Source organism: Pleurodeles waltl, chromosome 4_2 (genome assembly GCF_031143425.1).
Source record: "Pleurodeles waltl isolate 20211129_DDA chromosome 4_2, aPleWal1.hap1.20221129, whole genome shotgun sequence".
NCBI classification, from domain to species: domain Eukaryota; kingdom Metazoa; phylum Chordata; class Amphibia; order Caudata; family Salamandridae; genus Pleurodeles; species Pleurodeles waltl.
This window is the reverse complement of record NC_090443.1, coordinates 878,017,436-878,305,793: the sequence shown is the minus strand read 5'-3', so window position 1 is coordinate 878,305,793 and position 288,358 is coordinate 878,017,436. Positions and strand designations below refer to the sequence as shown.

Below are 288,358 nucleotides of genomic sequence, written 5' to 3'. Positions count from 1 at the left end.
CCCTAACAACATGTTCATGATGACAAATGCCATGGGGATGTAAAGTTTTATATGCCTTGGCATTTGGGGGAATTACACATGCATTCCTGATGATGTCTTGTCATATTATGATATGTGTTCATTGTGACGTGGTTTTTGGTAACAATGACAACCTGACTACTGCTTGTATTGCAGAATAACCAGTGACCTATATGTTTACCTGACTACTGCTTATTGTTGTAGAGTACTAACAACCTGTGTGATGTTCTGACAACGGCCTGTGTAGCAGGGTATTACTAACATGTTGTGCCAACCAGAAACACCATTTCTAACAGTGTCTTCCTAGGGATTCTGAAGGGTGGATTGGGGCTAACACTGCTGTGCTCTGAAACAGTACTTTAGTGGCATAGGTAGGAATTCTAACACCTAGCATTCTGACACTATGGTGAGACTTTTCTTATGTTTCACTTTCTTTGTCACTGCATCATTATTATTATGTTTCATCATCCTAATCATTGCAGTGCATGCTATTTTATCTAGAACACAATTGATTCAATAAAGTATATTGAACTATTCTTTGTTTCTGTTTGTCTTTGCATGTGTGAGATTATTGTAACTGGGAGAAAGTCAGACTGTCATGCACAGGGCTGCCACAAATCACCACCACTTCTAGGTGCAGGTGAGGTACTGCTAGCTGGCCGAAACGGTTAGGCTGACAGTTGTCACAAGGTGTGGAATTGGACTAAGTTCCCTACAACTTGGTGGTGCTGCCACCCAAATCCAGCACTCTCAATAGTACAACAAGTCACAGGCAAGTCTCTCATTCTATGGCTAAATAATGCTCCTCGTTGGAGGAAGTGTGCTATAAGCATATGCATTCGCCATTTCCTTTCCATTTTGGTGGGTTCATATTAGTGCCTGGCTTGGACACCCTTATTTTAGCCTTAGGCCCATAGTCTGTAACTTTAGTGCGTAGATACGTTTTTATTTATTTCATATTTTTAGAAGCCAGTTTTTAGCTCATTGTTTTTATATTTTGTTCAGCTGCTTCGTTCTGAGAAGGCCTGATTTAGATTTCGGCAGAGGGGTTACTCTGTCACAATGGTGACAGACATCCCATCCGCCAAAACCTAAATCCCATTGTTTCCTTTTTGGATTTAGATTTCGGCAGCCAGGATATCCATTACCATTGTAACGGTGTAACCCCTCTGCCGAAATCTAAATCAGCCACATAGCTGTTAGAGCTGCACATTTTATCAGCCCTTTTCACGCATTTCACTTTGTGTCAGGAGACAGTCCCAATTTTTCAGACAGATTATCACGTTAGGCCTGTTCTTAGAATGTTGCAGGATTTGTTATATAAACACTGCATGGACCTAAGGAGGCAGAGGGCTTTCCATTCATGGCTATCCTGAGACATACACCATTCCATCGACATCTTTGCTGACCCTGGTGCTGACTCTTCAACCAACTGAAAGGATTGCCATCCAAACAACAGGCAGACCCTTGCCAGCCTTTTCAGATATGGGGTTGGAGTCCATCTCTTAGACCGGGATAGGCATAAGGGTTACTACTACTATACTTTCAGATTTTAGACATAGGGTGTATGTAGGAATCATTTAGGTTTTTAGGATCATACAAAGATGGCAGGGTTATCTTCTTTACCCTAATCGTAATGATGATTACTGTGCTAAGTTTCATCTGCTTTATTCTCGCAGCCCATGCTTTTTATCATCGGAAGAAATTGCTTCAATAAATGCATTGAAATCCACTTTGCATCTTATATTCTGCCTTGGCATGTGTGAGTCTTTGTAACAGAGCGAAAGAGGTATGATCTGTTCACCATGACTTTGCTGGGGAGGCAGAGTGTAATGTTTAGGTTGCCACAAATCACTGTTCCCCTTTAGGTTTGGGTGAGGCACTGTAGGCTAGCCAGGAATCAGGCCAACAGTTTCGAAACAGTGTGGGACAGACTCAGGCCCTCATTATGACTTTAGTGGTTTCCCGGCAAGACCACTGCGCAGAATAGCGCCACCATACCGTCAGTGCTGGCGGTACAGTAACTACTGTATTACGAGTCACCAAGTGAAAACCGCCCAAATACAGCCAAAAATTCAACACAGCCAGGCCGACAGACGGCAAAAGAATGACTGTCCAACCACCAGCCCCGCCACGCCGACACCATTCAGTTTTTTGCCCAGCGGTCCATGCAGGGCAGAACACGATTGGCGATGTGCACTCCGGCGGTACAAAAAGGTACCGCCAATAGTAGGCAACACCACATTGGACAGTTTGAATACTCCACACCTGAGGCACATACACAAACCACACACCTGCTCACGTCTCTATAAACCACAACCCCCACACACCCACAATCCCTTGCAATTCCTGCGAACAGCATACATAGCAATGACTCATTCACACAGATCTCATACACCACAGGCACCTTTACACTGCACACTCAGCACAAACCACACAACTGCACGTATTGCACTAGGCACACATCACACTGACACACCAACACCACAACCCACCTGCACCCACATCCAAACACCCCCACCCCACCAACCTACACGCACTACACCCCCATACAAAATGGCACATCAAAACACCCACGTTTCACTGACAATGAGTTGAGGGTCATGATAGATTAAATCGTCAGGGTAGAGCCACAACTATTCGGAACCCATGTCCAGTGAAAGCGCTGGCAAGGAAAACAGTTATGGCAAAGGATCGTTGACAGAGTCAACTCAGTGGGCACACATCTACGCACAAGGGAGGACATCAGGAAGAGGTGTGATGACCTACAGGGAAGGTGCGTTCCATGGTGTCCAGGAACCAGATCACCCTGAACAAGACTGGCGGTAGGCCCCCACCTCCGCCCCTTGAGTTTACATCCTGGGAGGAGAAGGTCTTGTACATCATGCATCCTGAGGGCCTGACTGGAATCATTGGAGGGCTCGAATCTGGTAAGTCAACAATATCCCCCAGCCACTTGTGCCCAACGTACGTCCTCACCACCCATCACTCCCCAATCCACCTCATCCCACACTTCTGCACCCCCCCAGGCACCCATGCCCCTCCCCTGCATGCCACACCACCCCACTGCCACCATCTACATACAGTCACCCCCTAATGCACAGATACCAAGCACAATGCCAAGCACCACAACTCCCACAATGCTTCACTCCCTACACATCAGAGGATCACAGTGGATCACCTGCATGGACCACCATACCACACGCCACAGCAACTGGTTGCCTTGACTGCGTTCCAACACATGGCAATGACAGCAATGCTATCCTCAACCCTCAATGGTACATGGGAACAATGGCACAATCTGCATCCCCCAAACAAGGTCAGCAGTACTGCAGCTGTCATTGCTATCATTGGGAAGCAAGTCAGGCTACACCATGCATCACACGATGTAGCCAACAAGTACATCTTCAAAATTCAACTCTCTCCCTTAGCATCTACAGGTCCCTCCAGCGAATGCCAGGGTCAGACAGCCCTCCCAGGATGAAGGCCCCAGTGGATGTCTGGACAGTGACAACTTGTCTGGCTCATCTGGAACAACAGGTCAGTCCACACCCAGCAGCCCCACCCTGGACACACCAGACTCTCCCTCCCATTTGGCAACTACACCACAGCCAAACTTTAATCCCCAAACCAGTGCCCCAGGGACAGGTCAGTCAGAAGTGTGCCCCACAGTACAGGGGCAAGAGTCAAGGGCACACACCCAAGACAGCAGCGAAGGTCCTGGTGCTACTGGGAGTGGGCACACTGTGCCAGGGGCACAGGCACATGGGGCCAGTGGTAGTGGGGGGGCTGTGGTCCAAGGGGCAGGGCAGCCACAACAACTGACTGCCCAGGCAGCCCTCTCCCAAGTCCTGGGTGCATACCACCAAAACCGGGACCCGATGGGCCACATCCTCACAACCATGCAGGAGAACCAGAGGCTGCAGAGTGAACACCATTAGGAAGCCATGCAGCAGTGGCAGGCACTCAATGCCACCACTGCCTCCATTGCAAAGGGGCTGAAGGAACTGACCAGCATCCTGCGTGAGTCCTCCACCCACCAGCTGGCCCCTTCCACCAGCCACATCCCAACAGAGCCCTCCACTTCAGTGGCAGCTAGTGGAATAGAGGCCCTGTCAGAGGACTCGCAGACCACCAGCCCCTCTCCCCCTGTAGCTGAGGAACCCTCACACAAGCCAGGACATCCAACCAGACATCCTGCAGGAACATATGCCAAGACCAACACCAGCACCAAGAAGTGACCCTCTCTTGAACATTCTCCCTTGTGTGCCACTGAAACTACCTGTTGACTATCCACTGTTGTTTCTCTGTTTTCCCATGGCCCCCTATACTGGACCCGGACTACCCACAGCTGGGCTAACTAAACTGATGATTTCACCCACCATGACCCCACTCATCACCACTTGCACGTGTCAGTCACAAATAAACACTACTGAGCACAGCTACTGTCTACATGTTTTATTGTAAGATGTACCATTTACTTTGGCATATGTTTAACTGTCAACCTATTGTCCTGCAAAAGTTTGTGAAAGTGACAGAAGGGGGAGCAATATGCAGCAAGGATGATATGGAGCAGGCAGAGGCTGAATTATGTGTCAAGGGAGGCAACAGGTGATGCAGGAACCAGAGTGCTCCATACAAATGCCCTGCAAGTAGTCCAAGACAGGGACAACAATCACAATAGGAATCAAATATGCACACACACAACACACATGCACTACAATTAAAAAGTCCCCAGGGTAAGATGTCAATTGTCAGCTCTAACCATATACTCATGTCAGACCCACATTCCCAAGACAACCATCCCCAACGGTCATTCCATCACAGCAGACAAAGCTACACTTAAGGCATGTACCACAGTCAGAAACAGTAATGTTGCACTGCCTCCCAATGTGGACTCTTAGGATAGGTAGCAATACTATTGACACAACAATGTTTAGCACACATATTGCAGTTGATAGGGCAGTTCAGGGAAGAATGGAATTGCACAAACATGCCACAAGTGAAACAACACAACAAAAGGGTGAGAATTGCACTGAAATGTGCACAGTAACAAATCAACTGATGGGCAAATGTGACCCCCCAAACCCACCCAGAGGCAGAGTTGCACCCAATACCACTAGTGCTAACAGACACCAGGAGGATCTATGTCACAAGGCAGCCAGGAGTACAGGTCACATACCATACATCTGACACATACCTGTAGATCAGTGGAAGTATTGTTGTCTTAACTCTGCTCTGGAGTCAGCTGCATCCTCATCATCTTCCTCCTCATCACTCCCTATGTCCCATTCATCAGCCACTGCTCCAGCTGCTACCTCTTCTGTATCCAGCAATGGCATGTGACGTATCAAGGCCAGATTGTGTAGCATGCAGCAGGCAACAACTATCTGGCACACTTTTAGTGGTTTGGAGAGTAGGGCACCTCCGGAGATGTATAGACACAGGAATCTGGCCTTCAGTAGGCCAAAGGTTCTCTCGCTCACACGCCTTGTCGTACCGTAAGCCACATTGAAACAGTTTTCAGCATCTGTATTCGAATGTCTCACAGGTGTCAGTAGACAGGGAAGGTTGGGATAGCCAGAGTCACCTGTGTGCACAGAGGTAGGACCCATGTCAAGACCAGTATGGAGATAGGGCAGGGTGTAAAGAGAGTGGAGTGAACAGGGGCATACATACGAATTAATACATACCGATGAGCCAGGCCTGGTCCCTCTGTAGTAGTGCCATCATGTGTGAGATGTTGCTGTTCTGCAGAATGAAGGAGTCATGCACAGAACCAGGGAACTTGGCTGTCACTTGGGAGATACATTGGTCAGCGAGACACACCACCTGCACATTGATAGAATAAAAGTTTATTCGGTACGTAAACACTTGTTCATTTCTTCTGGGTGGCACCAAGGCAATGTGTGTGCCATATATTGCCCCTATCACATGAGGGACATGTGCCAAATCATAAAAGGCAGCTTTGACAGTAGTTAAATCAGCACACTAGGGGAACCTGATGTTTCAGGGCAGATGTCTTAGCAGGTCACACAGTACATCCCTAAAAACGTTACTGAACATCGGCTGTGACATCCCTGCTGCCAAGCCCACTGTCACCTGGAACAACCCTGTGGCAAGAAAGTGGAGGATTTACAACACCTGTACTATGGGAGGGATGGCATTGGGATGACGTATGGCAGGAAACAGATCAGGCTGGTCTGACGGTTCAGATGATATGTCTGAATGACATGTCGCTCGGCCAGGGTGGCAAGGTCGACTAGAGCCCGGTACACAGGAGCATGTCTCATCCTCAACATTGCACTGTATCTGGGTATAGAAGAGGGAAAAGTCACAAAAACCTGCATTGGCTGTCTGAACACAGTAAAGCTGTGCAATAGTCACCAAATGTCACCCATGACGCACCTAACATTCAGCCACTATTCACTAAATACATGTAAAATGGTAGCCACCTTTCCTGAATGTACAGGACAGATGGAAGTGACCTCATACTGCCGGCGTTAGTCGTCATGGGGGTAGGCGGTTGCAACCGCTGTGCAACACCCCATTGGATAACATGGTTGTCTATGAGAGACTAGAGCAAATGGTGATCGCCGAAGGTGGTGATGGTAAATTCAGCGGCGGATGTGACTGCCATTTCATGTGGCAATGCTCACTTGACTCCTGACACTCCTGCACGCAAGACCTCCACTGCATGTGCTGCTGTGTTCTGACTCAGGTAGCCAAGATGCCATGTCCTGCAGGAGATAGGGCCCCAGCCTTCACCCAGGAAGAAATCGTTAAGCTTGTGGACGGGGTCCTACCCCTGTATGGACAGTTGTATGGGGCAGCAGGTGAGCCTAATGTCACCGTCCTGTCTGATAGTGATGTGTATGGGGATGAAAGGCTTTGGGACGAGGCAGATAGAGTGGATGCATGGAGATGGGTGAGGAGTCTGAGCATAAGTTACGTGAAGACATGTGAGTGTGGGCGTGAGACAGTGAGATGTGTGCTGTCCACTGCTGTCCTTGTGATGCCACTCTACATGACTTTGTCCTTCTGTCTGTGTCACCCATGCAGGTCAGCGCCCATCGGATGAAGGGGATTTGGCGGGTCATTGCCAAGCAAGTGCAGAACCTGGGGGTCCATGCCCAGCAGGGCATCCACTGCAGAAAGAGGTGAGAGGACCTGAGACGCTGGGCCCGGAAGACCACGAAAGCCCATCTGGGGAAATCCTCCCAACGAGGGAGGGGTGCCCATCGGACCCTGGCCCCCCTAATGGTCCGCATTTTGGCGGTGGCCTACTCTGAGGTGGATGGGCGCTTGCGGGCAGCACAGCAGCCAGAAGGGGGTAAGTACACACTCTCACCTCGTTTATGTGTTGTCTAGGGGGTTTGGGTTGAGTGCTAGTGGGTAGCTGTAGCATAGGTACTTGGAAGATGTCTGTCCACTATGGGTATTAGCCTCCTGGCAGGATTGATATCACAGATGCATGCCTATACCACGCAGACAGTGACTTATGAGGGCAATTACTTCCAATGTGTAATTTGTGTGGTCACCCTCAACCAAGTTTGGGAACCCAGCCCTAGCCAACGTCATCAGTACACCTGAGGTGTCAGGGCATTCTCATCTGTATTTGCCTGCCACTGTGCCAGAGGAGATAAGTGAATCCTCAATCTGCTGCCATGTACTGTATGTATAGTTAGGCAGAGTGGGCCAAGATGTCACTGTGCTAATTGTCAATCGCTTAGTAGGCATGCAACCTACCCATTCAGGATTCAGTTGATTCAGGATTACAGGAATTGTTTCCCTAAAAGGCCATGTGAAATTGCCAAGTACTGGGCAAGTGTGACCAGTATGACTCACATCAAGTACAAGGGTGCAACGCTACCACCATCAGCAGTTCACATCAGCACTGCTGTAGTTTCCCCCATTGGTGTCCCACTTTTGTAGCATGTATAGATGAAGGCATGGCGTGCCATGGCATGGCAGCAGATGATGATGTTGTTACTCTGTGTGTCTGGTATGCTGGCATTGACCCATTGCACCCTGTCTCTCTCTTCCACTCCTCCTCTATCTTTGTGTGCTTCAGCATCATCTGGCAAAGGAAAAGGGGCCCCGGCGAGTGGGGAAGCTGCAGCCCTCCGGACCCAGGAGTATGATTCCAGCAGAGCCGAGGGGACCAGTGGGACGGAGGGTGAGGCGAGTGCCACAGACAGACAGGATCGACCACACCATCTTCAGATTCCTCCTCCAATGGCAGCTCCCTGGCGGTGGCAGACCCATCTGGGATCACCCCAGTAACATCCTTGTCCATCACCCCCCTTTCTAGCACAACCCTTCTTGTAGCTCCTCACCCAGTTGTCCATGCCCGCTCACCCAGGAGGGTGGGCATCTCCTTCGCCACAGGCACCTCTGCTCCTGCCCCAGTCAGCCCTGCTGCCCTCAATGTCTATTGACCTCTTGGGGTTTGTCTCTGTGGGACAGTCAACCATCCTGAATGCCATCCAGGGACTGGCATCGCAGTTGGAGCAGGCCAATATGTTCCTGGAAGGCATTCACTGTGCCCTGGCTGGCGTGCAGAGATTGTTTGAGGATCTGGCCTCCTCATTGACATCAGCCAGTGTACCTTCTTCTTCCCTCCAACCTCCAGCTACCTGTTCCCATTCCCACATCCCTCTCCCCTCATCCATCTAAGGCACACTTTCTGACCCACATGCATCCACATCAACAGACATGGTATGCATGGACAAACATAAGCACCACAAATGCCACGATCACCATGCACAAACCATGCACACACACACCATTCAGATGCAGACATGACAACATCCACTCCCTACACCGACTCCCCACCATCTCCCCCTCAGAGGCACTACACAACTCACACCTGCAGTCACCACCTCATCAGTTCCAGATCCTGCCACAAGTCCCCTCACTGCCACTGTCACCACAATATCAGACCCACATACATGGACCCCATACAGAACATGCACACTCAGCACAACTGTCAACATCCCCACATGCTGCACACCTGTCCTACCTGCAGACACCACCACAACATTCACTCACACACCGCCCTGCCATTTCCCTTCATCACCTCCCCCTTACTCCCACTACATCTAAACGCCAACACACACCCACTCAACAGTCACACAGCACACACATAGCATCTAAGCACGCACCTGCACCCATATCACCCCCAAATACATACCTCTCAACCACTCCCTATCCCTCCACTGTCATACCTTTCTGCCATGACCATTCCCGGGCCCCCAAGAAATGTTTCCTCCACAAATTGTTCCTGTTCCCTAACAGTGAACTAATTCCTGCCCCCCCCCAAGCGCCCTTTTACCCTCCCCACACCACTGCCTTCCACCTCCCAGTCCTCCCCTGGTCGTCGCCAACCCCCTCCCCACCTAAGACTTCCACCCCCACCAAGTCCACAGTCACCCCTCCCAAACCCAAACCCAAGCCCACTCGCCCAAATCCAAGTCAAAGCCAAACCCCCCCACCCAAGCCTAAGGACCACCCTTCCAAATTCACGTCCAAGGACCCCCCTCCAAACCCAAACCCCCATTCCTGGACCACCCTCCCACACCTGAAGTGCCTATATGCCCCACTGATGCCCTTGCCCAGTGGAGGTCAGCAGTTTGCAGTCAGGAGTCAAGTTGGGGGCTCAATATGTGCTCAGTGTGCTAGGGGCACTATAGACATTTTGGGCTGGCCCTTGGGCCTCTTAGTACATAGTTCTTTGTTACAGTTTTCACTTTTTTTTAATATACCTGCACCACTGCACCGTTGGTGACGATGGTAACAACCTTGTCCTGGCTTTCCTTCCACATGTATGTGTCATAAATATGCGATTTGGGGTGTGTGTATGTGTATGTGTGTTGGTACGAGTGTTTTTTCGTGAGTGTGTGTGTGGGCGTGGCTTGCGCTGCCTTGTGTGTGTGTTGTTTGTTTTTACTAATGTCCTTCCCTCCAGTGTGTGCTAGGTGGGTGTAAAGACAGTTGGTGTCTCCGTCGCTGTCGCTGGTCCTGGAGTTCAATGGCCAGCAGGAGCTTTGGAAAGACTTTAAATGGGTGTGCCATGGCGCCTGTGAACGTGCCTGTGTTCCTGGAGGTGAGTGTTCCCTTTTCAGTGATTCATTTCCACCAGGCTTTTCATGGCAGTGCGTCTGCCCCGGAAATCCTGGTGGCCTTTTAATAGGGTTGTGGGAAACAGCCTCACCATCGGCCTGGATATGTCTACCGCCGGCCGCAGTGGTCCACCCACAGTGGCGGTTCGGGCTGCGACTTGGCTGTGTTCTGTTAGTTCCATTCCCATGTTCATAATATGGCGGTCCACTCCACCGGGGCTGTAGCGTTGTGACTGCCACCTCCACCATGGCAGCCCATGGACCGCCAGACTCATAATGACCACCTCAGTCTCCTACATGCGATGGTGCTTCCGCCCTCCAAATACAAAGTCTTGTTAACACAACAGGAACCATATGACACCAGCACTCTCTGCTTGCTTCAGCACTGTTCCCAATCCTTTTCCGCTTGCATCCATAGTAATAATTATGCACAGCTGGGAGTCGAGCCCTTGAAATTGCGAAGAACTACAGATACATTAACTAATTGCATCCACTGTGCTTGGCACACGTGGGTTTGAATCCAATCCTCTGAGGCAAATCTGTAAGCAATCACATTCCAGTCCTTGCACTCTAAGTTACTTTATTGTGACCCTGGCACAACAATGTACAGCCAGGTTACAGTTTTAGCCTTTGACTGCCTCTTCTTACCTTACATTCCAGAATAAAGAACAAAACCATCACTGTGGAATGTACTCTAAAGACAGAAATGTAAGTTAAACCCCTAAAAATGTAACATCACATTGCCCCATTGAGTCAATATCCCTAGAACTATTTTGTGCAAGTGTTTTGATCATTTAGTTAGTTATATCTCTCTTGTAATTCAGGCATTGTTCTCACTTATTTTAACAGAGAGAAACATTTCTGTTGTGGTTAAGTATGGTACCATATGATTACTAGACCTTTCCTTTTTTCGTTGTCTAACAAACTTCGGTTCAATCAGATGTGCGTTTGTCAATCTATTGAATTGGCACATTTGTTTTTTCACTTTGCACTATGTATGTGCTTTTGTTTGTCAGAGTACTGAGTGCTTTGTCTAACAGAACACAGAATTAGTGCATTTTGTCAGTAGAATTTGATTGTACAAAACATTGGGGCTTGATTACCCGAGTTTGTGGATTGACTATATGTCAGAATTCAGAGAAATAAGCAACAGTTCTCTCACTAACATAAGAAGAGTAAGCATGAGTGATTTCCATTATTATCCCTCTTAATTCCACCTCAGGGAATTATCGGTGCTTCTTGTTTCCTGTTCCTTCGAGCCCACTGCTCTGGTTGATTACTTTTTCATGAAATCTTCAATTAAGAGATAGTAGCAACATGAAGCTTCCCTTAAATACAGAGTAGGAATAGAATGCCCCCTCATCAGAGCAGGTCTCTGTGGCAATTGTAGTCCCACATCCTGTGCGTGAACTGTGTGCATCGTCTGTGCTCAACCCAAATCCAAAATGGATGTGAGATTACATTTTGCACTAAGAAAATATCCCTAAATGCAACAGAAGATAGATAAACAGCTGCTTGGACTCGCTAAATGTGCTCCCCCAGTAGGATTTTTCCCCTAAATTACGCAAGCGCATCGGGGAGTAACACAGATTTACCAAAATTACTCTGATTACTCTGGCGTAATTGAAATTCCACCCAGGCCTTTATATTTCCTGAGAAGGGCTCTCTTCATTAGTGGTTAGTTCTTCTTGTAATCCTTCCCTAGGGCCAACAGAGAATCTCTCCTCTCAGTGAGTTTATGCCTTCAGAGACTGGCTCCCCAAACCTCCTCAGGCACGCTATGCATCTCCAGGGCTACATCAGAGACTTCAAACCGCTTGTCTATGTCATCCCCCACCAAAATACTAAGCACCAGGTCTATGAATATGTGGACCCTCTTATCTCTATTGGACACTGGATTGCCGCTGTCACCACTGCTGATGGACATTGAGTCGTTTGACCTTTAGGTCCAGCTTCTTTTGGTTCATCTCATGAGTCAGCAATATTTTATTCTCTTTCTACGCCATGTCAGCCATAGCCTTTTTGTCTGCCAAAGCTCTCCCTGCCACAGCATTTTTCTCCCCCAAGGCCCTTTCATCCTCAGTCTTCATCTTTTATATGGCTCTATCTGCCTCAGCCTTCTCTTTGGTTAAGGCTATCTCTGCCTCAGCCCTTTTCTATTCTGTTGGCAATTTCAGCCTGCAAATCCATTTCAGTTCTCCTGCTCTCCAACTAATCTGGGGACAAGCTGTGGAAGGACACACTGATTTCTGCTCTGTATCCAGCATGAGACATCACGTATGTTGGCCCTTCACTCTCCTCTGTGGCCGTGGCTAGGCGGCTCTTGCCTTCCTCCACACTTTCCTTCTACTCTCCTATCACTTCTTTATCCTCTTGTGCTGTAAATTGTAGCAAATGGGACTCTTCCCAGGGATTGACAGCTATCTGGAGCTCCTTTTTCTTTGAGATCTTTGTCACCTGCAGTCCCCACTCCTTACAGGGCTGTTTCAGTTCCACCAAACTGTACTCTTCAGTGTTGCTTAGGACTTCCTCAATTTGCGCAAACAAGTATCACTGGTTGTTGGTAAAAGGCCCTCTCTGAAGAGTCACCCCAAACTTTTTGTCTTCCTCCTCTTTTTATGACCTTGTTTTTGCTGGCTTTAGGACTCTATGCATTTTACCACTGCTAACCAGTGCTAAAGTGCATGTGCTTTCTCTCCTACAACATGGTAATATTTGCTCATATCCAATTGGCATATTTGATTTACTTGTAAGTCCCTAGTAAAGTGCACTACCTGTGCCCAGGGTCTGTAAATTAAATACTTCTAGTGGGTCTGCAGCACTGAGTGTGCCACCCACCCAAGTAGCCCCTTAACCATGTCTAAGGCCTCCCATTGGAGCCTGTGTGTGCAGTTTTAGACTGCCATGTCGACCTGGCAAGTTATACCTCTTACCAGGCCTAAACCCTCATTTTTTATACATATACGTCACTCCTAAGGAATGTCCTATGAGACCCACAGGGCAGGGAGCCATGTATTTAAAAGGCAGGTCATGGACTTTTACATTTCACATACCCTGGTAGTGAAAAACTCCTAAATACGTTTTTCACTACTGCAAGGCCTATCTCTCCCATGGGATAACATTGGAATTACCTTATTACATCGTATAATGGTATTTCCCAATCTGGAAGAGGTAAGTTTCTCAAGTTTGGTGTCTCACAATTTAAATTCACAACTTATGGTGAAGTCGGATTTTCAATTATAGTTCTGAAACGGCACTTTAAGAAAGTTGGCATTTTCTTGCTTTAGCCATTTGGTGCCAACTGCTCCAATACGTGTCTGGGGAGAGATGACAGCTGGGCATGTGCATTTCCTCTAAACAGCCACACACTAAGGGAGCTTAGGTGTGACTAATAGGCCACCAACATTCTGACCCTAGGCAGCACGGGTGGGCGGGGCTGACACACCTGAAAGGGCAGTGTTCTGCCACACACAAAAAGCTTCATACCTCCTTGTAGTGAGTCTGGAGACAGGGAAGGAAGGAAGGACCTCTGTGTACTTCAAAGATCCTTCTTTGAAGTCTCCCCCATTTCAAAGGCACAACCGGGTATAAGTACTGGACCCTTGACACCACCCACTCAGTACACTTCTTGGACTGTGGACACTCTGCCAGGAAGAAGGGCTGCTGTGCTGCTGAGCCATTACTCTGCTGGATTCCTGCTTAGCTGCGCTGGCCTGCTGCCCACTGCCCTCCTGCTTGGCAGTGAGAAGGACTTGTCCTGCATCTCTCCATCCCAGTACCAAAGTGACTCCAAGGGCTTGCTGACTTGCCTCCTGTTTTCTGAAGTCCCAGGAACACAAAAAGCTTCCAACACTCCTACTCCAGTTCCTGGACCCTTCTTCAACCAAATCCTGACCCCAAGAGATGCCCCTCCAGTCCTGGACCCTTAAAATTGGTTTTGTGGCTCCTGAAATCCACTTTTGGGCTCTTTGCAACCATAAACGGACCCGCTCGCACTGGAACTGCACCATTCATACGAAGGATCAGTGCGGACCACCACAGGTTTGTCTCGCCATACAGCAGGCATCACGAGGCTCCAGTCCACCCATCTGCGATGTCCAGCCAACTTTTTTCACCCACGGACTACTGCCAGAAATGCTCTCCTTGCTCCCGGAGAACTTCTTCCCCATGAGCAGGACTCTTGGCTCAAATCCGAGAAGGCAAAACTTCAGTGGGACTTTCCTGGAACTGCATCCAACCTGCGCTCCTTTGCGGTCAGCCTGAATTCTTTGATTTATCCCGGTCTAGGGTGACAAGATATTTCTAGTTGGCGTTTTTTGCTTCTAAGTACTATGTTTCATTTTAATCTTTGTTAAGTTCATATCTCGACTACTACTTATTAGACATTTGTCATTTTGGTATTGTTTTACTGATAAAAATAATCTCTGTTCTTCTAACCAAGTATGGTGTCTTTTCCTGTGGCGTTTCCCCTTGGTTTACTGTTTGAAGTGTTGCACAAATAATTTATACTTGCCTATTAAGATAAACTTGACTGCTCTGTGCCAAGCTACCAGAGGGTGAGCACAGGTTAACCTTTAGTGTGTATCTGACTAGAATTGTGGTTCTTGCTTGGACAGGGAGCATACCTCTGCCAACCAGAAACCCAATTTCTAACACTGGTGCACAAGTGTGAGGCAGGAATTAAATTTGAAAAAAGGAAAAAATAGCCAATCAAGGACAATTTTTACAAAATCAATTGTGATGTCAGATTATTGTTTGGGATTTTTGCACAAACACAAGTAGTGTATTCCACTGCTCAACAACAATGTAAGAAATTAGGGCATTAGTTGAGAGGGGCGGAATCCTGACTCAAATAATAAAAACAAATCATTGTCTGGATGAACCACAAAGGTCACTAAATAAACCTGTGCTTATCCCCTTGACACAAAAGCAGTGAGGGATCACTTGGAGGCAGTGTGTAAAGTATTTATGCCATGAAAACACAAGACAAATCAATAAAGGAGGTAATTGTAATAAACAAAATAACATCAAATCAATAAAAATCAAATTAGGAGACCTGGAGTTATGAACTTTCACAATTTCTAGTAAAAATAGTGCCAAAAAAGTACAAATCCCCAATTATGCTTATCTGGTCAATCTGAACTGAGGAACAGTCAGAAGTTCAGGCTCCCAGCAATGGAGCATGGGTCAGATACAGGAATCAGTTTCGTCCCACTGAAGAGTTACCTTCCCAAGTCTGCACTACATCAGGGACCATCTGTGTTGGCAGGCCGGGTCCAACAATAAACATTTTTGGAGAGGCAACTGGGCATAATTTAATTCGGGTCATGCCTAAATGGGTTCTTCCATCCACAGTGTAGGACACACAGGATAAAGACTTCAGAAACGCATAATGTGACTAAAGGGGTTTTGAGAAAATGCTTTATATTTACTCTTTCTTAAGGGGGCACAAAGTATATCGTTGAGGAAATTGCATTCAAATCAATAATAACCCTATTCACACCTGCCTCTTTTGTAGTTAAGTTATGCTTGAACAATCCATTATCTATTCTGTAAGTACTGGCAGCCAACCCCTCTGCATTATATATTCCTCACTGGAAAACACTTGAAAATATTGCTTTCGTCTTAGCACGTTGCCGGGTATCAAAATTATGTGAAAATGCAGTTCTCCATAGGGCACAGATTCCCAGGTGAGAATTTAGAGATGACTAGTCACTTGCATTTTTCCATCAGCAGCTCTATATACCATTTTCAATTATTATGGGAGGGCATTTCACCCCTGTTGAGAGTCTAGAGAATATTGGAACTTCTATTTATATCAGAGATGCCCCTTGGTTATCATCTTGGTTTGATGTCTCTTTTAAATGAGGGTTGTACTATTATCTTCAAGCAGTTAGCTGCTCATTATTTTCTTACTCTTAATCAGGGGTGTTCAGAAATGCTGGATTCAAGCAAAGTTTTCAGGCCAACCATTGGTAGTTTAAATGAGATCCATTTAGATTCCTTGTCTGTACATTTATTATGTGGGTATCCTGAAACTCTGTCATGGATTCAGCGCTGCTTGACCTAAGTTGGGCACTCCAGCTATAAGTGAGCTGTCAGTTTATGACAATGCAGTATACCTACTCCCAGAATATTGATTTTAGCTCTTGAATATTTTCTAATCCATCCCTTGGTCTTCCTCCATTTGACTACATTCATATCTCTGTTTGCCAACCATCATATCATTTGTCATGATAAACGTCCCCTATTGCTGGCAAGTAAATGTAATTGCAGTAAGCTCAACTTATACCGGTGAAGCTCTTTGCATGCTGGGACATTGTAAGCCTATAGTGATGTTGTAGATAATGGGTTTGCAGATCTCCACCTCTATTGCTTGCCGTTTTATGCTTCATGATTGTCCTTCCACCTGTAGCAAATACTACATATAAAAATCAGACAGACATATCCCCATTAGAAAGCTGCAAAGGTTTGAACTTTAATAAGAGATCTCCAATCGCCGTGAAGATCCTGCATGGTCCGATTATTGCCATACCAAAGGTGACCTCGATAAGGCCACAAATATAGTTGAAACGTTGGTTTGGTCATTGCCTACCACCCCATCTTTATGTATATATTTTTGCTTATGGGGAAATAAAGCATTTTCCATTTTTGCACCTGTTGATTCCTTGAGAGTGCTTTCGTGACTAGTGAGAGGACCATACTGTTAAACGTTTTCTTGGGCTTCTTGTGTTTTCTTGTGATTCCAAAACTAGTTTTCGAAATTTTATTAAAGTATGTGGGTATAGTATTCAGCAGAAACTCAGGGAAAGGTGTGTGTTAGACAATGTAGATTTTCCTAGTAATTTATGATGGAAAGTCTTAATTTTATTAAAGACAGGGAGGCGAGTATTATGCATTTCTTTTCTTGTTTAATAAATAGCAGCAGTCAAGAAAAACAACAACTCCTAGAAGGCCAAAGGAAAACGGACCAATGGGACACAAACAGTAGTTCAAGGAGTCCACCAATCACAGGTCATCAAACCCCTAAATACGTATCTTGACTGTGAACAGCCCTCATTTCTTGTGCGAGAGTCAAACAGTATAAAACAATGGCACAATAGAACAAATGATGCAAAAAGCTGTGACAAAAGCCAGAAAGTCTTGGCAAAAGTTCAGTAACTGGATCTCGGAAGAAGAAAGGATGACATCCGAATAGAGACGGTGTAGATGAAGAAGTGAAGCCAATGAAGATGGGCACTGATGATCCTCTGAAGGATGATGATCACGATGAAGGTTGTGAAGGAGTAGATGATGCTGGAAGGAAGGGAAAAAACAATCATAATATTAATTGTTGAGGTGGGATAATACTCGCCTCCGTGTCTTTAATAAAATTAAGACTTTCTGTCATAAATTACTAGGAAAATCTACGTTTTATGGCAAGACCAGAGGCTCATATTATGCAAGTTTAAAGCATTCTAATAATATCTAAGGCTACATGATGTACCGGTTTGCAATAAAACATCTTAAACACATTGTCCTTAGACCAATCAGCCGATTTGAGAATATCCTCTAAACGGGAACCAGCCCAAAAAGCTATGGAAGCCATAGCACCTCTTGCGGAATGAGTGCCAAAAGCAGAAGTGTCAATACCAGCTAAGGACATAATCCATTTAACCCAATGGGCTAAAGTTGGAGAAGAAACTGGTTAAAAAGGTTTTTTGAAGGAAATAAGGAGTTGGGAAGTAGAAGAGGATCTCAAATCAGCTGTTTGTTGTTCATATATTTTTAAACATTGACCCACACAGAGTTTAGGGTGGTCTGGAAAATAAGGATAAAATACTGATGACAAATTAGTTTTAGTACGTCTATGAATATTAAACAAAACCCCAGAAGGGGTAAAATAACGAGAAGTGATATCCAAAGCTCTAACATCTGAAAGATGTTTAAATGAAACCAGAGTAACATGGCCAATTTTGAAGAGAATTTTTTCAATGGAAGCATATCGTTGTCAGGCCAGGATACAAACAGGTTAAACACAACAATGACATCCCACAATGAACTGTATTTGGGTAAAGGAGGATTAGAAAACTTTACTCCCTTCAACAGTCGACAAACTAGAGGGTGTTCCTCCGCAGGCTTACCATTGATGTAAGAGTGAGAGGGAGAAATCACCGATCTGTACAGATTAATCGTACGGTATGACTTACCTTTACTAGCTTCAACTGCAAGGAAATTAACTATAAAAGTAACATCTGCTGAAAGGGAATTTATATTTTTCCCCATGCACCAGCTACGCCATAAGGATAAATCTGAGCTGTTGGCCTTTTTTGTGCCTGATGCCCAGGAATGTTAAATGAGGCTTGAAGCTTCTGCTGAAATCGCAGGGACTGGTTGGGAATCCCCGACAATTTCCACGCCGAAAGGGAGAGAAGGTTGTCTAGAATCAAGTTGTGAGACAGACCGAAGGGGTTGGTGAGAAGGTCCGGAAAGGAGGGAAGGAGAAAACAGGAGTCTACTGCCAACTCCAGAAGAGAAGGAAACCATACTTGGGATTGCCAGAAAGGAGCTATAAGGACTACCACTGCTTGTTGCGTCTGATGTGGGCTAAGAGCCTGTTAATCATGATAAAAGGGGGAAAGGCGTAGTTCAGGGATGTTGACCAATCCTGAGAGAAGGCATCGAAGGCTAGAGCGAACGGATCTGGTCGCCAACTGTAGAATTGGGGCAACTGAGTGTTGAGACGTGCCCAAAAAGGTCTATTTGGTATGGACCCCATTTGCGAGAAATTGCCTGGAAAATTTTGGGATGAAGCTCCCAATGGCTGGAATCTTTAAGAAAACAAGAATGCCAGTCCGCTACTGTATTGAGATTGCCTGGGATGTATTCCGCTGGGACTGAGATTTTTCTTTGAAGACAAAACTCTCAAAACCCTTTCGCTAATTCCGCTAAAGGTTTGGCTCTTGTGCCTCCCAGACGGTTGATATATCTGATGCTGAAATGTTGTCCATTCTGAGAAAAACTGAACAACATACTTGATCTTTTGCCAGACTTTTAACTGCAAAGGAGCCGGTAAGCATCTCTAAACAATTGATGTGCAACCGTGACTCCTGAAGAGACCATGTACCCCCAGTCGAGATTGTACCACATCGGGCTCCCCATCTGGAAAGACTTGCATCAATCAATCAATCAATCAATCAAGGAATTTATATCGCGCACTGCTCACCCGGAAGGGTCTCAAGGCGCTTGGGGGAGGGGGTCTGCTACTGCTCGAACAGCCAGGTCTTGAGCTGTTTCCTGAAGGCGAGGTGGTCCTGGGTCAGCCGTAGGTGGGCGGGCAGGGAGTTCCATGTCTTAGCCGCCAGGTAGGAGAAGGATCTTCCTCCGGCGGTGGCTCTTTTGATGCGAGGGACGACGGCGAGGGCGAGGTTCGCGGAACGTAGCTGGCGGGTGGGCGAGTAGAAGGTCAGGCGGTCATTGAGGTACCTTGGGCCCAGGTCGTGGAGGGATTTGTGTGCATGGGTGAGGAGTCTGAACGTGATCCTCTTGTTGACAGGGAGCCAGTGCAGGTCTCTCAGGTGGCTTGAGATGTGGCTGCGTCGGGGGACGTCCAGGATGAGTCGGGCGGAGGCGTTCTGGATACGCTGAAGTCTTTTCTGAAGCTTGGCTGTTGTACCGGCGTAGAGGGTGTTTCCGTAGTCTAGTCTGCTGGTGACGAGGGCCTGGGTGACCGTCTTCCTGGTCTCGGTCGGGATCCATCGGAAGATCTTACGGAGCATGCGGAGGTTGTGGAAGCAAGCTGAGGAGACGGCGTTGACTTGTCTGGTCATCGAGAGGGAGGAGTCCAGGATGACGCCCAAGTTGCGTGCGTGGTCCGTTGGCTTGGGAGCGGTGCCTAGGGCCGGGGGCCACCAAGAGTCGTCCCATGCGGAGGGCGACGGTCCCAGGATGAGAACTTCTGTCTTGTCCGTGTTCAATTTCAGGCGGCTGATGTCCATCCATTTGGCGACGTCTTTCATCCCTTCGTGTAGGCTGGTTTTGGCGGTGTCGGGGTCTCTGGTGAGGGAGAGGATCAGCTGGGTGTCGTCGGCGTAGGAGATGATGTTGAGGTTGTGTTGGCGTGCGATGGCAGCGAGGGGTTTCATGTAGATGTTGAAGAGAGTGGGGCTGAGCGATGATCCTTGCGGGACGCCGCAGATGACTTCGGTGGCCTCTGAGAGGAATGGAGGGAGGCGTACTCTCTGTGTTCTGCCGGAGAGGTATGAGATGATCCATTCCAGGGCCTTCCCTTGGATGCCGGTGTCGTTGAGGCATTGGACTAGGGTGCGGTGGCAGACAGTGTCAAATGCTGCGGAGAGGTCTAGGAGGATGAGTGCCGCTGTTTCACCGTTGTCAAGCAGGGCTCGGATGTCGTCGGTGGCTGCGATGAGGGCGGTCTCGGTGCTGTGGTTGGCTCTGAATCCGGACTGCGATGGGTCGAGGGATCCGTTCGTCTCGAGGAAGGCGGCCAGTTGCTTGTTGACGACCTTCTCGATGACTTTGGCAGGGAAGGGAAGGAGCGAGATGGGGCGGAAGTTCTTGAGGTCGGTCGGGTCCGCTGTTGGTTTCTTCAGTAGTGCGCTGAGCACGGCGTGCTTCCAGCTCTTCGGGAAGGTGGCTGTGTCGAAGGAGGTGTTGATGATGTCTCGGAGGTGGGGTGCGATGGTAGAGGCGGCCTTGTTGAAGACATGGTGGGGGCACGGGTCTGTCGGCGATCCGGAGTGGATGGTGTTCATCATGCGTGTTGTGTCTTCGGGGGTCACCTCGGTCCATGTCTGGAGGATGGCGGCGAGGTGTTTGGGTTCGACCGATGGGTGCGGGGGTGGAACGCCGAAGCTGTTGTGGATGTTGGCGATCTTGCAGTGGAAGTACGAGGCGAGGGAGTCGCAGAGGTCCTGTGAGGGAGTGATGTCGTTGTTGCCGGTGCTGGGGTTGGAGAACTCCTTGACGATGTTGAAGAGCTCCTTGCTGTCATGGGCGTTCTTGTCCAGTCGTTCCTTCAGAGATTTCTTCTTGGTTGTGCGGATGAGCTGATGATGTCTGCGGGTGGCGAGTTTGAGGGCGGTCATGTTGTCGGCGGTCTTGTCAAGGAGCCAGGCCTTCTCGAGGGTGCGGAAGGCCTTCTTGGAGTTTTTGAGTTCGTCGGTGAACCAGGGGGCCTTCTTGCTTCTGGGCCTGGTGAGTGGGTTCATCAGTGGGGCGAGGTCGTCGGCACAGGAGGTCAGCCACTGCGTGAGGCCGAGGGCTGCTGTGTTAGGGTCCGTTGTCCTGACAGGTGGGTTCTGGCTGAGGGAGGTGGCGAGCTGGTCGACGGTGATCTTGCTCCAGTTTCTGTGGGGAACCTGCTTCGGGTGGTGGTGGACCGTGTTCTTTTTGAAGCTGAAGTGGACGCAGCTGTGGTCAGTCCAGTGAAGTCCGGTGGAGTGGCTGAAGGTGACGTGCTTGCTGGATGAGAAGAGGGGGTCGAGCGTGTGGCCGGCGTAGTGGGTGGGGGTGTTGACCAGTTGCTTTAGTCCGAGGTTGGCGAGGTTGTCCAGCAGGGCGGTGGTGTTGTGGTCGTTGTTGTTCTCCAGGTGGAAGTTGAGGTCCCCGAGGAGGATGTAGTCGGCGGAGGGGAGGGCGTGGGGGCTGATGAAGTCCGTGATGTCTTCGCAGAACTGTGCCCGTGGTCCCGGGGGTCTGTAGATGAGGGTGCCTCTGAGGGTGGTCTTGGGGTCGGTGTGGATCTGGAAGTGCAGTTATTCGGCGGCGTTGAAAGCGTCGATGGAGTCAGTCGAGATGCGAATGGTGCTTTTGTGAACGATGGCGATGCCCCCTCCGGTCTGGTTGACGCGATCTTTCCTGATGATCTTGTAGCCGTCCGGGATGGCTATGGCGATGTCGGGGGCTGAGGAGGCGTTCATCCAGGTTTCCGTGAGGAAGGCGACGTCTGGAGATGTGGTGTCGAGGAAGTTCCAGAGTTCCACGGCGTGTCTGTGGACGGAGCGGGTGTTGATCAGGATGCACTTGAGGTGGTTGCTGTTGCCCGTCTTAATGGGTGCGTGCCGGTTCGGAGGCAGGAGAAGTTGCAGGATCGGCAGGCGAAGGGTAGCGTCGCGGGGATGCTCGGTAGCACCTGGGGGCTCGGGCGGTGTTGAGTGCGATGAGTGTGGCGGCATCGTAGGTCCTGCAGGGGGGTTGGCGGACGCGGGGGCCAGGGGTTCTGGCGCTGGGCGCGGTCCAGGCGCGGACGGGCACAGACGGGCTTACCTTTGGTGCACCTTCGGCGCTCCATCGGTGCTCCCGCTGCGCGGTCGCTGAGTGGGCGTCATAAGTAAGGAGCCGGGAGGGAGGGTCAGCTGGGAGGCGGGAGGCTGGGTGGCCAATGGGCAGGGGGGAGAGGCGGGACTGCGGGGTCAGCGGCGGGAAACCAGGAAGGAGAGTGACCGGGGCAGCGGCGGTGGAGAGAAGGTGAGGAGAGTGGGCAGCAGCAGCAGGTAGAGAGCAGCGAGCGGAGGGCGGTACCTCCGAGATGCAGAGGTCAGCGCTGGTGAGGAGGAAGCGGCGTCAGCAGGAACAGCAGTGGCAGGCAGGCGTCAGGCAGCAGCAGTGAGAGAGGAGCGACCGCCTGTGGGGGCATCGGATTCTAATACAAGATCTGGGGCTGACGCAAATATGGTCCTGCCATTCCAGGCGTCTAAATGGCCTATCCACCACTGGAGTTCTGCGTGGGAATCGTGATCTAAAACGATGTTGTCTGTATAAGCGAGACCCTTTTGAAGATGACGTATTTTCACCGAATCTATGAGGAATCCTAGAAACTCTATGCGTTGGACAGGAACAAGAGAAGACTTTTCGCTGTTTATGAGGAAACCCAGATCGGTGAGAAGAGAGGAGGTCAAGTGAAGATGATATCGAAGGACAGTACGTTCCTAATGAGGATATCGTCTAGATAAATGATCAGTCGGATACCCCGTGCCCTGAGGAAAGCAACAACCGGCCTCATGAGTTTTGTGAAACACCAGGGCGCTAAAGAAAGGCCGAAAGGAAGGGAAGGAAAATGATAGAATTGATTCATCCACTCGAATTGTAGGTATTTCCTGGAATCTGGTTGCATAGGAACTGACAGGTAGGCATCCTGGAGATCCAAACGAACCATCCAATCGCCCTGAAGAAGAGAATCCCTGAGATGGAGAATAGTCTCCATTTTGAAGTGACGGTAAACCACAAATTGGTTGAAATGTTTTAGATTGATGACTGGGGGCATCTTTTTGTTCTTTTTATGGACCAGAAAAACAGAACTGAAGAATCCTGAGAGGTCTGGGTGACAGGGAAGGATGGCGTGTTTCTGAAGTAAAGTTTGGATTTCCGCTGAAATCGCCAACGTCATTTCTTGGGAAAACTTGGGAGGCTGAGGAAAAAGAGTCTGAAAAGGTTCTGCATAGAGCTCTATGTTGTAACCTTGAACAGTGTTTATAACCCATGGATCTGACGTTAACGACTGCCATTTTGGAAGGAACAACAAAAGACGGCCTCCTACAGTAGGAGAGCCAGAAGAAAGACTTACCAGTTCGGGCTGCAAGTCTGGAAGCTTGGCTGCCTCTGTTGCGGAAACCGCGTCATCTTTGGGGATAGAACTGCGGTCTGTACTCCTGGTAGGAGGCATTGAAGGCACCACAGGAACCTTGGTGATTGTACCAGTGGCCGTCAAAGCGGTTCCTGCCTCTGCCGACCCTGGCAAAAAGCCGACTGTGAAACATCTTTTTGAGTGACTGCTGGGCCTTGTCCAAGGAAGCAAAGGTAGAAATATATTTGCTCAATTCCTTGATGAAAGAATCCCCAAAAAGTAGTCCTTCCTCCTTGATACCTGGGTCGGACACAGCCAGGTTGACCAACTTTGGATCCAATTTAAGGAGAAGGCCCTTCCTGCGCTCGTGAGTAATTGCCGCATTGGCATTGCCTAATAGACAAAAAGATCTCTGTACCCATAGGGATAAATCCACTGGATCAATGGGACAATTGTCCAGACGGGCAGCTTCGGCCAAATCAAAAATACGGGTGAGAGGACCCACTACATCCAGCCATTTATCCTGGCAAGTGGACCAGGCTTTGTCCAGGCCTTTGTGTGGATCCTTAGTGAACTTTGTAAAAAAAGGTGATGAGGGAAGGATCAATATCTGGGGTGGTCATAATCTTGGATGCTAAAGAAGGATGAGGACATTCCGAACGGAGTTTGGCTCTGGTTTGCTTATCCAATGAAGTGCGTAATCTGGATGCCACATAATCACCCACATGATCCGCAGGAAATCATTCCGTTGAATGAGGGTGATGAATATCTATTGGGTTGAACACAGGAACCCCTTCCGCATCCGCAATTATTGGAGGCTGGTTAGCCTCTTGCGCCATCATCTTTGCTTTCTTTGGAGGAGGAGAAAAAACAGAGTCGTCGTCATCTGAATTGTTTGCCTCAGAGACGGAATCTGTACCATCATCATCAGTATCTAAAATACTGGAAATCACAATAGGCTCAGCGATGTGTTTGGATTTTTTTGTACACTTAAGAGACGGTTTAGAAAGAAAAATCTTAGAACCCTCCTTAACAGAAGCCTTATGAGGAATCGCGTCCTCTGCCTTTTGTGAGGAAACCTCACTAATCAACGCCTTTTTGGAAATATTTTTAGAAATATGGCGTTTTCTGCTTTCCCCTGCAGATTGGGCCAAAACCGTCTTAGAAAACAAGCTTAAAATATAGTTCTCTACATTTTTAGGCAATTTATTAATAGAGGTTGATACAGCTTGCTCCACACAACTTTGAATAAACCCACTAAGCTGTTCATTAATTTGTTCATCCTCCTCCAAGCTATTATTAGTGAAAGAGCCCTCCATTTCCATTGTAAAAGAACTAATCAGGAGTAAAAAACAAGGAACTAGAAACAGAAATTGAAAGGGTTAATGTCCCTTTAATTGTGAAAGCCAAACTCACTAGGCTCTGCCTATGGGCGGAGAAAATGTAAAAGGGAAAAACCTGACAGAAAAACTGAGCTTGCCGGAGCTGCGAGCAGGTAAGGAAACGTCAGGAAATCGATGAGAGAACAGTAAACTGCCGTTTCAGTCAAGCGCTGACAGAAAATGAAGTCACGCTAGTCAGAAACGGCAGTTTAGAATGCCTGCTAAAGAAAACGGCACACGCGTGCGAAAGGAGAAGCACTGAACCGATAAAATGCGGCTACAAGCCGATTGTGAAGAAAAGGGCAGTGAAAGCAGCGTTGCATGCTAGAAAGGTATGAAATATTAATAAGCAACACATTCACAGTACAAAATATGAATAAGAATAAAAGCGAGTGCAGATGTAAAATCCTTGACTGCGAGCAGCAAGAAAAGAGGGCTGTTCACAGTCAAAATACGTATTTAGGGGTTTGACGACCTGTGATTGGTGGACTCCTTGAACTTCTGTTTGTCTCCCATTGGCCCATTTTCCTTTGGCCTTCTGGGAGTTGTTTTTCTTGACTGCTGCTATTTATTAAACAAGAAAAGAAATGCATAATATAAGCCTCTGGTCTTGCCATAAAATTTACTGTATTCACCTACGAGCTGAATGCACCGTCACTCATACAAGTTTCTCTCTCAAGTCCTGCTCACAATTTTGTCTCTTTCTGGAATAAGTATACCTGTTGGGTATACTTAAAAAGCACCTAATAATTGCTCCAAGTCATACTTACTTTTGAGATTCACAGTGGAGTCCAATTTGTGTACAACCCATCAATGTTCTACAGATTTTAGGCAGGTCTTCCCAGCTTGAACTTTAGTAAAGGTTTGAATCAGAACAGGTGTTCTGAAGAATCGCACTCTTTCTCAGCCTCTCACTGTTGTTTTATTGGAAATCAAGTATATACATGAAATAAAAAGTCTGAAATGACAATACATAGTACAGCATTAAAATATCTAGAAAAACACATAAACAGAAGTTAATATACTGCACCTTGGTATAGATTTAGGGTCCGATTTAGAGCTCGGCAGACAGGGTACTCTGTCAAATACCTGATAGAGTACCCTACCCATCAAACCCTCAGTCTGCCCCGCTCATTTAGAGATCGGCAGACCTTAGGTATTACATTGAAGGAGCCCCTGTTGACTCCCTCAATACTTCCTCTGAAGGCCCAACCGACTGGTAGAGCAGATTTATTACTAAAGATGAATGCTTATTTTGTGTGTTTAAGTTAGCATAAGTATGCTGCAAAACTAAGGCCCATTTTTATACTTCTGTTGCGCTGAGTCTGTGTCATTTTTTTTACGCAACTTCGTTGCAAACCTAACTCCATATTTATATTTTGACGTTAGACATGTCTAACGTCAAAATATAGGAGTTTGCAACATTTTTTTGATGCGTGCACCTACCTTGCGTCAATGAGATGCAAGGTAGGTGTACCCATCTAAAAAATGGTGCTATCCTCATAGCCCCATATTCATCTCCCGATGCTAAAATGATGCACAGGTGGGAGAAGGGGCTAAATAATGGTGCAAAGCTTGGTGTGCACCATTATTTAACGCCTGGGTCAGACCAGGCTTTAGGGGGCCTGTGGTCCCATTGCCATTGTTAAACACCATGAAATCGGTCCACTGGTGGCCTCCCGAAGCCCCAGGAACACCCCCAACCCCACCAGAGGGACATCGGAGGATGGGGGACCCCATCCCAGGTAATTACAGTTAAGTATTATTATATTTCTTTTTTTTGTCATCGGGCCCTAACTTGGGCTCCCCTGCATGGCAGGGTGCATTTCCATGACCAGGGGGCACGTGTCCCCTGTTCTGGCCTTTGGGGTGGTAGGCATGACTCCTGTCTTTCCCAAGACAGGAGTCATGTTTTTGGTGGTTGTGCGCCAGGAAATGGCACTAGTCTAGTTAGAGGCATTTTTTTTGCCTCTAACCAGGATAGCGTCATTTTTTTACACAAACCCCCTCCTTCCCTACTGCTACACCCACCCGGCTAGCTTCTTTTTTTAAAGACCATAGCCCAAGTTTAGCGCCGGCTTGCACCATTCCTTTAATATGGCGCCCGGCTGGCGCTGTGGAATGCGCAAGCCAGCGCTATACTTTTTGCCCCAAAACTGCGTTTGCGCAGTTTTTCTGCAAAAAGTATAAATTTGGGGATAATTTACTGGTCCTCTAATGTGGTTCCACTAACAACTAAAGAAATGTGGCTTTTAAAAGTGTAAAAGTTGCACTGTATTCATGGCCTCTTTCTCTCTCGCGCGCGCTCGCTCTTTCTCTCTTTTTTCCATTTAAAGAAAAATAGGCGAAAATGTGATCTTTTTTATGGTGTTGTTCATTTGCACTGTATCAGCTAATGGGCTTTCAAAGAAACCTTCTGGATACATTCTGTAATGCTGCAAATGTTCAAGGCTGATGCTGCCTGCTAGTTCAGCTGTGCTCTTCTGCATTTTCAGATGGTTTATTATTCACTCACGCAGTCATTTCCCCTTGCATAGAAGTTAAAGGAGACATTTGTTTATTAATATGAGGAACGGTCTTTAGTGTTAGCCTGTTTTATGTAAAACTTTTCTTGTAATGTTGATTGCTTTTCATTTGGACCCAGAAGCTACCCAATGCCCACGTGATGGTAAACCTCAGCAGTCAACATTGCACTTATTCTTTTCTGCAAGTTTTAAGACAAATGTATTCATTATCAGGACGCTTTTATTTTTTTCTGTAAACTTTCTTACATGCAGTTTCTGTTGATATGTTAGCTGTTATTAACAATAGGAAACGCTCTTCATACTTGGATACTTTAACATTTGAGGTTGAACAATGACACAGGCCTGATGTAATGATCGTCTGATTTATATCTGTACATTCTGGGAACATAGTTTGCACTTTTGCACCATTGAATAGGTCCTGTCTTTTGTCATCCCCTCTGGACCTTGCAGGACCTACTTATTGCATCATTTCACATATCCTTTGTAACATAAATAGACGCTTAAATCATGAAGAAATTACGACATGACTGGACTAACTGGTGGAGGATGATAGGCTGTGTTTAACGCTGTTATCCATATTTTTTTAATGACTGGTATGTTTACAGTGATGTTTCCCTGAAGGATTATGACCACTGCTTATTGATCTAAGGCTGTTTACTTTAAGTTTTTTTTATCTTAAGATGACTTATTGTGATACTGATATGTATATAATTGTATTTTATTGTATTATTTCTGTGATTCTTTTAAGGACATTTTATCCGAGTAAAAATTTATAAAGAACGATTGTTTTTTGTCAATGTATATTTATTTGTGCAGCAAATAGTGCTGCTTCGCATCATGCAAAGGGTATGGTTCACTACTCTTGTGAACCTACAAAATGTGCTGTTTTTGTGTATGTGTGCCAGAATTGTCCTTGCTCTCTGCAGAGGCAGACTTCATGCCTATCCTCCTATTGTTCCTGTACATAAGAGAGTTTACAGACCTTTCCTTGTTTACATAAAAAGCAGTCTCTATTACAGATTGTGATTTGACTGTACTTCCTTATTTTATCCTCTTGCTTATTATAAATTGTTGATTTGACTGACTAACTAATCTTTTTGCTTTCTGTAATGATTCTTAATTTTAAATAAATCTTCGTGGTTTGAACTTTTACTCTTGTCTTGTGTAGGCTCTCTTTATTTGCCTTGGACCCTTGTTATTCGCCATCCGCTTAATCGGCCCTTTTGTAATACAGCAACGTGTCAACAGATTTTTTTAGCAGAGGATGGTTAGAGAATAGGACGGTTTGTAGGCAAACTGGGGAAAAATAGTGGGTAATGTATTTGAAATTGGCACTTTCATAAATTGTCAAAATTAGAGAGTCCTAGAACTACGTGGACAGATACAGATGTGCTAGCAGTGGTACACCAGATGCACCGGGCCTGTTAAGTTGTCCTGAGTTGCATTACCTGAGTATCAAGAGGGCACTTTGTGAAATGAGTTGCCTTTCACGTGTTGTGTGAATTGGTATGTAGGTTGTGATGGTGTACTTGCGTTGTCTTGCGGTCTATAGTTTGGAGTGAACTAATCGCTCTGCAGCATGGTGCCAATTACATTGTGGTGTTACGTCTGTGGCATTATGTGTTTTGTGTTGCGAATGCATCAAAATCTGCACTGCATTATAATATTTTGCACCAACTGCTCAAGTTGTTTAAATTGTGCTCCTGATAAAAAATATTGAGATTTTATGTAATTTACGTGCAAAGGGTTTTTGGATTCATGTGATTTATGGAAATCCAAGATCTCAAGATAAATATTAAAGCTTTTTGCTGAAAAAGCACGTGGCTTCATACCTGGTGATAGGTTAAATTCCTGTAAGCTAAAGTCCTATGAAGTCCTAGCACTAGTCTAGCTTCATATGAACTAATCAGAGTAGTGTCATTCATTTCTTTGAGCACAAGAAATAGATGAGCTGACTCAAAGCTGGGTTACCGCTGGTAGAAAACTTTCTTAGTGTGATTGAAAGCACTTACAGAATTTCACTATTCCCTAATGAGTTAGATGTTCCATCTCGGATCTCAATAGGTAGACAAGGTATTTGTTTTGGTTTGTGTACTGCATTTCAAAATAGTTCTGAAATCGAATTGTGGTTGGTTGAATTAGTTGAGTGTTGTGAGTAAGGTTGATATTACAATGGATGCGAGCATGAATATGCCAGTGATTTCTGCTAATGGCAGAGATGCTCCAGCACCCATTGGTACCCACACCCACGGGGTGCTGATGGACCGCAGGTTACATACACGTCTATGGGTCAAAGATTGGAAAAGAATTACTGCTGACAACAAAAAGCTACAGTTCTTTTGAAGAGAAAAGATTGAGTATATGAGGTGTGCCATACTGGAGATGAATCCACAGCCTAGACCAGCAAAGTTTGAAGGTTTGAATGAGTGGGACGACGTGGCAAACGACAAAGCACATTAAAAATGAAACAAGGACACGTAGGTAGAGCTGTAAGCCTTTGGATGGATGCAAGACTGAGTTTACAGAACAAAGCACAGAGGCTGTAAGTGCTAGAAACTATAGATGTAATTACTGAAGAATTAGACAAAAATAAAGCAAAAGATGACAAAAATAAAGATAAGAAGGAGACAGAAAAGAATGAAAGTGTTTCTGAGGGAGAAGATGAGTTGATGGACAGATTATTGACTGAAGCGAGACCGCCTCTGAATAATGAGGCTCATGTGCCTAGTACAGGTGGAGGAGATAGGACCAGTAGAGATGAGTATCAGGAAAAATGAGACAGTGTCTAGATTGTTTTCACATAGTGAGACAAGAGTGGTAACATTCAACACTTTTGATCTCCAAGGATATTTGAAAATGATGGCATAGACAGAGGTTGGTAGAAAACAATTTCAAAATACAATAAAAATAAGTTGGCTTATTTAAGTGCGGAAGCAGGGAACCATGAAGAAAAAAATTAACTTCAGGAATTGGCAAAAGAAGGCATAAGAATTGAGGGTAGATTTAAAACATAAGAGAATTAATCAGTCATATAAGATATGAATGACTGTGAGTAAATTCATGATTCAGAATCCCAGAACTTTACTGGATACTCTTGTTCAACTATTAGAGATTGTTGTCAAATGGAGGACACAACAAAATATTCACAGAAATGGGCAGAACTAACTGGTAAGACTAAAGTATTGAAAAAGAGTAGAACGAGGAAAATGTGAGCTTGAGTGATTCTGAGAGTAAAGAGGTTGCCGAAAGAAGGTTCCCATTGAAAAAAGGGCATGGAGGCGCATATGTGCCATGGGCATGTAGTGACCTCTGTACATTCACAACAAATTGTCCCAAACTTAGAGAAGAACCAGGGAAGTGGCATACAGAAGTAGAATGGATTGTAATATTTCGAAGGTGCTTTGGATGGATTTAAATACGTGATTAGAAATTATTGCCAACAAAAATTTATGGAATGAGTGTAAATCAGTTATAAATTACACCACTGAAGAACCCCAAAGGGAAGCATTTCAAAGTAAACCATCTCCAGTTGTTATACAGAAGTATGAAGAGGTGACTGAGCATCTGAAAACAAAGATTTCCCAAAAGCAACTAAATTGGTCAAAGATCATGAGAGCAACACAAGATCCAGGAGAATTGGCACATGTATATTATGACCGCTTTATGCAGATTTACAGGCAAAATTGGGCATTTCTGGATTTGATCTACTGTTTGTGTTGGGATTCTGTCCTGAGATTAACTCACATTTTCAGAAAAGTGTGATGTGTAGGCAGGCCAAATCTTTGGATGAGATGTTTGTCTATGAGAAATATTGTTGAGATTGTTGTGATGCTAAGAAAATAATAAAATTGATGATGGCTCAAACTAAGTTTTTCCAAAAAAGGTCATGTTATGCAATGCTGATATGAAGAGCACACTACCACTCAGGAGAGTATCTGGTGCTGAGTAGGTACGAGTCTAACCAAACCTAGGGCCTAGTGGGATTAATCAAAAAGGTCTTCAACGTTTTGCAAAGTTCAAAATAGAAGGATGAGGCTCTTATGTGCAGCAGCAGGTTATTACATGCTTTAGGAGTGATGTAGGAGAAGGATTGACCATCGGATCTGGTATTCCGCATGCATGAGACGTGTGTGATTAGGAATCTGGATGAGGGGAGACACCTGAAAGGTTTGTGAAAACAGATGTGATTGTTGAGGTATTCTGCGTTAGTGTTATGTGGTGCCTTAAACGTGTGGGTGAGGAGTGTGAAATATGCTAGCTTGTGTATGAGGAGCCAGTGGAACTTCTTCAGGTGTAGTGTGATCTGAGTGCGGCATGAGCAGTTCAGAGTGATTAGCATATTCTCTATGCTCTGCAGCCTTCTGGTAAGTTTTGTGTTGATCCCATCCTAGAGGGTGTTGTTGTAATCCAGCCTGCTTGTGACAAGAGCATGTGTGACAGTTTTCCAGGTGCTGATTGTGAGCCATGTAAAAATATTCCTCAGCATCTTCAGGGTATGGAAGCATGCAGCAGTGTCATAACTGCCTTGTGGGTGGTCATGCGAAGTTTGCAGTCAATGATAATCCCAAGATTCTTGTCATGGTTGGTGGAGAAAGATGTCAGTCCTAGATCTGCTGGCCACCAGTTTCAGTCCCATGGATTAGTGCTCTTCCTAAAGACCACAATTTTGATCTTGTTGGTGTTCATCATCAGACAATTGGCCTTCATCCAATGGCTGATTTCAGTCATGCAGGCATTGGACTTGATCTGGCTACTGGGTGTCTTGTTTGTGAGGAGAGAATGAGTTGTGTCATTGCCGTTGGAGAGGATGTTTATGTTATGAGAGAAGACGATGCTAGCTAAAGAGATCATATATGCGCTGAAGAGGGTTGATCTCAAGGAGGATCCTTGCAAAAAATTGGAGATAAGGAAGCAGATGTCCAAGCGATACTGTGCCACGCTGACTGATTGGGTCCTTCAGTCAAGAAGGAGCAGATCCATCAGAGTACCTGTCCTTGGATTCCAATGTTGTGTAGGCATTTGATGGGGATGGGGTGGGAGACCGTGTCAAAGACTGCAGAGAGGTCCACCATGTCTCCCCCATCTAGAGAAATGCAGATGTTATCCGTGGCTGCAACAAAGGCAGTTTCCGTGCTGTGCATGGGTCTGAAACCAGACTGAGTGGTGTTGAGGAGTTGATGGTCATTGAGGTATTCGGTAAGGGTCTGTTGATGATTATCTCTAAAACCTTGTCAGTGAATGGTAGCAGGGAGATTAATCTGCATTTGGCGAGTGTTGAAGCGTCCACTGAGGGTTTCTTCAACAATGGGAGGATGCTTGTGTGTTTCCAAAGGTCTCAGAAGGTCACAAAAGAGGTGGAGGTGTTCAAAATGGGTGTGAGCACAGAGCTGATGAGTTGCAGAACTGTGAAGAAGGCGTGTTAGAGGCAGGGGTCCAATGGATTCCCTGAGTGAATGAACTTCATTGTGGTGATGGTTCTTTTGGGGTGATGATGGGTCATGTGGTTAGCATAGGTTCTTTGGATAAGATTGGATAGTGTTTGGCAAGGTCTGTCGGGTACAACTGCAGGTTGAATTTGCAGGAATTGGCTGTGATTATGTTGCTGAAGAGCTGAGTGAAATTGTTGTAGAGGTCCGATGAGAGGGTGATAGAGTTGGAGGTGGCCAATTGCCAAGATCTCTTTGTTTGTTTTGGTGCTGACATTGATGTAATCTGCCAAAGTGGTGCATTTTGGTGGCCAGGATCATTTGATGGCAGCGTCTCAGGAGGGTGGGCATTTCAACGTGCTCCTGCCTACATTGTTCTGCATTGTTCTGGTTCATTCTACGTATGTGCTCCAGCTATTTGCAGGGGCAATTCATCAGTCTGAGTTACTTGTGCACCAGCTGGCTTGGGGTCTAGATCTTGTTGTAGTGATGTGTTTGAGGAGTGCCAGGTAGTCAGGGCAGTACATGATCCAATTGTTGAAATTCTTGATAGCTTTGGAGAGGATGTTGCTGTGTTCTGGTTGTTAGGTTTTTGAGAGTGGTTGTGCAGTCCTTGTCAGTGAAACTGTTCCAGTTTTGGCAGGGTGGTCTGGCAGTGTAGCATGCACGACTGGGATGGGGATGCTGAATTTGCTGAAGGCATGGTCTTTACAGGAGATTGGCGTGGGCTCGTTGATTTGGATGTTGTCGAAGGTGATGAAAACAGGGTTCAGGAGGTGTCCAGTGGCATAGGTAGGTCCTTTTACTCGTTGAGTGAGGCCCAGGATTTCAAGGTGTTCAATAAGTGCTTTTGAGTTGGGATCAGCATGGTCTTTAAGATGAAAGTTCAGGCCTGTGAGTAGAATGAAATTGCTAGCATCAAAGGCAAATGATGCAACAAGTTCTGTGATGATGTAGGTGAAGTTGGTGCATGGTCACGGTGATCTGTAGATGAGAGCGCTGCTTAGGGAGAAGTTAGGTGTGCTGTGGGGCTCGAACAACAGGTGTTACATTTTGGAAGTTGATATGTGCGTGGGGGTGGTGCAGCTGATGGCGTTTTTGTGAATGATGGAGATTCCAGTCTGTCTTGTCTGGTGTTTTTGTAGCGGTGGTGATGGCTGTATTGACGTCAGGTGACAATGCAATTTCTGTGAAGAAAAGTAGGTCCTGGGCATTGTACAGATCTGTATGGCATGTTTGGTGAGTGAGCTGGGTCGAGGAACATGCATGTGAGTGCAGAGTGTTGTGTGGGTAGTTACAGGACTATCTAAGTGAGAGAGAGGAGGTGTTGGTTGCTAGTGTTAGGAACTCCACAGCTCATGTCACAATGTCGAGCATCTCCTGATTACTCCTTCACACTTGCACACACTCTGTTCATCACTGTGCACCTTGTCCTTTAAAGTGATACCGGCAAATGCATCCCTTGGACACATCACCAGCGATTAATAAGAACTTGGACTTCCAGTAAAAACATAACGCAGATTGCTTCGCCTACGGACAAGAACAAAAAGTTTCCCCTGTTCACCATAACTATGTCTGCAAACCAAGACGGAAATCCTGATGATCTCTCAGTAGTCACAAGACTCTGCAGCTGCACTTTTACTACAGAAGCACCTACGGGTAAATGGGGCCCAGACATGTGCTACAACTGCCAACACTTGGGGCACACCTCAGCTTTCTGCCATCAGAAACCAAGGTGTGTACGCTGTGGAGGGGAACACTCCTCCAACCAATGCACCAGGAATAGAGAAACAGAACCTGCAACATGTGCAAACTGCACAGGAAACCATCCCACAAGCTACCAAGGCTGCCCCTACCTACAGAAAGCAAAAAAGGATGAACCACAAAAGCGAATTCCTCAACCTCAAAAGGTACTCACCCCTCACCGACACGACACCAGATGACGACCAGCGGAAAACATACGCCCAGAAACCCAGATCACCCACAGGATCCCAACCGACCCCTCAAGAAACAGCCATGGCCACACACATGTGGATGGAAGGACCTATGCAGATGTTACAAGGCTCAAAGAAGGCCACCCACCAGCAACAACCACCCCAGTTTCGTCCTGCGAGTTAAGCACTGCTGTCAACTGGTGGGAACTCATCGTAAAGACTGCAAAAGTACTAGCAGGTATGAATATCCACCCTCTGGTAACAACAATGGCGGACCTCATTGCCAGACTTTTCCATGGCGAAGAAATCAACCGTCATGGTAGCCAAGACTAAGAAAAACTCTACCTTCTTGATGTGGAATGGCAACAGCATTCAAAAGAAAAATTATGAACTCCTGCACCTGATGGAATATAAGGACCTGAGTGTAGCACTTATCTCTGAGACTCATCTACAGATAAACCAAAATCTCAACCTAGCAAATTATAGTGTATACCGAACAGTCCGCTCAACTGGAGCCAAGGGCGGAGGAACAGCTGTGATCTTTAGCACAAAAGTGAAGCATCATGAAATTGCACTACCACTGGTGGGGAGCATTGAAGCAACAGGTATACAGATTCAAACATCAGCAGGCCCCCTCCGACTGATTGCAACCTACTCACCACCAAGCCAGCTTTGCCCAAGTAACATAGATGCTTTACTGGGCTCCAGCATCCCAACATTAATTGGAGTAGACCTTAATGCCAAGCACCAATGCTGGAACTTTCGGACCGCAAACAGCAAAGGACATGCTATTCTTGCCCACTCAAGAAAGAGGGACTTTGTAGTTGCTGGCCCAACTCATCCAACGCATTATCCAGGCACCTCACGGCAGAAACCGGACTTCTTAGACATTATGACATGAAGAACTGTTCCCTCTCTGTGGAACTAGAGACTTTAACAGCAGTGACTGTCTGACCACAACCCAGTTTTGATCACCGTTGGAGACGAAATTGAATGCCAACAGTAGGGGAAAGGTAAAGTTACAAAAATGCAGACTGATACCTCTACAAGAGAAGCTTGGATGAAACCTTGGCTCTTGATCAAATACGCTGTATCAAAGACATTGACCAAGCTGTTGGCCACTTCACCGATGTAGTCCACACTGCCATCAAAGGCAGCATTCCTCTCCAGAAACCTCAACACTGTTCCTTCTACGACCTCCCAAGTGGCATCAAGCATTCAATAGCTGTGAAGAATAGAGCACAAAGACAGTGGCAGAAGTATTGCACCCCATACCTTCTGAAGAAGTATAACATGTTGATAAAAACTGCTGAAGACACAAATAAGCCAGCACAAAGGTGGAAAATGGGAAGCACCAAAAGCTCATCTGAAGGATTCAGACATTTCTCTCTGGAGAATGACATGGCGCTTGACTGGAAGAAAGAAACTGAATCCACCAGTACAAGGAAAGACTCACCTGGCATGCAGCAACAGAGACAAGGCAGATGTCTTTGCTGACACCCTGGAGATATCTTTCAAGCCCAACCAGGCCAGAAAATTAACAGTAGAAGTAGAGCAAGAAATCACCAAGCATTACCTGGAGCATCCTCCGGAAACAGAAGCTGCAACCATAATGAAATGCTCATGTGTCGAAATACGAAGCCTGATAAGTAAGCTGAAAAATGGCAAGGCACCAGGAAAAGACAGAATAAACAGCCAAGCCATCAAGATGTTCCCAAATGCAGCAGTGGACCGCCTTGCTAAAATCTTCAACTCATGTCTCCAGCACCAGAATTTCCCTAAAGCCTGGAAAGAAGCAAGATTCATTGCATTCCTTAAGGCTGGAAAGCCACTAAGAGATTCTGCAAACTACCGCCCTATAAGTCTGCTATCTGGCCTATGAAAGCTTAAGGTAATACTTGCACATCTCAGTGACTTTGCAACAAGTGAAAACCTTCTTGCCAAATAACTTTTTGGGGTCCGGAAAGAACACTCTACAAATCATCAACTCCTCAGAGTTGTGGACATTGTTAGCCATGGATTCAACATCAACAAATCAACTGGAGTTGTCTTCCTGGACAGGGCAAAAGTTTTCGACCGAGTATGGCACAGAGAACTAATCTACAAGCTTATTAGGCTGAGGTTTTCCAGATATCTGGTAAATCTGCTGACTAGCTAACTGGAAGATGCACCTTCTACGTCGCAATACGTGAGGAATGCTCAACTGTATGCCCTATTTTGGCTGAAGTGTTTCAGGGATCAACCTTTGGACCATTTCTCCTAAATATATTTACAAATGATATTCCCAAGGACTTGAAGAAAGCCGACCTTGCTCTCTATGCCGCTGGTGTTGCAGTCACAATCTTTCAGCAAAACTTGAAGCTTCATTTAGGAAAATCTCTGGATGATACAGCGACTGGGGGATGAACCTCAACACAAGCAAAACCACAGCAACATTGTTCACAAGAAAGCAGATCAAAAAGCATCCACAGATCCGCCTCAATGGAGAGGAGATAAAGTGGGAAAGTAGCAGCTCATACCTAGGGGTGACACTTGACTCCAAACTTAGCTACAGAAACCACATCGAGAAGACATGCCAGAAAGCAACAACCAAACTGGCTGCATTGTACCCGCTTCTGAGAACAAAATGAATGCCTTTGCGGAGCAAAGTGCATGCAGTAAACGCAATTATTCGACCTACAATGACATATGCTTCACCAGTGTGGAGAGGTTGGAAGCCAGAGTATCGGAAGCCTCTGCAGACACTACAGAACAAGGCCTTAGGGATAGCTACAAGTGCTCCTTGCTTTGCAAAAACAGCAGACCTCCACAGAGACTTGGGCATTGAGACATTAGATGACCATCTCCGCAAACTAAATGTGAAATTCTACAAAGGACTGGATCAAAAAGAAAACCCACTGATCAAGAAACTTGCTGACATTTCTGCAAAACCTTTTGACCGATATCCGCTGCCCATCACTGCACTGACCAGGTGAATCAAAGACACAGATCAAAGAGTCACAGATCAATAAGCAAACAAAACAGCAGTTTTGATTACGTACACAGCCATCCAGTGTCCAGGGCCGCAGACCAGTGTCTTTCTCTCTGTCTCTCTCTCTTTCTCTTTCTCTCTCTGTCTCTCTCTCTTCCTTACCCCGTCAATCCCCCCCCTTCCTTTTGGGGTCTTTCATGGGAGCAGTTACACTATCACTGCTACCTACTAGTTGGACCTCAGTGGAAGTTGGGGACAGTCTTCGCCCATTAGGAGCCATCTGGAGATTCAGGTGAGTGGCCTTCAACAGATGGCCACTGTTATTGAGGATGTAGTTACTAAGCACTGGGTGTGGGAAATTGCATCAAACCTTCTGAGGAGCATAGGAGAACCCTCTCTCGATGTTCTGGTGTGCAGCAAGGCAGCAGCCTGTTGAGCAGCAGGCAGGGTTGAGGGTGTGATGGGTTGCATTGTGATGGCGGCACTGGGTTCAGTCCAGACATAGACGGGTGCAGAAAGTCTTGCCTTTGGTGTGCCTTTGATGCACCAGCAGTGTACCAGTTGTCCACGTACGCTGCGTGTTCTTGCTGTGGCTGCCATTAAGTGGGCTCTGGGAGATGAGAGGAGTGATGTCACTTCCCGTGCAGCTGGATTATATGAAATACAGTGATGTCACTTTCTGGTCATATAAATGATGGAAATTAGACCTCTTGCTTGTCATCTTCTTTTAAAGATAGTTTTGGCAGAAAACCAGTGATGTCATTTCCTACGCAAATGCATAGTGGGAAATCCAGTGATGTCAAAACCTGTGCAGCTGGATGATCGAAATGAGTCCTCTTGCTTGGCTTCTTCTTTTTTCTGGTTTTGGTTTTGATGCTGGTGCCAATGCACAAGGCAATAGTGTACAATTTGTGCAAGGTGGAAATGATTACCCTCATTGTAGAGGCAGGTGCTTGTTAACAACATACCTAATCAGAATGTGAATAAATCACAGACCGGAAATGGTCCGGGCCACATCTGTGGAAAGACTGGCTACTGGAAATGTGATTGTAAGTTTAACACAAATAGGTTTCAAAATGACACGCAAACCATTTCCCAAATGCAGCAAAATATGAATCAGATGTCACAGAATAGGATGGTACAGACAACTGCCCCAGCACTACATGCTTGTGTGCAGGACAAACAGATTCCAAGCAGTGCAATGGGAATTTGCCTTCAGATCCATATAAGCAAAACAATAATATGAAGGGATTTCAACACAGCTACAGAATTAGCCAGACTTTCAAGATATTGATGATTTTTCACAATTTGCAGGTGCATTCGGAGTTCCTACACAACTGCTTTCGACACAATGACGGTGCCTAATGAAGGAGGAGAATGGCAGGCAGGTTTAGAGGTAGACTGGAATGGCCCTTTAGTGGAATGAGAAGTGAATGGCCAGCCACTATCATTCCTAATCGATACAGATGCCACCTGCTGTGAAGGCTGACCCAATGGTGGCTCCAAATCCACAACCCTGGGGAAAAGAAGTCTATGTCGTAGATATTTCAAATAAAGAGGCAATTAAAAGTTGTCAGCTAATGTCCCAGTGAAAACTTTTCCAATTACGAATAATCATGCATTTATAATCAGTGAGACAAGTCCAGTTAACCTGTTAGGATGTGACTTGCCCTGCAAATTGTATTGCATAATTTGCTGTACACCAGATGGTGTTGGTATGCAGACACATGATGAGGAATCTGATTTTAAAATAAAATCACAAACATTGAGTTTTGAAACCCTCCCACTTTTTATAGAAGAAAAGTGACCTCCTTATTTAACACATACTGTAAATAGGGAGTGACTTTAGGAAAAGAGTTTGGATTGATCAAGAGTGCAGAGCCAGTGCAGACCACTGTAAAACCAAAATGCAGGGAATCCTCATACTCCACAGTACAAGCTTACTCTGAAGCAGAAGAGGGGATTGCATTTGACATTGATAAAATGATTGAATGTAGCATTCTAACAGTGTGTTAGGGAGCCAATGTGGTTCTTCGTTCATTGGAAATAAAAAGCCTGGTTGAAAATAAAGGATAATGCAGGGCCTGCGAAAAACTAATGACATAGTGATTCATTGTTTTCATGGGGAGCTGAATACTGTAGTAATATTGTTCCAAATTCCTGCAGAAACCCAGTGGTTTACAGTGATTGATTTGTGTCAAGCATTGTTCTCAATTCATCTTTATTTGAATGCTCAGTATCTCTCACGTTCCACAATAGAGTTTTGATTTGGAGTAGGATCCAATAGGGCTATACTCAAAGTCCTTCAATCTTCTCCCAAATCCTGAAGAATGATCTGGAAAGACTGAGGGCCTGATTTAGAACTTGGCATACAGGTTACTCCATCATAGTGGTGACAGATATCCTGTTTACCCAAATCTAAATCCCATTCTATCTTATGGGATTTAGACTTTGGCGGACAGGATATCCGTCACCATTGTGATGGAGTAACCTGTCCACAGAGTTCTAAATCAGGCCCCGAATCTGCTGTGTGACCCAGGTTCAGTATATAGGTGACCTATTGGTCACAGTCAAAACAAAAAAGGGTTGTAGATTTGACACATCTGTATTGCTAAACCCCCTAGCTGAAAATGGGCATCAAAGTGACTCCTGCTAAATTATAGTACTGTCAGGAAAAAGTGATGTATTTGGCTACAGCAGATTTAGAAGGGAGCGAGAAAGGTGTTCAAAGAATGCATTTCTCCGACTCTGAAAATGAATCCGCCAACAACACAGAGAAAAGTGAGGATGTTTCTTGGAATGGTTAGCTTCTGTGTTATCTTACCTTATCTTGATCTGAATGATGCACTGTTACCTGAGAGGGTTTCTGGCGATGAGCAGGTGTGCGGTCAGCCTCGCGTAGGGCACAAGGAAAACTAGTCAAACAGCCAGGTCTTCAGCTTCTTGCAAAACTCAAGAACCAAGGAGGAGGCTCTAATAGATAACAGCAGGTCGTATCATGCTTTAGGAGCAATGTAAGAGCAAGCCCAACTGCTGGAACTGGTTTTGCATATGCGTGGATGTGTGCAAGTAGGAGCCAGATGTGCAGAGGTGTCTGGATAGTTTGTGAAAGGATATGCGATCATTAAAGTATTCTGGGCCAGTGTTTTGTAGTGCTTTGAAAGTGTGAGTGAGGAATCTGAACTGTGCTTGTGTTAGTGTGGGGAGCCAGTGGAGCTCCTTGAGGTGAGGTGAGGTGAGGTGTAAAGTATGTGCGATGTGGGTGGTTGAGAATCATTCAGGATACCGCGTTGTGAATGTTTTGCAGTCATCTAGTGAGTTGCTTAATGCTCCCAATGTAGAGGTGGTTCCCGTAGACCACCTTGTTTGTGAAGAAGGCGTGTGTGATGGTTTTGTGGTATTGGTTGGAAGCCATTTTAAGTTGTTAACCAGCATCTTCAGAGCGCGGAAGCAGGAAGCTGTGGCAGTGTTGACTTTATTGGTCATGTCAAATTCATTGTTAATGATGTTCCCCAGGTTCTTCGAGTGGGTGGAGGGGGTGGAGGTGGGTCCTAGTTCAGTCAGCCACAAGGTGGAGTCCCACTCTAAGGTGTTCTTCCCGAAGATCATGACCTTTGTCTTCTCTGTGACTTCTGCAGGCAGTAATCTTGTTCTGGGTGTTGGGAGTCTTGCTGGAGGTGGAGAGCATAAATTGATTGTTGTTGGCATAGCAAAGTACATTAATAAATGAATTGTTTATTTCTTGGATTACTAAAAACTGTTGCAAAACATATAAAACAGTTGTTTTACTACAATAATCATTCTTAAAATCTTTAAAAGAAATATTTCCAGAAAATACAAATTTACAATGGAGATATACACAAGTCTACAATACCTCAATACACGTGTTGATACCCTTTTAAACATATCACAGGAGAGGTGGATTTGTCTGACTTCTTTTTATACTAACAGTGCAGGCTGCCAAAAATTCAGTGGATGCTTACTCCTAGGCCTGACTAAAACATTTTTTAATTAAATGAACAATGACCCAGCGTATGAGATAACGTTACGTGGAAAAAGACTATGCAGTGCAAGGGTCAGTTAAAATTAAAGTGCTTCAGTGCCAGACAACCCCCTAACATAGGTTTAGTGTGTAAGCTTCAACCAAACGCCAATAATGCATCAAGATCATTCACTGACTGTGGTGTTCTAATTTTAAGTTTAAGGTGACTTATGCATAGAGAAAATATGCAGTGCATGCAATAGAATAAAAAAGTGTAAAGTGCTATGGTGCCTAGGTGCCACCTGACTCAGTTCAATAAGCAATTAGTAAAGTGTGCCAGACTCTTCATTTAGTTATTCCTTTCAGGCCAGGCTGCTAACAGATCCTATGTTATGATGTACAGGCCTTTCACATTTATGGTTTTGTCTGGAATCTTGACAGTTCATCTTATGACTCAGCTTACATTTCTGTTCTCAGCTTCAATATCGTCTTCTCTACCTTCCTGTTAGAAATGTGATCCTTGGTTGGCAGTCAGGTTACCCCCCTGTCCACGCAAGGACCCTCACTCTAGTCAGGGCAAAGGAGAAACACACCTGGTTAACCCCAACTAACCCCCTTGGTAGCTCAGTGCGAGCAGAAAGGCTTAACCCAGAAGCAATGTGTAAAGTATTTTTACCAACAAACGCAGTAATACAGTGAAAACACTACAAAATGGACACCACACCAGTTTAGAAAGATAGGCAATATTTATCTACATCAAACAAGACCAAAATGACAGAAATCCAACAGACACAAGTCAAGATATGAATTTTTAAAAGAAAAAGAGTCTTAATCCATAGAAAACAATGGAAATATTGATTTTAACACAAAGTACCTGGTATGCCTCAAAAATAAAGCCGTACGGGCAAGCGTGCATTGGAAAAGTCAACGATGCATCGATTCCTTACTCGTTAGTGAGAATGTACATCGTTTCTTTTCCGGTCTGGTAGGTGATGCGTCATTTTTTCTCCGGCGCCAGAAAGCGATGCGTCGATTTCCAGACGGGGCACCTCAGATCCACGCAGGTTCACGATGTATTTGAATTTGACGCCCAGCGACAATGCATGAGAAATCCAGTCATACAGTGTTAGAAAACCATGCTGCGTGGGGTTTGCGTTGTTAATAGCAGCCGCAAGCAGGTGTTGCGTTGTTTCTCCAGCCGCAATGCATTGATTTCCTAGCAGCGATGCAGGTGGGGTGTCGTTTTCAGCTGCAAAGCGGGTGGCGTGTCGTTTTTCATCCGCAATGTAGGTGGTGTGTCGGAAATTTCCCTGCATGGTGTTCGGTGCATGGTTTTCAGTCCTTGTTCTGCCAATGTCACCTTTCAAGGGCCCAGGGACTGGATGGGGTACCACTGGGGAGGGCAGAAGTCTAAACAGAGAGTCCAGGTGATGGCATGGGAAGTCTTTGATGGCCCTGAAACTTCAAAACAGGAGGCTAGCTCAGTTGAAGGCCTTGGAGATTCTTCTCAAGCCGGAATGCACAACAAAGTCCAGTCTTTGTCCCCTTTTACAGGCAGAAGCAGCAACTGCAGGATAGCCCAACAAAGCATAGTCACAGGCAGGGGCAGCACTTCTCCTCAGCTCTTCAGCTCTTCTCCTTAGCAGAGGTTCCTCTTGGTTCCAGAAGTGATCTAAAGTCTGGTGTTTTGGGTCCAATACTTATACCCCTTTCTGTCTTTGAAGTAGGCTTACTTAAAAGGGAAGCCTCTGTTGTTTACAGGATCCTGTCTTGCACATGTCTGGCCCCAGACACACACAAGGGGGGTAGAGACTACATTGTGTGAGGGCAGGCACAGCCCATTCAGGTGTAAGTGACCGCTCCTCCCTCCACTCTAGCTCAGATGGCCCATCAGGATACGAAGGATACACCCCAGCTCCCTTTGTGTCACTGTCTAGAGGCGATTCACAAACAGCCCAACTATCAGTTTGATGCAGACAGGGAATCCACAAACAGGCAGAGTCACAGAATGGTTTAAGCAAGAAAATGCCTACTTTCTAAAAGTGGCATTTTCAAACTAACAATCTAAAAAACAACTTCACTAACAGGTGTATTTTTTAATTGTGAGATCAGAGACTCCAAACTCCATATCTACTCTCAAAGGGAAACTGCACTTTAAGGATATTTAACGGCAGCCCCGATGTTAACCTATAAGAGAGATAGGCCTTGCAACAGTGGATACCGAATATGGCAGTATTTCACTGTTAGGACATGTTAAACATGCCAGTACATGTCCCACCTTTAAAATACACTGCACCCTGCCCATGGTGCTACCTAGGGCCAACCTTAGGGGTGCCTTAGATGTATGAAAAGGGAAGGTTTGGGCCTGGCAAGTGGGTACACTTGCCAGGTCGAATTGGCAGTTTAAAACTGCACATACACACATTGCAGTGGCAGGTCTGAGCCATGTTTACAGGGCTATTCATGTGGGTGGCACAATCAGTGCTGCAGGCCCACTAGTACCATTTGATTTACAGGCCCTAGGCACCTCTAGTGTACTTTACTAGGGACTTACTAGTAAATCAAATATGTCAATCAGGGAAAAGCCAATTACACATACAATTTCACATAGGGAACACTTCCCCTTACCACTGGTCATCAGTGGTAACATGCTCAGAGTAACAAAAACAGCTAGAACAGAGTCCGGCACGCAGTCAACAACCTGGGAAGCAGAGGCAAAAAGTTAGGGGAGACCATGCCAAGGATGCCAGGTCTAACACTTCCACCGAACAGTTCAGGAGAGGATTGCATGAATTAAAGCTAGGTACAGCCACCTCCTCGCAGGTCCTTATGTTTCATTTATTGAATTTCCTACGAAGGAGTGTTCACCAATCATCTAAAGTGGTGTTGCACAGACTACCATATGAACCATGTCTTCAGTCCCCTATCCACATAACCTGTAGTTGCCAAGGCCCTTTGCTGTTTATGATGATGGAGCATGCTTCAATGCCTGCAGGACTTCCACCCTGTATTTTAGAAACTGTTCCTTAATTGAATTGTTGTAGGATTCTCGAAAATAGCTATGGGGTTCAAGCTTTGTATAAATATTAAGATTTAGCCATCCAAGACTGCGCCTGGCAAGGACCATTTTGTCTTCCAAAAAAGACAGGGCTTTTGTGCGGAACAGTGTAATTTCTTTGAGTTCTGACCTCCTCAGCGATAGATCCTATGCTGATAATAAACCCAATTTAATTATGGCTGATTTCAAAAAGGCTATTGTTGGTGACCCGTCCCTGCCTTGTATTTCTAGCCAAAGGTGGTGATCTAATGAATCCACACTTACTAGTTTAAAATTATAACAGCAGTTCACAAAAGCTGCCTGCTTGGCCACGGACTGCCTAACTAATCCAAACTCCTATCTAATCTGGAGAGGAGACGTGTATGTTAGTAATTTCAAGATGCTCCTATTAATTGTTGTTATTGTTTTATCCAGTATAGTACTGTCCTGTCCTCTCAGGGCTACACTTTCACAGGTCAAAGTGAGGGCAAGCTTTGTTTGGGTAACTTGTAACAGCAGTGTTGGGCCTTTCAGTTTTTTATGCAATGCTCTGAAACCTGCTGTGAGTGTGTTTCTTTTCCTGTTGACATCTTCCAGTTGGCTACTGAAGCTTCTGTTGGCATTGAAAAACACGCCTAAGTATTTATAGTCATTAAGTATAGTCTAGCTTTTCTTTACCTAAGTACCAAGTGTGGGTTTTCAACCATTTCTTTGCTATGTTATGGTTAGGATTTTGTTGTTTTTTTTTTCAAATTAATCATCATCCCGTTTCCCTCTGAACTGATTAGAGTTGTGTCCAAAAGCCATTGTAGGCCCACCTTTGTTCTACTGATTAACACAAGGTCGTCAGCCTAAAGCATGTTGGAGACTAGGACTTCTCCCAACTTTGGGTCATGACTGTTGATGTTATTTAGTGCTGAAGGAACAGGATGAAAAGGGTAAGCAGAAGCACACAGCTCTCCTTTAGACTCTGCATAGTTTTAACAGTTCTTGACAGGCATGAACCATCCCCCAGTTTCACCCGGACCCAGGTGTTATTATGGAGCATCTGCATTGCTGTGGGATATTCCAGTTATCTAGTTTAGACTACAGCTTGTTCCAGTCCACCCTGTTGAAAGGAGCTTTAAAATCTATGAAACCTAGGTGTAGTGGTTGAATACATGGGATTGCAAAGTCAGTTAAGAGGGGAATGGCTACAATATTAGTTGATGATCCAGTATTTTTAGTAAAGCCGGTTTTATTCAGTGAGATTATTGCTTTATCCTCGACCCAAAATTTAAGTTTTTCCAACAGTCTCAGCGAAGTATTTGGCCTTATTATCTAATAGAGCTATCAGGCAATAATTTCCTGGGTTACTTTATTATCCTCCCTTCATAAATTAGGGAGATTATAGAGCTGTTCAATGAGGAAGGAATATTTTTTGTTGCATAACTTGCAAAACACAGGTCACGTTGATCTGCCCAATTAGTTGGGTCTTCTTTATAAATCACAGAGGGAATCTTATTTGGGTCAGAAGCCCCTTCTTACCACCCCCTTAGATATCTGTTCGTGAATATCATCTGGACTGATAAAACAAATTCTGCTACAAGACTCAGTGGAGCTATAGATTACATAACAACTAGCATCACTAGTGAGCAGATGAGGTGAAATATTTCATGATGGTTATTCTTGCTTCTGTTAGTGCTAGGGTCGATGTGGTCTGCCATCTAATTGCTTTTTTTGCAAATAGTGCAAAGTTCCACCAATAGTATCGGATGTCAGAGGAAGGACATTAGACCTCCCACCCCAAATAGGAAAGGTGGTGTAATTTTTTTTTTCCCTGTCTGTCAATGCCAGGAAATATGGGGCTGTGAGTGACATAAAATAAAACAAATGACCACAAACACTCAGGGAAAAACTCCTAGTGTGTGAAGGCCACTAGTTTTTGTCTGTTTTCCCACTTTAGCAGTTTGTTTTTGAAAAACAAAAAAGTTAGAAGTTTAATGAATGGATGTCAAAAGCAACAGCAGATGCAACCAAACTTTTAGTACACGGAAAGGAACTGCTGTGATAGTGGTTCCCATCAATGTACGCAAATGACCGCAAAGCCAGTGGCCATCTCTAAATTTTGCAGGCAGTAGCTTGTCAGCAAGACGGAGGTAATGTCCTCCACAAACTTGATGAGCTGTACTCTACCTGCTACACTTTAAATCAGACTTTTAGTTTTCAGACAAATGTTGAAATATAACATGAGTGGCTGTGGTACTTGCTACTTTTCACTTCAGGATTTCTGCCTTGTAAAAAACGATAATGTTCCTTAAAGTACTTTTTTTAGTCCATTATGAGCATGATTCAGAGAACTGAAAGGGAAAAAGCAAAAAGCTCCACAGACAGTCCTTGACAGCTGCTTAAAATTGGGTCGCAGGTAGAAGAAAGCTTTAAGTGCTGTCTATACAGAGATGAAACAATAATTCAGACATGGCAGTTGACTGGTGTTGACATAAGCATTTAGGGGCCTATTTATGAATCAGTTAGCATTGCTCTTGCACCACGCAACATGGTGAAAGAGTGAAGCAAACCTTACATGTGATTTGTGAAGCCACAGAAGGCCACTTTGCATGGCTGTGAGTGACTCCATAAATCTGGAGTAAGGTATTGCAGCACAAATCGCTGAATAGCCTTAATCTGGCCAGTAAAGGCATTCCATGGGCATTGTGTGGGTGTTACCACGCAACTCCCATGATGTTTGACGCATTCCCAGGTTTACCAGAGCTGGTAGACCTGGGAATGCACCAAAATGTTACGCCTTCTCAGGTGAGGCATAATGAGGACAGATACCTTTATTTCTCCTCAGTACTTCCTCTTTCTATGTGTGCTGCAGAAAGACGCACACATAGAAAGAGGATTATGCCTCTCAGGATTGTTTTCATGCAGGGAGGTGTCCCATGGAGCAGGGGTGCCTGCATTGGCGCCAGGCTGACAAAAGGGTGCAAGCTCAGGGGAAAAGGCAGGAATGTGCTGTATTGCCTTAAATATGGTGCATTCCTGTCCTTTGCCTGTCATGCAGTGCGGTGTAGTGCAGCGCAGCAAGGTGATTTGCTGCGCTGCAGTGCGTGACATTCTCATAAATATGCCCCTTGCTGTCTTGGAAAGAAGTCTCAACCACTGGCAGCCAATGATTGAGCAGGGAGTGGGATGGGACACACATACATACACCCATGCATTCACACATGCACAGGAACACCCATTCACAACACTCACTCACAAATACACATACTTTCACAGGTACACACATGCACGCATGCATCAAACATTACAAAATATGAAACTGCAGCGTCTCTGGAGGGAAGCCTCAGAGGCTCCAGGAGAGTGGTGACTGCTGCGTCTCTCATTGGCTGACCTTAGGTCAGCCAATGAGAGAAGGCGGCAGCCCCTACCTCATCACAGAGTGGAGTCAGTGAGACTTATTGACCCCACCCCACTCTGTGATGAGGTGTCAGTGATAGACACTCGGCCCTGAGCACTTAAGGGCTTAAAACTGAAGCACCCAGGTCTGAGGCTACCAGTGACACTCCCCCTCTCCCCATCATCATGAGAGAGAGGGCAAGCACTATGTCACAGACCTGCCAACTCACGAGGTGCCACGATTACCCGGTGAGGAGTTCAAATCACACGTTGGCAGGAAGACGAGATGGAAACCACTTCACAAAGTGGCTTTTTAGCTCATCTTTGCAGTCTGTAAGCAGCTAATGTCCAAGAAGGGGTGTGAAAACACCAAGGGACATGTGCAGCAGCCTTAGCCACCCTTTGTTTTTTGGTTGTTTTTTGGCAGGAGGTGTGGGGGATATGTGTAGGGCAGATTGCCTCTTAGGGAGCTCTTGGCATAAGGCCTAGCCCTCCAAGCCACTTATCACACAGCAAAATGTACTTGTAGGTTGGCAGGTCTGATGCCAGGCTGAAGAGATCACATCCATTGGAACTCTGACATCTTCAGTCTGCAAAGTTCAGCTCAGGGCCAGACAGGCGCCTGCGGATTTCTAGCACCTGGCTGCCTCACCTACATGAAGACTGTCTGCTGGGCTGCTCAACCTGACAGACACTCTTCATGTCTACAAAACAAGTAGGAGGTTTGGGGCCCATAAGGACGGGATGGTCTCAGCTATTGTTTACTCCATTGAATATCAACATTAATTATCATGTAAAAAGTAACTTTGAAGGATGCCACTTCTTCGAAAAATACTACTTATTGTGCTGCCAACCTCCTTGAATGACCCGGAATTCTATCAGTGTACGCCTCGTCCACAGTTCTGTTTCCATGGCGGCGAGCAGCTCAGACCGGGGCTGCCGCTAATTGCAGATAAAAATATACGGAGCGCAGATGTTTTGCAGATTCAATGCCATCAATTTGGCTGATAACTGGGCCCATTCTATAAAGGTTGTTTGCTATTAAGGTTGACTTTTTTGGCGCTCGCTGCCTACCCTGATGCAATCCTTGCAATTTACTGAGAAATGTTGAAAACTGTGATTCCAGGTAAATAGAAATGACGTCAATGTGTGCTTTGTTCAATGTGTAACTGCAATTGGGAGCCTCCAACTAAAACGTTTGCAATGTGTGCAAAATTTTGCAGTGTTGCATTTGTGCCCCTTCCAGCACATACCTCCACCGCCTTTAGAGCCGGTGGCTCTATACTGGTGACCTCTGAATCTGATGGGGTGTAAATTTCCACCCCAAACTGCTCTGTGTGAGTGAGCGTAGAGTGCAAATCCAGAGACGCAAAGGTTGATTTGGTATCCGTCCATCTCTAGAAAGAAACACCTTGAAAATAATGGGGCGTAAAGGCACGCTTTTCATCACAAGTTGAACTTACTTTAGAGTAATTCTGAGCTATTTTGAAGGGAAAGTCGTGACAGATAATTTATTGCATTTTAACGTGAGTCTGATCCTGTCCAAGGAGTTTTCGGAGGAATATTTGTTCTAATTCTGTCGACCAAAGAAACGAAAAGCCAAAGGCGACCCTCCAGTGATGCAATACGAGCGGTGCACACAGCGTTTTGTTTTCAGCAAGCGACATCACTGAGATATATCCTTTGAATTGGATCCTGTGACCTGCAGGTTACAAGTAGATGGACACTGGTATCCTAGTTGGGCCAGTGCACGCCTATAAATGCCAGGCTAAAGCGATCACAGCCAGTGAAATGCAAGGTAAAGTAGATTTTGCCGCATGCATGTTATTAACTTGGACTAGTTTATAATGATGGAATATGTAGCCTGTAGATTAAAGCTAAATCATTGCAACAGGTGAATGAATCCACTTTGCTAATAGTCCCTACTGGCATTAGAAGATGCAACTTGTTGATTACGCACAGCTATCTCGCAGCAGGCGCATTAATCTGACATTCTATCTTGCCAGGATAGGGTGCTGTAACGTGTAGGTTATGCATACAGATTACATATACATATATCCATTAGCAAAGCCGCTATCGCACTAGCAGGACGCAGTACTGAAGCGGGCATGACATAAAGACAGAGGCGTATTGTAAGAGCCTGGAGGCGGATATGCTATTACTGACATATCAACCTGCACTGCAGATCATTGCAGAGAGACACTGTCGGAGCCCTCTGAAGGCCTCAGTACTTGTATGGTGCTGCTATGGGGCAGTCATAATGCAGCTCTGTTCTAACTCGTGCTGGCGGTGCTGGTTTCCATGGAGGTGCATAGTGACAGATATGTACCTTAAATCCGTGCACGGTGCAGTGTCACTAGAGTATTAGAGCCCTTATGTTCTTTATTCATTAGACGTCGCCTTTCCCCAGGTGCCCCAGATACGCCCCTGGCTCGCTGCACTGTGTGACAGGGATCCACCGAATTATGGGCACTAATTAGTGGAACCTGCAGTGTTGGGGGCCCTAGTTCCTCGTGCTACTGAAATGATGTGACACAGACACAGTAGCATGGTTCAGGTAAACTGCCCCAGGCCCTTTTTATTGGCTGGGTCACCTGACTGGTGACGCCTGTATTGGATGGGTGCGGGGTGTGGTTGTATGGCCAGCCCTCAGCCGAGTGGCTGGTGAAACACTAGAACGAGTCCAGCCGGACTCCACAGAACCGTGTGGTAGGCACAACCATGTCCCACTGTTGTGCCTCGTGCCTCCATTACCAGGCATCTGTCTGGTCCCTATCAAAATAATGCCATCGAGAGGTGTCTGCTGCCTTTCATTCCTACAGGCTGGGAATGGACGAGAAATCACCAAAGTGCTCTGGTGACCCCCACCCACACAATAACTGTCCCACCACATAGCATCACTGTAAAGTGCCCAGGGGTAGTTTCATGTGTTTTTAAAGAAAGCACTGCTTTATCATACATGTAGTGGACGTCTGAACATGTATTGCTTAAAGCACAAACAGCATGTGACGTGAAAAGTATAACTAAAATGTCAAAAAGAAAAACAAAATTAAGCTCCAGCCTGCAAGAACAATTGATGCACAGATGCAAGAAAATATCATAACTACAGCAGATAATTACAGCTATGAAACTTATTTGAGTGCGCAACAAATAGGAAGAACTAATGTTTAAGTTTCTGTTGTTTTGGGTAAGGTTTTGCTCAGACTTACTGCAGCAGCTCCGTTGTCCTGCACTCATGTAGGAAATTAACTAAAAATGCCTCCTCTGGCCCCACTCTTATCCCCAACATCCCACATTGAGGAGGGCTTGTACTTCATTGACACTTATCCCAACCCCTGATCCCACCTTTTCCCATTTCATTACAACCTGGGGCGACAGTAATGAGGTGCTCAAATCATGCCCACCTGAAACATGTGAGAAAAGGTGGGGACAGCATAGGCACTCGGGGCTCACTGGACAAACCCCATCTCTTCACTTCCAGGCAGCAGCGGCGGCCGAAAACCTCAAGGGGAGAGGTAGGAGGGGTGGGGAGAGGTAGGAGGGGTGGGCAGGGGTTGTGGGGTGGGGGTGATTGTGGAAAATAAAAAATAATAATTACAAATATTTTTACCTGTTTTTGCTGCTGCCACCACCAACCACCTCGCTCCTCTTCCCTTGATGGTGTTGGTGTCCCAGCAGTCCCCGGGACACTAGCACAGGCCCCCGATGCAATCCTGGCACTACTCTCATGCTATACTTAGCATGAGAGCAGTGCTAGGATTGGTCTGAGTGGCTTGTTCTGCCGCTCAGACACTGCATGAGAGTCTGTGCAGTTTCTCTAACTGTGCCACACAGCTAGGTTGGAGAAACCTAAGTAGGCATGTCAGTTTGGCTGGCCTGACATAGCTGGCCAAACTGACATGCGCACTTATTGCACTCAGTGACTCCACTCCTCCTCCCCACCGCCCCCTCCCATGGTCCAGCCCTGCCCCTCCCTGCTAGCTGAGCCAGCAGCTGAAAAATAAAACAATAGTATAACATAATTTATTATTCAGCTGCTGGCTGTTAGCCAGGGTGTTGAAGCTCCTTCGCCATTGCAAAAGAGCCGCCCCTGCTTCCAGCCTTTCAGAGCTGCAAGTCAGTCTTCTAATCAAGAAAGAATCAGCAGTTGCAGGTCCTCCAACCCGCCCCACACTACAGCTTGTGCCTGCCAGTCAAACTGAACCTAGTGTGCCTCTTCTTAGTTCTTGCAAAATGCATACTGTTAGACTTGGCATCCTTGGCATGGTCTCCCCCAACTTTTTGCCTCTGCTTCCCAGGCTGTTTCTGTGTGCTGGGCTCAGTTTTTCCTGTTTTGTTTGCTCTGGACACTTTACCACTGCTGACCAGTGCTAAAGGGTGAATGTTCCCTATATAAATTCTATGTGTAAGCTGGCTTATCCCTGGTCGGCATATTTGATTTACTAATAAGTCCCTAGTAAAGTGCATTAGAGGTGCACAAGGCCTGTAAATCAAATTCTACTAGTGGGCCTGCAGCACTGGTCATGCCAACCACATACGTAGCCCTGTAATCATGTCTCAGACCTGCTACTGCAGTGTCTGTGTGTGCAGTTTTAACCTGCCAATTCGGCTTGGCAAATGTACCCTCTTGCCAGGCCTAAACCTTCCCTTTTCATACATGGAAGACACCCTTAATGTAGGGCTTAGGTATCCCCGTGGGCAGGGTGCAGTGTATGTTTAAGGTAGGATATATGCTAATGTGTTTTATATGTCCTAACAGTGAAACACTGCAAAATTCGTTCTTCACTGTGCAAGGCCTATCTCTCTCATAGGTTAACATGGGGGCTGCCTTTAAATATCATTAAAGCGTAGATTCCCTTTGGGAGCAGATGGAAATATGGAGTTTAGGGCCTCTGAACTCACAATTTAAAAATACATCTTTTAGTAAAGGTTGTTTTTAAACTGTGTGTTTGAAAATGCCACTTTTAGAAAGTAGGCATTTTCTTGCTTAAACCATTCTGTAACTCAGCCTGTTTGTGGATTCCCTGTCTGGGTCAGTTTGACAGTTGGGCTGTTTGCACCTCTCCTCTAGACAGTGACAGAAAGGGAGCTGGGGTGTAGCCTGCATATCCTGATGGGCCATCTGGGCTGCACAGGAGAAGAGGAGTGACCACTTATACCTGAAAGGGCTCTGCCTGCCATCACACAATGCAGTCTCTAATGCCCTGGTGTGTGTCTGGGGTCTGGCTTGGGCAAGGCAGGATCTTGTAAACAACAGAGACTTCTCTTTGAAGTAGGCCTACTTCAAAGGCAGCAAGGGGTATAAGAAGCAGACCCAAAACCCCTGAAAATCAGATCACTTCTGGAACCAAGAGGAACCTCTGCCCGGGAGAAGAGCTGGATAACCTGGAGGAGGACTACTGCCTCTTTGCCTGTGACTGTCCTTTGCTGGGTTGGTCTGCAGTAGCTGCTTCTGCCTGCCTGAGAGAGGAAAAAGACTGACTTTTGTGTGTCTTCCCACTGGTGAAGAATCTCCAAAGGCTTAAACTGAGCTTGCCTCCTATTGTTGAAGTCTCACGGACAACAAAGACTTCTCTCTGCCAGCATCTGGACTTTCTGCTGAGAGTCCTGTCTGCCAAGTGGTGTTTCTGGGCCCTTGAAAGGTGTAGCTGGTGGAAAAGAAAGAAATCCATGCAAAGACAGCCGTGTGGGGAAACTTTTGACGCACCACCTGTCCCACGGCTGATAAAAGATGTGCCCCCAGCCTAGCAGCTAAAGTCGATGCTCCACCTTCATCGCGGCTGGGAGATTGACGCAACGCAGCTGGAGAAACAATGCGCAACACCCGCAGCAGCTGCTGTTAACAACGCAAGCCCCCACGAGTGTGATTTCTTGACACCGTGTGACCGGATTTCAATGCAACACCACTGGGCATGGACAATTAATGCAAAGCCTGCCCAGACCCGAGGTGCCTGTCTGGGATCGACGCATTACTCACCTGCGGGAGAGAAGAAACGATGCACGCCGACCCGACCGGAGTCGGAACGACGCACGGTCTCGCTTGCGAGTGAGAAATAGGCAGATTTATGGCATATTTCAAAGCACGCTCGCCCATGCAGCTTTATTTTGACGCTACCCAGGTACTTTTGTGCAATAACATCATTCTCACTGTTTTCTAAGGATGAAGGCCCTCATTTTGACCTCAGCGGTCTTTTTTAAAGACCGCTGAGGTACCGACATGCTGAAGACCGCCAGTGCAGGCGGTTTTCCACGCAGCGTATTATGACTGCTGGCAGCCCTCCGTCCTTTTTCGGACGGAGAGCCGCCAGCAGCCATACTGGTGGTCGGCGGGGAAGTGGAGGCTGCTCCACCTCCACCGCCCCGTCATCAGAACACCACCCACCGAATCACGTCCCATGATCCGGTGTGGCAGTGTTCTGGTGACGGGGAGCTGGCGGCGGAGCAGTCCCCATGGATCCCATCCCCTCTCGGAGGATCAAAGGACAAGGTAAGTTGACCGTCCGTTAGGGGAGGGGGTGGGGGGATGTTGTGTGTTGTGTGGGTGCATGGTGGTGTGCGTGTGAGTATGTAGAGGAGGTGTGTGAGTGCGTGTATGCATGCGGGGGGGTGTTGTGTGCATGGGAAATGTGTGCGGTCTGTGTGCATGTCTGTTTGTATGTGTGCGGGTATGTGTTGTTGTAGTGTGTGTGTGTATGTGCATTTTGGGGGTGGGGTGGGGAGGGGGTGTGTGTATGTGCATGTTGGGGGTGGGGTTGGGGAGGGGGGTCCTGCCAGCTTTGGGAGGTGGCAGGGGGGTCAGGGGTGTGGGGGCAGGATTCGGGGTGGGGGAGAGGGTGGGGGAGACCCCTATCAGTGCCAGGGAAGGAATTCCCTGGCACTGATAGTGCCTACCGCCATGGATTTCATGGCGGTTCCAAACCACCCGAAATCCATGGCGGTCTGCAGGGTCCTGATACCGCCGGCGGTCTGGTGACGGCCGCTGGGCTGGAGACTGAAGTCTCCAGCCCAGCGGTCGTCACCGCCCTGGCGGTCGGAGTGAAGAAGTGGCGGATGACCATGGCGGTAACCGCCATGGTCATAATTCAATTCTTTTTTTCACCGGCCTGTTGGAAGTTTTACCGCCACTTCTCCCCCCTCCGCCAGGGTCGTAATGAGGGCCTAAGACTCTTATTCTTTTGAAATTTCATATCTTGACTTGTGTATGTTGGATTTGTGTTGTTTTGCTCTTGTTTTGTTTAGATAGATATTACCTATTTTTCTACCTGTGTTGTGTCATTTTGTAGTGTTTTCACTGAGTTACTGTGTGCATTGGTACAAATACTTTACACATTGCTTCTGAAGTTAAGCCTGCCTGCTCATGCCAAGCTACCAAGGGGGTAAGAGGGGGTTAACTGAGGGTGATTCTCTTTTACCCTGATTAGAGTGAGGGTCCTAGCTTGGACAGGGGGTAATCTGACTGCCAGCCAAAGTCCCAATTTCTAACACACACCAGTGTGAAGCTCTACTGAAGGGCCCTTCTCCGAATCTCACTTATCTTTGCCCAGTTGACTGAGACAGAAATGTCTATTAAGTGCCTCAAGTATGACTAGTTGTTGCATTAGTGGGGTGGAGCAGGACTTGGGCACAAACATGGTGGCCACCATCCTGTGAGCTCTGCCGTGCCCCATGACTCTATTTTCACATCTTCCAACATGAGAGCAACCGTGATGGCTAAGATACCATGAAGGTGTGCCTGGAGTGCTTCTATATTGGAAAATGTGGTTTGAGGCACAGTATTGCACCTTCTGGCTGTACAACACATGTCAGATGATCCCTTCCAGTGACTGCTGCCATTCCAGGCATCAATCTGAGTCTCAGCATGGTCCCAACTCCACCTTAATATCCATGCTGTCTGGGAAGCTCCAAACAGGGGACATCCACACTATAGCACCTTGTTTCATTCTCCCTGAGACCCAACTGTATGCTTGCTGCACACCGCTGCCCTAATGGAAGCGCGGTGAACTCATGTACTGCTTTATCTCCTACTTTGTCTCCCATTGCCCTCACAACCCAGTTTTTTTTACCCAATAACTGTTTCACTGAAGTCTTTTCACTTTCCATTCTGGCCAAGTGGCTACTTGCTCCCTCTGGATTGATTGCATTCTGAACCACTCCCCTCTGATTTTAGTACTCTGAGGTGAATTCATCCTCTTTTTTATCTGCTGAATTAAAGAGTTCTGCTGCCTTTGTTGGCCTCATATTCAAAAACATGTTCCGAGGAAAACATTTTTTTTTTCTGAGGCCATAGCTGCAAAACAGAAACTCACAGTGCAACCTGCCTATACAATAACTGCCATAACCTTGAAATCGCTAAACAGGAAACTCAACTCTTTTACGGCTGTGAAGGATGATACTTCTGAAGTATGTAGTTCAGAGCCCTACATTCTGTCACTCAGCAGCGGCTGGGAAGTACTTAGAGTGGGGGGGGCAGGAAATGAGTGGTGAGTGGGAGCATGCATGCAAGGTGAGTGGCAACAGTAATAAAAAAATAAATAGTCACTTACGTTTCTTGCGCCACAACGTCCTTGTTCCAGTGGGTCAGTTTTCTGCCCTATCTCCTCAAGGCTCCAGCAAATAGTCCTAATCAATCCTGGTGCTGCTTTCATGCTGGTAACTAGCATGAAAGAAGAGCAGTGCCAGGTTTGGAGGGAGTGGCCTCTCACAGCGCTCCTAACAGCACTGGAGGCCTGGGCTTTCTCTAACCCAGCTATCTTAAGACAGCTAGGTTAGAGAAGTTTAAAGTGTGCATGTCTGGCTGGCCATCACAAGACAGCTGGTCAAAGAGACGTGCATACTTTAAACAGTGCACAGGCTGCCCACCACTACTCTCTGCTGCTGCTGCCACTCAGCAGGTCCCGCCCCATCCTGACACTAGGTTCAAGGGGCATGGGGGCTGTTGAGAAAAAATAAAATGGTAATGAATTAACTTCATTACCATTTTATTTTTCATATCGTGGGGCATTTCAGTGGGGCGATGCTACTCCGCTCTAATGGAGGAGCCACCCCTGCTGACACTCCCACATTCTAGAAGCACCCAGACTCAAAGACATATAGGCTGGATGCCACTGAAGATCTAATACATTAAACTCTTGTCAAAACAAGAGATGTGGAATCTACACAGGGAGAATGTTGAGCTAGACAACAGAATCAGGCATAATAATGTTTGGCTCTAAAGTATACTGAGGGCTCTAAGACGGATGATATACTTTGCATACTTGTTGAGCCTGTCCCCGAGTTGCTATCACTTTATTTTTCAACATTTTTGGAATTTCAGAATGCCCATTGAATAAAGATCCTTGATCAAGATAAAAAGAACTTCTGGTCACCGCATACTTTCTGTGGCACCAGCAGGATATTCATTGCATTTAGCTAGGAAATATGACCACTATATATAAAAGAGAAATTAAATCCATGCCTCAGCTAACCTCTCACAAGACACACATCTGAAACTGAAGAAATTCCTCATTACAGGTCATATTCTCTGGAAATGGGAGATTGACTGTGACCTCCTTGTAACTGCCACAGTACTGCAGAATATGAACTGCATGTCAAAACAATTCTGGGACCTAGCAATGAACATCTCTAAAGTACCAGGTAAAAGGAAGGCAAGTGAACCTGATGCTTTGGATATTGGTCATTAAGGTTCATCTAGAGATAGAATTCAAAAGGGTTACACAATCCATCACCTGGTGGACAGGGATTATTCTCTGAAGACATTATGTCGCCCCAAAAGGATCCTACAACTCTGTCTTATGTAATATTGTGGTGACTTAATTGATCTACCCTGATGTCACCTTACCCATTACTAGAATTGGGATCATACCCACATTGTCAAAGGGTGCTCCTGTGACTGGACACAGATTACTTCACCATTTTACATGATACTCACGGCCACCCTCTGGATGCCTGCTTTTGCTTACGCTGTCCTACTTATTTGTTTCTCATGTTCCTTCCCTCAGGTATTCTCCATAGTAATGTGGTCTGTCCTGATGTAGCATTTACTTTCATGTTGCCTGCACCACCCACACTACCTCCCAATGCTGCAGGTTGGGAGCACTCTTTTTCCCTAGAAGATTTCTCATCTTGATTTTGTGTTCTTAGAGCTACCTTCACATGAACTTGCATTGACTTTTTGCTAACGTCATAAACTCTTCTGCCATTGTCACATCCCACTCTATTTTGGAAGGTAGTGTGACTGAATATTCTCATGTGCTCTTACACCTAGATGTGTTACCCCTCTTGAGGTGATGGTGCATGTATACTTGTTGGAAAGTATATTATTGGTAAGGGCAGGTAAGTCCCTACACTTAGCAATAGGCCACTAACTCCCACTAGGTCCAGTCAGGTCTCAATAAATTAATCCCCGCTCAACCCTTGGTAGCTTGGCAATGAGCGACAAGGCTTAACTTCGGAGACAGGTGTGTAAAGCATTTAAAAATCACAAAACAGTAACAAAGTAAAACAGAATAAAAATCCAACACCAATTTTTAACAAATAGATTATATTTGTATCTTCAAAATGACACCAAAACTATTAAAATCGGATAAGGGGAACCAGAGATATGATTTTTTCAAGAATTCATGTTTTCTAGCACATAGAAACAAATAGCGCTCAAAGGGTTAACCCCTTGTACGCCATGGACGTAATGGTTAAGTCCACGGCTGCGCCAGTGAGGCGCTATGGACATAACCATTACGTCCATTGAACAGTCCTTGGGAGAAGCGCTAGAGAATCCCTTGCCCTTCCACCCCCATGACGTCACCACGCAATCGCGCGCTGACATCATGAAAGGGAGGAAAGGCACGGTGGAAGCCATTTGCCATCGGGCAGCAGGAATGCCCTCTAGACACCAGGGAAATAGTGTGTGTTTGATTGTGTTTACTGAATGGGAGAGCGAGCGACCCCTTGGGCAAGGGTCGCTCTCCTTTGGGGGGCAATGCATTTTTCGCCATTTCTGCCTTATTTTTAGGCCGATCTGCCCCCAACGGGGCAGAAATCCACTAGACACCAGGGATTGTTTTTTGATGTTTGTTTTTTTGTGTTGGGGTGGCCCCTTGGACAAGGGTCGCCCTCAAGGGCCCAAAAGCACTATTGGGCAGTTCTGCCGCCCTTGGGGGCAGATCTGCCTATTTTTTTAGGCCTTTCTGCCCCCAAGTGGAGCAGAATCCACTTAGCGCCAGGGATCATGTGTGTGTGCTTTGTGTGGGAGGTGGCCCCTTGGGCGAGGGTGGTCCCCCAAAGAGGGCAATGTAATCTAGGCCATTTCTGCCCTACTTAGGGGCAGATTGGCCTAGTTCGTGTAGGCCTTCTGCCCCCGGAGGGGGCAGAAACCATGAAGACACCAGGGATTTTTTTTTTTTTTTTTGAGTTGGGGATGCGCCCCCTTGGGCAAGGGTCGCCCTCAAGGGGCAAAAAGCACTATTGGGCACTTCTGCCCTCCTTGGGGGCAGATCGGCCTATTTTTTTTTTCAGGCCCATCTGCCCTCAAAGGGGGCAGAATCCACTTTGCGCCAGGGATCATGTGTGTGTTTTGTGTGGGGGGGTGCGCCCCCTTGGGCAAGGGTCCCCCTCCAAAGGGGGCAATATATTCTATGGCATTTCTGCCCCCCTTTGGGGCAGATTGGCCTATTTTTTTACGCCCATCTGCCCCCAAGCAGAGAACATTAGATACAAGGGAACATTTGAAAATGGTTGGTGGCAGGTGTTTGTCAACTGGCGAAGTATTTGCATTTATGATAATAACAGTTTATTTCTTCTTTTTGTTTCAGTTAAAAGCTTTGCTTCCTTTGCTGTGGCTTGTTGCAGTTCTGGCAGTGGTTGTCCTGCGGTATGCGTAGTTGCATGTTTTAGGTAAGTAAATAAATTTACTCCAAAGGAGTATTGTTGCCATGCATGAATGACATGTTTGTAAGTGGTGTACTGAATGCAGGATTGTGTGTGAAATTGTCTTTAGATTTATGCACAATGATTATTGTGTTGTCTTATGTCTAATTTGCTTTTTTTCTCTTTCTAGTGGGATATCATTGGTGATTGCTGTGCAGAGTAGTTGCTGGTGAATCAAGCTTTTTTAGGCAAGTGAGCGGTATAGTTTTTGAGTTTATAACTCTTAGTGATAAAGCTACACTTTGTTTGTTACTTACCTTTCACACTGCGGGTTGTTAGTGGTGCATTTGTCCAGTTCATTTTTGTAGGAAGGATCATAGCTAGCCATAGGATGACTGCTCAGCAGGTTGTTGGTGTGCTTTTTGAGTCGTCTTCTGACCATGATTATTAGACTGACTCTGCATCTGAGGAAGAGGAGGAAGTGCAAGATTCTGGAAGTGAATTTTCTGTCAGAGAGGAATCATCTGATGATGAAGCCACTCTCAGTGCTGATGAAGGGCATGTTTTAGGGGAGGACACTGATGTGCCAATGGTGCAGGAGCTAGCGGCTGAAAGGCTTCCCATTGGAAGACCTGACACGTGGGTCGCACCAAATATGGGCAGCCACAGTTGCCTGCATTTACTGGTTTCCCAGGGTGTCAAGTTAATTCGGAAAACTTTTTGCCCGTCAACTTTTTTGAGTTGTTTAGGGACAATATATTTTTGGAAGAGATTGTTGAGCAGACTAATTTGTATTTGAAATTTGAGGGACAATGCTGCCAGACTTAAGCCACACTCTAGAGCTAGCCGGTGGATTACCACAAATCTGGAAGAGATGAAAAAGTTCTTGGGTTTAACTTTTTTGATGGGGCTGATAAGGAAGCCATCACTGTCTTCATATTGGTCTACTAGTCCCTTGATTGCAACTGCTATATTTCCTGCAACAATGAGTCGTAATCGGTATTTGCTTCTTCTTAGGATGCTGCATTTTATTGACAACTTATTAGCCTTGCCACAAGATCATCCTGATTCTGACCGTCTTTTTAAGATTAGACCTGTCGTGATCATCTGGAAGATCGGTTTTCAGAGATCTATGTTCCAGGCAAAGAAATATCTGTAGATGAGTCTTTGGTCCTCTTCAAGGGTCGTTTGGTTTTTAGGCAGTACATTCCTAGCAAGAGGGCACGGTATGGAATTAAGATGTATATGCTGTCTGAAAGTAGTACAGGATATGTTTATAATTTCCGGGTCTACACTGGTAGGGATTCCAATATTGACCCCCCTTGTTGTTCACCCACTTTTGGAGTTAGTGAGAAAATTGTGTGGGAACTTGGTAGACTACTGTTTAACTAAGGTCACCACTTATACTTCTACACTGGAGTTCAGTTGTTGAAGTAGTTGTTCAGAGTGGACACTGTTGCTTGTGGCACAATCCGCTGTAATTGGAAAGGCTACCCAAGAGAGCTTGTCTGTAAAAAACTTGAGAAGGGAAAGTGCAGTGCCTTGTGGAATGATGAGCTGCTAGCTCTGAAATTTGTAGACAGGAGGGATGTGTACATGCTAAGAACCATCCATGATGAGAGTACTTCACCTGTGGCTGTTTGGGGTCAGGTTGTCGAATTGCACAAACCTGTGTGCATTTTAGACTATAATAAGCACATAAGTGGTGTTGATAGAGTAGATCAGAGGTTGGAACCTTACACTGCTGCTCGTAAGTCTTATGTTTGGTATAATAAATTAGCGGTTCACCTGTTCCACTTGGCAACTTTTAATGATTTTGTTGTGTTCAAGGATAGTTCTCCAGAGTCAAGGATGACATTTGTGAAATTTCAGGAGTCTATCATAGCGAGCCTTGTTGCGCTGGAACAGGCAAGAGTTCCTAGAGAAGCAGTGGTGGAGGATGTGGCTAGATTGAAAGATCGTCACTTTGCTGAGCACATTCCTCCCACAGTCAAAAAAACCTTTCCTGCTAAGAGATTTAGAGTCTGTGCTCGAAGAAGTATCAGGAAGAAGACTAGGATGTACTGCCCTGATTGTCCTTCAAAGCCTGGGCTGTGTGTGGGTGGCTGTTTCAGGAGCTACCACACACAGAAGAATTATTGGGAAATTCTGTGACCATAAACTGCTGTTTTATATTTTTATATGTTCAGTTTCACAGTTGGAATTACTGTCATGTATTCAGTCAGAGCTTTTGTGTTTGTAGTTTTGTACTTATTTTTAATTAGTGGTTTCTTTATTGTTTAAAAAAAAAAGTGAGAGCGGTGTGTGTAGGGTGGAGCTTAGCTGGCAGTATGAGTAGGGTGGCGCTTGGCTGGCATGTGCGTGGGGAGGTGCTTGGCTGCTGGTGTGCGTGGGGTGGTGCTTGGCTAGTGGTGTGAGTGGAGTGGCGCTTGGGTGGCGGTGTGAGTGGTGTGGCGCTTGGCTGGAGGTGTGAGTGGGGTGGCGCTTGGCTGGCAGTGTGAGGGGGGGCTTGGCTGGCGGTGTGCTTGGGGTGGTGCTTGGCTGGCGGTGCCAGCCAAACGCCAGTCCACACACTCATCAGCTGATGTGATCGCTGTATCAGGCATGTGGGCGTATGAAAGTGATGGGCCCTTGAGTGGCGTTGTCTGTCGATGTGAGTGTTGTAATGTGCTGGGCCTGTGGCTGGCGGCATGAATGGTCTTGTGCATGTCATGTATGGAAGGTGTGTGAATGGACTGTAAAGCAGTTGCTGCCTTGTCGTGGCTTTACAGCTCACAAGCTGTGAGTCATTGGTTCAGTTTTCTGGCCTTTCAGTTATTAACAGTGCATTTCATTTTTGTGAAATCTCTTTAAAATTTGATCCACTGAACCATCACTCACCCTCATGCCAAATCCAACCAGTATGTGTGGTAAAAATGACAAAACCTGCTCCGCTGTAATCAGGCGTCGCAGCACACCTGTGACACGCTAGGTGTCTCGGGTGGGACCTCGATGATGAAGCATGCCACCAACTTGATTGGTGGGTGAGGGGTCTTTTTAACATAACCAAAGTGTGTTTCTTTTCACAATTTTAGTGTTTGGAACAACACATAAGAAGGTGGAGAAATGTATCTATTGCAAAACTACCTGTGTTTAGGAGGGGCACCTATGTTTTTGGTCCTGGGTGCAGCCTTCATCTAGGGAAACCTACCAAACCCAGACATGTTATAGAAATAGACACCCCAAGGAGTCCAACGAGGTGGGGCTTGCCTGGATCCCCCAACACTTTCTTACCCAGACTCCTCTGCAAACCTCAACATTTGCTTAAAAAGGCATATTTTCCTCACTTTTCTTTGTAGGATCACCGCTGCGGCACAAATTTCCTACAACCCAGAGTTCCCCTCAGTCTTCCAAGTAAAAGGATACCTCACTTGTGTGGGTCCCCAAAGCAGAGTCAGCCTAAAAGTTGTATAAAAGAAAAATATGTGCTTATCAAGTCGTTGTGCTATCCCCTCAATCTCTACAGGTTTTTGGCATTTTTCTGTTGCAGGCACCTGGGCCACCCACACAAGTGAGGTATCATTTTTATTGGGAGAGTTGGGGGAACGCTGGGTGGAAGGACATTTGTGGCTCCTCTTGGATTCCAGAACTTTCTGTCACCGAAATGAGAGGAAAAAGTGTTTTTTGGTCACATTTTGAGGTTTGCAAAGGATTCTGGGTAACAGAACCCGGACATAGGCCCACAAGTCACCCCATCTTGTATTTCCCTAGTTGTCTATTTTTAAAAAATGTACAGGTTTGCTAGGCTTCCCCAGGTGCCGGCTGAGCTGGAGGCCAAAATCCACAGCTAGGCACCTTGTAAAAACAGCTCTGTTTTCTTTGTGAAAATGTGATGTGTCCACCTTCTGTTTTGGGGCATTTCCTTTCACAAGTGCTAGGCCTACACACACAAGTGAGGTACCATTTTTATTGGGAGACTTCGGGGAACGCTGGGTGGAAGGAAATTTGTGGCTCCTCTCAGATTCCAGAACTTTCTGTCACCAAAATGAGAGGAAAAGGTGTTTTTTGGGCCAAATTCTGAGGTTTGCAAGGATTCTGGGTAACAGAACCTGGTCAGAGCCCCACAAGTCACACCATCTTGGATTCCCCTAAGTGTCTAGTTTTAAAAAATGTGCAGGTTTGCTAGGTTTCCCCAGGTGCCGGCTGAGCTAGAGGCCAAAATCCACAGCTGGGCATTTTGTAAAAAACAGCTCTGTTTTCTTTGTGAAAATGTGATGTGTCCACGTTGTGTTTTGGGGCATTTCCTTTTGTGGGCTGTAGGCCGACTCACACAAGTGAGGTACCATTTTTCTCGGGACACTTGAGGGAACGCTGGGTGGAAGAAATTTGTGGCTCCTCTCAGATTCCAGAACTTTCTGTCACAGAAATGAAAAGAAAAAGTGTTTTTTGGGCCACTTTTTGAAGTTTGCAAAGGATTCTGGCCAAGAGAACCTGGTCAGAGCCCCACAAGTCACCCCATCTTGGATTCCCCTAGGTGTCTAGTTTTAAAAAATGCACAGGTTTGCTAGGTTTCCCCAGGTGCAGGCTGAGCTACAGGCCAAAATCCACAGCTAGGCACTTTGTGAAAAACAGCTCTGTTTTCTTTGTGAAAATGTGATGTGTCCACGTTGTGATTTGGGGCATTTCCTTTCGCGGGCGCTAGGCCTACCCACACAAGTGAGGTACCATTTTTATCCGGAGACTTGTGGGAATGCTGGGTGGAAGGAAATTTGTGGCTCCTCTCGGATTCCAGAACTTTCTGTCACTGAAATGATCGGGAAAGGTGTTTTTTTGGCCACATTTTGAGGTTGGCAAAGGATACTGGGTAACAGAACCTGGTCAGAGCCCCACAAGTCACCCCATCTTGGATTTCTATATCTGTCTAGTTTTAAAAAATGTGCAGGTTTGCTAGGTTTCCCCAGGTGCCGGCTGAGCTAAACGCCAAAATCCACAGCTAGGCACCTTGTAAAAAACAGCTCTGTTTTCTTTGTGAAAATGTGATGCATCCACGTTGTTTTTTGGGGCATTTCCTTTCACGGGCGCTAGGGTTACCCACACAAGTGAGGTACCATTTTTATCAGGAGACTTAGGGGAACGCTGGGTAGAAGGAAATTTGTGGCTCCTCTCGGATTCCAGAACTTTCTGTCACCAAAATGAGAGGAAAACGTGTTTTTTTGGCCATTTCTTGAGGTTTGCAAAGGATTCTGGGTAACAGAACGTGGTCAGAGCCCCACAAGTCACCCCATCTTGGATTTCACTAGGTGTCTAGTTTTAAAAAATGTGCAGGTTTGGTACGTTTCCCTAGGTGCCGGCTGAGCTACAGGCCAAAATCTACAGCTAGGCACTTTCCAAAAACATGTCAGATTTCAATGTAAAAATGTGATGTGTCCATTTTGTGTTTCCTGTTGCGAGCAGTAGGCCTAACCACGCAACTGAGGTACCATTTTAATTGGAAGACTTGGGGGAACACAGAATAGCAAAACAAGTGTTATTGCCTCTTGTCTTTCTCTAAATTTTTTCCTTCCAAATGTAAGATAGTGTGTAAAAGAGACTATCTGAGAAATACCCTGTAATGCACATGGTAGTATGGGCACCCCGGAATTCAGAGATGTGCAAATAACCACTGCTTCTCAACACCTTATCTTGTGCCCATTTTGGAAATACAAAGGTTTTCTTGATACCTATTTTTCACTTTTTATATTTCAGCAAATTAATTGCTGTATACCTGGGATAGAATGAAAACCCATTGGAAGGTGCAGCTCATTTATTGGCTCTGGGTACCTAGGGTTCCTGGTGAACCTACAAGCCCTATATATCCCTACAACCAGAAGAGTCCAGGAGAGGTAACGGTATATTGCTTTCAAAAATCTGACATCGCAGGAAAAAGTTACAGAGTAAAACATGGAGAAAAATTGCTGTTTTTTTCACCTCAATTTCAATATTATTTTATTTCAGCTGTTATTTTCTGCAGGAAACACATGTAGAACCTACACGAATAACCCCTTGCTGAATTCAGAATGTTGTCTACTTTTCAGAAATGTTTAGCTTCTGGGACCCAGCATTGGTTTCTCACTCATTTCTGTCACTAACTGGAAGGAGGCTGAAAGCACAAAAAATAGTAAAGATGGGGTATGTCCAAGTAAAATGTCAAAATTGTGTTGAAAATTGGGGTTTTCTACTTCAACTCTGCCTGTTCCTGAAACTGGTAAGATGGTGATTTTAACACCTCAAACCCTTTGTTGAGGCCATCTTTCAGGGAAAAAAACACAAGCCTTCTTCTGCAGCCCTTTTTCCCCATTTTTGAAAAAAAGAATTTTTTTCCTGTATTTTGGCTCATTTCTTGGTCTCCTTCAAGGCAACCCACAAAGTCTGGGTACCTCTAGGATCCCTAAGATGTTGGAAAAAAAAGGACGCAAAGTTGGCGTGGGTATCTTTTGTGGAGAAAACGTTATGAGGGCCTAAGCGCGAACTACCCCAAATAGCCAAACAAAGGCTTGGCACCTGAGGGGGAAAAGGCCTGGCAGCGAAAGGGTTAAAAAGGTCATACTGGACAGGGACAAAGTCCAGAGTTCAGGCCACCCAAGTGTTTCCTGATACAGGAAAGTGTTCCACAGTTCAGAAGCTCTGGTTTGCCTCTTGGGGTCTGGGACTACAACTCCCACAATGCACCTCTTCAACTTATGGAACTGTTTACTCCAAATGTCTCCAAACTTCTGGTTCTTCCTCAAGAGGTCCTTTTTGGGTCCTTAAAGTGTCCACAACTTGTTCAAATGTTCCAGAAGCTCTGAGTTGCCCCTTGGGAGTTGGGACTACAATTCCCAGAATGCACCTGGCAAGACTCCTCAAATGGCCACTGGACGATGGTCAGCTGGGCTCTTCTCTTCTTTCAGGACTTGATGCAAGAGACTCTGGGCAGCTCCTTTGTATCTGTAGCTTACAGGGAGTCCACTCCTGGAGTTGCAGAGACATGGCAAAGTCCTTTTCTTGTTGAAGTCCACAGTGTGCAGCTGGTGCAGTCCTTGCGAGTGCAGTGTCCAGGTGCAGGCCGGCGGACCTGCAGCGCAGTCCTTCTTCTCTAGTATCTTCTTCCAGCAGGGATCTGAGGTGTGGGTGCAGCTCTGCCAAATGTATCCTTGCTGCTGGGGTGAAGTTGTCTTGTCAGCCTCAAGTAATAATAAAAATCATAAATAAAAATAGATACAATCCCTGTGCACACCTGTGAACCCAAAGCTCTCGATTTTTGTGTCAATCAATCACTTTCTCCACTTTCACTCCACAATCAAAACTTTCTCCACTTTCACTCCGTAAACTCTGCTGGAACAGAGCTCCTCATGACATAAGGCTAAAGGATCCCTTTCACATAATCCCTCGTAATAGAACTCTCACTGTCTGTCACCTTGCTGTCTCACTTTCGGTCACTATAAAGTGGAATTGTCTACAATTATCCATTCATTAGAATTCCTCACTTATTTTCAGGGTACCTTTAAATCTTTCTTATTCCTAAACAAGCTTCTGCGGCTGCCACTGATACAGTTAGGTTGTTATAGCGCCAAGAAACTTCATTTACATGTGCTGTACAAGTACCCTCAAACTAGCATAACATTCTTTGGCTTTGTATTGCCCTCTTCATTAATTGGTCTGTTCATCTCTCATTCACATGTTGCTTCCCCGTACCACAGCAAAGGGCAAGGACTCAGTCCACTTCAGCTACTGGCTATCCTGCACAAAGACTGACCTCATTTCACATGATCACATGTGCGCACCCACCTAAAAAGAAGGGTGCTTCAGTGACACATTTCGTGGGCCAATTCTTTACTGCAAATGCTTTTTCATGTTACATTCTTTATCTTGCTTTTGTATTTTTAAGCCATCCATGTGTGTTTAAAGTAGGTATTCAGGTGCAGTAATTCAATCCCAAGTCTCTGTTCGAATAAGAATCCTATTTTCCTGTCAGGTACATTAAAACTAAATAGGGACTACGTGCTATGTACACCTGTTTAAAATTATATGCATTTTTTTTTTAGTTTTCATTTTTTATTGCAATCATGTGGCTTCCATGTTTATGTAACGTTTCCTCTCTTTTCTGGTTACTTTTGTGGCATAAGCAATTGTATTTGATTTCAATAATGTTTTTTTTTTTTTTAAATCAACCAGTCCACCAGCTTGCCAACGTCACAACTACTTTCTGTGGTTTTTCGCCTTATAACATACTGTGTTTTTTGCTTTCTGGCTTTATCAACATTTCTACAAGGTGTTTGTGTTGTTAAAAGTGTTCATGAATTAGAATAAAACTTACACTTCTAAGGAAAACTGTTCAACATTTTTACATAAATGAACTGTAGAATGTTTACATTTAGAAATGGTGTCTGTGTTTACAATGTACTTAAACTGCATTGAACAGGTGAAGTAAACAGTGTTGTGGTGGTATACTGTTCGTAAGGACACGTGTGAAACAAAGGAAGACCGTGAAATGAACTTAAAGGGGAAAGGAAGTGGAGTTATGCCCAGAGCTACCGACTTTGGAACCGGAGAACCAGGTCTGAGTCTACAATGGGCTCAGCCTACCTACCTGTCTTTCTAGTTTGCGCCACATAAAATTGCAAAAAAAAAACATATATAAATCAAACCTAAGAGTGAACAGCAGCACAGAGCACAATGGAAGTTGTCAGAAACAGCAAAACCCTAATGGAAGAGAGAGAGGAGAGAAATACAACAGAGAAAAATGCCCATTAAATGTATTTTGTTGAAGATGATCTTCAAATGTGTCTTTTTGAGCAATTTCTATAACTGAATTTGCAGGTATTTCTGCCCCGGCGGGTTGGTGTGGCCCCCTTGCATGAAAGTTAAATGCTGCCCAGGAGAGGGTCAGCATCTTCATCACAAAGGCATGCTATTTAAACATGTGTTTATCTTTAGTGAGGCCTGATAAGAATGTGATGCAGCCATAAACCAAGGCAGAAGTGTCCTCCAAATGGTATAAGTGAAGTGATGTTAATGACCCATTCAGCCCTGAATGCAGGGTGACAACTGATATTCCCTTGTGCGTTTGACTTTAAAATGTGCGTTTCAAACTATTTCTGTGCGGCAGCAGGACAGCATGTGCCCTGGAGCTCCAGCTAACACTTAAGGGGAACACAGCTCCTGTGCAAGGCCTTTTAAGAGACTGCAATCACGGAGAGGCTTCATCCAGGGTGGTTACTGTTTCACATAGCCCAAAGCCTGAGAAAGATCCATTGGAATTCTCCAGTACCCCCCATCACGCAATTATACAAATGCAACCCCCTGGCCAGAGTGCTGCCTGACAGGCTGCATGCAGTAATCCCACACCCTCCTCATCAATCCCATGGCACTCATTGGGGGACAACATGTGCACCTCAGTCTACAACCATAGTGACAAAGGAATTCTTTCTTATAAACATAAATCACAGGGCTATTTATATAGAACATTATAAAACCGTGAGCATCGGCTAACACCTCTTCTGCAATGCTTAATTTGTGCTTGTTGTTTCCGGTGTGGACCACCGGCACTTATTTTTCTGCCTCAAGAATTTACTTTGAGCATAAGACACATATGGGAAAGACAGAGGAAGAGAAAAACGAAAAAGTGTCAAAGAGGGGGAAAGCAGAAAGGTGTAAGAGTGAGCTGAAGGAGAAGGGAGTGGTGGTAAACGGATTAAAGAGGTCCGAGATGGCTTCAGGATAACGCTGTTTTAGTAGTCCGTGTTCACGCATTTAATTGCAGCAGCTGCATGTTTAAAAGGCGTGCTTTGGGCACCGGCACGTTTTTATATACAAATTAAGCACTGCTCTTCTGAAATGTGAAGTCACTGGACACAGACCCCACTGCCCAACAGCGGTGGCTTTCTCTCTGAATCCGTCCGGGTTGGAATAGTTTACGCATCACTGTTGTACTCATTGTTTCTCTTCTTTTCTTGCTGGCTCTCGAGTCTCTGGCTGCAGCGATTAGCTATAACCATAGTGAGGGACCAAAAGTTAGTGCATTATGAAAACATTCTTTTAAGTGTGTCACCCAGCTCCCATAATATCCAGTCTCCTACAACAGATACTGAGCTTTGCATCCTTGGTTAAAGAATTAAGTGGTAATGAGCGAAGTGCTACCCACAAGCAACTTTACCTCAAAGACCTCCCTACCCACCTATCCATTTACGTGGACGTAAGCCTTAAATATTTATGTACCTTAATAAGGGCTAACCAACGTGGTCAACATCAATCCACTGCTCAAAAAGAGATCTCTATGGATTTCCTGCATTGGGCAAAGCTGTGGAGGAGGACTCAACGGTGAAGAGTACTATTGCTCCTTAAGATCACCCCTTTACGTCTGATGGAACGTGTGATTGAGTGTGATTAAGCAGTGTGTGGGGCGGTGCTGTTTTGCACTTTATTGATGCTAAGGTGTCTAAAACAACTACATCAAGAGGTCTTTGCTTGTGAAACGTGGAATTACACCAGAGGAACTATCCACTATCAACTCTCACATACTTGGTCCTGTATTGTAGAGAAGAAAACAAATTCACTGATAATAGAAGACAACATTCTTCTGGGAGCATGGACCCGATTTATGTAAAAAAGCCTTCTTTACACAGCACTTGCCTCACAGTCTCTTGCATATGTTTAGATTCCTCCACTTAAATGCAAGTATCTGGAAAAATAAAGGCTTAACTATTGAAGGCCATACATTTCTTTGGACATAGTGGCCTACTTTGGGCTTCAACCCTCTACAAGATATGCTACATGTTGACCACAATAATTCATTTCATGATTTATGAGAAAAATATCATCTCTCCACCACACAATAATGCAGATACATGCAAATCTTACATTGATTGAGGAGTCGCTTGGGTCTATTCTCCTAAGCACTACCTTTGACTCGTGTCTTGAAATATACTCACATACGTCGCAGATGCCAGAGTGAGGTCTCAGGTGCCTATGGACCCCTGTTAAAAAAGCTGACTGGCAAACCCACTGAGGCGTTCCTACATACCCATTCTGGCAAGACTGTCTCTGTGGCATATGTACTGAAGTGAACTGCCCGCTTTGATTTTGCTGCACAACAAAAACTTAATGGAAGACGAATGAAGTTATATTGCTTCTCAATATTGCAATTCTGGCATTGATCCCAGACACACATGCATGTCACTAGGCTTAGCCCTAGTTCCCTGTGCTGGAGATGTGACCAATCTGCAAGTGACATTGTACACATACTGTGGACCTCTCCCACCCTGTACCACTACTGGATTTGAATGTGGTCCTCCATGACAAACTCTTGCGGCTATATCTTAGGCCATCTGCATAGCTGGTGTTGCTCCACCATGTATAAAGTATCTCAGGTCCCACTATCCCAAAATCTAACAAATTCTACATAGTTCTGAAATGGAAACCCACTGTGCTCTGACCCAAAAAGACTTGCTGAAAGAGCTAATGGTGATGGTTATTCATTAACGCTTGATCTACAAACAGTGGGGCGGATTTATCATTCTTTCAGGCAGAGCAATGGAACAAGCGACCAGTAAGGGCCTCAGTGCGCCTGGAAACCTTGATGTGGTCAGTTATGGTAGTTAGAGGCCCTATCCGGATTACAACTTTCCTTGTTTTACAGTTGACCAAATGTGCCCTCCTGCTCCAAGCAGACAAAATCTCAAAAGGAAAATCGTTAATATTGGGGGAATCGACATGGTATTCCTGATCACCTATGTGACTTCTCATTTCTTAGTGGAGATTAAAAATCCAACTCCTAATAGTCCAGATTTTCCCTTACCTGGAATTACTGATATCCAAGTTCCTGGGGACACCGGAGCAGCACAGAAAACCCTGCTTATTTCTGAGGACACTTGTACTGAGTTTCTAACTTACATGTTTGAGCAGCAGGTCTGGTTCTTATTCAACATTTTATACTGTTGGAGTGGAGGGGTAGTGTTTCTGCCACATGCTGCAGACTGAATCGGAGCTCCTGTCCGAAGTTCTGACATTTATTTCCGATTGCTGCTGTGTTTCCAGTCCATTTAAGGGTCCTCTATGGGTGGCGGGGCTAAGGGGACAGGTTTTTGGCTTGGACTCATCAACTCCCATCTTCATCCTTCTGTCTGGTCTCCTTTATGCTTCCTTTCGAAATCACATGCCCATTCATTCAGTCAAAGGAAGAATATATCTTATAACACTGACCAGATCAGGGAAAACTGTTTTGTGAGTTTCATCCAAAATGGCAAGTAATATAAAGTAAATGACTGAATCTGAGCACCATTGTTGGCCTTAACCTTGCTAACATCTATTTTTTTACAGCCAATATAAATATTCAGTTATGTAAACAGTCAGTAGCTGGCAAGCAAGGCATGCACTTAAAGTCCTAGGAGGTTTTCAGAAGGTTGTTTGTAAATGTCTTCCTGCTCAGGTAGATGTTCTATCTCCTTAGCAGATTCATTCATAGGTTTCTCAAACTAGTACTATGTGTCCAAAAACTCGATACTCTTCTTTAAAAGAGGCAGTAGTCTTTTACCTGCAGTCAGTGACATGGCATATTTGAAGTGTGACAATAATGTTTTCTGAACAAACAGCGAGTATAAGACTATGTAACTGGACACAAAGACAATAACTGCTGGCCTGTGAGATCCCATATCCAAATTCCTTGTTAGCCGTTTCTGTACTTCATAGGAATGCTTGTGTTTTGTTTTACTCTCTCCCTCGTGTGCTGCTTCCTCCGAAGATTCCAGATCCTCCCCAATGCGATCCTTGTTGCTCCCTCCGCCAGCCAGCTCATCGTTGCTTTCCCCACACCTGCCTTTTTTGCTGTTTTGTTTGCTTCCCCAGCTCATGCCCCTATATTGTGCCCCCACCTTATCCTCCATTGCTCCCACCACCTCCCACTTTCATGGCAAAAAGTGACAGAGCTAATATGGCTGCATGGGTAGGTAAAAGGCAAGACCTATTGGCTTTGCCAATGCGTGTTTTACTTTGCCTCCTAGGATAATATTCCATCCATGCTTGAAAGTGGACATATTGTCACTCTTTCTGCTATAAAACCCCCCTGCCTACTTACTGACGGATGTCATATGCCAGAAATAACGCATACATAATGATGGGAGAAAAGGTCTTTGTGAAATGCAGGAGGAAGTGATGACAAAACAAATTGAAAATGTATAAACGGACAATAGGAGTCAGAAAAAAAACGGTACATTGTAAGCCGTATAGAATTATACAATTGAGCATTATATTTAAGGTGCTAAAAATAATTACACATTTATGACAAATCCTCCTCAGGATTTCATCGCCATGCCTTCAGGATAAAACTGAATGTGCTGTATTATGTTTCATTGCCTTACTTATCCAGCACGAACCTAGCCCCGAAGGTCAGCGTGACAAGGACAGCAGAATCCAAGAGGCCTGAAGGATAAGTAGGAATATAAACAATTACCGAGCACGTGTCCATTCATTTGCTGATCTTGGGAAAGGTCTGTGTTTTTGCTTTATTTGATAGATTTCGATTTTTTCACACAGTATTAATACATGTAATATTTTTACTTCACTTGAAGTTTTCTTAGTCATTAATATCGATAAATGTATAACTATTTCATAGCCATTCCCCATTTTGCAAGGCATTCTACAGCTGCAGTCATCTGCAGAGAGCATGAAAACTGGCTAAGACTGCCATCTAATGGTAGATAATTGTAGAGTTTTCTTCCCAGCAGGCTTTTGAAAGCTTGTTTGCGCTTTGATTGCAGTCAAACCCTCACCTATCTAATTTTTAGGACACTTATTTCGGCAGAGAATGCAACCATTTTTACATTTCAGGCCATCCCATGTCTTAAGACGGCAAAGAGTCGTGCTCACGCTAGCATCTTAAGAGAAGGACCTTTTAGGACTCCCCTCTGCTGTAAGTGAACTTAAGCGGACCAATTAAGCAGTTCTGGGTACGAAAGAACAAACAGTTAAAAAAAAGATAGAAAGAACAGAAAAAAGTGATAAACAGAGAACTACATAAATTAAACCTAACAGGAAATTATGAAATAAATAATGAAAGAAAGAAGCAAAGAAGATATGAAGAAAGAACAGAAGTACTGAAAGCAGTAAAAAAAATATGAACCAAAAGACTGAGGAAAGATAGACGAAATATGTCACGAACAATCATTTGCAATGCAATAGGTCTCGCATTTGCTTGAGTTAGAACTATTGGCGTTGTGAATTCATAACTGGACTTTACTTGCCCCATAAATTGGTCAATCCTGCATCAACATTTGGTTATTTCTTGCCACATAATTCCAGTGAACCTGCATATAACTAAAGCACTTCAATTTATCTTCGTCCTCTATCTGCAGCAAAAAATGAAAATGTTGCCATTTTGCATCCTAATTTAAATCTGACATGTTTTTTCCAAAAGAATACCACTTTCACTACCCCATCAGAGTGCCACTGGCTAACACAGTTCCCCAGAAAAAAGACACTAAACAGCCATGGAGGAGTAACACGAGAAATAAACTAGTAGTTCCCTCAAACATATCAGGAGTGTTCAAACAGTCAGAGTATAATAAGGATGTTAAGTTGGTCTGAATCATGGTCAAAATTGCAATAAGAAATGATTAATAGAACATATACAATTAGCATAGAAACCCAATAAAAAACTTTTTCAGAAATAAACTTTCGGTATTAGACTGCAATTACAAATTAAGCACTCTGAGCTAAATGAGTTAAAAGTGGCTGTACATATATTAAAAATGCCTGAGATGACTTTCGAATAATGGTGCCTAAGTATTCATATTGAACTGTAACAGCCACAAGTTGCAAAGGTAAAGATTTAGGCACTGGCACATGATTATTTACAAATTGAACACAGCAAGAGTAGTCTAAAGGGGTTAAAAGTGGCTATACATATATTTAAAATGTCCGAGATGGCTTTAAAATAATAGTGCCTTAGTATTCACATTGAACTACAACAGCTGCATGTTGCAAAGAAAGGCTTTAGGCACCGGCACATGATTGTTTACAAATTAAGCATTGTGAGCTAAAAGGGTTAAAAGTAGTTGTACATATATTAAAAATGCCCGGGGTGGCAATAGAAGAATGGTGCCTCAGTATTCACGTTGAACTGCAAACAGCCGCGTGTTACAAAGGAAAGTTTTAGACACCAGCACGTGATTATTTACAAATTAAGCACTGCACTAAAGGTGTTAAAATGTCTGTACATATATTAAAAATGCCCTTGATGGCTTTAGAATAACGCTGCCTCAGTATTCACATTGAACTGCAGCAGCTGCATGTTGCAAAGGAAAGCTTTAGGCACATGTACGTCAATATTTACAAATTAAGCACTGCAAGAGTGTGCTAAAGGGGTTAAAAGTGGTTTTACATATATTAAAAATGCCCAAGATGGCTTTAGAATAATGGTGCCTCAGTATTCACATTGACTGCAACAACCGCCTGTTGCAAAGGAACGTTCTAGGCACCAGCACGTGTTTGTTTACAAATTAAGCACTGTGAGCTAAAAGGGTTAAAAGTGGCTGTATATATATTATAAATAAATGTAGACGGAAGACAGAAGATAGCGGAAGACTGGAGAAGACAGAACACGAAAGAAGACAAAGGACGGAAGTAGACCGAAGTCGGAAGAAGACTGAAGACGGAAAGCATGAGAAGACAGAAGACGGAAAAACTGAGAAGACAGAAGAAGAGAGAAGACAGTAGAAAATAGAAGACGACAGAAGACAGATGGCGTGAAAAGATAGAAGATGTGAGAAAAGTGCAGACATGAAAAGACAGAAGACTGCATGTGGTAAAGAAGACAGCGAAGATAGAAGACGGTATGCACGTCCGCAGCACCACCTTGCTGTCTCGTGCCCTGACCCCCGCCCACGCTGCTGCTAGCGTGTTCGAGGCCCTCCTCCACCCGCAGGCATCCTCCTGCGCCTCATCCCTGGTGTCTAGTGGGCTCTGGTAAGCTTCGCTAGACCCGTGTGCAATCTGCCGCTTTTGCCATATCTGTAAGTGTTTTTACTTTTCAGCGCCTTGCCCCCATTTGTGCCCCTTCTGATTGCTGTTTTCCGCTTGTACTTTGTGCCTTTTTACCGTATTTGTGACTGTTTTTGACTTGTGCTTATCGTTCACTTTTGTGCCTTTTTTACCTCGTTTTTCGCCCCTTAGGCGCTCCCCCTTGCCGCTTCCCCTGCCGCTGCCTCCCTGCGGCCCCGCCCCCCTCGCACCCCCATTCACCGCTCTCTCCCGCCTCCCGCCTCCCAGCTGCTCCTCCCTCCCCCCTCCCTTCTTAATGGCTGGCGCTGTGCGTCGAGGGTGAGCGACCTCTGACCTGTTTTTGGTCTAGAGTTCGCCCCCCACGTCCGCAGCACCACCTTGCTGTCTCGTGCCCCTGACCCCCACCCACGCTGCTGCTAGCGTGTTCGAGGCCCTCCTCCACCCGCAGGCATCCTCCTGCGCCTCATCCCTGGTGTCTAGTGGGCTCTGGTAAGCTTCGCTAGACCCGTGTGCAATCTGCCGCTTTTGCCGTATCTGTAAGTTTTTTACTTTTCAGCGCCTTGCCCCCATTTGTGCCCCTTCTGATTGCTGTTTTCCGCTTGTACTTTGTGCCTTTTTACCGTATTTGTGACTGTTTTTGACTTGTGCTTATCGTTCACTTTTGTGCCTTTTTTAACTGGTTTTTCGCCCCTTAGGCGCTCCCCCTTGCCGCTTCCCCTGCCGCTGCCTCCCTGCGGCCCCGCCCCCTCGCGCCCCCATTCGCCGCTCCCTCCCGCCTCCCAGCTGCTCCTCCCTCCCCCCTCCCTTCTTAATGGCTGGCGCTGCGCGTCCGCGCCGCTTGCGCGCCGGAGGTGCGCCACAGGCAAGCCCGTCTGCGCCCGTCCGCGCCTGGACCGCGCCCAGCGCCACCCACCCTGGTCCGCACCACCAGCCTTCACTACTCGGCCAGCGAACTCCTCGCCCTCAACCCTGGCTCCTCCACAGCCTGCTTCCAGGCCACTCCGAAGCACACCAAAGGACCCTTCTCCTGCCGCACCTGCTACTTCACCTGTAACAGAACAAGGAAGCCTGCAACAACCAACACCAACCACCTCCACTGCATCCTCCTCAACACACGCTCCGCACGAAAGCACGCCATCGAGCTCTGGGACCTGCTCGACACCACCGCCCCAGACGTAGCCTTCCTGACCGAAACCTGGTGGAACGACTCCTCGGCCCCAGGCATCACCATCGCCATCCCTGACGGCTACAAGATCACCAGAAGAGATCGCACCAACGGAATCGGTGGAGGAATAGCCATCGTCCACAAATCTACCCTCAAGATCCACACCCACACGGACGACACCCTCAAGACAGCTGAACACCTTCACTTCCAGATCCACACGGACCCCAACACTACCTTCAGAGGAACTCTCATATACCGACCTCCAGGACCAAGAGCCCCCTTCAGTGACACCATTTCCGACATCGCAAGCACCCACGCCCTCGCCTCAACGGACTACATCCTCCTTGGAGACCTCAACTTCCACCTGGAGAACAACAACGACGCCAACACCGCATCACTGGCCACCAACCTCTCCAACCTCTGACTCAGACAACTGGTCAACACACCCACCCACATCGCCGGTCACACTCTAGACCCACTCTTCACTGCAAGCAACCACATCTCCTTCAGCCACACCACCGAACTCCACTGGACCGACCACCACTGCGTCCACTTCACATTCAAGAAACACACCGAACACCACCGCACCCCACTACCACCGCACCGCCGCAGGGGCAAAGTCACCGAGGACCAACTAACCAGCAACCTCGCCAAGAACCCGCCGACCGACCCTACCGACCCGGACTCCGCCGCCATCAACCTCCAACAGTGGATACTCAACTGCGCCAACACCCTCGCACCACTCAAGAGGCCCACTGTCAACCAAGAAAAGAAAAAAGCAGCCTGGTTCACAGACGAACTGATCACCTCCAAACGCACCTGCCAGAGACTTAAGAAAAAATGGCTTCTCGAGCGCACACCCGACAGCCTGGCAACCCACAAGGAAGCCACCCGCAAGCACCACCAACTTATCCGACTCCCCAAACGCTCCCACTTCACAGAACGCCTAAACAACAACGCACACGACAGCAAGGAGCTCTTCTGCATCGTGAAGGAGCTCTCCAACCCCAGCACCAACGTCAATGACGTCCCACCATCCCAGAAACTCTGCGACGCACTCTCCACCTTCTTTTACCAGAAAATCGCCGCCATCCACGACAGCCTCAACACCACACCTCCGCCAGACCCCACCCCCGACAACTCCTCCTACGCCGACCGCCTCACCACCTGGACCCACGTAGATGACGCCGAAACCCGAAAGACCATGAACTCCATCCACTCAGGATCCCCCTCAGGCCCCTGCCCACACCACCTCTACAACAAAGCCGACTCCACCATCGCCCCCCAACTTTGTAAGATCATCAACCTATCCTTCGATACTGCGACCTTCCCGGACAGCTGGAAGCACGCCGACATCCAAGCCCTCCTCAAGAAACCCAAGGCTGACCTCAACGACCTCAAAAACTTCCGCCCGATCTCCTTCCTCCCCTTCCAAGCGAAGGTCATCGAGAAGATCGTCAACGCCCAGCTCACCCACTACCTCGAGGACAACTCCATCCTAGACCCCTCCCAATCCGGATTCAGACGCAATCACAGCACCGAGACTGCGCTCCTCGCCGCCACAGATGACATCAGACAGCAAATGGACAACGGCGAAACTTCAGCCCTCATCCTCCTAGACCTCTCCGCTGCCTTCGATACGGTCTGCCACTGCACCCTACTAACTCGTCTCCACGAAGCCGGAATACAAGACAAAGCCCTCAACTGGATCTCCTCATTCCTCTCCGGCAGAACCCAGAGAGTCCGACTCTCACCCTTCCGCTCCAAAGCCACCAACCTCATCTGCGGCGTCCCCCAAGGCTCCTCGCTAAGCCCAATGCTGTTCAACATCTACATGGCACCCCTCGCACAACTGGCCCGTCAGCACAACCTCAGCATCCTCTCTTACGCCAGCGACACCCAGCTCATCCTCTCCCTCACCAATGACCCACATACCACCAAAGCCAACCTCCATGAGGGATTGAAATCCATCGCCGAGTGGATGAGAAACAGCCGCATGAAATTAAACTCCGACAAGACGGAAGTCCTCATCCTCGGACGCACCCCCTCGGCCTGGGACGACTCCTGGTGGCCCACCGTGCTGGGACCCCCCCCACTCCAGCCAACCACGCACGCAACCTCGGCTTCATCCTCGACTCCGCCCTCACCATGTCCAAACAGGTCAACGCAGTCTCCTCCTCCTGCTTCAACACCCTTCGCATGCTCCGTAGAATCTACAAGTGGATCCCGACGGACACCAGAAAAACGGTGACCCAGGCCCTCATCAGTAGCAGACTCGACTACGGCAACGCACTCTACATAGGCATCCCAGCAAAAGACATCCAACGACTCCAACGCATCCAGAACGCATCTGCCCGTCTGATCCTCGACATACCCCGCCGATGCCACATCTCCCACCACCTGAAGGACCGCCACTGGCTCCCCGTGGACAAGAGGATCACCTTTAAACTCCTCACCCACGCGCACAAAGCACTACACAACGCTGGACCCGCCTACCTGAACAACAGACTCAACTTCTACGTCCCCTCCCGCCAACTCCGCTCTGCCAACCTCGCCCTCGCCATCGTTCCCCGATTCCAACGCAAGACCTCCGGCGGCAGATCCTTCTCCTACCTCGCCGCCAAGACCTGGAACTCCCTCCCGACCCCCCTGCGCCAGACCCCGGACCTCCTCACCTTCAGGAGACTCCTCAAGACCTGGCTCTTCGACCAATAGCAGCTGTTCCCCCCCCCCCCCCTCAGCGCCTTGAAACCCTAACGGGTACATAGCGCACTTTATAAATTTAATGATTGATTGATTGATTGATATGCAGAAAGAAAAAAGAAGATGGCTGGCAACTAAGAAAGAAGCCCGTGCAGCGAAGTAAGAAGAAGACATGCTGGAAGAAGAAAGAAGACAGCAACGAAGAAAGAAGACAGAGAAGATGGCAGCGAAGAAAGAAGATGTCAGAGAAGAAAGAAGACAACATGCAAGAAGAAAAATGAAGTACCTTCAGTGTCGTAGCCAGTGGGAAGGACACCTACCAGTGTCCAATAGGAAGTGACTGGAAGGAGTACTAGGTCTACAGGCAACTCAACAGCAAGATCGGCGAAGAAGATGAGGACAGGAAGTGACATGAAAACTACATGCTGCTCAATCCAAAGCAGGTAAATCAGAGTGACGTTGGAGTAAGCCAATTGTAAGTTCAGGTAAGTAAGGCGCTGGTTCCAAGCCCCTTTTAAGCTTTTTTACCAACAGAAGATTTCACAAGCATGCGCACAAGTGCTTGTGCAGGCGAAACCTAAAAAGGTGGTGGACACCTTTTTTTTTTACTGAGTGTGGTATACCAGTGCCATTGTCTTGTTGATACTTGGAAATAATTGTTTATCAGTCACAGGTAAAGCTTTATACTCAAGGGTACAGGTATTAATTACGTCCCTCCTCTCCTAACATGAACATCTGCAAATAGAACATATACAGTAAGGCCTCACCACATGGCCATAACCTCAGGAGAGGTTAACCTGATGGCCTAACTTCAGTAAATACTGGGTTACTTTGAGGAACACATCAAGAATGAAAAGTAAAACGATTTCATTATGGCCCTGATGAGTAGGCATTGGATAATTGGTGGGTGACCTAACCGATGTTGTGATACTAAGTACAAGCATGACACATACTCATTCAGAAGTATCCAAGGAAATCAAGTTTAGAAAAAAATGCATCAAACTGCCTCTAAATGGGTCATGTCCAGGTGTGTTTCTACAATACAGAGTTCATACAGTGGACATGATGGGTTGACATCTCTTAAATGTAAAGCCTGAAATCCCTTGTCTATTGTGTAGAGCTGAAAGGCGCTCTCGTGAAGTGACCTGGATAATAAGCATGCATTTCTGTGGCAAATGCATGCTTAGTAATGTAATGTAACCAATAACTAGATGGAGAGTGAAGAAAGATAAATGTTTACCCATCCCAATTTTAAGCATACACTTATGTCCAGTAAATAAGCAATTTTAAAACCACAACAAATAAACGTCTGACCAAATGGAGCATGATGAACTACAAAACCGAATGCACGATGAAAAACTGCTGTGTATTTCCGGGAGAAATAAAGAATATTACAACAGGAAAAGTTATGGGGCGGAATGGACAACATTTAACAATATTAATGAGAGTGCAGAAAATTAAACTGATCTAGAAATAAATGTATTTAAAATATCACTGCAACGATGATTGAATATTCTGTTTGTTTTAGACAGTAAATAAGATGATCAAAAATATAGATTTGAATGCATTGAGAGAAAAAGGCACACAAGTGCAGCCTGTCGTAAGTTTGACATGAAATAGTCATAATGGATGGCAGGGGGCAACTTATTCTGAAACGTTTAGCAGTAGGTAATGGGTGGTCTCACAGACAGCGTACAGCAATGACCACAGTCGCAGATATCATCCAAAGACAAGAGCCGCGGGTTAAAGGTGATGCGCGCGGGCATGTACAAAAGGATGTGGTGATACAAATGCGTTGCCTGGGACTTATTTCCCGTGGCCTGCACTCTTTGGAAAAAACTGTAGAAAGCCAAGACCTGTGCATATAGCCACACCGGAGCATTGTAACATTGTATCTCACAATGTACGTGAGCATACATTTTCATATGTCCTCCATAAACCTGTTGTCACATTATAACCTATTCTGGTTAGGAACTCATCATCAGAGGTTTACTTCCATCCATCCCGCAGACAACACACATTTATTGACAGCACAGGTACAAACTGTAAAAATAAATAATCACCTGAAAAAGGTGAAAGTCGATCATTTAAACAGAAACCAGAGTGCCTCTGATACCAATAAGATGTTCGGCTTGAAAGATACTGTGAGATAACTTTACTCAAACAATTGTTATCTGTGCCTTATCTACACATACAGATTAGGGATCATCATTCTTGTTATTAACGCCCGTACGATTTTGGAACTATTCTTTATAAAAATAAGACCGTCGACAACTCTGTAAAGCAAGCTTCCTCATTTGAGGAGCAGGTGAGGGATTTGTTTAAATGGCAGATTCTGTTTAATTCTTACAAGTCGCCGTCAAAAGATTTGTGTAAACATATTAGTGAGCTGTAAGGTCTAGACAAGCTGGCTAAGACCAAAGGGAAACAATGGCACAGGAAGGATTAATTGCTAGAAGGGGCCTCCCTGCAGCAGCATCAGGCCCCTACTCTGCACTGCTGGAGAGGCTCTGGAGCAACAACTGTAAGCTGATCCCAGGATAGTGGAGAAAAACAGAGCTGAGCTGAGGTGGTTTAGTGTTTTATGCTGTAGGCAAAAGCAAAGCTTAGGATTCATCTGGAGAAAGTTACATCTTTATTTGCAGAGCCATAAAAAAAGTTTTAAGGTGCAGCTGCCAAATGCAGGGGAAAGAGTATTGAAAAACAACTCTGATTGGCAGCTCCTCGGATCCACAGAGGAACAAGTGGGGTCAAAGAGAATATATTGTTTCCTGCCATTCTCACTCCAGCCCCAATATGTGGGTGGGCCTGCCTGGTGTCAGCGAGGTGCCAGGCTTATCCCATGGGGTCTAGGCAGCCAGTTTAGTCAGGCTCATGCTAGCCACATTTGTACCTAAATGTGTATTGATCTTTGGGACGGAAGAGGTCAGTTGGGATGGGAGAGGTGCTTTTCATTACAGGTCTTAACTCCTCACAAGCAATTTTCTATAAATGTGCTATAAACGTTGCCAAAACATATGGAAGGGATGCATAATTCTGCAGGAAAATGTGAAGCGAGTCACACACTTGGTAATCAAACCACACTCCTTTGGAGTGACTATGGCTGGTATCTACAGTCATTCACGAACTGTTAATTTCTTAAAGGAACATATCATGATTATTACATAGGTGTCTGAAATCCAGGCACTGTATGAAGAACTGTCTTGGGAGCTACTGAGGCCTCGCAAAAGAAACAAGATTACTGCCTGATTTACACCCTTGTTTACAGGGAAGCTAAGCTGAGAGCAACAATGCTCTGCAAATGAAAAGGGAAGCTTCACTGAACACAAGCAGGAAACGAAGGGAAAAAAAGTCCCCTAAAGAACAGATAAACAGGACAAAGCCTAATTATACAGTAGTTGGTCCCTGCTCCCAAAAGAGAAAAAAAGGAGAGACTAACAGGCATGACTGACCACTAGCAAGGAAAGATCTTTAAATGACACTGAGAAGAGCAAATGAAATGCCTATAAGCCCATTGAAGAAGTATACTTAAAAAGTATACAAGGGGCAGTACGCTTACGCTAAACCTAAAAATGTGAATAATGAAGGGAGGACAAAGAGCAGGCGAGAAGGAAAGATGAGAAGAAATTTGAAAGAACCATAGAAAGAAGAAACGGAAAATAGAAAGGATAAGGATGAAAAGAAGAAAGTTATAAATACAAAGAGAGAAAAAGAAAGAGAAATTGAAAATAATACAGTAGGAAATAAGGAGGGTGACAGGAAACTAAAGACATAATGTGAGGGATAAAGAAAAGGGATAAAGTAAAATATAGGTTTGAAAAGAATGACTGAAATAGAAGGAAGAAGCAAACCGCGAGATGAAGTGAAAAAAGGATGATAATAGAGAGGAAAACAGTGAAAACAAAGAGCAAGATGGAAGATCAAAAGAAAGAGTGAGGTCGAAAGAAAAGTGAAACACAAGGAGGAAAGAAGGTTACAGGAGAAAAAAAAGAAAGGAAGTGAAAACACAAACCCAAAGTTGGAAACAAGCAAGAACAGTGTTTACAAAAAGTTAAAAAAACAATGAAAAAATAAGAAAAATGAAAGAATTTAAATGATGGAGAAGGAAAAAATATTGACTGAGAACGAGGAGGAAAATATAGATGGGTCAAAAAGAACACATGTAGAGTCATGACCAACATACAGCAAGGCAGACATGTGGAGACAAAGACATACATCAACAAGAGAAGAGATCAACATAGGAACTTGAAAACAGTAAGACACGGATATGCACAAATACACAGGAGCACAAAAGACATGGATATGGGATGCACAAAGAAAGGGAGAGGCAGGGCCACAGGTATACACAGTGTTATATAGACACATGGCACATGGGGATACTAACATGTAGAGATTCTTGAAGACATGTTAGACAGAGACAAAGGGAGACTGTGGGAGACAAAGTCACCAGGGGACTACGTAAGATGGGCACACCACAATTCTATGGGGAAATGGACATAGGGATACATGGAAGACTGGTAAACATAGAGCCCCACGTAGAGTTTGGTGGACATGGTACTTCATTGGATGATTTACTTCTCAAGTTTAAGTCACCACCTAAACTTGGGAGACCTAGAGGCACTGAGAAAGACATATAGATTTTCTCTTATATATGCTTTCTTATTTCATACAAGAATTTTAATTCATGGCCTTTTAGGTAAAGATATGGCTTGGCATCCAATAGGTTATGTAATCTATTGTTTTTGGATGACGAAACATGTATTACTAGAATACCTTTGCTGCAAGATAGGCCTTTTTACTTATTGTTTCTGTTGTATACCTTAAATCTGGAAGACCTTGAAAATCAGCTATTTTGTACACGGAACTCCCACTTCAGAGCCTCAGTTGGCCCACATGTCACCACACCTTCAAAAAAGGCCTCAAATGTCTCCTCTTTGATCAATTCTTGGATTACCTCCCCATGCCTCCGCATGTCCTGTTTGGGTGCACCTCAGCCTCACCAAAGATGGACTATTGTTGAACCTCACATGGTACAGAGTCCGTCCCGTTGGCTAATATCACCTGCTTTTTAGTTCCATTTTATGTTATAAGTATGTGCACGCCCCCTCCTGACCTGAGGGGTACCCTGATGCTCACTCCTCCTATGGTAATGCTTTGTATTACCCACTTGTTATTGATCAGTTTAAACTCTATTGAAAAGCGTTCTGATGACTCTGGGCCAAATATGCACTGTAAAAATCACAACAAAAAAATAATAAAATTCGTGTATTGAACGAGCAGTGACACAGTGAACATAACGAGTCAATGCAAATTAAGAGAAGCAAACACAAAGATAAAGTGGAATAATAATACTGTAAAAACAAATCCCAGCGTGTGATATCGTTTACCTACCAGAGACTGATCATGGAAGGCAGAACAGGTGAGACCAAGGAAAAAGAAACTGAGAGTCATGGCGGAGGAGCCTTGCTTGTGCTTCATTGTAAAATCTCTGCGATAGTAATGTGCAGTCTTTCAAACTACAGGACTGCGTTTTGTGCTGCACCTTCTTTTCTCAATTGCAATGGTGGTGATTAATCCCCCACCACTCAGCTCCCAGACTTACAGATACTACTCCGGGCCACTCAACCCCCAGACTTACAGACATTACTCCAGGCCACTCGATTCCCAGGCTTACAGACATTACTCCAGGCCACCCGACCCCCAGACTTACAGACCATACTCCAGGCCACTCGACTCCCACACTCCAGGCCACTCGACTCCCAGACTTACAGACCATACTCCAGGCCACTCGACTCCCACACTCCAGGCCACTCGACTCCCAGACTTACAAACATTACTCCAGGCCACTCGACTCCCAGACTTACGTACCATACGCCAGGCCACTCAACTCCCAGACTTACAGACCACACTCCAGGCCACTCGACCCCCCGACTTACAGACCATACTCCATGCCACTCAACTCCCAGACTTACAGACCATACTCCAGGCCACTCGACTCCCAGACTTACAAACATTACTCCAGGCCACTCGACTCCCAGACTTACGTACCATACGCCAGGCCACTCAACTCCCAGACTTACAGACCACACTCCAGGCCACTCGACCCCCCGACTTACAGACCATACTCCATGCCACTCAACTCCCAGACTTACAGACCATACTCCAGGCCACTCGACTCCCAGGCTTACAAACATTACTTCAGGCCTCTCGACTCCCAGACTTACAGACCATACTCCATGCCACTCAACTCCCAGACTTACAGACCATACTCCAGGCCACTCGACTCCCAGACTTACAGACATTACTCCAGGCCACTCGACTCCCAGACTTACAAACATTACTCCAGGCCACTCGAATCCCAGACTTACAGACCATAGTCCAGGCCACTCAACTCCCAGACTTATAGACCTTACTCCAGGCCACTCAACCCCCAGACTTACAAACATTACTCCAGGCCACTTGGTTGATTCTCTGGTTCTGCTGAACGACTTCAATGTATGTACAGAAGATATGAATGCACAGAAGATTTAATAGGTCCTGGTACATTTGGATGTTAAGCATCTCACCCTGAAGTGCCACCATGAAAAGAACAAAGTTGTCAACCCGGAAATCTGAGAAAGTCACCATTCAGGTTTTTTGATGGAGTTTTGCTCTTGTCATCTCTAGCTAGCATACTCACACAGTATCATCAACTGTGCCACAGTACTATCCATATGGCTGGGCCCCATGCCCATCTACAGCACTGACTGTAATCTGCAGAGGTGAGGAGTGATAATGTTTCACAGAATTATATGTTATACCAGTGGTGTTAATTTATCATTTGCAGCGTGGCCCTCTGAGACTGCACTGCAAGAGGCACTGCCCGGTACAACTGATGGGAGCCACCCTGTAAAATGTGCTCTTCAGGTCGAGTTAAGGGCAGTCAGCACGTAATCTCTGCCGGTGGCTACAGGTGGAAGCGACACTCCTTTTTTTGGGACAGGGACTTATTTTTCATCCTCCTACTGACGCAGAGCAAGAGAGGAAGGCAAAAAAGGCTAAAAGAAGGAGGAAGGGAAAATAGGAAAACACTTGAAAATGGAGTAAAAAGGGATGCAAAAGAACCTGGAAGAGTTATAGAAAGACGTAGGAAGCGTGGGGTGGCGGAAATAAACACACTTATGATCCAATACATTTTGATATTCAAACAGACATAATCAGGTAAAATTATTTTGTGAATTAATCCCATAACACCAGTTTAACAGCAAGGGCACAGCAACGAAGCCTTCTGCATTTTCAAAAGGATATCCACTGAAGAGGCGCTGGTCCTCAATCCACCTGGGGGATGTTCAAACCTACGTGTCTAGGATTGTGGTTAACAAAAGAAAGGCACGTTTAATACAGCTCTGTGATGCGACTTCACTGTTTTAAGTGTAACCTAGATATGAACCTTGAACCCACAATCTAGGTTTCCTTTTTAGGATCGAGCCTGCATCGCATGCGCTTGTGCATGCGTTTCGCTTGCAAGACGCTTTAGGAGTTGGAAAAGGGCTCGGAGCCCCGTCCACGTTACGTCAGTGTCTTTCATTGGTTCGTGGGCTTGCCTGTTAAAATCTGCTTGCTTTCATTCATGGAAGGCACGCATACATCATGCCTTTTCCGGTGGTTAGCCCTCCTCGAGCACAGCGACCAAGTACTGAAAACATGCGAGGCTCGCTGTTTCCCGTCAGGTTTGTGGACTACTTTTTCTCTTTTGTTCGCAGCGCGATCTCCCTTGTTTACTTCTGCTACCAGTCTGACAGCAAGGCGCAAATAGCTGTGATAATATCGTCGAGTGGAGTTGTGGACGACAGCATTTTAATGTAGTAAAGTATTCCCCGCAGGGTTGTTTCTTGTGCTGTACAACAGCAGCTACACAGTTGCTACAATATCTTCTTAAATTATTCGTTTAATTAGCAGGAAGAGACGACGCTATGTGCATTATCTGGCCATCTGATATCTCGGCGGTTGCTTATACTGAATTTTTGTGCAGCTACTCACCTTCAGGTTGCCTCGGGGTAGGTAAATCACATTTACAGGGCAAGATCATTCACAAATGACATCAGATTACCCCTGCAGGTCTCCACTCTTAAACAAAATACAATCATGTTTCTTTTCAGAACACTTACTTGATGGCTCATGTTGTTTACACAAGCAGTCACAAAAACGAGAGGTTTTGGCTCTGATATTCCTTGGCTTGGTCATAATCTGTGCTACAAAGTCCTGTTTGGTTTCCTCAATGTTCAATAGGGTTCCTTATATCCGGAGTGTTTTTTCGATTTTACAGCTGAAACATTCCTTTAAAAAACTGGATTTCTTTTACTTCTTGTTGAATGATTACCACGAAAAACTTCGTCATATTTTGTATCATTTCCTTCATTAATGAAATAGAGAATTTCTCGTATAAAAATTAATAAGTACGTTTTTACCACCTGAGCTTAATAGAGTCTGTGTTCAGCTTTGGCAATTGTACATTCATGGTGTGCTGAGTTTGACATGTTTATTATTGCGGACTATGAACGTGTGTACAAAAAATTAGTTTCCTTTCTGAAGTATTGAGCATCCCGTTCTTACATAAGGTATCTGCTGATGACATAGAACTGATGCATTAAATACCTAGCGTGCTCCCATCCAATATCAGAAGTATGCAAATACTGCACTTTTATTTGTGAAAGAACATTATGAGGAATTGAGGTTTGTAATTTTTGTTTTTTCCACAAAGGGGGCCCCAAAGTGTTGTTTTAAAACCGTATTTCGTTCATAATCCTTTGTATTCATGTCCTTTTATTAGCCATTTTCTCAGTTTCAGGATTGCTTTAAATTGCTCGTCATTTTCCTGCTCATGCGTGCCTTATCTCTCCCTGTTCTGTTGCATTATCAAAGCGATGCACGAATATTTACTGTTTCTTAGTGCAGTTGTTATATTCTCGAGTAGTGTGAGAATCTTACATTTCTCATCTCGGCCAAGCAGAATATGTCTTAATCGTATTCATGTTTTTTCTTAAAACTGTGAGGCATTTAGGCTTTTAATACTCCTGGACAAGTCAATGAACGTGCAAGAGCAATTGTTTATTAGCACTGAGTCTTTATAACAGGCTAAGGCATCCAACTGCGTTCACTTCCAAATAAAAAAGACATAAACCAGCAATTTAAATTATGTCAGCAAAGTAAATACAACAAAGAGGAGCTCCATCAACAAAACCCAAATGGAGCGTAAATGGGAGAATGTAAAACCCGTGAAATGCCACAGCCTCGATGGAGAGCCCGTGCAAGCATTTACAAACCCAAATACACCTATGGAAAATAATGGCTGAAGCGGGCTGACTCAAAGCCCGCCCTCTGTTCGTAGCTATTTAATGTTTTGGCGAACTGATGACATGAGGTTAGTCAGATAGGTCAATCTGTCTACCGAAAAGCCTAAAAATGGTTATTCTGGTTATCCTAGAATAAGAGCTCACCTTCTCCAAAACTATAATGTGCACAATCTTTCAACAAACAGCAATGCCAGCACACTTGCATGATAGGTGAATAAAGGACGAAGAGGAGTAGGTCTGTGTGTAATGAAGATTACAATCCAGGCATTCCCACTTCTCTTCTCCCTCTTCCTCACTCTTGCATTTATCTATAAGAGCATAGCAAGCAGACTCCTCAGGCTTTATCAAGGTATACCCTTTCATTTCATTTTTTGTATTTTTTGCAAATAAAACCCAACATTCACCTGAGGATACCCTAACACTAAAAATGTACTATACTTTACTGCTATTTATTCACCCATATAGTACATTTTAAATAACACTCGGACAGACACTACCTCCAGGACAGGGATCCCAAACTATGCTGGACCAATGTAGTTCTACAGTTAATAAGTGAAATATTATTGGATGTTAATATCATTACTTACATCTGTCGTAGCCATGCACTGAAGTTTCACTGATGTGGCCCTATTGTTCAATACAGCAAACGCAGATTAAACTTGCTAATTAAAATCCTATTTACTCATAAACCTTTGATGCTGATAAATGCACCGACTTATGCAAAATTTTAATTAGATGTTTCTAACAATTTTGCCCCTCACACAAGGGAGCGAACAATGGTTGAGAGTCGCTGAACTGAACATAGGCATGACATCCAAGTAACTCTGAACTGCCCTTTCCACATCCAAGGAGGAAAGAAGTTCATCTTTTGACGGGGGGGGGAAGCAAGCTATGCTTGGCAGGACGATGGCCTAATTAAAATGAAAACTGGACACAGCTGTGGCCATTAAGCCTAAAAATTAATTGAGCAATGTAGGTTGCAGGAGCCTTCTGCTACTGACAAACACACCTGTTCTGGCTCGGTCAACTCTATTCTCATGTCCTTTCTACAGAGAGCACCACCCATCCAGCTGCTGGACTCTGCCACTTCCTCTTCCATAGCCAGATGTTACATATTCACTGGCCGTAGTGAAACAATGGGGAATGAATTCTGTTGGACCTGGGCCTCTATGTAGGGTCACCCCAAACATTTGCCTTCATCCTTCCTACTTTACTGAATTTGTTTTTGTTAGCTTTAGGACTCTGAGCCTTTTACCACTGCTAAGCAGTACTAAAGGGCTTGTGCTCTCTCCTTAAAACATGGTAACATTGGCATTTAGCTGATGGGCACATTTAATCTACTTTTAAGTCCCTAGTAAATACATGTACCCAGGGCCTATAAATTATAATAATAATAATTATAGTGGGTCTGTAGCACTCATTGTGCCGCTCACCGAAGTAGCCTTCTAAAACACGCCTCGGACCTGCAACTGCAGCCTGTAGTGCAGTTTTAAACTAGTATTCTGAGCTGGCAAAATAAACCTTTTCCTAGGCCTAAACCTCCCTTTTTAGGTTGAGCATGTAAGCGCTTTGACCTGTTGGAAGAATTGTGGGCTTTTAACCACGCCCACCGTACTCCCATCACTTTCACTTGTTTGTGGGCTTGCCGTTCAAAAATCCTTTATGATTGAAAAAATGCTTTACATTTGTCCCTCCTTGGGGTGGTTTCGTTACCGCCTTGCAGACTGCCCCTGTTAAATGGTTAAATGCACGATTGCTGATACGTTTGACTGCGACCAAACTTCTTTTTCTGTCTCTCCTTCACGCTCATGCTCATGGCGGCCATGGCGATTTGAGTCGGCTCGCTTATGCCAAATGTTTTACTTTTAATTTTCAATTTAAGTGGCAAGAAAAGTCCAGTTGGGAATTCACAACCCTACTACCTCTAACTCGAGCAAATGCGAGACCCATTGCATTGCAAATGCTTGTTGAATCTGCGAGGGACTGATTTTCCAATGCACCCCTTTAAGTTTGCTTCTTTTCCAATGTAGCTCATTTTTGGGTGACATCACCGGAAAACCCCAAGTGCAGTTCTGTTACTTTTGTGAGGATCGACTGCACAAACCAAATCATGCTGCATTAGAGAATTCCCTGTGGACTCCGTTGACATTTAATGAATGCTTGTCACCTCAGCTGAGATGTAACCCGAGAGATCCCTGGACTGTGCTGCTTCTGCAAACCTTCGAACAGGTGCAAATGTGCACATCCCTCCTGGGGAGATCACCTGGGTCGGTGCTATGCGCACAGGGCCACAGGAACACACGTGCACAAGCACATGGATGATGCAATCGTGGGCGAACCCTTCCATCTTTTTTTCCTCCCTGTTTTATAATCACAGAGAAGGCCTGGGATGGACGGCCACGTTTATAAAAAATGTATCAAAGGAGACTGGAGCCCGAGGGGCTACGGAAATAGCATAATACTATTCACTGCCGTTCTCGTTTCACCCACAAACCATCTTACATCTCAGCGCCGACTGACAGTGCAGTCACTGCGACTCTATGCAGGTGCATGTGGCAGTTAAATGAAACAAAGTGAATAAGTAGACGTGAATGTATTCTTTAAAAAAAAAAAATCCCTAATGGCATCAAATACATTTGCTGTTAGCTCACTGCTTGGAAGTGGCCGAATAGTTGTACTGTCCGTATATTCTTTCAGATCCAGTTGAGATGCCCTTAGCACGTTAGCCATGAAATATATATATATATATATAGAAGGCATGGAAGCCCAACTTCAGGAAAACCAAGCGATGTATTCCCATAGGAAGAGAACTGAAGTGGGTACATTTCTGCTGTGTCTTTAAAAGCACGAGGGCACCTGAAATTGAAATCTGCTGCACCTGTGATCAAGGCTATTTTGCAAGCCGAAACGCGTTAGGAAAGAGACGTGCTGCCCTCCCTGTACTAGGAGATTAAATCGCTGGGCTTTCCTGGAGTTGGGCTTCCATGTCTTCTGTTTGGATGGGTTTATGGGATGCTTCGTTCCCATTTGCGAAGGCCGCCGAGGGTTGGGGGCTCCTCTTACGAGGATGACCTGTGTGATGCATATATATATTTATATATATATATTGTCACAATATTTCTAACTAGTGCGATGCTCACCCACCTCACTCCACCAGTGCCAACAACGGAGATCACAGTGACGTGCGCACCCAAAGCTGTACATGGCGCCACTTCCCTACAGCTATCAGCAATTCACAGCCCGTGTTGTAGTCGGCTCGCTATAATTAGCTATAATTAGCCAATCATTTATTTATTGATTCATGTTTTAATTGCCCACATGAGCGCTCAGTGGTATTTACATAAATTATATTCACATATCACACTGTTTGTAGTACAATTCTGATCACACCAACTTAACGTTCACTAAAGCACTAGCATTATTGCACACTTGCACGTACTGCTCAACCACACTAAGGAGTGTAGCAGAACTCTTAAAGTGACACAACAGTGCGAGAACTGCAGAAATCTGTGGTCAGCTTTTCTACTCATAAAACAGTTACTATTTCCCATGAGAGCAGTTTGGTACCTGCTCATGAGCGCATGCCTCGTAGGTTTGGGCCGTCACATCTTCCTGCTTCCATTCATTTACATTGAGAACAAATGTATAAGTACAGCACCAGAATGTATGGATTTTAGAACTGCATGCGTCAACTGACAAGGGGGCAAAGCTCTGATCCACTAGTTTGGCATGTTGCCTCTGACAATTTGATGCTTGCTGGCTCTTTTTGTTTTGAACATGCTAGACTTCCATGCAGTCGCGGCTCGTGAGAGGGGAAAGGGGCGGTGCGGGCAGTGCAGGGGTACCCCAAAAAATAAATACATTTTTTAAAAACTTACCTTTTTTCCCGCGCCACTCCATCCACTTTGCTCCGTCTCCTCAGGCTGCAGGCACAGGCTCAAAGCAGCATCAGGATTGGCTGGGAGCACCCAGCCAGGACGCTCCCAGACAGACTGGGAGCCTGTGCAGGCTCTCTCCAGCCCGGCAACTGTGTTGCTGGGCTGGAGAGAGCACACTGCGCATGTATATTTGGCCGGCCTGAGACAGCCAACCAAGCATACTTGCACAGTGAGGGGGAGTGCTGTGCACTCCCCCTCCATCTACATCACACCCGTGGCCCTGCCCACTTTTATAGAAACAACATAATAAACTGAGTATGTTGTTTCTATAAAAGTTTTGCAGCTCCTGCTGCTGGCGAGGGGGGCGGTGCTTCTCCGCCCTAGTGGAGGGCCCGCCCCTGCTTCTATGCGCTATCCTGAGTGTCTGTTTTCATTCATAGACCCTAGTGCATTGTGTGCTGGGATCAGGGCAGGCACTGGACCAAGCCTCCACTCAATGGCTCCAGATGCCAGAGGTAAGAGAGCAATTTCTCCATGGGAACTGGGGGGGGAGAATGGCCCAGCACAGGACCTAGTAATACAACCACTTTAAACACATTGAACAAAATTTAGATTAAGTCTAACAATGTTTACCATGTTGTGCTTGCTTACATTGCATGAGTTATTTCATTTTATTTGTAATGTGTTAAAGTGCACTGAAGATGTCGTCTGGCTAGGGGAACAACAGAAAATTAGACTGGATAGATACTTAGGAATGGGAGGAGTCCTATCTCAAAAAATGTGTGCATTTTATCCAGGGTTTAGAACAAGAGGGCTCAAGGAATACTGTAAAAATAGTGAATACAGGCATAAAAAGCACTGATTCTTGAAGGAAGAATGTGTGAGTGAAGCAGGTGCACTGACCTAACTACCCCAGTCTCGTCACTAACCCCTACATGTGCCCCTACAGGTTGGCCAAATGCAAGAGGATCTTTGGGTGTGAGTATACAATACCTTTCCTTCTCCGCTCCACAACATCAGTTACAGAGGGATGCATTATCCTATTTTCCCTTTCCTTCCCACCCATGCCTTCCATGGAACAAGCTGCGGCACAAGGTCAGAAGACCCCCTTCCTGTTTACTGTGTGTGAAAGAAGGAGCACTGATGGGGCAGACAAATCCAAACAAAGTGAATCCCTAATGCCCCCCCTCCCACCAAAAGGAACTCCTACCACTAGAACAGTACAGAGCACATACTAATTTCAGAAACAGTGAATTGGACTCAGTGAGAAGGATGGAAAGAAATACTTTCCTGAATATGATACCATCAATCCAGGGGGATTAGGGAATATACAAAAGAAGCTAAAAGATCCTAAAACCAAGATGGAGGCTGGCCAATCACCATATTCTTATAGTGGTATGTGGAGGCCATCAAACGCAAGCATGAATTTCTAGTTTGTGAAACAGACACAGAAGAAACTGTAACGCCAAGTCACCTTAGGGACAGAGCTAGGGATTGTGCTCCTACTGCTCCACCTCCTCTCAATTTATACTGCCAGATCACTTAACTACAAGGTAAAGAGAAGCAAAGTTATGACCCAAAGGAGGAGAGTTTGCTGGATATTTTTCCCATGCTGGCCAATGTGGCAGGTTGAATAGGTACAAGAGCATCTGGAAACGGAGTGGCGCATCGGGGTTGGATCCCCGGCGGATTGAACGCAAGGAGGTAATGCACAAGTGAACGGTGCATTGCAATGCACATGACTGACAGTGGAGCACTCAACAGAAGTGCACAAATAACTAGACAAGACAGATACTCCAGTACTGAGGAGCCTTCTAGATTGAGAATGCATTCAGTCTCAGCAGGGCATAGGTATCCTCATGAACACCTTCCTAACATAACCAGCAAAAAGCATAAGAAGGATAGTGGACCGACTGGTCTGAAACAAGATTCAGAAAGAGAGGGTAGTAATCTCCCCTCAATTTAGTGATGCAGATGATGAATGACCCCACCCGCCCATTCCTGATACCCTTCTCCTATTAAGATACCCTTCTCCTGCTTGCGGAGGTAGGGTCACCACCCATGTTCCTTGAACCCGTTCTGACTTAATGAGCATTATGAAACATTTCCCCAACATTAGAGAAAATTCCACCGTGTTCTGTGAAGAACTGCAAAATGTGTTTGAAGTGTATGGACCAGACTGGACTGATGTGAATCAATTGCTGCACTTAGGCTCACACAGTGAAGTGAAAGAGCAATGGGTGAAAAGGTAGCAAGATTGAAACAGGACTAGCTCTGGGCAAAGTTTAAATTATGCCCATGTAATTTACACAATTTTGGGAATTTTGCATGACACTTTTTTATGCGAAATTAAATAATTACACCATCATGCCACTTTGTGTACTGAGTTGCCAATCACTGCATGACTTTGCAAGAAAGAAAGAAAGAGAATGTTAAATCTAGGTTCTTTGAAATTGCAAATCATGCAGTAGGCTGTCAAGTGGAGAGGGCGTGGAGCCCCTGCAAAGGGGAACAAAAACAACAGCAGGAGGGGCGAAGAGGAGGAAGATCAATATAAGGCCAGAGGAGAAGCTCTACCTGGGGAGGGTCAAGAGAATCAATATGAGACCAGAAGAGAAGCCCCGGGTAGGGAAGTGTCATGGTTTTGGGTATGATTACTTGGGGCACTAGAAAATGGATTGTCCCAGAATTGATTCTAATGTGGCCAGTTTTGCTGACCCAAAGAAATTTACCTATATCATGAGGAACTCTGATCTTAGGAGGGGCCACCAGAGAGCAGAAGGGCAAAAAATGGCCTCACTCGTGTGAGGCTCTTGCAGCTGGAGAACAGAATCCCTCATAATCTGTCTCAAATTCATTTAAATCCACTGTCCCCAGGTGAATCCTCAATCTGAACGGCTAGCGACACCCAAATTTGACAGTTTCCAGCGGCAACTCAGCAGCTTGTGTGCCCGAAGGAGACCAGCGTTCAGGGGGCCCTGGTGGAAAGATGACAGAAGGGCCCTGATGGTGGTCAAAACTCACAGGGGGGCAAGAAAGAGGAGAGTGTTTGGGAGATCACTGATGCATTGCATGGTGGACACAGTTGCGGGGATGCTGGAGACCCACCCCCCCGGCCTCTGAAAGAAACAGTGATCAATGACCCACTTGGCACTGAAGCATGGCTGCCCAGCAGTGGGTAACAGGCACTGACAGTGATTTTATACCACAGGGATAGACTACTGGAGGAAACATTGAAAATACCGACTAAGCAGCAGAGGCCCAGACTTTATAATTTGCAGTAAGCAGTATAGTTTTGCCCAACCGTCGGCATTCTTGGGCCATTGCCGGTGTGGCTTCCAATCCAATTTGGCAGGCACAAATCCTCCAGTATAACTTGCTGTACTATGAGCTCCAAGAGTGGAGCCTGCGCATCCTAGTGGTAAAAGCGCCCCCCCTATACTGATATGCACCTACGGACAGAGACCGCTACTGGGCTGAGCCTACCTCTAAATCTGTCTCTGATTCTGTTCCCCTCATCCACACTAATGTCAAAGGGGGGGGGAGACTAAAACCAGACTCCCTCATAGCAATTAATAATTTATCACAAGCTACTGTGACCAGTCCTCATAGTGAACAGCATCTGCATGGTGTTAGAAATGGGGTCTGTAGTTGGCAGAAGTATACACCCTTGTCCAAGTAGGGACCACAATCATAGACTTGGTAAGTCACAACACAGTCCAAATGATCCTGTGCCCACCCTCTGGTAGCTTGGCACCGAGCAGACAGGCTTAACTTAGAAGGCAATGTGTAAAGTATTTGTGCAATAAACCATACAGTAAAACAGTGAAGACACCACAAAAATACACCACATAAGTTTAGAAAAACAGATAATAGTTATCTGAATAAAGTAAGGTCAAAACGACAAAGATCCAATAAGCACAAGTCACTTTTAAAGAGTCCCACTTCTTAGAAATCAATAGTTGTTTCTTTGTAACACACAGTACCTGGGATACGTAAAAAATAACGATGCACGGAGACCGCAGAGGAGGAGATGTGTGAAAAAATAAGGTGTCGCGTAGTTTTTTTCCCATGCGCAGTCTTGGTTCCTTACTGCGATGCAGGGGGATTTTGACGCCCAGAGACGATGCTTTGGAAATCCCTGATATGCTGGTAGGAGCAGGAGATGCGTTGATCCGGTAGGCAATAAATAAAATTTTCTGTCGCAAGGCAGGCGCTGCGTCGAATTTCCCATTGGGAAGTCTGTGGTGTGTTGTTTCTGGTCGGCGGTGCGGCAATTTCTCAGCCGCAATACAGGCTTTGCGGCAATTTCTGCAGAAGTTGCGTCCACATTTGACACACAAGGAGTTTCTTTGAAGAGGTGAAGTCTTTGTTGGCCCTTAGACTTCAAAAAACAGGAGACATGCTCAATCCAAACCCTTGGAGAGCACTTCAGGCAAAGGCAGGGGGAGTCCTTCCAGCAGAGTCAGAGGGCAGCAGGGCAACAAGCAGGGTTGCAGGCCTTCTCAGCAAAGAAGTCCAGATGAGTCCTTTGGGCAACCAGGCAGTTTCTCTGACAGAGTGCAGGTGTAGGTCCAGAAGAGTCTGATTTGGTGGGGTCAGAGACCCAGTTTATGCACCCAAAATGCCTTTGAAGTGGGAGAAATTTCAAAGAGTGGTTTTGAAGTGCACTAGTTCCCCTTTCAGCCCAGTCCTGTCTGCCAGGATCTCTGTGGGGCGTTGTCAGCCCTTTGTGTGAGGGCAGGACACTGGCCTTTGAAATGTAAGTGTGAGCCCCTCCACCCTTCCTACCCTGGAAGACCCATTTGTTATAGCGATAAATGCAGAGGGGACTGAGTGTCCTGTGTTTATGGCTGTCTGGGTGGAATGGACAAGAAGAGCTATCAACCAGCACAGACCAGACGTGGATTGGAGACACGGTGTAAGGCACAGACGGCAGTAAGTGCAGAGAAATGCCCACTGTCTAAAATTGCCATTTATAAAATAGTAATATTAAATCCAACTTCACCATTAAGCAGGATTTTCTATTACCAGTCTCGCAATACCAAACAAGACATGGCTACTCCTTCCTGATCAGAATATACCTCTTAAAAGTATATGAGGGAAGTTCTAATGCCAGCCTATGAGAGAAACAGGTCTCACATTAGTGGAAAACAAATGTAGGAGTTTTTCACTACCAGAACATGTCAAACACATAAGTACATGTCCAGGCTTTTACCTACATAGCACCCTGCCCTTTGGGTTACCTAGGGCCTACCTTAGGGGTGACTTATATGTAGAAAAAGGGAAGTTACGGCTGGGCAAGTAGTTTTAAATGCCAAGTCGAAGTAGCAGTGAAACTGCACTCACAGGCCTTGCAATGGCAGGCCTGAGACTTGGGTAAAAGGGCTACTTATGTGGGTGGCACAATCAGTGCTGCAGGCCCACTAGTAGCATTTAATTTACAGGCCCTGGGCACAGGTAGTGCACTTTACTAGGGACTTACAGGTAAATTAAATATGCCAATTGGGTGGGAACCAATGTTACCATGTTGAGGGAGGAGAGCATATGCACTTTAGCACTGGACAGCAGTGGTAAAGTGTGCAGGGTCCTAAAACCAGCAATAACACTGTCAGGAAAATGGAGGGAGGCAGGCACAAAGCTGGAGGATGACCACCCTAAGGCTGTCAGGTCTAACACTAATGAAGAGTTGACCTAACCCCGGTGATGCAGCCGCATCATAACTTCCCAGAAGACATTCACTGGTACATGTTGTGCACTTGAATCCTCAAAGAAAGGGCCAGACCTTATGCTTGGCTCATGGGACATGGGGAAATCACACATCAGACAACTTAAGCTGTACTTTGAACTCTGCCGTGGTGTGAGAGCCACTGGAAAGCGTTGATATAAAGACACTACTGCAAACCATGCAAGAAAATCAGGTGTCCATAGATAGTAAAATTGACATCTCAATGCTCTCAAGGACTCTATCACCTACAAGATAATAAAACACAAAATCAGACAAAAAAAGGCAGAACAGAGAATCTCGTAGGTTGAGGATGGTAGCACCACCAATGGGGAGGCATTGTTCAAAATGGAAGCATGCACAAAGCATAGCAATCTCTGTATACTCGGCATACCAGAATTCATCAACATGGGCAGAATGGAGGACTACATTGAAAAACTGCTTCATCACAAATCGTTCAATACATTGCCAATACTGTCTTGAGCTGGCTGGATGATGCACCAAGGCCATTTCTAATGCCGCCGTTCATGCTTGACAAAATCTAAAAAGCAATAGGAGAGCTCTCAACAGGCAAAGCAGCAGGGTCTGATGCCGCTAAGCTCAATTTAATAAACATTATATAGACAACCTTGTGCCACATCTCTACATCTCCTTGTTGTGTAAGAAGAACAAGAGAGCAAGGAAATCTCCCACCTACAATGAGAGAGGCAATAACAATAGTATTATTGAAACCCAGAAAAACCTCCACACAAGTGTGAATCCCTTCCCCCTTCTTTCACTGAATGACTGTATACCAAAATATTAGCTAAACTAAATTCTAGCAGACTTAACTCACTACTGCTGGACATGGTGACACCCTAAAAGTCCGGATTTGAAGCTAACCACTCCACAGCTCACAACCTGCCCACACTGTTTGCAATACTAGACAGTATAAAACCGGAGCTGGATGATGCAGGCGTACTTCTAAATACTTCTACGGACCTTGATTCCTTAGCATGGGAATAATTTGTCATCATATTAAGTAGAATGAAAATACCTTGACCATTCATAGATTGGATCAGATTGCTGTACACATCTCCAATGGCCAAAGTTAGGATAAATAGAACCACCTGCAAAGAGATGGACATCTCCAGAGAGACCTGCCAGGGCTGCTCACTCTCACCTATACTTTTTGTGCTCACATTGGAACCTCCGGCAACCAGGCTCAGATACCACTATTCACAATGAGAACTGCAATTTACTAGCAGACATATCCTAATGTAACAATATGACTTTATACTGAAGGGATCCACAATTACTTAAACTGATAATGAGGGAATATATAAGATTTGGCTTCATATCTGGAGTGACTATTACCTGAAACAAATTCCAGATTTTCCTTCTCACCTATAACATGGCAAGGTCCACGCTGGACCACCCTCTAAAATACTAGGACGGCCAGTTTAATTAACTTGGGGTATGGATCAACCAGGTTGTGAGTGTTGTCATGAGAGAAAACTATGGTATTGCCCTGGATAGGATCACAAAAAAGGTTGGATGCCGAGTGCCTCTCTCCTTATCCCCAGCTAGTAGAATAGGGCTCATAAAGATGGTCATTGCACACAGATTACTTTACTTTATCTATTTGTCAATATGCCCCTAATACTCTATAAATCCTTCTTCAGTATGCTTAGGTCACAGCTGAGTAGGCTGACATGGGAGGGAGAGACAAGCAAGAATGCAGTGGGAAACACTGAAATACTGTTCACGCTGGGGGAGCTTAGAGACTCCTGATTGTGAACAATATTATCTGTGTGCCCAGGTGTACTTTGCTCACTACTGTGTCCACCCCACCCACTTCATGTTGCATGATGAGGGGACTCCTCTAATACTCCCACCTTTGCTTTGTGCACTGCCTCCAAGAGAGGAACCCCCCCAGCACCACAGGATGCATCTTACATGCCTGGAATAGACTAATGGACAGACCCGGACAAGACATCATGAATTGCCCTAGCCTACCCATACCCAACCACCCTCAAATACCAGTGACCCATGAACCCAAAGCAATCTCCCAGTTGAAGAGACTATGAATATATGAATGGGGGACATTAATACAAACAGTGGCTTCCTTACCCTGACTGACTTTCTTGGAACCTCAGACTGCACCTGCCTTGACATCTTCCTTCATTATAACCTTTGCTGAGTGTGTAAGACACTACTACCCATGTTTCTCAGAGGGCCCGATCCCCTTCCACTACTAGTGAGACTGCTGGAAGCCAAGTACACCAAAGTGTTGACCTCCATCCAAAACCGATCCATGCAAAATGGCCTATTAACTAATAATGTGTTCCACTAAAACTAAATAGGAAGATGAACTAAGGGAGGAGATTCCCATAATTACTTGCAAATTTTGTTGTTCTCAGGCAGGCCTGGTATCCTCCAGCAGGCACTCGTATGTTATCCATTACAAATTTATAGAGAAGGATTATCACACTCCCTTGGCAGCATTTAGGTGAAATGTTCAAACTAAAAGAGACGTGGGATGCCTGATGTGGGTTTCTTGCACTTGCCCTGGGCGTTAAGCAGTGTCTGTTCATACTAGTGTGAGGAAGGGCCTCTTTTTGCATGGTTAGCCCCCCACTTTTTGCCTAGAAAATGAAGTGGTTTCAGGCTGTAAGTGCCCTGGGCCCCTGCTAAACAGGTTCCCAGGGCCAGATCTGTTTCCCTAAAACTGTACTATGTTTGGCACTTCAGCCACCTCTGTAAGTCCCTAGTTGATGGTACCCCTGGTACCTAGGGCATGGGTACTGAGGAGGGCCCCCCAGAGCTGCAGCACCAATTGTGCCACTCTGAGAGGCCCCAACCCAAGCTCATGAAGACTGCCATTGCAAGTGCATGACAAGATGAATCTCAAAGTTGCAAACTTGACATGGCACTCACCCAGAGTGCCATACCCACTAACACTGCATGCAATATAGGTAAGCCACCCCTCTGGTAGGCCTTACAGCCCTAAGGCAGTGTGCACTATAATATATTTGTGAGGGCATGTATGTGCATGAGCAAATATGCCCCTACTGTGTCTTTGCTAAACCTTAAGACGTAGTGAACGTACAGGGGATCCATAGCAAATGGATGTGCTGGGCACTGGTCATTACGGGTTCCCCAGCTACATGATGGCCTCTCTGAACCCTGGGTTGTTTGATATCAAACAACTCAGAATAATAAACCCACACTAATCTCAGAGTTGGATTTATTATAAACAGTACCCAGAGGGCACCTAAGAGGTGCCCCCTGCAAAACCTAACAGCACTGGCATGGTTGCTGACTGGTCTTGACCAGCCTGCCAACACCAGACAGAATTCTGGACTCCTGTGGTGAGAGCCTTTTGCTCTCAGGAGCCAGAACACAAAGCCTTTCTTTGGTGGAGGTGTTACCCCTGCTCCCCCAGGCAGGCACTCTTCACGAGCGGTCATCTTCAAAGGCTCTACCGCCTTTGAAATCTGACCTCTGCCTCTGCTGCTAGCAGCAGATGGCCGCCTAACGGTTCATCCCCTACTTTGGGTGGGAAAACCATCCGGAAACCTAGCAAGAGTAGGAAGAGTGGCCATCCGCAGCCTGCACCACCCCTCAGGTGTGGCAAGAGAGGTTACCACTCCATTTCATTTTCCTCCATCTTGGATGGCAGGAAAATAGCCAATTAGGGTTAGGGATGTGACTCCCCTCCCCACAGGAAGTGGCAACGTAGTGGGTGTAGCCACCCTAAGGTAGGTGACCCATTGGTCACTACTATGTACTCCCCCTAATGTCTCCTAAATACAGTATTTAGTGGGCATCCCTAGACCTATAGATCAGACTTGACTGACACAAGAAGACCAGCAACAAGGGAGACCCAAGGCACGAGAACAGAAGTCCTGCTGCAAGAAGAGAAGGCCCCAAATCCTGCCTGCTGCACCCAGGACTCAACAATCGCTGCTGAGGGGTCGCCCGGACCCTGGAAGACTCTGAGAAACGCCAAAGGACCTCCAGCCTTCTGAAAATTGTCAAGAACCTCTGAGTGAAGGCATCACTCCCTCTACCTGTAGACAAGAAACCAGTGAAGTCCAGTTCACTGACCGGCCACTGACCAACAAACCGGACGCAGCAGCCTGACCAAACTCCACCAGAGGGATCAGAACGACAAAGCCTACCAGTGTGCCAAATTCGGTGGCACTGTGACTTTCAGGGCCCGAAAGGACCAATACCCAGGGTACTGGACACCCAACATCAGACACCCAGAAGGGAAGTCCACTCCAGGCTCTCAAAAGCCCAGAAGCAAGCACCAATCTAGGGACATCAGGACACCCAAGCACCACCCCCCTCCCCAAAGTGGCCCTGCTGACCTGCAATCTACCCTCCAAGTGACCTGCTCCTGGCTCCAAGGACCCTAAGATGCACAACTCTTGGCAGACATATCCACGCTGCACCCGGCCTCCTTGGACCCTGCATCAACAAACTAGCTGTGCTCTATGGGTCCTGAACCCCTTGCGACCTCTACACTCCAAGTGGATCCACAGGACGTACCTTTAAGTCCATCTGTACAGTGTATTTTCAAGTGGTCCCCTTCTCCTTTGTGCATCAGCTCCAAGACTTTCAGCCACTGCTCCTGCCAAACAGGGACCCACTCGAACTTCTCAGGCTGGCCCACAGGACATCTCGAGGACCTTGACGTAAAAACAAAAAGGTGACCCCTGTGAGAGCATTGCCTGATTTTATGTGCAATTTTAAAGTTTTCCCCATTGAGTCCCATGGTGCATAATTACGCACAGACACAGAACATTTTCTAAACTTTGAAAAATCATAACTAAAAATAGTACTTACCTTATTTTGATGCTCTTGGTCTTCCGAGTGAGTGTCCACATTTATTGATACTGTGAGTAGAACAAATGCTTAGCACATCTCCAATATAAGTCTAACTGCTTGCCCACACTACCACTAAAATAGAGCATTAGGTGGTCTATTTTTTACCTCTGCATACAAAGGTGGGGTTGCTTGAACTCTCTGCACAGTGTACATCATTTTTGTACACTATACGGAGAGCCAGCCTCCTACAACTGGCACAAGGTGATGACCGCTCTATCTCACATGACAGACTATCACATAAAGATAGACCTCAAAACTGTGCTATTAGAAATGGGTAGGGGACCCATACAAGTCACACAAATAAATGATCATCTGACTACAATCATACTTCAGTTCCACTCTCTTGGGCTTTGATGACAAGGGATAGTTGAGCCACATGCAAGAAATGGGATGTACTGAGCTGAATATTTATTGGAAAGTGCACTTAAAGTTCGTTGGGGTTTATTGAAATCACATACAGTTACAATGTGATGCAGTTAATATAATTATTTATATGTGATATATATAATATAAACTCTGATATTTGCAACTATTTAATAGGAAAATCAATAAAAATAAGTTTGAAAAAATGTCTTTTACATCCCCAACACACCAGAAAGATACTCACAGTGAAAATAAAAAAATAAAAGAGGTTCTCTGTCGTGGTGTCATTCTATCTCCATCACCTACTCTCCTGAAACCTCCATCAAAAGAAGACAAATTGAGATTTTCTTAGCTTTAGTGAAAGAAAGTCTTGATTTTATTATAGACACGGAGGCAAGTATTATGCTATCTTCTCTTGCTTTAAATCAAATAGCAGCCAAGAAAAAACGACAACTGCCAGCAACCCTAGCTGGGAAAACTACAGAATATATGTCATAAAGAAGTAACCAATCAGGATAACAGGTAGGTATAAACGTCTTGACTGAGAGCAACAAGTCCTCTTTTCTTGCAGAGCAGTTAATCAACTCTGAATAAAGGAAAAATCAAAAGTAAAATAATGCATGCCAATAAAACCGAGAAAAAAGCCTCCAAACGATAAATGACACAGAAAGTCTTTTCATCAAAGTCCGGATGAAGCATAGCATGCTGGAAACCTTGAAATAAGGACCTCTTATGCACAGTTGCAGATAGACCAGGCGGAGCATCACACTGCAGATGATGAAAACTTCTAAGATGTCTGGTTGGTAGAGGTAGATGAACCTGATCAAAACAAAGGGAGGGTTAAACAGGAGAAAAGTGGTGGGATAATTCTCGCCTCTGTGTCTCTATTAAAATCAAGACTTTCTTTCACTAAAGCTAAGAAAATCTCCATTTTATTACAAAACACGGAGGCTCCTATTATGCTAGTTCAAAGCATAGAAATTACAGAACTGGCCACATGAGAGACAGGTTTTCAATAGAACGTTCTAAAGGTTGAGACATTTGACCAATCTGATGATTTGAGAATGTCAACTAAACTCAAGCCTGCCCAAAAGGTCTTGGATGCCATAGCTCCTCTAGTGGAATGAGCCCCAAAGACTGAAATGTCAATACCTGCAAGGTTCATAATCCATTTTACCCAAGGGGCTAAAGTAGTGGACGAGACAGGATTATGAGGGGACCTAAAGGAGACGAGGAGTTGAGTTTCAGAAGGCCTTCTCAAATCGTTTGTTCTTGATATATACTCTCTCAAACAACTTCCCACACATAATTCAGCATGAGCAGGAAAATACGGATAAAAAGCTGACATTAGGTTAGTCTTTGTTCTTCTTTGTACCTGAAAGAAAACACCTGCAGCAGTATACTGTACAGAAGTCACATCTAAAGCTCTAACATCAGAAATACGTTTTAGGGAAACTAGACAGAGGAGAATGGTAAGTTTAGCAGAAAGGCATTTGAGGGAAAAGAGAGAATTAGGTTGTTGAGATAATAGGAATTGCAATATCACATTGACATCCGACATAGCATTATACTTAGGTAAAGGAGGTTTAGCAAAACGTACTCCCTTTAACAGCCGGCAAATTAGAGGATGTTCACCGATTGGTTTATTGTTGATTCGAACATGTTCCGCGGAAATCGCGGACCTGTACATATTAACTGTTCTATACGCTTTACCCCGAGCTGCCAGGGAGGCTAAAAAATTAACGATGAGAAAAACAGGATCAGCACCCCTGACCAGACACCAATTATGCCAAGCTGAGCAGGCTGACTTGTACGCCTTGGTTGTGCTGGGAGCCCACGCCTGGCGGATATAGCTAGCAGCTTCCTGTAAAATTTCTGGGGTTCTCCAGGAAGACCCGAAACCATCCATGCCACTAGATGAAGGGAATGATTGAGTACTAACTCGTGAGGTTGACCCATGGGGTTCACCAAAAGAGAGGGGAAGAGAGGAAGGAGGACAGGGAAGTCTTTTGGCAATTCCAGAGCTGAAGGGAACCAAGGTTGGCCCTGCCAAAAGAGAGTAATTAGTAAGATCCTGGTGGATTGGCGGCGAATATGCGCCAAAACTCTGGAGATCATAATGGAAGGAGGGAAAGCGTAGTTCGTCTGATTGGACCAGTCCTGTTGAAAAGCGTTGAAAGCCAACGCCTGAGGATCCGGTCACCAACTGTAGAAGTGAGGGAGCTGGGAATTCAAACGAGAGGCAAAGAGGTCGATCGAGAAAGGACCGAAACTGGAGAAAAGATTTTTGAAAACTGAAGGGTGAAGCTGCCAATCGCTGGAGTCCCAAAGATATCTGGAACACCAATCTGCGATCGTATTCATGTTTCCCGGAAGATATTCCACTTGCAGAGAAATCTGATTTTGAAGACAGAATTTCCACAGACTCTTTGCTAGCTCAGTGAGAGGTTTTGACCGCGTACCTCCTAGATGATTTATGTATCGGACTGCCGAGAGATTGTCCATTGGGAGGAGAATAGAACAACTTACCTTGACTTTGGCAAATGTTTGGATCGCAAACGAACCTGCAAGAATCTCTAAACAATTTATATACATTGACAACTCCTCTCTTGACCATAGCCCTCCAGTCGAGAACTGAGCACATCTTGTGCCCATACCAGTCCGACTTGCATCGGATTCTAAGACAAGATCTGGTGCTGTAGAGAAAATTGCTCGGCCATTCCAGGCGTCTAGATGATCGAGCCACCATTGGAGTTCGATACGAGAATCGTGGTCTAGCGACACCAAGTCCTCGTACCCTAAACCTTCGCGAAGGTGCCGAATTTTTAACCTCTGGAGTGCCTGACAATGAAGGGGACCCAGAAATATAGCCTGAATAGACAAGGCAAGAAGACCGATTATACGGGCTAATCCCTTGATTGTAAGTTGTGACTTGTTCAAAACCAATACTATTTCTTTCTTTATATGGGAAATCTTTTGAGATGGAAGGTGAAGGGTAGCCTTGACGGAATCTATGAGAAACCCAAGAAATTCCATCTGACGAGACGGAATGAGATTGGATTTTTCTCTGTTGATGAGAAAACCTAGGCTTTGAAGGAGAGAAACAAATGTCTCTAAGTGTTCTATCAGAATGGATCTGTCCTGGTGTAAAATGAGAAAATCGTCTAAGTAGACCATGATCCTGACACCCTGAGCTCTCATGTGTGTCACCACTGGTTTTAACACCTTGGTAAAACACCATGGGGCTGAAGAAAGACCGAAGGGGAGGCATGTGAAGCGGAAGAATTGGTCCTTCCATAGAAATTGAAGAAATTTCCTGAAGGACTGATGAATTTGAATGGAGAGATATGCACCTTGGAGGTCTAAACAAACCATCCAATCGTTTTCTAATAACGAGTCCCAAAGATGGAGAATAGTTTCCATCTTGAAGTGATGGTACACTACAAAATTGTTGAACAACTTTTTTGTTCTTCTTTTGAACCAGAAATAGAGTACTGACAAACCCTGAAGGATGAGGGGAACATACTTCTATTGCCTGTTTGAGAATGAGGGAGTGGATCTCCCGAGAGAGCAAATTGTCTTGTTCTTTGGAAAAAGCCAAAGGTTTTGGATGACAATGTTGGATCGGAGTGGAATAGAGCTCTATACAATAACCTGAAACCGTTTGTAATACCCACGGATCTGTTGTCAACATTTGCCAATTTGTTAGGAACAATGCTGTCTGTCCTCCCACCAACAATGGACCAGAAGTGTGATCTCTTACCTGAGTTTTGAAAGCCTCTGGATCTGAAGCCACGTCTGAAAGAACGGTTCCTCTGAGGATAGAACTGTGGTTTGAACTCCTGTTGATACGAAGTGGAGCCTCTGGTCTGATTGACCGCACCCCTGTGGGTGAATCGGCCGGCAAAGCGGCTCCTGCCTTTGCCGGCTCTGCCAAAAACACACAAGTGAAATATCTTCTGCATAGATGACTGTGCCTTGTCAATTGATGTAAAGGTGGCCACATATTTACTAAGCTCCTTGATAAAGGAGTCCCCAAAAAGAAGTCCATTAGCCTCAAGTCCCATCTCCTTGGAAGCAAGGTTGCTTAACTTGGGATCAATTTTTAATAAAATACTTTTCCGTCTTTCTTGTGCCATGGAAGCATTCGTGTTACCAAGAAGGCAAATCGCCCTTTGGGCCCAATTGGAGAGAACAACCGGGTCAACTTTCCTGCCCTCCATCCTGGCTTCTTCCGCCAAATCCAAGATTCTTGAAAGAGGACCGGAAAGATCCAATAATCTGTCCTGGCAGTTGGTCCAGGCCCTGTCTACCCCTTTTTGGGGGTCCTTGCCAAACTTTGTGAAGAATATCAGCATCTTTGGGTCAATCAGTGGAGTGGCGGTTATATTGTTAGGAAGGGAAGGTCTGGGACATTCAGATTTTAACCTGTTACGCACCAGTTTATCTAGTGGTTGGCTTAACTTCTTGGAGACGTACGCTGCCACATGTTCACAGGGAGTCCACTCTGTGGAGTTAGGGTGACGGATAAGTGTAGGATCAAACATAGGTTGACCTGAGAAATCCAATAAGGAATCATTATTATTATTATTATTCTCATTTGATTTTGATGACTCTCCCAGTACGTTTAGAGAAGTTTTGCACCTCTTCTCCACAGGCCCTGACCAGATCATTATGTCTGGATCATCCTTATCCGTATCTGTATCACCCATATCATCATCTGTATCACCCAAATGAGACATTTGAATGGGGAAGGTAATATTAGAGTAAGCAATAGGTTGATTAGAGGAATTTGTTAGAGGAGAGTCCGAATTAGAGGCTACATTGTCTGCTTTTTGTTTTTTCGTCTTCTTGGAAGCAGGAGGTGAAACATCAAAGGACAAAAGTTTTTTGACTGAGGCTTCAAAGGATTTGGAAAAAATCACAAACTGAGCTTGAGACAGCTTTCTGAACGGAATCCTTGATAAAGGAATCCAAATTTTCTTTAAAATTTTGAGCCTCTTCGTCTACTGAAAATTTTTCCATTATATAAATCTATAAAATGTGTAATAACTAATTGATAATTCTGGTTAGAAAAATAATTACAGGGAAAAACCTAAAACAATATAAAAAATTGTGTCCAGTAAGTAAGGGGTTAAGAGGCCTGAAGGGCAAAACCAGGAAGTGGATGTACGTCAGGGAAAAACAGCTTGAAATCAATAGGAGGCGTGGTTCAGCACTCCTATGCTGCCAAGCATTGAAGAACGCAGCAATTACCCAAGGGGAATTCCCCAGAGTGAAGCAGAGCTGCTGCGAGGGAGCTAGCGGAAAGCGGCTTTCCTGAGCGGAGTGAAGCCGAGAAACAGCTGACACTGAAAACAGCTGACTAACTGGAGCACTGTGTCGGGAACAGCCGGTGAGAGTGTAACGGTCAAAACAAGGCCGTTACACAGCACGCGCTGAGGGCGCTCAAGATAGAATGTTGAGGAAAGCAAAAAACGAATACCGTAATAACGAAAAGAAGTTATGATAACCTTATACCCACAATAAATACAAATATAATCCAATAAATCACAGAAAAACCAACTAAAACCATGTGAAAATTATATAAGAGTAGGGATAATAAAGATAGTACTTATCTTGACTGCGAGCAGCAACAAAAGAGGTCTTGTTGCTCTCAGTCAAGACGTTTATACCTGCCTGTTATCCTGATTGGTTACTTCTTTATGGCATGTATTCTGTAGTTTTCCCAGCTAGGGTTGCTGGGAGTTGTAGTTTTTTCTTGGGTGCTATTTGAATTAAAGCAAGAGAAGATAGCATAATAGGAGCTTACATGTTTTGTAATAAAATCCCAGCCCAATCTCACATCTTTGCTGTGGGGACAGTAAGTTTGGTCTACTAGACCAAGCAGTTAGGGCCATTTCCCTGGATGGGAATGCAGCAGAGTATGAGGAACCTGAATACTTGGAAACATTCTTGGAATCCTGGGAGACCTCTGCCATGGAGACACCATCTTTCACGTCTACATATAAGACCCATTGACCCACTGCTCCTCTCTCACTATTGTGAAACCCCTGGGGAATTTAAGACAATAAGTGGAGCAACGTGTCACCAATACTACAGAGATAGCCTGCATCAAACCATTGAAAATATGAACACGGAGAGAAACAAATTAAGACATCCACTTAACTCCACCCTAGAGAAACAAGAAGGAAAATACTGAACAGATAACTCTCTCTCCTACCTATTACACTTTTGATGACTATAGAGGTTCTAGGCCTCTGGCAATCGGCTTTTTTGACTCACTGTTGGACTTATTCACTGGAATACCCATCATCTGAGTATGCATTGATCTACACTTTACAAACAAATGTAAGCTTACTGCAATATTGATCCCCTAATTTGCTGGGCTGTTTTGTTTTAATAGTGCATACAAGGGTTGAAATAAACATTTTTATCCTGAAATATCCTAAAAAATAATTATTTTGCCCCTGGCGCTACCACTGGTGCTAACATTCGTTCTACTTCCAATGGCCATACAGGTCTTAGGCCTCTGGTGACAGAATTATCAACTCACTGAAGAACTCATCTGTTGGAATATCCATTATCTAGTATATATTAATCCCCACTCCCTATGCAAATGCTAGCATGTTGCAGTATTGATAGCTCTTATGGAGGGCTGTTCAGTTTTACTAGGGCACATTTGGTTTGATATTGCATTTTACCCTGAAATATTCCAGCAAAATTCCTCCACCGCTGACATCACCACTGGTGCAACCATGTACTCCCACTACCCAACCACCCACCTCATCAATCACATTGATCGAGGTGAACTGAATGTTCCTAACCCACCCACTGTCGACAGTCTTAAAGGAGGGACCGCCGCTTCCACTGCACCACTCCTTTATCAGTGGAACTCATTCCCCAACTTCTGATACCAACTATACCCATAGCCTTGTGGGAACCCCCTCCACAGTGCTAGAGTACTGCTCCTGGACAACAGAAACAAGCACAGGGTTGTTTGGTTAGTCTTTCTTCTATTTTTTTCTCCACTCTTCTCACGGAAAGTCCGATCCTAGCGACTCACAGAACCCATTACGATGATCCCCATCCCACAGGTGACATTTTTTTCTCTAAAGCACATGAACCTTCAGTCCTGTATCTTCAGCTCACTACCCTTCATACCAACATATAGCAGATGCCAGGTCCAAAAGAATACACTGGACAAACTCAGAATAGAAATGACCCCGTACCTCTGCTAAACTGATAACTATTACCTTACTTAGGTGTCAATTGGCTCTCCCATTTCATTCAACAAAAGAAAAATATTAAACTTCATGCAGTCAAATGGTACTTATATTGCTCTAATTCCAATGGACAGGACAATGATCATTGGCAGCCTATATGCCCAAATATAAAAAAAACTGACCTTCTTTGTAGTCTTCTCTAGATTGCTGTATAAATTTGGATCTATCAAATATGAAGTAAGTCCCAAGGCTTGGTATGAAGAAATATACGGGACCCTCATCAACTCACTATACTCCAAACCTGCGAGTGTGAAACAGGACTCCAATGGTAGAATGCCTTAGGCGAAGATTACACATGAAGCAGCGTGGTCTGACCTGATGTTTCAACGTGATAGGGCAATGAGAGAGGCCTGACTGTAAATCTATCAGCAATCTCTTAAATGGGGTTGCCTGAGAGTAAAGAAAAGCAGACATGCTTGCCCAAATTGCAAATTAATGTCTAATCACCCATAACACTGTAAGGACTCTGGGCTCCATGGCCATCGCCGGACCTCACATTACATCCTACCATACAATTCTAAGTGCTTGATGTGCAGGGAAGATTTTTTTTACCTCATTTGGAATTATACCTTTGGACCTCTAAAAGTGACCACTGCCTGCCAAAACCCTAAGCCCGCTAGGAGTTATGTGTAGGGTAATGGCAGTGAGAGAGGGACAGGCACCCCTACCGTGCCACTTTGTCTGCTGCCTTCTGGAACTCCGAGCCTGGCAAGCAGCATATATGGGGTAAGTAGGAACAGGGGATGAGCACCGAGCTGGTGGAGACCCAATCACAGCAAGCATTGAATTTTAGGTGGTGCGAGCAAGGCGGGGAATGCCTACAGCCCCAAAACTGCCTGCTGCCGTAAGGAACCTGGAGCCAAGCAGGCACTGCATGTGGGATGTGTAGGATTGTGGCAGGAGGACTACAAATTTCCTCTCAATACTGACAGGGCATGCTCCCTTTTAGGACCCTTAGTTCTGTAGGCCCCACATGTGGGGTGGGTGAAAGTGGAAAGGCGAGGACTAACAGGTATGTCTGCACCCTAAAGGCAGCCCTCTGTATTCTGGCACCCCAAAGCCTTTCATGCATGACATGTGGCATTATGGGCGAGTGGCCACGGCACCTAAAAGCGATAGCCGACTGCTTGTAGACTTTACGTGAAAAGATGTAGGGGAGCAGGTAGGTACTCCAGGGTGAGGAAGAATAGGATGGTCCGCATGGGATACAGGAGTTAATCTGGGGTAACAGAAGTCTGTAGCTGTCCTCTTCAGCCATGACTCATGCCTAGTGTACCAGGCGACCACAGCATGCTAGGAGGGCAGGTGTGGGGGGTGGTGGATACAAAGGAGAGGGTGAAATCAATTTTCAACAACTACCTTCGGCTGACTGACAACTTCTGCTCTGTTCCTCAAAGGGTCCTGTCTCCTCTTAATTGTTTAGGTAGATCAGGACCTACCAGACCTGAGCCTCTACAAAGCAAACATGCATTTGCAATGCAATGGGTCTCCCGTTTGCTGTTAGAGCGATTAGCGTTGTAAATTCCTAACTGGACTTTTCTTGCCACTTAAATTGAAAATGAAAAGTAAAACAGTTAACATAAGCAAGTCAATTCAAAGTGCCACGGCCGCCGTGAGCACGAAGGAGAGACACAAAAAGAAAAATCAGTTTGCTCGCAGTCAACCATACTGGCAATCGCGCAATTATCCATATAACAGGAGCAGTCTTCAAGGCCATAACAAAACTGGCCATGGAGGAACAAAGTAAAGCATTTACCAATGATAACAAATGATCTTTGAAAGGCAAGCCCAGAAAGAGTGATAGTGATGGGCGTGGTTAAAAGCCCACAGTACCTACAATAGGTCAAAGCGCTTGCACGCTGGACCTAATAAAAACGAACATTGAACCAAGACCCTTTGGCCCTTCCATTTTACACTGAATAAAAGACAATGTACCCGCCCACCTGTCACACGTCGAAGCTACTACGCAAAACGCACCTGAAGGCTTATTTGTGAAACTGGCAAGAGTGAAATGGTACCGGGGGGGACTGAATAACTTACACAGAAAGGGTAAAAATAACAAGCAATCAAGGTGAATCTACTAAATATACCCAGTCAAACGTTGTATGGTTTACGGCACAAGATATTGGTCCAAAATGTTTGAATACATACTTTGCATCCAACTTATTTCAATTATTCTTTGTCAAAACTATGGATGAATCTGTCACACATGAGATTCTACTTCGTATGTATGAGTTACAAGGATCATGCCTACTTAGGTCCTCGCATTTTTCAACCCACAAAGAGCTCCTTAAATGCATCACGCAGATGCTTACATACATTCCCAGATCTGGTCCAATGCAAGATGAATTAAATATGGTTAGATCCAGCCAGCGTAGATCTAACACGCTTCAATCTGATTTGAATCGGCCTCACAAAATGTTGACAACTGTAGCGCAATATTGAAAGTTCCCACAAGGGGGCACGCACGTACCACATGTGAAACATTTGGTTTGTTTTGGGGAAAATTACGTAACGATGCAGCCAGGCTAGGCTTTGAACCGGCCACGGCAAATGTGCATTTGTGGTTCTCTCGCACAGGCACGTACAGTTCGGGTGCTTTCCGGTGAACCTGCCCACGATGCATAGCAAGGATGACGGAAAATAAAGGGAAATAAATGAATCAGACATGTACAATTTAACAAGTAAGTCTCTCCCTCCACATGGGATGAAAAAGGCCGAGTCTCTAAAAGAGGCGTGGCCAAAAAAAGCGTTATAACCAAGCGGTATAATTGTGTGAACTGGCGACCCACAGCAGGTGCAACACCGATGCTGTGATTGCAATTGCACACAGGCTCGCGCGCTCGTGTTCAAAACGTTTTTGAAGGTGTCTGTATAGAGCATACTTATAGGCAGCGTATGGGCTGCCCCAAATGGCTTGTACAAGGTAACAGCTACATGTCAATGTGTGGAAAGCCAAAGAATCAACACACAACTACAGTAATATGCAAATTACCCGTAACTTTCATTTGTTCCAGTTTCCTAACTAAATATCCGTGTTTCATCTGGATATCAACAACGTACTGTTTTAAAACTACAATCCTGCATAGGATTTTCTCTTTGGACTTTCTCTTCAGACTTTAGCAGCGGGGCATCGAAGTCGTTTTTGCCCAATTTTGGGATGCAATTTTGTTTTCACCAGCACAATTTCCCAAAAAATTATGTTTTAATGCTACAGGGACCACAAAAACCACATCCATCCTTGAACGTTTTTGTGTAAGAGACAGTGTAAGTGGGAACGTGTTTGTGAGAAACAGGAGCTTAGAAAAAGAACGATGGGAGCAAGAGACGTTTCAGAATGTGATAGAGTAAGTAAGGGGTTTCTGAGGAAAACAGATTTGAAAGAGGCAACTGTATTTGTGCGTGCCTGTGAGAGGAGCATTTAATTGAGAGGACAGTGACAGACAATGGGATGGTAAAAGGAGAATGTGAGACAGAAAAAAGGGCCTTTGAAAGAAGGGTGTGAGAAGGAGGTGAAATTAGGAGATACGTGAAGTGAAAATGTGAGAAAAAAGTGTATGCTACAAAACAATGAGCTGTCAGGAAGAATTGTGTGTGTTGTGAGATTGAGGGAAGTGAAAATCGAGAGAAGGGTATCAGAGGATGCCCAAAAATGGGTGTGCGAACAGAGTGTGAGAGAGGGCGGTAGAGAAAAGGAAGTGGATGGTTGAGAAAGCAGGAGGTTCATGTATTTAAGAAAAGGGGATTAAAAGGAGAGCTCAAGAGAGAAGCTGTGGGAAGAGGACAGAGTGAGATACATGAGAGCATGGGCAATATTTGGGGAAGAGACTACTTAGGTGTATGTCTCGGCATGATGCAGCCTAATGCACCATGTCCAGACATGCAAGGTGGTGCAGCCTTGCCAAGACATTTTTAATAGTTGTACCACTACCAGTTAAACACCCGAACACAGCAACCAGCAATTGAAAGGTGACAGATGAAACTTTTCAAATGATCTGCCACTCATCATAATTGTGAGTAGCTCGTTTTGTTTAATAACTGTTCATCAGATTGATCTAAAAAAATATATATATATATGTAAAATGTTCAAGTTATACAGCGGATGGTGCGTTATGTGGCAAATCAGGAAAATCTAGAATTATGTAGAAATGCTACAGCCGCAGAAACACCCGATTCCAGTAGCACTGACGATATGTCATAGTGCCAAGTTAAAAATTTCTGAAATGCAAAATAATACATTTGTATTCGTTTTTATTAGTTTTATTATAAAATAATGTTAGCCCATTCGCAGGGGATGCTTGCATTGGCATTTGAAAGGTTCTAGTTGCCCTCTCCTGTTAACCCTTTTTTCTCTAAAAGAAAAGAAAGTCAGGAATTTCTTTTTATTTTAGGTAGTAGGCCTCTAGCTCAGCCGGCACCCGGGGAAACCTACCAAATCTGGGCATTTTTGAAAACTAGACACATAGGGGAATCCAAGATGGAGTGACTTGTGGGGCTCCCACCAGGTTTTGTTACCCAGAATCCTTTGCAAACCTCAAAATGTGGCTAAAAAAACACTTTCTCCTCACATTTCAGTGACAGAAAGTTCTGGAATCTGAGAGGAGCCACAAATTTCCTTCCACCCAGCGTTCCACCAAGTCTCCCGATAAAAATGATACCTCCCTTGTGTGGGTAGGCCTAGTGCCCGCAACAGGAAATGCCCCAAAACACAATGTGGACACATCACATTTTCCCAAAGAAAAAAGAGGTGTTTTTTGCAAAGTGTCTACCTGTGGATTTTAGCCTCTAACCCAGCCGGCACCTAGGGAAAGCTACCGAACCTACGCATTTTTGAAAACTAGACACCTAGGGGAATCCAAGATGGGTTGTCTTGTGGGGCTCTCACCAGGTTCTGCTACCCAGAATCCTTTGCAAACCTCATAATGTGGCTAAAAAAACACTTTCTCCTCACATTTTGGTGACAGAAAGTTCTGGAATCTGAGAGGAGCCACAGATTTCCTTCCACCAAGCGTTCCCCCAAGTCTCCCGATAAAAATGGTACCTCACATGTATGGGTAGACCTAGTGCCCGCGACAGGAAATGCCCCAAAACGCTATCTAGACACATCAAAATTATCAAATACAAAACTATCTGTTTGGGAGGGGGTGATACCTGCGTTTTTGGTCCTGGGCTCAGCAGCCAGCTAGGGAAACCTACCAAACCCAGACATTTCTGTGAACTAGACACCCGAGGAAGTCCACGGAGGTGTGACTTGCGTGGATCCCCCAATGATTTCTTACCCAGAATCCTCAGCAAACCTCAAATTTAGCAAAAAAAATCACTTTTTTCCCACATTTCTGTGTGGGATCACCGCACCGGGACAAATTTCCTACCACCCAACATTCCCCTCAGTCTCCCAGTAAAAATGATACCTCACTTGTATAGTTGGGCAAAGTGCCTGTGACAGGGAAGAGCCAGAAACAAAAATGTGGGCAAAATGTGTGATTTACAGCAAAGTTGGAGGTTTGCAGGGCATTGTGGGTAAGAAAATGGTGTGGGTGCATGTGAAGCACACCACCCTGGAATCAACCAGATGTTTAGTTTTCAGATGTGTCTGGGTCTTGTGGATTTTACTACATGGCAGCGTCCCAAAGTCATAAAAGTGCAGCCCTCACCATTCCAAGTGGGACGATTTTGAGAGTTACCAAGCTCTCATGGCCCAAATGTAAAACCAAAAACCAAAATAATCAAATATCTTCTTGTTTGCCGTGGGATAAGATGTTTTAGTGTGCGGGGAGAGTTGTAAGACTGACCCCCTTCAGTTGGGGTGGGGGCATACCCAGGCCCATACTGGTTGGTAGCCACCACCCCACTTTTTTTTAATTTTTTTTTATTCCATGCCATCTAGTAGACTTTCTGCCCCCCCCGGGTGTGGACCGGGCGTAATTGCTCCATATGCCCATTGGTGGGCAGAACAACTTTGGCCCCATTTATTTGGGGTAGGGGTATGGCCATACCCCCACCCTCCTATTTTGAAAAAAAAATCTTATCAGGTCTCTGGTGGGCTTTCTGCCCCCCCTTGGGGGCAGATGGGCCTTCCAAAAATAGTCTGATCTGCCCCCAGGGGGGCAGATATGACCAACAGTAATGTGCCCCAATGGGAAGCGACCCTTGCCCAAGGGGCAGCCCCCCCCCAAAGAAAACACACACATACACACACACACTCATCCCTGGTGTCTAGTGATTTCTGCCCCCATTGGGGGCAGATTGGCCTAACAAAAATAGGCTGATCAGCCCCCAAGGGGGGCAGAAATGGCCTAAATACAATTTTCCCCACAGGGGAGCGACCCTTGCCCAAGGGGCCACTCCTCTTATGCGTAAGGATAATTAAAAAAAACCTCCCTGGTCTATAGTGGTTTCTGCCCCTCCGGGGGCAGATCTGCCTAATTATATTAGACCGATCTGCCCCCGGGGGGCAGAAATGGCATAAAAACAATTTGGCCTCCCAGGGAGCAACCCTTGCCGAAGGGGTCGCTCCCTACACATTAAAGAAAAAAAATCCCTGGTTTCTAGGGATTTTATGCTCCGGGTGGAGGGGTGGGGGTGGGGGCAGAAATGGTCTAAAAATTATTTGCCCTCCAGGGGAGCGGCCCTTGCCCAAGGGGCTGCTCCCCTTATACGTAAGTATAAGATTTAAAAAAACTGCCTGGTGTCCAGTGGTTTCTGCCTCCGGGGGGGCAGAAAAAGCCTAGAAACAATTTGGCCCCCAGGGAGCGACCCCAAGGGTCGCTCACTAAACATAAAAAACAAAAAAAATAAAAAAGATCCCTGGTGTCTAGGGGTTTTCTGCCCCCCCCCCATCGGCCTAATTATGTCCATTAAAAAAAAAAAATCCCTAGTGACTAATGGGCATTTCTGCTGCCCGATCGCAAGCAGAAATGCTTGCAGAGACATGAAAAGAAAGGCCTTTCCTTTCCTGTCTCTGCTGGCTCCCTCTCCCGAGCGGAAGAGAAATGCTGAGCATGTCACTGGGGGGGTCGGGGGTGGAAGGGTGAAGCGATTCCCTTTCCAACCCTGACCTGGGGTAAGTGGGAGGGCGGCCCTCAGGGGGAGCGCTTGCGCTTCTCTTGAGGGCTGGAAAATGGACGTAATGGTTACATCCATGGCGCCTCACAGGCACAGCCATGGACGTAACCATTACGTCCTTGGCGAGCAAGGGGTTAAACAGATTTAAAAAGTTTATTTACATTCACTTCCATTGAAATCAACGGAAGAAATTGTCCGTTTTTTGTTTTTACTATTTTCCGTGCTGTACGTTGCTCTGCTTCTGTTTCCATAGTTGGTGGAGGGGCTGTTCGTGTTTGGCAGGGAAATGGAGCTCCGATAAGGTAAGCAACTTTAAAAAAAAAATTGTGACTATGTAGTGGATATGTTTACTGCAAAGAAAGGAGGGGGGGGGAGTTAAACAATGTTTTATCGTTTTTCTGCGCTTTTTTTTTTTAATCCCATTTTTGTCCCTATGCGCTTTGCGGTTTATAGCACTACACGGGAGGGGCTCGTCGTCGTAAAAACTAAAATCGATATGTTAAAATATTATGTTATTTGTTTATTAATGAGAAATATTTATATTTTCAGATGGAGTTTTTTTTTAATTTATGGATATGGAAAATACCTTTTTGCACATTCTTTTCTTCATATGAAGTGTTACGACGTATCTTTTCTAAAATGTAACAGCTAATCATTTATTCTAACTTCTTTTGCTACTCTTAGCAGAGTATATCACTGGAAAAAAATCTAGAAAGCATTTTTTTTTCTTCTCATGTACTGTTATACTTTTGTTGTGCAGAATGTTTATTTTAATTTAAATTTTTCAGCTGAGGGTCCATTATGAGTCATGTTGCTAAAAATCCATGCCTAGAAGCATGAAGACATCTTCAGGTAGGATTTGTTTTTTAAATTATTTAAAAAAATATTTAGATAGAATTGCCAATTGTAAATGTGGTTTTGATTTAAAACGGGCAAGTAATTTTCTATGTCAATAGAGAAAGTTAGTAATATAATATGTTTTCTAGGTACTCTGAAGTGCCCATTAGTGGAAAATGTTGTAGTTTGCCAATAGTTTTCACTCATTTTTTTTTTTTTTTTTTTAAACATGTGGGTTCAGAGCACCAGGAAACTACTGTGCCATTTTAATTTCTTGGAAACTTTGTTCTTTTTCAAAATTTCCCAAAAATTATAGAAGTTAGGATGGCTTTTACGTACAGATTTATTAAAAGTTATTTGATCCCTCAACAGCATTATTTGTTTTTGTTCCCCCTTCTAAACAAGTGGAGTAGCAGTTCCACCACTCTTTAGAAAACCTTGACCTCCTCCTACAACCCGACCTGCTTAGATTCCTAATCAAGGTTTCCTCAAAGTAATTTAAAATAGGTGCCAATCTTTCTTCATTTTCTAAAAAATAATTAGATTATATAATTGATGTGTAGAAGTAATCTACATGTTCAAGGGGGACAAAGCACTAAGGGCCAGATGTATGATGATTTCCAATAGCGATTACCAAATTGCGATTTTTTGCAAATAGCAATTAAGTAATCACAATTGGAATGTATGAAACTCCAGGAGTTTCATATAGCGATTTGAAAGGGCTCGCAAATGGACCTACCTCATTAATATTCATGAGGTAGGTCGCAATTTGCGACCACTGCGAATTCCTACAATCAAAGGGATGATGGCCTGCTGGGCTCAGCAGACCACCATGTCTGTGATTGCTTTTAAATAAAGCAATCTTTTCTTTTTTTTTCATTTTTAAAAATGCAGCCCGTTTTCCTTAAAGGGAAACAGGATGCGTTTAAAAAAGAAAAATTAAAAGATTTCTTTTAATTTTTTTAAGAGTAGGTACTCTTACATTTTTTTCACACATGCATTCAAAAAGGGGAAGGAGTACCCTGGGGGCCCCTTCCCCTTTGCAAATGGGTTAACATCAGTTTGAAATTTGTGTTAACTGCAATTGTTTTGAGGCCGCATTCACAGTCACAAAACAATCACATATACCTCTGCGATTCAGGATTAGGAAGAGACGCCCATGAAATGCCCCTTCCTAATACCGAACCGGTATGTAGTCGCAAATCCAATTTGCTATTTGGTACCGAATCCCAAATTGGACTTGATACATACCAAAATGCAAGTTTTGCGATCGCAAACTGGATCACAGAGATGTTTGATACATCTGGCCTAAGTTTTTTCTAATTCATATTGAAGTTTACTATCTGACACATAATCCTCCGCTAAGGTTGTTTTCTGAATTTTTCTCCAATATACCTGAGAAAAGTGAAAAAAACAACCTTGAATTTGGGTTTCCGGATACGGCTTCGTAATGGTGTTTATCATTTGTATTTCAAAATCAATTATGACTTTCCGAGGACTTTTATTGTTAGTTTTAGATTTTATAGTTCACAAAAAGTCAGTATATGTACAGGATTGTCTGTCAGGTAACAAACCATATGCTAACGGTACAGTGGTATTATTAATATTTCCATGAATGGTATAAAGTTGAATGAATGGATGGGGTGTAGATTTAAAGGTCCCATCCATCATCTAAATATCCGTGTTTTCAAGGGTGGCCAAATTATGTATGGAGGAGAATATCAGTATACGTTTTAGAGGGTCTTGATTATCATACAGAAGAAAAGGTTTGTTAGTATATGCAATAGTAAGTTTGGGAGGAATGTTAATATCAGAGAAAGTTTTTGGTGTTATCGCATGAGGATTACTTGCCTGTTTTGTACGTTGTCTTATGCTCCTTAGGTTAGGGATTGAAGGTATTTTAGTTGCAACCTGCATAGGGATATTTTGTGCAATTTCCCACAGAACTGAACCGTAGGGTTCATTGGGGGTGGATGCCAAATACTTTATTTGTTCTAAATTTTCTCTAACCTCTGTATCCATTGCAGAGGCAAAGTGGTTGTGCTCTGTTGAACTCTCTAACATGTCACCCAGAGTAACCGTCTGCCTTTGCAATGAGTAGAATAGTATTTGACACACCTCCAATGACTCCTGGGCTCAGTCAACCTTTCTTTGCAGTAAATATATCCACCATACTTCAAAAGATTCTACTGCATTTCCATCTTATATAATTTGCACAACTGCAGTCACTTGTATTTGCAGCTGTGTAGAAGTAAAAAGAAATATAAAAAAGGATATTACAATTTAAAAAACATTTTTTCTCTTTTCCTTCTGCTTTCCTTCACTGCTGTTTGTGAAAAAAATAATTACATGATTTCTTTTTCCATTTGTCTTGTTACTTTATTTTGCACTGTTTACATTCATTGTATAAATAATGCATTTCAAGATTCTGATTATATTGTTATTTATACCAGTTAGGTTTTTATAATATCTTAATTCACTATGGGACCAATTATAAGTTTGATAGACAGGAAAACACATTCATTAAACTGCAGACATGGTGGCCACCGTCTTTGTGATGACCACCTGGCAGACCTATAAGATGTTTCATGTTAGGCTGGCAGGCGGAAACTTTGCTTTCTGCCCACTGGACTAGTGGGAAACAGGTGTCAGCATTGTCTCTAACATATAATTGAGCCAGTGACAGTGTTATCACCTGCAGGGTGTATCACTACCTCCACTATGTTCATTGTCTACACAATTGACAGTGAATATTGCAATGGTGCTGGGCAGCCTGACCATTGCACTGCCCATGTCTAGTGCTTGGGCAGTTCAGAGATCACCCAGTGGTCCCCTGTACCTGTTCTCCACCTGCTTTCTCGTAGCAGTGAAACTGTCAAGAAAAGGCTCGCTGTGAACAAGGTCATAATCAGTTGGTTTGCGCTGTATGCAAAGCTGTCCTAGTAGATTATGATCTCCTCCACCATCAGTCTGTTGGGCTTACCAGTCCCAGCGGAGATGCCGAAACCCTGGCGGTTTGGCCACCATGGTCTTTATGTGAATGTCAGACCTTAAAAGCAGCAGCAGCAGTCCTGTCCACTACTGCTGAGCAAGTGGTCTTAATACTAACAGCCTTGTAATTGGTCATTTTCTGTTTGACTGAAAAAGGCAGGTTGTCCTTATTCATTTAAAAAAATATATCTTTAACAGTTTGTTTTTCTTCACCTGTAAGGTAAATGTTTAGAAGGAATTTTAATGAAATAATTTTTTTTACCTGCAGGTTCCATACTAGATATTTTTTAATTTATTGCAGTTTGATATCATTGTTTTTATTTTTGTTTTCTTTAGTCCTACAGCACAAGAAAAGAAAAAGTTTAAAATAAGTATGTGACACATATGGTACTAACCAGTAAAAATGTCCTTTTTGTTACTTCTTAATCTTCTACACAATATCATACATTTGTGTAGCTCCCTTAAAATGAAACATATTTTACTTTGATTGCATAGTTAACTTGTTGGTGAAAAATCTGTTTTTTTTCACATAAATATGGTTTTCTGAGTATTTACCTGTTTTAGCTTTCTTACTTTTCTTTCAAGTTACAGGTGTTTTTCTTCTGTATTTTCAGGTTTACTCAGCTTATCAACTTCTGGATAATGAAGGTAACTCAGTTACCTATAGAAGAGTATTTTGTAAAAAAAAAAATTGGGTACAAGTTTCCGGTTATTATTATACAGCACATTATCTATGTTATCTTTATCTATAGCCATTGGTAGAGGTAAGTACTTATTCCGTTAAGATTAGTAATTTTTTACCCATCATTGTCCAGCACCTTCCCTGAGGTAAATACATTATGGTGACGGATTAGTGGCTTTGCCCCCTATTCACTGTTAAGCACCTGCCCTGAAGGAAGTACCCGGTGGAGTTTGAATAGTAACTTTGCCCTCTACTCACTGTCCAGCACCTACCCTGAGGTAAGTACCCAGAAGAGTTGGCATAGTAACTTTGCCCCCTACCAACTGTCCAGCACCTGCCCTGAGGTAAGTACCCGGTGTCGTTGGAATAGTAACTTTGCCCCCCCTCCCAGTCTCTGTCCAGCACCTGCCCTGAGGTAAGTACCCAGTGGAGTTGGAATAGTAACTTTGACCCCCTCCCAGTCTCTGTCCAGCACCTGCCCTGAGGTAAGTACCGGATGGAGTTCGAATAGTAACTTTTCCCCCTACTGACTGTCCAGCACCTGCCCTGAGGTAAGTACCCGGCAGAGTTGGAATAGTAACTTTGCCCCCCAATCACTGTCCAGCACCTGCCCTGAGGTAAGTACCCAGCAGAGTTGGAATAGTAACTTTGCCCCCCCCCAACTCACTGTCCAGCACCTGCCCTGAGGCCCCCCTACATACTGTCCAGCACCTGCCCTGAGGTATGTACCTGGCGGAGTTAGAATAATAACATTCCCCCTACTCTCTGTCCAGCACCTGCCCGAGCCAAATACCCTTCAGATTTGGAATAGTAATTTTGACCCCAATTCACTATCCAGCACCTGCCCTGAGGCAAGTATCTGGCAGAATTGTAATACTAACTCTAACCCCCCCCCCCTCCACCCCACCAGTCACTGGCCAGCACCTGCTATGAGCTAAGTAACCTATAAAGTTTTTATAGTAATTTTACCCCACGTCACTGTCCTAGAACTTCACTAAGGTAAGTACACATTAGACTAGGTATAATATCTTTAAATTAGTTACTATGCTTCACCTTACGTAATATAACTACTACATGAAGTTACAATTGTAATTTTTTGTGTTAGTTCACTAACATTACTTTCTGAATGTTTATTCATTTCTTTTTTCTGTAATTCTACAATTTAATTTTAACTTCTGCATTCAATATTAAAAAACATATCAACATATTTTTACCATACTGTGTTATCAAATGTTTATTTAATAGAAACATTTTCTATATTTTCTTACAATTATTGATATTATATATTTACCTGAGTGTTATAGGAAGATGATTTCTTAAAATCAGTAATACCCCCTTTGAGTTTTAAAATTCTCTGCAAAATATAAGAAAATCTTGGTAAATGTATCATTTTAACTTAATTAATACTTGTTTAACCCCTTCGCTGCCAGGCCTTTTCCCCCTCAGGTGCCAAGCCTTTTTTGTACACATAAGCTACCCATGCCAAATTTGCATCCTTTTTTTCCAACATCCTTGGGATTTTCTGAGGTACCCAGACTTTGTGGGTTCCCCTGAAGAAGACCAAGAAATTAGCCAAAATACAGCGAAAATGTCGCTTTAAAAATAAAAATGGGAAAAAAGGGCTGCAGAAGGTGGCTTGTGGTTTTTTTCCCTGAAAATGGCATCAACAAAGGGTTTGCGGTGCTAAAATCACCATCTTCCCAGCTTTCAGGAACAGGCAGACTTGATTCAGAAAACCCAATTTTTCAACACAATTATGGCATTTTACTGGGACATACCCCATTTTTACAATTTTTTGTGCTTTCAGCCTCGTTCCAGTTTGTGGCAGAAATGGGTGTGAAACCAATGCTGGATCCCAGAAAGCAAACATTTCTGAAAAGTGGACAACATTCTGAATTCAGCAAGGGGTAATTTGTGTAGATCCTACAAGGGTTTCGTACTGAAAATAACAGCTTCAATAAAGAAAATATTGAAATTGAGGTGAAAAAAACAGCAATTTTTCTCCACGTTTTACTCTCTAACTTTTTCCTGCGATATCAGATTTTTTAAAGCAATATACCGTTAAGTCTGCTGGACTCTTCGGTTGCAGGGATATATAGGGCTTGTAGGTTCATCAAGAACCCTAGGTACCCAGAGCCAATAAATGAGCTGCACCTTACAATGGGTTTTCATTCTATACTAGCTATACACCAATTAATTTGCTGAAATATAAAGAATGAAAAATAGGTAGCAAGAAAACCTTTGTATTTCCAAAATGGGCACAAGATAAGGTGTTGAGAAGCAGTGATTATTTGCATATCTCTGAATTCTGGGATGTCCATACTAGCATGTGAATGACAGGGCATTTCTCAAATAGAGGTCTTTTATACACACAAAGTCTTACATTTGGAAGGAATAAATGTAGAGAAAGACAAGGGGCAGTAACACTTGTTGTGCTATTCTGTGGTCCCCTAAGTCTCCCGATAAAAATGGCACCTCACTTGCGTGGGTAGGCCTAGTGCTCTAGAAAGGAAACGTAACATGGACACATCACATTTTTACTTTGAAATCTGACGTGTTTTTTGCAAAGTACCTAGCTGTAGATTTTGGCCTCTAGCTCAGCCGGCACTGAGGGAAACCTACCAAACCGGTGCATTTTTTAAACTAGACACCTAGGTGAATCCAAGATGGGGTTACTTGTGGGGCTCTCATCAGGTTGTTACCCAGAATCCTTTGCAAACCTCACAATTTGGCTAAAAATACACCTTGTCCTCTCATTTCGGTGACAAAGAGTTCTGGAATCTGAGAGGAGACACAAATTTCCTTCCACCCAGCGTTCCTCCAAGTCTCCCGATAAAAATGGTACCTCACTTGTGTGAGTAGGTTTAGCGCCCACAACAGGAAATGCCCCCAAAACACATCAAAATTATCAAATACAAAACTACCTGTTTTTGCGGGGGTGCACCTGTGTTTTTGATCCTGCAGCCATCTAGGGAACTCTACCAAACCCAGACATTTCTGAAAACTAGACACCCAAGGCAGTCTAGGGAGGTGTGACTTGTGTGGATCCCCCGATGTTTTCTTACCTAGAATCCTCAGCAAACCTCAAATTTAGCTTAAAAAAAAAAAATCCCACATTTCTGTGTGGGATCACCGCACCGGGACAAATTTCCTACCACCTAACGTTCCCCTCAAGTCTCCCGGTAAAAATGATATCTCACTTGTGTAGGTGGGCCTAGTCCCTGTGACAGGGAAAATTGAGGGGGAATCAAAGCGGGTCCCAAAGGGCAGTTTGAAAAAAAACATGTTTACCATGACAAGTGCAGCAGAATTTTGATCTGTATAGATGAGACAAAGCTGGGTGGTAGGAATTTTGTGGATTCCTGCAGATTCCGGAAAGTTCCATCACAAAAATGTGGGAAAAATGTGTGATTTCCAGCAAAGTTGGAGATTTGGAGGGCATTGTGGGTAAGAAAATGGTGCAGGTGCATGTGAAGCACACCACCCTGGAATCACCCAGATGTTTATTTTTCAGATGTGTCTAGTTCTTGTGGATTTTTCTACATCACAGCGTCCCAAAATCCAAAAAGTGCAGCCATCTCCATTCCAAGTGGGACGATTTTGAGTTAGCCAAGCTCTCATGGCACAAATGTAAAACCAAAACCCAAAATAATCATATGTCCTTTAGCTTGCCGTGGGATAAGATGTTTTAGTGTGCTGGGGGAGAGCTGAAAGACTATTACCCCCTTCAGGTGGGGTGGGGGCATAACCAGGCCCATACTGGGTGGTAGCCACCACCTCACTTTTTTTTTTTTTTGTAACTCCCTGGCATCTAGTAGACTTTCTGCCCCGGGGTGTGGATCGGGGGTAACTGTCCCATCTGCCCACTAGTGGGCAGAACAACTTCGGCCCCATTTATTTGGGGTGGGGTTATGGCCATACTCCCACCCTCTTATTTTGGGGGAAAAAATCTTCCCTGGTCTCTGGTGGTCTTTCTGCCCCCCGTGCGGGCAGATGGGCCTTCCAAAAATAGGCTGATCTGCTCCCAAGGGAGATATGGCCAACAGTAATATGCCCCCATGGGCAGCGACCCTTGCCCAAGGGGCTGCTCCCCACAAACAAAACACACACAAACACACACACCAATCCCTGGTGCCTAAGTGGTTTCTGCCCCCCCCCGCCCCGGGGCAGATCAGCCTAATAGAAATATGCCAATCTGCCCCCAAGGGGAGCAGAAATTGCGTAAAATAAATTTGCACCCACCCTCCAGGGGAGCGACCCTTGCCTAAGGGGTCGCTCCCTTGCGTGAAATATGTGCAAAATAAAATCCCTGGTGCTTAGTGGTTTCTGCCCCCAGGGGGACAGAAATGGCCTAAAACAAAATTGCCCCCCAGGGGAACGACCCTTGCCTAAGAGGTCGCTCCCCTTGCATGCAATTGACGCAAAAAAAATAAATCCCTGGCGTCTAGTGGGTTTTGCCCCCCTTGGGGGCAGTTTGGCCTAACAAAAATAGGCCAATCTGGCCCCAAGGGGGGCAAAAATGGCATAAAGACAATTTGTCCCCCCAGGGGAGCAACCCTTGTCTAAGGGGTCGCTCCTCACATATAAAAAATAAAATAAACAAAAAAAAATCCCTAATGTCTAGGGTTTTTTGCCCCTCCTGGGGGCAGGTCAGCCTACTTACAATAGGCTGATCTGAAATGGCCTACAACAAGTTTGCCCCCACAGGGGAGCAACCCTTGCCTAAGGGGTCGCTCCTCACATATAAAATATAAAATAAACAAAAAAAAATCCCTAATGTCTAGGGTTTTTTGCCCCTCCTGGGGGCAGGTCAGCCTACTTACTATAGGCCGATCTGAAATGGCCTACAACAAATTTGCCCCCACAGGGGAGCAACCCTTGCCTAAGGGGGTCACTCCCCATATATAAAAAACAAAAGTAAACATAAATATAAATATATATCCCTGATGTCTAGGGGTTTCTGCCCCCGTGGGGGCAGATCGGCATAATTATAATAGGCTGATCTGCCCCCCGGGGGGGGCAGAAAAGTCCTACAAATATTTTGGCCCCCTGGGGAGCGGCCCTTGCCCAAGGGGCCGCTCCCCTCGTTCAAAAATAAAAATAAATCCCTGGCATCTAGTGGTGGCCTAATAAAGTAATTTTGCCCCCTGGGGAGCGACCCTTGCCTAAATGGTCGCTCCCCATATATAAATAAAAAAATATGATCCTTGGTATCTAGAAGGGCAAGAAATGGCCTAAAAATAATTTGCCCCCCTGTGGAGCGGCCCTTGCCCAAGGGGCCAAGGGCTGCTCCCCTCTTGTCAATTATGTAGAAAAAACAAAATCCCTGGTGTCTAGTGGGCTATCGGGCAGCAGAAATGCTGAGAAAGACATCAAAGGAAAGGAAAGGACTTTCCTTTCCTTTCCTTTGATGCCTTTCTCTGCCCCTCCATGTGATCGGAGGAGAAACGCAAACGCTCCCCCCATGAGCCAGTCCAAGGGCGTAGCGGTTAAGTCCTTGGCGTCTCAGCGCCGCAGCCAAGGACGTAACCGTTATGTCTTTGGCTGCCAAGGGGTTAAGGGATTGATTACTTCTAGTGATCTTACGTAAACCAATAGGTGGCACTGTTTAACTACTTTTCAAGATTTGTTCCCAGAGTTCTTGGAGTCACGTGTGCTCACTTCAAAATGACTGCACCACTGCTGACACAATGGTGGACAGCACTTTTTATAGTGTTTCTGATATGCAAATTATAATTTAAGCTAAAATATGTTATTGAATCATTATTTTTTTTTGTTCATTTCCTGACTAAACATATATTTATTTTGATAGAGTTCATATTACTGTTCGACCCTCTGGTTAACGTTCGACAGCCATTTCGGTGGGGGGGGAAATGGCAAAAGTAATTGAAATAGAAAATGGACTGATAATCATATACTGCATGTAAACACCAAATGAACTCTGATATTACCAATATATGTTCTTGTACTTTACTGTATTTCCTTGATGTTTGCAATGCGTTTTTGCTGAGTTTCATTTCTAAGGTAAATATTTGTAATCTTTTATGTTTTTAAAAAAAATATACAAATCTATTTTATTATATTAATCTGTGTCTCTTGTTTCTCAAAAACACAAAAAGGAGTACAGGGTTCTTTTATTACAACGAGGGATGGATCTATTGTGCATCAGTTGTGCCACCAGATCCCTCGTGGTCCTGTAATGGAGGTGGGGTATCAGTAAGCTGTGGTACTGCAGAGGGTCTGGAGAACAAGAGGGGAGTTTCCTTTACGGACTAGATGGTCTCACACACTATATAGTGTCATGCTTCATCATATGACCACCTAGCCCCACCCAAGTAGGACAGTGCCACCTGGGCGGACTCAACCTCACTGTTAACGGAACAGGAGGGAGTGCGTAAATTAATTCTGGTTCTGGAAATAGAGGGATCCAGCTAATCTAAGGAATAAAAACGCCTAAACAGATACCTGTATAAGTATTTAATAAAAGGTTCTGTTTGGTGTGGATAAAAAAATGGAGATTGGGACACCTCTGTGAGAACAAGGACTCACAGGGTCACTTATCTAGGAAGTAGAAGCCGACATGTTTCTGCCCTCAGTAATGAGCTCTGGAAAGTCTCGGGGCATTCATCAGGGCAAAGGATCCCTTCTACTCACGCTAAGAGTATGAGAAAAACACGGTACGGTGAGTAAAAAATGAGAAGGGGCCTACCTTGCCAGGAAACTACCTGGTGGGGGCCCTGTCCCTAGAGGCTACTGGCCTCTGGTGTCCAGGAGAGGGAGTGTCCCCTTATACTCAGACATGCATCAAAGGAGGCGCTCACTGTGCGCCTAAACCGTCCTCTCCCAGGACCGCTTGTTTCTCAGACATAAATTCTAATATATTTATAACCTAATACTCAAATGCGCGATATATGTTTATGTTGTAATGGTGTGCGTGGTCACAACATGCGTTGTAATGGTCATTTTATTTCATGTAAATCAATGTGCGTTGTTGTATATGTGGTAGTTAAGTCCATGGTAGTGTCTAATGCGTGCTTAGGGCTGCGTTGTAAACTCATCCATGCTAAACAAAATCTTTGTTCCATCATACATTTGCCTGAAACAAGCCAGACCTATTGGTGTTGCCACTACTTGTTAACTGTTGCAAATCCATAATTAACAATGATAATTGTTGCGAATAATTAGGATTGAAATTGTCTCAAGTCTGAAAATATGAAGCTGTGAATTAAGTATTACTGTTTAAAGGATAGTGTTCTTTAAGAGTCCCCTTCATACCACTTTCCTTTAGTCGCTCAAACTGTTAGACACTTACACCCTTTTTCTCCCAATACCATTGTGAAATTCCCTCTCTGCACATCTTCTACTACAAAGCTACTTTTTTACTCTCTCCTTTGGCACATACTTCATTTCATCCCATCTGCTTAGCAAGCCCCCAGCTAATCGATGTCAATAAATCAGTCCCTGTCTTTGGTTGACTTAGAATAAGTCATCTTGCATAACCTAAGAGTAGCTGCTTTCACTGTGTTGTGTTCAGAAGTTTTTTTTCTCAACTTATGACTTCTGTATATTGCACACTGTGGATGCCTGAGTGAGTTCAAGTTGTGGCTGAGTATTTGTGAAGGAGCATGATAAAGACCTCTGGATCTGAAGGCAGTCCAGGTTTCTCAGTGTCTGCATAGAGGGTCATAAAGGTATTCAGACTACATTCATATCCAGTCCTTGGCTTATCTGCCGAGCCATGGCCACTTGTGTCAATTGTGATTCTGACTATGTAAAAGTGTGTGAAGGAGGTATACAGCTGCGGAAATACTAACAGTGTCAAAGGAAAAGAAAATGCAGTGCTTACAGGTGATTGGGACGGTTGTGTGGGGGAGGGTGAAGCAGAGGAAATATGTACATGAGAGAATAAAAAGACAGTGCTGAAGAGGAAATGTGTCGCATAAGAGATGCAAGTTCAGGATTTCAGAAAACTGGAGAGAAAAAGGGCTTAAGTGTCTAAAAGAGCGAGAGACTGCAGTGGAAAGTGGTTTGAAGTGGGACAATTAGAGTGTCTGAGCCCCTCCATTTTAGAGACCTCCTTTACCCACTCCCGCCACCTATTAAGTTCCACTTAATGCCCTGGTGACAGTCAAGTACATGGCAACGATACAGATGATGGAGGAGCTTCTCAATTAAGCTAAATTATTATTGTGGCCCTCTTAGAGAAATGGTGCGAGAAAAAAAGATGAAGATAAAAAACCCTTTTCAGAGCTAAACACAGGTAGAGCTAGATGTGAGATAGCAGGGGTTTGCAGCAACTGCCACCAATCGGTAAACAGAAGGAAGCTTGCGCTTTCAATGGGCACTAGCTGAACATTCCAAGTCCTCATGCTTGGACAGGAACCAACACACCATCTATTCCTGCTTTACAAAACAAAGCAACTTTGTAGCATTTGTCACACTGCATGTAATCCATGATCTTGTTAGGAAGTTGGATCATGTGACCTGAATGTGATATTCTAACATTGACATTACGCAGAAGTGCTGGAGTATAACCATGGTGGTTGCTGCCACCTGCTCAAGAAAATTGATGGCTTCCAAACTGTACACTGAGGGGTTGGGACTCAGATGCAGTAACGGCCTCCCAAGGATTACGGCCTCACTCGGCTAGGTGCAGGAATGGCACTGCATGCCAGTCTTCTCTTGGTATCAGATAATACTAGAGGGCTATTACTATGTTCAAGGTTCCCAACTTGATACACTCCTTCACTAATGCCTGAGGGCCCCTCAAAACTGTCATTTCTGAGTGCTCCTGAAAACAAATGAACATGTTTTGCTGTTATTTGTGTACATTTTCTGCTAAAGTAGGAAGAGCGGGGGCGTGGCTTCAGGCATCAAGATGGCGGTCGCACTTTGAGAGTGCTCTGGACCCCTCCGTCATCCACCTGATTTAATTGCCTTCCTGAGCCCTGTCCCCTGCTTGCAACCACCCCCAGAGATGCAGGGACTGAGACTCTCCGGGGACGCGGTGAGTGCTGTCGCGGCGGTGCTTTTAGGGGCGCATAAAAAGGTGCCAACTTCGCGGTCGATACCACGGCCGGGGCCCGCGAAGGCCCTGCTGCGGTGCGCCCTACGGACAGAGCTGCGCGCAGGAGGAGATCGGATGAGACCCGTCCGGCCCACTGCCTGGATCGGGCAGAGGCCTCGCGCCTGTGAGGAGCAGGCCCCCCGGGGACGGGGGCGTGGACTTCTGGTGTCGGCCCGGAGCCAGGGCATGTGTCCCTCTATCATTGGCCCGGGCCGGCAGGAATCCCGGGCCGCGGCCGGAGACAACCCTTGAGGTGGAGGCCCTCCCCTGGATTTCGGGCTGGGGGCGCGGCCTGTCCTGCGGCGCGCTGCCGGCGGCCGGGTCCGACCGGTGAGGTGGAGGCCAGCATGAGGAGCGGGCGGCCCCCTCCTGTGAAGGAGAGTGGCTGATGACCACAGGCTAAAGGGCCACCCAGCCTCTGGATGGTGGTGTGAGCCGGCGGCCCAGACCCAGGGGCAGAAGAGCAACAGGCCCTGAAGGTCAGAGGTGCGGTGGACTCCCTTGCGAGGCAGAGTGACAGGGAGGGGGGCATACTGGCGGGTCGCCCTGGCCCTGAATCTCAGCTAAATAGACTTGCCTGTGCGGGTCCGCCCCTGGGGGCCGGGCCTGGGACCCCATGGGCCCCTTGTGGACCGAACGGAACGCTGGTGGCCCAGCCTGGGGAGCAGGCATTGTGGACCGGGAGAGAGACTGGAGAAGCTGTAAACTTCGGACGGGTGAGATGAGGCCGGCACCCCCCAGCCCCTGTGACTGAGCGACACAGAGAGGTGCACACTGAATGGACGGACCCGTTCTCGTGGCCGCGATTAGGGCCGTGGCCCTGACCCGGAGGTGGGAAGACGATGCGCACCTTATCGGGGTTGTGTCCCGGCCTCCTTGAGCAGGGTGCGGCAACCCCCTTTGCAGGAGGATGCAATAGGGAGGGGCGCATCAACCCGATTACTCTGAACCCGGCACTTGCGGATCTAACTCTGGGGGCCGACCTGCAGCCCAGTGGTGCCCCGGACCGGGATCGAGGCCACGGAGGGTTCTGTGACTGGCGGGTAGGGGAGACTCCCCGCCACGCCGTCTCCTCCCCCCGCGATTGACTACACAGCTCCTTCCTCTGGCTGAGAAAGACACCAATACCCCGGAGGGTAGTGGGTGAAAGGCGCTGGGGTCCCGAACCATTGGCCGCGGTTGGCCCCCTGAGAAATATGGGGTAAGACAAAGCATCCAAACAGTCATCTACGTCCCAACAAAAGATCGACCAATTCACTACACAGGCGGCCTCCCGGGGTGACGGTGACGGCCGTACCGGTGGCCCCGCTCCTGATGGGGTCAACGCTATCCTCCAAGCCATCCAGGCATCACAACTAGCCGTGGAGACCAAGATTGGGGAAGTAAAAGAAGACGTGGGCCTCATACGACAAGATCTCAGGAATGCAGTGGGTCGTATCACAGCAGTGGAAACACGTGTCTCGCAAACTGAGGACGATCTGGCTGATCTCAGGACCAAAGTGGCCCAACTACAAACGTGTACCTGAGAACTACACCGGCATGCTGAAGATGCAGAAAATCGCTCCAGGCGCAATAACCTGTAATTCATCGGTTTTCTGGAGAGAGTGGAGGAAGGGAATACCCTCGATTTCCTGGAGCATTGGATTAAGTCCTGGATGCCAGATCAAGCTCTCTCGCCCTGGTTCGCAATCGAACGAGCACATAGGGCCCTGGCCCCGCGCCCCCCCCCCAGGGCGGGCCCAGAAGACCTGTGATTGCACGCTTCCTCAACTTTAAGGACTGAGATAACATCCTCAAAGAAGCTAGAAAAACCACAGACCTCTGCTGGGACAATCATAAAATTCTAATATTTCCTGACTACACACGCAAAGTCCAAGACAGGCGTCGTTCATATGAACAAGTGAAACAAAAACTCCGGGCAATGCAGCTATCGTACATGCTTCTCTTTCCGGCCCGGCTAGAGGTCATTATGGCTGACAAAGCATACTTTTTTGACTCGCCTGAGGAGGCTTGGGACTGGCTAACGGAGGAGGGCATTGGGCGTCGGAGGGGCCCCCTGGCTTGGCCGGAGCCTCCGCTGGGGGTGCGACTGGGCCCCAGCCAGACGCACGTGGAGGTAGTAGGCGCACCAGGTTTCGCCGAGGGAGGAAAAGAGACACTAACGACCCGCCTGGAGGGGACTGTGGGCCCGGATCTGCACCACGGGTGGGGACCCCTGTGGGCATCCCGGGGGCTCGATCGACGGAACAATCGCTGGACAGTAACAGAGTAAGTCAGTCCCCGGTGCTTGGTTAATAATAACAAGAACAAGAAACTGGAACTAAGAAGCTTCCTAGTGATTCACCAATTGTCACTGATCCGGGCAGGCGCTGACCGCGACACATCCAAATGCGCCATTTATTGCAGTGATCACCAGTCACCACACAAAACTCGGCTTCTTTCGAGCAATTGTATATGATCCGCAAGAATGGAGGGGTCCATCACCTTATCTTAAGTGACGGCCCATCTGGCCGCGTCACCATGTTTGGGCAGTTGGGCGACAGATACTTCCTGGGTAGAAGTATGGGGTGGGGGGAAGTTGGGGGGAGTGAATCCAGTTATGGGATTTAGTAGCGCTGTTTTGATACGTTTCCTTTTTTTCCACCCACTTTTTTGTGTTTATTTTTAATTGTTTGGCTGGGACGGCCACCTTGGAGCCCCTCGATGGACTCCCAATGTTGTATCACACAGGCGCAATGGACTCTGGGCCCGCACTGACAGATTCTTTCATGGAATGTGAACAGCTCTTAGACAAAATCAAGAGGTCTGCTGTGTTTAGCACCCTCCGCAGGTACGCCCCACTTGTAGTCTTAATGCAAGAAACCCATCTACTTGGCACCAGCTGCCCCATGCTGGCACGTGGGGGATATGACGGTCTTCCACGCAGGCTTTTCACGGGGATCGAGGGAGGTGGCCATTCTCCTCCATCACTCGCTACCAATGTTTGTTACATCTACGAGATCTGGCCCACAGGGGAGATTTGTGGTGGTGACCGGATCTCTTCATGGATCGCCATTTACCCTAGGCTGCGCTCACGCCCCACCGACGGGGTTTGATGCCCTCTTACTGGTACGCCAACAGGTAGTGGCGTGCCTCCCCCAGGGATCTACTCTATTGGGAGGGGACTTTAATTTGGTCCTGGATCCAAGCTTGGACGTCTTGGGGACGATATCCACATCTAGATCCGGAAGAGCGTCAAGCCTGACAGGGTGGGCGGAGAGCCTGGGTCTATGTGAGGTATGGAGAACTTAACACCCGAGAACGCGACAGTATACACACACCTCAGCAGTTCACAAATCCCACGCAAGAATAGACCTTGTGTTCATGCCAGCGCAGGATATTCCCAAGGTCACGGGGGCAGAGATACTGTCCCGAGGGGTCTCAGACCACTCGCCAATACGGATCAGACTGGGCGGCTCCGACCCGGTGCCCACTGTGGCGCTAAAACGTGTGACATCTACAAGAGGATGGGTACACCCGGGAGATTAGAGAACACCTCACCCAGTAATGTGGGATCGGTGCGATCACCAGAATGGTCTGGGCGGCATGCAAGGCCACCCTCCAAGGTCACGCCAAGCATCTCGTTCGCGTTCGAGAGCGGGCGCGAGACGTGAAAGTGACGGCACTGGAGACCAAGGTGCTGCGCCTTGAGCGGCGCATTGCGGGAGACACAGCAGCCTCTACCTTGAGGCAACTCACCTAGACTAGAGAAGAGATTAAACACTTGGTTCTAGAATCTGCAAAACAAACCTGGAGAGCGAATGCAGCCCGGATTTACGGCTGGGGCGTCAAAAATGGTAACCTCTTGCACTGGCTAGCTACGCGACCCCTTGCAACTAGAGTCATCTCGGAGATCACTGGCGAGTTTGGTGAACTTGTTACATCGCCAGATGACATTGCCCAAAGCTTTGCTTCCTATTATGCACAGTTATATGCGAGACGCCCCAGACCTCTCGCTGAAAGAGAGTCCCCGCTTTTGAATGACATCGTGCTCCCCAAGATCTCGTATGCAGCCAGGAATAGCCTGGACCCAGAGGTGACCCTAGCAGAGATTGCAGGGGCAATAGCGAATCTGTCATCAGGAAAAACCCAGGCCCAGATGGGTTTCTAGCCGAACTCTTTCAGAAATGCAGAGATATCTTTAGCCCCCACCTCCTTAATATGTACGAGGAGGTGGAGAAAAGGGGCTGCTTCCCTCACACCCCCCCTGAGATCAACCAAGCCACTATCGTGGTAATCCCCAAGACCCAGCCTCCATCACGCAATTGCTCGGCATACAGACCCATTTCCCTCCTGAACACTGAAATCAAGGTGTTGTCGACCATACTTGCCACCAGATTAAGAGACACACTCCCCACCTTGGTGCACCCAGATCAGTGCAGCTTTATGCCCACGCGCAGTACCAGGCACTGCATCAGACGACTAAACGTTGCCTTGGCACATCGCAAGATCCTGTCGCGGTCACCCCTGGCCCTCCTTCTCCTCGACTTTGAGAAGGTCTTCAACACGGTGGACTGGTCCTATCTGGATCAAGTCCCCAGAATAACGGGATTGGGCCCAAATTTCGTAGCCTTGTGGAACTACTCTACTCTAACCCAACTGCCTGTGTCCGGGTGAACCGCGTGGTTTCGGACCCGTTCCCCATATGCCGCGGCACGCGTCAGGGATGCCCACTATCCCCTTTGTTGTTCGCGCTTGTGATTGAACCCTTAGCAAAATTAATGAGGGTACCCCTGATAGAGGGCTGGGCGTGGCCAACAGGCCCGGAGGATCGAGTGGCACTGTATGCGGACGATGTTCTTATCTACTTCTCCAACCCAGCTATAAGTGGTCCACAGATCTTACAAATCTTAGACCTCTTATCCCAGGCTTCCGGCCTGACATTAAACCCCGGCAAGTCCCTCCTGGTCCCTCTACATCCCTCTAGAGAGTGCATCGACTGGCAGCAGAACATTCCAATCAGAAGCAACACTTTTAAGTATTTGGGCATGCACATAGCCCTACTGCCGGAACTAGCATGGGAGTTAAATGTTTCGCCACCAACCAAGAAAATTAAAGTAGACCTCCAGAGATGGGGGAAATTACCTCTCAACTTGCTGGGTAGAATAGCTCTCTACAAAATGATGGTAACTCCCTAGATTTTTATACCTTCTGCAAAACTTCCCATACCGGATCCCCCGAAAATGGTTCATGACAATGGATACGTTGGCACAGCAATTTTTATGGCAGGGTTCACACCCTAAACTAGCGTTTATTACTTGTCAGAGAGACACTTACGATGGAGGATTAGGGATGTCCAATATCTACCTCTACCACCTCGCAATGCATTTATTAGTAATTAACGATTGGTTGGGAGGCTGGGCGGACCCTGCCTACAGACTCGAGTTACAGATGCTGGGCTGGCAAGGGGTTTTCAATGCGCTATACGGCTGCCTTATTCCAAGAGACACCCCGGAAGTCACCGGAGTGGTTCTGCTGGGCTGGCGTGCTGCCCAGATGGCGACCGGCTGGTGGGGCAGTCTCACACAGCAGATCCCCCTGTGGCAGGCGAGACAACTGTTGGAGGTCTCAACATTAGAGGGATTCCGGAAGTGGGATATCATTGGGATATCTACCCTTGGGGACGTCTGGGGTGGGAGACACATGCGGTCCTTCGGGGAGATCCAAGAGGCCTACTCATTAAACCAAACCCAATTCCACAAGTATCTACAGCTCAGACATGCACTGCTGGTACACGTTCGACCGGGAACTAGCCTCCCAGATTTTAGCCCCATGGAAGATCTTGATGGGAGGCCTAGGTGGGAAGGGAATCTCCCAAATTTACCGCTCTCTAATGACTAACACTACCCCCTCTCTTGATGGTTTGCGTAGGAAATGGGAGGTATGGTTGGGCCCCATAGAGGAGGAGGACTGGAGGGACGCATTAATGGCCCCCAGGACACTGACCATGGCATCCAAATTTTTAGTGCTCCAGGCCTTTTATCTGCATATGGCATACCTTACCCCGGAGAGACTTTTTAAAGCAGGTCTTCGACCATCCCCCGACTGCCCCTGCTGTTCCTCACCTAACGCTGACTTTTTCCACATGGTATGGGCTTGCCTAGTCATAGCAACTTACTGGAGGACAGTCATAGGGGAGGTGTTGATGGTGAAGTAGCTCCACTGCCGCTCCTCTTGGGGGCTATGGGGGAGACGGGGCTGAGAAGGGCGTACCGTATCTTCTTAGGTGTGGGCCTGCCTGGTGGCCAAGAGAGACAATATGGTGGAATGGAAAACTAGAGCAGCACCCACAATTGCCAAATGGAGAAGGGGCGTGGACTGGTGCGCACAATGTGAAAAACCAGTATATGAAGCCAGGGGATGCTTAAACAAATACTGCAAGATTTGGGGGAGGTGGGGAGATGTATAGAGTGGGTGGCCTGTCGGGAGGCGGGGCCTTCATGGGTGCCAACGTGTACGTGGACCTGGCAATTGGTGGCGGCTGTGGGCCATTCAGTTCACCCGTCGCAGGGGCCTAGAGCCCACTTGACATGATACCAATGTTAAACGTAAGCTGGTTGTTGCTTTATTTGTCATCCCCAGGTGGTGACAATGCACATATATTCAATGATTGTAGAGCCCCTGGGGGCCAGTGTTACGTTACAGCCGTCCCCAGACACATTCCTGTGTCTTATTATTTATTTTGTATTCGTTATTACGTACCCCCTCCGGTTCTAAGTTTTTCCTTTATCTTTTGCAAAATCAATAAAACTCTTTATCAAAACAAAAAAAAAAAAGTCGGAAGAACATATCTTAACTAATTCACATCAAGTCACACATGGCATAAACTGATACTCAACCAAATTTAAAACAAACACAATACACAAGTTATTGTCCAGGTAACGTAGACTTGTTCTCTTATCACCACTGCTACACTTAGCAGTTTTGAATGTCGGGGATTGTGTACTTCAACAGTTTGCCAATTAACTGAATGGGACACCCTCATGGGTATCCAAGGTATCCTTTGCACTAATATTTCCATTTTCTTACATGAGAAATATTTTTACTCCAGTTGCTAAGGAGAGGGCAGTGAAAGAATTGGTCAAAACAATTGACCAAATACAGCCTACAACGCACATTGGAAGCGCTGTTAAACCCACTTGATTCACAGTGTGTACATGTAGTGATTTAACTATCTAGGTATTACACTGAAAAGCTGTACTTTTGCATCATGGGCCTATAATCAAGGTGCTGGTTGGAGGTGGACTCTTTTTTTTCCCAATCAATACCACCACTTATTCGACAATGAAATGGGAATCCTTGATAGGACTTCAGACCAATTGCTTTTCTAACCTTTAGACAATGGGGCATCATTCACAGAAGCATATTCATGATGTATAACTCAGCAAAGGGGCAAAACAGCTGGGCACTAATGGTCATGTGTCTCTGGGAATTCAATTCAGCTCTATGTTGGTGGCTCAGATGAAGTGCTGGGAGTGTGAGAGGTAACTATGCTTAAGTATCCAGGGAAGTGGAAGAGGCAGCTGATCTGTAGACCATTTTCCGACTGCCAGGGGACCATGATGGAACTAGTAGGCCCAGTAGAGATACTGCTCCCCTGCACGAAGAGAGAAAAGAATGGCAGCTTTGCGTTATATAGAAGTGATTCTGTGAGCAGCGACAAGCAAAAATGGGGGGGAAGCTTCTGAGTCCCTCAGAATATCGGCCCTGGAGCAGGAAGGATAGCAGCTGAAAGCACAAGAGAGTGACCTGCCAGGAAGGTGTGGTTGATAACCTTCTCTGAAAACCTATTGGAATGAATCCATGCTAAGCAGAGGCAGATGGTTTAGTGAGAGGAGCATATTGTGGATGCATCAAGGGCTATCTTTCCCTCCACAAGAGCAGTTATCTAGAGTCCAGCATCAAGGAGTGGAAGAGACACCTTTGAGATGGGGTCTAAAGAGAAGTGAACTTTTTTGCCCTAAAGTTCTAGAGTTCAAGGCACACGCACAAAACATCACAAAATGGACCTCGGCTTAAAGTAGGCTTCTCACAAAGATAGGCTATCAAGATGGTAATACTGCAGGATCTTCAGAAGTCTAATTTGCACAAAGAAGTAAAAAATGGAGGCAGCAACTAGGAAAATGAAGAGCCATCTGGTGATAACTGAGGACGAGGTAACTCACATTAACAAAAGAGTGCAGCCTTGAAGAAAGTACAGAGAATGCTGGCGAATGCGATGAACAGCTAATTTTTTAGGATACTTGGCACCTTCGATCACAGAAGGTGAATGCATTCAGTGAATAGCAGTCCCTCCTGCAGAATGAGGTGCGGGGGCCTTACTCCACATCAGATTAAGGTGGTAAGGCTAATGACACTTACATCAAGGGCCCCAATGGTTAAAGCAGCACAAGTCAGGAACTCTGTTGGTGAAAATGACAAATTTCAAGCACTGAAAAATGGCCACTAGAGCAGCAGCCAGGAAGCCTAGACTGTTATTCTGCCAGAAAAGTGCATATATTCTCATGCTGAGCCAATCAATGTTCCAGAGGAGACAGGAACATCAAGAACTAAATAAAGAGATGGTCTCCAAAGTCATCACATCTTACATGTGCTTCCTGGGGTGAAGCATTAAAGCATGAGAGGGAAGACCTTGTGGTTCTCTCAATCCAAGGCAGCCCAGATGTACAAACAGGATAGATTTGGGAAGGGCTGCTCCAGGTGATGTATGATGTATTCTCCCATATTGTATTCACATGGAAGGAAACAACCTCAGCTTTTCTCAAGCGTCACAGCTTCCAGAAGCGAGATACAGTATTGACAAGAAACTGTAAAACATCAAACCTGAAAAATGATAATGGACCTGGAGACATTCTTTCTCTCTCTCTCCTTACTTTATCTCAGAGGAATGGTGGAATGTTGGCTAAGAATAACATTTGTGAACGTATTTTTCCCCTTAAACAGCGTTAGTCGAGATGGCTTCTGTCATGTATTTATTTCTGTGACGAACAATGTATTTTCCCTTACCTTTCTATAACGAAGACATGTTTGTGATTTCTTTTTACCTTAGATTCAAGAAAAGTAATTTAAAATTACAAAATCACCTTAAAATCAGGAGTTCAGTTGTGTGAACATTCATGAAATTCAATTGCCAATAAAACTGCACTCTTTCCTCGCCAACTGACCAAATACAGTCTTGGGAAGAGCCGAGTATACCAAAGGAGGTGAAAAATCACTCAGTGCATCTAATAAATTGGCCCTACTTCTGAAACGGTACATTCCCTTCTCTATAGTTGGTTACAGGACCACTTTTTCATCAAGACACAAAATAATTTCAAAAACCTCTAGAGATGCAGTAATTGAGAGTTCAGTCATTTGCCAACATCCCGGGGCTCCATTTGAGAACTGGCATTAAGTGCATAAAATACAAGTCTTTCTTTGTGTTACTCTCCAAACGTGATTTCTTTGGTGGCTTCCTGTTCTTTGTGTAGGTCTCTTGCTTTGTCTTTCAGTGCTTCTGCTTTGGCGTCATTCTTATCTACACCATCTCCAAGTTTGTACATTCGGCTGGCGTTTGCACAGGCCCACACATGTCCCAAATCACAAGCTTTTATGGAGTAATTCATAGCCTGGGTCATGTCTTTCGGTAGCCCTGGAGCTCCTTGAATGTACAGTGCACTAAGATTGAAGCAGCTGGGTGAAAAATTGCCATTGCAGGCCATGGTATAGTAGTCTCTGGCAACAGCTGGATCAGGCTTTCCTTCAAATACCCTTCCGTCGTGTGCTAACAGCCCAGCATTGTGGCACGCTTCAATTGATTTCTTTCCACCCTTCTTGCAGGACTTTATAAAGCAGTCATAGGCTGCTTTCAGATTTGGAGCTAATCCACCTATAAAGAAAAAACATGATAGTTGTGGGATACATAATTGACTGAAACTATAAAAATTGACTTTTCATTAAACTGAAACTGTAGCAAAGATCATTTACATATTTTTCATCGCGAAATCAACTCTGCATTAATGACAATGTGGCATTATGCAAAACAACAAATGAATGAATGAACAGACTTGATTACTATCCCACATCTCACCAAGATCAGAACTGGAGCACAAAACGCACACATTACTTCAGGTTTATCAAAATAGACTTCTCAAAATGGTAAAAGTAACAGGAACAATGCTGTTAAAATAAAACAGGGGTCGACGTTACAAACTTAACTGGAACATGCTTCTAATGAGCAGCATAATTCACTGAACTGTAGTTAAGAGATTATACCATAAGAAAACATATCAGAATTTTAAAAACGTATGAAGCAGTACAACTTTCCTATTTGTAAAATGTTTTTCTGATGAAGTAATGGATCACAGGAAAAAAATCACAACTAATTTTTCGCAAATTAAAAATAATATTAATAAGCACTGACAAATCCAACAATTTTATTTCATTTAAAGTGACTGCTTAATTGCGTATTGAACAGGTTATGGTGTGGTACAATATCACTTAGAGCTAAGGTAGCAAATCCAGTCAGGGCCGAATTCACATAAGGCAAATATAGTTAAGATGTATCTATCCTATAACAATAAAAGTATAAAGAACAGGAGTCAGTCCTTTTAGAGATGAAAAATAGGAATAGGTAGAATAATAGATTTCCTTTTGTGTGTGACACGAGATTCAGCCCGAAGCAAACTCCAAAATATTTATGTTCATAACAAGTACCGGGTAAGGAGGGTAGGCTGGATGGGGGTCCATTCACGGGGGCTAGAATAGGTACATGCTAGCCTGAAAGAATCGGTAGCTATAGTAAACAAGCACTGGCTTCGCCAATTGGTCTGGGTTTGGTTGTCATCTTTTGTCAATGAATGTTTCTTTCCAATGAAGTCTGTCTGTTAAAGCAATGTAATGGCTGTGCGTCACTCTCTGTGGGTGCCAGAAGGGGTATGAGCCAGGATACGAAGATCAGATAGATTACTCTATTTCCAGTAGTGGCCAATACAAAATGGCAGATGCCTAGCGAAGGGAGGATATAACACTAAGGATAATCAATGGTTATTGATAGGACAACAATTCATATACGGAAGAGCCTGCATGGCAGGTTTTTAGATCTGTACAGAGTACTAGTGAGTTCTGTGTCTCTGGAGACACTGAGTTGAGGGTGGAGCGAGGAATGCAGCCCCAGTCCAAAAGAAAACACTTGGAAGGCTTCTCTCTTTCACACTCTACGTCCAATGTAGATGCCCAGTTCACTTCTCATTCCATCTGCTTGTCACCACACGCTTTGAATGGCATCAGCAAAAGAGTAGTTACATCATTGGTACCTGAACATAGGAGAGTAACTGTCATAACAAGGCCGTACACCAACAGGATGAATACATGTCTTCTGAAACAGTGGCAATAGAGCAGGATGAGTTTTTGAGGATAGTTTATTCTGAAGAATCTGGCACCTCAGACAACCTCAGGTTATCAGCTCAAGAGTAACATGGTCTGCAAAACCATTTCTTCATTTGGAGCTGAGAGGTGGATTCCTTCATTGAATTGTGTATGATGCCCTCAATAAGCAATGGAAAGACACTGAAAAAGTGATTTGTTTCCACGCTTCCTGTGCATGCGGTGCCCTGTGCAAGGTTCCTGAGACTGAAGTGGTATCACAAGAGTCAATGCATTTACTGGCTGGCTGTTCCTTGCAATACTGTGTGATTTCTGTGGCGACAGCTCCAACTGATTCCATTACCAGAAGGTAGATCTAGATTTAAAATGCCCCTTTGAGGCTTATACTTTTATTCATTTAGAAGCTTATGGCACATATCCTGTACTGCCCACTCTTCAACGCCCCCACTTGTAAATGAGTAAATATGTCACTTTATTATACAGAATCTAACCAACTGATTTGTGCGCACTCCTGATAGCAACTCCACTCGGCTGCTCTTCAGGCCACCTGGGAAAAAGGAAATCGAGGAGATGTTCTTGTCCATTACAAATTTCTACATTTCCAAAAATAGTATTATTAAAAAAAAACTAACGAAGCGCACGTAGTAACCCGTTGTCTGTCACATAAAACATTGTCTTGATTGTCAGAATAAATCAGCATTTTTCTTTCCACTGACCAGATATTTTGATTCATCATTAAGCCCAGGGAAGCCATACACAGAGCATCCAAACTGTAAGTCCTCTGTTGATATGTAGTCCTGGAACAGTGGTTGTCATGATGCTCATGGAGCAAGTGTTCAGTATATACTGTGTGTGGTGCTGATGTGGCTGCATCCTGATGAGGTACACACTCAGCAAATCATGCACAACAACCTGAATACAAGTTTTAGGAGATTTTAGAAACTTTGTATTCCCCAGTCCACACGGTCCCAGCTTCCGCTAGAGCGTTTCCCACGATAAAGTTCAAACTCTAATAAACGACTAGAACTAGATAATCTGCAAAAGTCAGTCCAAAAATACCCACCAGCCAGGCCCCACCGAGAAAATGGTAAACCACTGATCTATAAATATTCAGATGATAAAATATGAGGTCAGATTGTGGACATGTAGAGTCCACAGCAAAATAGCCTGAAACCACGTGAAAGCCCAGACAAACAAGCACACAGTGAGCAAGATATTAAAAAATAAATAATAATCAGGCAAAGCAAAGCTCACACCAACAGACATGCAACCCCTCCACATCCTTTAAAATTCAATACCTTTCCTTCACCCATCCACCACATTCCGGAAAATAACTTGGACAAGTTATATAAACCTGCCATTATAACCAGCATCAACTTGCTATAACCGTCACCCCCTGGCGCTATTCTCTCACCTCACATCACTGCTATGTGTATGTAACCATGCATAAAATGATGTGATGTGGTCTCAAGGTAACATAGTTTGCACTGTAGAAGGTTTCACAAATTCATAAATACTGAAGACAATACGATTCCCTTATTATGTACAATGCCTGAATCATCATAATAATGTCTTGCCTGTACTCTCCGTAAGGACTTTTTGTACCTACCTTTCCCAGTTATATAATACGCTCCGAGTTTGTAACAGCTTTCACTGTGCTGATTCTGTTCACAGTTGGCCTTCAAAACTTGAGCCGCTGAATTAAAGTTCTTCTTTATTCCTTCAAAATACTCAGCCAGTCGATGGCAACCTGAAGATCAATAAGCAAAGTCATTAAAAAATATATTCAGGAACTCTGCTGTTTACCACTTGTATCATATTACGCAAACACTGGACTTATCCTTGTTAATTTGGGTTAGTATACAAATATTGACTTGCATGTCAACGGAGTACACCTGTTCAAGTCTCACACAGCCACACATTCAAGAACCACAAAAGAATGTACCCTAGTCCTACTGATGTTTCGTCTCATTATGCACACCAGTTTCACAGTTCTGCAATGGATTGTTTTATAACATTATAGGATTCAAGGGAAATCCAGTGCCGATTGCTTTTCTGCATAAACTGCCTTACCCATATCTGCAGGTGTTAAAACACCAGTAAAAAAAAATAAAAAAATAAAAAAAAAAAAAAAAAAGAAGAAGAAGAAGAAGAGTCAAAAATTGGTCCAATGGAAAGTTTTAATTTGGGCTAGAATAGTGTGTATTAAGTCTGGTCTGCAAAGCTTTCTGCTGGTGGAAGATAACATGAAATTGGCAGCCAACAAGTCTGTCTTTGCCAATGCCCTGTGATCACCGCTATGGGCCTTGTAAATACAGGGTGATTTTAAACAAACATTGGCAAAGCAAACAGATTTTGCCTCTGCGAAATCCATTGGCTTTTTCAATTTTTTTATTACATGTCGTACAGCAGCATGGCCTGCTGTGCAATATGGCTTAAAGTAAAAAAAATAATAATAATAATAATAAAAACACACCATGACGTGGTCAGCAGTAACTGCATCATAGCACTATTTTTCCCCGTTTATGCTATGTTACAAAGCAACCCACACTGCTATGCAACATGGAAAAAAAACAGAACGGAGGGTCTCGGGTGTCAAGCAACACATGAGAAGGCGGTGGGAAAAACATCAAGGAGCTGGAGAATGGCGAGGGGTTTGTGCGAAACAACAGTGAATGGAGAAGGGGGTGTGGGTGACAAAGAATGTCGAGAAGAAGAGGAGTGGGGTTTGGTGACAAATAACGACTGGCAGGAGGAGGACGGGAGTGGGTGAAAAACAGAGGGTTGGGGAAAAACAACCAGGGGCAAGGGTGAAGGGAAGGGACTGCAGAGACATGCACTAAATAAGATTGGATGTCAAAAAATAGAAGGTTACCTACAGGAGCCTGCAGCCAATGAAAGGACACTGGCTGCTGACAAGAAGCTGTATTTGCTCCATGCTCCACAGCAGGTACACAGACAAAGATAAAGGAGGAAGATGGAGGAGAGGAGGAGGCACAGACCAATAGGAAGTAAGAAAACAAGAATGGGTGGAAGCCTAACAATGGTAAGTAAAGGTAAATAATTGGCGGGCTCTAATCAATCATTGAACCATCAGTCATTTTTAGAGCGTGCTACTCACCCATAGGGTACCAAGGCGCTATGGGGTATGTCCTCAGGGTTCAGTCGAAGAGCCAGGTTTTGAGGTCCTTCCTGAATTGAGGTAGCAATGGCGACAGTCTGAGGTTGAGAGGTAAGGTGCCGCCAGGTAGGTGAATGATCTTCCTCCAGTCGAGGACTTCTTTATGTGGGATACGGTGGCGAGTGACTGCTGCAGAGAGGTCTGGCAGGGGAGTACCAGGTGATGCAGTGGTTGAGGTAGCTGGGTCCAAGGTTGTGGAGGGTCTTTTAGGCATGTACGAGGAGTTTGAAATTGATCATCTTCTCGATGGAGAGCCAGTGGAGGTCCTTAGGTGTTCTGTGATGTGTTCTTGGCGGGGGATGTTCAGGACAAATTGGAGGCGGGGTTCTGGATTTGTTGCAGCTTGCTCAGGTCCTTTCCTTGGTTCCGGCATATAGGACGTTGCTGTAGTCAAGTCTGCTTGTGATCAGGGTGTGTGTCACGGTTTTGCGGCAGTCGCTAGGGATCCATCTGAAGATCTTCCGTAGGAGTCGGAGGTTATGGAAGCAAGTGGAGGTAATGGAACTGACCTGTCCTGTCATGGGTAGCGCTGAGTCGAGGTCGACGCTCAGCTTTCGTGTATGGTCTCTGGTGGTGAGGGGGCTGCCAAGTGTTGAGGTCTGCCAGGAGTTGTCCCAGGCTGGAGAGGATGGTCCCAGGATGAGGATCTCAGTCTTGTCGGAGTTAAACTTAAGGCAGATCTCCTTAATCTAGGCCGTGACTGCTTCCACCCAGCCTTTGAAGTTCTTCTTGGCCGTTGAGGGGTTTTCAGTCACGGAGATGATCAGCTGGGTGTCATCAGCATAGGAGACGATGTTCAGACCATAGTTCCTGATGACTGGAGCAAGCAGGGTAATGTGGATGTTTAACAGCGTGGGGCTCAATGAGGAGCCTTGGGGTACTCTGCAGCTGATTTCTGTAGGTTCTGACAGGTGTGGCAGGAGCCTGACTGTGTTCTCCGTGTCAGGAAGGAGTGTATCCATCAAAGGGCCTTGCCGCGTATTCCTGCTGTGTGGAGTTTGGTGCATAGGGTGGGGTGGGACACTGCATCGAAGGTGACCGAAAGGTCTAGTAGGACTAGGGCTGCTGTTTGGCCACAGTTGAGGAGAGAGTGGATGTCATCTTTGGCACCCGTGAGGTGATTAGTTCTGAATCCTGACTGGGAGATGTCAGGATATTGTTGTCCTGGATGTGCTGGCGGGGCTGATTGTTGATTGCTTTTTCGGTGACCTTGGCTGGGAAAGGCAGCAGCGAGATGTGGCAGTGGTTCTTAAGATCCATTGGGTCAGCTGTGGGTTCCTTCAATAGCGGGCAGATCTTGGCATGCTTCCAGTCCTTGGGAATGTGGCCGACTCTAGGGAGCAGTTGATGGTCTTGCTGAGCTCACGTGCGATCGAGGCACTGGCCTTGTTGAAGATGTAGCGTGAGCAGGAGTCGGTGGGGGCTCTGGAGTGGATGCTGCTCATGATGGAGCAAGTCTCATTTATCGTGAGGGGGGTCCAGGCGTGCTGGATCCGTGGGGGTTCAGCGGATCCTGGTTGGTGAGTTTGGAGAGTCTTGGGGTCTGAAGCTGTTGTAGATATCCTTGATTTTCTGATGGAAGAAGGTGGCTAGTCTGTCGCATAGGTCCTGGGATAGAGGGATGTTAGTGGTCTCAACTTGTGGTTTGGCGAATTCCTTGACACTGAACAGTTCTTTTGTGGTGTGTGTGGGGGTGCTTAGACTGTCTTGCAGGGCTGTTTTCCTAGTAGATCTGATAAGGCCATGGTGGGATCTTGAGGCGGATCTGAAGGCTGCAAGGTCCGCTGGGGATTTGCTGTTTCTCCATTTCTTCTCCAGCCTCCGGCAGGTGCGCTTTGATTTCTGTAGTGCGGGGGTGAACCAGCTGTCTTTCTTGGTGGAGTGTTTCTTTGTAGTCATTCGGAGTGGAGATTGGGTGTTGGTGCAGTCTGTGTTCCATTTGCGGAGGTTGCGTGCTGAGGTGTTAGCATCTGTTGTGTTGGGGGTGGCGAGGTGCTGAGAGCGTTGAAGAGTCGCTCCTCTGTAGTGTGGTTTCATTTTCTGTGGGTTGGGCGAGTGGTGTTGGTGTGCCCTGTAGGTGTAGAGAAGGAAAAATAGATACAGTAGGGGTTGGTCCAGTGTAGCAGTGTTGAGTCGTCGATGGTGATATTGTTGCTGGCACAGAAGATGGGGTTGTGTGTGCGTCCGGCGATGTGCGTTGGTGAGGATGCCCAGTTGCTTGAGCCCGACAGGTGTCCAGGTTCTTGAGTAGCAATGAGGTGTTGTGGTTGTTATGGTCGATGTGAAGTGGAGGTCTCCGAGGAGTATGTAGTTGGTGGTGGCGAGTGTGTTGGGGGGCTATGATGTCGACGATGGAGTCACTGAAAGTTGGCAGTATGCCGGATGGTCTGTAGATGAGGGTGCCTCTTAATTTATTTTTTTCTTTATAAGAGTTTTTGCAAGCACTGTTCAGGTGAAAGTTTAAATACACTGGCACTATCAAAGATTATAGTGATGGCCAGCCACCTTAAAATTATAGACCACATTATTTTAATACTCCCAAGATGGTTACCACATTATGGGACAATGCAAGGCAGCCGCAGTCTTGCAAGTATTAACATACAGTTTACTATACTTTGAAGATTACCACTGGGTTGCTTTGTCACATTGCCTCATGCAACACAATGGGCACATTGAAGTATAGAAAACAATGTTTTCCATTCACTGGCCAGTATATCCCTTGCCAATTACCGCACATTTTAAAAGCTTCTGGAAATGGCAAAGCCCACATTAGCAGTCTCAGGGAGCGAGCGAGCGACAGAAGAGAGGGATAGAAGAAAGGGCATGCAGAGGCACATGAAAGTGCATCAGACTACATGCAGGGCATCTACAGGCCTCCCATGTGATACCCGACATGCCACAGAGGACTAATGGAATGGAGTGTGGGGGAGGGGCAGGGTGAGATGGGTAGAGGAGGGTCACTCCCCAGTGGGGCAAATTAATTTAAGGCCATTTCTTCCCCCCCGGGGGCAGATCGGCCTATTCTAATTAGGTCGATCAGCCCCCAGGGGAGGCAGAAACCGCTAAACAACAGGGATTAGTTATTTTTCTTCCTTTTTTAATTTTTGTTTTATTGTTTACATGAGGGGAGCGACCCGTTAAGCAAGGGTCACTCCCCTGGGAAGGGGAAATAGTTTTTTAGGCCATTTCTTCCACCCTTGGGGGACAGATCGGCCTCTTGTAATTAGGCAGATCTGCCCCCGGGGGTGGGAGGGGCAGAAACCTCTAGGCACCAGGGCTTATTTTCTGTTATTTTATTTTTTGAGACGTGGGGAGCGACCCCTTAGGCAAGGGTCATTCTCATGGGGGAAAAAATATTTTTAGGACATTTCTGCCCCCCTTGGGGCAGATCGCCCTATTTTTATTAGGCCAACCTGCCCCCACTAAACACCAGGGATTTTTATTTTTTGTGCCAATTTCACGCAAGGGGAGCGACCCCTTAGGCAAAGGTCGTTCCCCTGGGCGGGGGGGGGGGGGAAGGGGGGATTTATTTTAGGCCATTTCTGCTCCCCTTGGGGGCAGATCGTTCTATTTATATAATCCTGATCTGCCCTCGGGAGGTGGGCAGAAACCACTTAGACACTTGGGGGGGGGGGGGGGGGAACAGTCCCTTGGGCAAGGGTCACTTCCCATGGGGGCAGAAAGCCCACCAGAGACCAGGGAAGATTTTTTTTTTCACAAAATAGAGGGTGGGGGTATGGCCTTACCCCCACCCCAAATAAATAGGGCCAAAGTTGTTCTGCCCACCAGTGGGCAGATGGGGCAATTACCCCCAATCCACTCCTGGGGGGGATGAGAGGGAGGCAGAAAGCCTCCTAGATGCCAGGGAATAAAAAATAAAAAAAATAGTGGGGTCGTGGCTACTAACCAGTATGGGCATGGTAATGCCCCCACCCTAACTGAAGGGGGTAACAGTCTTTTAGCTCTCCCCCACACACTAAAACATCTTATCCCACTGCAAGCAAGAGGTCATTTGATTATTTTGGGTTTTGGTTTTACATTTCGGCCATGTAACCTTGTTTAACTCTCAAATTCGTCCCACTCGGAATGGTGAGGGCTGCACTTTTTGGACTTGGGGACCGTGCCATGTTGAAAAATCCTGAAGACCATGACACATCAAAAAACTAATCATCTGAGTGAGTCTAGGGTGGTGTGCTTCACATGCACCCACACCATTTTCTTACCCACAATGCCCTGCAAACCTCCAACTTTGCTGGAAATTACACATTTTTGTGATGGAACCTTCCGGAATCTGCAGGAATCCACTAAATTACTACCACCCATCATTGTTGCATCCATACCGATAAAAATTCTGCCCCACTTGTAAGCCTAAATTTCTTTTTCCCCAAACTTCCCTTTTGGACCTGCTTTGGTTCCCCCTCAATTTTCCCTGTCACAGGCACTTGGCTCACCTACATGAGTGAAGTATCATTTTTACTGGGAGACTGAGGGGAACGCTCTGTGGTAGGAAATTTTGTCTCGGTGCAGTGATGCCACACAAAACGTGAGGTACCATTTTTATCAGTGGACTTGGCGGAAACACAGAATAGAAGAACAAGTGTTATTGCCCCTTGTCTTTCTCTACATTTTTTCCTTCCTAATGTAAGACAGTGTGTAACAAAGATGTCTATTTGAGAAATCCCCTGTAATTCATGTGCCAATATGGGGACCCTGGAATTTAGAGATGTGCAAATAACCACTGCTTCTCAACACCTTATCTTGTGCCTATTTTGGAAATACAAAGGTTTCCTTGATACCTATTATTCACTCTTTATATTTCAGCAAATGTATTGCTGTGTACCCTGTATAGAATGAAAACCCATTGCAAGGTGCAGCTCATTTATTGGCTCTGGGTACCTAGGATTCTAGATGAACCTACAAGCCCTATATATACCTGCAACCAGAAGAGTCCAGCAGACATAACGGTATATTGCTTTAAAACATCTGACATCGTAGGAAAAAATGGCAGTTTTTTTTACCCCAATTTCAATATATTTTTATTATTTCAGCTGTTTATTCTGTAGGAAAACCTTGTAGGATCTACACAAATGACCCCTTGCTGAATTCAGGATTTTGTCTACTTTACAGAAATGTTTAGCTTTCTGGCATTGGTTTCACACCCATTTCTGTCACTAACTGGAAGGAGGCTAAAAGACAAAATATAGTAAAAATGGGGTGTTTCCCAGTAAAATGCTAAAATTGTGTTGAAAAATTTGGTTTTCTGATTTAAGTCTGCTGTTCCTGAAAGCTGGGAAGATGGTGATTTTAGCACCGCAAACCCTTTGATGATGCCATTTTCAGGGAAAAAAACACAAGCTTTCTTCTCCAGCCCTTTTTCCCATTTCTTTGAAAGAAACAAAATGTTTGCTGTATTTTGGCTAATTTCTTGGTCTCCTTCAGGGGAACCCACAAACTCTGGGTACCTCTAGAATCCGTAGGATGTTGGAAAAAAAGACGCAAATGTGGCACAGGTAGCTTATGTGGACAAAAGTTATGAGGGCCTAAGCGTGAACTGACCCAAATAGCCAAAAAAAAGGCCTGGCACCTGAGGGGAAAAAGGCCTGGCAGCGAAGGGGTTAACAATAATATAAATGTAATGAAAAGGGAGCCTTCGATATAGGCCGTCTTTCATTTCTATAAAAACAAAAATGTGAAAAAGCCCACAGCACTGTTTAGCATATGGCAAAATTTCAGTTGGATCCACACATTTTCCCTCAACAAATCAGCATCTAAAACTCACTTAAATTAGGTGAAGAGAACACAGCAAGCCAGTGAGCTAGGTGCCCCATTATAGCACCCGTTCTTCTTGCGACTCTTTCCCACTGAAAAAACAATTGAGCCCAGCTGGCTATTTCAGCAGGTCTTTACATAATAACTGGGAGGAAAGAATTACAGCACCGAAGATGTCCTGTTCATTGTTGCTTTAGTAACACCTCTACTTTTAGGTATGCTAATACGAGGCAGTGTGAGCACCTGGAACAGCCTAAAGGTAATGGCTGGATATGCTGCTGGGCTGCCTGAAGGTTATAAGCATCCATCTTATCATACATCATCTCAGTGACCACAAAAGCGGGGCATTTGCAGTTCCACAGTAGCCCACTGCTCTAAAAACATTTCAATTCTGGGACAAAACCACAAAAAAATTGACAATTGGCCACATTAAGAAGAGTTGTATTAGCTACTCCTGAGGAGCTGAGGCTACGTAAACAAGCACTGGTAAGGCCAATAGGTCTTGCCTATGAGAACTATTGGCTTGGGCAATGATTCGAAGCCATGCTGTACAGAAGCACGGATGCTTTCCAGTGTGGCTAACAGTAATTTAAAAAAATGCTATGACACACACAGCCGGGGATAATGCGTTTTTATTTTAAAGCGCATTAGCCTGGAATCATTCTAGTCCTTTTCTGACATTTTGTAATATATCTATAGGCTTTTAACCTCACCCATCACTATCACTCGTTCATGGGCTTGCCTTTCAAAATTCCTTTGTTAGCATTGGTAAATGCTTTACGTTTGTCCCTCTATGGGGCAGTTTTGTTACCGCCTTGGCCATCAACCCTGTTACATGGATCATCGCATGATTGCTGATAGGTCTGACTGCGAGCAAACTTCTTTTCCCTTTTGTGTCTCTCCTTCCCGCTCATACTCATGGCAGTAGTGGCACTTTGAATCAGCTTGGTTATGTCAACTGTTTTACTTTTCAATTTATGTGCCAAGAAAAGTCCAGTTAGGAATTTACAACTCTAATAGCTCTAACTTGAGCAAACGTGAGACCCATTGTATTGCAAATGCTTGTTTTAATTAGTTTTAGCCATGATGCAATGCAGACACCCCACTATACAGCATGGCTACAAATCATTGCCGAAGTTGGCAATGTCCATGCTGTACACCATGAAAGCAAGGTAACGGCAGAGGCAACTGTCTGAAAGATGAGGTTTACTGGCTTTGCCAATGCTTGTTAATTCTTGGCACAATACTCCTGTGATTCTGGGCAAATTAGTTAATCTCCCCATTTGTGAAAACGAAAAGAAATATGACATACTGTACAAATTCCTATCACATTAACAATACAATTGTGCCAGTATACGTGTTTTAGTGAAAACACACTGGAACGCTCATAACATCTTCTATCACAATAATATCAGATGACTTCTGTTTCCACAATAAACAGCCATTTCAAAGGAGAAAAAGGCTTCTTTGAAGTGTGCGTGACACAGTAAAGCAAAGCTACAAGTGGCAAGAGGTTCAACAAGGATGACAGAAGAAGAAAAGATCAAAGTAGTGCTTGAATCACAGCACAAATAGCAGAAGTGCAATAATCAAGCAAAGCACTGAGTATTTGGTCCATGCTCTAACCAAACGAAGAGGAAGTAAAGCCAGCACAACCTGGCAGATTAAAAGGTGGCAAATAAGACTGTCAATGAAGCCAACGAATGTTAAGCTATGGGGGGGCTGAAAGTCTCTTGCAAGCGAGAGCGCATGCAGGCGATACCTAAAAAGCAGACCTGAAAGCAAAAGGTATTTTAAGAGCTATGAGAATATCCCTTGTAAGCAGTGTGATTGGGCATATCCCACCTAAGTAGTACTATAAAAAAGGGAATAATAGGTGTAATTAGAATTATTAAGTAATTTTCTATTGCTTTAAAAAGGTGCTAACCCCACTGATGCTGACCACCACCAATGATTGTATGTGATGAACAACGCATCAATTTGGCTACATAACAGTTCTAGACAAAATGCAAACTTTACATGCCCAATCCACTATGAAAAGTCTAGGAGAATACTTGTACAGGACTAGCTAAGAGCTCGAACGTCCAGGCCCGTGCATGTATTAAGAAAAAGAGTGAATAGGATAACCTACTCCCGTATGAACCTAGAAAAATTAAGCACTCTGAGAATATAAACCTTTATCTTCCAGACAAAAAAAGAAGTGTCTACATTGTCTTTCTCAGCACACATTTCAGCTCTTTGACCTAGCTTTTCCTTCCATTTGCAATTCAGGATGGCACGAGCACATCAAGAGCCCAGTTTTTCAAAAAAATAATGACAGTTCATATAAAAAAAAACTTGACAACGGGTCACCAAAAAGTCTCTCCCCCGTACACACGTATATTGTGGACCATGTCTTTCCATCAGACAAATCACTCCCTAGACGGATCCATTGACAAATATTTCAAAATAAAGCGGCTCCTCTTCCCTCCTTACCAGACAAGACAGTGCCTCACCATTTGGGTCCTTTTCCTTGTAACACTGGTAGCTATACTCCGTGCCCACATTGGTCAAATATTCCTGCACCTCCTCCTCGTTCTGAAAATCTACCAACCCAGCCATCTCCTTTCAGATAACCCACTGAACGAGACAGTGTACAGCCAAGGGCGTGCAGCACATGAATGCCGACAAACCGGAAGTGAAAACTAATGACCTCCAAGCACTTTGCAAGCATGGCGGCCCGCTTGAAAATATATTCTACAGCCAATACGATCCAACCCTTCGACTAACACAAATAAACTTTTCAAAAAAGAGAAAACGGAGCCAATGCTAATAATTATGAATACGTTATAATTGAAAGATTGCAGCATGGTAACTAGTGGTGCGTTATTTACAGGCTGTTTTTTTAACAGCTACTTTAATGACTGTATTAAGCTCCTTAATTCTTGTTTCCAATGACAAACAAAACTTCACGAGAACAAAACTGTAAAACCGAGGACTTCCAGCGCGTGAATGCCGACAAGCTGGAAGTGAAAACCTATGACCTACAAGCACTGCGCAAGCACGGCGGCCATCTTGAACAATATTATACAGCTAGTATAAGTCAGCCCTTGGACAAACACAAATATAGTTTTCAAAACAGAGAAAAAAAGTGCCAATGCTAATAAATATGACTAAGGCACAATTGAAAGATTGCAGCATGGTAACCATCCATGATTTATAGGCTGACCTTCTAACAGCTTATTTTAATGGCTGTATCATGTTCCTTAACTCTTTCTTCCAATGACAAAAAAAAAAACTTCACGAAAACACTTAAAAGTAGAAATCCTCCTTTCTCGAATTGAAACATGGCGATTTATTGTCTTCTGTGATGTCGGCTCTTTTTCAAGGGTTAGAGATGGCGGCCGTCTAAGCATATATATTAGTTCTGGTTCAGAAATATGCATATATATTTTCTGTGATTATGGACAAATTACTTAGGGGTCTATTGATAGCGCGTCAGACCTTAATAAGTAAACTTACAAGGAGACGCGAATAGGCCGATGGACCTTTTGACGGCGCTTAAAACATTTTCCACCATGAACCCCGTACCAATACTAATCAATAACCATAACAATCAATGACATCTATAATCAATAGGAGTCAGTAATTTCCACAACCATGACCTCACGGCCATGAATAACCACACCTTTATGTAAAAGTTAGAAAGTTTATTTCCCTATATTAACAATGCTAATGTCATGTAACTTAGTCTCAAAATCAAATGATAAACATACAGAAACAACACTGGCTGACCAAAGCGGTGAAAGAATCACAATCTAATCAAAGCTTGAGCCACTACACATTCTAAGGTATGGTACAAATTAATAGCAAGAATAACTGCGCAAATAAAATAACATACATTTAGATTCAGCAAAAAAATGACATCAACTGTTATTACATGTAACGAACATCATCAGTGAGAACCCTAACTAACATCGGATTAGAATAGCATGTTTGGACTTCATGCAAAACAATTTAGTCAACACAAATTTGGAAAAAAACAGATAACTATGGCTCTATCAAAAGTAGAGGTTAGTACCTACTGACAAAAGTAAATAGATATAGTAATCAGTAACACTGTCTTTATACCTGTCCTCAATATGGATCAGCAAACTGTGACAGTCTTCGTTAATAGGACATCAGTTCAGTCAGCAAGTCATCAGGATTCAGCATTAAATTTCAGAAAAAGCTCTGAATAAGCAATAAAGTTAGGTACGTCTCGGACGATCAAGAAAATAATGGCGGTATGACAAACTGAAAAATGGTGTCCTCCTCTCGGTGCAGTCCGGCTAAGTTATATTTCCTAAAACTACTTCCCACTTCCTTATTGGTCAAGGAATTGCATGTTTGCATTTAGTCCAATGAGATTAAAACCCCAAATCTAAAGTCTCACTAATACACAGTTCACATGTCAATGATTGGCTCCTCTTCTCCTGTTCCTATCATTTAGCCTGTCAGGTATCAATATTGTTGCAGCTTATACTCGAGTCAGTGCATCTATTGTCTTCTCATGGAAAGGGTAGTCTTTTGCTTCAGCTTACAATTATGTCATCTCTTTCCCCTCAAATCTTTGTTCCTTTTTAAAATTGCTCCTAAACAGATTTTCCCTTTTCATTTCTTCCCTTCTCTGATTATTTTTCGATTTCTTCAACTTGATCCTCCCACACAATTTACATATTCCCATGCTCCAATTATGCAAATCACAATAATCATAATCCCTTGTATAATTTTCAATAGTCTCTCTTTCTCAATGTGGCTGAGACAATTTCCCACTGAAATGAATAATTTGCCAACTTCCCCCCAACACCTGGTTCTGTCAATTCTTTCAAATCAGCACTTTCATTAGTCAGATTAGTAAATAGGCTTCTAATTTCTTTACTGTTATAAGGAATAAAAAAGCAGCAATCCCTCAAATTGAGCATTTACCAAACTCAGCCATCTTTTGCTAAAAGAATGTCTAACACAAGGCTGTTCTGAAGAGCCATACAGTATATCGTTCCGCAGCCAATTCTGTATCTATCAGGATCTTGGTTCCTGAAAAATTTGTCAACATGTTATCCACAATAGTAGACAACCTTCGTATTGCTAGCGCAGGTGTCGTTAATCAAATTTATTAATGAGGGTTTATGTGTTTTGAATAATTAGTTTATGTAGAAAACAAAATAACGAAGAAAAATAATGCACATGTTTGAAAATGTGACCTCGAATGGCCACCAATGTTCACGAAATGTACTAATTAATCATTAATACATATGAAATGTTGAAAAGATGTTTGTTAGATTAATGCAGTAATATGTCATATTAAAGATTATGAAGTATGCTTTAACTTTATTAATTATAAGCCTTAACTTAGTGAGTGTCTCGGCCTATTTTACCAGGCCTCATGCAGAAGCTGTATTTCTTAGCATTTAATGAAAATGCTGACCGAGTGAATTAAACTGTGACATGTTCATTGTCTTGTTAAAAGTGCTTAACAGAAGCTTTTTGTGAGAACCGACTGCTATGAGATGATGTTCCTGTTAGTGTGACTTTCCCAGGACAAGAACAATCAAGTTACTGACTGAAGTGGAAGCTGCAACAATATTGTCACCTGACAAGCTAAATGATGAGAACATTGTAGGGCGGATCAATCAACTCTATCTGAACAGAGAAATATTAGAATTCATAGATTTGACATATAAATATTATTAGATAAAGTATGAGCATACGATTAACTGACCAATAGGGAATTAGGGGATAGTTTATGCAACTTTGATATAACAATGCTGCAGAGGGAAGAGACTTATCCAGACACTGAGAGAAGAAAGCTAATTGCCCTTATTCTTCCTGACTGAAAGGTTATTACCATCTTGTGCGTCTTTACTAGAGATGTGCTTATTTTTTATGTTAATGACTTTGCCCATACTTTCCTGACCGAGACCTGATGCCTTGCTGATCGACTGATGACCGGAGGACGAAGACTAATTCTGCTTTGCTGACCCATACCAAGGATAGGTATAAATGATAATTGTGACTGTTATGCATATTTTGCTTTTTCTTTCTAGGTACCAACTGCGTTGTTTTGATAGAACCATAGTTAGATGTTTTCCAAATGTGTGTTACTAAATTGTTTTGCATGAAGCCCAACATGCTGATGCTAATCTGGTGTTAGTTGAGAATTTTGACTATTGACGAAGAGACTGATGTCTGATGGATTTCTCTGCTTAACTACATGTATTACTTTTCATTAACGCAGCTGACTCTGCTATTGATTTGCACTGTAACTTTAGAATGTGTCTTAATCCAAGCTTTGATTAGATTGTGTTTCTTCTGCCGCTTTGGACAACCAGTGTTGTTTTTGGATGTGTTTCATTTGATTTTGAGATTAATCTACATGACCTTAGCATTGTTAATGCAGGGAAATAAACATTCAACATTTTTACTAAATGTGTGGTTATTCATGATTGAAAGGTCATGTTGCGTGACAATTATTGACTCCATTGATTATTGATTTTATTGATTACTAATAATTGTTGATTATTGTGTATTGATTATTGATTGTGTACTGGAGCTATGGTAAGAACTTCTTAATTGCGAGTCAAATAGTTCATCGACCTATTTGCGTCCCCTTGCAAGTATACTTATTAAGGTCTGATGCGCTAACAGTTATGGTAGCACAGGATGGTTAGTCTTCTTAAGAGCTCGCCATAGATGTCCGATACAGAGTGATAACAGAGGCGGTAAGAGACCGATGGTTCGTCTCCTTAGGAGCCTACCATAGACGTGCAGTACACAGTGACAGGTGTTCCCAGAGATGGTAGCAGTTTGATGAGCTGGTCCTTTTGGAAGTTCATTATTATTGAGATTTAGATTTTGTTTTTCAATGATGATAACTGGAGAGAAAATGATGTTCCCTTAAGCCCATAAATGACTTTCCCAGATCCTGAATCCTGCTAATGGGTTGTTGAGGATGTTCCCGGCGTTCTAGTGATAGAGTGAGTGAATTAGATTGCGCTTGCACAGCTTATGCAAATAGCAGGTGAATTGTGAGGGTTGTGAGGGTTTAGGGAGTTTGCGTACTCCAAATGAAGTTGTAGTAGGAGTGTGCGTACTCCGCAGTGTGAGAGTAGGGAAGTCGTTAAACTCCATATGTGTATGGCACTTTGTGCTCAAAAATTGTCCTCGAGGTTGTTGATGCACAGACTCTGCGTGGTCTAAGACTCCGGAGTATATTGAAAAGTGTATGAGACACTTGGTTATATGTTGTAATTTGTCTGGTTTAGTAGGTTGATCGGCATGGTCAACAAGTCAGTGTGTGAGGTAAAGTGGGCGAAATAAAATTTCGACTGAGATTTGGCAAGTCCTATGTGCACCAGGACAGACCCATTGATCAGTTGAGAGTAAAATTTGCAGGTCGAATTTTGCTTACGAATCTGAGAAACCGAGAAAGAGGAATAGCAGTAAGTGCGGAAAGAGCCATCAGTGAAAATCCGTAATGTTTCTGAAGTGATTGTGTTACCTTTCCTGTAGTAAACCAGCAGATTCGTTTTTTTTGTTTTTTGTTTTTTGGTTAGTGCTTGCAATATCTTGAATTAGTTTTGTGTGGATTGGAGTTTAGGAGGACAAGCCGCAAGACTTTGTCAGCCACAGTACGTGTGACGTCATTGAAGCTGCTCTGGGATAGTTCGGTTAGTGAGAAGGGTCACAAGTGGATTGGCAGCCGTCCGTGACAGGCAATTGGTTGAGAACGTGGGTGAAAGGAATCTTGGGTTGAAAAGTAATTTCCTGATTTGATTTTCAATAAGTAAAAAGTAGAAAAGCTGAAGTTTTTCAAGCATTGAGAAGTGCCCGTAGGGGAGATACGTACAATACGGTGAGTGTAGGCGACCCTACACGACCAGAGAATACACCAGCTTACATTGTAATGGGAATGAGAGAAGTGTCGCGCCATGTCTTTGGCTAAAGCAGTGGTGCAAGTTGACAGAGAAAGATGGGAACTTTGCGTTTCTTATAAATGCAATGTTCAGTTTGAGGGTTTTGGAGCATGTGCGGCTGGCGCTATATAAATCAAAGCCCCTTCCGAGACCAGCACAGTTTGAGGCATTAGCGATCTGGGAACTAATGGCTAGACAGCAACAGCAATTGAAATTCGGGAGAAGGATGAGAAAGGCAGAAAAGACTCTAGCAGAGGCTAAATAGGCTTGGGATCAGAAGGTATGGAGAACAGAGACTTTGCAGAGAATTAAGTTGTTTCCGGCAAATATGCAGAAGGATGAGAAGGAAGGAAAAAAAGCAACAAGGAAAATGAATAAGAGTCTGTCCGAAAGTAAGGGAGCTAGAAAGTCTTCAAGAGTAAAGGAGGAATCGGACGATGATGAGTTCCTTACACAGTTATTGAGAGACCGACCACCACCATCTACAGTAAGTAAGAGTGGTCCAAGTACTAGTGCTGATCCGACAGCCCGACACAGGTTAATGGTACAACGAGTCCGGTGCAGGTTAATGCTAACCTGACACAGAATGTGGTGCAAAGTGGTCTTAATGTGCCAACTACTCCTGTAGTGCAAACTCAGATGCAGCCGTCACAGATACAGAAAATATATCCTGATGTGCACACTTTATAAACAACTTCGAACTTAGTGGTGCCCACGGAGCAGGTGGTTCAAAGACCAATACTGGTCCAGACTGAGCTGACTCCGATTTTGTTGCCCCAAGTGCAGCCACAGGTAATGCCGAGATTTACACCAATGACAGGGACACAGTCAGAGTTGACTCCGATGATGAATCAGAATATGGAAGTTACTCTCCCACAGAGTGTAGGGGCCAGAGCAGCCCTGGATGCTATATCACTACTGATTACTGTTGGTCCAGCTGTACCATTATTTGCACAAAAGAAACAGACTGTAAGTGAACAGGGAGAAATGACCCAGAGCCTAATGAGGGGAGGAAATGACAAACATGTTCAGGTAGTCTCTCCTGTGGGTCAGACCTTTGACAGATCCAGATCATTGTTAGATTTTAGTCCAATTGTACTTCCAGATGCTTTGACAGGACCAAATGTAAGCCAGAGTTTTAAATCGTTGACACAGGGCAGACTCCGAATGCAGTTGCACAGCAGGTGCCCCCGATTCAAGCGAGTAACATTTCGTTACAGGGACTGACAGCTCAGCATCTAACTGAATGGCGGTAAAGGAGAGGAGTATTTGAATTTTGCTAGACTGAGCATGGAACGGGTGAACTAATTGAAGGAATGATGGGGGTGAATAGGTTAGAATCCTACACAGAGGCAGAATTGAGATATTTGTGCCCAAAGATTACGAAAGACGTGAGAAGAGTACATCAGAGATTAGCAGACTTGGCAGAGAAATACGGCATAGAGATTGAGAAAATAAAGCATTTGAAAAGGAGCTACAGATTAGATTTCGAGGCAAAGGATTTTGAACACATGAGGTCGGCCGGAATGAAGGCATACCTCAAAGAATTACTGCAGATTGCTCAGACCTGGGGAGCATTAGACAATTGGGAAGGCAGATGGGTAAAGAAAAGAGACAGGTGAAAAAGGGATTCTATGGAACTGACTGAGAATGTGCAGCCAGATAAAGTTCCAGTAAAGATTTTATCATTGAGGGAGTTTTCGGGGGAAATTTTGTTCACGTCCCTTGGAGCAGAAGTGACATTCTATCATTTACAAATGATTATCCAAAATTGAGAGAGAAAACACTAGGGTGGTATCAGCAAACAGACAGGTTTGTGAAACTTGCGAAGTGTTTGTGGGAGGACTTGAACACGTGATGACGCAGAAATGAAGGTTTTACATTTATTAGCGCATAAACGTAGTACCGCAGTAATCAAGTGTGGCTTTAACCGAACTAAATAAGATTGTACGGGGACAAATGTGCCCTCAGAGTAGTTTGCCAACATTTATAAGCGTGCTTTATATAACGTGATGTATTAGAATTGTATTAATTTGACATAACCGTAAACGTGTGCCATGATTTGCTTGTTTGAAATGTCTTTAGCTTAGCATAACTTTAGTGGAGGCTTTGGCCTAGTTGCCACGTCTCACGGTTTAGATGCTCGTATTTTTCCAATGTGCTAATAAAACGTGTATTCTTGCTTGAAGCTGTACTTTTCCAGTGAGATCAGTTCACATGCTTATCTTTAAGGTTTCGTGCCAGCCTGGCATCTTCTTCTTTGCTCCAAGGTCAATCTGCAGGTGCAGACAATGGAAGCTCTGAAAGTGAGTTAATTGGTAAAATATGTTGCAACTTACGTTCCCGACTCCAAGGATAATGTATGCCTAGGTAGAAGCTTGTAAATTGTTGTTTTTGATTGGACAATTTGAAGCCAACCTATGAACCCTCCAATGGAAGACCCTACTGGATTTGAACTGTTGTTTATAAAAACCAGGTGCACAAGGAGAAAGCAGCCATTATAGCCCATTACGAACTTTACCAGCCATTACCCATCGGACATTACAGACATTACGGACATTACCTATCGAACATTATTGCCCATTGCAGCTATTATGGCCCATCTTGCTGCGACGCCATTTTGAATGAGACTTTGATGCTTTCTCTAATCGAGAGAAAGAGACTTTAAGTAATTCTCGCCCTAGAGACTTTAACTTTGATTCGTCCCTTTGCATGAAGTAGTAGTTTTATCTTGCCGCTGTGAGGCAATTGCCCCGTCCACCCTACCCCTTTGCCCCCGTGCCATGCTGATCAACCGGTACCTGTGAGACGAAGACTTCCTTGAATGCTGATTGAATTTGGTAACTATGAAAGGAAAATGTACAATTGCATTGTGTTTCTTTTTAGGTAACCAACTGCTGATTTTTGATAAGAGCCCTAGTTAGGAGTTTTCCAAATTAATGTTGCTAAATTGTTTTTGCATGAAATCCCACATGCAGATGCTAATTTGAGGTTAGATGAGGATTCATTTGTTGCACGATGCAATTTGAGACCTTGTTGTGCTGACTAATGTATGCAATTAGCTCATTACAGATTATAGTTTTAGTGGTTTGCGTTGCTATCATCGAATGCATTGTTATTCAAATGCTGCATAGATTGCATCTTTTTCGCCGTTATGGACAACTATTAATGTTCATTTACATATGTCATTTGGTGTTGAGACACATTTATATTGTGCTAGCTTTGTTAATATAGGGAAATAAATTCATTAACTTTGCATAAACTGGTGTGGTTATTCATGGCCGAAAGGTCATGGTTCGCCGAAATGTATTCTGGATTAATTGTGAAGTGTTATGTTGATCAGGGCATTGCTTATGTTCGTTATTGATTATTGATTTGATTAAATTGATTACTCTCGGGTGAAGAGAGCCCCACTTGGTCAAAAGATTCATCGACCTAAGAGCGTCCAGATGCAGGTAATTTATTAGGACGGAACGCTCTATCAGTAGATGGTAGCAGAGGACGGTTTCGCCCTTTTGGGACCCCGCTCGAGAGGTAACGGTTTCGCCCTTTGGGACCCCTAACTCGAGAGGTATATGGTGTTGAATTAACGGTTTTGCCGTTTGGGACCCCACTCGAGAAGTATATGGTTGAATTAGATTTTTCTTGGGTAAAATAGATTGAGAGAATGATGATGCCCTAAGTCCCCCGCGACTTTCCCGGGATCTCGGAGCTTGCGAATGGAGAGAATGGAGGTGTGAAATCGGCGTTGGCGGTACTAGTGACGGTATGAGTGAAGTTAGGGTTTTGCGCTTGCACAGCTTATTGCCGCAGATTGTTTGAAAAGGTTGCGAGGATTTTAGAGAATAGCGGAGGTGCGACTCCGAGTGTGAGAGTAGGGAAGTCGTCGAACTTCATGTGCGTGTGGCGCTTTGTGCAGAAAAAGGTCCACGTGGTTGTTGTTGTTGAGACGGGCCCTGCGAGGTCAAGAGACTCCGGAGTATGTTGAAAAGTGTATGAGACACTTGTTTTATGTTGTGGTCTGGTCGGTTTAATAGGTTGACCGGGCGTGGTCAACGAGTCGGTACGTGTGTTAAGGGAGTGAAAGAAAACTTCGACTTTGGGCTTTGACAAATTCTAAGTGCACTAGAATAGATCATTGACAAGTTGAGAGCAGAGTCTGCGGGTCAGATTTGCTTGCGAAAGTGGGGACCGAGAAAGATGGAATAACTGCCGAGGCTAGTGAAAAATCCCTAAGGTCCTGAAGCGATTGGGTTACCCTTCCTGTAGTAAACCGACAGATCTGTTTTATTATTATTTGGTTGCTCGCGATACATGCCAGAAGTTGTTACGAGAGGAGCTGAGTGAAGGAGGACTAGCCGCGAGGCTTTGTCAGCCGCAGTGTGTGTGAGTGTGACGTCACTAGGAGCCGCGCTGGGATAGGTTGGTTGCAGAGAAGGGTCGCGCACGGATTGGACGCAGTCCGTGGGGCCCGATTGGAAGGGGAAAGGCAAGCGAAGAGTATTCCGGGAATTAAAGTCACTTATTGATTACAAATTTTGTGAAATAAAAGACGAGAAAATGAAATTTCTGAAAGCATTAAAGAGTGCGATGAAGGGGAGTCTTACATTAAAGCGAGTGTAGGAGAGGAGACGCCACCCGAAGGTACACCAGCTTACATTGTAATGGAGGAAAAGGGGGTAGCTCCGTGCCTTTGGCTAAAGCAATGGCACAAGCTGACAGAGAAACATGGGAGCGTAGCGTTCCCGATCCATGGGACATTCAATATAAGGATCCTAGAGAATTTGAGATTTGCGATGTACGACATGAAGGTACCTCCAAGGCCAGCACAGTTTGAGGCTCTAGCGATTTGGGAACTAATGGCCAGACAGCAACAGCAAAAGAAGTTCGAGACCAGGATAAGAAAGGTAGAAAAGACACTAGCGGACGCTAGGTGGGATAATGCACAGAAGGTGTGGAGGTCAGATATATTGCAGGGGATAAAATTGTTTCCCGCAATTGCTAAGGAAGAAGAGGCGACAGGCAAGAAAGCTACCTGTAAGACAAACAGGAGGTGTTCCAAAGATAGAGAAGACGAGTCAGAGGATGAGGAGTTCATCATGCAATTGCTGAACGACCGTCCACCACCTTATGCAGAGAGTGAACAAGGTCCAAGTACCAGTTCTGCCCCTCCGGCACCGGTACAGAATAATGAAACTCCGAATTCAGAGACGCCATCGGGATCTAAGGACCCGAGCTTACTGTTCACCCCGCAGATACCGCAGGTTAGGAGAATATACCCAGATGTGCCTATATTGAAAACAGCAGAAAACTATCAGCCGCAGGTCCCAAGGTACTACAGCAGTGACAACAGTACGGGAATGATTCTAGATCCAACCGTAATGGGAGTACAGAATGGTCGCAACCCAACATTGGCACAAGCTGAATCAACCCAGCTTTTGATGCCTCAAAAGCAGATGCAGGGGGGAACAGCACATGCTCAGATGACGGGGAGTCAGACGGGCATGCCGGCAATGATGACCCATAGTGTGGGAATGAACATGCCTCAGAACCTGGGGAACGGACAGAACGCAGATGCGATATCCCTACCCATTACTGTAGGTCCACCGGTACCTTTGTACATTCAGCCTAACTCAGGTATGAGCGGTCAAGGATCAGTGGTGCAGAATGGGACGGAAAGGAGGTACATAGAAAACATTCCAGAGACAACTCCGATAGCGGCTCAGCCAACTGGATTTGGGTCCTTGATGGAGTTTAGTCCCATATGTGCTCAGTCAACAGTGGTGAGGTCGAGTCCCCCACTGATGATACCGCTATCATCAAACACTGAAAAGTTGCCGCAACCATCAATGGCAGTCGATGTGAATGCTACACTGATGGGGTTGAATGCGCAACAGCTGACACAATGGTTCAACAGTCTGAATTCCACACAAAGCTCAGCCAGTGGGAAGGGAGAAGACTATCTGAATAGGGTAAGGTTGAACATGGAAGCAGAAGAATTGGTGGAAGGGACTATGGGTTTGAATAGGTTAGAGTCCTACTCGGAAGAAGAGCTGAGGTATCTATGTCCCAGGATTACGAGAGAAGTGAACAAGGTACATAGAAGGTTGCAAGAAATAGCTGACAAAAACGGGGTTGAGATAGACAAGACAAAACACTTGAGCAGGAGCTACAGATTGGATTTCGGGACCACAGATTTTGAACACATGAGGTCAACAGGCATGAAAACGCACCTTAGAGAATTGCTGCAGAGTGCACAAGTGTGGAGGTGCTTAGACAAATGGGAGAGCAGATGGGCAAAGAAAAGGGAAAAGAGGAAAGACAGTGTCCCAGAGCACAAGGAGAAAAGACCACAGAGTAGTGATGCAATAGCCATGTTACCAATGAGGGCGACAGCAGGGGGAAAATTAATACATGTACCGTGGCACAGAAGCGACATTCAGTCTTTTACGGATGATTTTCCCAAACTGAGAGAGAAACCGATTGAATGGTATCAACAGACTGATAGGTTTGTGAAGCTTGCAAAATGTCTTTGGGAAGACCTGAACACCCTCTTTGAGATTGTGGTTCCGGCAGATTTGTGGGAAGAATGCAAAAGGGCGGTAGGTTGGCCGACAAGTGAACCAGAGAGAGACAGGGATACGGGTGCACCATCACCTATGGTAATGAGTTTGTACTATAAGGTGATTGAGCATTTGAAGACGAAGGTTGCCGCGAAAAATGTGGATTGGCAGAAGATTGATCGAACTGCCCAAGAGGCTAAAGAGTCGATTCATGGTTACTATGAAAGGTTGTTGAAGGCGTTCAAGAACTACAGTGGTACGGAAACAATAGAGGCGAAGGACATGCTTCATTTTGTGTTTAGATTTGTGGAAGGGCTGAGACCAGAGATAAGTCAGATGATAAAGACGCATTTGATTTGTTGGCAGTCGAAAACGATTGATGAGGTGTTTAATTATGCGAAATACTGTAGCGACGAAATTGAAGTGAAACAGAAAAGGTTGAAAGAGAAAGTGATGATGATGCAACTTAAAGCAGCTCAGACAGGTTTGCAAGGGTTGCAAGGGTTTCAACAGCAGATACCGCAGCCGCAGGGAAATATGATGTTTCAGCCACAGGCGAGAGGCAGAGGCAGAGGAGGCTTTGGGAGTAATGGTCCGGATTTGAACACTGTTGTGATTCCGAATGGTGTGCAGGCAATGAAAAGGGTGATGCCGTGTCACGTGTGCGGAATCGTCGGACATTGGAAACGCGAGTGCCCGATGGTGGTGCAGGAAGGTGCAGGTGTTGGTCAGCAAAACAATGATGTCAATGCATTCCAGACAATGAGGGGACCGAAAATGAGAGGTCCAAACCCAAATTTCCAGACCATAAACCAGCTGCAGGGATCACAGCCCATGCAGCCGCAGCAGATGCAGATGCCCCGTATGCAGATGACGCAAATGCAGCCAATGCAACAGCAGTTTCCCATGGTACCTAATCAGCAAATGCAAATACCTTTGGCACCAATGAGTCAGCAGCAAGTGATGGTTCCTCCACAGGTCTCGGGTCAGGTGATGAATACAAATGGCACAGTACAACAGTTCCCATTACACAGTGAGAATGGAATAAACAATGTATGGGAGAGTGAAAGTTCAGATGAGGAGGGAAATTGTGTGCTTGCAGCATCCTTGGAAGTTGATCAAAAGGGTCCGTATGTGGAGGGAAGAGTTATGGGTCATCGTGTTTCATTCTTGGTTGACACAGGAGCCACACGTTCAACTGTTAGGAGCATTGAAGTACCAAATTTGCCCCTCTCAGGGAGAACAGTTCAAGTGGTGGGAGTAGCAAACAGGCACCTGACGAACCCAATCACAGATCCGGTACCAGTCAGAATTGGTAACTATCAAGGGTCACATAATTTTGTGGTATGTGACTCAAGCCCGATAGCACTGTTAGGGAGAGACCTATTGTGCAAATTGGGATGTTCGATTATGTGTTCGAACGATGGAATTAGAATACAGACGAGCAGTGATGAGGAAGAAGAGGACAGTGTAGAAGGGGATGAGATGGAAACTGTCGATGAAGAATATCCTCTGATTAACCTTTTTCCGATGATAACTGAAGAAGATATTCCAGCTGAATTACGGGAAACAGTCGGAAAGGAAGTGTGGGATATGACAGGAAAAGAGGTGGGATTGGTGAAGGAGTGGAACCAGTGAAAGTGACCGTAAAACCCAATGTAACCTTTCCCCAGACCCCACAATACCACATGGCACAAGACACCCTCATGAAAGTCGCCCAACTCATTGACGAGTTTGTAAAACAAGGAGTACTGAAAGAAGTGTTAAGCAGTCCATGTAATTCACCAATCATGTGACTAATAAAGCCAAGTGGAAAGGTCCGAATCGTGCAGGACTTGAGGAAAATAAATGACATCATAGTTAAATTCTGCCCTGTAGTACCGAATCCAGCTGTGATAATGTTTCAAGTCCCTTGCGATGCTTAGTGGTTCTCAGTCATCGACTTGTCACAAGCATTCTTTTCGGTGCCTCTTCATGAGGACAGCCAATTTCTCTTTTGTTTCAAATTCTTAGACAGAGTTTACAGTTGGTGTCGAATTCCTCAAGGGTTTTCTGAGTCACCGTCAATTTTCAATCAGATTCTAAAGAAAGACTTGGAAGCGTTAGAATTGCCATTCGAGTCAACCCTAGTACAGTACATTGATGACTTACTGATTGCATCTAAGACAGAAAGTGGCTGCACAGCCGACACCATTGCCCTACTGAACCATTTGGGAAGGAATGGACACAAGGTGTCTCCTTCAAAGTTGCAGTTCTGTCAGAAGAAAGTGAAATACTTGGGTCATCAAATAGAGAAAGGGTCACGGAGAATAATGAAGGAAAGAATAACAAGTGTACTTCAAATGAGTCCACCAAAGACGAGGAGGGAGGTGAGGAAGTTTTTGGGGATGGTGAGCTACTGTCGCCAGTGGATTCCCAACTTCTCAACTCTAGCAAAGCCTTTACTGAAACTGACCCAGAAGGATGCCTTGGATGAAATTGAGCTGAAAGGAGATGAGATGGATGCTTTTATTGAATTGAAAGAATGCATGTGCAGGGCTCCAGCTTTAGGTATGCCTGATTACACAAAGCCTTTCACATTGTTTTGTCATGAACGTGATGCATGTTCTTTGTCTGTCTTGACCCAAGCCCATGGTGGCATAAACAGACCAGTAGCGTATTTTTCAGCTACTTTGGATCCGGTCGCAGCAGCACTGCCAGGGTGTTTGCGCGCCGTAGCAGCAGTTGGTATCAGCCTCACTCAGAGTGAAGGAATAGTGATGGGACACCCATTAACAGTCATGGTCCCTCACTCAGTTGAGATACTCTTGACCCGCTCCCGAACGCAACACATGACTGGAGCAAGACTCACAAGGTATGAAACAATAATTCTGGGCTCACCGAATGTGCAGCTGAAAAGGTGCACTACGTTGAATCCAGCAACCTTGCTTCCCGGTGAAAATGCTGAAATTGAGAACGCTGAAGACGTCGAGCACGACTGTCTTCAGGTGACTGAATTTTGCACAAAACTCCGACCTGACATTAAGGATACTAAGCTTGATGAAAATGACCAAATTGTTTTTGTTGATGGGTCATGTTTAAGAGATGCATTGGGAATATTGAAAGCAGGATATGCTGTATGTACTGTAACAGGTGTCTTGGAAGCGTCCTGGCTTCAAGGAGTCTATTCCGCACAAGTAGCAGAGCTTGTAGCCCTTACAAGAGCATGCCAACTGTCTACATTGATGAAGGTTACCATTTACACTGATAGTCAGTACGGGTTTGGAATTGTGCACGACTTTGGGCAACTATGGTCACAGAGAGGTTTTCTGACCTCTTCAGGGTCCCCAGTGAAAAACGGGGAGAGAATAAGGGAATTGTTACACGCCATTCAAATGCCAGCCGAAATTGCAGTGGTAAAGTGTAGTGCTCATACAAAAGGACAGGACTATGTTTCCCTGGGAAATGCATATGCGGATCAAGTCGCAAGATTTTGTGCCTTGAACTGTATATTGCTCAAGGATGAATGGAATTCGATAAGTGAGCCAGAGCTTGAACCAGCTGAAGCATTTGCCTTGAAGGTCGTGGATACAATGGATGAACTAAAAGCATTACAGAATAGCGTCAGGGAGGATGAAAGAGTTTCCTGGATTAAGTCACAATGTACAAAGAGACCAGATGAGTTATGGGTTTCAAATGAGGGAAAATTTGTTTTACCAAATAGTCTCTTATCGCAGCTAGCGCGGTTCTATCATGGGCAGGCTCACCTAGGGAGAGATGCCATGATAAGATTGTTCAAAACTGATTGGTTTAACCCCAGATTCCGTCAAGTTGCAGAAGCAGTTTGCCATCGTTGTGTCATTTGTCAGCAGATGAACCCAGGAAAGGGAACAGTTGTGAACATGGGCCACATTGGTAGGGCGGGTGGCCCGTTCAGCAGAATGCAGATGGACTTTATTGAGATGCCTGTGCATGGAGGTCTGAAGTATGTGTTGGTGATTGTGTGCATTTTTAGTCACTGGATTGAAGCATACCCCACACGTAGAAATTACAGCCTTACAGTTGCAAAACTATTGTTGAGGGAGTTGATACCACGTTTCGGATTCCCGATCTCTTTAGAATCAGATAGGGGAAGTCACTTCAATAACGAGGTGATAAAGTTACTTTGCGCAGCGCTGAACATTGAGCAAAAACTGCATTGTAGCTATCGCCCTGAAGCCTCAGGACTGGTGGAACAAATGAATGGTACACTGAAATCAAGAATGGCGAAAATATGTGCATCGACAAATTTGAAATGGCCTGACGCATTGCCTTTGGTGTTAATGTCAATGAGAAACACCCCTGACAGAAAGACTGGATTGTCCCCGCACGAAATTCTCATGGGCAGGGCCATGAGACTTCCTGCAGTTCCCGCAAACGCGCTTTTGAATATTACAGATGATATGGTGTTAGACTACTGCAAAGGTCTGGCTGACGTGGTTCGCTCTTTCTCTCACCAGGTGGAAGCAACCACCTTGCCACCGATCCAAGGTCCAGGACACACACTGAAAGCAGGTGACTGGGTCGTGATAAAGAAGCACGTGAGGAAGTCGTGTCTGAACCCCGTTGGAAAGGCCCTTTCCAAGTGATCCTGACGACCACTACCGCTGTGAAGTGTGCGGGAGTTCCCAACTGGATCCACGCCAGTCACACAAAGAAAGTGTTGTGTCCCACAGATGAGGAAGTTGAAGCGCTGAAACTGCCAGTACCTGATAACAAAGTGCCGAGCGCTGAGACAGAGCAAAACAGAACTAGAAGCGAACAGGCAGAAATAGAGGAGAGAGAAATATTCTCTGAGGACGAAACAACCGATTCACTTGGGGAAGACCAAGGAGAAACCTCAGACAGCGACGAAGCAGCTGAAGGTAACAAAGAGCCTGAAGCAGCTGAAAGTGACAAAGAGCCTGAAGAAAGTAACGGTGACAAAGGGCTCGAAAGAGGTGAAGAAGCAGGAGAGCCTGATCAGAGGAGGGCTTTCCCAGAAGCAGACGGCACAGAAAAAGAAAAGGAAAAAGTGATTGACTCCCCAGAAGGAGGGGACAAGGCAGAACAGAACGAAACTGTTCAAACTTCTTCAGAAGAGATCGCAGGTCCATCAAGTGGACACAGTGCAAAGAGAAAACCAAGTATATCACCAGTAAAAGTAAGAACTAGAGAAACGTTGAACGACAGTGAAGGGCCAAGAGTGAAAGAGAAAAGAAAGGAAGTGTCTGTCGTGGTACCAACATCAAGTGAAGAAAAAGACTTGGCCAAAGAGGAAAGTACCAGTGAGGCAGAATCAAAGAGAGATGCAAAACTGAAAAGGAAAAGGATACCAAACAGGAGATATTCCGGTCCAGAATGGGCATATGCAGTCAATGACGATTGGACCGACGAATTTGTATCTCTTAGCCTCGAGAACGAAGAAGAAGAGATACCAATAGAAAAGAAAAGTTTTATGGACACTATTGACTGAAAAAAAAAAAAAAAAAACTGATAAATGACATTGCTTGCTATAATCTAACGTGATACAACCAGGTGAGACATTGCTAAACCGGATGAGACATTTGCTAACTTGATAAGACTTTGATAACCTGATTGACTCTTAAACCCGATTTGAGACAACGTTGCTAACTTTGAAAAAAAAAAAAAAAAAGACTGAGTTATTGCCGAATTGAGACAAGTGCTGCTAACCGATAAGTGACTGGGCTCCTGAAGAAAACTGTGTGAACATTGCGCTCGTTCAGCTTTGTAACTAAATTGCTAAATCGTTTCTTTATAAGTGCTTCTAGCTCTCTGATTCTATACAGATCATGACACAAAACAGTAGAGTGAAATATTGTAAATATGCGTGTATAGGCTTGATAACTGCATGTGTACTAATAATAATGACAATAGTGCTTGCAACGCGTGGTAAGGGTGAGAATGAGAAAATTGATGCTTCTACTTCTGCTCCTGTTACTGTCACTGAACTAACCGCACTGAAAAGACTAGAATTAGATGAGAGACACTTGCATGATAAGAAGGAACTTTCGTATAATGTTTTCTATCGCTTACTGACAGAATATGTTGAGACTATGGATGCGAAAGATTGTTATGTGTGTACACAGATACCGACATCGGTAACGGAAGGGGTGACTTATCACCACATGCCTCTTACATATGGGATTACATGTAGTTTAGTAACTTCTAGATTTTATGGTCAAACCAACATACAGTATTTTTACTCAAATTATGATGTTACCTTTGCATATGTTCCTATAATCACGCAGCTAAGCCAGATTGCTAAAGATTGGGATGCAAAAATAATGAGGGAATTTTTCGAGCCAATGCAACCTTTTGAAACAGCTCACGCTCATAGGGAAAACCTTACCTGCTCCCTCTCAGCAGTAGAAATAAGCTTTTTAGATCGCACAGATGATAGAAGGGCACAAATGAATGCGAAATTAGAAAAAGAGCTAAGTAAGAGGACTTCAGTAGATAATTATGCTTTTGCCGCAATAAAAACACAAGGGAGAATAGCTTTAGATGCTTGGCATGTAGGGAAATTTTGTATATATCGTGGTGAATCTTATTATGACAACATTTTTGTGGGAGCGAGTGAATGTAAACATACGTTTATCTTTAAGGCCAAATGGACATTCATGCTGAACGGACTTGACCCTGTCATACCAGGTGTATATTACATTTGTGGGCATAATGCCTATTATCGTCTTCCAAAGGGATGGTGGGGGAGATGTTATTTGGGTATAGTGTTCCCAAAGGTTTATCAACTGGATGACCTATCGGTGATTCCAAAGACGCCTGGATCTCATCGTATCCAGAAAAGAGAGACCGCAGCTGCTGTGGTAGGAGATATATTTGGAGCCATGATTCCTTCATTGGGAGTTGTGTTGAATTCCATCAAAATAAGAAAGTTGTCTACTATAGTGGATAACATGTTGACAAAGTTTTCAGGTGCTATAATCCTGATGGATGCTGAACTTGCAGCAGAAAGAGCTATGACTCTTCAAAACAGGCTTGCCCTAGACATTCTATTAGCAAAGGATGGCGGCGTTTGCAAAATGCTTGGTGCGCGCCACTGTTGCACTTATATACCAGACAACAGTGTGAAGATTAAAACAATGCTTGCAAATTTAACGAAAGAGAGTGCAGACTTGAAGGAATTGAAAGAACCAGGAGTTTGGGAGAAGGTTGGAAAGGGAATTGCTTCAGTGGGAAATTGGCTTGGTGGCATTTGGAATGGAATATTATTAAAAATAATACAGGGAATATTAATAGTACTGATTTGCATCTTTGGGATTTGGGGAATAAAGAGGGGAATATTAATGATCATGGCAAGAATTAAGAGAAGGAAGGAAGAGAAAATGATGAAAAGAATGGCAGAAGAATACAAGGCAAGAACAAGGGGAACTAAAAGGCAAAGAGAACTGACAGAATTTTAATGGAATAAAATTTGTGGGAATGGTTTTGTGTGATGACAAGTAGTCATCAGAGGAGGGATTGATGACGCAGAAATGAAGGTTTTACATTTATTAGCGCATAAACGTAGTACCGCAGTAATCAAGTGTGGCTTTAACCGAACTAAATAAGATTGTACGGGGACAAATGTGCCCTCAGAGTAGTTTGCCAACATTTATAAGCGTGCTTTATATAACGTGATGTATTAGAATTGTATTAATTTGACATAACCGTAAACGTGTGCCATGATTTGCTTGTTTGAAATGTCTTTAGCTTAGCATAACTTTAGTGGAGGCTTTGGCCTAGTTGCCATGTCTCACGGTTTAGATGCTCGTATTTTTCCAATGTGCTAATAAAACGTGTATTCTTGCTTGAAGCTGTACTTTTCCAGTGAGATCAGTTCACATGTGTAAGGAAATGCCTCCTTGGCATGGTTGCCCCCTGACTTTTTGCCTTTTGCTGATGCTATGTTTACAATTGAAAGTGTGCTGAGGCCTGCTAACCAGGCCCCAGCACCAGTGTTCTTTCCCTAACCTGTACTTTTGTATCCACAATTGGCAGACCCTGGCATCCAGATAAGTCCCTTGTAACTGGTACTTCTAGTACCAAGGGCCCTGATGCCAAGGAAGGTCTCTAAGGGCTGCAGCATGTCTTATGCCACCCTGGAGACCTCTCACTCAGCACAGACACACTGCTTACCAGCTTGTGTGTGCTAGTGAGGACAAAACGAGTAAGTCGACATGGCACTCCCCTCAGGGTGCCATGCCAGCCTCTCACTGCCTATGCAGTATAGGTAAGACACCCCTCTAGCAGGCCTTACAGCCCTAAGGCAGGGTGCACTATACCATAGGTGAGGGTACCAATGCATGAGCATGGTACCCCTACAGTGTCTAAACAAAACCTTAGACATTGTAAGTGCAGGGTAGCCATAAGAGTATATGGTCTGGGAGTCTGTCAAACACGAACTCCACAGCACCATAATGGCTACACTGAAAACTGGGAAGTTTGGTATCAAACTTCTCAGCACAATAAGTGCACACTGATGCCAGTGTACATTTTATTGTAAAATACACCCCAGAGGGCACCTTAGAGGTGCCCCCTGAAACTTAACCGACTATCTGTGTAGGCTGACTAGTTCTAGCAGCCTGCCACAAACCGAGACATGTTGCTGGCCCCATGGGGAGAGTGCCTTTGTCACTCTGAGGCCAGTAACAAAGCCTGCACTGGGTGGAGATGCTAACACCTCTCCCAGGCAGGAATTGTCACACCTGGCGGTGAGCCTCAAAGGCTCACCTCCTTTGTGCCAACCCAGCAGGACACTCCAGCTAGTGGAGTGCCCGCCCCCTCCGGCCCGGCCCCCACTTTTGGCGGCAAGGCCGGAGAAAATAATGAGAATAACAAGGAGGAGTCACTGGCCAGTCAGGACAACCCCTAAGGTGTCCTGAGCTGAGGTGACTCTAACTTTTAGAAATCCTCCATCTTGCAGATGGAGGATTCCCCCAATAGGGTTAGGATTGTGACCCCCTCCCCTTGGGAGGAGGCACAAAGAGGGTGTACCCACCCTCAGGGCTAGTAGCCATTGGCTACTAACCCCCCAGACCTAAACACGCCCTTAAATTTAGTATTTAAGGGCTACCCTGAACCCTAGAAAATTAGATTCCTGCAACAAGAAGAAGGACGGCCCAGCTGAAAACCCCTGCAGCGGAAGACCAGAAGACGACAACTGCCTTGGCTCCAGAAACTCACCGGCCTGTCTCCTGCCTTCCAAAGATCCTGCTCCAGCGACGCCTTCCGAAGGGACCAGCGACCTCGACACCCTCTGAGGACTGCCCCTGCTTCGAAAAGACAAGAAACTCCCGAGGACAGCGGACCTGCTCCAAGAAAAGCTGCAACTTTGCTTCCAGCAGCTTTAAAGAACCCTGCAAGCTCCCCGCAAGAAGCGTGAGACTTGCAACACTGCACCCGGCGACCCCGACTCGACTGGTGGAGATCCGACGCCTCAGGAGGGACCCCAGGACTACTCTGATACTGTGAGTACCAAAACCTGTCCCCCCTGAGCCCCCACAGCGCCGCCTGCAGAGGGAATCCCGAGGCTTCCCCTGACCGCGACTCTTTGAACCTAAAGTCCCGACGCCTGGGAGAGACCCTGCACCCGCAGCCCCCAGGACCTGAAGGACCGGACTTTCACTGGAGAAGTGACCCCCAGGAGTCCCTCTCCCTTGCCCAAGTGGAGGTTTCCCCGAGGAATTCCCCCCTTGCCTGCCTGCAGCGCTGAAGAGATCCCGAGATCTCTCATAGACTAACATTGCGAACCCGACGCTTGTTTCTACACTGCACCCGGCCGCCCCCGCGCCGCTGAGGGTGAAATTTCTGTGTGGACTTGTGTCCCCCCCGGTGCCCTACAAAACCCCCCCTGGTCTGCCCTCCGACGACGCGGGTACTTACCTGCAAGCAGACCGGAACCGGGGCACCCCCTTCTCTCCATTCTAGCCTATGTGTTTTGGGCACCACTTTGAACTCTGCACCTGACCGGCCCTGAGCTGCTGGTGTGGTGACTTTGGGGTTGCTCTGAACCCCCAACGGTGGGCTACCTTGGACCAAGAACTGAACCCTGTAAGCGTCTTACTTACCTGGTAAAACTAACAAATACTTACCTCCCCTAGGAACTGTGAAAATTGCACTAAGTGTCCACTTTTAAAACAACTATTTGTGAATAACTTGAAAAGTATACATGCAATTTTGATGATTTGAAGTTCCTAAAGTACTTACCTGCAATACCTTTCGAATGAGCTATTACATGTAGAATTTGAACCTGTGGTTCTTAAAATAAACTAAGAAAAGATATTTTTCTATATAAAAACCTATTGGCTGGATTTGTCTCTGAGTGTGTGTACCTCATTTATTGTCTATGTGTATGTACAACAAATGCTTAACACTACTCCTTGGATAAGCCTACTGCTCGACCACACTACCACAAAATAGAGCATTAGTATTATCTATTTTTACCACTATTTTACCTCTAAGGGGAACCCTTGGACTCTGTGCATGCTATTCCTTACTTTGAAATAGCACATACAGAGCCAACTTCCTACATTGGTGGATCAGCGGTGGGGTACAAGACTTTGCATTTGCTGGACTACTCAGCCAATACCTGATCACACGACAAATTCCAAAATTGTCATTAGAAATTGATTTTTGCAATTTGAAAAGTTTTCTAAATTCTTAAAAGACCTGCTAGGGCCTTGTGTTAGATCCTGTTTAGCATTTCTTTTAGAGTTTAAAAGTTTGTAAAAGTTTGAATTAGATTCTAGAACCAGTTGTAGATTCTTAAAAAGTATTCCAACTTTTAGAAGCAAAATGTCTAGCACAGATGTGAATGTGGTGGAACTCGACACCACACCTTACCTCCATCTACAGATGAGAGAGCTAAGATCACTCTGTAAACTAAAGAAAATAGCAATGGGCCCCAAACCTACCAAAGTACAGCTCCAGGAGCTGTTGGCAGAGTTTGAAAAGGCCAACCCCTCTGAGGATGGCAACTCAGAGGATGAAGATAGTGACTTGGAGGGAAATTCCCCCCCTCCAGTCCTACTTAGGGAGAGCAGGGCTTCTCAAGCCCTGACTCCACAAATAATAGTCAGAGATGCTGGTTCCCTCACAGGAGGGACCAACAACTCTGAAATCACTGAGGATAACTCCAGTGAAGAGGACATCCAGTTAGCCAGGATGGCCAAAAGATTGGCTTTGGAAAAACAGATCCTAGCCATAGAGAGGGAAAGACAAGAGATGGGCCTAGGACCCATCAATGGTGGCAGCAACATAAATAGGGTCAGAGATTCTCCTGACATGTTGAAAATCCCCAAAGGGATTGTAACTAAATATGAAGATGGTGATGACATCACCAAATGGTTCACAGCTTTTGAGAGGGCTTGTGTAACCAGAAAAGTGAACAGATCTCACTGGGGTGCTCTCCTTTGGGAAATGTTCACAGGAAAGTGTAGGGATAGACTCCTCACACTCTCTGGACAAGATGCAGAATCTTATGACCTCATGAAGGGTACCCTGATTGAGGGCTTTGGATTCTCCACTGAGGAGTACAGGATTAGGTTCAGGGGGGCTCAAAAATCCTCGAGCCAGACCTGGGTTGACTTTGTTGACTACTCAGTGAAAACACTAGATGGTTGGATTCAAGGCAGTGGTGTAAGTAATTATGATGGGCTGTACAATTTATTTGTGAAAGAACACCTGTTAAGTAATTGTTTCAATGATAAACTGCATCAGCATCTGGTAGACCTAGGACCAATTTCTCCCCAAGAATTGGGAAAGAAGGCGGACCATTGGGTCAAGACAAGGGTGTCCAAGACTTCAACAGGGGGTGACCAAAAGAAAGGGGTCACAAAGACTCCCCAGCAGAAGGGTGATGAGACAACCAAAACTAAAAATAGTAAAGAGTCTTCTACAGGCCCCCAAAAACCTGCACAGGAGGGTGGGCCCAGAGCCTCTTCACAAAACAATGGGTACAAGGGTAAAAACTTTGATCCCAAAAAGGCCTGGTGTCATAGCTGTAAACAGCATGGACACCAAACTGGAGACAAGGCCTGTCCCAAGAAAGGTTCCACTCCAAACTCCCATCCAGGTAACACTGGTATGGCTAGTCTCCAAGTGGGATCAACAGTGTGCCCAGAGCAAATCAGGGTCCACACTGAAGCTACTCTAGTTTCTGAGGGTGGGGTGGATTTAGCCACACTAGCTGTCTGGCCGCCTAACATGCAAAAATACAGACAGCAACTCTTAATTAATGGGACTAGAATAGAGGGCCTGAGGGATACAGGTGCCAGTGTCACCATGGTGACAGAGAAACTGGTTTCCCCTGGCCAATACCTGACTGGAAAAACTTACACAGTCACCAACGCTGACAATCAGAGAAAAGTACATCCCATGGCAATGGTTACTTTAGAATGGGGAGGGGTCAATGGCCTGAAACAGGTGGTGGTCTCCTCAAATATCCCAGTGGACTGTCTGCTTGGAAATGACCTGGAGTCCTCAGCATGGGCTGAGGTAGAACTAAAAACCCATGCAGCAATGCTGGGTATCCCTGAACTGGTGTGTGTGAAAACAAGAGCACAATGCAAGGCACAGGGTGAACAAGTAGAGCTGGAGTCTGGAAGAATGGCCCAGCCTACCAAGAGGAAAGGAAAGTCAGTTGGGAAACCAACTGCAACACAGCAAAAGAAAGGGAACCTCTCTTCTCAGGAAGATGTTCTGCCCTCTGAGGGAACTGAGCCTTTGGAGCTTGAACCTTACCAGGTTGAGCTCTTAGGCCCAGGGGGACCCTCAAGGGAAGAGCTGTGTAAGGGACAAGAAACCTGTCCCTCTCTTGAAGGCCTTAGGCAGCAAGCTGCTGAAGAGTCCAAAGGCAAGAAAAATGGAACACATAGGGTCTATTGGGAAGATGGGCTCCTGTACACTGAGGCCAGAGACCCCAAACCTGGTGCCACTAGGAGAGTGGTAGTGCCTCAGCTGTTCAGAGAGTTCATCCTAACATTGGCCCATGACATTCCCCTTGCTGGACATTTGGGACAAACCAAGACGTGGGAGAGGTTAGTCAACCACTTCTACTGGCCCAATATGTCCAACATGGTTAAGGAGTTTTGCCTCTCCTGCCCCACCTGTCAAGCCAGTGGTAAGACAGGTGGGCATCCAAAGGCCCCCCTCATTCCACTTCCAGTGGTGGGGGTGCCCTTTGAAAGAGTGGGTGTGGACATAGTTGGTCCACTGGAACCTCCCACAGCCTCAGGAAATATGTATATCCTGGTAGTAGTGGATCATGCTACCAGGTATCCTGAAGCTATTCCCCTTAGGTCGACTACTGCCCCTGCAGTAGCCAAGGCCCTCATTGGTATCTTTACCAGAGTGGGTTTCCCTAAGGAGGTGGTGTCTGACAGAGGTACCAACTTCATGTCAGCATACCTAAAGCACATGTGGAATGAGTGTGGAGTGACTTATAAATTCACTACACCATACCATCCACAAACTAATGGCTTGGTTGAGAGATTCAACAAGACATTAAAAGGCATGATCATGGGGCTCCCAGAAAAACTCAAAAGGAGATGGGATGTCCTCCTGCCATGTCTGCTTTTCGCTTACAGGGAGGTACCACAGAAGGGAGTAGGGTTCTCACCCTTTGAACTTCTGTTTGGTCATCCTGTAAGGGGACCACTTGCCCTTGTTAAAGAAGGCTGGGAGAGACCTCTCCATGAGCCTAAACAGGACATAGTGGACTATGTACTTGGCCTTCGCTCTAGAATGGCAGAGTACATGGAAAAGGCAACCAAAAACCTTGAGGCCAGCCAACAGCTCCAGAAGTTTTGGTATGACCAAAAGGCTGCACTGGTTGAGTTCCAACCAGGGCAGAAAGTCTGGGTTCTGGAGCCTGTGGCTCCCAGGGCACTCCAGGACAAATGGAGTGGCCCTTACCCAGTACTAGAGAGGAAGAGTCAGGTCACCTACTTGGTGGACCTGGGCACAAGCAGGAGCCCCAAAAGGGTGATCCATGTAAACCGCCTTAAGCTCTTCCACGACAGGGCTGATGTCAATCTGTTGATGGTAACAGATGAGGATCAGGAGGCAGAGAGTGAACCTCTCCCTGATCTTCTGTCATCAGACCCAAAAGATGGTACAGTAGATGGAGTGATCTACTCAGACACCCTCTCTGGCCAACAACAAGCTGATTGTAGGAGAGTCCTACAACAGTTTCCTGAACTCTTCTCCTTAACCCCTGGTCAGACACACCTGTGTACCCATGATGTGGACACAGGAGACAGCATGCCTGTCAAGAACAAAATCTTTAGACAGTCTGACCATGTTAAGGAAAGCATCAAGGTGGAAGTCCACAAGATGCTGGAATTGGGAGTCATTGAGCGCTCTGACAGCCCCTGGGCTAGCCCAGTGGTCTTAGTCCCCAAACCTCACACCACAGATGGAAAGAAAGAGATGAGGTTTTGTGTGGACTACAGAGGGCTCAATTCTGTCACCAAGACGGATGCTCATCCAATTCCAAGAGCTGACGAGCTCATAGACAAATTAGGTGCTGCCAAATTCTTAAGTACCTTTGACTTGACAGCAGGGTACTGGCAAATAAAAATGGCACCTGGAGCAAAAGAAAAGACAGCATTCTCCACACCTGATGGGCATTATCAGTTTACTGTTATGCCCTTTGGTTTAAAGAATGCCCCTGCCACCTTCCAAAGGTTGGTGAATCAAGTCCTTGCTGGCTTGGAGTCCTTTAGCACAGCTTATCTTGATGATATTGCTGTCTTTAGCTCCACCTGGCAGGATCACCTGGTCCACCTGAGGAAGGTTTTGAAGGCTCTGCAATCTGCAGGCCTCTCTATCAAGGCATCCAAATGCCAGATAGGGCAGGGAACTGTGGTTTACTTGGGACACCTTGTAGGTGGAGGCCAAGTTCAGCCACTCCAACCCAAGATCCAGACTATTCTGGACTGGGTAGCTCCAAAAACCCAGACTCAAGTCAGGGCATTCCTTGGCTTGACTGGGTATTACAGGAGGTTTGTGAAGGGATATGGATCCATTGTGACAGCCCTCACTGAACTCACCTCCAAGAAAATGCCCAAGAAAGTAAACTGGACTGTGGACTGCCAACAGGCCTTTGACACCCTGAAACAGGCAATGTGCTCAGCACCAGTTCTCAAAGCTCCAGATTATTCTAAGCAGTTCATTGTGCAGACTGATGCCTCTGAACATGGGATAGGGGCAGTTTTGTCCCAAACAAATGATGATGGCCTTGACCAGCCTGTTGCTTTCATTAGCAGGAGGTTACTCCCCAGGGAGCAGCGTTGGAGTGCCATTGAGAGGGAGGCCTTTGCTGTGGTTTGGTCCCTGAAGAAGCTGAGACCATACCTCTTTGGGACTCACTTCCTAGTTCAAACCGACCACAGACCTCTCAAATGGCTGATGCAAATGAAAGGTGAAAACCCTAAACTGTTGAGGTGGTCCATCTCCCTACAGGGAATGGACTTTATAGTGGAACACAGACCTGGGACTGCCCATGCCAATGCAGATGGCCTTTCCAGGTTCTTCCACTTAGAAAATGAAGACTCTCTTGGGAAAGGTTAGTCTCATCCTCTTTCGTTTGGGGGGGGGTTGTGTAAGGAAATGCCTCCTTGGCATGGTTGCCCCCTGACTTTTTGCCTTTTGCTGATGCTATGTTTACAATTGAAAGTGTGCTGAGGCCTGCTAACCAGGCCCCAGCACCAGTGTTCTTTCCCTAACCTGTACTTTTGTATCCACAATTGGCAGACCCTGGCATCCAGATAAGTCCCTTGTAACTGGTACTTCTAGTACCAAGGGCCCTGATGCCAAGGAAGGTCTCTAAGGGCTGCAGCATGTCTTATGCCACCCTGGAGACCTCTCACTCAGCACAGACACACTGCTTACCAGCTTGTGTGTGCTAGTGAGGACAAAACGAGTAAGTCGACATGGCACTCCCCTCAGGGTGCCATGCCAGCCTCTCACTGCCTATGCAGTATAGGTAAGACACCCCTCTAGCAGGCCTTACAGCCCTAAGGCAGGGTGCACTATACCATAGGTGAGGGTACCAATGCATGAGCATGGTACCCCTACAGTGTCTAAACAAAACCTTAGACATTGTAAGTGCAGGGTAGCCATAAGAGTATATGGTCTGGGAGTCTGTCAAACACGAACTCCACAGCACCATAATGGCTACACTGAAAACTGGGAAGTTTGGTATCAAACTTCTCAGCACAATAAGTGCACACTGATGCCAGTGTACATTTTATTGTAAAATACACCCCAGAGGGCACCTTAGAGGTGCCCCCTGAAACTTAACCGACTATCTGTGTAGGCTGACTAGTTCTAGCAGCCTGCCACAAACCGAGACATGTTGCTGGCCCCATGGGGAGAGTGCCTTTGTCACTCTGAGGCCAGTAACAAAGCCTGCACTGGGTGGAGATGCTAACACCTCTCCCAGGCAGGAATTGTCACACCTGGCGGTGAGCCTCAAAGGCTCACCTCCTTTGTGCCAACCCAGCAGGACACTCCAGCTAGTGGAGTGCCCGCCCCCTCCGGCCCGGCCCCCACTTTTGGCGGCAAGGCCGGAGAAAATAATGAGAATAACAAGGAGGAGTCACTGGCCAGTCAGGACAACCCCTAAGGTGTCCTGAGCTGAGGTGACTCTAACTTTTAGAAATCCTCCATCTTGCAGATGGAGGATTCCCCCAATAGGGTTAGGATTGTGACCCCCTCCCCTTGGGAGGAGGCACAAAGAGGGTGTACCCACCCTCAGGGCTAGTAGCCATTGGCTACTAACCCCCCAGACCTAAACACGCCCTTAAATTTAGTATTTAAGGGCTACCCTGAACCCTAGAAAATTAGATTCCTGCAACAAGAAGAAGGACGGCCCAGCTGAAAACCCCTGCAGCGGAAGACCAGAAGACGACAACTGCCTTGGCTCCAGAAACTCACCGGCCTGTCTCCTGCCTTCCAAAGATCCTGCTCCAGCGACGCCTTCCGAAGGGACCAGCGACCTCGACACCCTCTGAGGACTGCCCCTGCTTCGAAAAGACAAGAAACTCCCGAGGACAGCGGACCTGCTCCAAGAAAAGCTGCAACTTTGCTTCCAGCAGCTTTAAAGAACCCTGCAAGCTCCCCGCAAGAAGCGTGAGACTTGCAACACTGCACCCGGCGACCCCGACTCGACTGGTGGAGATCCGACGCCTCAGGAGGGACCCCAGGACTACTCTGATACTGTGAGTACCAAAACCTGTCCCCCCTGAGCCCCCACAGCGCCGCCTGCAGAGGGAATCCCGAGGCTTCCCCTGACCGCGACTCTTTGAACCTAAAGTCCCGACGCCTGGGAGAGACCCTGCACCCGCAGCCCCCAGGACCTGAAGGACCGGACTTTCACTGGAGAAGTGACCCCCAGGAGTCCCTCTCCCTTGCCCAAGTGGAGGTTTCCCCGAGGAATTCCCCCCTTGCCTGCCTGCAGCGCTGAAGAGATCCCGAGATCTCTCATAGACTAACATTGCGAACCCGACGCTTGTTTCTACACTGCACCCGGCCGCCCCCGCGCCGCTGAGGGTGAAATTTCTGTGTGGACTTGTGTCCCCCCCGGTGCCCTACAAAACCCCCCCTGGTCTGCCCTCCGACGACGCGGGTACTTACCTGCAAGCAGACCGGAACCGGGGCACCCCCTTCTCTCCATTCTAGCCTATGTGTTTTGGGCACCACTTTGAACTCTGCACCTGACCGGCCCTGAGCTGCTGGTGTGGTGACTTTGGGGTTGCTCTGAACCCCCAACGGTGGGCTACCTTGGACCAAGAACTGAACCCTGTAAGCGTCTTACTTACCTGGTAAAACTAACAAATACTTACCTCCCCTAGGAACTGTGAAAATTGCACTAAGTGTCCACTTTTAAAACAACTATTTGTGAATAACTTGAAAAGTATACATGCAATTTTGATGATTTGAAGTTCCTAAAGTACTTACCTGCAATACCTTTCGAATGAGCTATTACATGTAGAATTTGAACCTGTGGTTCTTAAAATAAACTAAGAAAATATATTTTTCTATATAAAAACCTATTGGCTGGATTTGTCTCTGAGTGTGTGTACCTCATTTATTGTCTATGTGTATGTACAACAAATGCTTAACACTACTCCTTGGATAAGCCTACTGCTCGACCACACTACCACAAAATAGAGCATTAGTATTATCTATTTTTACCACTATTTTACCTCTAAGGGGAACCCTTGGACTCTGTGCATGCTATTCCTTACTTTGAAATAGCACATACAGAGCCAACTTCCTACAACATGCTTATCTTTAAAGTTTCGTGCCAGCCTGGCATCTTCTTCTTTGCTCCAAGGTCAATCTGCAGGTGCAGACAATGGAAGCTCTGAAAGTGAGTTAATTGGTAAAATATGTTGCAACTTACGTTCCCGACTCCAAGGATAATGTATGCCTAGGTAGAAGCTTGTAAATTGTTGTTTTTGATTGGACAATTTGAAGCCAACCTATGAACCCTCCAATGGAAGACCCTACTGGATTTGAACTGTTGTTTATAAAAACCAGGTGCACAAGGAGAAAGCAGCCATTATAGCCCATTACGAACTTTACCAGCCATTACCCATCGGACATTACAGACATTACGGACATTACCTATCGAACATTATTGCCCATTGCAGCTATTATGGCCCATCTTGCTGCGACGCCATTTTGAATGAGACTTTGATGCTTTCTCTAATCGAGAGAAAGAGACTTTAAGTAATTCTCGCCCTAGAGACTTTAACTTTGATTCGTCCCTTTGCATGAAGTAGTAGTTTTATCTTGCCGCTGTGAGGCAATTGCCCCGTCCACCCTACCCCTTTGCCCCCGTCCCATGCTGATCAACCGGTACCTGTGAGACGAAGACTTCCTTGAATGCTGATTGAATTTGGTAACTATGAAAGGAAAATGTACAATTGCATTGTGTTTCTTTTTAGGTAACCAACTGCTGATTTTTGATAAGAGCCCTAGTTAGGAGTTTTCCAAATTAATGTTGCTAAATTGTTTTTGCATGAAATCCCACATGCAGATGCTAATTTGAGGTTAGATGAGGATTCATTTGTTGCACGATGCAATTTGAGACCTTGTTGTGCTGACTAATGTATGCAATTAGCTCATTACAGATTATAGTTTTAGTGGTTTGCGTTGCTATCATCGAATGCATTGTTATTCAAATGCTGCATAGATTGCATCTTTTTCGCCGTTATGGACAACTATTAATGTTCATTTACATATGTCATTTGGTGTTGAGACACATTTATATCGTGCTAGCTTTGTTAATATAGGGAAATAAATTCATTAACTTTGCATAAACTGGTGTGGTTATTCATGGCCGAAAGGTCATGGTTCGCCGAAATGTATTCTGGATTAATTGTGAAGTGTTATGTTGATCAGGGCATTGCTTATGTTCGTTATTGATTATTGATTTGATTAAATTGATTACTCTCGGGTGAAGAGAGCCCCACTTGGTCAAAAGATTCATCGACCTAAGAGCGTCCAGATGCAGGTAATTTATTAGGACGGAACGCTCTATCACACGTTACTAGAGATAGAGGTTCAAGCTGACTTGTGGGTCGAGTGTAAGAGGAGTGTGGACTGGCCAACAAGTGAACTGGAGAGAGACAAAAATACAAGTGCACCGTCTCCTGAAGTGATGAAGTATTACTATAAGGTGATTGAGTTTCTGAAATTGAGGATTTTGCCTAAAAATATTGATTGGCAGAGAATTGACAGGACAGCACAGGAAGCAAAGGAGTTCATACATGCATATTATGAGAGATTGTTGCAGGCATTTAAGCATTATGGTGGTACAGAAACAATTGAGTCTAAAGAAATGCTACATTTTATGTTCAGATTTGTGGATGGATTGATATCTGAAATTAGCCAGATGATCAGGAATCATTTGATTTGCTGGCAATCGAAGCTGATTGATGAAGTGTTGCAGTGTGCGTAATACTGTAGTGATGAGATTGAGTTGAAGCAGAAAAAGTTGAAAGAGAAAGCGATGGTGATGCAGATTAAAGCAGCTCAAACAGGAGTGCAAGGGAATTTTTCACAGCTGATGGCGCAGCAGCAGGGAAATGTCATGTTTCAGCCACAGATACGTTTATTTTAGAATGTTAGAGGACCGAGACTAAGGGGTCCTAATCCAAATTTTCAGAATAATGTGAATGAAATGCAAAAGTTTCAGCCCATGAAGCAGGTGCAAATATGTCAAAGTTGCAGCCGAGGCAGCAGCAGGTTCCCATGGTACCTAGACAGAAAATGCAAATACCTCAAGCCCGCTGGAGCAGCAACAGATGATGCTTTCTCAACAGGTCACTGGACAGAGGAAAACCAGAAGTAGGAGCACAGTGCACCAATTCCCGTTACACAGTGAGGATGGAATAAATGGTGAATGGACGAATGATAGTTCACATGAGGAGCCATGTGTGCTTGCAACTTCTTTAGAAGTAGATCAGAGAGGACCCTATGTGAGGGGAAAGGTTATGGGCCATAGAGTTTCATTCACGGTAGACACTGGAGCTACACGCTCTACCGTAAGAAGTGCAGAGGTTCAGAATTTGCCCCTTTCAGGAAGAACCGTTCAGTTTGTGGGGGTAGCAAACCAGTATTTGACAAACCTGATTACTGACCAGTTCAAGTCGAGATTGGCAATTTTCAGGGATTGCATAAATTTGTGGTCTGCAATTCAAGTCCGGTATCCCTAATAGGAAGAGACTTGCTGTGTAAAACGAAATGTTTGATTACTTGTTCAAATGACGGAATTAAGATTCAGACAAATATTGATGATGAGGAAGACCGAACCCCAGAAACAGAGTGTGAAACTACAAATGAAGAGTATCCTTTGATTGAGTTTTTCCCGATGTTCACAGTGAAAGAGCTCCATCCTGATTTACAGGGAACAGTACAAGAGAAAGTGTGGGATTTGACAGGAAAGGAAGTAGGACTGATTAAGGGAGAGGAGATAGTCAAAGTTACCATAAAACGGAATGCAGTTTTTCCCCAACTTCCACTTTACCACATGCCACAAGATGTCCTGATTAAAGTGGCTCAGATAATTGCAGATTTTTTTAAGCAAGGAGTTCTGAAAGAAGTGTTGAGCAGTCCATGTAACTCACCGATAATGGGTTTGAAAAAGCCCTGTGGGAAGGTTCGGATTGTTCAGGATTTCAGAAAAATAAATGAGATTGTGGTCAAATGTTGTTCCTTAGTGCCCAATCCAGCTGTGATAATGTTCCAAATTCCATGTGATGCAGAGTGGTTCACGGTCATTGATTTGTCGCAAGCATTCTTTTCTGTGCCTCTTCACGAGGATAGCCAATCTCTCTTTTGTTTCAAATTCCTGGATCGAGTCTATTGCTGGTGCAGGATTCCTCAAGGGTATTCAGAGTCACCTTCCGTATTCAACCTGATCTTGAAAAATAATTTGGAGTAGTTGGAATTGCCTTTCCGATCTACTTTAGTGCAGTGCATTGATAACTTACTGATTGCGTCCAAAACAAGGGACGAGTGCAAGTATGATTGCCCTCTTGAACCATTTGGGAAAGAGTGGTCATAACGTGTTCCCACTGAAATTGCAGTACTGTCAGAAGGTAGTGAAGTATTTGGGTCACCAGATTGCGAAAGGGTCGAGAAGGATATCCAGAGAAAGGATTACAATGATATTGCAGATAAGTCCACCAATGACACAGAGAGATGTCAGGATGTTTTTGGGAATGGTGGGCTATTGTCGCCAATGGATCCCAAATTTTTCCATCATTTCAAGACCATTGCAGAAGCTGACTCATGACAAAGTCACTGATCCCATAGTGTTAGACCAGGATGAAATGAGAGCATTTACTGAGTTGTGAGAGAGTTTGTGCAGCGCTCCAGCATTGGGTATGCCTGACTACACAAAGCCTTTCACATTGTTTTGTCATGAGCGTAATGCATGTTCATTGTCTGTCTTGACGGAAGTCCATGGAGGCGCTCATTGCTCAGTAGCATATTTTTCAGCTACTTTGGACGCAGGTGCAGCAGTCTTACCAGGTTGTTTGCGTGCAGTTGCTGCAGTTGGTCAAAGTCTTTCACAGTGTGAAGGCATGGTGATGGGATATCCCCTGACTGTAATGGTCCCTCACTCTATTGAGATTTTACTGACAAGGACGAAAACCCAATATTTGACTGGTGTGAGGTTGACTAGGTACGAAACGAGTACTTTGGGGTCACCGAATGTGACATTGAAAAGGTGTACATTGCTGAACCCGGCAACTTTACTTCTGAGTGAAAATGCTGAAATAAAAAAAGAAGAAGATGTTGAACATGACTGTATCAAAGTAACTTTTGTTACTTGGGCACAAAACCGAGACCTGACATTAGAGATACCCGATTGGAAGAAAATAACCACATAATTTTTGTTGAAGGTTCTTGTCTGAAAGACAATACAGGGACACTGAGAGAAGGATATGCTGTGTGCACAATTACAGGTACCTTTGACGCTTCTTTGCTTCGAGGAGTGTGTTCTGCCCAAGTAGCGGAACTGGTAGCCCTTACTGAAGCATGCCATGTGTCTGCTCGACTGAGAGTTACTATTTATACGGATAGCCGGTATGGATTTGGAATAGTTCATGATTTTGGTCAATTGTAGTCACAAAGAGGTTTCCTGACCTCTTTTGGTTCACCAGTGAGAAATGATGAGAGAATTAAAGAATTGTTATATGCGATTCAAATGCCTGAAAAGATTGCAGTGGTGAAATGCAGTGCACATCTGAAGTTACAGGACTATGGGGGTGATTCTGATTCCGGCGGGCGGCGGAGGCCGCCCGCCAGAATTCCGCCCCCATTATACCGCTCCGCGGTCAGAAGACCGCGGAGGGTATTATGAGTTTTTCCCTGGGCTGGCGGGCGGTCTCCAAAAGACCGCCCGCCAGCCCAGGGAAAAACTCCCTTCCCACGAGGATGCCGGCTCGTAATCGAGCCGGCGGAGTGGGAAGGTGCGACGGGTGCAGTGGCACCCGTCGCGTATTTCAGTGTCTGCAAGGCAGACACTGAAATACTTTGCGGGGCCCTCTTACGGGGGCCCCTGCAGTGCCCATGCCATTGGCATGGGCACTGCAGGGACCCCCAGGGGCCCCGCGACCCCCCCTACCGCCATCCTGTTCATGGCGGCTTTCCCGCCATCAACAGGATGGCGGTAGGGGGGGTCAGAATCCTCATGGCGGCGGAGCGTGCTCCGCCGCCATGAAGGATTCCCCCGAGCAGCGGTAAGTCGGCGGGAGCCCGCCGACTTGCCGCTTCTGACCGCGGCTGAACCGCCGCGGTCAGAATGCTCGTGGGAGCACCGCCAGCCTGTTGGCGGTGCTCCCGTGGTCGGTGGCCCTGGCGGCCACCGGCCGCCAGGGTCAGAATGACCCCCTTTGTATCATTGGGAAATGGATATGCAGATCAAGTCGCAATGTTTTGCGCATTGAACTGAATATCGTTCAAAGACAAGTGGGAACTGTTACCTGAAGAAGACAAAACTTGTACAAATTATGCAGTGAAAATAACTGACACTTTGGAAGAATTAAAATCTTTACATAATAATGTTGACAAGGAGGAAATGCGTTCATGGAGCAAACTGAAGTGTGTACAAAGACAAGACAAATTGTGGGTTTCTCAGGAGGGTCAATTGGTCTTGCCAAATAGCCTGTTGTCTCAAATGGCAAGGTACTATCATGGACAAGCACATATTGGAAGGGATGCCATGGTTCATCTGTTCAAGCATGATTGGTTCAACCCAAAGTTTAGAGAAGTTGCTGAAGCAGTTTGCCATCGTTGTGTCATTTGCCAACAGTAAAATGTGGGGAAAGGGACAGTGGTTAATTTGAGCCACATTGGAAGAGCAGGAGGTCCATTAAGCAGAATGCAAATAGATTTTATTGGGATGTCTATGTGTGGAGGTTTGAGATATGTGTTGGTGATTGTATGCATCTTTAGTCACTGGATTGAACCGTACCCTACACGAAGAAATGATAGTCTCACAGTAGCGAAACTACTGCTTAGGGAAGTGATACCGCATTTCAGGTTTCCGATCTCTTTAGAATTAGATAGGGGAAGTCACTTCAACAATGAAGTCATTTAATTACTGTGTGCAGCATTGAACATTGAGCAGAAGCTGCATTGTAGTTACCGCTCTGAAGCAACAGGACTAGTGGAACAAATGAATGGTACCTTGAAGTCAAGAGTTGCAAAAATGTGTGCAGCTACGAATTTGAAATAGACTGATGTATTGCCTTTCGTGTTAATGTCAATGAGAAACACACCTGACAGGAAGACAGGACTGTCGCCTCATGAGATCCTCATGGGCAGAACAATGAGGTTACCAGCTGTGCTAGCAAATGCACTTGTCAACATTACAGATGATATGGTGTTGGATTACTGCAAGGGTCTGGCTGATGTAGTCCGTTCTTTTTCTCAGCAGGTGGAGGCCACCACACTGCCACTGATCCATGACCCAGGCACAGCCTGAGACGTGGAGACAGGGTTGTCATCTGAAAGCATGTGAGAAAGAAGTGTTTGGAGCCTCGTTGGAAGGGACCATATCAAGTGGTCCTGACGACTACTACCGCTGTGAAGTGTGTTGGAATTCCGAACTGGATTCACGCCAGCCACACAAAGAAAGTGGCATTACCACTGGATCATGAAGAAGCGTTGTTGAGAGTACCATGAACAGTGAGACAAGTCTCAGGGCCGGAAAGAGAGCAAAGAGGAACTGAGACCGGATCTGAGCTCGTTGAGGATGTTTCAGTCACTCCTGTGAGAGACGAGTAAGGAGACCTCCAGGAGAGTATCGAAGAGCCTATCTCAACTGAAGCAGCAGGAGAGCCTAGTCAGAGGAGGGGTTTCCCAGAAGCAGACAATCCTGAGAGACAAACAGAGCAATTGTCAGACCCAGAAGGGGAAGGAGTTGAGGTGGATCAAAGTCAAAGTGATCTGACTCCTCCTGAACCGGTTGCAGGTCCCTCAAGATAAAACACCACAGAACAAGGAAAAGGTTCAAGTTTAATCTTGAAGAGAATACTGACAAAGGGTCCACTGAAAGGAGATAAGTGGCCGGAATTGCAAGTGGAGAAAGGGAAAGAGGTGATTGTTGAACCACCAATAGAGGAATAAGTAGATACCACAAGGAAGGAAGATCTAAGTGAAGGAGAATTGAATGGTGATCGAAAACTGAAAAGGAAGAGAGTAGCAAGTCGAAAATACGCAGGTCCTAAATGGGCGTATGCAACTACAAATGAATGGCAGCAAGAGTTTTTGTCTTTTTGTTTGATAGAGCAGTTCCTAGTCAGTGATGTGAAGGAAGCTAATGAACTGAACTCTTGAAACAAGTTGAGAGAATTTTTTTTTTTAGAAACGAGATTGTTGAAAGTAACCGGAAGAGAAATTGATAACCTGATTTGACTTTTGAAACCTGATTTTGACAAAGCTGCTAACCGATTTTGATGGAAAAAGGGTTCCTGGAAGTGAAACTGAACTGCTGAAAGAAAAGTTGTTTATTTTTGATTTTTGCTGTAAGTTTTCTAGTTTTCACCTGCTTTCTGATTCTCTACAGATCATGAGTAAAATTAGTCAACAAGGTAAAGGTGCTAGGCACTGTAAATATATGAGCATTGGTTTGGCACTTATGTGTGGGATATCGTTTGTGGTGTTGATTGTGGGTATGTCTGTTCTGGATACAAGAGGAGCCAACCATACTTTTGCTTTTGAGACGACTACTGCACTAATGGCATTAGAGAAGTTAGATGAGAAATATTTGTGTGATTATACTAATGCAGAAGAAGAACTTTCTTTTAACATTTTCTATCGCTTATTGAGTGAGTATGTTGAGCCAATGGATGCGAAGAATTGTTTTGTGTGTACGCATATTCCTTCATCAGTCAAAGAAGGAGTCACATATCATAGTTTACCTATAACCTACGAGATAAGTTGTAATCTGTTACTAACAAGGTTTTATAACCAGGAGTACATTCAATACTTCTACTCGAATCATGATTTTGTGTTTTCATTTTTTCCTATAATTAAGTATTTGAGTCAAGTAGCTAAAGATGATGATATAGTATTAGTTCGAGAGTTCTTTGAACCTCCATTAACATTTGGCACAGCATATGCACACCGCAATAATCTGACATGCTTGCTTACACCTTTAGAGAAAAGCTTTTTAGATCACACAGGTGACAGAAGAAAGCTGTTAAAAGAGAAATTAGAAAAAGGATTGGAGAAAAGGACTTACAAGAATGACTATGCTTATAGGGAAATTAGCTTTAGATGCTCAAAACGTACGAAATCTTTGTATATATAGGTCTAAATCACACACTGACACTTTATTTGTGGGTACGAGTGAATGCAGGCATGTGTTTTTGTTTCGGAGTAAATTGACTTTTATGTTGAATGGGCTGGACCCTGCAATTCCAGGGACATACTATATTTGTGGACTTAATGCTTATTACCGTCTTCCAAAAGGATGGTATGGGACATGTTATTTGAGGATAGTTTGCCAAAAGATTTATAAAATGGAGGATTTGAGAAAGTTTCCGAAAGTGACTGAATTGTACCATAAAAGACAGAAGAGGGAGTCCTCTTCTGCGATAATGGGAGATATGTTTGGAGCGGTGATTCCTTCAGTGGGAGTCATCCTGAATTTGATTAAGATTCGAAAGTTGTCTACTATTGTGGATAACATGCTGACACATTTTTCAGGGGCCATACTCCTGATAGATACTGAATTAGCTGCTGATAGAGCTATGACTCTTCAAAATCGTCTTTCTTTAGACATTCTTGTAGCCAAGGATGGCAGAGCCTGTAGAATTATTAATTCTAGGCATTGTTGTTCGTATATACCAGATAACAGTAAAGAGATAAGAGACTTACTTACCAATCTGACTAATGCAAGTGCTGATTTGAAAGAATTGAAAGAACCAGATGTGTGGGAAAAGGTTGGCAAAAGGTTTGCTTCAGTTGGAAATTGGCTCAGCAACATTTTGAAAGGGGTACTATTGAAAATATTACAAGGAATATTATTTGGCGTGGTTTGTTTAATTTGGATATGGGGACTATGCAAATTGTGTAAAAGAATTAAATCGAAAAAGTCAAAGAATAATCAGAGGAGGGAAGAAAAGTTTTACAAGGAAAATTGAAGGGGAAGACAAAATTATGAAGAAATTGAATTGTAACAGTTTTAGCTGATGTGAAATTTGTGAGTAATAGTTACTGTGATGACACATTTAGTCATCAGAGGAGGGATTGCTAGCGAAGGTGTCTTTAATAAAATTCATTAATGAGTGTTTATGTATTTTGAATAATGAGTTTATGTAGAAAATGAAAAAACGAAGAAAAATAATGCACACGTTTGAAAATGTGACCTCAAAGAATAGCCACCAATGTTCACGAAATGTACTAATTAGTGATTAATACATATGAAATGTTGAAAAGATGTTAGATTAATGCAGTAATACGTCACATTAAGGATTATGAAGTATGCTTTAGCTTTATTAATTACAGGCCTTAACTTAGCGAGTGTCTCGGCCTATTTTGCCGGGCCTCATGCAGAAGCTGTATTTATTAGCGTTTAATGAAAATGCTGACCAAGTGAATTAAACTCTGAAATGTTTATTGTCTTGTTAAAAGTGCTTAAAGGAACCTTTATGAGAGAACCGACTGCTAGGAGACGATGTTCCTGTTAGTGTAACATTTTATATGTTCCCAGGACAAGAACAATGAAGATACTGAATGAAGTGGAAGCTGCAACAATATTGTTACCTCACAAGCCGGATGATGAGAACATCGTAAGGCGGAACAATCAACTGTATGTGCACGGAGAAATATTAGAATTCATAGATTTGACATAGAAATATTATTATTGGATAACGTATGAACATACGATTAACTGAACAATAGGGGATTAGGGGATAGTTTAGGCAACTTTGATATAACATCGCTGCAGAAGGAAGAGACTCATCCAGACACTGAGAGAAGACAGCAAATTGCCCTTATTCTTCCTGACCAAAAGGTTATTACCTACTTGTGCCTCTTTACTAAAGACGTACCTATTTTTAATGTTAATGACTGCCCATACTTTCCTGACCAAGACCTGATGCCTTGCTGATCAACTGATGACCTGAGGATGAAGACTGATTCTGCATTGCTGACCCATACCGAGGATAGGTATAAATGATAATTGTGACTGTTATGCATATTTTGCTTTTTTTTTAGGTACCCACTGCGCTGTTTTGATAGAACCATAGTTAGATGTATTCCAACTTTGTGTTACTAAATTGTTTTGCATGAAGCCCAACATGCTGATGTTAATCTGGTGTTAGTTGAGGAGTTGACGAAGAGACTGATGTCTGATGGATTTCTCTGCTTAACTACATGTATTACATCTCATTAACGCAGCTGACTCTGCTATTGATTTGCACTGTAACTTTAGAATGTGTCGTAATCCACGCTTTGATTAGATTGCATTTCTTCCGCCGCTTTGGACAACCATTGTTGTTTTTGGATGTGTTTCATTTGATTTTGAGATTAATCTACATGACCTAAGCATTGTTAATATCGGGAAATAAATATTCTAAACTTTTTCTAAATGTGTGGTTATTCATGACTGAAAGGTCATGGTGCGTGACAATTACTGACGCCATTGATTATTGATACCAGGAATCACTGGATCCTGTATATTCAACATAAATGTCAATTTTCTATGAAAAAAAAGCACATGTCTACATTCACTCGTTCCCACAAATAAAGTGTGAGTTCAAGATTTAGGTCTGTATACACAAAGCTTTCTTACATGTTTCACATATAAAGCTACTTTCCCTTGTGTTTTTATTTCACTAAAAGCATAATCATTTACATAAGTCCTTTTCTCTAAGCCCTTTTCTTAGATCTCCTTTAATTTCATCTGTGTGATCTAAAAAGCTCTTTTCTAATGGTGTAAGCAAGCATGTCAGGTTATTCTTGTGTGCATCAGCTGTGCCACAAGTTAATTTAGGCTCAAAGAAACCTCTCACTAATACTATGTCATAGTCCTTAGCTACTCTACTCCAGTATCTACTCTACTCAGGTATCTAATTATGGGGACAAATGAAAACACTACATCACTTTTGGAATAGAAATACTGGATATATTCCTGGTTATAGAATCTTGTTAGTAACAGACTACAACTTATCCCATACGTAAGGGGCAAACTATGATAGGTAACTCCTTCTTCGACTGATGAAAGAATATGCGTACACACATTACAATTCCTTGCATCCATCGTCTCAACATACTCACTCAATAAGGGATAGAAGACATTAGAAGAAAGTTCCCCTTGTGTATTACCCACATGCAGATACTTCTCATCTAACCTAAAGTTCACTATTGCTGTTAATGCAGTGCTTATCTCTGAAGCTGAAGTATGGTTGGCTTTACTCTTGTCAAGAACAGTCATACCCACAATTAATATCAAGCACAATATCACGCATATAATTACCAGACCTATACTCATGTATTTACAGTACCTGCTCTTCCTACCCTGCTGGCTAACGTTACTCATGCTCTGTAAAGAATGAGAAAGTAGAAGAGAAAAAATTATAACTATGCAGCAAAAATCAAAACAAAAAACTTCAATCTTCCTTCAGTAGTTGTTTACAGCTTTCATTCTCACTTCCAGGATCCTTTGTCAAAAATCGGTTTAGCAGCTTGTCAAATCAGGTTATCTTGTCAAAACCAGGTTTAAAAAGTCTATTCCAGTTACTTTCAACAGTCTTTTTTTCTTTGTACTTTTTCTTAACTTTGTCTCAACAGTTCAGTTCATTCTTTTCCTTCAAGTGCCAAAATATTGACCTGGAATCTCTCCATCAAAACAAAAAGACAAACATTTTCTTTGCTATTTACCTGTTGTTGCATACTCCCATTCAGAACCTGCGTACCTTCGACTTGCTATTCTCTTTCTTTTCAACTTTCGATCTCCATTCAATTCTCCTTCACTCAGATCTTCTTTTCTTGTCGTATCCACATCTTTCTCTAATGTTGTCACAACAACTGCTTCCTTTCTCTTTGCTTCTGACTCTGGCCACTTATCTCTTTTCAGTGGACCCTTGGTCAATGCCGTGTTGAACTTGAAACTTCTTCTTGCTCTGTAGGATTTTCTCTTGACAGACCTGCGACTGGTTCAGGAGGAGTCAGATCACATTGGCTTAGATCCGCCTCAACTCCTTCACCCTCGGGGTCTGGCATTTGCTCTTTTGTCTCTCAAAATCGTCTACTTCTGGGAGAGCACTCCTCTGACTCGATTCTCCTGTTGCCTCGATTGAGATGGGCTCACTGTCACCCTCCAGGAGGTCTTCACAGGAGTGACTGAACCGTTCTCAACTTGCTCAGATTCTGTCTCAGTTCCTCTTTCTTCTCCTTACGGCTCTGAGCTTGTCTGGTCATTGGTGGTACTCCTAACAACTCCTCTTCATTGTCCAGAGGACATGCACTTTTTTCTTGTGGCTGGTGTGTCTCCAGTTCAGAACTCCAGCGCACTTCACAGCTGTGGTAGTGATCAGAACTACCTGGAAAGGGCCTTTCCACTGAGGTTCCAAACACGTCTTCCTCATGTGTTTCCGGACCACCCCCCAGTCACCCGCTGTCAGGGTGTGTCCTTGATCTTGGATCGGTGGCAGTGTGGTGGCTTCCACCTGCTGAGAGAAAGAGCGAACCACATCAGCCAGACGTTTGCAGTAGTTTAACACCATATCATCTATTATGTTCACAAGAGCATTTGCAGGAACCGCTGGCAACCTCGTTGCTCTGCCCATGGGGATCTTGTGCGGTGACAATCCTGTCTTACCGTTGGGTGTGTTTCTCACTGTCATCAAAACTAATGGCAATGCGCCAGACCATTTCCGATTCGTGGACGCACACATTTTCGCCATTCTTGATTTCAAGGTACCATTCATCTGTTCCACTAGTCCTGATGCTTCAGGACTGTAACTGCAGTGAATCTTCCGCTCAATGTATAAGGCTGCATATAGTAATTTAATTACTTAGGCTCTCATTATGAACAAGGCGGGAAAGACTGCACCGCCGGCGGTGGTGGTAACTATCATCAACAGGCCGGCGGTCTGGACCGTCAAATAATGAAGCACATGAAAAACAGGCAGTCTGAAAACCACTCACCGCCAGCAGAGGAGTGCCGACAACGACGGAAGAGGCTGCCCACAGGATGACGGAAAGGCCCTACCCGCCCAACAAATAATGAAGCACAAGACTGCCGTCAGTTCCGGGGCGGGAACCACTGCCACTCAAAGCCTGGCGGAAACAAACCAAATAAAAGGAAACACTCACCAAAGGCACACACAACACGCTGAGGCAGACATGGAGAGAGAATTGGAAATCATGCCAGTCCTGCTCCTTGCCATATACCTCCACGACCGTGACTGCCGATGAAGACGACGATGGTAAGTACCTCAACCTACCAAACAAGGGAAGAAAGGGGACCGTTACATACCCACCCACCCTGCAACGCAACCCCAACCCCTCACATCACAAGCCATACACACCTGAGCAAGAGGTACTTACAACACAAGTTTAAGACCACCTCCCCAAAGTACACACATGTGCATGACACTCCCCCACAATGAATTATGAACCACGTATCCATAGTGTTCCAACACCAACACTGGGCACACAAACGTTATTACTAATGTAATAGCGGAATGTCCAAATGAGGCCATTCCCCAGTCCAACACAAAAAGGCTGATGGGCCCAAATGGCCTGAACTTGACTCCCACATGTGCACATGGTACTCCACCATAAAGGGACATCAATGGGGTAGCTAGGCACCTCAGGGAACAGGGGCAGGGGATGGCAGGGGTTGGGGTGGGGACTTACGTCTGGGAGGGGGGGCTTGGGCTTACATTTGGGCGTGGACTGGGGGGTGGCAGATGGACCAGTCCCGGCACGGGGCTTCTTGCTCACTGGGGAAGGGGCATGGGAATGGGAAAGGCAGACAGAGGCGGACTTGGATGTAGAAGGAGTGGACAGGGCAAGGAGGTGGGCATGTTTAGGGATGAGACGGGGTGGGCCAGTGGGTTTGAAAAGGTCAACACGGACAGGAAACGTTTTTTAGGGGCAGTTGTGGTGGACATGGAGGAAGGTGTAGGAGTGGAGGTAGAGGGAGTTGTTGTACCATGTGTAGGTGTGCTTGAAGTGGGTGCATGTGCCTGTACAGTATGCTGAGGTGTGGTGGATGTGTGTTGGGTGGGTGTCTGGGAATGTTTGAGTGTCTTGGGAAGAGGGGGGTGGACACAGCGGGACAAGACAGGCTGCCAGTGTAAATGGATGTTGTCTGGGTATCTGCAAGTTTGGTGAGTTTGCTGCAAGTGTCACTGAAAGTTGTTATGGTGATTGCAGGTGTGGTGTCTGAGGTGTATGACTGGATGTCTGATGTTGTGGTGACTGCAAGAATGGGGCCAGCAACAGTGACTGAGGGTGCAGTGCATGTGAGCGTGGAAGTAGAGGTGACATACAGGGATTCATGAGAGGTGGACACACTGGGGGAAGTGGATGTTGTTGTGTGTGGCTTTGTATGTTGGCTGTGTGTATGCCTGTGATGGGAAGTGTGGTGCTTGTGTTTCTCTGTATGTTTTTTTGTGTGTTGAGGTGTGTGCATGGCTGTCTGAACGTGTGCTTGGGATGGGTGAAGGAATGGGTAGAGGTGGTTGGAGGGGGGACGGAAAGAACAGGGAGACTGGCTGCCGTCAAAGAGGAGGCCAGAGCCTGAAAAGATCTCTGTAGGCCAGACATAGCACTGTGAATGCCTTCCAGGTATGCATTGCACTGCTGCATCTGGGATGTTAGCCCCTGGATGGCATTCACAATGGTTGTCTGCCCAACAGAGATGGTCCTCAGGAGGTCAATAGCCTCCTCAGTGAGCGCAGCAGGGCTGACTGGGGCTGGTGATGAGGTGCCTAGGGCAAAGGAGACACCCACCCTTCTGGGTGAGCGGGCACAGGCAACTGGGTGGGGAGCAACTGGGAGGGCGGTGATGGTTTAGGGGGTGACGGAAGATGTCAAAGATTGAGTGGGCCCACAAGGGTCTGCCACCACCAGGGAGCTCCCATCAGAGGAGGTATCAGAGTCACTACCTCCAGTGGTAGTAGCCTCCCCGAGGTACTCCCCTCGTCCTCCAACCCACTGGTCCCCTTGACGTCGGTCGACTCTGCCTCCTTGGAACCATGGGCCGCTGCATCCCCACTCGCTGGTGCCACTGCTTCCTCGCCCGATGATGCTGATATATACAGACAACACAATAGTACGGGGTGGGGAGACAAAACAGGAAAGATATATGTTAACACCTGAATGGATGTACATATTTGGTTCACTCATACTCCCACCCAGCTAATACACCAACATGCAGCACCTACAGCTATAGTCATGCCTATGCCCCTGACTAGTGGCCACAACCTTGGGCCTCGCAGGTCTTCCTGGCCCAGCGCCGCAGGTCCTCCCACTGCTTCCTGCAGTGGGTGCTCTGCCGGTTGTAAACCCACAGGGTACACACCTCCCTGGCTATGGCATGCCAGAATCCCCTCTTCTGATGGGCGTTGACCTGTAGGGGACACACAGAAAAGTAACACAGAGGTCAGACAATGCCCATTTGATACCGCTGGCTGTACGTCCCCTATTGGACTGACACTTAACAAGATTATTCAACCACTTCACTCATGATGATTGTCATACATTCAACGCCTGTGCAGTTACAAATCGTGCACACATGCATACAGGCATCCACCACCATCACACACATCCATGCACGCCATCCGCCTACTCATCTGCACTTCTGGTCGCCCATATAACTTGGCATACCGGGGTAAGACCCCGTCCACCAGCCAGCTTCTCCAGCTCCTCCGTGGTGAAGGCCGGGGCCCTTTCCCCCGTGACTCTTTCCAGTTATGTAAGCAAAGTCAGGACACAGCAGCACACTCAGTGGAATACTTCCATGCACGGAATCCGGGAGTCAAGTGAACCTGGGGTGACGAAATGACGTACGCTCCACTGCAGTGTGCACCGTCACTGCCGGCGGCGATCATGATAGGCCCATATTCCCCATTCAACAACCATGTTAACCAATGAATGGGTGCACGGTGGTGAACACTGCCATACGCCATTACAACAACCGCTAGCGGTATGAGGTCACTTCCACTGCTACATATCCGGATGGCGGGGGCTGCCATTTTGCAAGTACTATGCAGATATTTCCTGGTCATGGGCCCCATGCATGCCCTAATGACCCCAGCCCTCATTGGCATGCCCAAATGACTATTTACTGCCCACAACAGCCCAGACGTAGCAGTTCAAACATGTCACTCCAGTTGTACATCCTACAATGCCTGTGTGTAACCTACATGTTGTACAGCAGTGTTTTATACACAACAGGTTGCGCAAATGAATGTGTGTCCCTCACATGTGTTCTCCACTCCTCCTAGGTATAGACCTATGTGGCGAGGGAGGGCCCCATCTGTGTACAGACCTCTTGTTGATTTGGAGACCATGGTGGAACATCACATCATTATCAACTACAGACTCACTTGTGCTACTGTCCATGATCTTTGTGTATTATTGGATCCTGTACTGAGACCGGCAAATCAGAATCAGCATGCCCTCCCTACTGAAGTGCAAGTGCTCTCTGTACTCCATTTCCTGGCCACGGCTAATTTCAGGAGACAGTGGGCATGGGTGCTGGGTTCTCACAGCCAATATTTAGCCTTATCCTGCCCGAATTCCTGGATGCATTTGTACTATACCTGCAGACATATGTGAAGTTTCCCCAAAGGGCTGAACTCCCTCCATCAAGTCAGACTTTTATGCCTTTGCCAACATTCCCCATGTGATAGGTGCCATTGATGGCACCTACATAGCTCTCAGCCCCCCAAGAGTAAGTGAACAGGTGTACAGAAACAGGAAGAACTTCCACTCAATGAACAAACCATTGGTGTGTACTGCAGACCAGTACATTTGACATGTGAATGCCATGTTCCCTGGATCAGCCCATGATTCATTTGTCCTGAGGAAAAGCAATGTGCCACACATGATGGAACAACTACAAGGGGACAGAGGATGGCTCAAAGGTGAGTGTGTTTGACACTTTTTCTGTACATTGCTGACACACTGCAACTGATGGTAGTTTGTTACAGTCCTGTTTCGCCCACTTTTGCATGTGATTCTGGCTACCGCAACATGCATTGGCTCCTGACACCAGTGTGGAATCTTAGGACAGATGCAGAGGGAAATTACAACATTGGCGGCAAAAGCCGTTTACAGCCATGCAGAAGACCGCCAACACACCGCCGCAGCAGCGGAATTCCGCCACGGTCATTATGACCCACTGCTCGGAATCCGCCAAAATTCAGACACCCACACAAGTCCGCCACACCAAAGGTCAGTGATAAACTTGCGAAAACAAAACCTCCACCATCACGCCAACAGAAATACACTCACACTATCACGACACACCAATCCATGCGGCGGTCTTTCAACTGCGGTATTCCATTGGTGGAACACACCGCTGCGCTAAAAATACACACACATTTACAAAACACTACCACATTGGACAATTCCAAATACACACACCTGATACACATACACACACCACTCCCACACACACATTACAATATAAAACACACACCCACATCACCCACAAACCCCTACGACAAAATTACAGAGAGAAGGCCAGAGAGAGACACTACAAACAACTACCAAGCAGCCACAGGCACACAATACCGTCACCCACATAACTTCCACGCACCTCACACAACACACCACTAAATATCACCCCATTTATTACTACACACACCACCCCACACATCACCCACACCACCCCCATGGCACGGCAAAGACACCCCAAGTTCTCTGAGGAGGAGCTCAGGGTCATGGTGGAGGAAATTGTCCGGGTAGAGCCACAGCTATTCGGATCACAGGTGCAGCCCACCTCCATAGCTCGGAAGATGGAGCTATGGCGAAGAATAGTGGGCAGGGTCAACGCAGTGGGACAGCACCCAAGAAATAGGGATGACATCAGGAAGAGGTGGAACGACCTACGGGGGAAGGTGCGTTCCGTGGTCTCAAGACACCACCTTGCGGTTCACCGGACTGGCGGCGGACCCCCGCCTCTTCACTCACAACTAACAACATGGGAGGAGCAGGTCTTGGTGATTCTGCATCCTGAGGGCCTCACAGGAGTAGATGGAGGAATGGATTCTGGTAAGTCAAATCTTAACTATTACATCCCCCACCCTACTTGCATGCTATCACATACCCCCATCCTCACCCTCACGCCCATCACTCCAACTCCTCACAAATGTCCCAACATCACAAACCACACATCCTAACTCCAAGCCCTGCATGCAACAACAAAGCATGGGCACCCATCACCAAAGCATGGCCACTGCATATACCCATACACCCCCTAAACCACCATCACACAAGGACCCACACAGGAATGCAAGCACTGGGGTACAGGGTCACCCACCCATTGCACACCATGGCACACACAGATGTAATAAACATCTTTTATACCCCTCCAGGACCCCTACCCAACGTCACTGGATAGGAGGGTCCACACATGTCCACACCACGAACAGAAGAGGCTCACAGTGATGACAGCAGCTCTGTCCAACTGGATCTAGATGACCAGCCTGGCCCATCTGGGACCTCTGGACAGTAGGTTCCCCTGACACAGTCACAGGCCACCACAGAGCTTCCCCCCTCTAGAAACACCAGCACAGCACCCACCCAGCGGGCCCATACCTCTGTCCCCAGGACACGTCAAACAGCAGTGTGTCCACCACTAAAGGGAACCCAGGCTAACCCACCACCCCAACAACAACAGGAACCTGGGGGCAGTGGCAGTGGACACACGGTCCACAGGACGGAGGCCCAGGAACACAGGGGAACTGGGAGGGCTGCTGTGCGACAGGGGGAGGACAGGCCAAGGGAACCCACTCTCCATGAGGCCCTCTCCAACATCATGGGAGCCTACCACCATTCCCAGGAGACGATGGCAATGTTACTGGCCAAGTTTCAGGAGACCCAGCGCCTGCAGGAGGAACAGTATTTGGGCTTCAGGGAGGAACTCAGATCCATCAATTCCACCCTGGGCACCATCGTAGGGGTGCGGAAGGAAGTCGTCAACACCAGGAGGGACACCGTGGCACAACAAGGGGCCCCTGACACTAGCCTGAACGATGAACCGCCCACCACCTCCACCGGCGCTAGTGGACAGGAGGCCCCGCCACAGGACCACCACACCAGCAACCCACCCCCTGCAGAGGGAGAACCACCCCGCAGACGGTCCCTGAGATCCAGGACAAAGACAGAGAATGATGCCAAGACCCCCGCCAAGAAATGAGACCACCCTGAATGTCATCCTTCTGTACCACCTTGTCACCCTGTCCATCCTCAAACTGCCACAGCTCCACTTCCTATGCCCATTTGGGTAATGCACCTGTGAGATTAATATACTGGACTCTGCCATGGACATTCCTCCACCATCACCCCTCACCTTTTTACAACCCCCTCCAATATTGAGCACTGAAATAAACACCCTTAAAGCTCAAAACAATCTGGAGTCTGTCTGTGATTTTGAAATAGTGTATTAGCAATTACTTGACAAAATGCTCTTTCAATTGTAATGTCAACATACCTATGTCACACAGCTCTAGTCCATGAGGAAACAAAGCAGATGTCACACAGTGGGACCCACATCTGTGAAATCGTAAGGGGAAAGTGACAACTCAGTAACCATACACTGGGTGAAAACGACAGACAGTAGAGAGGTAGTAGTGTTAAAGTACATGTAGTAGGCAGGTTTGTATTCTTACCTGTGTCTCACTGGAAGTATTGCAGGATAACCGAGTTCCTGTTGTAGATGTCCTCTTCTTCTGCTTCCTCGTCTTCACTGTCCACAGGCTCCACAGCTGCCACAACACCGCCATCTGGACCATCCTCCTACAGAAAAGGCACCTGTCATCGCAAAGCTAAGTTGTGAAGCATACAGCAGGCCACGATGATCTGGCACACCTTCTTTGGTGAGTAGAATAGGGATCCACCTGTCATATGGTGGCACCTGAACCTGGCCTTCAGGTGGCCGAAGGTCCGCTCTATAATCCTCCGTGTCCACCCATGGGCCTCATTGTAGCGTTCCTCTGCCCTTGTCCTGGGATTCTTCACTGGGGTCAGTAGCCATGACAGGTTGGGGTAACCAGAGTCACATGCAAATGGCAAGGGACACTGTTAGACACACACTAACTTGAGGGATATCCCCAGACCCTGACAACCATTCCCACTGACTTGCTTCCAGGTGCTCACCTAATAGCCACACACGGTGCCTCTGGAGTTGACCCATCACATAAGGGATGCTGCTATTCCGCAGGATGTAAACGTCATGCACTGAGCCTGTCAACACCAGAATATTACACGCTCTATTGGCGACTAGAATGCAAAAACCCAGCACTCTCAAAACATTATAATGTATGCATTTTGTTGATAAGTTGTGGTTTAACCTTTTGCATTGCAGAATTCAATCCTGAAGATTTTTAATATGCTTACAAATACTGTTCCTTTGCAATGTATTGTTGCAGGTTTTCAAAGTGTGTTAGGGTGTGGTCCTTTTCCAGGGTCTTCCAGAGCCTTCCCTGCAGCATGCCTGGGCGTGGTTGAGGGCTGGGCCAAGACTCTATAAAAGGAGAGCCAGCCCAACTCCCAGTGCTCACTATTCAGAGGTCCTGGTGCAGAACAGCAGCTATTTCCAGAGTCCCTGTCCCGGTGGCCTATTTGATTTTCCAGTCCTCTACTTTTCATGCTTCATTGGTGAATCTTGTTCTTGGGTGGTAAGACGGTTGTTGGGTTTATTCCCAACATCGTTTATTTTCAGAACTCTCGTATTCTAGGGTCTAATTATTTATTCGATGAACATCTTACTTTGAACGCATTGAAAATGTGCATTTGAGTGTTTACTTGCTTGGAGGTTTATGAATCGGCAAGACGCGCGATTCGTGTTATAAAAATGTAGAACTTGTATTTCATTGCGCGCTATCGTTTTTTCACTTGTACATGGACGTTTACGAATCGGCAGGACGCGTGATTCGTTTTATGAAGCTTTAAAACTTGTGTTTCATTATGCGTTACCATCTATTGACATTTACATGGAGGCTACGAATCGGCAAGACGTGCGATTCGATTCAAGAAAATTTTAAAGCTTGTTATTATAGCGCGCAACCATTTCTTGACATTTACATGAAAGCTTACGAATCGGAAAGACAAACGATTCGTTTCATGATGATTTAAACCTTGTTATTTATTACGCGCTACCATTTCTTGACATTTTGCATGGTGACATTTAAATCAATAAGACGTGCGATTTTATCATTGAGCCTATTTCATATTGTTCATTGTATGCTACCATTCTAGGATATTTGTTTGGTAGTATTCGAGTTGGTAAGAGTGTGATTTATTTCCTGAATTCATATCATGCTAATCATTGAAGTATAATTCTTCCATAGTGTTTATTATATATAAATATATATATATATATCTTCAAAGTGTGTAATCTGTGTTGATACATTTCTAGAAAATACAAAAAAAAGGCCAGAGTTTCTGAATGTAATGTTGTATGCTTCTATTATGCATTCTTAAAATAAGGTTTTATACGACTGATTTAAAATTTTGTCAGAATATTGTTTCTGATTCTCATGTAAAGGAAAATGCTTGAATAAGAAAGTTTTCATTTAATTAATCTTGATTCCAGTACAGGTATCTGGCTATATTGAAACCTAGTCATTTTAAAACTTCATTCTTAGACTATTCACGTTTTCAGAATGACTATGGTTAAATTCATAGTCTAATATTGCTTTCAGGAGATATATAATTTTCATATTGTGTGTTCTAACCTTTTTTCTTACTCTAGGTCTCCTTCCCAGCTGTTCCCTTCCTAAATCCCCTCTTTCCCTCTTGAACTCTCTTAGCCTCTGTGATTTATCTATCAGAGTCTTGGAGCTGTTCAGTGCTGGACGTGTTGGGAACATGCGCAGACCCCGAGGATCTGGTGACTCTGACAGAATAGTGAGCCCACAAATTATTATCCACCTGGTTTGTGTATGTTCTCAGCATGGCCACGCTAGACGAGTTAGTCAAGGCTATCACCCAGCTACAGGCAGAGGTGGTATCATCCAAAGAATTAACAACTAGCTTAGCTGCGAAAGTGAGTCAGTTGCAAGATAAGGTAGAGAAGAAGGAACAAAGTCCCACAGGTGTGTTTTGGCCAGGTACTTCTTCTCAGGCTTCTGGAAGTAATCTGACAAACATTTCTCTAAATGTTCCTTCCACAATTCCTTTAGCTCCCCCAGAACGTTTCTCACCTGACCCTTCAAAAGCGCAATCTTTCCTGGTTCAAGTGGGACTACACTTCACCTGCTGACGACATACTTTCCCCGATGCCCAGTCCAAAGTAGCTTTCTTGTTATCATATTTGGCTGGGGATGCAGCTTCTTGGGCAATCCATCTTGTGCGTAAAGATAGTCCCTTGTTGTACAACTGGAGAAATTTTGTTCGTGAGTTTGAGAGAAGTTTTGATCGTAGAACTGTAACACAGTCAGAAGATCGTGAATTATTAGATTTACGCCAAGGGAATCAAGATCTAGTATCGTATTTAGCCAATTTTAATCGGTTGGTTGCCAAGACATCCTGGCCTGAAGAAAAACAAGTGGTTTTGTTTTACAAGGGACTCAGAGAGGAATTAAAAGATATCTTAGTGCAAATTGACCCACAACCGACAGACTGTCAAGAATTAATAAACATTGTTTTGAGGCTTGATCATCGTTTAGCAGAACGTAAAGGAACGCGCGACAAGATTGAAAAATATTAATGGCGTATTCATGATAACAGAGACTCAAGAATTCCGAAAGAGAGAACGCCGGAACTGATGGAAATTGGAACCATCAGAAGACCTTTCACCAAAGAGGAAAAGGATTTACGCAGAAAAAATGGACAATGTCTTTATTGTGGGCGGAAGGGTCATTTTGCCAAAGATTGTCCAATCATACCAAAGAACAAGCAAGGTCCGGTTCAGAAGGTCGCAGCCAATACACCAGTCGAGTTGGAAAACTAAAACACCTGAGATGCAGAGAAGGGTTGCTCTTGGGTGTCACCGTGGACCCTTAACAATCTAGGCATCTTAAACTAGAAATAAGAGTGCAGGTCAAGAAAAAGAGTTATTTCAAAAAGGCTCTAGTCGATTCTGGGGCTACTGGGAACTTTGTTGATATCCAATTGGTTTGTGCATGGGGGATCCCATGTATTGAAAAGAAAACCCCAGAAATCATCAAGGCAGTCGATGGAAAACTCTTGACTGGAGGACCAGTAACTCTGCAGACTATCCCCTTGTCAATGATTTGTGAAGATAAGAATCAAAGAAAGAAACATAATGAGAAAATCATCTTTGATGTGATTCATGCTCCCCAATATGGGATTATCCTCGGCTTGCCATGGTTAACTCATCAAATCCAGAGATCAATTGAGCAGAACGAAAAATCGTGTTCTCATCTGTGCTATGTGACGAACAATGTCTCCAAAAGATTCAAGTACCAAAAATTTGCAAATCTTCCATAGCTACTGCCGCAGAGAAAGAAATTCAATTGCCCAAACAGTATTCAACTTACAAAGATATATTTGATGAGAAAGGAGCAGAGAATCTACCTCCTCATAGATCTTATGACTGCCAAATTGATCTAGCCCCAGGTGCGATACTTCCCAACTGTCGTGTATATGCCCTGTCAGAACATGAAAACCAACATTTACGAAAATACCTAGATCAATTTTTGGAGAATGGTTTCATTCGTCCATCTAAGTCTCCTGCTGCTTCTCCTTTGTTTTTTGCTCCAAAAGCTAATGGAGAACTTCGAACTTGCATCAACTATAGGGGTTTGAACAAAGTCATCCATCAAAAATAAATATCCTTTACCCCTAATTCCGGGTTTATTGGAACAAGTAAAGAGAGCAAAAATCTACACGAAGCTTGACCTTCGAGGTGCTTATCATTTGGTCAGAATGAGAGAGTGTGATGAATGGAAAACAGCATTCAAGACAAGATATGGCCTTTTTTAATACATCGTCATGCCTTTTGGTCTGTGTAATGCTCCAGCAGCATTTCAATTTTTCTTGAATGACGTTCTTAGAGAGTACCTCGACATATTTGCCATAGTCTACATCGATGACATTCTGATCTACTCAGACAATGAAAACGAACATGTCCAGCATGTCAAGAAAATTCTTGCAGCCCTTCGAAAGCACCATTTATAATGCAAACTAACCAAGTGTGAGTTTCACGTAACCACAGTTGAGTTTTTAGGAGTTTTTCTTACCCCTCAAGATATGGTGATGGCAGAAAAGAAAGTGAAAGCAGTATCTGATTGGCCCACCCCAACGACTGTTTGTGATGTACAATCTTTTCTGGGGTTTGCTAATTTTTACCGGAGGTTCATAAATCATTTCTCCCAGACAGTAGCTCCAATCACTAAACTACTAAGAAAGAAAGAAAAATTTGTATGGTCTCCAGAAGCTGATTAAGCCTTCTCGACTCTGAAGGAAGCTTTCTCCACTGCTCCAGTCTTGATTCATCCTGATGCAAATCGACCTTTCATAGTGGAAGCTGATGCTTCAGATGAAGCAATAGGGGCCGTCTTATCATTACGAAATAAAGACACTGGTCAACTTCATCCTGTAGCTTATATGTCTCGGAAGTTGAACGAAGCCGAACAGAATTATGTCATTGCTGAAAAAGAGCTTCTGGCGAGTCGTGATGCCTTTAAAGAATGGAGACATCATTTGTTCGGTGGCAAATACACGGTTACGGTATATACTGATCATCGTAATCTTCAATTCATGAGTTCTGACAGACTTTTGACCCCTCGGCAATTACGCTGGATGCTGTTTTTTGCAGAATTTGATTTTGTAGTAACTTTCCGGCCTGGTAAAGATAATCGCAAAGCTGACGCCTTGTCCCGTCAGGAGTCTACCACGTTTCCTGCATTTCAACCCTCCAGAGTTATCATTGCTCCTGACAAGGTTCTATGTATCATAAAAACTGAAGATTTCTTTGAAGAAATTCGCAACTCTTTCACTGTTGAAAAATGGCAAACATGAGCCCAAGCAGATCCCAAAAGGTCAATCAAGCAAGGACTACCCTTTCATAACGCTCGTTTGTTTGTACCCAGTACCAAGCTTCGCAATATAGTGTTTCATTGGTTGCATGTTATACCTACGGCAGATCACCCAGGTACTCCTAAAACTATTGAACTGATCCAACGTTATTTTTGGTGGCCTACCCTAACAAAAGATGTAAAAGCAATGGTGACCACCTGCAAAGTTTGTGCTCGGATTAAAACAAGTCATTCAAAACCAAAAAGGTTGTTACATCCACTTCCAACTCCGAGTCGTCCATGGGAGCACATTTCTTTAGACTTTATTACCGGTTTGCCAGTGGATCAACAGCATTCAGTAATTCTGGTGGTAGTAGATAGTTTCCCGAAATATGGACATTTCATTGCCTGTAAAAAACTGCCCACTTCTAGCGAATTGGCAACTATTTTACTGAACAGAGTAATTCGTTATCATGGACTGCCAAAGGTTATCCTCTCCGATCGGGGGTCACAATTTACCTCCAATTTCTGGAAGACATGGTGTAAAACACTTCAAGTGACATCTACACTATCTACTAGTCACCACCCTCAAACGGATGGTCAAACGGAGAGATTAAATCAGACCCTGAAACAATACCTACGTGCCTACGCTGACAAGGCACTTCATTCTTGGACATCTATGCTCTGGTTAGCTGAGCTAGTTTATAATAACTCATTCCACACTTCAATTGGCGTTACACACTTTTTTGGTTTATTTGGCTATCATCCTGACACCTTGCCCATCACAATTCCTAAAGAAAGTTCTCTGACTCCAGCTGTGTCAGAAACCATTCAGCATTTGCATCAAACCCAGAAACTTATTCAACAGCATTTAGAAAAAGCCAAACAAAAATACAAAAGGCATTATGACAAGAAACATTGTGAGGGACCGCAATATCAACCAGGTGACAAAGTGTGGCTTTCCACAAAACATATAGGGGGTCATTACGAAGACCGCCGAGGCCGCAGGAGACAGAATACCGCCATTGCCGGCGGTATTTCTGTCTCCCCATTATGACATTTCCGCTGGGCCAGCGGACGGTAACAGCGTTACCGTCCGCTGGCCCAGCGGAAATGTCACATCAACATTGCAGCCGGCTCGTAATAGAGCCGGCGGCAATGCTGATGTGCAGCGGGTGCAGCAGCACCCGTTGCGCACTTCACTGCCCGAAATTCGGGCAGTGAAATGCGCGACTGGGCTATGCCTGGGGGCCCCTGCACTGCCCATGCCAAGTGCATGGGCAGTGCAGGGGCCCCCAGGGGCACCCCAAGTCCCCTTACCGCCGGCCTTTCCAGGGCAGTGTGTACCGTCATGGACAGGTCTGCGGTCGGGGATTATGACCGCCAGGCGGAATCCTGGCGGGAAAATGGAGGGGCCAGCGGCATGGCCGTGGCAATGCCGCCACGGTCATAATTGCTGGCGGAACACCGCCAGCCTGTTGGCGGTATTACCGCCAACATACCGCCGGCCGCCAGGGTAGTAATGACCCCCATAGACTTCAAAAAGAAGCACATGTTTAACCCCAAATTCATAGGTCCTTACACTGTCCTTCAGCAAATCAATCCGGTAACCTATAAATTACAATTACCCAGATCCTTACGGATTCATCCAGTGTTCCACACTTCCCTCTTGAAAAAGGCAGTCCAAAAGATCCGCCCCCATCCAGCTCCTGTACTAGTACAAGGGCAAGAAGAATACGAAGTCAAGTAAGTGTTGGATTCTAAACTGAGAGCGCGTAATCTATGGTACTTAATCTCATGGAAAGGTTATGGTCCCCAAAGTAACTCATGGGTTTCTGCCTCTGATGTTCATGCTCCAGTACTTGTGAGATGCTTTCATCGTCTTAATCCAGGCAAACCAGGCCCTAGAGCGTGCCTGGGAGAGGGGAGTACTGTCAACACCAGAATATTACGCGCTCTATTGGCGACTAGAATGCAAAAACCCAGCACTCTCAAAACATTATAATGTATGCATTTTGTTGATAAGTTGTGGTTTAACCTTTTGCATTGCAGAATTCAATCGTGAAGACTGATTTTTAATATGCTTACAAATACTGTTCCTTTGCAATGTATTGTTGCAGGTTTTCAAAGTGTGTTAGGGTGTGGTCCTTTTCCAGGGTCTTCCAGAGACTTCCCTGCAGCATGCCTGGGCGTGGTTGAGGGCTGGGCCAAGACTCCATAAAAGGAGAGCCAGCCCAACTCCCAGTGCTCAATATTCAGAGGTCTCGGTCGCAAGACGCGCGATTCGTTTTATAAAAATGTAGAACTTGTATTTCATTGCGCTCTATCGTCTTTTCACTTGTACATGGACGTTTACGAATCGGCAGGACGCGCAATTCGTTTTATGAAGCTTTAAAACTTGTGTTTCATTACGCGTTACCATCTACTGACATTTACATGGAGGCTACGAATCGGCAAGACGTGCAATTCGATTCAAGATAATTTTAAAGCTTGTTATTATAGCACGCAACCATTTCTTGACATTTACATGAAAGCTTACGAATCGGAAAGACAAACGATTCGTTTCATGATGATTTAAACCTTGTTATTTATTACGCGCAACCATTTCTTGACATTTTGCATGGTGACATTTAAATCAATAAGACGCGCGATTTTCTCATTGAGCCTATTTCATATTGTTCATTGTAAGCTACCATTCTAGGATATTTGTTTGGTAGTATTCGAGTTGGTAAGTGTGTGATTTATTTCCTGAATTCATATCATGCTAATCATTGAAGTATAATTCTTCCATAGTGTTTATTATATATAAATATATGTATATATATCTGCAAAGTGTGTAATCTGTGTTGATACATTTCTAGAAAATACAAAAAAAAGGCCAGAGTTTCTGAATTTAATGTTGTATGCTTCTATTATGCATTCTTAAAATAAGGTTTTATACGACTGATTTAAAATTTTGTCCGAATATTGTTTCTGATTCTCATGTAAAGGAAAATGCTTGAATAAGAAAGTTTTCATTTAATTAATCTTGATTCCAATACAGGTATCTGGCTATCTTGAAACCTAGTCATTTTAAAACTTCATTCTTAGAGTATTCACGTTTTCAGAATGACTATGCTTAAAATTATAGTCTAATATTGCTTTCAGGAGATATAAGATTTTCATATTGTGTGTTCTAACCTTTTTTCTTACTATAGGTCTCCTTCCCAGCTGTTCCCTTCCTAAATCCCCTCTTCCCCTCTTGAACTCTCTTAGCCTCTGTGATTTATCTATCAGAGTCTTGGAGCTGTTCAGTGCTGGACGTGTTGGGAACGTGCGCAGACCCCGAGGATCTGGTGACTCTGACAGAGCCAGGGAATTTGGCATTCACATGGGAGATGTACTGGTCTGCCAAACACACCATCTGCACATTCATGGAATGATAACTTTTCCGGTTTCTGTACACCTGTTCACCCCTGGGGGGGGTACCAAAGCCACATGTGTCCCATCCAATGTTCCCTGTAATGCGCGCGTGCACCTTTCCTTCCCCCATCGCGCAGGCCCCTTTGGCAAGCGCGCACGTTGTGCTGTTATCGAATGTTCCACCATTCCTATATGTTGTGGTAGTTTATATGCTTTATCACTTTCTGAGTTTAAATAAGCCTTTTAGAGCGATATATGTGCTCCCCTAAGTCAGATAATGCTCATATTTGAATCTGGATTGAAGTCAATGAAAACAGCGTTTAAATGCCGCGGGGAGTGTTGTAAACATCATTTGGCGTACTTTAGCATACAAGCGAGCAAGTGATATTTGTCTTGGAAATGAATGGTTAATGAGCTAGGAAATGCTTCAGAACAGTAGAAAATGTGCTGTAATCGAATGTTCCACCATTCCTATACGTTGTGGTAGTTTATATGCTTTATCACTTTCTGAGTTTAAATAAGCCTTTTAGAGCGATATACGTGCTCCCCTAAGGCAGATAATGCTCATATTTGAATCTGGATTGAAGTCAATGAAAACAGCGTCTAAATGCCGCGAGGAGTGTTTTCAACATCATTTGGCGTACTTTAGCATACAAGCGAGCAAGTGATATTTGTCTTGGAAATTAATGGTTAATGAGCCAGGAAATGCTTCAGAACAGTAGAAAATGTGCTGTTATCAAATATTCCACCATTCCTATACTTTGTGGTAGTTTATATGCATTATCACTTTCTAAGCCTAAATAAGCCTTTTAGATCAATATACGTGCTCCCCTAACAGGTCATGTCCTTGAGGTGTGCAACCAGGTCACAAAACTGCCTTGATGCCCTATTGCATGGAGCAATGATATCCCTTTTTTGCTTAAGTGGTATGGAGAGGCTAATGCCAAAGATCTTGGCTAGTTATGCGCTGCGCGCGCGTGAATGGTCAATTTCTTGGCGCACGTATCCTTGGCTGCAGCGCACAGAGACCGCACACTGCCGCACACAGTGGAAAAAAATTGGAGGGAACATTGGTCCCATCAATGGCACCTATGATGTTGGGGATATGTCCCAGGGCATAGAAGTCACCTTTCACTGTAGGCAAATCCTCAACCTGAGGGAAAACGCTGTAGCTCCACATGTGTTTCAGCAGGGCAGACAACACTCTGGACAACACGTTGGAAAACATAGGCTGGGACATCCCTGATGCTATGGCCACTGTTGTTTGAAATGACCCACTTGCAAGGAAATGGAGTACTGACAGCACCTGCACTAGAGGGGGGATTCCTGTGGGATGGCGGATAGCTGACATCAGGTCTGGATCCAGCTGGGCACACAGTTCCAGGATTGTGGCACGATCAAACCTGTAGGTGATGATCACATGTCTTTCCTCCATTGTCGACAGGTCCACCAGCGGTCTGTACACCGGAGGATGCCGCCATCTCCTCACATGTCCCAGCGGACGGTGCATATGAAGGACAACAGTGAGCACAGAGTCAACCAACTCAGAGGTACGTACTCACAGCTTACACAGAACACGAATCATAATCCGAAATCTGGCCTGTATGAGTGTTGAGGCAAGGCCTAGGTATGTGTGACACAGTTAAAAACTAAGCCATGTGGGCCCCTGAAATGGTGGCTGCCTGACCTGTAAAGTGGGACAATGGGATGTGAGGTAACTGCGCTGGCGTTGTACACCATCATGGTAGGCGGTCGAAGACCGCTGCACAATTCTGCATTGGTTAACCTTAGACCCTATGGGTCCCAGGAGCCAATGATGATGTACGCCGGCGGTGACGGTACTCACCGCCGCGGACGTGACCGCCATTTTCTATCTGTTCAGTAACTCGATACCTGATCTGCGACAGGAGAGGACCTACACTGCAACTGCTGCTGTGACCTCGGTCTGGAAGAGACAATGGCTCGTGCGTCTGGGGAAAGGGCCCCTGCCTTCACATCGGAGGAGTTGTAGAAACTCGTGGATGGGGTCCTCCCCCAGTACACGCTACTCTACGGTACTCCAGACAAACAGGTAAGTACACTGGGAGCATGCTGTATGGGCTATGCCTGTGTGGAGTGGGGTGGATGAAAGATGAGGGGGAGATTGAGGCATGCTTGAAACGACGGTGAGTGCATGTGCCACATGGCAAGGGTAGGGATGGGGACCAATGACTGTGATGGTGCAGTTGGTAATAACTTTTCTTTTTCCCCTGTACAATTCATGTAGGTCAGCGCCCACCAGAAGAAGGATATTTGGAGTGCCATTCCCAAGGACGTCCGCACCCTGGGGGTCTACCACAGACAGAGCACCCACTGGCGTAAGGGATGGGAGGACATTCACCACTGGAGCAAGAAGACGGTGAAGGCCCAGCTGGGGATGGCCTCCCAATGTGGGAGGGGTGCCCGTCGCACCATGACCCGCCTGATGTTCAGGATCCTGGCGGTGGCGTACCCGGAGTTTGATGGGCGCTTGAGGGCATCACAGCAGCCACAAGGGGTGAGTACACTCTCATTCTGCTGATTTTGCGTGCAGTGGAGGTGTCTGGGCGGGGGAGGTGGGCTGTGGGTTTACCTAGGCCAGGGCGAGTGTGCTAGTTAGGTCCCCTTGTTCTGGCAGACCCTGTGGCACCCCACCCCACCTGTGTACAGTGCCAAGTACACCTAGTCAGGGTCCTGTGACATCCATGTGTGCAGATGTCGGCCATAGCCTTGTAGGCCATGTCCCAGGGATTGAACAGTCGACCCCAAGTGTGCAGCGTAGTGCAGGGGGCTTCTGTGTCTGCCAACGGTAGTGGTAATGCATGCACTCAACATGTCTTTCTTCTGTCGTTCCCCCCCTTTTTGTGGTCTCCCTGTTCTTGTGTGCATTAGCATCATCAGGCAGAGGAGCAGTGGCACCGGAGCAGGAGGGAGCTGCATCCCACATGGCCCTGAAGGTCGACACTACATACTCGGAATTCGCCAGTGGGATGGAGGACGAGGGGAGCTACACGGGGGGGACAGGAGCTGACACCAGTGATACAGACTCGTCCTCTGATGGAAGCTCCCTTGTAGTGGTGGCCACATCTGTGCCCCCCGCATCTACAGGTACAGCCGCCACCCCCCCACCAGCACCGCCCTCCCAGCAGCCCCTCAGCCTTTGCCCCGTGCCCGCTCACCCAGGAGGGTGGGCATCACCTTCGCCCCAGGCACCTCAGGCCCTGCCCCAGTCACCCCTGCTGCCCTCAGTGAGGAGGCCATTGACCTCCTCAGGTCCCTCACTGTTGGGCAGTCTACCATTTTGAATGCCATCTAGGGTGTAGAAAGGCAGTTGCAACAAACAAATGCATTCCTGGAGGGCATTCATTCTGGTCAGGTGGCCCTTCAGCGAGCTTTTCAGACTCTGGCCTCACCACTGATGGCAGCTATTGTCCCTGTCTCTAGCCTCCCCCTCCAACTTCCTCCACCCAGACCCAATCCCCTCTACCTCAGCCTATCCCAAGCACACCTTCAGACCAGCATGCACACGCGTCAACACACAAGGGAAGCTCAGGCAAACATAAGCACCACACACCCCACAGGCACTCACGCAAGCATCACACACATGCAGACACACCAACATCCATTGCCTCCACTGTGTCCCCCTCCTCCTCGTCTCCCTCCTCCCTCCCAGTCTTGTCTCGACTCACACCTGCATGCACTACATCTACAGCCACTACTTCCATCACCAGCACACACACCACCACACCCCGCTCATGTGCAGTCACCACCCCCACTACCATTCACACGTCCCCTGTCCTCTCCCAGTGTGTCTGTGATGCCACCTCCCAAGATACACAAACGCAGCCACACACCCACCCAACAGCCATCCACCTCACGACAGCCTACAGCTCATGCACCTTCACCCAAAGTCACCAAACAAACACCTCCTACAACCACAACCTCTTCCTCCACTCCCAAACCCCCTCCAGCTACCCGTCCCAGTGTTCCCAAGAAACTTTTCCTGTCCACCCTTGACCTCTTTCCCTCACCTCCCCCACCCCGTCAGTCTCTTAGGGCCCGACTCTCCAGGTCCCAACCTAGCACCTCAGCCACAACATCTCCGGGCCCAGTGGTGCCTGTAGTCACCGAAATCTGTAATGCAACGGGCATCAGGGCAGCCAGTGTGGCACGGAGCCACAGCACGGACAGTCCCCCACCTGTCAAGCATGAAAGGTTGGCCAGTGCCCGGTGGGAGAGGGGGAAGACTCCAGCCACCAAAGCCGCTCCCAGTGGTACAGGTGGGAGTGTGGAGTCAGCTGCGACACCTTCCATGGTGGGGAAGGGGCACAAGAAACTCAGCAAGTCTGGGTAGAGCAGCACGGCGGAGAAGACCGCCATCATCCCCGCTGCCCAGGAGGCCACCACCATCATCCCCGCTGCCCAGGAGGCCACCGCCAGCACCAGCCCTGCTGCCCAGGAGGCCACCGCCAGTACCAGCCCAACTGCCCAGTCAGGACCGCCAGCACCAGCCCAGCTGCCCAGGACAGGACCGCCAGCACCAGCCCCGCTGGGCTATAAAGGACCGCCAGCACCAGCCCCGCTGGGCCAGACAGGACCGCCAGCAGCTGAGTCACTGCCAAGGACCCCGCCGCCACAAGCACCGCTGAACAGGACACTGCCGCCACAAGCACTGCTGAACAGGACACGGCAGCCACAAGCACCGCTGAACAGGACACTGCCGCCACAAGCACCGCTGAACAGGACACTGCCTCCACAAGCACCGCTGCCAAGGACACCGCCGCAACAAACACCGCTGGGCCATGAGCGCCAAGGGCACTCACTCTATTGAGTCCATCACGAGCAGGATGAAGCACTCTGGGCACAAGGCCCCCTCCAGAACCAGTGGAGAGATACATCCACTACCTCAGTCCTTTGCAGGATGAAGCACTCTGGGCACAAGGCCCCCTCCTGAACCAGTGGAGTAAGGCATCCACTACCTCTGTCCTTGGCAGGATGAAGCACTCTGGGCACAAGCCCCCATCCAGAACCAGTGGAGTAAGGCATCCACTACCTCTGTCCTTGGCAGGATGAAGCACTCTGGGCACAAGCCCCCCTCCAGAACCAGTGGAGAGATACATCCACTTCTTCAGTCCTTGGCAGGATGAAGCACTCTGGGCACAAGGCCCCCTCCAGAACCAGGGGAGACTGTTATCCACTTGAGAGACTGTGGCTTTGCACTCCCCAGGATGGAACAGTGGCAACCCACCCACTGTAGAAACTTGAGAGACTGTGGCTTTGCAATCCCCAGGATGGAACAGTGGGCAACCCACCCACTGTAGAGACTTGAGAGACTGTGGCTTTGCACTCCCCAGGATGGAACAGTGGGCAACCCACCCACTGTAGAGACTTGAGAGACTGTGGCTTTGCACTCCCCAGGATTGAACAGTAGGCATGTGGCCCCCTCGTGGATTTGGCTTCGTGCACTCAACCGGCTGAGGTGCCCCCCCTTTCCCTTCCCCCTGAGGTACCTGTTTTATTGCTATCTGATGCCCCTGCAGTGTTCTCTCCGTCATGTTCGGGGATTGAGTGTGGGCCTCGCCCATGCCGTGTGGGCCCAGTGTTCCACGGACTTCAATAGAGCACTACCTGGACTATTATTCTTGGTGTATATATTTGTTTATAGTGTATATATATTTTTGCGTACTGGATTTTAATATATTACAATGGTTACACTAATTTCCTTTTGTCTTTGCATTCTTCCAGGGTTTTTTTGGGGTGTAACTGTAATGTATCATGCTGTATTAGTGTGTGTGTTGTAGTGGGTGAGGGTGGGGGTGTTGCGTGTGTGTCCCTGTTTTTTCCCTCCCCCCTCCCCTGTGTCATAGGTGCAGTACTCACCGTGGTCTTCGCCGCCGGCGTTCATGCTCCTGGTAGAGGAGCAAGAAGATAAGGGCTGGCAGGATCTGGAGCTCGGGTTCCATGGCATCCGGATTCCTTGTGGGGTGTGTAGAGGTGAGCGTTTTCCCTTCTAAGTCCTGTTTCCGCTGTGTTTTTGTTTGCGGTATATCCGCCCCGGAAAAGGTGGCGGATTCGTAGGTTATGATACTGTGAGCAGTACATTGTCCTCCGCCTGTCTGTTAGAGGGGACCGCCATGCTGTTTGTTTGTACCACCATGGCGGTCGGAGTGTTAAAGTGGCTGTCTATGTTGGCAGTTTCCGCCACAGTCGTGATTCCATTTTCTTTTCTGCCGGCCTGTTGGCGGTCTTACCGCCGCTTCAACACCGACCGCCAGGGTTGTAATGATCGCCAATATATCTCCTGAAGGCTAGATTCCGTTGCCTCCGTCTCTTGTGGGATCCCTGTGCTATGGCCCTGAGAAGGTGTGTAGAATAGTGGTGGCCTGCTGCATGCTCACAAAGTGTCTGTGAGGAAATCTATCCCCCTACTGGAGGAGGAGGGTGCTGTATATCCAGACCTGCTTCCTCTGAGAGGGGAAAAGAGTGATGGTGATGATGAAGAGGGGGAAGATGTTCACTCCAGGAACCAACTGATTCAACTATACTTCCAGTGACTATGAGGTACTGTTCACTGATGATATTGGCTGCACTGCATAATGTCAGTCTGTCTTATTTACTATGGGGATGTGGGGTCTGTAGTCATTGACACTGTTAATGAATTTAAGGTGCCATGTGCCATGATAACCAACATGGTGTACATTTCTGCTTACTACACACAATGGTGTGTGTGGGGTGCCATTCCTGCAATAAAGGTCTGATTATTGAATTTAATTGGCAAATGCATTGACACTTACAATTGATTCAACATAATGGCAGGGGACATAGGAATTGGTGTACGTGTTTTTTTTTTTGATGTCAGGATTGCTTTGGTGCGCATTACAGTGATAGGTAGTGGGCTGATGGTGGATGTCCATACTGGGTACATGGGCTAGGCGATTGGTGGCAGTGGGTATCAGTCCATCTGTACCTTGCAAGTTGTTGAGTTGCTATTGGCCGGTGAGGATGGTAGCACAGTGGCACACCTGGAAGACAGTTCATGTCAAAGTTACTTCTTTGAGGGTGCCTTGATCTTGGCAGGTGTTCCGGTGCTATATCTGGGTCTGAGGGACCATTTGAGTGTCCGGTTCTGGGCTTTACGGGTAGTGGTGCTGGTCTCCTGTGTGTCCTTAGACAGTGACACCAGTCCAGTTGCTGCTGCTGAGGTTAATGGCTGGTCTGTGTCATGATCAGTGGTAGAGGCATCCTGGTTTGTGGGTGTTTCAGGCTGGGTTGGGTGTTGGTGCTGCCGCACCCCTGCAATAGTGGCCATGGTGGCATTGGTTTCCACTGCTCCATGGTCTCTTGATGTTCGGCTATCTGCAGCCTTTGACTCTGCTCCAGGGTGGCCAGGATCTGGCATATCCTGTCTTGGGTATGGTGGTATGCTTCCAGGACCTCAGAGATCACCTCCTGGGCTGCAGCATCCATCGTTTGGCCTCCCCCATGGGCCACTGATGACCTCCCACTGGGCCTAGACCCCTGTGCCTGTGTCCCCTGCACAGGTCTGGCAGTACCACTTGTACTGGGGCTATCGTCATCCTGCCTGTTGGTAGGTGGAGTCTGTGGCCTGGATACACTGGTGTGGGGTTGTTTGGCATGAGCAGATGTTGGTGGCTGGGTGGTAGGGATGTCAGTGGTGTCCTGGGTGGAGCTGCTGGAGGGTGACAGTCCAGGACTGTGTGATGGGCCAGGGTTTTCTTCAGTGTCCACAGTTCCCTCTCCAGTGTCATGAGTGGTGCCTCTGTCTCCATGTGGCGCGCTGACACTCCTTGGCCTCTCCGTCAGGGTGGCATGGGTGGTGGTGCCTGTGGGGAGGAATAGACATGTATGTTACATTTACTAATTCGGATGAGGATGCACAGCTCTGCCATGTTTTGTGCAGTTTTTTCCTGTGTTGGGCCACGCAGGGACCTTTTGTGGGGTTACCATTGCATTTTGCATGGGATGTAGTGGTGCATTGTGGGTGGTGTAGTGCCATTGTGATACCTTGCAAGGGTGGGTGGCTGTGCAGAGGGGGAGGGATGTGGGCCTGTTGGTGGGTTTGTGGGCATGCAAGGTACCTGGATGTGGTCATTGAGGCCAGGGTGGGGTGTGATCCTGGTGGTAGTTGGAGGGGTGAGCTGGTGCATGCATTACAGGTGTGGTGGATATGGGGTAGTTGTAGATGACTTACCCAAGTCCATTCCTCCAGTGAGTCTAGTGAGGCCCTCCGGGTGCAGGATGGCCAGTACCGTTTCCTCCCAGTCTGTATATTCGGCGGTGTTGGTGGGGGTCCTCCTAACATCTTCTGGACCACAATGTTGTGCCTCGATGCCATTGACCTCACCTTCCTGTGCAGGTCGTTCCATCTCTTGCGGATGTCATCCCTCGTGCGTGGATGGTTTCCCACTGCGTTGACCTTGTTAACTATAGTCTGCCATAACTCCATCTTCCTGGGTGTGTGCTGGACCTGTGCCCTGAAGATTTGTGGCTCTACCTTGAGTATCTCATCCACCATTGTTCTTAGCTCCCTTTCTGTGACGCATGGGTGCTTAGGGGGTGCCATGGTGTGTGTTGTGGGTGATGGTTGTGTGGATATTGGTGAGGGTGCTGTTGTGTGGTTGGGTGTGTGAGTTGTGTGATGATGCGTTCAGTGTCTGCGTATAGTGTTGTCAGTCTGGCTTCTCCTATTGGTGATGCAAAGGATTGTGGGGTGTGTCTGTCCGTGTTTTATAGTGTTGTGGATGAGTGTCAAGTGTGTGGGTTTCAAACTTGCCAATGTGTGCTTTTCTTGTGCTTTTCTTGTTGTTGGGTCCCATTGCTGGCTGTGGCGGTCTGTACCGCCAATGGTCATTTGGCATCCACTAACCGCCGTGGTGATTTGTGCATCATTATTTGGAGGGCAGGGATTTGTGTGGTTGGCAGTGGTGGGGTGGGAAGTGCAGCCTTTCCGCCAACAAGGCCCTGGCTGGTGGTAGCAGACATTTTGGCAGATTCAGTTTTTGGCATCTTTATATGGCGGGTTTCTGTTCACCGCCACGGAGGCAACGGTGTTTACCGCCATATTGATAATGACCCACTTATTTGTTGAAGTTACTTCCCTTATCTGATTCTAAGGAGATCGGAAACCCGAAATGTGGTATCAGTTCCCTAAGCAGTAGTTTCGCTACTGTGAGGCTGTCATTTCTTCGTGTAGGGTACACTTCAATCCAATGACTAAAGATGCAAACAATCACCAACACATATCTCAAACCTCCACACACAGGCAACCCAATAAAATCCTTCTGCATTGTGCTGAATGGACCTCCTGCTCTTCCAATGTGGCTCAAATTAACCACTGTCCCTTTTCGTGCGTTCATTTGTTGCAAATGACACAACAATGGCAAACTGCTTCAGCAGTTTGTCTAAACCGCGGGTTGAACCAATTGTGCTTAAAAAGGCGAATCATGGCTTCCCTCCCAATATGTGCTTGACCATGATAAAACCTAGCCATTTGAAACAACAAACGGTTCAGCAAAACCAATTGACCCTCATCTAAAACCCACAATTCATCCTGTCGCTGTACACATTTCATTTTGCTCCATGTTAGTTTTTCCTCCCTGTCAACATTATTTGGCAGTGTTCTCAATTCTTCCAATGTATCTATCACATGCAATGCAAAACGTGGACATGTTTCATCTTCTTCAGGTAACAATTCCCACTTATCTTTGAATGATATACAGTTCAATGCGCAGAACCTTGTGACTTGATCCACATATCCATTTCCCATTGACAGAAAATCTTGCAATTTCAGATGTGCGCTGCATTTCACCACAGCAATCTTTTCAGGCATTTGGATAGCTTGCAACAACTCTTTCATTCTCTCACCATTTCTCAATGGTGAACCAGAAGAGGTCATGAAACCTCTCTGTGACCACAAGTGGCCAAAGTCATAGACTATTCCAAATCCATACTGGATATCCGTATACATGGTAACTTTAAGCTGAGCAGAAACATGATAGGCTCTAGTAAGGGCTACCAGTCCCGCTACTTGTGCAGAGTATACTCCTTGAAGCCAAGACACTTCCAGTATACCAGAAATTGTGCAACACAGCATATCCTGCCCTCAGTGCTCCCGTGTTGTCTCTTAGACAGGAACCATCAACAAAGATAATTTAGTCATTTTCTTCCAATCGAATGTCTCTAATGTCAGATCTCGGTTTTGTGCACAAATCTGTTACTTCAAGACAATCATGCTCAATGTCTTCCACTTTTTCAATTTCAACATTTTCATTAGGATGTAAGGTTGCCAGGTTAAGCACTGTACAACTTTTCAATTACACATTTGGTGACCCTAAAATACTCGCCTCATAACGGGTCAATCTAGCACCTGTCGGTGACTGGGTTTTCATTTTTGTAAGTAGGATCTCAATGGAGTGAGGGATCATAATAACCAAAGGATGTCCAATCACAACACCTTCACATTGTGAGGGTCTGTCCAACCGCTGCAACTTCAAGCAAACAGTCTGATAAAGCTGCTGCAACTGGGTCCAAAGGAGCTGAAAAATATGCTACTGGGCAGTTTACACTTCCATGGATCTGTGTCAAGACAGGCAATGAAGATGCATCACGCTCATGACAAAACAACATGAAGGACTTAGGCCCTCATGATGACATTGGTGGTAAATCCCATTTACCACCACGGTGACTGCCACCAACATTCTGCCGCCGCGGCGGATATCTGTTCACCATATTATGACACACACACACACCAATCCGTCACTATTCAGCCACACACACAATTCCGCTACACCAAAGGTCAGTTATAAACTGGCTGTATCAAAGCCCTCACTGTTATGCCAACAGTACTATGCCCATCACATTATGACCCACAAATCACCACAGCGGACATTCAATGGCAGTAACCATTGGCGGTACATACCGCCATGCTCAAAATGGACGCCCACAGACAAAACAACACCACATTGGACAATTCAAACAACACACACCTGACACCCATACACACACCACACACACACACCCACACACCCACACCACTATAAAACACACACCCACAGTAGCCACAACCCTTTTCGAATACAAACCATTGGCACAAGACAGACACCATGACCACAGACAAGACCAGAGCCACACATCACCATCACCTATACACCACCCACGCACCTTACATCACACAGCCCAACACATCACCCTACACACCCTCAACCACACTACTTACATAACTCCCATGGCACTACAAAGACACCCCGATTCTCAGAGGAGGAGCTAAGGGTCATGGTGGAGGAAATCATCAGGGTAGAGCCACAGCTATTTGGAGCACAGGTGCAGCAGATATCTATTGCTAGGAAGATAGAGCTATGGCGGAGGATCGTGGACAGGGTCAACGCCATGGGAGAGCGCCTGAGAACAAGGGATGATATCAGGAAGACGTGGAATGACCTACAGGGGAAGGTATGTTCCATTGCAGCAAGACACCAACTCGCTGTACAGAGGACTAGCGGTGGACCCCAACCTCCTCCCCCACAACTAACAACATGAGAGGAGCAAGTCTTGGCAATCATGCATCCTGAGGGCCTGGCAGGAGTAGCAGGAGGACTGGACTCTGGTATGTCAACTCTATACTTTTCTCACCCCCCTACCTGCATGCCATCACATACCCCCACCCTCACTCCCTTCACTCCACCACCTCCCACACACCCCACCATCACATATCACCTATCCCGATGCCAACCCCTGCATGCACCACCAATGCATGGACACCTATCACTAAAGCATGCATACTAGAGAGAATCAGCTAGCCCATCACATACTAACTCACACAAGTGAAAGCTGCCAGGGCGAATACAACCAAAGAGGGCAACCCACCGATGCACAATATTTAACACACAGAAACAATAACACTGCATTTATATCCCCACAGGTATCCCAGCCAATGTCAGCAGCGGAAAGGTGCCAGTGCTCTCCGGTCCCCTCACAGAAGAAGCCCACAGTGATGACAGCAACTCTGGTCGCCTGGATCTGGATGACTAACCTGGCCCATCAGGGACCTCCGGACAGTCGATACCCAGGCACAGCCACACATCCCCACAGAGCCTCCTCCCTCAGGAAACATCACCACAGCACCCACCCAGTGTACCCATACCTCTGTCCCCAAGACACGTCAATCAGCAGTGTTTCCACCTCTAAAGGGACCCCAGGGCACACCTCGCCCCCAAGACAATCAGGGACCTGGGGACAGTGGCAGTGGGCACACGGTTCAGGGGACAGAGTCAGAGGACAACAGGGATACTGGGAGGACTGCTGTGCGCCAGGGGGAGGACAGGCCCAGGGATCCGACTCTCCAGGAGGCACTCACCGAGATCCTGGGAGCATACCAACATTCCCAGGATACGCTGGTCCAGATCCTGGCCAACGTGCAGGAGAACAGGTGGCTGCAGGAGGGACAGTACCAGGGGATCAGGGAGGACTTGCAGGCCATTAAGACCACCCTGGTCTCCACAGCAGGGGTGCTGGCAGACATGGCCAACATTATGAAGGAGGCAGTCTTACAACAGCGGGCCCCTGCCACTAGCCAGACATCTGAACTGGCTTCCACCTCCGCTGCCGCTAGTGGACAGGAGGCCCCGCCACAGGACCAACAGGCCACCAGCACCCCTCCTCCTGCAGAAGGAGAACCACCCAGCAAACGTTTCCTGCGATCCAGGCAGAAGCCAGAGACTATTGCCAAGATCCCCGCCAGGAAATGAGACTCTCCTGGTTGTCACCCTTGTGTCCCACTCTGTCACCCTGCACACCTTGAACTGTCATTGCTCCCCTTCCTATGTCCCCTTGGACAATGCACCTGTGCTAAAAATAGACTGGAACTCTACCCTGGACTTCCCTCCGTCATCACCCCATCCCAATGCACTTGCCCCACTCCTCATAATCACTTCAATAAATACCCTTTGAACAAATACAAGTATGGAGTATGTCAAATGATTTAAGTATGTATTCGTTTAACCAAGTTAAAAAATTGCAATTCAACTGTACAGTAATGTTCACATAGGATAGACCTGTAGTTGGCTGCAGTGATCACACCACGAGCGATAGTGGGGCACCAACATCTGCAAAAAGAGTTGCCTAAGGGTACAGTGAGTGGGCATAGAAGTGTGAAATAACAGCATGCCAGTGACAAAGTGAAACAAAAAAAGTCAATGTAATGTGAAGTAACACTGTCTTACCTCTGTGTCATTGGAAGTATTGTTGAACCACTGCAGTTCTGTTGTCCTCATCCTCATCCACTGCCTCCTCATCCTCACTGTCCACAGGGTCCACTGCTGCCACACTGCCATCTCCAGCCTCCTCCTCCTGCAGAAAAGGCACATGGTGTCGCAAGGCAAGGTTGTGCAACAGGCAGCATGCCACGATTATCTGGCAGACCTTCTTGGATGAGTAGCACAGGGATCCACCTGTTAGATGGAGGCACTAGAACCTGGTCTTCAGGAGGCCAAAGGTACGTTCGATAATCCTTCTTGTTCGCCCATATGCCTCATTGTACCGTTCCTCTGCCCTTGTCCTGGGATTCCGCACAGGGGTCAGTAGCCATGATAGGTTGGGGTAACCCGAGTCACCTGCAGATATTGAGGGACAACATTTAGCCACACACTATCCCATATGGCCCACACCATACCCATACACCAACATCCACTGGGTGGGAACCGGGGCTCACCTATTAGCCACACCCGGTGCCTCTGTAGTTGGCCCATCACATTTGGAATGCTGCTATTCCTCAGGATAAAGGCATCATGCATCGATCCAGGATACTTAGCATTGACATGGAAGATGTACTGGTCTGCCAGGCATACCATCTAGACATTCATGGAGTGAAAACTCTTTTGATTTCTGAACATCTGTTCATTTTTCGGGGGGACGGACAAATGCAATATGTGTTCCATCAGTTGCCCCAATCATGTTGGGGATATGTCACATTGCATAGAAGTCAGCCTTCACAGTGGCCAAATCCTCCACCTAGGGGAAAACAATGTAGCTGCACATGTGCTTAATCACGGCAGACAACACTCTGGTCAGCACTATTGAGAACATTGGCTGTGACATTCCTGCTGCCAAGCCCACTGTAACATGGAAAGAACCTGAGCCAGGAAATGGAGCACAGATAGCACTTGCACAAGAGGGGGGAACCCAGTGGGGTGACGGATAGCAGATATCAGGTCAGGCTCCAATTGGACACACAGCTCTGTGATTATGGCCCTGTCAAGTCTATAGGTGAGGATGATGCACCTGTCCTCCATTGTTGCCAAGTCCACCAGAGGTCTGTACACAGGGGTATGTCTCCATCTCCTATTCATCCGCAGCGGTAGCAATCTATGGGGCAAAAGAGCGAGGAGCCGATCACAAACTGTACATCGTAGCCTCAACAGTACAATGCATGATGTCCATTTTTAATGTAAATGTGGCATTTATCCTGTATGTCAAATTGTGTACTGTGATGCAGTTATAATCCAGTGCCTTCCCCCCTCACCCCCTGAAATGGTGTCTGCCTGTCCTGTGTGGAAGGAAAGGTGGAAGTGAGGTAATTCCACTGACGTTGTGTGCGGTTGTGGGAGGCGGTCGGCGACCGCTGTGCAACTCCTCATTGGATAATATTGGCCCCTATAGGGTACAGTGGCCAATGGTGATGTACGCCGGTGGTGACGGTATGCACCACTGCAGACGTGACTGCCATTTTCTATATGATCACTCACTTGCTACCTGACCTTCAACAGTTAAGGACCTACACTGCATGTGCTGCTGTGACCTGTGTCTGGAACCTACCATGGCTCGTGTGACTGGGGAAAGGGCCCCTGCCTTCACCTCAGTGGAGTTGGAGTGACTGGTGGATGGGGTCCTACCCCAGTACCGACTGCTGTATGGGCCTCCAGACCAACAGGTGAGTACACTGTGAGCATGATGCTTGGGCCATGAATGCAAGAAGTGGTGTGTGTGAAAGCCTCGTGTGGGGGGTGGATGGCCCCTGGGCGGCAGACAGGTTGTGTACAAGGCCCTGTGTGTGCAAATGGTGATGAGAAGGGGTATAGTGGGCCAAGAGTGTAACAGGCAGGACGGTCTGACTAATACCTTTCCCAGTGTGTATTTCTCTGCAGGTCAGCGGCCATCAAAAGAAGGACATATGGCATGCCATCGCCAAGGCGGTGCGGACCCTGGGTGTCTACAGCAGGTGGAGCACCCACTGCCGAAAACGGTGGGAAGAGCTGAGACACTGGGCATGGAAGATGGCGGAGGTCCAGCTGGGGATGGCCTCCCAACGAGGAAGGGGTGCCCATCGAACCCTGACCCCCTGATTGCCCGCATACTGGCGGTTGCCTATTTGGAGCTGGATGGGCGCTTGAGGGCATGACAGCAGCCACAAGGGGGTGAGTACAGTTCCCATCATTACAACTTGCGCATGGTGGGGGGCACCCGGGTGGAGATGTGTGTCAGTGGGTGCCCTTAGGCCAGACCTGGCATTGCAAAGTAGGTCCCATGTTGGGCACGGTTCAGAAGTGATAATCCTGCTACCTAGCTTGTAGGCATCCACTTCTGGGCAGGGCTGTGTGGGTCCTAGGTGTACTGCAGTTGGCGGTATGTGTCCATGGCCATGCCCTGGTGGCTAGCATTATTACTGGTAGTGCATTGCATAGTGCGTATGCCTGTACCCTGTGTGTGAGTGTGCTGTGTACGCCAACGGTGGTATTGGTGCAGCCATTGGCCAAGTGCATCCTTTGTCTCTTCCCCCCCTTTTTGTTTTGTCACCCTGTCCTTATGTGCATTAGCATCATCTGGCAGAGGAGCAGAGGCACCAGCAACGGAGGGAGCTGCATCCCACAGGACCCAGGAGGCGGAGTCCACCGACACTGAGGGCACCAGTGGGACGGAGGGCGAAGGGAGCACCACGGCAGAAACTGAAGGGGACAGTTCGGACACAGATACCTCCTCTGATGGGAGCTCCCTGGTGGTGGCGGAGCACCCCAGATACAGGTACACCCGCCACCCCCGTACCAGCACCTCCCTCCCAGCAGCCACTCATCGAGTTGCCCATGCTCGCTCACCCAGGAGGGTGGGCATCTCCTTCGCCCCAGGCACCTCAGGCACTGCCCCAGGGAGTCCTTCTGCCCTGAGTGAGGAGGCTATTGACCTCCTGCGATCCATCTCTGTAGGGTAGTCAACCATTGTGAATGCCATCCAGGGGCTGGCAGCCCAAATGCAACAGACAAATGCATTTCAGGAGGGCATTCACAGTGGCTTGGGGGTCCAACAGAGATCAATCCAGGCTCTGGCCTCCTCTCTGATGGCAGCCATTGTCCCTGTTTCCACCCACCCCCTTACAACTTCCCCTTCCCAGTCCCATTCTCCTCAACCCCAATCTATCCCAAGCACACAGGCAGATGTGCATGCACACAGGACAACACACAAGAGTGGCAAAGGCACCACACATCATCCCAAAGGCACTCACACAAACACCATCTAGATGCAGACATACCAACATCCACTGCCTCCACTGTGTCTCCCTCCTCCTCCCCCACCACCTCCCTCCCAGTTCCATCTACACCCACACCTACATGCACTGCACCATCATCCACTACCAGCATCACCACCACACCTAGCAGAACACACACATCACTTGCAGACACCACTACAACAGCCATGCACATGTCCCCTGTGTCCTCTCCCACTGTGTCTGTCACCCCCCCTCCCAAGGTACACAAACACAGGCACTCAGACACCCAGCAACCATCCACCTCACAACAGCATCCAGCCCATACACCTGCACCCAAACATAGGAGGGAGACACATCCCACAACCACTCCCTCTTCCTCCACTCCAATACCTTCTCCCTCTTCCCGCCCCAGTGTCCCTATAAAGATTTTCCTCTCCACCATTGGCCTCTTCCCTACCCCTCCCGCCTGTCCTTCACGTCTGGCCAGGGTGGCAATAACCCAGGCAAGCACCTCAGCCACCCAGTCAGTAGTCTCCACACCCATTTGTGGCGGGAAAGGACCCAGGGCACTAGCCAGCCTTAAAGAAAGTGTGCCTGCCCCAGCTGCTGCCAGGAAGGGCTAGGAGCCTGCCCCAAGTACTGCCCGGAAGGGCAAGGAGCCTGCTCCAGTGCTGCCAGGAAGGGCAAGGAGGCTGCCACAAGTGCTGCCAGGATGGGCAAGCAGCCTGCCCCAAGTGCTGCCGGGAAGGAGCCTGGTCCAAGTGCTGCCCAGAAGGGCAAGGAGCCTGTCCAGAGTGCAGCCAGGAAGGGCAAGGGGTCTGCACCAGCAGGCAGGAAGCCGGAGCCCACACCACTAACCATGGTTGTGCAGCCATCTGGGCTGCAGGGGATGGGCTGGACCCTCCCCCCACCACTACCACCAGCACCACCACCAGCAGTGGGCAGCTGTCTGAGGCTGCAGGGGATGGGCTGGAGCCTTCCCCCACCAGTACCAGCAGCAGCACCACCACCACCAGCAGTGGGCAGCCATCTAAGGTTGCAGGGGATGGGCTGGAGCCTCCCCCTTCCCTACAAGCAGCTGCAGCACCACCACCAGCAGTGGGCAGCCGTCCGAGGCTGTAGGGGATGGGCTGGAGCCTCCCCCCACCACTACTAGCAGCAGCACCAACACCACCACACCACCAGCAGTGGGCAGCCGCCCGAGGCTACAGGGGTTGGGCTGGAGCCTCCCCCCACCAGCAGCTGCAGCATCAGCAGCACCACCACTGAGCAGCCATCACTGCTGGCGGACGGTCTTTAGTCCTGCCTCCATGGGCTGTTGTGTGGGCTGCCCCCTGCAAATCCTGTGGAAATGACACCCAGCTGAGAGACTGTGACCTTGCACTTCCCAGGATCTAAAGCACAAGGCACAATGCCCCCTCCAGAACCAGTGGGTGTGGCACCCACTTACTCCATCCTCCCCAGGATCTACAGCACAGGGCACGATTCCCCCTCCAGAACCAGTGAGTATGGCACCCACTTGAGAGACTGTGGCCTTGCACTCCCCAAGACCAAGCACAGGGCTCGATGCCCCCTCTAGAACCAGTGGGTATGGCACCCACTCATCCCATCCTCCTCAGGATCTACAGCACAGGGCATGATGCCCCCTCCAGAACCAGTGGGTATGGCACATACTCACCCCATCCTCACCAGAATCTACAGCACAGAGCACGATGCCCCCTCCAGAACCAGTGAGTATGGCACCCACTTGAGAGACTGTGGCCTTGCACTCCCCAAGACCAAGCACAGGGCATTTTGCCCCCTCCAGGACCGGTGGTGGTGTTCCATCTGCCGGCTGAGGTGCCCCCTGTTCCCTGTCCCCCTGAGGTGCCTGCCTATTTTCCAACTGATGTCCCTGCAGTGTTCTCTCCATGTTGCTGCAGGAGACAAGTGGGGCCTTGGACTTTATCATGTGTCCCTGTGGCCCACGCACATTGAGGCCTGGGCTGTGTCCCTTGAACTGTACATATGTTTATACCATTAGATTGTATTTTCTTATTTCTACCATATTTATATTATTACACTCACTTTCATCTATTCCTGTAGTCCTTGCATTATTCCTGAGGGGTACAAGGTAAATATGTTTCTTACTGCATCTGATTGTGTGTATGGTGTTGGGGGTGAGGGTATGTGTGTGTTGCGTGTGTGTGTCACTCCCTTTTTTCTACCCCCTCCCCTGTGTGCTAGGCGGCTCTACTCACCGTGGTCGCCTTCGCCGTCGTTGGTGTTCGTGGTGGAGCAGGACGTAGAAGATCATTGGAAAGATCTGCAGCTCGGGTTCCATGGTGGCGCGGTTGTTCCCTGTGTCTCCAATGGTGTGTCCTTTCACTTCTGTGCAGTGTTTCCGCCAGGATTTTGATGTCATTGGTACCACACCGGAAAAGGTGGTGGATTGGGTTGTCTTAAAAAGGTGGGCGGAACATTGGCTTCCGTCTGGCTGTAGGCATCTACCGCTGTTGTTTCCGCTCTGGCGGTCAGAGTGGTGAAGTGGCTGTCTATGTGTTTTGTCACCACCATGGTCATAATTTGGTGGTAATTACCGCCAGCCTGTTGGCGGTATTACCTCCACTTTATCACCGACCGAGAGGGTTGTAATGAGGGCCTTAGTGTAGTCTGGCATACCCAAAGCTTGAGCTTTGCACGGAGTCTCTCTCAATTCAGAAAATGCTTTCATGCAAGCCTGGTCTAACACTAAGGGATCAGTGACCTCCTTGTGGGTCAGCTTCTGCAATGGTTTGGAGATGACTGAAAAATTGTGAATCCACTGGCGACAGTAGCCTACCATCCCTAAAAACATCCTGACATCTCTGTGTGGCTGGGGGACTCATCTGCAATATGGCTGTGACCCTTTCTCTGAATAGTTTCCTTGATCCCTTCTCAATCTGGTGACCCAAGTATTTCACCTCTTTCTGACAGTATTGTGTTTGAGTGGTGACACTTAATGACCTTTCTTTCCCAAATGGTTCAGTAAGTAAATTGTGCCATACTTGCACTCTTTGTTCGTTTTGGATGTAATCAGCAAATCATTAATGTACTGCACTAATCTCAATTGGAAAGGCACTTCCAATGACTCCAAATTCATTTTCAAGATCTGATTGAATATGGAAGGAGACTCTGAAAACCCTTAAGGAATTCCACACCAACAATAAACTTGATACAAGAATTTGAAACAGAAGAGAAATTGGCTATCTTCATGAAGAGGCACAGAAAAGAAGGCTTGCAACAAGTTCATGACGGTGAACCATTCAGCATCACATGGAATCTGAAACACTATCACAGCTGGATTTGGCACCATGGTGCAACACTTGATCACAATGTAATTTGTTTTTCTCAAATCTTGAACAATTCGAACTTTCCCACAAGGCTTTTTCAATCCCATTATTGGTGAATTACATTGGCTGCTCAACACTTCTTTTAAGATCCCTTGATTTACAAATTGTGCAATTATGTGAGCAACTTTTATAAGGATATCCTGTGGCATGTGATACTGGGGAATCTGAGGAAAAATTGTGTTCGCCTTTACAGTAACTTTAACTGGCTCAACTCCTTTTATCAGACCAATCTCTTTCCCTGTCAAACCCCACACCTTTTCTTCAACCATTCCCTGTAAATCAGGAGGAGGCTCCTTCACTGTGAATACTGGAAAGAAATTAATCAGGGGGAACTCCTCAATTATAGTCTCACACTCTGTCTCTGGAGCTTGGTCATCCTCATCATCCATATTCATCTGTATCTCGATTCCATCATTTGAACAAGTAATCGAGCACCTGGTTTTGCACAGCAAGTCTCTTCCCAGTAGGGATACTAGACTTGAATCACAGACTATGAATTTGTGCGATCCTTTAAAATTACCAATTTCAACATGAACTGGTTCTGCGATTGGATTGGTCAAATACTGATTTGCTACTCCTACAATCTGGACTGTCTTTCCTGAAAGGGGCAAGTTCAGAACTTCTGCAGTTCTCACTGTAGAGCGTGTAGCTGCTGTGTCAACCATGAATGCAACTCTGTGACCCATTACCTTTCCCTTCACATAGGGGCCTTTCTGATCTACTTTCTAAGGAAGCTGCAAGCACATATTCATCTTCATCCAAACTCTTGCTCACCGAATCACCGTTTATTCTATTCTCACTGTGTAACGGGAATTGGTGTACTGTGTTATTACGTTGGTAAAACGACTGACCTGTGACCTGTTGAGGAAGCATCACCTGCTGCTGTTCCATTAGGGCTTGAGGTATTTGAATTTGCTGTCTAGGTACCATTGGAACCTGCTGTTGCATTGGCTGCAACTGTGTCATCTGTACACGTGGCATTTGCACCGTCTGCTTGGGTTGCATTGGCTGCAACTGTGTCATCTGTACACGTGGCATTTGCCTTGTCTGCTTGGGTTGAACATTTTGCATTTGATTCACATAATTATGAAAATTTGGATTATGACCTCTCATTCTCAGTCCTCTCAGGTTTTGGAATGAATTGATGTCACCCGCTTGCTGAATAGCACTTTCTTGTACCATCATCGGACACTCCCGCTTTCAATGACAGACCTCTCTGCAAGCATGTCTTTCGGTTCAATTGTCTCTGTTCTGCTGTAATGCTTGAACACCTGCAACAATCTCTTGTACAATCTGCATGTATTGACTCCTTGCTTCCTGAGCTGTCCTGTGTATTCTCTGCCAGTCAATGTTTTTGGGCGAAAATCTCGTTTTCAAAAATCCGATCACTTTGTAATAATATTTAATTACCTCAGGAGATGGCGCACCTGTAGCCTGATCTCTCCCTGGTTCTTTTGTCGGACAATCTTTACTCCCCTTGCACTCCATCCACAAATCAGCTGGAACTACTATCTCTGATAGAGTGTTCAAGTCCTCCCACAGGCATTTTGAAAGTTTCACGAACCTGTCTGCTGGTACCATTGTACTGGCTTCTCTCTCAACCTAGGATAATCATTTGTAAAAGACAGAGGGGGTCATTCTGACCTCGGCGGTAAAAGGCCCTTACCGCCGGTCAGAAGTCCGCCATTCTACCGCCGCGGCCGCGGTAGACCGCCACGGTCATTCTGACCACCAATTGTGAAACCGCCAAAAATCCGACATCCAAGGAAGGCCGCCACATCAGCGGGCCGCGGAAAACTGGAGATGACCAAACCTCCACCGTCACGCCAACACAAACACGCCCATGCCATTCTGACCCACGAATCCACGCGGCGGTCTTTCAACCGCGGTATTCCATTGGCGGTACACACCGCTGCGGTCAAAATACACACACAGCACCAAAACACTGCCACATTGGACATTTTGAAATACGCACACCTGAGACACATACAAACAACGCTCCCACACATCCAATCAACTATAAAACATACACCCACATCACCCACAAACCCCCACTAGTTGGAAATCGGAGCGAAGGCGAGAGCGAGAGAGACAGAGATAGCGAGCACAGCATTAGAAAACCCCAACACACACAGGAACACAACTTCATCACCCACACCACATCTACGCACACATCACCACATATCACCACGCACATCACCACAAACACCACCCCACACCTCATCCACACCACCCCATGGCACCCCAAAGACACCCACGGTTTTCGGACCAAGAACTCCGGGTCATGGTGGAGGAAATCATGAGGGTTGAGTCCCAGCTCTTCGGCACACAGGTGCAGCACACCACCATAGCAAGGAAGGCTGAGCTATGGCAAAGGATCGTAGACAGGGTCAACGCTGTGGGACAGCATCCCAGAAATCGGGAAGATATACGAAAGCGATGGAACGACCTACGGGGGAAGGTGCGCTCGATGATCTCCAGGCACAACATCGCTGTGCAGAAGACTGGCGGCGGACCCCCACCCACCCCACCCCAATTCACAGCATGGGAGCAAGAGGTGGTAAACATCCTGCATCCTGATGGCCTCGCTGGAGTACACGGAGGAATGGACTCTGGTAAGTCGAATCTCAACTACTTCACCCCCCCCAACCACCAGCTTGCCAACCCCCCCCCCCAATATCACCCCCAGCACATAACCTCCCTGCCAATGTCTCACCAGCACAACCCACCCTAAACAACACCAACCCCTGAATGCCAACACAAACCATAGACAGCCACCACCAAAGCATGACCATTGCACATACCCATACACCCCCCCCAAACCCTCACAACACCTCCCACAAGGGAATGCCAGCACTGGGGAACAAGGGCACCCAAAATGCACGCCATGGCACACACAGAAACAATAACCATACTCCTTCACCCCTGCAGGGCCCGAACGCCAACACACCGCCACGGAGGGTCCAGAGATGTCCATCCCACCCCCAGAACAGGCCCCCAGCGAGGACAGCAGCTCTGTCGACCTAGAACCTGACGACCAGCCCGGACCATCGGGGACCTCTGGACAGTCGGTTCCCCACACACAGACACAGGCCACAGCAGACCCAAACCCCTCTGGGAACACCAGCACAGCTCCCACCCAGCGGGCCCATGCCTCTGTTCCGCGGACGCGTCAATCAGCGGTGTGTCCACCACTACAGGGCACCCAGGCTGACCCAACACCCCAACAACAGGGACCTGGGGGCAGTGGTAGTGGGCACACCGTCCAGGGGACAGAGGCCCGGGGAAACAGGGCAACTGGGAGGGCTGCTGTGCGACAGGGGGGGGAGGACAGGCCCAGGGAACCGACTCTCCAAGAGGCCCTCACCACCATCATGGGAGCATACCATCACTCCCAGGAGACGATGGCGACGGTACTGGCCAGGTTCACCGAGATCCAGGCACAGCAGGAGGAACGGTACATGGGGTTCAGCAATGAACTCCGGGACATCGCTACCGCAATGGGGACCATAGTCCAGGCCCTCAACCGGATAGAAACCACATTGCGGGACCATGTGGCACCGCAAAGGGCCCCTGTCACTAGCCAGGAACAGCCTACCACCTCCGCCGGCGCTAGTGGTCAGGAGGCCCCCACAGAACGACGGGCCACCAGAACCCCACCTCCTGCTGAAGAACAACCACCCCGCAAGGATGCCAAGACCCCCGCCAGTCTAATATCCCCCCGGATGTCATTCCACTGTCCCACAGTGTCACCCTGTCCAACCTTGACCTGCCCCTGCTCCATCCTTCCACAGCCATATGAACAATGCACCTGTGCGACCGAGAACTGGACTCTGCCATGGACATAACTCCACCCTCACCCTTCACCGTTTTAATATCATGTACCAAAATATAGCACTAAAAATAAATCACTCATTGCACATAAATCATTCTGGAGTCAGCCTGTATTATTTACAAATGTATAACACATTACTTATCAATAATGTTCTGTTATTTATGTGTGGACAACATACCGATGTCAATAAGCATTAGTCCATGGGCTAACCAAGCAGAAGTCACGCAGTGGGTCATACAGCACTGAAAAGGGAAGGGAAAAGTAAACTTCAGTTTAAAAGAACTGGGGGGAAATACACAAAGTAAAGATGCAGGGGGCATTCAGTAAATGGTAAATGGCGTGGGTGATTCCTACCTGTGTGCTACTGAAAATACTGTTGGATAACTCTGTCCCTGTTGTCTGGGTCGTCCTCTTCGTCTTCCTCCTCTTCACTCTCCGCAGGCTCCACAGCTGCTTCAACACCACCATCTGGACCATCCTCCTGCAGGAAGGGCACCTGACGTCACAATGCCAGATTGTGAAGCATACAGCAGGCCACGATGATCTGGCACACCTTTGGTGAGTACATCAGGGATCCCCCTGTCATATGTAGGCACCTAAACCTGGCCTTCAGGAGGCCAAAGGTTCTTTCAATGACCCTCCTAGTTCGCCCATGGGCCTCATTGTACCGTTCCTCTGCCCTGGTCCGGGGATTCCTCACTGGGGTCAATAGCCAAGGCAGGTTGGGGTAACCAGAGTCACCAATTAGCCACACATGTTGTCTCTGTAGCTGTTCCATCACATAAGGGATGCTGCTATTTCGCATCACATACGCGTCATGCACTGACCCAGGGAACATGGCATTCACATGGGAGATGTACTGGTCAGCCAAACAGACCACCTGAACGTTCATCGAATGGTAACTTTTCCTGTTTCTGTACACCTGCTCATCGTCTTTTGGGGGTACTAAAGCCACATGGGTCCCATCAATGGCACCAATTATGTTGGGAATATGTCCAAGGGCATAAAAATCACCCTTCACAGTGGCCAAATCTACCTCCTCAGGGAATACAATGTAGCGCCGCATGTGTTTCGTCAGGGCAGACAACACTCTAGACAAGATCTTTGAAAACATAGGCTGAGACATTCCAGATGACATGGCCACTGTTGTCTGGAATGAGCCACTTGCCAGAAAATGGAGGACTGACAGAACCTGCACTAGAGGGGGAATTCCTGTGGGTTGGCGGATGGGGGACATCAGGGCTGGCTCCAGCTGGGCACACAGTTCATGTATAGTGGCTCGGTCAAGTCGGTATCGTAGTATGATGTGGCGTTCTTCCATTGTCGACAGGTCCACCAGCGGGCGGTACACGCGAGGATTCATCCTTCTCCTCGCAAGTCCCAGCGGACGGTGCCTAGGAAGGACAACATGGAGCACAGAGTCAAGCAAGTCACAGGTACGTTCACCACTGCATGCATAGCACACGATTATCTATGTATTGAAAGGTGTGTATGTGTGGCAATGCAAGGCCTAGGCCTGTGTGACGCAGTACAAATAATGCCATGTGGGCCCTTGAAATGGCGGCTGCCTGACCTGTGAAGTGGGACAATGGGATGTGAGGTCAATGCGCTGGCGCGGCACACCGTGGCGGTAGGCGGTCGAAGACCGCTATACGAAGCCGCATTGGCTAACATTGAAGCCTATGGGTTTCAGGAGCCAATAATGAGATGCGCCGGCGGTCGCGGTACGCACCGCCGCGGTACGCACCGCCGCGGGCGTGACCGCCATTTTCTATCTGCTTAATCACTCGAGACCTGATCTTCCACAGGAGAGGACCTATACTGCAAGTGCTGCTGTGACCTCGGTCTGGAAGTGACAATGGCTGCTGCGACTGGGGAAAGGGCCCCCGCCTTCAGTTCCGAAGAGTTGGAGAAGCTCGTGGACGGGGTCCTCCCCCAGTATGCGTTACTCTACGGTCCTCCAGACCAACAGGTAAGTACACTGGGTGCACATTGAATGGGCTATGCCTGTGTGGAGTGGGGTGGATGCTAAGTTGGTGGGGTGGGGGGCGAATGAGGCGTGCAACGCACGACAGATGAGAGCATGTGCCATATGGCAAGGTTGGGGAGGGGGGGCCAATCGCATCTAACATGCAGGAATATGATGATTTCTCCTTCCCACCCTGTACATGTCAAATAGGTCAGCGCCCATCAGAAAGTGGACATATGGCGTGCCATCGCCAAGGAAGTCCAGGCCCTGGGGGTCCACGTCAGACGGGGCACCCACTGCCGCAAGAGGTGGGAGGACATCCGCCGCGGGACCAGGAAGACCGCCGAGTCACTGCTGGGGATGGCCTCCCAACGTAGGAGGGGTGCCAGTCGTACCCTGACCCCTCTGATGTCCCGGATCCTGGCGGTGGCCTACCCTGATTTGGATGGGCGCTTGAGGACATCACAGCAGACACAAGGGGGTGAGTATCAGCACATTCTGCTATCTCTCTGCGCAGTGGAGGCGTCTGGGTGGGGGAGGAGGGTTGGGGGTGACATTAGGCCAGGGCGTTTTCTGTTGTGTAGTCCGCTCCTTTAGGCATGGCCCTGTGCTCCCGGACCCCACCTCTGTAGGGTGACAAGTACAGCTATCGATGGTCCAGCATCGCACATGTGCGCCTTTGGCGTCTCTAGACCTGTAGTCCTAGTCCGAAGTACTGAGTAGTGTACCCCAAATGCGCGGCTTAGTGCATGAGGCTCCTGTGTCTGTCCTCTCCGCCAACGGTCTTGACATTGCATGCACTCAACCTGGTCTTCGTTTTTCTCCCCCCACCCTTCTTCTTCGTCTTCTTGTGCATCTGTGCATTAGCATCATCAGGCGGAGGAGAATTGACATCGGAGCACGAGGGAGCTGCAAGTCACAAGGCCCCGGTGGGACCAGGAACAGACACAGAGGGCACCAGTGATCCGGAGGGCGAGGGGAGCACCACAACGGGGACCGGTGGTGACACCAGCGACACGTCCTCGGATGGGAGCTCCCTAGCGGTGGCGGCAACATCCGGGCCCCCCGCCTCTCCAGGTACAGCCGCCACCCAGCGCACCAGCCCCGCCCTCCCAGCAGCCCCTCAGCCTACGCTCCTTGCCCGCTCGCCCAGGAAGGCGGGCGTCTCCTTCGCCCCAGGCACCTCAGCCCCTGCCCCTGTTACCCCTGCTGCCCTCAGTGAGGAGGTCATTGATCTCCTCAGGACACTCATTGTTGGGCAGACTACCCTTTTGAATGCCATCCAGGGGGTAGAAAGGGAGGTGCATCGGAGCAATGCCTACCTGGAGGGCATTCATTCGGGTCAGGCTGCCCATCAACGATCGTTCAATGCTCTGGCCTCAGCACTGACGGCAGCCATTGTCCCTGTTTCCAGCCTCCCTCTTCTGACTGCCTCCAGCCTGTCTCTGTCTCCTGTTCCTCAGCCTATCCCATCCACACCATCAGACCAGCCTGCACACACCTCAACACCCAAGGGAAGCTCATCCAGACACAGGCACCACAGAAGCCACAAGCATTCACGCAAGCAACACCCAGATGCAGACATTCCAACAGTCACTACCACCTCTGTGTCCCCCACCTCCTCGTCTCCCTTCTCCCTCCCTGTCACGTCTACACTCACACCTGCATGCACACCACCGTCAGCCAGTGCTTCCATCACCAGCACACCCTCCAGTCCAGTCCGCACACGTGCAGTCACCACCCCCACTACCATTTACACGTCCCCTGTGTCCTCTCCCACTGTGTCTGTCACCCCCTCTTCCAAGACACACAAACGCAGGCAGCCACCCACCCAACAGCCATCCACCTCACGACAGCCTCCAGCACATGCACCTGCACCCAAAGACAGCACACCTGACTCTCCTACAACCACATCCTCTTCCTCCACTTCCATCTCCACTTCTCCTACCTTTTACCTTGGTCCTAAGAAAGTTTTCCTTGCTAATCTTGACCTCTTTCCCTCCACTGACCCACCCCCTCCATCTGCAAAGAGTCCCAAGAGCACCTCAGCCACCACCAGCCCAGCTTCGGGTGTCACTGTGGTGCATGGGTTCTGGAGCCCACCCTTTGCCAGCAGTGACACCTCAATCAGCAGCAAGGGGACAGCCAGCCCCCCACCAGGCAAGAAGACCAGGAAGGTAAAGGGCCGCCGTGAGAGGACTGACACGGCTGCCCCCAAGGAGCCAACTTCTCCCACATCACCAGCCACAACAGCTAGGGGAGGCAAGGGCCCGAGAGCCCCATCTAAGGAGTGAAAGGGCAGCAGGGCGGAAAAGTCAGCCAGCAGGAGCGCGGAGCAGGAGGGGCCCACAAGCCCCATCCCGGGTGTTAGGAAGGACACCAAAGGGCCCAGGACTCCGTCACCGAAGGGTCCAGCAACAGCACGGTCGGAGGGTGAGTGAGCAGGGAGTCCAGGCCAGGTCTGGCTCCCTTGACCTACTGGACGAGCACCGCTGAAGAGGGCCCCGCCGTGCAGAAGAGCACCGCTGAAGAGGGCCCCGCCGTGCAGAAGAGCACCGCTGAAGAGGGCCCCGCCGTGCAGAAGAGCACCGCTGAAGAGGGCCCCGCCGTGCAGAAGAGCACCGCTGAAGAGGGCCCCGCAGTGCAGAAGAGCACCGCTGAAGAGGGCCCCGCCGTGCAGAAGAGCACTGCTGAACAGGGCCCCGCCGTGCAGAAGAGCCCCGCTGAAGAGGGCCCCGCCGTGCAGAAGAGCACCGCTGAAGAGGGCCCCGCAGTGCAGAAGAGCACCGCTGAAGAGGGCCCCGCCGTGCAGAAGAGCACTGCTGAACAGGGCCCCGCCGTGCAGAAGAGCCCCGCTGAAGAGGGCCCCGCCGTGCAGAAGAGCACCGCTGAAGAGGGCCCCGCCGTGCAGAAGAGCACCGCTGAACAGGGCCCTGCCGTGCAGAAGAGCACCGCTGAAGAGGGCCGCTGAAGAGGGCCCCGCCGTGCAGAAGAGCACCGCTGAACAGGGCCCCGCCGTGCAGAAGAGCACCGCTGAAGAGGGCCCCGCCGTGCAGAAGAGCACCGCTGAAGAGGGCCCCGCCGTGCAGAAGAGCACCGCTGAACAGGGCCCCGCCGTGCAGAAGAGCACCGCTGAAGAGGGCCCCGCCGTGCAGAAGAGCACCGCTGAAGAGGGCCCCGCCGTGCAGAAGAGCACCGCTGAAGAGGGCCCCGCAGTGCAGAAGAGCACCGCTGAAGAGGGCCCCGCCGTGCAGAAGAGCACTGCTGAACAGGGCCCCGCCGTGCAGAAGAGCCCCGCTGAAGAGGGCCCCGCCGTGCAGAAGAGCACCGCTGAAGAGGGCCCCGCAGTGCAGAAGAGCACCGCTGAAGAGGGCCCCGCCGTGCAGAAGAGCACTGCTGAACAGGGCCCCGCCGTGCAGAAGAGCCCCGCTGAAGAGGGCCCCGCCGTGCAGAAGAGCACCGCTGAAGAGGGCCCCGCCGTGCAGAAGAGCACCGCTGAACAGGGCCCCGCCGTGCAGAAGAGCACCGCTGAAGAGGGCCGCTGAAGAGGGCCCCGCCGTGCAGAAGAGCACCGCTGAACAGGGCCCCGCCGTGCAGAAGAGCACCGCTGAAGAGGGCCCCGCCGTGCAGAAGAGCACCGCTGAAGAGGGCCCCGCCGTGCAGAAGAGCACCGCTGAACAGGGCCCCGCCGTGCAGAAGAGCACCGCTGAAGAGGGCCCCGCCGTGCAGAAGAGCACCGCTGAACAGGGCCCCGCCATCTCAAGACGCGCTCCGCTGGGCCCTTCATCTCAAGCAACGCTCCGCTGGGCCCTTCATCTTAAGCACCGCTCCGCTGGGCCCTTCCTGTCAAGCACCGCTTCGCTGGGCCCCGCCATCTCAAGCACCGCTCCGCTGGGCACCGCCGTCTCAAGCACCGCTCCGCTGGGCCCTGCCATCTCAAGCACCGGCCCGCTGGGCCCTTCATCTCAAGCACCGCTCCGCTGGGCCCTTCATCTCAAGCACCGCTCCGCTGGGCCCCGCCGTCTCAAGCACCGCTCCGCTGGGCCCTTCATCTCAAGCACCGCTCCGCTGGGCCCCGCCGTCTCAAGCACCGCTCCGCTGGGCCCCGCCATCTCAAGCACCGCTCCGCTGGGCCCTTCCTGTCAAGCACCGCTCCGCTGGGGCCCGCCATCTCAAGCACCGCTCCGCTGGGCCCCGCCATCTCAAGCACCGCTCCGCTGGGGCCCGCCATCTCAAGCACCGCTCCGCTGGGCCCTTCCTGTCATGCACTGTTAACGGTTCACTGTGCCCACCATGCCTCCTCCTTGACCAGTGGAGACTGTAATCCACCTGATGGACTGTGGCTTTGCACTCCCCAGGATGGCCGAGTGGGCAACCCACCCACTGTAGAGACTTGAGAGACTGTGGCTTTGCACTCCCCAGGATGGCCGAGTGGGCATCCCACCCACTGTAGAGACTTGAGAGACTGTGGCTTTGCAATCCCCAGGATGGCCGAGTGGGCAACCCACCCACTGTAGAGACTTGAGAGACTGTGGCTTTGCACTCCCCAGGATGGCCGAGTGGGCATGGTGGCTCCTTCGTGGATCTGGCGTCGTGGACTCATGTGGCTGTGGTGCCCCCCCCCTTCCCTTCCCCCTGAGGTGCCTGTAGTTTTTTCATCAGATGCCCCTGCAGTGTTCTCTCCAAAGGACTCAGGTCTCCTGTGTGGGCTTTGCCCTTGTGTTGCTACACTTTGGCCCACGGACACTTTGAATCTTGTTAGTTGTGCGGGACTTATTGCCTCGGTTTTTCGTATGCACTGGATATTGATTTGGGATTTTTGAGTTGTTATTGCTATTTGACCGTGACTTATCAGTGGTTTTTATTTCCCATAAATTTCGAGTCACTATTTAATTATGTCCTTGTTTTCTTTACGGGGGTTTGGGTGGTTTCACTGTGACTTGTTGCTCTGCATTGGTGTGTACATGGTTTGGGGGGGTGGGTGTATCGCGTATGTGTGTGCACGTGACCTTTCGTCCTCCCCCCTCCCCTGTGTCGTAGGTGCAGTACTCACCGTTGTCGTCTGCACCGGCGTTCGTACTCGTGGTAGATGAGCAGGTAGGCGAGAGCAGGTAGGATGTTTAATTCGGGTTCCATGCTGTCCTCCTTCCTCGTGGAGTGCGTAGAGGTGCGCGTTTTCCCGTTCGTAGTCTGTTTCCGACGTGTTTTTATCGGCGGTGCTCCCGCCCTGGAAAAGGTGGCGGATTGGCCGGTCATGATAGTGTGGGCGGAACATTGTCTGCCGCCTGGCTGTTGGCGGTGACCGCCGCGCTGTTTGTCGGTCCCACCATGGCGGTCGGAGTGTTAAGTTGGCGGGCTGTGTTGGCGGTTCCCGCCAGGGTCTGAATTCCATTTTTTGGACCGCCGGCCTGTTGGCGGGTTGGCCGCCGCTTTATCACCGACCGCCAGGGTTAGAATCACCCCCAGAATGTCACTTCTGCTCCAAGGGACATGAACAAAATTCCCTCTAGGAATTTCCCTTATTGGTAATCCTTTCACCGGATCCTTACTTTGCTGCACATTTGCAGAAAGGTCCGCAGAATCTCTTTTCCTTTTATCTCTTTTCTTTACCCATGTGCCTTCCCATTTGTCTAGTGCTCCCCATGTCCGGACACTTTGAAGTAACTCCCTAAGGTGTGCCTTCATTCCTGCAGATCTCATGTATTCAAAGTCTTTTGTGTCAAAATCCAAACTGTAACTCCTTTTCAAATGCTTTGTTTTCTCTATTTCTATGCCGTACTTCCCTGCCAAGTCTGCTAGTCTTTGATGTACATTGCTTACAACCCTCCCAGCTCACAAGCAGTACCTCACCAAAAACCCAAACAGTAAAAGGTGATTTCTAGCAGCCTTTACGCATGGACTCTAGAGTGCAACATCGAAGGGAAGTCATGGTAGAACGGAGATTACCCTTTTCTCACATTAGCAAGAAGTCTCAGCCATACACCAGCAATGAAGAAGATGCAGGAAAGTTTTCAAAATATTTATTGAAATGACTGCAATCTACAGCAAAAATCATGAGCTGCAGTGATGATGATAATGAACAATGCAAGAAGCATAACTGTGAAAATGAGAGTTGTGAATATAAAGACCCCCACCATCTTGCAATAAACATGAGATATAAAAATCCTAGCATGGAGAACCTAGGGCCAGATGTGTAAAACGTTTTTGCATTCGCAAACATTGCGAATCGCAAAATTTGGCCGTTTGCGAATGCAAAAACGTGGTCTGCGATGCATGAAAGGCATTCGCAGACAAAAAATAAGAAATCACAAAAATTGTGATATTTTGCGTTACGACTCGGTTTTGCGAGTTGCATTTTGCATCTCGCAATTTGCGACATGAAATACCGAATCGCAATTAGCGAATCGGTATTTCAAGTAGGAAATTGCGAGACACAAAATGCGAGTCGCAAAACCAAGTCGCAATTTGATGCACCAAAAAATCGCAAATTGCAATTTTTCGCAGAATGGCATTTTGCACATGCAAAATACCACTAAGTGAAAACAGGTGGTAACCAGGTGCAACATATATAAAGAGGCCCAGAATGCCTCAGACTCTTTTCCACAATGGCTGCACTCTACGTCATGGCGAGGAGAATGAGGATCTTGGCAGTTTTGAGGAGAGGGGGGAGGAGACAAGAGCGCATTTTCAGAGTGCGCATTACACTTTTTGACCAGACTGAGGAGGAAATATTTGAGAAGTAGAGGTTGAGCTCAGCCATGATACTTGACCTGATAGCTGAGCTACAACCCATATTGCAGTGCACAACACATAGGACTCATAGCATCCCCACCCATGTGAAGGTATTATGCTCCCTCCACCTACTCACCTCAGGGAGCTATCAAGGGCTCATAGCAGCAGCTGGAGGGGTTTCACGGAGTACCCTCTCTAGATTTTTCAATGCATTTATCAACGCCATGCTGAGCAGAATACACCAATACATCAGATTCCCCCACACCCCACAGGAAATACAGCAGACAAAAATAGATTTCTACCAGATAGCACAGTTCCCCCATGTCCTAGGTGCCATAGATGGGACATATGTAGCAATCTGTCCACCATCAGCCACAGAGTATGTGTACTGCAACCGTGAATACCATCATTCCATGAATATCCAGGTGATATGCAATGCCTCCTATATCATAACTGATCTTGTGGCCAGGTACCCACAGAGCACACATGATTCATACATCTTTCGCCACAGCGGCATTCACACAAGACTGCTAGCTGGGGAGTTTGGTGAAGGATATCTACTAGGTATTGTCCCACTGTACACTGGTGCATTGATGGCGTGCTGAGGTCAGATGGCTCAGTTACTCATTATACTCTCTGTTCCTTCCAGGAGACAGTGCCTACACAGTGCTCACCTACATGATGACGCCCTACCTAAATCCTACAACACCTGCTGAACGGAGATACAATGCAGCACACAGGGCGACCTGCAACGTGGTGGAGCGCACCTTTGGGCTGCTGAAGAGTCCTTCCGGTGCTTCCACAAAAGTGGAGGGGCACTACAGTACAGCCCAGAGACAACATGTAGAATAGTGGCTACTTGTGCAATCTTGCACAATATAGCTACCACCAGGGGCATACCTGTGGAAATATGTGATTCTGAATCTGATGAGGATGATGATCCCATACCACCCCTACAGCCAGCAGATCGGATCAGTGCAGCAGAGGGCAGGCAAAGGCGTGCTGACATCACGCACAACCATTTCAAATGTAAGTATAAACAACACAAATCCACTGACAATTGTACTTGTAGTAAGTAAATGTATTACCTTAATGTCAGGTAATATCAGTTCCACTAGTAGCAACAAAAGTAATTGAAACAATAAACAAAAGCAGTTAACAGATTTCACTATTCCTTCATAGTTTCCTTATGGCACAAATATTTACAGTCCCCTGTGGCCAATACACTAATTTCCTCTGGCCACACAAGCCACTCGAGTGCGCAGTTGCCTCACTGGCACCTCTATTTTCTGCCTCAGTGACAGTGCTGTGCCTGGCACTGCGACGTCTGGCATCCGTTGTGGGCACAGCTAAGCTGCTGAGGCGCGATGTGTCCTCCGTGTCCCGCAGTCACAGTTCACTTGGTGTGGCTGACCGGTTACCCATAATATTGTCTATCACATTCGTGATCTGCACCAGTCCCTGTGCCACATCCCTGCTGCTGTGCGCTGCCTCTACCTGTGCGGCCACAGAACGCCACGATATGAGGGCTGTTGAATTTGCCAGCCTTTTGGCAGAGCGACAAAAACCACCAAACATACCCATGAAACGTCTCTCCTGCCTGCGGTGGCTTACTCTGTCGTGGCGAAGCACCTGACACAGTTCCCTCACTGCACTAGTCAGCTCCCTCGTATCCTCTGATGCTTGGATCTGTCCTTCATGCAGCTGTTTGATGTTCGCATTGAGACACTCCAGCTGGCGATGCAGCCCCCCCCATGTTTCTATTGTGTGCCTGCATCTGCCTTTGTAACGCAGAGATTCTTTTGTTTTGCAGGTGCTGCTGCTTTAACATAGCCAATTCCAGGCCACCGAACACTGATGGTCCCTCACCTGCCTCAAAAGCCTGTGCGCCTGCATATGTAGGCATCCTGCGGGGTGTTGGGCTATGCTGTGGACGGGGCTCCTGTATCCGAGTGCAATTGCCACTTGGGGAAGGTGTGTGTGAGTCATCCTGCTGCTCATAAGAGTCCTGGCTCAGTTCTGGTAGTTGCAGTGCCCTAGGCCTGCGTCGAACGGGCGCTATGTTCTGTGACTCGCTGGTATTAGAGTCAGAAGCAGGTTGGGTGTCTGTTTCCCCTGCAATGGCACATGCTGTAACTGCTGGGCCTGGGCCACCTGCAACGACAATATGCAGCATGTCAGTTATGTATGTATCAATAAAGGTCACACAATGGTAATAAACGTACAGTTACTTCTCATCACAATGTTGTGGGTGTTGTGGTCTTCTGTGTGTCGCTCTGCCTATTACATTGTATGTGCTACTTTCAGCTCTGGGTTGTGGACTACCACTCCCACAAGGCATTGTTGTGCTGCTTCTAAGATGTGGAATGGACTACTTCTCACAATGCTTTGCCCTACTTGCTAATTCCTAAGGGGCTTTTGTGCATACACATATGGGTTACATTTCAATATTGCACTTACCTTTACTTGTACTTGGTGTGCCGGATGTGTCAATGTCAGTGACCCCACTGACTGCTTCTGGGAGGAGTGTGGACTCCACTAGGTCTTCCATCAGGGTGGAGGGTGTCTCTGTGGGTGGTCCGCCTCCTGTGCTCCTGGCCTCCTGCAGTCGTCTTGCCACCCTCTCCTTGGCACGGGACCGCAGGTCGTACCACCTCTTCTTTATTTCCTACACAGAGCGCTGCGCTACTCCAACAGCGCAGATGTTGGTCTGGATATCTGCCCAGAGTCTGCGCTTTTCACTCTCAGGCACCTGGAGTGAGCTTTTGCTGAACAAACGGTCATGGCTCCTGACCACCTCCTCTGTGAGCACCTCCATCTCTTGCTCACTAAACTTTAGTTTGCGCTTTCTTTCTCCCTTCTCCTTTCCCTTTGCAGAGGTGTCCATGGTGGTTCTGCAGTGCTGCCTTCTTCAGAGACTTGCTCACTGTGGCTAGGCTGACTCTCTCTGAGTGCTAGTTTGGGTGTGGCACCTGCAAACTGCCTGGGATGACTCACTTCCTGCTTGTGATGTCATGAGGCTCCTCCAGGTGTGCGTTCTCGCAATTTGCGATTTTCAAATACCGAATCGCAATTTGCGAGAACACAAATCGCGATTCGGTATTTGGGCCTCGCAAACCACAAATAGCGAATTTTAAGAAATCGCTAATTCTGATTCGCAATAGTGATACATTGCCTATTGCGACTCGGAAATAGCAATTTCTTAAAAATCGCTATTTGCGATTCGCAAGGCCATTTCATGATACATCTGGCCCCTAATCTCTACCCTAATATGAGCTAGGTGTGATAAACCTAATCTGCCAGAACCATGTCCATAAGAAGCGCCCCCCCAACGCTCATTATCTTGGAATGAGGTCTCGAGATCAGACTCAGTGCTGACATGAAGGCTGGGTCTGCATCAAGGCGACGTACAGCATAGATGGAGTCAATGTCATCTGGTAGGAATCCCTCTGATAACCCTGTCTGTGTGAGGTGTATTAATTCAGACCATCTAGGACCCCTGATGCAGGTATGTTTCAAAACAATAGATAAGAAGGCATACTTGTGGCAGCAATTATGTTAAGAATCTAGGACAAGTGTACATTATGTTCCTGTCACCCATAAGGAAGAAGGGGACATGATGTGAATATCTACGTACATCACTTGATTATGATGCTCATAGTGACGCCTTCATAGAGTGACACTGATAACACAAATCAAAATATTTCTCTAACTAAAAACAAAAGCAGCCAAATTAAAAGAAATTATAAAATAAATACACTAAGACAAAGCAGGCTAACTAGATTAAAAATCACTAAGTGACAGGGGCACAGGGCTGCAAGCCAAAGGACTAAGCTAAGCTCCTGAGTCCCATTAAACTTAAATAGGATCCACTAAAATACATAAGTGCATGGGACCAGGAGTCACTTGCTGTTTTGCTGTTATCAGCCTCAAGCAAAATAGAGGTATTTTCTTAACCCCTCCACTTCCAAGGACGTAACAGTTATGTCCTTGGCTGCGGCACTGAGGTGCCAAGAACATAACCATTACGTTCTTGGACTGGCTCATGAGCCTCGCCTCGGCGCCCCCAGTGCAGGGATGGAAGGGGAATTGCTTCCCCTTCGACCCCTGCCCCCCAGGCCCCTCTGTGGTGTCTGATTGCATCAGCACATGATTGCGCGCTGACCTCATCAGAGGCCTGTCCCTCGGCGCAGGAAGCTCAGCTTCTAGCGCCGATCGGAGGAGAAATGCTTTTGCATTTCTCCTCCAATCACGTGGTGGGGCCTTTCCTTTCCTTTGATGTCTTTCTCAGCATTTCTGCTGCCCGATCTTGATGCAATTGGGCCGCAGAAATGCCCACTAGACACCAGGGAGTTATTTTTATTTTTATTTTACGCTTAAGGGGAGCAAGGGCCGCTCACCAGGGGGGGAGCAAATTATTTTTAGTCCATTTCTGCCCCCCTGGGGGGAGGAAACCGCTAGACACCAGGGATAATTTATTTTTTGTTTATTTGTTTTTTTCATATGTGGGGAGCGACCCCTTAGGCAAGGGTCGTTCCCGGAGGGTAAAATTACCTTTAGGCCATTTCTGCCCTCCTTGGGGGCAGATCAGCCTATTATAATTAGGCCGATCTGCCCCAGTGGGGACAGAAACCCCTAGACACCAGGGATATATATTTTTTGTTTACTTTATTTGTTATTTGTTTATATATGGGGAGCGACTCCTTAGGAAAGGGTCGCTCCCCTGGGGGGCAAATTGTATTTAGGCCATTTCTGCCCCACTTGGAGGCAGATCAGCCTATTTTTATTAGGCCAATCTTCCCCCAAGGGGGGCAGAAACCATTAGGCATTAGGGTTTTTTGTTTGCGCCAATTTCACGCAAGGGTCGCTCCCCTGGGGGGGCAGGGGAATTTATTTTAGGCCATTTCTGCTCCCGTTGGGGGCAGATCGGCCTATTTCTATCAGGCCGATCTGTCCCCGGGAGGCAGAAACCACTTAGGCACCAGGAAGTGGTGTTTGTGTATGTGTGTGTTTTGTTTCGGGGGCAGCCCCTTGGGCAAGGGTCGCTCCCCATGGGGGCACATTACTGTTGGCCATATCTGCCCCCCCTTGGGGCAGATCAGCCTATTTTTGGAAGGCCTATCTGCCCTCAGAGACCAGGGAAGATTTTGTTTCAAAATAAGAGGGTGGGGGGTAGGGCCATACCCCCACCCCAAATAAATGGGGCCAAAGTTGTTCTGCCCTCCAATGAGCAGATGGGGCAATTACCCCCGATCCACACCCAGGGGGGCAGAAATTCTACTAGATGCCAGGGAACTAAAAAAAAATAGTGTGGTGGTGGCTACCAACCAGTATGGGCATTAGTTTTAAAAAATGCACAGGTTTGGTAGGTTTCCTTAAGTTGCCGGTTGAGCTAGAGGCCAAAATCCACAGCTAGGCACTTTCCTAACATCAGCTCTGTTTTCTTTGGGAAAATGTGATGTGTCCACGTTGTGTTCTGGGGCATTTCCTGACGCGGGCGCTAGGTCTACCCACACAAGTGAGGTACCATTTTTATTGGGAGACTTGGGGGAACGCTGTGTGGAAGGAAATTTGTGACTCCTCTCAGATTCCAGAACTTTCTGTCACCAAAATGTGAGGGAAAAGTGTTTTTTTGGCCAAATTCTGAGGTTTGCAAAGGATTCTGGGTAACAGAACCTGTGGGGAGCCCCACAAGTCACCCCATCCTGGATTCCCCTAGGTGTCTAGTTTTAGAAAATGCACAGGCTTGGTAGGTTTCCCTAGGTGCCGGCTGAGCTAGAGGCCAACATCTACAGCTCTACAGCTAGGGACTTTGCAAAAAACACGTCAGATTTCAATGTAAAAATGTGATGTGTCCATGTTGCATTTTCTGTCACGAGCATTAGGCCTACCCATGCAAGTGAGATACTATTTTTATTGGGAGACTTGGGGGAACACAGAATAGCAAAACAAGTGTTATTGCCCCTTGTCTTTCTCTACATGTTTTCCTTCCAAATGTAAGACAGTGTGTGAAAAAAAGACGTCTATTTCAGAAATGCCCTGTAATTCCTATTATGGGCATCCCAGAATTCAGAGATGTGCAAATCACCACAGCTTCTCAACACCTTATCTTGTGCCCATTTTGGAAATACCAAGGTTTTCTTGATACCTATTTATCACTCTTTATATTTCAGCAAATGAATTGCTGTATACCCGGTATAGAATGAAAACCCATTGCAAGGTGCAGCTCATTTATTGGCCCTGAGTACCTAGGGATCTTGATGAACCTACAAGCCCTATATATCCCCACAACCAGAAGAGTCCAGCAGACGTAACAATATATTGTTTTAAAAAATCTGACATCGCAGAGAAAAGTTACAGAGTGAAACGTGGAGAAAAATGGCTGGTTTTTTTTACCTCAATTTCAATATATGTTTTTATTTCAGCTGTTATTTTCTGTAGGAAAACCTTGTAGGATCTACACAAACTACCCCTTGCTGCATTCAGAATTTTCTCTACTTTTCAAAAATGTTTAGGTTGTGGGGATGGTTTGACCCCCATTTCTGTCACTAACTGGAAGAAGGCTAAAAGCACAAAAAATAGTAAAAATGGGGTATGTCCCAGTAAAATGCCAAAATTTTGTTGAAAAATGGGGTTTTCTGATTCAAGTCTGCCTGTTCCTGAAAGCTGGGAAGATGGTGATTTTAGCACCACAAACCCTTTGTTGATGCCATTTTTCAGGGAAGAAGCCCACAAGCCTTCTTCTGCAGCCCCTTTTCCCATTTTTTTGAAAAAATGAATATTTCGCTGTATTTTAGCTAATTTCTTGGTCCCCTTCGGGGGAACCCACAAAGTCTGGGTATCTATAGTATCACTAGGATGTTGGAAAAAAAGGACGCAAATTTGGTGTGGGTAGCTTATGTGGACAAAAAGTTATGAGGGCCTAAGCGCGAACTGCCCCAAACAGCCAAAAAAAGGCTTGGCACCTGAAGGGGAAAAGGCCTGGCAGCGAAGGGGTTAATCATTGAAGTACTATTGTTGTGCACGTAAATAAATGTTTTGATTGCATCTCAGCAAATCAGCTGGTTGTGACAGCAGCTGGACGCACACTGTTAAAACGGCTCTCAGCCTGCTCTGAGTGCCTGTATGCACTCGCTGCATATGCTGTTAACTTCATGGGTTCAGGCTTTGTCTGTCCAGTGTGAGGGAAGTTTGGTACCCTGCCACCTCCCTTCTTTTCTCCTCATTCTCTCAGCTGTGTACCAGAGATGGCATCCTATTGGCAGAGCACAAAGACCAATGTCTGCATTGCAGAGAATGAAGATATTATAGGCACGTTTTTATAGAAGGGATGAATTGGGCGTTTTGACCTTGCTGCCACGCTTAACCATTCTTCGGTACTACGTGGCCACAAACGCACTTCAGGAAATATTTTAAAATAACTGTTTATTAAAGTGAGTTTCTGTAATCCCGACAAGGCCACAAGAACTACTGAACGCTGTACAGAAAAAGCATTTGCAGTGTAGAGAAAATGGGTAACATATCAATATTGCCTACATGAAGATGAATAAATATCCACAGCCGAGGAAAATCATGTTTACAGTCAGGCATGCAGTACCTACTAAGGCCCTCATTCTGACCCTGGCGGTCGGTGATAAAGCGGCGGCCAAGCCGCCAACAGGCCGGCGGTCTAAAATATGCAATTCTGACCCTGGCGGGAACCGCCAACACAGCCCGCCAACTTAACACTCCGCCCGCCACAGCGGTACAAACAAATAGCGCGGCGGTTCCCGCCAACAGCCAGGCGGCAGACAATGTACCGCCCACCCTATTACGACCCACCAATCTGCCACCTTTTCCGGGGCGGGAGCACCGCCGATAAGAACACGGCGGAAACAGACTACGAACGGGAAAACGCTCACCTCTACGTACTCCACGCGAGATTTCGGCAGCATGGAACCAGAGTTGCAGGTCATCCCCGCACTCCTATTCCTGCTCATATACCAGGAGCACGCCCGGCGGCGCGGAAGACATCGGTGAGTACTGCACCTACGACACAGGGGAGGGAAAAGATTACCGGCACACACCCACCCACCCACACCCACTACAACACACACATCAATGCATTCCCACAGATCACTGTCACAACCCACAAACCACCCCCCTCCGAAATAATGCAAAGACCAAAAGAAGAGATCATAAACGGGCAGATATATTGAAATATGGACACCAGTAATCCCAATAAATAAATAAACTATATACAAAATATATACAGCTACTAAATGTAGTCCAACCACTGTCCGTGGATCACAGGGTTCCTGTGCAAAGGGGCAAGGCCCAGTCCCACGACAAGAACTCCACGGAGAGAACACTGCAGGGGCATCAGAAAGAAAATCGGACAGGCACCTCAGGGGGAAGGGAAGGGGGGGCACCTCAGCCACTTGAGTACACGACGCCAGATCCACGAGGGGACTCCATGACCACTGGGCCATCCTGGGGAGAGCAAAGCCACAGTCCAAACAGTCCATACAGTGGGTGGCCTGCCCACTGGGCCATCCTGGGGAGAGCAAAGCCACAGTCCATACAGTCCATACAGTGGGTGGCCTGCCCACTGGGCCATCCTGGGGAGAGCAAAGCCACAGTCCATACAGTCCATACAGTGGGTGGCCTGCCCACTGGGCCATCCTGGGGAGAGCAAAGCCACAGTCCATACAGTCCATACAGTGGGTGGCCTGCCCACTGGGCCATCCTGGGGAGAGCAAAGCCACAGTCCATACAGTCCATACAGTGGGTGGCCTGCCCACTGGGCCATCCTGGGGAGAGCAAAGCCACAGTCCAAACAGTCCATACAGTGGGTGGCCTGCCCACTGGGCCATCCTGGGGAGAGCAAACCAACAGTCCAAACAGTCCATACAGTGGGTGGCCTGCCCACTGGGCCATCCTGGGGAGAGCAAAGCCACAGTCCATACAGTCCATAACAGACCCCACTGCCACTGGAGGAGGCAAGTTGGCCAGAGGACATCCTTCAGCCCTGCCCGAGATAGATCCTGCCCTGCCACGTCTGCCAAAGGGCCAGCGGTTCTTGCCTTGAAGGGCCCAGTTCAGCGGTTCTTGAGACGGCGGGGCCCAGTTCAGCGGTTCTTGAGACGGCGGGGCCCAGGTCAGCGCTACTTGCCTTGAAGGGCCCAGTTCAGCGGTTCTTGAGACGGCGGGGCCCAGTTCAGCGGTTCTTGAGACGTTGGGGCCCAGGTCAGCGCTACTTGCCTTGAAGGGCCCAGTTCAGCGGTTCTTGAGACGGCGGGGCCCAGTTCAGCGGTTCTTGCCCTGAAGGGCCCAGTTTAGCGGTTCTTGAGACGGCGGGGCCCAGCGGAGCGGTGCGTGAGACGGCGGGGCCCAGCGGAGCGGTTCTTGAGACGGCGGGGCCCAGCGGAGCGGTGCTTGAGACGGCGGGGCCCAGGTCAGCGCTACTTGCCTTGAAGGGCCCAGTTCAGCGGTTCTTGAGACGGCGGGGCCCAGTTCAGCGGTTCTTGAGACGGTGGGGCCCAGGTCAGCGCTACTTGCCTTGAAGGGCCCAGTTCAGCGGTTCTTGAGACGGCGGGGCCCAGCGGAGCGGTGCGTGAGACGGCGGGGCCCAGCGGAGCGGTTCTTGAGACGGCGGGGCCCAGCGGAGCGGTGCTTGAGACGGCGGGGCCCAGGTCAGCGCTACTTGCCTTGAAGGGCCCAGTTCAGCGGTTCTTGAGACGGCGGGGCCCAGGTCAGCGCTACTTGCCTTGAAGGGCCCAGTTCAGCGGTTCTTGAGACGGCGGGGCCCAGTTCAGCGGTTCTTGAGACGGCGGGGCCCAGTTCAGCGGTTCTTGAGACGGCGGGGCCCAGTTCAGCGGTTCTTGAGACGGTGGGGCCCAGGTCAGCGCTACTTGCCTTGAAGGGCCCAGTTCAGCGGTTCTTGAGACGGCGGGGCCCAGTTCAGCGGTCCTTGCCCTGAAGGGCCCAGTTCAGCGGTTCTTGAGACGGCGGGGCCCAGCGGAGCGGTGCTTGAGACGGCGGGGCCCAGTTCAGCGGTTCTTGAGACGGCGGGCCCAGTTCAGCGGTCCTTGCCTTGAAGGGCCCAGTTCAGCGGTTCTTGAGACGGCGGGGCCCAGTTCAGCGGTTCTTGAGACGGTGGGGCCCAGGTCAGCGCTACTTGCCTTGAAGGGCCCAGTTCAGCGGTTCTTGAGACGGCGGGGCCCAGTTCAGCGGTTCTTGAGACGGCGGGGCCCAGCGGAGCGGTGCTTGAGACGGCGGGGCCCAGTTCAGCGGTTCTTGAGACGGCGGGCCCAGTTCAGCGGTCCTTGCCTTGAAGGGCCCAGTTCAGCGGTTCTTGAGACGGCGGCCGGTCTATGGCCAACTGCTAATTGCCTGGTGGTGCCCTCCTAGGCAGCGGGGATGGTGCTCCTTCACTGCCCACCTGGGCTGTGGGTGGTGGGGCCCTCCTGGCCAGCTGGGCTGGGTCCTCCCTGGGCAGCGGCTATGGGGGTGGTGGGCTCTCCCGGGGCAGCTGTGCCGGTTCCTCCCGGGGCAGCGGCTATGGGGGTTGTGGGCTCCTCCTGGGCAGCAGGCCTGCTGCCTGACCTCTCCGACTTGCTGCCCTTGCCCTCCTTAGTCGTGGGCCTGTGTCCCTTTCCTCCCTTTGGAGCTGTGGCTGGTGACTGTCTCTGGGTGGTGTCCGGGGGGGATGTAGAAGGCGGGCTCCTGCGGCGCCCCTTCCGCCTTCTGCTCCTCTTCCCAGGGGGTGGGCTGGCTGTCCCCTTGCTGCTGGGCGAAGATCCAGACATGCGGGCTGGCGGGCTCCAATACCCCTGCACCCTTGTCAAGGGGGCTGCAGGGCTGGTGGTGGCTGAGGTGCTCTTCTTACCCCGACGAGAAGGAGGGGGGGGCTCAGGGTCAGGAAAGAAGTTAGTAGTGGCGTGGAAGAGCTTCTTGGGACAATGGAGAGTGGTAGGTACAGTGGGAATGGGAGTGGAGGGAGAGGATGTGGTTGTAGGTGAGTCACGTTTGCTGTCTTTGGGTGCAGGTGCAGGAGGGATAGGCTGTCGTGAGGTGGATGGCTGTTGGGTGGGTGGGTGGCTGCGTTTGTGTGGTGTGGAAGAGGGGGTGACAGACACAGTGGGAGAGGACACAGGGGACGTGTAAATGGCAGTGGGGGTGGTGACTGCACGTGTGCGGACTGGAGTGGAGGGTGTGCTGGTGATGGAAACACTGGCTGATGGTGAGGTGAATGGAGGTGTGAGTGTAGACGTCACAGGGAGGGAGGAGGGAGATGAGGAGGTGGGGGTCACAGAGGTGGTAGTGACTGTTGGCATGTCTGCATCGGAATGTTGCGTGTGTGAATGTCTGCGTGATCTGTGGTGCTTATGTTTGGATGAGCTTCTCTTGGGTGTTGAGGTGTGTGCAGGCTGGTCTGATGGTGTGGGTGGGACAGGCAGAGGAACAGGAGACTGGGAGGAGGGAGTTAGTAGAGTCAGGCAGGAGACAGGGACAATGGCTGCCGTCAGTGCTGAGGCCAGAGCCTGGAACGATCGCTGATGGGCAGCCTGACCCGAATGAATGCCCTCCAGGTACCCATTGCTGCGATGAACCTCCCTCTCCACCCCCTGGATGGCATTCAAAAGGGTAGTCTGCCCAACAATGAGCGTTCGGAGGAGGTCAATGACCTCCTCACTGAGGGCAGCGGGGGTAACAGGGGCAGGGCCTGAGGTGCCTGGGGCGAAGGAGATGCCCGGCTTCCTGGCAGAGCGGGCACGGGGCGAACGCTGAGGGGCTGCTGGGAGGGCGGAGATGGTGCGCTGGGTGGCGGCTGTACCTGTAATGGCGGGGGGCACGGATGGTGCCACCCCCGCAAGGGAGCCCCCTTCCGAGGACGTGTCCGTGTCGCTGCAGGGTCCAGTCGTCCCCGTCGTGGAGCTCCCCTCGCCCTCCGTCTCACTGGTCCAGTCTGACTCTGTGGCATGGCCCTCCTGGGCCATGTGAGATGCAGCTCCCTCCTGCCCCGATGCCACTTCTCCTCCGCCTGATGATGCTGATGCACACAAGCACAGAAAGACAAACAAAAAGGGGGGGGAGAGAGAAATAAAGGTATATTGAGTACATGGATCTCCGGTACAGTTAGCGGACATGACAGACACAGATGCCCCCTGCACTAAGTTGCGCACTTGGGGTCCGCTACGCATTCCGTGGAACATGCCCTACACGCCTAGAGTTGACAACTGCACCCATGGATGACACGGCCCAGGGATGGCTGTACTGACACACTACTGAGGGTGGTGGCTGGGGACACAGGGGCTTACGGGGGTGCCCAGCCTACAGATATCGCCCTGGCCTAGGGGGACCCCCAGCCATCCTCCCCCAACCAGACACCTCCACTGCGCGACAACAGAGTAGATAATGCTTGTACTCACCCCCTTGTGTCTGCTGTGCTGCCCTCACGCGCCCATCCAATTCAGGGTAGGCCACCGCCAGGATCCGGAACATCAGGGGGCTCAGTTGACGGCAGGCACCCCGCCTACGTTGGGAGGCCATCCCCAGCAGAGACTCGGCGGTCTTCTTGGTCCCGCGGCGGATGTCCTCCCACCTCTTGCGGCAGTGGGTGCCCCGTCGATGGTGGACCCCCAGGGTCCGGACTTCCTTGGCGATGGCACGCCAAATCCCGATCTTCTCATGGGCGCGGACCTATGTGACACGTACAGGGAGGGAGAAATACCACGTTCAAGTTTGTCAGCATTTTCCTTTCCAGTGGCCCAACGCCCCCCATCCCCGCCATGCCCCCCGCCAGGCCCCCCGCCAGGCCCAACATGCCCCCCATCCCCGCCATGCCCCCCGCCAGGCCCCCCGCCAGGCCCAACATGCCCCCCATCCCCGCCATGCCCCCCGCCAGGCCCAACATGCCCCCCATCCCCGCCATGCCCCCCGCCAGGCCCAACATGCCCCCCATCCCCGCCATGCCCCCCGCCAGGCCCAACATGCCCCCCATCCCCGCCATGCCCCCCGCCAGGCCCCCCGCCAGGCCCAACATGCCCCCCATCCCCGCCATGCCCCCCGCCAGGCCCAACATGCCCCCCATCCCCGCCAGGCCCCCCGCCAGGCCCCGAAGCCAGCCAGTATCCCCAAATCCAGATTGAATTAAACTCACTTGTTGGTCTGGAGGACCGTAGAGTAGCGCATACTGGGGGAGGACCCCATCCACGAGTTTCTCCAACTCCTCTCCAGTGAAGGCAGGGGCCCTTTCCCCAGGTGCAGCAGCCATTGTCCCTTCCAGACCGAGGTCACAGCAACACTTGCAGTATAGGTCCTCTCCTGTGAAAGTTCAAGTCGCAAGTGGATAATTAGATAGAAAATGGCGGTCACGTCCGCGGCGGTGCGTACCGCGGCGGTGCGTCCCGCCACCGCCGGCGCCCTTCGCCATTGGCTCCTGAAACCCATAGGCTTCAATGTTAACCAATGCGGCTTTGCGCCGCGGTCTTCGCCCGCCGCCCGCCGCGGTGTGCCACGCCAGCGCATTGACCTCACATCCCATTGTCACACTTCACAGGTCAGGCAGCCGCCATTTCCAGGGCCCACATGGCTCAAATTCAACTGCGTCACACAGGCCTAGGCCTTGCATAGCCACTCAGACACGCCATTCACTGCATAGAGAATCGTATACTGTGCTAGCTGTGAGTACGTACCTGTGGGTTGCTTGACTGTGTGCTCCATGTTGTCCTTCCTAGGCACCGTCCGCTGGGTTGGGCGAGGAGACGGATGAATCCTCCCGTGTACCGACCGCTGGTGGACCTGTCGACAATGGAAGAACGCCACATTATCCTGACCTACCGTCTTAACCGTGCCACTATCCATGAACTGTGTGCCCAGCTGTAGCCCGACCTGATGTCCCCCATCCGCCAACCCACAGGGATTCCCCCTCTGGTCAGTACTCCATTTCTTGGCAAGTGGGTCATTTCAGACAACCGTGGGAATTGCTTCTGGGATGTCTCAGCCCATGTTTTCGAAGGTGTTATCCAGAGTGTTGTCTGCCCTGATGAAATCCGTGAGGAGCTACATCATTTTCCCTGAGGTGGGCGAATTGGCTACAGTGAAGGGTGATTTCTACACCCTTGGACATATTCCCAACGTAATTGGTGCCATTGATGGGACCCATGTGGCTTTGGTTCCCCCAAGAGACAGGGAGCAGGTGTACAGGAACAGAAAAAGTTACCATTCAATGAACATCCAGGTGGTGTGTTTGGCTGACCAGTACATCTCGCATGTAAATGCCCAATTCCTAGGGTCAGTGCATGACGCCTACATCCTAAGGAATAGCAGCATCCCTTACGTGATGGAACAGCTACAGAGACACCGTGTATGGCTAGTGGGGGACTCTGGGTACCCCAACATGTCGTGGCTACTGACCCCAGTAAGGAATCCCCGGACCAGGGCAGAGGAACGGTACAATGAGGCCCATGGGCGTACTAGGAGGGTGATCAAACGCACCTTTGGCCTCCTAAAGGCCAGGTTTAGGTGCCTGCATATGACAGGTGGATCCCTAATGTACTCACCTAAGAAGGTGTGTCACATCATCGTGGCCTGCTGCATGCTTCACAACCTGGCTTTGCGCCGCCAGGTGCCTTTCCTGCAGGAGGATGGTCGAGACGGTGGTGTTGTGGCAGCGGTGGAACCTGAGGAGAGTGACGAGGAGGAAGACGACGGGGCTGAAACAGACAACAGGGACAGAATCATTGAACAGTACTTCCAATAGGACACAGGTAACATTTCAAAGATAATTTAGTAAATGTGAACTACTCTCCAGCATCTCTGCTGCCTGTCTATTTGCCCCAGTGTATGATGACTGAGTTTTGGCTTTTCCCTCCCTATTTCAGATCTGGGGTCCCCACTACGAGTCCTGTGCTTCGTTTCCCCATGGACTACAGCTTTGTGGCAGCTGTTTGTTGACTTCACCATGTACAAGGACATATTTGCACTGTCATGTCAATTACAATCTATTGAAATCACAGCCAGACTCCAGATATTTTGGTGCAAAATAGGTGTTTATTGAAGTGCTCAAAATGGGATGGGTGGTTTCAAGTGGGTGGGGGCTATGGTGAAGGAATGTCCATGGCAGAGTCCAGAGTAACAGTCACACAGGTGCATTGTCCAGAGGCCTGTGGAGAGATGGAGCATGGGCAGTTCAAGGACGGACAGGGTGACAATGTGGGACAGTGGGATGACATCAGGTGGTATCCATTGCTGGCGGGGGTCTTGACATCCTACTCTGTCTTCTTGCGAGATCTCAGGGCCTTCTTGCGGGGTGGTTCTTCTCCTGCAGGAGGTGGGGGTCTGGTGGGCTGCTGCTGTGCGGGGGCCTCCTGTCCACTAGCGCCGGCGGAGGTGGTTGGCTGTTCTTGGTCCAGGCTAGTGGCAGGGGCCCTTGGGTGTTGTTCAGTGTCCGCCCTGGTGTTTACGAGGTCCTGCAGCAGCCCTACCATGGTAACCAGGGTGGTGTTGATGGCTCTGATGTCCTCCCTGTACCCCCGATAGTGTTCCTCCTGCAGTGCCTGGATCTCCTGGAACCGGGCCAGTACCGTCGCCATCGTCTCCTAGGAGCGGTTGTATGCTCCCATGATGGTGGTGAGGACCTCGTGGAGAGTGGGTTCCCTGGGCCTCTCCTCCCCCCCCTGTCGCACAGCTGCCCTCCGAGTTCCCCTGTTTCCCTGGGCCTCTGCCCCCTGGCCGGTGTGCCCACTACCACTGCCCCCAGGTCCCTGTTGTTGTTGGGGTGGTGGGTTATCCTGGGTGCCCTGTAGTGGTAGACACACCGCAGATTGACGCGCCCTGGAGACAGAGGCATGGGCCCGCTGGGTGGGAGCTGTGCTGGTGTTCCCAGAGGGGTTAGGGTCTGTAGTGGCCTGTGCCTGTGTGAGGGGAACCGACTGTCCAGAGGTCCCCGATGGTCCGGGCTGGTCATCGGTGTCCAGATCGACAGAGCTGCTGTCATCGCTGACGGCCTCTTGGGTGGGGGGTGGGGATAATTCTGGCCCCTCCGCCGCGGTGTGTTGACGGTCGGGTCCTGCAGGGGTATAGAGGTATGGTTATAGTTTCAATGTGTGGCATATGGGTGTATCTGTGGGTTCTCGTGTCCCCAAGTGCTGGCATTCGTGTGTGGGGGCTTTGGTGAGGGTGGCTTGTGGGGGGGATGTGTATATGCATTGGGCATGCTTTGGTGATGGGTGTCCATGCTTAGTGGACGCATGCAGGCCTAGGTTTTGGGATGTGTGGGTTGTGATGGTGAGACATTGGCGGGGAATAGGTGTGCTGGGGGTGGGGGTGAGGATGGTGGTGGGGGTGAGGATGGTGGTGGGGGTGAGGATGGTGGTGGGGGTGAGGGTGGGGGTGAGGATGGGGGTGGGGGTGAGGGTGGGGTTCGAGGATGGGGGTGAGGGTTGGGGTCTGATTTGGCATGCAGGTGGGGGGGAAGCAGTATTGAAGCTTCAACTTACCAGTATCCATTCCTCCGCCGACTCCTGCGAGGCCGTCAGGATGCAGGATGTTCAAGACTTCCTCCTCCCATGATGTGAATTGTGGGGGTTGAGGTGGGGGTCCTCCGCCAGTCTTCTGCACGGCGATGTTGTGCCTGGATACCATGGAACGCACCTTCCCCCGTAGGTCGTTCCATCGCTTCCTGATGTCTTCCCGATTTCTGGGGTGCTGTCCCACTGCGTTCACCCTGTCGACAATCCTCTGCCATAGCTCCGTCCTCCGGGCAATGCTAGTGTATTGTATCTGTGTGCCGAACAGCTGGGGCTCTACCCGAACGATTTCCTCCACCATGACCCTGAGTTCTTCGTCTGTGAAGCGGGGTTGTCTTTGGGGTGCCATGGGGTGGTGTGTATGATGTGTGGGGTGGAGTATGTGTATTTAAGTGAGTTGAGTGTGGTGGTGTGTGTTGTTTTGTGTGTGGATAGTGTGTGGGTGATGGTGTTGACTGGCTGTGGATGTTATTTTTTGGATGCTGGTGTCTCGCTCTTGCCTTCTTTACGAATTTTTTAGCGTAGGGGTTTGTGGGTGATGTGGGTGTGTGTTTTATATTGTATTGTGTGTGTGGGAGTGGTGTGTGTATGTGTATCAGGTGTGTGGGATTCAAATCGTCCAATGTGGCTGGGTTTTGTTCGTTTGTGTGTATTCTGACCGCGGCGGTGTGTCCCGCCAATGGAATACCGCGTTTGAATGACCGCCGCGTGGATTCGTGGGTCGTAATGGCATGGGCGTATTTCTGTTGGCGTGACGGTGGAGGTTTTGTCACCTCCACCTTTCCGCCGACCGCTGGTCTGGCGGTCTGTTGTGGCGGTCGGATTTTCGGAGGTTTGCCTTCTGCGGGTCAGAATGACCGTGGCGGGTTTCCGCGACCGCGGCGGGATTATGGAGGATTTCTGACCGGCGGTAGGCGCCTTTTACCGCCGAGGTCAGAATGACCACCTAAGTGTGTACTGATTTCTGTGTGCCTGACCCCCGCCTAAATGGAGGTTCTTATACATGTCATGAACGTAATCTGGCTGGCCCTTACCTCGTTCCCAAGATGCATGCGGCGCCCCTGGCTACTTCTAACGGCGCATCGGGGTGCCGCCGCACACAGTTATGGAACCACTTTATTAATGGTTAGTGTTCGTAACAGCATAATATAACCTGACTCTTTATTCCTCAGGAGACATTCTCTATCCCCCAGGAAAAAAATAAACTGATATAGACATAGAAGTGAGACTGCAAGTTTATTCCATGAACAAGGTCCAGGGGGACCGTAAAGCTTTGAGTGTTCTTATTTGCCACCCCAATATGTGAACATGAATGGAAAGTAATTTCTGATTTGAAAGTGCAACTTATATGTGGTGCCTGAAGAAGCAATGCGTATGAAAAATTTGTAGCTGCTTGGTCATGCTGATTGAGCACTCGCACCACTGTATATTACATATATATATATATATATATATCAAAAACGAAGTTGTCCTCATGTGAAAGCGCACTCCCAACAAGTTATATAAACAGGAAGAAAAAGAAAAGCCAGCAACTCACAGTGAATTCTTTAAGCAGTTTCATTATTCCAGGCCTTAAGTTATAAAATCATCTCTGGACACGTGTTTCTAGGTCAATCCTTTCTTCAGCAGAGAAAAATATAAAAGTGTTTCACCCTCGTAGGTGCAGCCAGTGCTGGAAGTGTTCCAGGCATTTCTTTCTTACTGAAAAGACTGGCATGGCTTCAGCTTGTCTAATTACAGGCAGCTGATTAGTCTCTTTGAATACCAGTCCGCCCCAGTGGGCCTCTCAAGTGAGTAACAGTGCATGCTGGTTATAGTGGTCCTGCAATTTTATCATTTTGCCCCAAGTGGGTTGCTGGAGCCAAACGAAATACTGTAATGAACCAAAGTGCAAAACCTTTGTAGGCGAATCCAAAGTAAAATTGTCAGATTTGCTGTGAATATCCCAACCTGACATATATCTATATACATATCTATACACGTATATACAGTATATATTACCTAGTGGCGATCACCACTAGGTAGTTATATAGCTAGGACCTACTTTCTATAGAAAAAACTTTTTTGTTTTGCTGATAACTTTAGTGCCGTTTGATGAATCTTCACTAAATTTTCCAACCATAAAAACGACCCTCACTTCAGCTGTTATCGGGAAAGTTTCAGGGTGATCCATCAAGCTGAGAAAAAGGGGGGGGGTCCCAAAAAATGTTTTCCCAATTCATATTTCCATAAGGTTTTTGAACAGCAATTGCGCCCAAACCACTGGACGGAATTACCCCAAATTTGGCAGAAAGGTAGCTCTTGGTTCAGAAAGCGCCGTTTTTGCTATGTGGTTTAAATCTGTTCAGTAGTTTTAGAGAAATCAAAGAAAATCCAAATTTGTAAATATAGGGACGCGAAGGCTTTGCGAACCCTCCCGATCTTGTGCTGAGATCTGATTGGCTGCCAACACTTCAACTAGTAAGTGTTGGCAGCTATGTTGGGACACGGTGTCAGTTGAGTCCCAGAAACAAAGATGAAAAAAAAAAAAGGGGCCAGGTCAGGGTCACCGTGACCCCTTAGCTCTGGTGCTGGGTTCCTAGAGGGACCCCCCAGAGCAAAAAAGCATTTTTTAAAACTTTCCTGTGGATACGCGGATTTTTTTAAAACAAGTGCGGACTCTGCACTTGTTTCTGTGAGGCCCCGGGTAGGCCAGGTCCTGCACGGCTCCCCTCCTTGCAAAAAAACAAATTTTAGAAGGTCAGGCTCTGAGGGATGTGGTCTCTGGGGCTGAAATCGGCTGCAGGAAGGGGAATGCGGTCCGAAGGCCATGATCGTTGGTGGTTGGATTAACGTATAGTAATGAAAATTACTTTACAATAAAAAAAAAAACAATAGAAATTCACTAGAAAAAAAATAAAGGTTACAGGAACGTTATAGTTAGACTCACATTTTAAACATACAAAACCATTGAAATTCTCCTGTTATAGTTTGAGTTAAATTGTGCCCCCGCCATGCAGTTTTTTCAGCAAAACCTTTACTGCAAATATTACAATGACATTACTAATGATGTTATAAAGATGCCATGAGTGCTGTTATTGTGGGGTAATTAGCAGTGCATGGCAAGGGCGCGAGTTAGAGCTACCTTAGGGCACAAGTTATAGTTACTTGAGCTAACTATAACCATAGCAGGTGAATTTCTATGGTTTTGTAGGTTTAAAATGTGAGCCTAAATATAACATCCCTGAAACCAGCTAGTTCACCTGCTGTCTGGAAAGTTTCAGGGAGATTTGTCAAGCGGGGGCAAAGAGAAAGGGAGGGTCCCAAAACACATTTCCCCATGCAATTTCTATGGGGATTTTTTAGTTTTTTAACATGTCTACAGCTCAAACTGCTGAACGGATTTACACCACATTTGGCCAAAAGCTAGATCTTGGTCCAGAAAAATCTCTGTAACCTTTGTTTTTTGCAGTGAATAATAAAAGCCACACCACCAGAGTTGCCAGAAAAACGCTTTACTGGACAGTAAACAAGGAAAACACAATGCGTTTTGTTAGACCTGACAGCCTTAGGGTGGTCACCCCTAACTTTTTGCCTGCCTCCCTCCACTTTTTGGATACTGTTTTTGCTGGCTTTTAGACTCTGCGCACTTTACCACTGCTAACCAGTGCTAAAGTGCATATGCTCTCTCCCTTAAAACATGGTAACCTTGAATCATACCTGATTGGACTATTTAATTTACTTATAAGCCCCTAGTAATGTGCACTCTATGGTGGTCATTCTGACCCTGGCGGTCTTTGACCGCCAGGGCGGAGGACCGCGGGAGCACCGCCGACAGGCCGGCGGTGCTACAATGGGGATTCCGACCGCGGCGGTAAAGCCGCGGTCGGACCGGCACCACTGGCGGGGTCCCGCCAGTGTACCGCGGCCCCATTGAATCCTCCGCGGCGGCGCAGCTTGCTGCACCGCCGCGGGGATTCCGACCCCCCCCTACCGCCATCCAGATCCCGGCGGTCGGACCGCCGAGATCCGGATGGCGGTAGGGGGGGGTCGCGGGGCCCCTGGGGGCCCCTGCAGTGCCCATGCCACTGGCATGGGCATTGCAGGGGCCCCCGTAAGAGGGCCCCTACATGTATTTCACTGTCTGCTGCGCAGACAGTGAAATACGCGACGGGTGCAACTGCACCCGTCGCACAGCTTCCACTCCGCCGGCTCGATTCCGAGCCGGCTTCATCGTGGAAGCCTCTTTCCCGCTGGGCTGGCTGGCGGTCTGAAGGCGACCGCCCGCCAGCCCAGCGGGAAAGTCAGAATTACCGCCGCGGTCTTTCGACCGCGGAACGGTAACCTGACGGCGGGACTTTGGCGGGCGGCCTCCGCCGCCCGCCAAGGTCAGAATGAGGCCCTATGTGCCTAGGGCCTGTAGATTAAATGCTACTAGTGGGCCTGCAGCACTGGTTGTGCCAACCACTTAAGTAGCCAATTTTCCTTGTCTCAGTCCTGCCACTGCAAGGCCTGTGTGTGCAGTTTCACTGTCGCCTCAACTTGGCATTTAAAAGTACTTGCCAAGCCTAAACCTCCCCTTTCTCCACATATAAGTCACCGCTAATGTGTGCCCTAGGTAACCCCTAGAGCAGGGTGCTGTGTGGGTGAAAGGCAGGACATGTACCTGTGTAGTTTACCTGTCCTGGTAGTGTAAAACTCCTAAATTCGTTTTTGCACTACTGTGAATCCTGCTCCCTTCATAGGCTAACATTGGGGCTGCCCTCATACAGTATTGAAGTGGTAGCTGCTGATCTGAAAGGAGTAGGAAGGTCATATTTAGTATGGCCAGAATGGTAATATAAAATCCTGCTGACTGGTGAAGTTGGATTTAATATTACTATTCTAGAAATGCCACTTTTAGAAAGTGAGCATTTCTTTGCACTTAAATCTTTCTGTGCCTTACAATCCACGTCTGGCTGGGCTTAGTTGACAGCTCCTTGTGCATTCACTCAGACACACCCCAAACACAGGGTACTCATCCTCACTTGCATACATCTGCATTTTGAATGGGTCTTCCTGGGCTGGGAGGGTGGAGGGCCTTCTCTCACACAAAGGACTGCCACACCCCCTTCTGGGACCCTGGCAGACAGGATTGAACTGAAAGGGGACCTGGTGCACTTCTTAGCCACTCTTTGAAGTCTCCCCCACTTCAAAGGCACATTTGGGTATAAAACAGGGCCTCTGCCCTACCTCATCAGACACTTGCTGGAGAAGAAACCTGAACCAGAAACTACATCCTGCCAAGAAGAACTGCCTGGCTGCTCAAAGGACTCACCTGTCTGCTTTCTACAAAGGACTGCTGCCTTGCTGTTGGCCTGCTGCCTTGCTGAACTCTTGTCTGGCTGTGAAAGTGCTCTCCAAGGGCTTGGATAGAGCTTGCCTCCTGTTCCCTGAAGTCTCAGGACCAAAAAGACTTCTCTTTTTTCACTTGGACGCTCCGTGCGCCGAAATTTTCGACGCACAGCTTGTTCCGCGGCGAAAAAAACGCTGCACACCGACGCTGATCGATGCGTCGCCTTCGGGACGACCGGAACTTCGACGCACGGCTTCGCAAGGACAACGCCGCCCGACCTCCAGAGGAGAAATCGACGCGACGCCTGCCGTGAGATCGAAATTTTGACGCGCAGCCCCGCAGAACGATGCGCAGCCGGAAAACAAGCAGGAAAATCCACGCACAGACCCGGGACATCTGGTAATCCTCGCGATCCACAGAAAGAGACTGTCCGCGCGCCGGAAAACGACGCACGACTTCCCCTTGTGAAAAATAACGACGCAAGTCCATGTGTGCTGGGGAGAAATCGACGCACACACTCTTTTTCCATGTATCTCTTCTTCTGTGGCCCTCTAAGGAGATTTTCCACTCCAAACCAGGTACTTTGTGCTTGAAAGAGACTTTGTTTGCTTTTTAAAGACTTAAGACACTTTATATAACTTTTCAGTGATATCGCTACAAATTCACATTGCAACTTTATTCGTTTTGACCTACAATTATCCTGATAAATATTATATATTTTTCTAAACACTGTGTGGTGTATTTTTGTGGTGCTATATGGTGGTATTGTATGATTTATTGCACAAATACTTTACACATTGCCTTCTAAGTTAAGCCTGACTGCTCGTGCCAAGCTACCAGAGGGTGGGCACAGGATAATCTTGGATTGTGTGTGACTTACCCTGACTAGAGTGAGGGCTTTTGCCTGGACAGGGGGTAACCTGACTGCCAACCAAAAACCCAATTTCTAACACGTTTCCACCATATTCGGTCTTGATCAAGTGACTTGTAGTTCAATCACCAGCTTATTTAAAGAACTACTATAAAAATAGACAAAAGAGTTGTGTTTATTAGTCACACACTCCTTAACAAATAAATGTGTTCAGATTCCCTTTTAGAAAAACACAACTACCGTATTGTGCTATTCACAATGAAATTTATGTTTCTTAAGTATGAATTAAATGAGGCATTACAACAATTGAATGATAGTAATTGTCATGGAGCCATTGACAGGACTTATTACATGGATGTGCAGTCGAGGTATCATGACCACATGAAAGAGTGGTCTGAGAGACAATTGTTGAGGTGGGATGAATTTATGTTCTTGAAAAATGATTCTCCAGCATTACCCACACTAAATTTACTACCTAAAAATCATAAAAACATTGTGAAACTACCAGGGAGACATATAGGGCCTGATTCTAACTTTGGAGGACGGTGTTAAACCGTCCCAAAAGTGGCGGATATACCACCTACCGTATTACGAGTTCCATAGGATATAATTGACTCGTAATACGGTAGGTGGTATATCCGCCACTTTTGGGACGGTTTAACACCGTCCTCCAAAGTTAGAATCAGGCCCATAATCTCCTCTAAAATCTTTTTGTTTTTGAATACATCAATATATGTTGATCACTTTCTTTTTCCATTTGTAAGTAGCCTCACATCATTTGTGCAACACTTTTATTTTTTTATCAAAATCCAAGATATACACGGGGAGTATTCTTGCTACATGGCATGTTTTGATGTGGAAAGTTTATACACCTGTATACAACATCAAGATGGTCTAGATGCTTGCAGATATTTCTTGCGAGCTCAAGGTATCAATTTGTTGGCCCACACACACATGTTGCTTGATATGACTAAGATCTGTCTCACTGAGAATATTTTTCACTATTAAGTTCTATACAAACAAAATCAAAACGGCTATGGGCACCTGCTTCACCCCCAGCTATGTCAAATTGTTGGTGGGCTGGTGGGAGGAGCAGGTGCTCTTGTACACTGATATGTCTCAATGGACCAACCAGTTAATTGTCTGCCTTCAGTACATAGATGATGTATTTTGTATATGGAATAAGTCAGAAACAAATCTTTTGGAGTTTGCAAAAACTTTGAATTCCAACATCATTAATTTAAAATTGTAGCTCAGATGAAGATTATATCAGAATTTGTGAAGGGATGAGAAACAGATTGAAATTCAGACTATATTCCAATAAACATCTCCAAAGAGCAAGTGATTGAGTGGCTCTTGTTAGCAGACACTGGCCCTCATTCTGACCTTGGCGGGCGGCGGAGGCCGCCCGCCAAAGTCCCGCCGTCAGGTTACCGTTCCGCGGTCGAAAGACCGCGGCGGTAATTCTGACTTTCCCGCTGGGCTGGCGGGCGGTCTCCTTCAGACCGCCAGCCAGCCCAGCGGGAAAGAGGCTTCCACGATGAAGCCGGCTCGGAATCGAGCCGGCGGAGTGGAAGCTGTGCGACGGGTGCAGTTGCACCCGTCGCGTATTTCACTGTCTGCGCAGCAGACAGTGAAATACATTTAGGGGCCCTCTTACGGGGGCCCCTGCAATGCCCATGCCAGTGGCATGGGCACTGCAGGGGCCCCCAGGGGCCCCGCGACCCCCCCCTACCGCCATCCGGATCTCGGCGGTCCGACCGCCGGGATCTGGATGGCGGTAGGGGGGGGTCAGAATCCCCGCGGCGGTGCAGCAAGCTGCGCCGCCGCGGAGGATTCAATGGGGCCGCGGTACACTGGCGGGACCCCGCCAGTGGTGCCGGTCCGACCGCGGCTTTACCGCCGCGGTCGGAATCCCCATTGGAGCACCGCCGGCTTGTCGGCGGTGCTCCCGCGGTCCTCCGCCCTGGCGGTCAAAGACCGCCAGGGTCAGAATGAGGGCCACAGTGTTTTATTTCAAGCCCCAAGAACATAGAAGCCCATCAGATTTTTCACACAATACTCACAAGGTGCCAGCAAATTTCAGAAACTTTTGAGAACTAGGTGGGATATTTTGACCTAAGATCTAGTACTTAAGGAACAAATTGTCACTAGACCAGCAATTACCAATAAAAAGAATACTTCTTTGAAGGACATGTTAGTACACAGCCTTTTGAAACTCGATGAGGGGACATGGTTACCGAGACTGAAAGGTTTTAGGGTTGATGGGCACGGGAAAGCTTGGAAATGTAGTACTAATGTCACTAGTGACTTTTTGAAGGGGTCACAGAGGAAATGGACAATTACCAAATACATTACTTGCTCTACTGACTATGTAGTCTATGTCATCACTTGTCCTTGTGACAAATGATATATTGGGTCTACCATGTTCCCAGCAAAGAAATTTTGGAGCACTGGCGAGTAATAACCAACAATGATGGGTCATATGGCACTGACAAACGTTTCTGTGAAAAACACACAAATGATTGGAAACAAGTATGATCTTTTGCCTTGGATTTTGTACCTTAGAACGCAAGAAAGGGCAAACAGATTAACAATCTTAAGGAGAGTGGAATCGCATTTAATTTTAGAAGCTTGTGGTTCAGTGCCAATAGGAATGAACCTTTGATAAAGAACTTGAGGCTCATTTATAGCAAAATAGCGTAAACACAGAGGATGAATGAAAGGCTGCGTCTTGATTTTTCCTGTTCTCTTTTTAACCCAGTAACCAGGGTGGTCATTTCTACTATGAAAATAATGGAATTATGAAAATTCAGACAGGATATGAACAATCAGTGAAAGGCATGACGTTGAAAACGAGCAGTGGTTTATTTTTGGATTTAATAATTTTCATATTGTTTTGAAAGTACAAGAAGGGTCAACTGGATATCATTGCAATGGCACACCTGAAGATAAGATGGGCGAATTTTATTCCAGGAAAGGAATTAGTAGGCTACTAAAGCTTAACTAGTTGGACTTATAAGTATTGTCACAGTTGACATGGTCACTAGAGCTAAAATAACAAACTGGTAGAAAGTGTAACATGAAGTGTATACTTGTTAACTTAAGCGAAATTAATGATGCATCCATAAAACATGACATAAATCAGAATAACAATATTATCAATACAGTTGATGTACTTTAAATACATGAATGCTATTGTGAATATTTATATCACATGTTGTATTCACGCACAATAATATTGTTGCATTTTTGTAAAAGGGAATCTGAACGAATGTATCTGTTACGGAGCGTGTTTCTTCTTCTGATTCAAACAGTGAGGAAGAGACTTGGATATCTGTATTGCAAGAGCCCCAGTCTGCAAGGCAGGGTTTTATCAGAGGTATATATAGCTAGTTCAGCATTTCCATAGGAAATGCTTTTTTTGTGTTGCTAAAAACGTTGCCATCGCTTGATGAATCTTCACAAAACTTTCTGGAAAAGTGTTCTTTTTGGCCTAGTTTATGCAAGGGAAGTTCCAAGATGATCCGTCAAGCGGGGGCTGAGAAAAAAAGGGAGTCCCAAAATCCCCATGCATTTTCCATAGGCTTCTTTAAGAAGCACTACCTCAAACGCTGTTGAACAGAATTACACCAAATTTGGTAGAAAGCTAGATCTTTGTCTGCAGATCGTGATTTTTGTGATTTGGTGTACATTCGTTCAGTAGGCCTTGAAAAATTAAGGTACAAAAATATTTATATATCTAGACGATTGAATCCGCAAGAGGTTTGCAAGAGTGTTGTGGGAACATCAATTTAAAGATTAAGCATTCTGATTAGTCAAGGGAGATTTTTATCACCCTTGGGCCATCTTGCGCATATGGAAATGTGGCCAGTCCCTGTTTCCAACCCCCACAAGCAGCCAACCTCCTAAAGCCAATAGTAACCCTCGGGCCCCATCCCCAGGGACCTCATAATATTAAAATGGGAAGGTAGACAGTGCAGCCGCCCTCTCCAAGCCTTATTGGGCCCCAGGGACCCCACCACCTGGGGCCAGATGACATTAAAATGGGGAGGGGGCTGTGGTACTTTCATCCACAAGCCTTATTAGGCCCAATGCACCCCATCTACAGGGCAGCATGTCATTATAAAGGGGATAGAGGTCACCTAGCCTCCCTCCCTGAGCCTATTGTGGCCCCATGGACACTGTCCCCTGGGGCCTCACTTAAATATAGGTGGGTGGCCCTGTGACCATCTGGGACATCTATGAAGCAGCACATTGGGACTGCTGTGGCAGCTCCAGGGCCCCCTTGTCCCCAGCAGCTCCCTACATGGTGCAGGAGCCAGTATTGTTTCCGCCCGGAGGGAGCAGCTGTTCACGCTTGCTCCCTCCGGTCAGGAGCAATATCTTCCCCCCCACCCAGTGGGAACATATTTATATCTCCTACCAGCTGGGAAAAGACTTGCCTGAATTCTTACTGCAGCCTGGTGGAAGATGTAAACATGTTACCGCCAGGCAAGAGCAAACATATGTTTCCATGACCATGATCATTCAGGTAGGGAAACTTCTCTGTCCCAGGGGTGGGCTCCCAGGAACAGAGTACTTGAGCTTGCTCCAGGAACGGGATCCCTGGGGCCTTTTAAAGCTTGGGGAGGGGGCCACACACCATGCACCCCCCCCTTTGTTAAAATATCGGCCTCAGGGGATGGGGTCACTGGGGCCCCTCAGAGGCTTGGGGATGGGGCCACACACTCCTTCTTCCTAATTTAAAAATGTGCCAACCCTGTGGGTCGCGACCCACGGAGCAGGGGGGAGGTGGTTGACACATGCAGAGCCTGCATTTTTTTTACTTTTGCCACTGATTCACAGATCTTCTGCTAATTTTCTGCAAATTAAAAAAAAAACTTTTTGGCCCCAGACAGGATCCCTTTGGGAATTCATGATTAGGCCTAGGGGGTCAGAGTATCACCACCCTGTTACCTTATGTCTTTTTTGTGCTCTACTTAGGACGCAGGACTGAGTCCCGAGTCCTAAGATAGCTAGTGCCACATTTGGCAGCCAATCTGATCTCTCCAAGAGATTTGTCGGGTCCACAGATTCTCTGCAGCATAAAATATACAAAGTGTTTGAGCATGAATCGAGTAGATTTACACCAGATCACACAAAGTACTCATTCTGGACCAGGATCTAGCTTTTTGCCAAATTTAATGTAAATGCGTTCAGTGGTTTGGGCTGTAGCTGTGTCTAAAGTTCCTATGGAATAATGAATGGGAAAAACGTGTTTTGGGGCACCCTTTATTCTCGGCCCGCTTGACTGATCCTCCAGAGGTGGAAAAACATTATTTTTGGAAAGTTTTGTGAAGATTTGTCGAACAACTCCAAAATTATTAGGTAGAGTGACCAGGTGTCCCAGATTTGCCTGGGCAGTCCCGTTTTTTTCCGCTGTTGTCCCGGCAGATTTCAATAAATTTGTCTCATGTCCCAGTTTCAGCAGGGATAGACTGAAAACAGTGAGAGACACTTTTTGTGTTTGAGCGCAGGACTAATTAGAAGCTGTACTTACAAAGTAATGCAATTAACAGCTTTGATATTGGGTTTAAAAATTGCATTTCATTTATTCACTTAGTGCCTCGTTCTCTTTGATGATGAGCACTGTCATTTACTTCATTCTGTGCCCCTTGGCTCATGTTAAATTGGAGTCCCTCTTCTATTCTTGTGAAGAGTCCCTTTTTTGCTTTTCAAAATCTTGTCACCCTATATTAGGAAAACAAAAAATAGCTTTTTCTATAGAAAGGTGGTCCTAACTATAGCTATAATAACTAGGATATATACTGTATATATATATATACATATATATATATACCTCAAATCCAAGTGTTTCCTCCCAAACGGGAACATTCTGTCTCAGTGCAGATGTCCTAAATAACATACAGTAGAGTTAATATGACAACAGATAAGGAACTACTACGCCGTGCAGCAGCAGAACAGCTTTTTGATAAAATAGGTGATAATGGAAGTAAGAATAATGAGATCACAGAGATAAATCCTGGAAGGTCAGGGAAAAGCCTTAAAGAATTGTGGGGTATGATGTGGAAACATTCGAAAAAAGAGCAATCTAAATGGTGGGAAGCAGTAACATTACAAAAGTATATTGACTGTGGAAGAATCCCCAGAGGTTTATGGATTTTTACTATTCCCACCCTTGAGAATCCAGATCCAGAAATGATAGTAGAGTGGTTGTACAACAATCACCAATGTAATACTAATATGTTAAGAATCTTGGTAAAATATGCATGGAAAGATCAAGAAAAGTTAAATAAGTAGATTGAAGAAATTACTAAAGAATTAAAGGAAAGGATGCCAAAGGAGGAATTTGATAAAGAAATGGAAAAATGAAATGAGAAACTGCGGAAAGTGGAGGAAACTTTGAAGATTAAAAAAACAACAGACATTTGTGAGAGATTTAAGAGACTATGAGAAAGGACAGATTCTTACGTTTGGGAGAAAATATGACATTGTTAGAAAAAAAGTCTAGAGAAAGATCTAGTACTATTAATTTTTCGAATTAAAATACAGCAAGATCAATGGAAGGTATTGAAAAAGCACAAATGGTTGAAAGAAAAGAAATAAGAGAAAGTGATGACAGCAAAAGTGATATATCTACCCAATTGGAAAGCGGGGGAGTAAAAGACAATATTTGACAGGAATTCGACCTGATAGCCCAAGGAAGATCAATGGGACAAACAGGTAGAGGAAGAGAACCTCATCAAGGAAGAGGCAGAGGAGCAAAAAGAGGATTAGGAGAGTCAAAAGAAAATTTGACGGGAATGCAAACACAAGGTCAAATGACAACAAAATAACAGAGAAGATGACAGTAATTAATCTCTCGGACAGATATATATCTGATTCTGAGAAGGAAGTGTTATCATTGGGATTATCTTTTTGTCCAGTAATGCAGTTTAATTATGCTCAAAGTCGAATAGATTTATTTCAATTTACTAGAAAGTTAAAATTAAACAAATGGTTTGGAACTAATGTATGTAATCAAAATGTGAAGCCAAAATGTCTGCCCTCGAACTTAGAGATATCAGATGTAGAAATGTTACATACTTTATGTGAATTAGATGATAACATAGAAGCAAATCCTGATCCTTTCTTGAATTTATTGAAATTAGGGATTGATGTAGATGACAGCTGTCCAAGCAAATTTAAACCGAAGTCAACGTTTCTCCCACCAGTTAATTGTGAGGCGATCAATGTTTTTGAGGAAGGTATAATTAAAGAAATGAAAAGATTAAGATATAAAGAAGTCAAAATATGATAATTTACTATTAAAATATAGGAAAGCGATTGAAACATTACGCAGTGATAAGAACATTATTATCAAGAAATCTGATAAGGGTGGTAATGTAGTGATTCTTTTGAGAGAAAAATATATCAGGGAAGGACTAAGACATTTACAGGAAAAGAATAATTATGTTACTACTAGCAGAGAGGAAATTAAGGAAGTAAAGACTATGGTCCAGATGTATGAATCTGGCCCATTGCGATTCGGTAATTGCGATTTTTAAGAAATCGCAATTACCGACTCGCAAAGGGCCATGTATCACATTTGCGATTCGGTAATTGCGATTTCTTAAAAATCACAAATGCAATTATCGAATCGCAAATTGCGATACTGGCCCCATTGGCAGCTATGGGCCTGTTGGCCCATAGCTGCAAATTTTTTGCATTTCCTAAATTGCGATTTCTGAAACAGAAATCGCAATTTGGGAAATGCAAAGGGCCAGGGTGCTGGGGGCCTAAGGCCCCCTCTTCTGCACCCCAATTGTTTTTTTTTTGCACATGTGAAGTACACACATGCCAAAAGGGCATGTGTGCTTTACATATTTAATTTAAAAATGCAGCTGTATTGCATTTTTAAATTTTGCACCAGGTTACCACCTGGTTTCAGGTGATGGTATTTTGCAAGTCCAAAATACCATTCTGTGAAAAATCGCAATTTGCGATTTTTTGCAGAATTGCTTTGCGATCCGGATTTTGCGAATCGCAAATTGCGATTCGCAAAATCCAGGTCGCAACGCAGAAAATAGCAATTTTTGCGATTTTCATTTTTTGGTCTGCTAATGCATTTGATGCATTGCAGACCCCGATTTTGCACTCGCAAACAGCCGATTTCGCAGTTTGCGAGTGCAAAATCAGTTGATACATCTGGCCCTAAGTTATTTGAAAACTTGGATAATTGGAAATATCAGGGATTTATAGAATGGGAATGTTGGACTTTTGCTTATGCAGGGTCATCCCCAGTCTTTTTGCCTCCTGCCTCCTATTTTTTTCTGACCTGTTGCTGTTGGCTTTTCAACTCTGAGCACTTTACCACTACTAACCAGTGCTAAAGTGCCTATGCTCTCCGTGTAAAATGTGTACGTAATTGGTCCTCCATGATTGGCATATTTGTTTTACTGTTAAGTCCCTAGTAAAGTGCACTAGAGGTGCCCAGGGCCTGTAAATAAAATGTTACTAGTGGGCCTGCAGCACTGGTTGTGCCACCCACACAAGTAACCCTGTAATCATGTCTCAGACCTGCCACTGCAGTGTCTGTAAGTGTATTTTTGCACTGTAAGTTCGACCTGGCAAGTGTACCCACTTGCCAGGCCTAAACCTTCCCTTTTCTTACATGTAAGGCACCCCTAAGGTAGGCCCTAGGTAGTCCCAAGGGCAGGGTGCAGTGTATGGATAAGGTGGGACATATGGTAATGTGGTTTATATTCGTTTTTCACTGTTGCAAGGCCTGTCTCTCTCATAGGATAACATGGGGGCTACCTTTAAATATGATTAAAGTGCAGATTCCCCTAGAGAGTAGATGGACATGTGGAGTTTGGGGTCCCTGAACTCACAATGTAAAAATACATCTTTCAGTAAAGTTGATTTCAAGATTGTGCGTTTAAAAATGCCACTTTTAGAAATTGAGCATTTTCTTGCTTAAACCATTCTGTGACTCTGCCTTGTTTGTGGATTCCCTGTCTGGGTCAGTTTGACAGTTGGGTTGTTTTTCACCTCGCACTAGACAGTGACACAAAGGGGGCTGGGGTGTAACCTGCATTTCCTGATTAGCCATCTCTGCTAGGAGGGAGGGGTGGAGTGGTCACTCTCATCTGAAAGGACTGTGCCTGCCTCTGACAATGCCGGCTCCAACCCCCTGCTGTTTGTCTGATGCCTTGCCTGGGCAAGGCAGGATTTCACAAGTAGGTGTGAGTCCTCTTTGAAGAAAGGTGACTTCAAAGACTAAAATGGGTATAAGAAGGGCACCCAAATCTACAGACTTTAGAAACACTTCTGGAACCAAGAGGAACCTCTGCCTGGAGAAGAGCTGATAGCTGAGGAAGAAGTGCTGCCCTGCCTGTGACTGTGCTTTGTGGAGCTTTCCTGCAGTGCTGCTTCTGCCAGAGTAAGAGGGCAAAGACTGGACTTTGTGTGCCTTCCATCTTGTGAAGAAATCTCCAAGGGCTTGAGTTAGAGATGGCCTCCTGTTGTTTGAAGTCTCAGGGACAGCAAAGACTTCTCTCTGCCAGCACCTGGAGTCTCTGGAGAGACTCCTGCTCTGACAAAGTGGTGCCCTATCCAGTTCCTGGGCCCTTGAAAGGAAAGCTGGTGGAAATCCAAGGAAATCGACTTCGGACGACTCCGGACCGCCGCCGCTGCTGAATCCGGTAACGCCGCCTGCACCTGACGCTGTGAACTTCGCTGGAACGCGACGCTCTTCGCAGGCCCGACGCCACCGCAGCCCCGCTGAAGCCCACGACTCCGTGGAAGTCGCCGCACCACGTCGTGACCGACGCCGCTCGAAGTGCACGGATTCAACGTTTCGCACAGACGCCGCGATTCCCGACTTCGCGCATCGGCTTGTTTTCACTCTTCACCAAAGGTACTGTACTTGGGGGTCTACACGACTCCGTGTCCGGCGCCGCTGGTTTCGGCTTGTTGGGAAAGACTCCGTCACGACGCCGTGTTAACATCTCATCGAAGCATTTTTGTTTCTAAGCGCTATTTTTGAGTTTAATCTTTAAAAATTCATAACTTGACTTGTGTATGTCGGATGTTTGTCGTTTTGGTCTTGTTTTGTTTAGATAAATATTTCCTATTTTTCTAAACTGGTGTTGTGTCATTTTGTAGTGTCTTCATTGAGTTACTTTGTGTGTTGGTACAAATACTTTACACCTAGCACTCTGAGGTTAAGCCTACTGCTCTGCCAAGCTACCAAGGGGGTAAGCAGGGGTTAGCTGAGGGTGATTCTCTTTTACCCTGACTTGAGTGCGGGTCCTTGCTTGAACAGGGGGTAACCTGACTGTCAACCAAAGACCCCATTTCTAACATTGGTGATCAGCGGTTGGGATTTGGACTTGTATTTGTACTTGACATGCAGTAATTAAGTGTACACTACTGTTTTGAGTTCAGACCACTACGTGACCACATACTACTTGTCTTGTGATTCTGCTTTTTGTTCTCTGATGTCCTCCTGGAAGTATTGCTAATATTTTTGGACTTTGGTTTTTGGTTGTGAAGCCTTTGCAGAATGGAAGTCAATTTCTGGCACCTATTTATGTATAAAAAGTGGCAGCTTAAAGCATTCTGCATGGAAAGGGGACTGGCTGTGAACAAGAAATCCAGAAGGGAGGATCTTGAGTCAGACCTGTTTCAGTATGAATTGAAACGTTGTCAGGCAACACTACCAAATGAGTCTGAGGAGGATAACTACTCTGAGGAGGAGGACTACTCTGAGGAGGAGGGCAGTGGCCCTGAGGAGGGAACAGAAAGAGATGATTGTCTCCTAGCTCAAATCCGGAGTCTGGAAGAGCTAGATGCAGAGCTTGAGAGGGCTGAGGAGAAGAGAGCCTTAGTCCTGGAAAAAGAAAGGATTACAGCTCAAGAGCTAAGCTGTGAAGAGCTGAAGCTGGAGGCCATGAGGGCTGAGTCCAGTTCAGATGGTGGCAGCAAAAATCTTGTATCCAGTACTGCTGACGAAGTGCACATGCCCAGAGATGTGGTGCCCTACTTGAAGGAGGGAGTTAACACACGCCAGGAGGTTCAGGGGTATGAGGTAGCTGCAGTGATGCACAGGGTCCTTGAGGTGGATTGGGGAACTGGCATGGGGAGTCACATTCCTACTGGTGGGAGGGACACTCTACTGACTCTAGGTGAGAGTGACAGGGAGAGGGGTTCCCCCCAGGTAGAAGTCCTGGTTATGGAGTGTGAAGACATCCCAGAAGAGTGTGGGTTGAGTGTCAGGGACAGTCAGGTACTGCCTCACCAGTCTCAGGAGGGTGATGTGGGGTGCTTTTTCAAAGCAGAGTCACTGGATGGTTGGGTGAAGGGTACTTTGGTTAATTCATGTAAGGGGCTGAGTGATGTAATTGCTGGAGAACAAATGTCCAGTCCTTATTTTCCAGAGCTACGCCAACACCAGGTGGAGTGTGAGTTCTCTGACCCCACGGAGCTTACAATGGAGGCAGACCTCTTGGTGAGTACCAGAGAGTCTGAAGAGGCATTTGGGGGGGCTCCTGAGAGGAGTGGTCTAGGTATTTCCCAACCAGGTGAGGTAGGGAAGGATTGTAGTGTCCCAGGTAGGTCCCAGTGTAGTGGGATGGGTGAGGGACCCCATGTCCAGTCTCTGAGGAGAGGGAATGGGGATGGGCTGAGGTCCAAGGTACCTGAGATCCGGTCCCAGGTCCTGGAGGGTTCCATGAGGGAACACCAGGAGGGGAGCCTAGCCTGTACCATAGGGCCATCTGTTAAGGGAGATCCCACAGTGTCAGGAGAACTTGGGGGGGCGGCTGTAGCCAGCGTCCCACCAGTTCTGGTGTCTGGCAGTACCACTCCTAGTGAGGGGGTGCAGAAGTCCAGACAGAGGGTTAAGAGGGGGTAGCGGACCCCAGTGGAGAACCTGGAGGGTCAGGGGTCAGCTCTGAGAGCAGAGCCCCCCAGGAATGACCTTGGTAAGACCATTTCTGGGTTGGGGGGAATCCAGACTCTGTCAGATGGGCAGAGGTCAGGAGACCTGCACCAGCCAGACTCCTGTGTGGCCCTTGGGGACAGTGTGTCCCTTGAGGGGGGTACGTGTGCCCCCCTGGAAGTCCTGGTGTGCCAGGCAGTGGTTCAACCGCAGGGTGGTGACTCTGGGTTGACTGATCAGGTTCAGGAGGTAAACTCTGACCTGGTGGGGGGTAAGTGTGCTCCCAAGGAAGTCCTGGTGCACCAGGCAGTGGTTCGACCGCAGGTTGGTGACCCTGGGTTGGATGACCAGGTTCAGAGGGTAAACTCTGACCTGGTGGGGGGTAGGTATGCCCCCCAGGAATTCCTGGTTTGCCAGGCAGTGGTCCAGTCAGACCCTGGACTGGAGGATCAGGTGCAGGGGATAAACCCTGACCTGAAGGGGGGGGCTGTTTGCCCAATCACCCCCCCTGGTGTGATTTCAAGGGGTACTCTCCCTGAGGGGTGGGTGCAGAACCCTGAGAGTATGGGAAGGGGAGAGAAAGACTCACCCCTGACCCCAGAGCAATCTAAGGGTACAGACCCTGGATTGGAAGGCCAGGTTCAGGGTGTCCCCCCTGACCTGGAGGAAGGGGCTACTGCTAACAGTGCCCCTACCATGTTGTCTTCTGGGGGGGGCACTCCTAGTTGGGTGGTTCAGGACCCCAGAAGAGAGGGCAGGGGGAGGGAAGCCTCACCCCTGGCCCTGGTCCAACCTGAAGGTACAGACCCTAGGTTGGAGGATCAGTTGCAGGTTAACATCCCTGCACTGGTGAAAGAATTGTGCAGGACTGCTTCTACAAGCACCCTGACCATTTTTTACTCTGGGGGTGCCGCTCCTGGAGGGAGGGTACAGAGCCCCAGAGGGGAGGACCAGGGTCAGGTTATCTTCTCTGACCTGGTGGAAGGGAGAGTGGTCAAAGGGTGTCAGGCACCTGGGGCTACCGCCCCCCACTCTCCACAGTCACAGTGGGTGGAGAGGCCTGAGGTCAGGCTCTCATCCCTGACAGTCATCAGGGGTCACTGTGGCTTGCTGTCCTGGTGGACAGAGTTGTCCCTGGGTGTGGGACGAGAGTCACACCCCAGGGGTGGAGTGGGCAACACCACTGTGTTGGCCCTGGTGGTACTATCTGCCCATTGCAATACATCTGTGAGCAAAGTAAAGTTAGGTGCTGCACAGATGGTGTCTGCAGATGTGGAGAAGGGTTCACCATGGGTTAGCTTAGTGGGCCCTGAGAGTATGGACAGAGGGATCCAACTGGAGTCAGGAAGGCATAGAACTGGAACATGACCCTGCTGTTGTGGGCCTGGGTCCTTGTTCTATCGCCCCAATCAGGGAAGTACATCAAGGTATTGATTGTTCTCCAGTGGGTTTAGGCTGGTAGGGGGTCGTGTTGGGCTTTTGCTTATGCAGGGTCATCCCCAGTCTTTTTGCCTCCTGCCTCCTATTTTTTTCTGACCTGTTGCTGTTGGCTTTTCAACTCTGAGCACTTTGCCACTACTAACCAGTGCTAAAGTGCCTATGCTCTCCGTGTAAAATGTGTACGTAATTGGTTCTCCCTGATTGGCATATTTGTTTTACTGTTAGGTCCCTAGTAAAGTGCACTAGAGGTGCCCAGGGCCTGTAAATAAAATGTTACTAGTGGGCCTGCAGCACTGGTTGTGCCACCCACACAAGTAACCCTGTAATCATGTCTCAGACTTGCCACTGCATTGTCTGTAAGTGTATTTTTGCACTGTAAGTTCGACTTGGCAAGTGTACCCACTTGCCAGGCCTAAACCTTCCCTTTTCTTACATGTAAGGCACCCCTAAGGTAGGCCCTAGGTAGCCCCAAGGGCAGGGTGCAGTGTATGGATAAGGTGGGACATATGGTAATGTGGTTTATATGTCCTGACAGTGAAATACTGCCAATTTCGTTTTTCACTGTTGCAAGACCTGTCTCTCTCATAGGATAACATGGGGGCTACCTTTAAATATGATTAAAGTGTAGATCCCCCTAGAGAGTAGATGGACATGTGGAATTTGGGGTCCCTGAACTCACAATTTAAAAATACATCTTTCAGTAAAGTTGATTTTAAGATTGTGCGTTTGAAAATGCCACTTTTAGAAATTGAGCATTTTCTTGCTTAAACCATTCTGTGACTCTGCCTTGTTTGTGGATTCCCTGTCTGGGTCAGTTTGACAGTTGGGTTGTTTTTCACCTCGCACTAGACAGTGACCCAAAGGGGGCTGGGGTGTAACCTGCATTTCCTGATTAGCCATCTCTGCTAGGAGGGAGGGGTGGAGTGGTCACTCTCATCTGAAAGGACTGTGCCTGCCTCTGACAATGCTGGCTCCAACCCCCTGCTGTGTGTCTGATGCCTTGCCTGGGCAAGGCAGGATTTCACAAGTAGGTGTGAGTCCCCTTTGAAGAAAGGTGACTTCAAAGACTAAAATGGGTATAAGAAGGGCACCCAAATCTACAGACTTTAGAAACACTTCTGGAACCAAGAGGAACCTCTGCCTGGAGAAGAGCTGATAGCTGAGGAAGAAGTGCTGCCCTGCCTGTGACTGTGCTTTGTGGAGCTTTCCTGCAGTGCTGCTTCTGCCAGAGTAAGAGGGCAAAGACTGGACTTTGTGTGCCTTCCATCTTGTGAAGAAATCTCCAAGGGCTTGAGTTAGAGCTTGCCTCCTGTTGTTTGAAGTCTCAGGGACAGCAAAGACTTCTCTCTGCCAGCACCTGGAGTCTCTGGAGAGACTCCCGCTCTGACAAAGTGGTGCCCTATCCAGTTCCTGGGCCCTTGAAAGGAAAGCTGGTGGAAATCCAAGGAAATCGACTTCGGACGACTCCGGACCGACGCCGCTGCTGAATCCGGTAACGCCGCCTGCACCTGACGCTGTGAACTTCGCTGGAACGCGACGCTCTTCGCAGGCCCGATGCCGCAGCAGCCCAGCTGAAGTCCGCGACTCCGTGGAAGTAACCGCACCACGTCGTGACCGACGCCGCTCGAAGTGCACGGATTCAACGTTTCGCACAGACGCCGCGATTCCCGACTTCGCGCATCGGCTTGTTTTCACTCTTCACCAAAGGTACTGTACTTGGGGGTCTACACGACTCCGTGTCCGGCGCCGCTGGTGTCGGCTTGTTGGGAACGACTCCGTCACGACGCCGTGTTAACATCTCATCGAAGCATTTTTGTTTCTAAGCGCTATTTTTGAGTTTAATCTTTAAAAATTCATAACTTGACTTGTGTATGTCGGATGTTTGTCGTTTTGGTCTTGTTTTGTTTAGATAAATATTTCCTATTTTTCTAAACTGGTGTTGTGTCATTTTGTAGTGTCTTCATTGAGTTACTGTGTGTGTTGGTACAAATACTTTACACCTAGCACTCTGAGGTTAAGCCTACTGCTCTGCCAAGCTACCAAGGGGGTAAGCAGGGGTTAGCTGAGGGTGATTCTCTTTTACCCTGACTAGAGTGAGGGTGCTTTCTTGAACAGGGGGTAACCTGACTGTCAACCAAAGACCCCATTTCTAACATGGAAGAATACCAATTTTTGAAGGTAGAATATCCTTAGACAGCAGCAATTTACTTTTTACCTAAAATATATAAAAATAAGGATGATCCCCCTGGGAGACCTATTGTTTCATCAATAGGAAGTCTTTTGGAAAACATCTCAAAATATGTGGATTTCTTCCTACGTCCTTTTGTTGAAGCATTACCTTCATATATTAAAGACACTAGAGATTGTTTGAGAATAATTGATGGAATTACACTGGAGGCAGATTATCTTCTAATGAGCCTTGATGTTACAAGTCTATATACATGTATACCTCATGACAAGGGAATTAGAGCACTAAGGCACTTTTTAAGAGCAAGATCTTTGTCATACCTTTTACATACAGAAATGCTATTGGAAATGGTCTATATGTGTTTAACAAATATTTTTTTCATCTTTGAAAATACGTTGTATCGGCAATGACAAAGGACTGCAATGGGCACATGCTTTTCTCCCAGCTATGCAGATCTGATCCTGGGTTGGTGGGAGGAACAGGTGGTCAAAGATGTTAGTGGTTTTGAAGAAAAGGCCGTTCTTTGGGTGAGATATATAGATGATATCTTTTGCATTTTGAAAGGTAGCATAGAAACCGCTAATGAATTTGTGACAACACTTGATGATAACTCTCTAAATCTAAAATTAGTAAGGAAATTCACAATTCGGAATTAATATTTTTGGATGTGAAGTAAGTGTGATAGATAAAAAACTTGAATGTGAGCTATTTAGGAAAGATACTGCTGGCAATACCTTACTTCATGCTAGGAGTAATCACCCAAAAAATCTGATTCAAAGTATCCCGTATGGTGAATTACTAAGGGCTCAAAGAAATTGCAGTTTAGATGTAACTTTTGAAAAAGAAGCAAACCTTATGACCAAAAGATTTAGAGATAGAGGATACTCCTGCAGGACTATAGAAAAGGCTTTGAAGAAAGTGAGACAGGTGAAAAGAGATGATTTGTTATTAACTAAACCTTTAGTTGGAAAACTGGATGATAAAGAAATGAGATTTATTACAACATATCATAATGAGACAAGAGAAATAAAAAGGATGTTTAACAAATTTTGGCCAGTACAGAAAACGGATGACAATATAGCAAAAATGATTAATGATTATCCCACATTCACGTTTAGAAGGAGTAGATCTTTAAAAGATACCCTAAGTCAATGTTTGGTACCAGTGACAGAAAAGTCAAAACCTATTCAGGGTTTCATTATTTGTGGGAAATGTAAAGCTTGTAGATACAGCGAAAATTGTAGAGAAATAAATTTTCCGGGAACAAGAAGATCGTTTAAGATTAGGAGACTTGTAACTTGTAATTCAGATTATTCTGTTTATGCCTTGAAATGCCCCTGTAATAAATTTTATATAGGGAGCACCATACATATGGCTAAAAAAAAGGGTACTGGAACAAATGAGAGCAATTAAAAATGAAGATAAGTCATATCCAGTAGCTAGGCATTTCAAAGAACATCATGAGAATAATGTGAATAAATTACAGTTTATGGTATTGGACAGAATTATGATGAATACATGAGGTGGTAACAGAGTTTTAGAGTTAAGAAAATTGGAATCTCGTTTAAATATTGATTGCAATACGATGGAACCTGAGGGATTAAATATGGATGAAGAACTGGTAGTACATTTGATAAGCTAGATGTTATGAACAATAATGCTGTCTGGAGACTCTGCATGAGTAAGTAGTAATGTGGGATTAAAATCCGCAAATGATGAGTTGACTAATTTTTAATGGGAATTTGGCAAATAAGTGTTTTTAATGTAAGGTGTTACATTTTAATTTTGTGATTTTGTATTTTATAGATAAGAAGAAATATGACGGCCACTTAAAAGCAAAGGAGCTACTATATCAAAAGAAACTATCTGAAGATAGAATCATTGAATAGTGTAATTTATTAGTTTTTCATTGCTGCACTACTGGAGTCGGATGAATTCAGTATTATATGGAGTGTATTCTAAAATAGTAATGATATATGTTTGAGATATGTTTGCAATAATGAGATCCAGTATTCGCCCACTGGGGAATTGATTGTTATAAGCAATGAGGAATGATGAATAATATAATTTGAACTCAATGTGCAATAATGAATGTAATGTCCTAAAAAGTACCTGTAAAGAAGTGTATTAACAAATTATATTTATAGAACAATGAAGAGGGAGTAAAGAATAATAATTAATCTAATATACTAATATTCATTGTATTTATAAACAATGGGAAAATATATGAATACGTTTTTTACAAATAATTTTGAAGATATAACAATTGGTAATGATTGTAAATTAAATATGTAACGAATACAACTAGTTGCAGGCATTGTCAAGAAGGATGAAAGTAAGTGTAGTAGTACGATTGCTGAATAGTGAAAAGCATGTTTAAGACGGCTGCCGCTGAAATATGTAATTTCCTTGTCCGTTATCACTGGTACTGATTTGGTGAAGGGAATTTATAGAAACAGAAGGATGGACTTAAAATGTCTCGTGAACAAGGGAGCTGCGACTCCCGAAATGCATTGGGTGATTTATGGTGTTTTGCCGATTAAACTATTTTGAACTGAAGACATTGAGTGACTGGGAGTTTTTCTCGTTTGGGAGGAAACACTTGGATTTGGGAATATGGGACTTTCCACCCCTTCCTAGTCTGCCGTATGGGCGTAGACTCGAGCGCAACAGTGAAACTCGTAAGGCAGCATTTTATTGAATGTAATCGAAATGAAGCCCAGAAAATAAAGAAGCATACTATATGGCAACTTTGGAGTGCGGTGATTCCTTTAATTTGGTTAGGGAACTTGTGTTTCATTTAAAACGGTGTGTCCCACCGTAAACCTGCACCGCCGCTACAGGAAGTGCGCCAACACACGCCAGCTGGGGACGAAATCTATTTTGCATCGGTGAGAAAACAGGCGTGGGCAGCCACCATTTCGGAGGAAAAGCATATCTACAGCTCCCGGACTTGTGCAGCTTACACGGAGTAACTGGAGAGAGGCACATTGCAACACAGTACCGGGTAAGCGTGAATCATTTCTCTGTTGTGGTTTGAAAAGCGGAGCCGTGAGAAGAAACTTGTTACATTGTATTTACAAACAGACTAACTCGGCCGGAGTTCTATTGCTTAAACAAAGGCGAGTTTAAAGGGCTTTCTTGTTCGTATTACTCACTCAATGCATATTGGAATTTGAAAGCAATGGATTCAAGAGTTGAAAAACGGAGGTTAATGGCAGAGGAAGTGTTCAAGGAAATAACAATAAATTCTAGCAATGAAGGAACGGGTCAAGGACTTTCTAATGTTAAAACGAAGTTACAAGAATGGGAGAAACTATCTCGTAAAGAAATTAACAAATGGTGGGAAGTTTTAACTTTAAAAAAATATATTGAAGTGAATCGAATACCTAGAGGACTTAGAATAAGGATCATGCCTAGTTACCAGGATGCAAGCAGTGCCTTATTGGAGGAATGGGGCAAACACATTTTAGATTCTTCAAAAGGATTAATTGTCATCTTAATTAAGCATGCAGAAATAGCATTGGAAAAAATCCAAAATCAGTTAAAAAGTCTGGAACAAGATTTGGGATCTTTGATTTTAACAGAAGAAGAAAGAAAAATCAAAAATTATATAGGCCTTAAGATACAAAAACATGAGGAAACGGTTATAGCACGTAAACAATTCAAATTTCAGAGAGACAAACAGGACTAAGAGGAAGGACACATTTTTACATTTGCGAGGAAATTTCATAGCACTAAACAAGGGCAACAAACATATTTGTTGCAATCTGAAAAATCGACATTCTCAAGCGTTGAATCTTTATCCATGGACAATGATACCAGTGAAGGTGAAGAGGGGTGTATAACAACACATGCAACAAATTTGACTCTGTTAAACGAAATTCGCCTCGCCCTTCAACAACAATCCAAAGACCAACAAGTCAACAGACGAGGAAAGGGACAAGGTCGGGGCTCAAGAAAAACAAATGCACAAGAAGGGGACAGAGAGGCAAATCAAAGAAACACCAGAGCCAAAACAGCAACACTATTC

At 46.6% G+C, this 288,358-nt stretch overlaps 1 protein-coding gene and 1 long non-coding RNA gene across 2 annotated transcripts; one reads left to right on the top strand and one right to left on the bottom strand.

Annotated features, from left to right (window-relative positions):
- Positions 1 to 114,072: 114,072 nt before the first annotated feature.
- Positions 114,073 to 286,839, top strand: LOC138294225 (uncharacterized). Its single transcript, XR_011203282.1, has 3 exons — positions 114,073 to 114,216; positions 119,386 to 119,449; positions 286,132 to 286,839. It is a non-coding gene; the product is annotated as an uncharacterized lncRNA (long non-coding RNA).
- COA7 (cytochrome c oxidase assembly factor 7) lies at positions 141,169 to 155,214 on the bottom strand. The gene is made up of 3 exons (XM_069232658.1): positions 155,023 to 155,214; positions 145,187 to 145,327; positions 141,169 to 142,081 (listed from the first exon to the last, which is right to left on the bottom strand). The coding sequence occupies exons 1-3, from the start codon at positions 155,126 to 155,128 to the stop codon at positions 141,636 to 141,638; spliced, it is 693 nt and encodes a 230-aa protein (XP_069088759.1). The 5' UTR covers positions 155,129 to 155,214; the 3' UTR covers positions 141,169 to 141,635.
- Positions 286,840 to 288,358: the final 1,519 nt, after the last annotated feature.

What these genes read in the sequence shown, in the direction of transcription:
- COA7 (XM_069232658.1), bottom strand. Translation starts at nt 155,128, where the DNA reads ATGGCTGGGTTGGTAGATTTTCAGAACGAGGAGGAGGTGCAGGAATAT. An exon ending in CAAGGAAAAGGACCCAAATG is followed by an intron (nt 145,328 to 155,022) that starts GTGAGGCACTGT and finishes ATTGATCTTCAG; the next exon opens with GTTGCCATCGACTGGCTGAG. An exon ending in GTATTATATAACTGGGAAAG is followed by an intron (nt 142,082 to 145,186) that starts GTAGGTACAAAA and finishes TTTTCTTTATAG; the next exon opens with GTGGATTAGCTCCAAATCTG.